We start from the raw sequence: 256,934 nt of genomic DNA, 5'->3' as shown, positions 1-256,934 counted from the left end.
AGGGGGCAGGGGGTTAATTCGAGTACCTCGGAGATTTAACCCTCGGCGAGGGTGAGTCCACGGCCGAGGGTGCGCGTGGCGAGATGTGTATGCTAATGGAGGCCCCACGGAGATATTTTCGACATCAGACGTACCGGAGAGTTGGACGTTCTGCAGAATTTTGAAGCCCCGACCCTCCGACGAGGCACATCACATAATTTCACCCAAACGATTGGATCTTCTCGGGCCAAAATATTCACTAAATCGCTCGCATTTGTATTGAATATTTTTTCGTACTCGATCCAAGTGGCTCGCTTCGAAAGCACTATTTTCTGGTCCCCAACTTCCCTTTTTGGCAACCCTTATTAAGGCCTTATATGCACTTATGATGAGAGGAAAGATAGAATTTTTTTTTTTTTATTAGAGCACAACGTCTGAAGAATATTCTCACAAAATTTCAAAAAGATCGGAGCGTTAGATTACTAAAAAATTATTAAACCGGTCCATACGAAATTTAAACCGCATATTTGTTGTAATAATTGTTATAATAATAGCCAGGGCCTGGACGAAGGATTTCGTAATTTGTTTGAAAAAACAAAATTGTAACGAAAACCCGAAAATTCAGCACCTGAAAAAATGATTTTTTTGTTAAAACTCTCGCCAAGTTTTTAAATCAACACGTTTACAAATTCTTCGTCCAGACCCAAACTATTACTGATGTAAGTGATATAAATTTGGTTTTAGTCATCATGTCCACCTCAACTGATGCTCAAAAAAAAGGTGCTTCTAAAATACGTCTGAAGTTGCACCGTTTTGAGAAATTTTTAGATGAAAAAAATTGTACAAGTACACGAACATTTGTACTAATGAATGTCGTTCACAATTTTTCATTAAACATTTATTTTCTGTTCGAAAAAAAAAAAACCAAGAAAATCACTTTTTTCGCCCACTGCAAGGGTACGTAAGGCCTTAACTCAGAATCTCGGAACAGCAAGTACAGAACGAAAATCTGGAATATTTTCCAATGCCGAGGTACATGCGTCATTTTTTTTGTTGCTACAGAAATTTCGTGACTTATTTACTAGATCGAGGATTTCTGGGTGAGCGAGTTTTCGTTCTTGAAATCTGAAAAATTGCGAGGATTTTCCAACTCCCAAGGACGGAGGATTTGTATCAAATAATTTTTATCACAATGCTCGTGATGTTTAGCTCTTTCCGAAACTCCTAAAAATGCCTTTCCGGCTCGTTGAACTTTCCTGAGATTCTCCTGTCTCGAAACTTTCGGAGACCGCACAAACTCGTCAGATTTCCGGTCCACGTGAGACTTCGCAGTTTCTTGGTAAAAGTGAATAAGTATGCGTTTCTCGAATGCAAATTCATTAAGGGAAAACGTCGCCGTAACGAGCTCAAAAATGAACTTTTTTTTGGCTATTTATCAAACTATCACTGCAAATATGCTTGTATGAAAGACTCTTAAGAACAATACTCCGGGAATAGACAAAGCTGAGCAAGTCATTTTTATTCAGCGATGATAAACCACGTGCGAGAAATGAGGAAACGTTCGATCCACAGCAGCATGTGAAGCCTTCGATATGACAAAGTGCTGAGTTGATTGTAAAAAGAAAAAATGAGAAAAACCCAAATTTTTTTGTCGGTAACAGTGGCGCCCTTTCTGTATCTCAAAACTGAACCGATACAATTGAATTTACAAGTTAACTCCGATTTTTATAAACAAATAATTTGTTCGATGTCGTTTCAGTTTAACGTTCAACAACACGCATTTTCAATATTTTCGGAAACGCAAAAGTAGGTCGAGCGTCTTCCCGGAGCTTCACGTTGAGTTTCGAACAATGAAAAGGGCCAAATTCAATGTTTACTTGCGAAAAGCTCGGCCACGAGACTTCGTTGGGATCCTACAATAAATAGAACGGGTTTCCGATGTTTTTTCATCCGTAACTAGGTCACGTGAATACATTGAAGTTCAACAACGATAAAGGCGTATTGCGAACGCCATCCCAGTCTGCAATCGGGTCCCATGCTCCTTACGACTTGAAGTTTTCATTATTGCAAATTTCTCAACTGTTTGACAAACGATTTCATGGCGATGTGGCTGACCGAAGTGGCAGCGGACGCTACGAACGAGTATGATATGACACGCCATGAAGTACGTACGTGTAACCTTAAGAAAGCGAAAAAATTGGTAAATTCTATATTTTTAGCGAGTTTGAAAAAAAAAAACGCTTCTAAAGAAAAATAATATCACTTCAACTTGCTGTAAATGTAGAATTTCGCAATTGTTTCGGGTTTTTATAGGTTCGTATGGAAGGAAAATATATGAAAATGGAAAAAAAAAATTGGAATTTTTGTTGCACACAATAATTACAATCTCCACATTGTCCACAGCTGAGAAACTTCGACATCAGACTCACGTTAAAAAGATGTTTTTGTATTCTTGAAATATCCTCATAACCGTACCGAAAATTTCGCTATGTTCAGTTATTTCCGTCTATCCTAAAAGCATTCCCGAAAACAATAGATTTTTTTGACTTTCTAAAGCACGACCCCCCTTAAGATACAGCAGTCATCAAGCTAAAAATCTATTGAAAAAAGAACCAAGAGAATAGCTCGAAAACAATGCGAGAAAGAGAGAAAAATAAAAGCTAGGAAAGGGAGGGGGAAGAATCGGAGAACTAGTTCGGGGACGCCACCGTCAGAGGCAGCACCATCGTCGTTACGATGTTTTTGGCGGGACAGACTCACCGGAGAGCGAGAAGCGGCTGCGAGGCGTGCAACGAGGTGGGAAAAGCGCATTGAAGCACTCGAACGCTTGTACGTACACGAACCTTCCGGAAATGAACTCGAGGGGGAGTGCAGCAGCTTCCTATATGCTTTTATTCCTCTCAATGGAATAAATGCGGGGGGAAAAAGTTCTTTTCATACGTCCATACATTCTCGGAGTGACACTCTCGAAACTGCATCCTCTCTCGAATATTTTTGACTGTTAATATTAATATATATACATAAATTTCATTATATCCAGACGCTTATATATGTCAGGAGACTTCGGGAATAAAAATTCGAAATAACAGATAAAAATTCGTGACGCGTACGCTTTTCGGCTGCACCATGGCTCTGAGCTCGATCTCATTACGTTTTTGAATGAATCACTCCGAAAGTAAACAGAGACCAATTGAATAAACGATTTAATTTGAACAGTCACAAAATCCAATTGGGATGTGGATATTCATCGGATTTGAATAATATTTCAAGACAAACTGGCCAAGATTTTGTTTCGATGAAATTGCGTTTAATTCGATGGGGCCCGTTTGTGGGAAAGGTTAAAATAAGCGAATGGGATTCGGTCTGGCAACCCAAAACTCAAGCATTTAAAAACTTTCCCCAAAGGGATGTATTCGTGTGAATAAATTTGTGGATTCCGAAGGGGCCGAAGATCAGGATTCGTCGATTTTTAAAATGACCCCAAAAGTACATTGTTCTGTATTGGAGTAGCGAAAAGGAGCAGAAAAAAGGAGAGTTGGAGAGAAGAATGTGGAAAAGGTAAAGAGCGGAAAAAGGCAGCTGAGAAACGAGGTTGAACGAATTGGATGAAAGACTTATTACCATAAAAGACGAAGGAGAGCAAGGAACGAAGAGGCAGACCAAGCAGGCTTTCTCAGAGACCATAAATTTGCCACTGGACTTTATTAAAGTAATTTTTTTCTCATATTTTACATATAAAAAAAAACAAAACGAGGCAGTGCACCGTTGAAGAATAATTGTTAAAAAATTACAAAATTGAAGAAAGAAAAGCTTACGAAAATCATTGATTAAAAACATTCAAATAAGTGTTCGTTTTCGAGCGTGAATTTATACTCTCTTACCCCCAATTGAAAGCACTTCGCAGTGATAATAATAATTCTTGTCAAATTTGGCGAATGAAAAAAAAAAAGAAAGGAATCTGCTTTCCTCCGCCAGAGCGTGGCCGATTTGCGGTTCGTTAATTTTTCAGGTAGAACAGAGAGCTCGTTAACAAATTGTCGAGAGATCAAAGAGTTTTCATCTGCGGTTGATGACATTGCGAAAAGAATATCAAATTTTTATCACTCGACCCCTCGGCCTTTATTTTTTCACGAAAAAAAATGTCTTTTTTTGAGGCAATACAGAGCTAGAGAATACTTTGAACTGAAAATTTGGTTTCTGTGAAAAGCTCCGGAACAGGGAGTTTTTCGGTTCGTGCATAATATCGACCGTAATCTGTCATAATTTCTGTGGTGGAAAAGAGAATTTTTCTTTGAGCAAAGTACATTTTGACATTTTTTATATCGCAAAGTGTCGAAATTTTAGAAAAAATAATAAAAAAAAATAGAAACGAAAATAATTTGGATTATTTATATTTTTTTTCCTCTCGACAGATGTTTGAGAAATGCATTTTTTTCTTGTAACAAACATTCGAAAAGCTTGGAAAGAGAAACGAGTAAAAGAACAAAGGATTCTTTTCGGTTCAAAATTCGTCGTTCCGTAAAAACACAAGCCACTATATTTTTCCAAAAGGTTCGAGACACTTTCGGAGATTCGAGGCTTCAGTCGGGCGTGTGAAAATGATTTTTTTGCCGTCGTCCAATAAGCGTGAAATGAACGCTAACAGCATTTCGTGCATTGGAATCGATGCGATTTTTGTCCCCCCAGGACTAGCAATTATTTATCGGATTCGCTCGAATGTTGTTGAGCTCTGTGAAAATTGGGATTTCACGTTACGCTCTCATCAGCCATCATCACACTCTGCTTCGTAGATATTCGTCACGCAACTCCGTTTTCCTGTTTTTTTTTTTAACAGGATTCTCGTCGTGCGAAAAAAGTTCACACAGCGTAGGCCATTTTTCCGAATTTTTACCGGAGCGAGAGAATCGTATTTTGGAACGAGAATGAATGAAAGCGATATGCAAGCATTCAGGCATGCAGATAACGCGTTGTGGTCAATATTTATTGGGGTTAATTCTCTTCGCAACGTCCTTTGATACAATTAAAGAGCTTTAATTCAGAATTCTCGACGGGTGAGCTCGGCGAGGGGCAGGATGAAAGCTGAACGTGAAAAAAACTGCTCGTTTATGGAGATGGAGTACTGGCCATTGGGGCTTCGAGCAAGCAGAGCCTGAAATGCGTGAGCCCTGATAACGAAGGAACCCTGAAGGATTTATTTTCGTGTCAGGCATATTATTTAAAACATTTGTCTCTCTCAGCCTCATCGTAGCGATGCTCGAATGACAAAAATCCCAAAATTTTCAACCCCGTTAAAAAAAAAAAAAAAAAAAAAAAAAAAAAAAAATCAATATAAAACGTATAGGGGAATGGGAATGAAAGAATCCTGGATTAGTGAAGTTCCTTCTTTTTAACCGGACGCGTCTTTTCGCATGAAATAGAACAAGTACGTGCGTCGCTTTTCGTGAATATTCATGTTGACCCTTCTCTAAATTTTTTTCATTTTATTTTCCCCCCTGCACACACACACACACACGCGTGCAGATGTGCCTATTTAAAAAGAATTGGCCAGCACGCAGTTATGTGAAAGAAGCGGAACCTGTACGCGCGTTACAAAAGTCGAGAGATGGGCGAGTGAGAGAAAACGAGAAAAATAAAATATGAGCTGGAGTACGTAGCGGTGCTCGTAAATCACATCCCTTAAGAGAACTTTTCTACTTACGCTCGTGGCTCTCTTTCTCTTCTGCGATGTACAACCATCGCGGGAATTGTCGGTTATTACGAGGAACAACAATTCCAACGTGTTTCCCACAAGAGTTAACGTACCTCAAAGCTTTCCTTGCCGCCCCCTCCCCAGCCTCTTTCCTATCGGAGGCTGACCCCTTCTTCTCTCCAACTTTCCTTTCCCCTCTTGCAATTTTCTCTTTCGACCGAGCGAACATGAGCGCTTTTCCGGCTCTATTTAATCCGAGGAGAATCCACGAGCAGGACGACCGGAAAGTGCAGCAGCATCCCCTAAAATTCTGCGCCTGTATCAAAGGGGCTTGCTATCTACTCAAGTGCGCGAATATCCCGCGAACTCCAAATGTACGGAAACAAATATCAGAGCAATTATACGACATCCGAAATGCTTTGGAGAATAATTCTCTTCACAGCATCCTTTGACACGACTCTTTTCAATTACGAATACTTCGATAACGACGAGCCCACACTATCTCGATTGTCGGAGAGTTTTATTTCACCTGGTTTGGCAAAACAAACAGAATTAGTGATTAAATTTATAATGACGCTGAAGTTTCCAACGTTGGAGTCCGACGAAATGGTCTAAAAAAACTCTCAAATAATTCCAGTAAATCTCCAATCTCGTTCCCTGCCGAATTTCCAATTCGTCATATTTCAAGCGACATCAATAATTCGTGAAATAAAAAAATAATGAATTATAAATATTTTTTTCGTTCATTTCGTTGCAACTCCAACGTTGCAAACTTCAGCGTCGTAATTTATATCATGAACGAATAAAAAATCAAGACAAGATTCGTTCAATGTGTTTTGACTCGCGAATCGTTTACACAAGCGAATAAAATCTCTTAACAGGCTTGCTCAAAGCAGTATGGATACTATTTTTTTGTATCGCCATTTTAACACTATTTTCAGATACTTCAAGTAGCAGGCTCATAAGTGAAAGAAGTCTCAGTATACACTGTTAAAAAAAAATTCTTTTTCCAAGTAATTCAAATTATTTGAGGGAAATTCATTGGCTACTAAAATATTTTCATTTGGGTTGGATAAAAAAATATTTTACGTCCAATAAATCATTTTTTTGGCAGTTATTGATTAGTCGTTATAATAAAGGTTCTTGAAACTAAATACCGTTATTTAAATTAAATACAGAATTGCTGCCAATAGCAAATAATATATTTTCGTGGTAAATAAATAATATTTTTGGTGACAATATTTTATTTTGATGACATACATGGAAATTACTCTTCGGTATAAAAATAAAAAACTTTAATCGAAAAAATTTGTATTCCAGGAAGAAGAAAGAAATTACTTTCTAAATTAAGATTGTACATTTTTTTCATTTCGAACAAAACATACTTTGGCTGCAAAAATTCGAAAGCTCTGTCGAAATTTTTATTTAGTCAGCCGAATTAAATTGACGCATTGTTTGTAGTGAACGTGCAATCTCGTCTATTAACGGTCCATTATTTTTAAGAAATTTATATTTGTTTTCATAAAAATATTAAATTTATGTCAAAAACATATTTACATGGAAACAATAATGAATTACTAGATAATATACAAGTAATTCATTTATTTGCATTAAAAAAAAGTTACTTGTTTGAAAAAAATTTTTTTAACAGTGTAGACTTATGAGGGTAATTTAACCAAAGTACTTGAGGATTGACAGAATTAGTCCAATTGCGAGACAACCTCACATTGCTTTGGATGGACGAAATTAAATCGAGTCGGAAAGTGCAGAAAAGTATGACGAGGGAAAGAAGTTCGGAATAAATAGACTCGTCGTATACTCACGATGACGCAGAAAGAATCAATCATATCGATCAATGGATGCAAGATATTTTAGTATACTCAGAAAGTTACGTCGATTAGTCGTGCGGAATTAGATATTTGTCATATTCTTGACGATATTTCACTGAGATTTACAACATTTGTAATAAATTATAAATCCAAGAAATCAGGAAGAAAAATCTTGTTTCATTTCATTTCATCATGCAAGATTTGCATTTTCATTTCCATTTTCTTTAGTTTTATCGATCCAAATGAAAAATTTTCTCACCATACTCGCGCTTTATTCAAGCACGAGTTGAATCAACACTTTGATCCGCATCAACCAATCACAAAAATGGTACAAAAACACGAAATCTGCATCGCCAGCCAGCAATAATTTGGGACTGTTCAAAGGTCAAAATGAGCCCTTTTATTTTGAATTCTCCAACGGGATCATTCAAGTCCAATCAATTCCAACAAAATCATCGAATTTATCGTGTAAATATATTCATAATTAACGACGCATCATGATCTCTAATCATGGGAACACGAGCCAACTACCCGTGCGTTTCGACCACTCGCATTTTGTGATTTATGTCGCAGGATTTAATTGAGCATTGAAATCAAAGCACAACCATGTTTCAAAGGCTCCTCAAGTTTTTTCAGTTCTCTGAGCCCTGCTTCCAAGCTGCGTCGATTTCCGTCCCGCATTTCCTCTCAATTCCGTGCCCACGCGTTTACGAATTAAGTTACCGAAAGGGAATAGAAAAAGGGCTGGAACGCGCGGGAGAAATTGGAAGAGCGAGCAGGAGAGCTGCAGTCTAAAATAGCCTCGACAAGGTTAGCAATGCGCTTGTGGGTAACGGCAGGCTCCGGGAGCATTAAGTCCCGACCGATATCGCGGCACGAACCCCCAATACCAATAGCTATGATGAGGCAAGAAAGAAAGAGACGAGAGAGGAAGGGAGGCGGATGAAACCCACTTCTCCCTATTGCTCAGAAGGCTGTAGGAGAATCGGAGTGCTACGTCAGCAAAGCGTGACGGTGGTAAGAAGCACATTGCAACTAGGAATCTCCACTCCGGCGAGTCTTTACAGTGGCAAAAGAAGATTGAGGGAGAGAGAGAGAAAAGTTTGTCGAGGGGAGTGAGATGTATCGATTGACACTTTTCTATATTCGTCGCGTCTTTGGCGAAGCTTCCTGCAGCCTTTTTTTCTCATTTTTTTTACCCATTTCTCTGGTTTCCATTTAGTCTCTTTATTAGCTCTCTTCCACTCACTCGAGTCTATCAGCTTCTCGCTGCTCTTACGTCTTCTCTTATTTTCACCGTTTCTTGTCTCGCTTAGACTGGAATAGTCGCGAGCCACCTCCCAACTCTGTTCCCATTCCACGGTCTTCCACTCGCCTCGTTTATTCATCCGCGCTTCTTCTCCATTTAACCTCGGTCCCAACTCAATTTTTCGACTTTTCTGGCCGATCCGTTCTGAGCTTTTTCACCTTTCGTTCACTCCTCCTTGTCATTCTCATCCGAAGATTCTCTCCCAACGCTTTTCAGCTCGTGGGCCACGTCGTCTCGTTTTTTCTCAACACTTGCCATTTTTATTTGATTTTATTCTCTTCTATTTCTGATCCTCTCCCTGTCTCCACTCCCGACAGTTAATATAAAAATTCTACTCCCTGCCTGCACTCCCATTTTCCTCGGCGTCCTTTTCAAAACCACTCCAATCGCTCGATCTTTTTCTCTTCATTTCCATTCTTTCCGTCTCCAACCTCCCCCTTTTAACCCCCTAAGAAAACTCGCGTTTCTCATCCTCCTCGGGGAGATGCAGTTCGGAAAATGGACGAGTTTACAGGCTCGGACTCCCGACTTTCAAACTGCCCGAAGCCTTTTCTTCTCGCGTCATTCTCCACCGTCTAATACACGCGCATTCACCGAGGCCGCCGGCCCCCATCTCCGCGCATTTTTGCCTCGTTATCCTTTGAGGCTACCAGAGACCCGAAGAGGCCAGGGGAGCGACGCAGGCCCGGGTATATGTGACGCATCGGGGTAGGAAAATTGAACGACGTCATCACCAGAGGCTTCGAGAGAACCTTAGCAAAGGAATAATGAGAAGAAGAAAAAGAAGATTGTCCGAAGCCTGAGAGCAGGGGCCAAGAGAGAGGGCCAAAAAAAGTGTAGTTACAAGATGAAAAAGAGGAATTGACGAAGAGAAAAAAATATGAAAGAGATTACTCGAGTCTGACGATAAGAGGTTCGTGTCCGAGGAAGTGAAAAATTTCCGGGTTTTCCCCTCGTGAATTAAGGCCTGGACGTACGTCCAGAATTTTCAAAAAGTCGATTTTTTACAGATTATTATTCTCTATAGTTTTGGGCGTACTTCTGTGAAAGTCGATTGCAAAAATTCTTTATAGATCGAAAGTTATAGCAAACGTGATGGCCCAGCGAGAGGGCCTGATGCGCACTTGGATACGTTTTTCTCAAAACTACTTTTTCTGGTACGATCTGCACGATAACTCATAAAGTTTTTAACATTTTTTTATGCTTTTTTAATATTCGAAATTGTTTTCTCTGTAGTCTGTCGAGTCGGTTTTTTTATATTGCGATTAGAAAATTTTATAAACATAATAAAAGTGCGACATTTATCACACAAAATTTACGCTTTTTTGAAACTGATGCAATTGCTAAATTTATCGAATTTCAAAAATCCGGCTCGACGGACTGTTACTACAAGTTTTATTTGACAAAAATTTTTTTACCTTTTGCAGATCCATCAACATTTCAAGAAGAAAAGATGCAGACCGTGGAGCAATTTTTTTTTCATGGTGCTTCGGGAAACGTGATTTTGTATGTTGTAATTTTTGAAAAACAAAAATGATATAAATTTTCTTACAAAGTTTAAATACTGATGAACAATGTGTAAAAATTGATTTTTATTAACTTCTACCGTTGTCTCGTCCAAAAACCGTTTTTCTTTTAGCGCGTTTTAGGCACTGCTGGACGTCCTTAATAGTCACACGGGATATATCGGACCCCAGCCGTTTTTCGAGCGACGATACCAAATAGAAATTTCGAGAAAATGGGACTTGCGGTGTCCTCGGTCGATAGTTCGAACTTTTTGGAAGAGAGCCTCATCGTTATTATTTGAAAGTTAGTGAGAACGTTAGTTTAGTTTTGGTAATCGATCAAGTCAGACCGTGCGAAGATCCGGGGTCCGATCCACCCCAGCGTGAAAAATTTAACTAATACTACCTGAAAGCGTGATTTCTCAGGTTTGTAGAACGAGTTGATTTTTTTTTTAACTGAAAATTACGATTTCTACATAAATTTTTGTGAAATAAGTCATTTTTCCTGCATTCTTTTCTTTGACATTTTTTTAATGTTAAAAATAACACGAATAGAATAAAATCGTTGTGGTCGTTGGTTAAAGGTCCAAAATACATTGCAGTATTTTTATTTTATTTTTCTTTTTTTTACAGTTTTTCGATTATTTATCGTCCCCCAAAGTGAGTGGGGTACTTTGGACCCCGTGTGACTATTACGCGAGAAACTTTAAGGGGTTAAGCCGTCAAGATGAAAAAACTTGCTGTTATTCGAATCAACGATTTTTGAAAATAAAATGTCGTACTAATTTCATGCTTCTTTCCCCTCTCTACTCATTTCGAACTGAATTCAAATACATTCGACACAAAAACAATTCTAGATCTCAACATTCAAGATGTCTCGTTCCTCGAAAACAAACTTAAAGTATATTTTAGTAAATTTTTTCTTTTCCTCGTTTTTTCCCCTACACTTGATAGTTTCCCCATGAATTATTTATCCTCAATTGGGTATCGCGGAGTGTATTTTGTTGAGGTAAAAATTCAACGAACTCGGTATAAACTCGTGGCAGCTAGGGCGCAGTAGAAGGAGCCCGTTCCTGTCAGACGCGCTGTCATCCATTTTATCTCGAAGTTACGGCGCATCGGAATCGCACGTCTCTCCGCATTCGTTGTTTCGCCATTCCGTCAAAGCGTTTGCTCCTTTTATCAGTGAATTTCACAATATCCGCGAGTCTACCGTGGAATGCCCCCACGTAGGAAGGGGAAAAGAAAGTAGCGAAAAAATGGGCGAGGGGGGAGGCAGTGAGACACGGAACAAGGAAAAATGTAACTTATTAGGTTGACAAGCCGTTTTATAAGAATGGATGCATCGCGTAAACCGTAGAGAGAACTCGAGAGATGGAACATCTTTGAACATTCTCAACATCAGTGCTGGAAACGAGATAAGGAAGAAAAGTATCGTACGAAAACCGTACACGGAGCGAGGCAGATGAGAGAATGCGGATTTTAGTTATTGGATAACGTGAGCTTCTTGTGCGCCGCGTTTCCCCAGCATCACAGAGAGAAATGCAGGAGGAAAATAAAGAGAAATAAACACAAGGAGGAGAGAGAGAGAGAGAGAGAGCAGAAGAATGCGAAAAAAGGGGAAAAAATAGTCGAAACGAGAAGAAAGAACGTCACGAGACGACAAAAGAAATAAAAATCCTTCCTAATGCTATTCTTTGGTGTGGTATTCCCTCATTCTCTTTCCCCAAGTCCTCTATATCGGCTCGCATCTTCCTCTTTCTCTTCCCTTATCCCGCAGCAGCTCTTAGCGAAAAGTATACGCTTGATAAAGTTGTTCCCTCCAAGTGTCCCATCAATCTTAGTCTCTTTGCAGTTTTCTCGCGTGCGCGACGCACAAGAGGACGAGGAAAACTGTGATCTAGTGAACCATGCTTTGCCATCCGAACTGTACGTGTGTAACAAACGACGCGTAAAAAGTGAGAGAGAGAGAGAGAGAGGACGCGATGAACAAAGGGAAAGCAAAAGAAATGAGAGGGAAATGCGAGAGGGTAAGAGATTACATGGAATAAAAGAGCTGAGAAACATTTTCTCAACGACCCTCCTCCCACTTTTCTTTCTCTCTTTCACCGTCGTTGCCCCTTTCGACGATCACAAGCAATTCGCCATCCGCGTGCTGCGCATTTATGCGAATGTAAACTTCGCTTTTGTGCAACATTGTTTATCACGAAACAACTTATTTTCACGAATATTTCATCGAGCGCAGTCACTGGAAAGTGAAGAATTGCAAGTTTTCGATGTTTCGTCTCAACTTCGAGCTGAATTTTTCAAATCGAATCGTTGATCACACGGTCCGAGAAAAATATTGCTCGACAATTTTTCCACAATTTACAGAGTTTCCAAATTTTTTTTTTTTTTTCTATCTTTGGAAAATCCTCAAAGCAACTCATGCACGAAACGATTTTCTTAAGAAAGTCTTGAAATTTACACAGAGTTTGAAACCCTAGTCGACGTCAAATCTTAAGGGCTTCGTCTTATTGCTGGTTATTTAGATAAACGTGTTTAAATATGAAGAAAAATACACGGCTCCTGTCACAGCCTTCTGTCTCTTTATTGACACTTTTTTCCTTTATCCATTTTCCTTTGCGCTCTCTAAAGCGATTTTTAACATAAAAACTATAGTACTTTAGCCAGGTACGAATGAAACGTTGGGTTCAGTCAATGATAATTTCATTCGCCAGAAAATAAGTGGAAAAAGTTATTTAACCATTTCGAATTGACAACTCTGACATTAAATCGAAGTGATTGTATCTTTAAGGAAGTTGAGGCTGTACAGTCATTTTTTTTACCCGAAAGTGATGACCTGTACCTTTCAAAAGTTAGGCCAGTTTACAGTTTGGCAATGTTGCATACACTTTAAAGAAAAGTTGGGGAAAAAAAGACCAAAAACTGGTGAAAGCTCAGTCGAAAACACAAACGGTGACGATCCTAGCCTCAAAAAACTGCACGGAAAACAGATTATTATTAATATAATATCAGCAAATCTCCTAATAAATCTGAAAAAAATTGACATTATTCGGCAAGCCTTGCTCACGTTGCCCAAAAAGTTTCATATTTTTAGCATCATTTTTAACGGAGATATCACCGAATGTGTCTTGACTTCCATAAGATTACATGTCATTTGGCCCAAATTGTTATTGATTTTTCTCAGCAACGACGCTCCTAAACTGTCTGAAAATTTAACTGATTTTTTTTACACTTCACTTTATAAGATGCAATCGGTTTAAAAGCGGTGACATCATTTTCATTCTAATGCCTCAACTTCCTTAAGGAGTTTCGGTACAGGTGATCCAATGTTGCCATGCTAAACCATGCTAAAAACATAAAAAATTTCAAAAAGTTGAGAATTTTATAAAATTTGGTCAACATATTCTTTAGTGCCGAATTTGACAATACAATTTTTTTAAGATTTTTCTTCTACACAGTTATCGAGTAATCGATCACTAAAGTTCACGCGTATAAGCATAGCGTTTCCAGGTATACATTCCGGGCATAAGAAATCTGCTTTAATGCGTAATTACTCGATAACTAGGTGGAAGAAAATTTTGAAAAAATTTGTCTTTTCGCACTTGATGTTGAAGAACATTATCACCAAATTTCATCAATTTATTAATATTCAGACTTCTGTACCGAAACTCCTTAATTAAAAAGTAAAAATCGAGCCAATTTAGACACTCGTTAAATACAATCCTCCAGACATGACCTACCTTAAGACGTAACCGTCTTTTGACGTGTCAGACGACTCATGGAATGAGATGTGAACTGTCGTTTTATTCCACTCGCATATAACAACGACTCTCGAGCTCATAACGCGATGATTGTTTGGTTACTGCAGCTACTTAGAGCATCGTCACGTTTAAGGGATGCACATCCAAAAAATTATTATTCTCGTACACTTACTCCGCTCCGGAATCGCACTTTGGTAACTGGCAAACTCGAAACTATGCTCAAGTCGACGCTGTTGTGTGAGCAATGTCATGCGATGCAGTTGCCTTACAGTTGCAATAAATTTTCAGTCATTTACCAGCAAGCTCGTTCCCTCGTGCACACGTTTCGTCCCTTTTCTCTTCTTCTCCACGTAGTATTTTATTTCAGTGCAATGGGTTTCCGGGCGACAACATCACCCGCCCGTCCCTTTTCTATGACGCAGTTTTATTACCGCATCGGCGTGACTTCGTGCTCCTTCTTATTCCGGGCCAGGGTCCTTCCTCCTCCCGGAATCGAATATGCGAGCCGACTTCGTTCGCCAAAACCCTGGCTCGTACCTCGTTGACCTTCACGTTTATTCACGAGGGGAGAAACTCGAGATGAAAGCAAAAGAACTTCCTACGCTCTCTCTTCGTGTTTCTTGTCTTTGGTCATTGGATCGAGTCCGGTCAGAAAACTACACGGAAAAATAATGTGCTTAGCGACCACCCAAACAAGTTTTCCGGTTTCTAGTCGTTTGGAAAAATTCGTTTATCGACTGTCCATTCAGCTGCGAGTGGCGAACCGCTTCTCTATTCAAATTTTCTGATTTTGTTTGTTAAAAAAGGTAAATTTCAATGGAGCTGCAAGCAATGAAATATTCCAGGAAAAAATGCCTGCGAAATTCGACGACATCAGGGCGAGGATGATTGAAAAGTTAGCAGCAAATCAATAACCGGAATCTCATGAGGAATCGTCTCGAATATCTCATAACTAAATTTTGCATCGTATAGTAACAGAGACGATCGAGCAAAAAATTGTTTCTCGAAGTATCGAACAAGGAACGTGCCAAATTTCAGAAGGATCGAGAGACTCAATGATGAAAAAAAAAATTAAAAAAAAAAAAAAACATTCAAAGCCTGAATAAACGATTTAAATTGCCCTCGACGAAGATCCTTAATCTTTACGTACGCATGAACCAATGTGTGAGCGTTAATTGTGCATCACAAAAGTTCGACAAAAAATAAAACCATCGAAGTGATACAGAACCATTTGGTGCTCCTGTTTCCAGAAGGACTTTTGAAGACAAAATTCTTTAAAAAAAAAAAAAAAAATTAAAAAAAATGAAATTAATAAAAAAATTTAAAAAAAAAATTATTTTTTACTGAAAAAGTCTCTATTCCAATGCATTTCTGTTCCCAATTACGTCAAATATTCTGATAAGTGTGTCATTGACCCTTTTTTATGAAACCTAATACTGGAATGTGCATACTCGAAAATATTTCGATTCCGGAATATCTCAACTTCGAAATACGTCACATTGGAATAGTTTCTGTTCCGAAACATCTCCCTCCTCGATAAGTACATGAAATTCTCTACGGTACAATAGCCTTAATTAATCTTTCGTATCTCCGTTCTTAAGGATCTCAATTAGTGTAGGAAATATCGGTGGCTGAGAGCTCTTGGTTCAAGGAAAGCAGTAGCTTCTTAGTATTTTATTTTAAAAAAATGACATTTTGACGTTCGCAAACGCTGATAATGGTGCAAAGAAGGATGACAACGGATTTTTAGTCGAGTTTATATTACTTGAAAAAAAAAAAAAAAAAAAAAAAAAAAAAAAATCTCAAGCTCACAAGCACGTTGGCTTCCAGTTATTTTTCAGGTGGACGAGAACGTTGGTAAACCGGTTCGCACATAATTCATTAGAATTATCGTGAGTGCTTAAAAATATGAAATTTTGATAGACTCGATGAAAAACCCGATAAATAATGACTCGTTTGTGGAAAAGAATGGCTCCTCTTTCAAGGAGCTTCTAAACGCCGCTGATGCATAATTCCACAGGGGTAATTCCCACTTTCTTTTTTCCTCTCTCAATTCCTTATCAGATTGGAAAATTAACGGTGGAAAAAAGTAACGGTTACCGGGCGAGGCCCTCTCCGCGATGTTCTTGGGAAAGAGGGAGACCGAAAAATCCCTTTTCCACATCGTCCTCCCTCCTTTGCTCCTTCTTTATTTTCCTTTCCGAAGAAAAGCACCGGTCAGGCTCTTTCAGACCTCGGCGCCTCTCGCTCCTCTATTTTCCAAGCTCGCCTCTCCCTCTCTCTCTTCCCTTCTCGTACGTGCACGCCGATATAAGCTCCAGCAAGGTTATACCATCGGAAAAAACGATAAGATAAAAAGATACGAAAGTAGGAAGAGGAGGGAGCGTCAGCCACTTGAGCTACTATCTCACGTATCCTTACCAGCGAACGATCGTCTTCGGACACTCGAGCTGAACGCGACAATTGTTCGAACGAACAATACATCGAGGCTCTTTCAAACGTGCCTTCCCCCCCGCTCACTCCACTTTCTGTTCTCGAACAATAGAAAAGTAGTGGACGAGCGTTGACGCGGCGATGTTTTTTGCAATAACCAAAAATGGCGGGGGCGGGGGGGGGGGGGGGGAAGAAGTGATCCAGATTGAATGAAATAACGAGATCAAAGATGGGAATCAGTTCCGAGAATATATTTTCAAATCAAATGCAACATGGAGAAGAGTGAAAAAATATGCTTGTTCGATAATAATTGATGGCGGTACAAAAGCTTATCGACGACGCTGAAGTTTCCAACGTTGAAGTCCAACGAAATGAATGAAAAAAAACGTTTGTAATTCACCAATTTTTTATTTCACGAATCGTTGATGCAGCTTGAAAAACTACGAATCGCAAATTTGGCGCGGGAACAAAATAGGGAAATTACTGGAATTATTGGAGAGTTTCTTTCGATCATTTCGTTGGACTCCAACGTTGGAAACTTCAGCGTCATGCTTATCGGACGTTCTCAAAGAACATGCTTTCGGTCATCAGCAATTATTTTAGTGAGGAAGACGATCAATTTATTTAAAAACTACGAAAATCTTATTTTTCGTTTGCTTCGTAGAAATAAAATTGAGGGAATGTTTTTCTTGGATGGTATTTGCCTCTAATTTTTCCTCTAAAATTTAATTTTAGTTAATTGTTACTAATTAATTGAATTGTTTTTTTATTATAAATATATATTAATTTTTTTTAATTAATAATTTATCATGAATCGATTATAATTTTAACGACTAATATTAAAATTGATGAATTAATTTTTAATTCATATATAGTTTATTAAACCGTAGACACTACACTCCCCTTGAGGTCACACACTCACCACACTGATGCAGATTTGCCCTTTGATTTTTCAAAATTTCTCATCTCATCCATGAATGTATAGAATTAATTGTACAATGAGACTTTTTAGGGGTAACAATTCCTTAGTAATTGATAGCGCAATGATTAAAAAAATTGAAAAATCAAGTTTTATTATAGAAAAATGGCCAAATTGAAGAAAAGTATTTTGAAATGCTGTTTATCTTTGTCATTTTCGTAGGTGCAAATTTGCACCATTGTGATGCCTGCAGGTTAAATAAATCATAAAATTATTTATAAAAAAATATAAATAGTGAAAAAATAAAAATTTGCCCCTAAAAAAATAAAGAAGGACGGATTCGTGGAAGGTGCAAACGGGACTGGAATTTCTCCACGATTTCAAGTGACATCAAGTTGGGAGCCCAAGAGAGAGAGAGATGGAAGCGAGCACAGATATTTTGCTTCGTCGAGTTTTCGGTGCGTTTCGACGAGCGACGTCGAGTCACAGTCGAGAGAAAAACTCCATGAATGCAAAAAATATGGGGGAACATTGGCGAGCGGACGAATTGGAGTAACGAAGAAAGAGGAGCGTCCACGCGTTTTATTTTCCTTTTCGTATCTCTCGTTTCCTCCTAGTTTTTCACGACATTACGTATTTTCGCGTAAAACAGCGAGTCGGCGCTACATCGTCAGGGAAACTCCACCGTGTAATCTCGTTGGCTAAATAAATGATGAATCGTCACGGAATAAAAAATTCTTCCTCAATTATTTCTTTCGCCAATTTACTTCCTTCCGTTTCATTTCCAATTCACGATTTACAAACTTTCGCGAATATTTTTATTCTCTGTCCCTTCAAAAACAAAGAAAAAACGACTCCGTTTCCCGAGAAAATCACAACCGATGCACGAGAAGGGAGCAACACACGAGAAAAAATCAGCGACTATCGTGATGAAAAATTTATAAATTGCTCAAAATTACGAAATTACTTTGAAAGTAACAATCTAATGAGAAAAAAAACTCGTGATAATAACGTTCGATGTAACCCAATAATGATAATGACGGAAAATAATAATAATAATAATAATAATAATAATAATAATAATAATAATAATAATAATAATAAAAGAGAAAAGAATGGCAAGGAAGAAGTAGAAAAATTTCGACAAAGATCGTCGAGCTTTCTGGTAAAAATGAAAGAGTCTGCTCATCTTTGTCCTCGAGGGGAAGTCTGTGCCTTCGAGATATCGCAACAAGAAAGAAGCACAACCGAGTTTATTCATTTCTCGTTCTCATTCTTCCCCAATGTTGGAATGTAAAAGAAGAAATGAGAAAAGAGAAGAAAAAAAAAGCAACAATGATGCTGATAATAAATCGTTGGAGCTTCGTACAGAAAAAAATCTCGTCAGTCTGTACATGCTTTTCATTTTATCTTTGAGAAAGAATAGGAGCAGCTCCATTCTCGAGTACGTATTGAAGGAAAAAGCGTCGTTGATGCATGTTGAATTTGACGTACATCGAAATAACTTATTTCTCAATATTCCTTACTTTTCCAACATTCCTTCGAGCATCCTCGTTCAGATGAATCAACGAGTAGATCAATAATCAAAAGCATTTCGTTTCAATCGAGGTTCATTAATTTTACTTTCATCTCAATCTTAAAAAAAAACGTTCATTTCCATCTCAATGAAATTTAAATAATTAGGAATACAAAACTCCCGAAAATCTACGAAGTCATTTTGTAAATAGATCGGTTAATGTCGCTTAAAAAGCGCTTAAAACATAGAATCTCAGACCCCAAGTCTGGATTCGATTGGAATTTGAATAATTGGTGATTCAAAAAATCTGAATAAACACAGACATAGTGGAAAATGTGTGTGATCCTCAATAACCTGTAAAATTCCATAAGCTTATTCGGGGAAGTGTACGTAAACAAAAACCAACATTTAGTATCATCGCAATGAAATTATTTTTCGTCTTTTAAAGTGCCTGAAAAATACAGCTGGAAGGAACAAAATGTTTTTTCAATATTAAAACAACCACCCATGAATTATAATTTTCATGCTACGTATTCATGATAAAATTCTTTCTAATGCTTCCCCCATACAATCGTAATCTTGCATTCCATTTCAGAGCTTATTTTATGTACAAGCAGTCGGATGCAATCAATGACTTAATTCATTGAAATTGTTTTGTTAGAAACTTCATTAAGGAGGGTGGCTACCGACGATACAATGTTGCCATGCTAAACCATGTTAAATACATAAAAAATTTCAAAATGATAAGAATTTAATAAAATTTGGTGAACATATTCTTTAGGGCCAAATTTGACAGTCCAAATTTTTTAAGATTTTTCTTCTGTACAGTTATCGAGTAATTGATCACTAAAGTTCAAGTGTATAAGCATAGCGTTTCCATATATATAGGTATACATTCCGGGCATAAGAAATCTGCTTTAATCCGTAATTACTCGATAACTAAGCAGAAGAAAATTTTGAAAAAAATTGTGTCTTCGCACTTGATGTTGAAGAACATTATCACCAAATTTGATGAATTTCTTATCAATTTGACGAACGTAGCCACCCTCCTTAAAGGATAATGAAAATACATTGCAAAGCAGCATTTAATGATTGAAATAACACGAGCTCTCTTACCAAAACCACCTGGTGAAAATTCGGTTAAATTTTAATTCTCAAAACAATTCGATGAAAAACGTGATACATTTGTCTAGAAAACCCTCGGCTAGAACCCTGAACTAGTTTTTTTTTGTTTTTTTTTTTCCCCCCCAATTTATCGTAAAATCCGAAAATATCTTGCACTCGAGGGTCCGTTAACGAAGGAAAAATCCTTTGAGTTCACTGATAATAAATGGCTCGATTCACTCAAGATGAGTAATTAGTTATTTCGTTTCTTCTAACGTTGTAAAATAATTTCAATTTCCTGGCAACTTCGTGTCGTCGTTATGAATGCGTAAAGAAAAGGGGGTGTGGATATTAATCACGAGTTAAACGAGCAAGGGTCTCGCGGTTGATGTCGGACGGGGCTCGGGGAAGGAGATAAGAGGGCTGGCAAAAGGGTGGAGCACGCGCGACAGAGTACAACAAAGCTGAAAATTACTGTACGAGAAAATGGGCAACAAAGGGGAAGAGGGCGGTGTAACACGCTTGGTATACGTGTATAGGGGGAGGAGAACACGCGAGACTCGCGAAACGTGAAGAGACCGCGAGGGGGGTGTGTGAGCGAGGGGCTCAAAGTGCGGATAGCTTTGCTGGAAAGTTACCAAGTGCAGGGCTCTCTGGAGCTGCACGTAAAATTGAGACGGAAAGAGAAAAAACGAGGGAATAGAAGAGAGGGAAAGGGAAAGACTGAAAGAGAGAAACCCGGAGAAAAGCAGCCCCCAACAACCCTGACAATATCCTCGCCGTGTCATACCTTAAAACTTGGCAACTACAGCTTTTAAGGATTTTCAGGAGAAGCTATGCAGCACGAATGCATCTATCCGTCTAAATTTTCCCACTCGCTTCGGCTTCGCATACAGACAGGTACAAGTTTGATGCGTCAAGTCCGTATAAGAGGATGTAAGAATGGAGGGAGCAGGGGGTGGCACAGGCGACGATTCCGATGCCAAAATCTGCCCCCAGCCCGCCTTTGTCGGGTTTGAACGTCTCCGCACTCGGTTCTTCGGAAGGCCGTTACGGAGAGAGGAATCTCGTTTATCGGACAATCGACTGAATTACACGACTCTCTCTCTCTCTCTCTCTGGAGAAAGGAAATTCTAAAGTTCCTTTCTTCACCATTCGCTGATGGAATCTCGAGATTAATTGGGCGAAATGAATCCGTTCGTTCGAGCTTTTTGGGCGGGTTACAACAATTTTTTTTTTTTTTTTTTTTTTTTTTGTATTCTGTCGTTGATTTATATTTTTTAAATATATGAATAATAATCGATGCTTTAAGTAGAATAGGAGAAAAAGTATATTTCGTTTTCAGATTTTTACAGTTGATATAATGTAATATAAAACGGATACTCATCTTTTATGTGTATTCGATGATTGAATAGACGGTAGAATGAGGAATCGCTTTATTGAATAATTGTGGGAGTTCGGAAAATCGAAGACGAGGCGATTCTTCGTACCTGAGATTACGTTTATTGACGATGATGAGTATACGTTCTCTTTGGGTGAGAGGTTATCAACGACTGTCGCTAAATTTTCGGAGATCATTTCTCCTTCCCGTTTCATGTTTCTCCCTCCATATCGTACTGAGAGAATCCGTCATAACAATAATATTCAAAATCACACCGTTACAGGGTCAATAAAATCCTGGGAATTCGGGCGAGGCTCGAGGGTTCAGTTAATTAATTTTATAACAATCTCCGAATTGGGTTATGCTGTATTTTCGACGTGCTTCAAAGTGAAAAACTTCCTGTTCCTTTTTATTCAATTGTCGATAAGAAAATTATTGAAAATGTCGGAAAAAAGTGTTGGAATAAATGTTTCATCGTCAGCAAATGAAATGCTGGGATCGATTCCGACGAAGGTTACGGAAAAGCTTCTTCGTGGCTCGTGTTTTCTCCAAATTTCTCCAAATTGGAGCTTCGGCTCCAGGAGGATGGGGTGAATACGGGAGCAGACAAAATCCATCGGCTTGAAAACTCGGGAGTAACTCCCACGTAATTATACGAAGTAAAAATAATATTAACGAGGATAATTAGAGCCGTGTTTACACCGGGCTGAGGGAAAAGTGAGGAGGAAAGAGGAAAAGCGAGCTCCTCGGAGCCGCTTCGTGAGAAAAGGTCCTCTCGTGAGGGAAGATCGAGGGGATGCTGTAAAACAAGCTGGCAGACGAACGAGAGAATAAAAACACACTTGTTTGTAAGAGAAGAAGTATCGGCAAGTGTGGAGCAAAGGGAGACGCAGGAGGGAGGAAAAAGAGAGTGAAAAGGGAGACACGTTAGTGAAGAAAAATTACCGTCCCTCATGAGAAAGCCGGGGAAAAGCGGAGCGAGGTGAAGGCGCAGAGAGTCGAGAGGTGAGCGAGAGACGAACGAAGAGTGTTGAGCTTCTGATATGTTTCCCTCAGGCTCTGACGAAAATATGGGCAAAGAGGAAGAGAACCAAAAGTGGAGAGAAAAACTGTGAGGGAAATAAAAAGACAGAGGAAGCGTGTGTGTATCCGAGGTACATGAGAAAGGGAAGAAAACACTCGAGCTGAGCAGAACGTAAGAGAGTTGGAAGATTCTTGAATCTCTCTCCCTCCAACAGCCTCCAACAGGTAGCAGAATGAAAACGGGCGCGATTGCAGTTTAAAAGCAATTTTCTTGTCACACCCCGTCACATTCTCTCCTCTCTCTCTCCCCCTCTCTCTGGGGACGTACGTGAAAAGCAGCCGGACGTATAGCTAGGAGAGTAAATAGACTCAAATGTCACTGAAAATTGGACATAAAAATCATTTACCGTATTAAGTGGTTGATCTCAATAAGACTTGAAAAACTTTGCTAATTAATGGGCGATAAAAATTGAAAAAAAGGAAGAGGGAGGGAGAAAAAAGTGGGTCTTTACTTCTAAACTGAGGCAAACCTTTCGTTGGAAATTGGAAAAGAAATGTGATAAATTCACTGCAAAAAAGATAGAAAAATTTGGACTGCAGGCTGCTTGTGGAAAGAATCAAGCGAGAAACTTTTTCCCTTATTTACTGTTTCGAGAATGAACTTCCTCGAAGCTCTTTCGATATCTTTAGCGATGATCATCAAACTTTTATGGGAATTCGCAGTGTTTTATTTTTCTAATGAGACGAAAACCTGCTGGTGCTTCGAGTCAACAAAAAAATTGTTCAGGACACAGCCAAGGATTAAAAGCGAAATCGTTTCGCCTGGATTTTCGTCTCACGCGGAGAAGTGACTGAAAACACGGGCAGGAAGCCAACGAAAATCGTAAAATGGGGACGGAACACGCATCGTGAAAATGCTGCTAGTAGAAACGGAGAATTTTAGGTCAGACAACTCTGGAAGCTCCGAGACTCGAGCTGCGACCCGAAACACTCGAAGCGAAAGTTAAAGAGCTCTAATTGTACGCAATTGTTCCAGCACACCTGATTATTTATGACGTTTAATGAAGAAATACCGAGGACCCGAGTACCGAAGCCTTCGTAATGTTGTGAGAAATAAGAAACCTTGTTAAAACAGTGTAATCAAAAACTCTATTTTCAAAAAGTCACCTTCCTAACATCACTCCGAGTTTGACTCAACGATTGAAAATTAGATATAGCTTTGGACTGAATTGTACGATGGTCCGAAAGAGCATTAAATTCCGGAATTGTTTTCGATATTTAACCGGTTCCCATTCATCCATTTAGTTGTTCGATTGTTTTCAGCTTCAATATTTCCTCGGTTATTTTATTTTTTGATTATTTTTTTTCAGTTTATTTTATTCATCTTCCATTTAGTTCTTGTTCGATTGTTTTCATTTTTTATATTTTTTCTTTTTTGTTTTTAATTTTTTTATTAAATTGTTTTTTTAGTTTATTTTATTCCTTTTCCATTTAGCTGTTGTTCGATCGACTTCACTTTTAATATTTTTTCTTTTATTGTATTTTTTTGTTGGAAGGTTTTTTTTTCTCTTTACTTTATGATTTTATTACTTTTGACTTATCTTCGACGCATTCGTCATTGGGTCATACACTCATAAGGATTCTTACAAGAAATTTTTCAATTTGAGCAATTTCGAATCTTCCATAAAGTGTCACGATATTATATATTCGATAAAAAATTAATTAATTTCGATAAATAATTTATGTACCTGTTTTTATTATTATTATGTTTTTGCTTATTCCATGATTCCTGATCAACAGCTCACGAATAATAACAATTATCAGAATGAATTTTTGTCAGCATCCAAATTTTTTTGCCAGAAATTACTTTTTTCGTTGTTCGCAACAGTATCATTTGGCATTATGTTGTCTACATAAATTTCTGTCAGAGCTTGAAAAAGTTGACGATAATCTCTTTGCTCGGTTGATTACTGAGGCAAGCCACACTCCGATATAGCGAGTCCACTAATTGGCCTTAACGTCGATAATCCAATTAGTCTTTGAGACCCCTAGACAACTATTCGACAGTACTTGACGAGCTCCGCCCTTAAATTACTGGGAATTCACTGCACGTTTTTTCCTATCATAATCTCAGCTTTGCTATTCCTTCGGTATTCGTTTTTTGTATTGGATTCGGTTGTCTACTCATCAATAATATTGGAGGATCAGCGATTTATAGTGCTTTGTACTCGATTTATTAGAATTTTTATTCAAAAAGGTCTAAAAAAGTTGATAATTTGAAAAAAAAAAAAAAAAAAATGTAACCGATTGCATTTGAGCAAAGACAGTGCCATGGAAACACAAAGAACAGTTTCAAGGTCACGAGACAAGCAATCTCGAAGACTCCACCAAGAATTTCAAGATGAAAAGCAATCGAATATTCTGTGCTTGCTGGTAGGAGCATGGAAAAGAGGAAGCACCTCGCGATCGGAAGTCGCGATCTACCAGGCGATAAACGAAGGAGGAAATTGTTGGCTGTGCTTCCCACGTAAAGATATTTTTCAAGGACTTCCCCTTGCGTAAAAAGACACTTTTGGATTTTCGACTGGTGCCTTGATCCTGAAATGACTTCGGGAACAGCCTGGAAATATGAATGTACGTAACGTGCCTTGGCGCTTCGAATTTCCGTAGCGGTCAAAAACTTCGCCCACCCTCGTCACCGAAAGAGCCCTGTGAAATCGATTGTCAGAGAAACTGGTCCGGCTTGACCTCGCGAGAAATACGGACCAAAGCGGACCGCCCTGTCTATAGTAATACCTTAAACTAATAGAACATACGTAAAGGAGAGAGAAGGAGAGATACAATCTTTTATTCAGGACCTTCGACGCTTTACTCCGAAGATATTCCAGAAACGAATGTCCCTCAGGACCTCCCTAACACGTTCCCAAAACGATAAAATAAAGGGAAAAAATCCAAAATCTTGTACAGACTCAGCAGATAATGTCGAATGCCGGAAAAATAAGTGGAGCCGTGCGAGCAGAAAAAATTCGAACGTGTAAAACCGATCTGAAAAATATTTGCTGGTCCTCCATCAAAAAGCTCTTCCAGGCTGACCGAAAGGTCGATTCCGAGCCTAGTCGATAGGCCAATCAATCTGCTGATGAATGGGATCATTCTACAGACATTTTTTCATGCCCTCAATCCCAAGGAATTTTCTCACTTGCATAATTTTATTGAGCACCTCTAACCTCGGATAATTGTCGCAATCGTGTAATTGAGAAGTCGAAATACTACGATAGACCGAGTTCCCATACGCAACGAAATCGGCAATAAATTCGGTTTAATTCGGAGGCAAATATCGTCGACCATTTTTTCGTACTATTAAAACCGACAGTTTTATTTTAATCGCTCTTCAAAGCCGCGAACAAAAGTGGACGTGCTTATATTTAAGATGTTGGGGATTCTCCGCGATCAAATGAAACGCCGAATGAGAATAAATGTCCAACCGAAAAGACTCATTTCCGTTGGCATACACTGATAATCAATATCCAACAGGAAAGTTCTCATGTAACGAAGGGATATACGCGCGGAGAGCAGTAGTAGGAGACCTGAGGGAACGAAGAATTCTCATTTCCCTCTTCTACATATCCGTTATATGATAGTCACGTGGTTTCTCTCGGTCGGGGTATGATCATATCCATAAATCCTCGAGAGTTGAATGTTTTCCGGCAGGCTTATTGAAGCATAGTTGGAAGGGGTTAGCTACTTCGTTGTTTCGTGAAATTGCATGTATGCCCGGTTGCCCAGTGAGTTTCGGTTGGGCTGCGGGAGCCCAGGGCCCTCGGTGGAGCCAGTCGAGCCTGGTACGCCCGCCAAAGGCTTCCCTCGCCGTTTGGAAAAAAGGACAAAAATAGCGGGGAACAAAAAGATCTGGAGCGTGTTGTTTTGTGCTGGGAATCGTTCATGGCAGAATGGAAAGCAGGAGCAATATGCGGGAGAAACGAAGAAACATGTCGGAGCTGTAGGTAACAACGGTTTTCTCCCGATTTACATGATCCAGTCATTTTTCAGACGACCTCGTGGCCTCGCACTCGACCCCGAACCATTATTCTCTTCGCATACTCATAGGCTGGCCTTTCTCGTCGGCTCGGAATCCCGATTTAGGGCTGATCGCAATTCGCACCAGGTCCCAAATCAAAGTGGCTAAAATCGGATACCACTGAACCGAGCTTGGGATGGCGGCTGGTCAAGTCCTGACCAACCCGCAGATATTGGACTGGTGTGCTGGAGGTCACTTTCAAGGTCATGTGTCACCGACACCTCCGCGTAGCTGCTCTTTATGACCTTCATCAATTTCAATCAGCTAGTCAGCCAATAGAAGAGTGAGATTTCTGTTGTCAAGTTATCCTTCCAGCAAGCCTGACGCGGATTGTGGCCTGATTAGTTGGATCGGAGGCTCGAATAGTCTGCTAAGGTTGTTTTCAAACCCACTTTAAATAGTTCTGGAACCTTCGAAGCTGATCCCTAGCGTCTGTTCCGTTAGGAAACTCGTAGGAGAAGCCGCACCAGGAGAACCGCTTGACGTAATCTTGGGTATCCACATGGGACATTTGATGACGAGGCGAAACGAGCCAGTGGCAAGTATCATAAACGAAAGCGGTCGCAGTACGAGGAGTGGGTCCTTTGCTTGTGTCCACGTACCGAAAATAGGATCGGGCGTTAGGAGGCGCGCGAGCCACAGCAGCCCGGATGTTATCCTAATGCTGATGAGGACAAGGCTAGAGAAGATCGTCAGTAACGTAAATGCATGTCAACAACAACATGTCCTAGGGAATTAAGGGGGTTGAGAAAACGCTGGAGGTTACGGTGGAGGTTTGATATGTGAGCACCGGTCCAGGGGCTGTGACAAACAAGCATTTCTTGGGAGGTGTACGACCTCGTTAATCTCTTGGATGTAACAAAGAGCCGAAGCTGGGGTAGGGAGGGCTCCGGCATCTTGCCTATATTCCGAGTATACGCACGCTTATAGAAACCGTCATCTTGTTATCTCCCGTTCTCTCCGTTCCTTCTCATCCTGTGCCAACGAAATTTCGTGACAGTTTCTTGATAAAGGTGTGTGTGTTGACAACTTACCAAGACAAACTATCGAGTAATCTCTCGAGGCTTCTTACCGGCGTTGTTCTCTTGTTATCAAGATTAGGAAATTTGAGTTGGGTGCTCGTTCGGATTAGAATGACCACGATACACAACGTTTGTCCTCCGTTTCGCTGATGAGGCTTTAACCTCAGTCCAGGCAGGTCTGGATGATGAATTGGACGAAAAAACCGCGAGGCTAGAGGCCTGCCAGGATTCCAGCATTGAAGATCAACGATCCTAGTACTTGTGCGTTCCTGTATTCTGATCCTCGATTAATACGAAAACGCTGACCCGAGTCAACTTCGGTCCCTGCGTCAGCAAAATTCTGGCTGGCTCATGCAGGGGGCTTGATCCAGCGGAGGTTGAGATACCGACAGACTGTTGTTCATATTTCCAGCGTCATTCTGCCTCGTTCCAGGCTGACACGAACGAAAGCCCAGTCTGTTGAAAAGCTACTTTTCGTACTCCCTAAAACTGGATGCTGTGGAGCAACGAAATCGTCTAGCTTGGAGGGATCGCGAGGAGGAAACCCTCGTCATCCTTATTTATGAGCGGGTTTGTGTCTGTCGGCTGTCCATCCATTGGCCGACTCATTCTCCCTCTCGCTTCCCTCAACCGATCGGCATCCAGCGCTCTCGCTCTCTCACGACTGTCGTTAATCATCGGCTACAGGTTCTGGTATATCGAGTAAGCGAAAGTGGGCAAGGGCGCTAGTTTGAAGTAGCTACAACTCGAAGGGTTCGCTGCGTATGCATGCTGGCGCATGGTCCGAGGTTGTGTGGAGAGAGAGAGAGCAGCAGCAGCGAATCCACGAGCAACAACGGGCCACTCTTCCTCCTCAATTTCTCTCACTCTCTGGCGCGCTCTCTCCACGCGGCTCATTGCATGTGGAGCCTTGTCGAGAGCTCAACACCTCGTTTGCATGCGTGGCTGAACGATCATCGAATAATGAGCCGCAGAGCGGCGTACAATTGGTAACGAGATGCGCGTGACGGGCTTTATGACGGGTTGCCATGTATTATAACCAAGTGGCGACACTTGGTGAATTACGTGGACACCAACGGTCCTGACATCAACGCAGTTCAAAACTCCTCTTCACGTACCATTTATTATCCACTTCAAACGCGCTTGTTTTACTTCCGTTTGGGTGTCGGTCTGCCTGCCTCTTTCTCGTCCACTCTCTCCTTCAGACTTCTGTCGACTTAACGAGCTGCCAAATGATCTCGCGATGAGCTGCTCGGCGTAACAGCCTCGCGGATAAAAAAAGCGAATCACGGTCGCATCGTCCACTTGAAAGTGGTGTTGCCGGCTCTGTGCGTTAGTCGGAGCGTGGAGAAAGTGACTGATTGCCAGGAAAGGATTGGCCGCTTCCAGCTTCCGATCAGTACACATAATGGGCGAACGTTGAACGGAACTCGAGGCATGATTCGTCGCTAATCACCAGCCTCCTCGTCTCACTTTTTGCACGCAGTCATCTCAGAATTTACGTGACGCTGGGATGCTTCACTGCATCAACAATGATGCGGTCAGCTCGTTTTCTATCCAATCAACGACTCCCCATCTTCCGGGGAGTTAGATAAGAATGAGGCCGGTTTTATAAGAGGGCTGACATGGATGAAGCAAAGAGATATTTCGATAAGAAAATTCTCCCTGTAAACCGCTCGTTGGGTGCTAAATGTGCGAGGGAGAGCGACGGAGAGTGAAACCTCGCTCGGCTTCACAACGAGCCTTTATCTACGGCGGTGTGCTCCTTCCAAATCCACCCACCAACCGATTGCTTCAAAGCACCCCCAAAGGGAGAAAGAAAGCTCAGATTTTGTGACGTTGCTAAAAGGATGAAGTGCGAGGGGCAAGAGACGAAGAATAAGGAGTAAGAAGCCGTTGAGCAATGGCAAAAGGAGAACAGAACTTATCTAGCATCGGAGATTCGGTAGTTCGGACTTTCGGGTCGCTGGCAGGATGCCAAAATGGTAATGCAAGATCTCTTGCCGACGGGGTGGCCGAACTCCGCCATCCTACGAATCACATTTACTCGTATTCACTTTTCGCTTTTGCTTTCTTACCCCCCCCCCCCTCCCCCCTCCTCTCACTCTTTCTCTCTCTCTCTCTCGTTCGTTTCGGTTGCTCTCATTCAACTTGTGTATCGATATACGACGAAGTGTATGTGCATGCGAATTGCACCGGGCGAAATGAAATCGGCATATATCGGTAATATTAAGCCGAAAAGCCGAAAGAGGCAGTCAGATGAAAAAGCTTTACGGGGAAAGATCGGAAATAAATTCATACGTCGGCGAGCAGGGTAATCGAGGAAGAATAAAAATGATGCAAGACCCCTAAGATTGGAACGGCCACAACGTTAGCAGAAATCGTCAGCTGGATGTTGTTGGAATGTGTGGTCAGCATTGGGATGGTGAAGAGGAGAGGAGAGAAAGAGAAATGGTAAAGGGATCGGGAGATAAAACGTGTGATTCGCGGTGGGCCGAGGATAAGAAACGAGAAGAATTTCATTTCGACGGTGTGCTCAGCAAGTGGGTTCGCAAGAGTCCTTTTCCTGAAATCCACTGCTTCGCGGTAAGAAAGCCCGAAGTCACTATTTCTCTTGCGAAAACTCCGGTGAGTTATGCGGCGTTTTTTTTTAGGAACGAAGCTCTGGTAAGTACGCTGAGAAATAAGAAAGTGAATAAGAGGACACGTAAGAGTGTTGAGAGAACAAAGACGGGGGATGAAAACGGGAGGTAAAAAGAACGGAGAATCGAAGCGATGAGCAGCCGAGTGACAAAAAGATTTTGATATGTTGGAGCGAAAGGCTTCCCTGAGCTATTTCGCTCGATTCGATTTCGCGTTCCCGCTTACAACTGACACCGAGATAGCCCACATATGGAACACGCTTTTTTCCCATTTCTTTTCTGTCCCTCTCGGGCCAAAGTTTTTTGCCGCACGCGAATACGAAAGATCCCATAACGATTCGCCGCCGGAATTGCTCGGGACGAGGAGAAATTGGCGGGACAGGCATTTGTATCTTTTGGAAGAGCCCTCTACAATGGAGAAAACAGAGTGGTTGCAAAATCGACTGCGAAATTGGTGTTGACCCATTTACAGCGTATACCCACCTCCGAAATCGATATTTATGGCTATTTGCGAGAAAATAACGGCCAAGAGTACGTTCGCTAAACTCGGAAGTTCGAGCCTTGTTCATATTTACTACTATTATACCCTAGACGTTGCCGCTCTTCATGACAAAACTTTTCTAAATACTCTTAAAAGTATTCCCCGGTATTCTGACATTATTACTTTTTTTCGCATCAAATCAAGATTTACAACTATTATTATTCATCCGACGCCGATCATTATTCCTATTAACTTACGCATTCTTCGATAAAAAAATATCCCTAAGAATTGTCGTGGGGAAGTGCTACAAGCAATGCTGGAAATTCCTAAAATCATGCCGATATTTAATGCATAGTTATGGCATAGTTATTAATAATAAGTCACAGGAGTATCAATTCTTATGAAAAAATTCAAGCTGCTATGGTCAGTATTTCAGCTTACATCAACGGAAATCATAGTAGGAGAACAACGTTATATAATAATAGAGAAACTATTGTAAAAATCTAATCCAACTGTTTGCTCACAACAACTCAATTTTAAGTTGTATTGGGGCCGGGGTAGTGAGTATCGAAAAAGTGGGGTTAGATAGTAAGAGCGAGTACTACGATGATGACTATTTGTACTATTATTAACTATTATTTGTCACGATCTCGTATCATAATGAAAAAGTAACTAAAGTAAAATCTTCGATTGTGGAGTGAAAATAGTTGTGTAAATAATAATGATTCAACAGGTATAATGAATATTGGTTAGTAGTAGAAGGAATATAGTAGAGAGTCGAAGCAATAACGAAGTGGTAAACGGAGTCATCGTTTAAGGATAGTAAGCATAGTAATAAAAACTATGAATCTATTCATAGTTTTTAAATAGTCAGTAGAATAACAATATTCATAAGTACTGCTTACTATAACTGAGTTCATATCCGACGTAAAGCCTTGTGATAGTGAAATAGAAATAGTTATGCGAGGAATGATGAATTAAGAAGTATGACGAATAATAGTTGACAGTTATCAAATAATAGTTGTCAATCGAAACAACGACGATTACCATAGTAAGTGTGGTCATGGCAGGTATAGTCATATAGTCCCAGCCAACATAATGGCGAAAAATAGTTGAGTGTTATGTATAGTGAATAATAGTTGAGAGCTAGAAAACAATAGTTGCCAGTTCAAATTCTATCGTAGTAAGTATGATCGTAACAAGCATAGGGATACAGTCCCAGTTAACACAACTAGGAGAATTTTTGTAACTTCGATGTAATAGTTGCGAGCTTATGTGAACTTGGCACTTAAGATAGTTGCAACTATAATTAAACTATGTTAGCGCGAACAGTGCGTAGCTACTTTCGCGCATTCGTTCATTCGGTTACTTTATTTCTCTTTCTAGTACTAAATAGTTGGTCATAGTAGGCATAGTAATGATGGAAATAGTAACTATGATGAGTCCCGATCTCACTTATGTCTGATAATTCGTTTCTTTGTTACGACAAGCCTATACTTGCTATTACTCCGAATGTACTCTAGCTTCCACTACTATTAAATGCCACTTGACGATAATTTACAATATTAAGCACTTGAGATGATTTATATACCTAGAATAAATAAATTTGTAAAATATTTTAACAATGTCTACATAGTGAAACTATAATTCTCCCTGCAGTCAATTATCGTGGCGAAATTGACTATTGTTTTTTGCACGCTAGGGCAGTTCTTACACAAATAGCGGGAGAGGCTCGAGCGTACACGTCCGTGTGCTACACTGTATGATTTAGTTCTGGCCCTCTCATGAGTGCTGGCAGATGTATCTTGGCAAGTTACCAAAGCTCTAATGTCATCTGGCCGGGGTGCTGCACCAAAACGAGAGAGCGAAAGAGAGAGACGCAAAGGGAAGATAGAGTCTGCAGTTCTCCGCTTTTGTACGAATCTCACTCGGGATTCGTGATGCTGTTATCTCTCGGCACTCGAATGTAAAAAAAAAAGGAATGAAGGGGGAGAGAGAAAAAAGGTGTAACATTAAAAAAGCTTCCACAAATTTCACGCGTATGAGCGGGGAAAAAGGTTCCTTCTCATTCTAACGAATGAATTCATCCTTTAAATAAGCTCCCCAGCCGAATTTACGCGTTTCATATATGTGCCTCATCTATATTTACCCCCCACCCCAAAGCCTCCCCCTCCCCACCATTCCTCTCACTCTGATTCCTCTTGTTGGTAAAGCACACTGGGTCAAGTGTGTTTTCAGAAATGTTTCAAAGTCCCCCCTTTCGGGGCTGGATGAAATGAGCTTTTTCACTTTTTCTCTTCCCCCCCCCCCCCTCCCCCTCCCCGCCCCGCCCCGCCGCTCCACACACACGAGGCTTTTCAGCAGGAGCTACTCGAACTCGAAATGCTTTCGAGGACCAAAATTCATACCGAATAAATGAATACCGGGACGGGGGCTGTGTAGCTGGGAAAAATAATTCTCTATGCCCGGATATAATCTCCGAGCGGAGGGTCGCGTCGACGCTCCTGCAATGCGCGTCACGTCATCTCAATTCTTTCGAAACTTTTAAATCGGTAAATATTTTTATATTTTTTGGATATTCATCATGCTCGTGGTGTTCTCGAACCTGCGAGCTCCCTGATAAGCTTCACCATCATCCTGAGTTCTCGAAGTCTTATTGACAATGCTGGGCAACGAGATATTTGTGGCTCCGCAAGAGCTTCGCAACCCCAACGATGAACCTCCAGGGAGCTTTTTCCTTCTTTCTTCCACCGCTTCCCCTCCCCTTCGTTCCCACCCTCCTTTTTTTAATTTTTTTTTTTTTTTTTTATTTCTTAACAAGACCAACTTGCCAGACAGACTGAAACATCTCTCGAGAACTTCTCGTTGATTTTTCTAGTGTCTCGATTATGTGAGAACAAAACGAGCCACGAAACGATGGCAAAATTATAAGAAAACTTATCACTCAAGGGGCCTCTCCAAGGCTCACGGCCTAAGACAAGCTCCGGCTAATGAATCTTCGCGCTTCTCAAGATTTCAACTACGAAAAGAGCATCGGACGATGGAAAATAAAAGAACCACCAGACCTAAAAGTGTAAGAAGGGCGAAAGGGGGGGGGGGGGAGAGGGAGGGGCGGAAGAGAACGTTACGAAACTGAAAGTTTACGCTCACTAAGCACTCGCAACTTTTCCATACGCCTTAATCCTTTATTCTTCTCTCCGGCCCTTCCTTGCGAGCCGTCAACCTCTCCAAAGTTTTCTGCCTCTTTCCGCATTCTGCCATTTCAACGCGGCTCATTCCATTTGGGCTTGGAACTAGTTTTTTTTTTGTTCTTGGGGTTTTTACCAATTTATTCTTGTTATTAAGTGTTATCAAGCCGACAAACTATTGCTCAGTTTCTATCTCATTTGAAAATTTATTTTATCCTTAATTTGTTGTTAACATGGAGAATACATGTAACAACGTTTATTTCTTCACTGATCGATGGTAAGTTATTCGTATTTTCGTTTCGTATTTTTTTTTTGTTTTTAAGATTAGAAGAAAAATATCGAATGTTTTCGAAAATATCGATTCCAATGGGGCTCAAAAAGCAGGATTCACGACCGCGATTCCTGTAAAAAAAAGTCAAATTTATTTCCAACCCTCGATTGTTTATTCGTTTTTTCCTTCGTCATGAAATTAATCGTAACCTCGTCATTTTCCGCTGATAACATTACTTGGGAAAAAGATTGGGGCGTTTTTAGGGAAAGATGGGGAGTTTGGAAATGTTGAACGAAAATCTTAATGAGCTAGTCTTGAAAATGGATGATCGCGAAGAATGATTGAGTCAACTTTAGCTCGAGCAGAGCCAACTTTTTGAATGAAAAAGTGAAGCAATTTAATTTTGAAAGTTTTCTCAACAAAAGAGCGCTGAAAAAGAATGTTTTTCTTTTTTTTTTCTCTTGTAAAACGTTCGTTCGTTCCTACTTAATTCTCCTGGTTCAACGTCGATCATTGTCATTAGCAGGAATAATTTACACGAGTTAATTATTTATCCAGCCGGTCTCTCGGCCACTCTTCATTTTTTCCTCTCTACAAGCGACTTGAGTAAAAAATTTAAGGTGGTAACCTTTCGGTCTCGAAGTAAAACGTACCTCGCCAGGGGTGAACGAGGGAGAGGGTGAAAGAGGAAAGGGTTGGGATTGAGTATGGGATGCAAGGCAGGGACTATGGATTTTGTCGAAAACTTTGGATACACTTTGTTTGCTTCGGAAAAGAGCCGGAACGCGAAGAAATAAGAGGGAGTTTCGAACTGGAACACCGTTCGCAAAACTTTTTCCTCGCTCGCTGTAACTGCTCCTCGGTATCTCAATATATTTGTACATAGATATATACCGAGCGTTGGGGAGCTAACGATTCGACGTGAGCTTACGAACAGTAATACGATTTTTAAAGAAACAAAAAACAAACGAAGAAGAACAAATGTCTTCGAAGAGAGAGAGAGAAATCGCTTTTCTTTTTCACGAATTATTAATAATCGTCGCCTCTGAAATTTCCAACTTCTGCTCATCACTCAAGCACCTTTTCGCCAACTCCAAAAAACAACTCCTTACTCCGCTCGCGGCAGAAATTCCATTTATTTTCAGAACATTTCTTCCTTCGAATCTCTCCACAATTTGTTTTTTTAAGGAGGGCTCCTGCTTTAGAAAGTCGAAAAAATCGATTGTTTTCGGGAATGTTTTTCGATAGACGGAAATAACTGACCATAGCGAAATTTTCGGTATAGTTTTAAGGATATTTCATATTTTTAAGGAGTACAAAAACATTTTTTTTCATGTGAGAAACACTAATTTGCACATGGTTTATGCGCGCCGAGTCGATTGATCGTCGAAGTTTCTCAGCTGTGCACAATGCGGAAATCGTAATTATTGTCTGCAACAAAAAATCCAATTTTTTTTTCTATTTTCATATATTTTTCTTCCATATGAACGTATAAAAACCCGAAAAAATTGCGAAGTTCTATATTTTTAAGGAGTTTGAAAAAAAAACGCTTCTAAAGAAGAATATCAATTCAACGTGCTGCAAATATAAAATTTAGCAATTTTTCATAAGTTATACCTCAATGAAATTTGTTTTTTTATCTACTGATACAAATCAACATTTTTCGGATATTAATTATTCAATTGTTTGCTAAGTATTCATTGTTTCAAGAAAATTATTATTTCTTTTATCAATCAAAGAATTTGTTTCACGAGAAAATTCATCAGCATCACTGAGTTTGGTGATTTTTGCAGGAGTGAATTCCTACTTAAGTTTGGTTATGAAAAAAAAAAAATACTAAAATGTACCATGAGTTCTAAAGAATTTGAAAAATCACATAATTTCGAATCGGTAAAGCAATTTTAGGGTCTTCCGAGTGCTGAAGATTCAACGAAATTTGTAACAACTTCAGGCACGCAGTAAATTAAAGTGAAGTTTCATGAACTTGAGTTTGTTGAGACCGGCGAGACTGTAATTTAAAAACTAACACGGTGCGGAGGACGGTCACCGAGTAGCGAACAAGGTGACAAATAACGAACAAAATAACCGGGATAAAGTTCGTTATAAATTCCATTAATGGCACCTGCATTTGCTAAAACTCGAAACTGTAATTATCGCGATGCTGTCCCTCTCTCTCTCTCTCTCGCTCGCGCTTCCCCCTCCCTTTTCTCTCCCTTTTTTTTCTCTTTGCCACTTTTCTTTCACGAGAATTGAGACTGCCTATAAAACGAAAAGAAACCTCGTTCGACGCGAAAGCATTTTCAGATTAACGAGACTTTCGCGACACAAATAAATTTGAAAAATCTTGAGAGATTTAAACTTTAAGCCATGAGGATAAAATTGAATGAAAAAACGAGGGGGGGAAGAAGAACCAAGGAGCACAAGACTCCAATTCAATCCCAATTTTCGAAGAGCGACAAAAATAATCGAGAGAATTCAAACCCAAAAAATTCCATCGACGAAACATTTTTTTCATTTTCATCACAGGGAGAAGCGATAAAATCGCGATTTCGAACATACTGCGATTTCAACTGACTTTTTCACGACGAAAGTACGATCCGAAATCCAAACATGAGTAGATGATTTCGGGGTAAAATTTTCCGCCCAATCACATACTAACGACGAAATTATCAATCGACGTAAAATAATCGAGAGCAATTAATTCAAAAGTTGAACAAGCTTTTTCGTTTGCTTATTTACGAGATTAAGTCCACGAAGGAAGTTCATTTCTGTCGTCCCCAATTCCTTCGGCGATATTTAGGGCCGCCGGCTCTCATGAGTCTTCATTATCGGAGTCCTTCAGCAGATATTTATCCCCAGAGAATATTGATTGTTTCCACCAATAACACTCGCTCTCCCGGATTCTCCTTATCAATCGTTATTTCCGCGACAAGCTCCGGCACAACAGGCATATTCCGACGAAATTACGGCTTATCAAGCCCCTGCACGTTTTTTTCGGGGTGGGGGGAAAGGACAGCATAGTTTATTCAGAAGAGAGTAACGCGCCGAGAGAGGAGAAGTGGAAGAGTCGCGGGAGGGGCAACGAGGGAGCGGGGGGCGAGAGCAGTTTTGCTTGGGAATTGCCTGTTTTTCTGGCCCGAGACTGCTGCTGCGGGGGTGTCTACTGTTCCATTTATCACACTGTCCCTGAGAATTCTCCGGACGTAGAAGCCGAAAAAGAGGAAAAAAGGAGAAACAGAGCGAAAAAACAAAGCGGGAAAAGCTGAAGACCGAGCCAGTGTGCAGCAGCAGCCGGCAAACTAACCGAAGAGGAGGAGAGAGGAAGGAACGAGGGGAAAAACTGGAGCGAAATGTAGACGAGGAAAATTAGAGAGAGCTAGAGAAAACAAGAATAATGAGGGACTGCGAACGAGAGGAGGAGGAGGGGAGAGAAAAAACAGGATGTCCAGGCTAGTACGTTTAGGATGAGGACGAAATGACTGTTATTTCTTTTGCCTCATCTCCGGTGCGAGTTTCATCGCTTTTTTCACCTCGTTTTATTGGCTCAATTACTACTAGTGCTTCCAAAAGTCCGTGTCTCTACAGCCCTGACAAAGCGATCATACGAGCCCTGACTGGCTAGTTCTTTCATTTTGAAAAAAAAATCACACACGCACACACATACAGACGATACAGGAGCTTGTCTCAGTAGCCGAATTGCACGAATTTTTGCCCCAAACAGGATTTTTATGGAGACGAATAAAAAACGATGCGGTGAGAGTCTGATCCGTCGGTTTCTACAACGTCGATTCGAAGAAACGAAAATAGCACGCACGAAGAAAACAAATTTTATTTGTACTTTTTCTTCAGGTGCTGGATTTTAAACACCTCGATGTGGAGGGGGAAAAAGTGGTGCACGTGAAAACGATTTGTCGTTACACTTTCGAGCGTTATCTTTCGTGTTCGACTAGAAATTGACAACAGTTGGAAATCTATTGAAAATCGTTAATTTACAACGTCAACGTTGTAAATTTTGTGATACTGCACAACACGAAATAATATCGATCCAAATGTTTTTTACTATGCTTACAGTCAAAGAGTGCTGCGAACCAAAAAATCCTTGATGAATTATTCAATGAAATTATTATAAAATTGATTGAATCAATCGTCAAATTATTTTGGAATTATAAATACATTGGAAAATTAGAAAATGTATTAAATTAATTATTAAATCGTAGCTTGATTATGGAGATGTTAATTATTATCGAAATATTAAATTAGAAAAATATTGCTGTACGAATCAACAATTTAATCGAGAATACTGAATACCATCCTTAAAATTCGGTATTTCCAGCACATTTCTCCAGAATTTACGTTTCTTCCATGAATCGTTTCAACCGAAGACCAAGAAAATTGAAGAAAAAAAGCTCATGACATTCTCATGTGGATCCTTCAAATTTTGATCGCAGCCGAAAATCCATTTCGGTATTAATCTTCGGCTGGAACGAGTCACGGGTTATTACTCCAATGGATTTTAATTAGGGCATTAGCCGGCTGCACTCTTCGAGTGAAACATTAATGGCACCAATAATAAGTAGCTTTGCTCGCCGATCCCTTATATTCCATTCATATTACGTTCGCTATTCATAGCGTTCATGCGAATTTCCAGTTTTACGAAATTGATACGTTGATGATTTCATTGCTGCTTCTGGTCCCATTGTGTCCTCGACATACATCGGTTTTTACACGCGAAGAAGAAGAAATTCTCGATCGAAACTGATCCGAATGGCTGTGGATCGGGGAAGGAGGCGTTAATTTTTTAAGGGGTCTAACCTATAATTAGAATTTTCAAAAAATCCATTCTTTTTTATTGCATTTTCGAGAGCATACATATTCAAAAGTATCACACTAAAATTTTATAAAGATCTGAGCAGTCCAAGTGTACTTTTAAGCAAGCGGTGATGGCTCGTTGATCAAATCTCCGAAACTATTCAACGGATCCTTACCAAAATTTTTCCACGTGTTCTTTGCGACCATAGCCATAGCTCACATCATACTAATTTTGAAATTTTGAGCGGAATTATTGTTTTCTTTTGCAAAAAACGATGAAAAAAATGTGCTTAGTTTTTGGAAAAATGGCCGGCATTTTGTCATTTTTTTAAACGATCAAAAATCGTATGTTGTCCATCTTTTTTTTGGACCTGCCTTCTCCCCGGTTTTTCTGTCCGAAAACCGAGTAAAATAAATATTTTTAAAAAAATTTGCGTTTTTAAGAGTGCATTTTTTAGGCCTAACACTTTTTGTGTACACATTTATCTATTATACCGGTGAAAAAAAATAGTGGAAATAGTTTAATTAACTGCTGTATTTTTTAAGTGTTTTTACACGATTTGAAATATCCACGAAAAGTGACTAGCTTGGTACACTCTAGATTATGCAACTGTCAACGAAGAGCTAGCGAGCTTTCGGATTATCCTGAGAAATTCAATTTTCTTGATAAAATGAAGCAATCACTGTGGAATTTTGGAAAGGATCCAAGTGCAAGGCTCCAAAAAAGCTTTGAACGTTAAACGAACTATCGAATTAAGGGATATTTGAGGAAAATTTTATTTTCAAATTACCGTTGTTTTGTTGAAGGGCAGGATTCAAAGAAAATTCCTCGAAGCAGAGTACGAGATTGGAGTGGTCACAATTAACTTGAATATTAATTGTAGCAACGTCTCCTCGCTCGCTCTTTCGTTGGAAAAACCCTGAAGATAATTTGGAAAAACTAAATGTTCCGCAGGGTCGATAGAGAGCGATGAAAAATAAATGGACGAGGAAAGCACCTGAGCCACTGTTGGATCAGCGTTTAACAATTAAACCGGCGAGGACGTTATTGTATCGGGGAGCGGTGATCGCCGCACTTGTCCTTAAGTATGGACAACGTCGTTGTGAACGAGAAGGGAAGGACGCAGGGTAGAAGGAGGAAGAAGAAGAGGATGCTGGTGGGTCTTCGTTGCAGAGAATCCTCGAGAGGCATTCCTTGCTGATCGTGCTGCTGGTCTGTCCTCCCTTAATTGCAAACTCGAGTGTACCACTTTGTAAGCCGAGGCAAAGCCGTTATACCGCCACCGAGTAATGATTAATTCAGTGATGAATATATTCCGGATTAATATTATCGTTATATCAAATCGTCCAAACCCCCTTAAAGGAGGAGCAGCAAAAGAGGGAAAAGGAAATAAAAGATACGGCGAGAGAGATAGAAAGGAAGGAACGAAGCACCAACAATGCAGTAGCGCATCACTTGACATTTCAATTTGTCACGCTCGATAGAGATCTCGGATTACCGGACCGTCTGTTCCTCCGCCGAGGAGCTCGGCGAATTGCCCCCCGACGCGTTTTCCAGCTTGTTATGGCTGCTACTCTCCTAGTTAGAACGTCGCATCTCATCGAGATCTCGCTAGCTCCATCTCTCGTCCACTTTCCTCATTTCTCATTGGCACTTTTATTTTTATAAATTTGTTTATTTTTTTCGTCCTTATATTATTTCTCTAGGAGATGAAAAAAGGAAAATATCGTCCTGGCGATATACCAAGTCGATAGAAGTCACGACCATTGCTCAGTGGCCTTTGTAACCGCTTTCGAAGCGAATGTCGACGAGAGAACGCTCACCAAAGTTTCACGATTTCTTCCTTTTTTCTGCTACAAAATAAATCCCTCGTCCAACTTTTCACATCTTTTATTATCCTTTTCGACATCGGGCTTGTTTCTTGATACAAAATATCGCTTTTTGTACGAAATGGGTTCAAACACCTCCTCGCCTATGAGTTTCTTCGTCCAAGCACAATGGAGCGAGAGCTGGTTTCGTCGTATCCACAGATTTCCTCATTTCTGTTCAACATCATTGAGCATCAAGATATATAAAAACTCTTGGGAAATACTCAAATTAACTCACGACACTGAAGAACCAAAATGTTTTAGCAAAAAACTTTTCATCACAAAAAAGATTTCACGTTTGAATTTTTCAATCTATCGTACTTTAAAATTCAATTTTAAACTCGATTTATTGAATATTTAAGGTAGTTCATGCACGATACGATTTTCTCAAGAAAGTCTTGAAATTTACACAGAGTTTTAATGAGTAGTCGATTTACACGCATATCTAATTTTAAAGTCTTCGTCTTATTGGTTATTTAGATAAACGTTTTTATCGTTTATCTTAATTCAAGACCGCATTGTCTTACTAGTAATAAAGATATTTTACCTTAAAGATTGACACATTTGCTTATTTCAGCATTTTGTTTCCTCTTGGCTTGGCCCATTCTTGTCATAACCTTCTGTCTTTTTATTAACACGTTTCTCTTGATCCATTTCCTTTTGTGTTTTCCCTTTGCACTCTCTAAACCGATTTTTGACATAAAAAACTAAAGTATTTTAGCCAGGGACGAATGAAATTTTGGGTTCAGTCAGTGATGGATCCCCGTTCAATTAATGGCTGGTAATTTCATTCGCCAAAAAATAAGTTGAAAAAATTTATTTACGATTTTGAGTGAATTTGACATTAATTTAGAGTGATGAAATCTTTAATTAGGAAGTTAAAATCAACCCAATTTAGACACCAATAAAATACGATCTTACGGGCAGGATCTACCTTAATTTTTTTCAAGGTTATACAAAAAATTGATACTTTTGCATTCATTTATCAAAATATGTAATAAAACACAGTGAATTATATCGGTGGACTTGGGCACGATAAATTTCAGATCACAGAGACCCAGGTGTATAAAGAATCGAGTGGTACGAGCAGTTTTGGGTTCGGGAGGAGGTTCAAAGGGCATTGGAGCAAGTCGACGAAAATAAAGGAAAATGGAAGCAAATATATTTCATGGAAAATGGAAGGTTGAAATTGGAATTTTTTCGACACACTTTTATTCTCGTCTCATCCATCGCCGATTTGATCGACTGCACGAAATTCTGTCCTCTTTTTTTCCATTATGAGGGAATCAAATTTTATGCACCACAAGCGTTATATCGCCGCGCGCCTTTTTCCTCCTCGCCGCACTTCCCTCCTTTCATTCTCTGGTGCAGTTCATCTTTCATATTTTCCCCTCAAACACCGAAGCTTAATATCCAATATCGCAAACACCGGTTTCCTCTCTCCAAGCCAGGCAGCGCTTCGCACTCGAAAAGATTGTGTCTCGCGATCGCATTGTTGCGGAAACGCTCGACTTGCTACCAAGATACTCGAACGACGGTTGTGCTCCGTCTTGCGAACGCTGCTATCACACTTTGTCGACTTTTTGTTTGCGCATTTCATCACCGCGCCATCTTGGATCACGAAAAGTCGAAATTTCAACTCCATTTTCGAGATCAGCGCACCCAAAAACCCTTGGATACCGAGTTTCATTGCTCTCCGACGATTTTCACTTTTGGCCGCCATTTCGTGGCGTCCGCCGCCATTTTGTGCTGCTTTTGACATTTCCTATGATTCCTTCGATCCTGATTTACCGCTCAACGAATCAACCGATTTGGAGCAGACTTTGGAGGCTCTTTTTTTGGCGCTCTTCCCAACGATCCATATCGGAAAATACATTATTGGAGTAATTCAAAATGACGGACAAAATGGCGGACAATCATGGAAAAACAAGGTTTGCAATGGGAACTGCGAGACTTCAAGCATATTTTCATGTGGCACTGAGAATTTAATTAACAAACAAATCAAACGGTACATAATTATTTAGAAAAAAAACGTGGAAATCATATAACAACAACTCGGTCCGCAAACATAATATAAATATGAGCACGATTCGTTTTAACAACACTTTGAATCAATGGTGGCCGTGATGTCCGTGATATCCACCGTAAGTTCCTCCGGAATGATCATTTCCACCGGAATTATGGACGTGGGCGAAGAATCCTCCATGAGGATCCGCGTGGTATTTGACAGTTCTGACGTTGCCACCCGGCTCCTTTATCGTGTATTCCCCGGCAACGTTTTTTCCTGAAATTCATTTTCGTTTTCATTTATTTCGGTAATCCTTCGTGCAGAGTAATATTCATTTGGAGGAAGCTTTGCCAGATACGAAGCAAAAATTCGTCTCTTCAGCGTCTTAAGGGGGTTCATTATCGATTTCCGGGATCTTAGTTTCGATAATCCTTCGGGGCAGGAAAAATATTCGTTTGGTGAAGAACATAGAAGTTTCACGGGGCACAAAGTAAAAAATTGATTCCTAAGCGTCTTAAGGGGGTTCATTATCAGCTTATCAGATCTCAGTTGCAATAAAATTGCACGAGGAGAAAAGTCTAGTTTCTTTGAGCAACCAAACGTGATTTACCGTCCCGATGCTCCTTTTGGCCGTGATAATCGCCCGTGTGATGATCCTCAACCCCATAGGCGAACTCGTACTTGGGATGAGCCACGTAATCGACAGCGTGATGTCCATGCTTGTCGTGAACTGTTACCTCGTGGCCTGGGCCTTCGACAGGTCCGTGAAAATGGGCAAAGCTGTGCGCGTGACCCGCCAACGTAATCTCAAATCCCACCAGCGCAAGCAACCCCAAAACTACCGCAAACTGTTGTTTTTCGAGTAACACAAATCCCGAACGAAAAAATTATTAAAATGTAATTTTTTATTTTTTTTATTTTCAATTTCCATATTATTTTTGGGAAATTCGATTATCAGTTTTTATTCAATGAAAATATGCTTTTAATTTGATCCCATTAATTTTAATTTTTGTGAATTCAACAGAAAATTATTCCATACACAAAAGTTGAAGTTTATTTTGATTAGATGATTTTTTTTTTTTTTTTTTTTTTTTTCATGGATATCAAAAAATATTAAGATCTTTATGGAATCAGATAATCGTCATTCGGTTACTCACTTTCAAGAAGGACTGTCGGAGCGTCGATAAAAGACAAGATGAAAATGAAAGAGAACGGGAAGAGAATAAGATTGAAAACAGGAAAAAGTTGAGCGCTGCTGGGAGACGAAAGAATCGGATAAAATTTCATTTCGAGATTCATGCGAATTGGCTAATTTTTATTATTTTCCGAAGCTTTTCTCTCCGGGGTAGTAACCGTTGGAAACGGGCGGGGTTAAGGAGTTAAGGGATTCTGTCTCCTCGCATTCCTCAAGAAGCCAGCCACGGCAGATACTAGAAATTCAAAGTTTTATTGTTGTTTGTGAACTTTTACATTATCCGAAACTTGGCAGTTATTCCGAATCGAAATCAAACGGAAGAGGAGGTTGAGAGCAGGCAACAGAGAAAGAACAAAAGAGGGAGGGAGAGAGAGAGAGAGGAGAATTCGGAAGGCGTAGAATCGAGATGAAGTAAAGCTTTCGAGATTGTAAGAAATTTTACAGCTTAATGTCAAATTTTACGATGAAAGAAAAGTCGTTTTTATATGATTTCCCAGTCCAGCCCTCGAGGTCCCTGTTCTTCGTATTCTTTTACTTTTTATATGTTGTACGAACCTTAGAGGCCATTATTCGTTGAAACAGCGATGTCACTGACAGTAACCCGAATAAGAATGATACACCTGTCGATATCGATCGTACTTTTATACCGTATACAGCTCGGATCTGGCTGGACCAAAAAATATCTCCCTCTGGATTCTCCCCTCCCGGTCCTCGATCCCATCTCGCCCCTCGTTTGTTTTTATGTCTATTTTCATTAAACAACATTTACGCCATACAAACTTGTCTCGCTTCGATCACGGTCGATGATATACAAAATTTTTGCACAATAAATTTCCCTCTCGGATTCGTACGTTTCTCTCTCTCTCTCTCTCTCGATCGAGAAAGAAATCAAGGAATAAAAAGCCTCTAAGCGCTCAAATGTCGATGAAGGAACGCGTAACGGTATCTCTCTCCGGAGAACACGTTTCGCCCAAAAAACGTCTCGCGACGAATGAACGTCGAGGAAGGGAGAGCAACACAAAAACCAACTGCAATGTACGCAAAAAAGCTTGGTCCTCGTCACGCAATATATTGTTTGTCGAAACTCCGCTCTTCGTCATCGCTGCATTATGTACAGAGAAAAGTGAATGTGTAAGAGAAAACGTAATCGGGAGTCGACTCGGTCTCGATCGATCTGTCGGGCTATCGCTGAATTCATTTTTTTTCATTTCCTATCCTGGTGAATTCATAACTGATCGTGACACAGGTTCAAATTTTCATTATCATCATTTCAATTCGCGTTTCCGAGGTGAAAATTAAATCCAACATGCAGACATGAGAGGAGAAAACGAATTCGTTTTGTAAAGTAAGGAAAAATATTATTTTTCAAGATCAATTTTCAAAGTATTTAAACGCCGATTACAAACAGCAAAGTATTCTTTCAATTTTGCTATTTTTCGTCCCTTCTATTCTAAACAGCTTTATATATGGATAGCGAAAAGTGATGCACGTGAGAACTATATTTCTTTTGTTTTCGAGTGTTATCCATCGTGTCAGACTAGCACTTACTGATAAGCGGAAATGTATTGTTAATCACACAAATTTTCACTGTCAGCATGCTGGTAAATTCTATGATAAATACACGAATATACACCGATGAATACGTGAGACATTTTACCATACTTTACAATATAAACATTTGAAGTGACTGAAAACATTTTTTATCATGCATTTAAAAATATAAATTTCAAATATTTGTTTATTATTCTAATCCCTTGAAACTGCACCTCATATTTGACTCGAGCTGTGAAATCTGCTGAAAACCTGCCACTATAATTAAACGCGAAACTGCGAAGAATGCGAACTCGGTGAAAAAAGGAGTGGGATAATAAAAGCATAAAAATCACGATACCGCGGTGTGAAGCAGGAAGACAAACAGATTCGTTTCTCTCTGATTGTATTATAACGCAGTGCCATTTTCGCAATTCCTGAAAGTGCAACCTCTGCAAATAATTGATGAAAAACTCTCTAATAAGCCAATTAATTAGTGGACGCCGAGCGAGGTTCTGCGTTGAGATACGTGCGTGAAATGATGAAGAACGACCACAGGATAGGAAGATTCCGAGTGTATATTGTTGCACGTGGCAAATATGCGAAAAGTAAACGTGGATTCTCGTCGTCTACAATATTTGAATATTCCTCGTTCTGTTGAACCAGTTTTCGAGTGTGGCCTGCACCGTTGACAGATTTCGTTTATTCATGTAAAAATAGGAAAATTTATCGTTCGTTGGTGGATTTCCCATGACGATGATGCGGGTCTCTTAATCAGCAGATTCGGCATGGTACTCCCATCGGAATGTCTATTTAATAATACACGCTAATCGAAACAACGGACACAGGAACAGAGGGTGTTTCAATATAAATGTACGTCCTTGTTTGCTTTTGTACATGCTTTGCTTTATAATTGGAACGGATTTTATAGCGAGGAGGGAATGATGGGTGGACGAGGGACGTGAGGGAAGATGAGGGCTGGCAGATGCGGAAGAGAGAGGGAGAGAGAGGCAAGTTCACGTGTGTATGAGAATGAAGAAGGGGGAGGGGAGGGAAAGAGCATTTCGTATAAGCTCTTGAACCGGAACAACATCCAAGTGGAGTTACGAAATCGGGACGTGATATAAAGCTCGTACACGGAGCGTCGAGAGCACCCATCCAGAGGGGGCTCTGTGCTCCGTATGTGTGAGAAAGTCTGCGTTAACCGGGTAAAGGATTATTCAGAAGTTGCAACTCCATCATGGCATAACGCTACCCATACTTATGCGTATGCTTCATACATATTTGGCCCCTTCCATCACTCTCTTTTCTCTCTTACCCCCTTAAATCCTTTGCAACTTTTACTTGTTTGCTTCTCCATCATTTCTATTCATATACAAATGTTGAATTTCAAAGACAAACAAGAGCCAAGACCACCCCATCTTCCTCTCGGCTTTCGGCGTTCGTGCAAACGATGCGATAATCCTGTTATCTTTGTACAACTCATTAATGAAAAAACATCCAGCGAAAAACCTTCCTTTGCATTTCAGAACATTTCAGACTTTGGTGAATATTGAGAAGAACAAATTTTTATTAGGACTTTTGGGAAAAACTGCCCTTACTAATATTTAGCCGAAATTCTTGTTCAAATTCTTGTTGCTTCAAATTTTTCAGGTCGATAGATGTCTATACAAATGTTTCTATTTTTTTACGAATACTTCCCGAATGTACTGTTTCAAAGAAAACTGAGGTTACCGAACTCATTTTGGCGAAATAAAATATCCAAGTTGTGTAAACATGTCATTTCATTGCATCGGTTCAATAGGACGAATTACACATTTTTCCTTATATCACTCTTATCGATGAAGAAATTCATTTGAAAAACGACAGTTCGGATCAGGACGATATATAGAATGATTTTACTGAAAAAAAAAAAAAAAAAAACAGATAGTTTACCGACTTAAATGACAAGGAATGACCGAAAATATGTGAACTGCATCGCGATCATATCCGACCCAACAGGTGAGTACGAAGAAATTTCGCAACGTTGGCAAACTTTGTCTTTATTTCAACGCAATTTTCAATTACCGAGAATAAATTTTCTATCAACCTCAGGTCATTAAAATAAATGTATTTCTGAATAATAATTAATATTATCATTCGCACACTTGAAAATTTTCGCATTGTTCATCCGAATGAATAGTCACTCGATGTATTGGCATATTAGCTTCGTCTCCCCACCCTCTAAAAAGATTTAGCAACGACCTCAAACAAGCAATCACATCAAATCTGTCCAAGAATTATTTCGAAATTTAAAAATATTTTCAATTCTCGTTTCACCGATGGGTTTGACATTTGAGAAAAAAAAACACACACACACACACACACAGAGAAACCGCAAACAAAGCAAATGGATAAAGAATGAAAGTGCGTTTGAAAGCCAGACGACCAGAAATCCATCCAATTCCCGGATCCGCGAGTGAATTTCCAAAGGAAAAACAAGAAGGAAGTTACCTACTGCGGATTCATGAAGGAAACAAATGATTAAATTGCAAGAAAAACAAATTAGATTCCATCCAATTTCCGAACTCGGTATCCCCGCAGAAAAAAGAGGCGGGGAGGAGGCCGGGGGGACATAAAAAAACGTCATAATTATCGAAATCGAATTTCTCGAGAGGGGATCATGATTCGCAGCGGTTGCAAGTTTTACGAGTTAAACTTGGACCACCCAGCGAGGAAAATACCAGTCCATAAGAGTGTGGGCAAGGGATGGAGGGTCAAAACTAGGGATAAAGTATATGGAGTCGTGGACGCTTGATCTGGGAAGTTTTCTGCAAGCGTGCATTACCGAACTCTGTGGCAAGTGAGAGAGAAAAAGGAACTCCAGAAGGAAAGAAAGAGGGGAAAAGAGAAGGAGAAAACCAAGTGAGTTTCTATATAACATAAGGCCACGATTTGGCAGCCGTTTCCCTCCGGAGGTTTGCTTGCCTCGACGCCCAGTCGAGTAAGACTTACAAGACACACGTATATGTAGAGAAATATGTGCTCATATATGTGCATGAACATAAGTATATTCACTGGGTATTCAGAAGCTCTGGAAGCAAACTGAGAACTCTGCTGAGAGTGAAATAATCGTACATAAGGGAGAGAAAATATATTTCAAGCTCTCGACGTGAATTTCTACTGGGGATGCATCCTCTTGAAGCTATCGTATCAAAAACGTTTGAAAAATATCGCGATACGTGGCGAAAAGTGGCTAAAAATTCGCTAACGTCCCCGATTATTTTGAAGTTACAGTCCAGCAGCTTTGTAATCGGATTCGTTTATTCGTGTGGACGTTTTTTTAAAAAGTGTATCGATATTTTGAGTCTGGAAAAAAAAGTAGAGAAAAACTCACACGATATCTCAATACTTCCCTCGCGAGACTGGATTTAATGGAAGAGAAAAGGAATCGCGAGACGCGTATTTCACAAATGTGCTGGAACAATGCTCCGGGGTAATTGAAAAAACGGGATGGAAACGTGCGGAAGTACGTATTGCAGTGACAGTAAGAAGAGTCAGCTGCGGAACGAGGCAATTGGTGAAACTCGATTCGAAATATTTAACGTTCAAGCACTCTTCAATGGACCGTGACATCTTTCTATCCACAGACATCGAAGAATCATGCTGAGAGAGATAAATAGAGAGGGAGAAGTGGAGAGAGAGTGAAGGAGAAAGAACCAGCCAGATATAGACAGCCCGGTAATACGATGGGCTCTTCCAGTTAGCACAGCCATTCAGTTTGCTAACGATCTCGTAGCATGATTGGTTTGTGGGCAAAGATGTCGAGAGGTCCAACAGCAAATAATCCCAAGCTTACCGTCCGGAAGAGAGAGAGAGAGAGATCTGGCTTTTCAGCTCCATTTTCCATCCTCTCGCTCTTCCATCATTCCTCTTTTGCTTTTACCCGCAAGCGGAGAGAGGACTCTGCGTGCCCACGATTCGATTAAATAAGGTCGATCGAGAGTTTCCTGCACATATAGAGTCCCGTATATAGCTCATATGCAGGATACACCAGAGCGCGCGCCAGCACCGAGTGGCGAAGAGGAATGAGGGCGAGAGAGGCGTCGTGCATCACGCTCCAATTCGCCAGACCGTCCGATTGAAGAAAACCGCTTGCGAGGCGAAAAAAAACGAACTTATATAGAGTACTAATTCACTTGGCGAGTCGTTCTGGTGCCCTCGTCATTATATGGATTTTAATTTGAGCTACAAGCTTTGAATAACAATTTGATCGTCATCAGAATCACGGTTTCGACGTGGCTCAGCTTGCCTTGCAATTTTTTAACGCCAGACCGAGAATTATAATGGGAAATTATTTCGATTCCGAAGCTGCAGGTTCGCTTAAGAAATCAGAATGCTTTTGGTGCAAATTAAGTTGGCCAAGAGTTCGAGAACCGAAGCTTCATGGATGGACTCCAATTCTGGATGATCAAGGTCATTAGGAACCGAGTGGGATCAATCTCGAACCTATCTCGCGTGGGCTGTTCAAAAGTGAGGATTCACTCTCTTGACCCATCTCTATCGTCATCAATTTTACAATCGTAACCTCCCCCCCCCCCCCCCCCCCCCCACAGAATCCAGCACCAAAAGGGACGAGATCGAATTCGAAGCTTGAATTACTAACCCGGATTGAGCACCGTGGAAAGCAGGTGACTGTGATACCATTTTATGTACTCTGCTCGCTACTACATTTTCAATTATGCTCAGAATATACAATATCAAAGGCCGAGTGGAATGGAATTAGATATCGAAGTGAAAAGAGCGCTGTAACTAGCCGGTTAGTAACATTGCCAACGGTTGCTGCCCTCCCATTCGTTTGGATGTCCATTAAGTTGATGAATCGATCCGCACCGCTCGATGCAAAGTTCATTCCGGAAGAATACACACTTTTTGCATAAAAATCGTTGGATTCTTCGATTGAAAAAATTCGATTGATCCTCCCTCTCATTTATTTATTGGAACTTTCAACAATAACAACTTCACAAATAACAAAAGTAACAGGAACCATTTAATGGTTCTTAACAAAACTGCGCTCCATCCAATCTGGGCTGGTGGAAAAGGAAGTCACGATGGTCAGTGCTTCCCATAGGTGCCACCAGAATGATCGTTGCCGCCATGATTTTCAACGTGAGCAAAAAATCCGCCATGAGGGTCCGAATAGTACTTGACTGTTCTGACGTTGCCACCAGGTTCGTGGAGATGATACTCGCCGGATAGTTCCTTGCCTGTTGGGGGAAAAAAATCATGAAGAAGCTCAGCTGAAAATCCATGGACAGGGGAAACAGGGAAGCGAGAATCAAGAGCTCAGGCCACAGGTGAGTTGCCAAGTTTCCATTGGGTTTGGGGAGCATGGAGAGCTGCTGGAAAATTAGAGCAAGGATGACGTCTTCAGGGAAGCAAACCAGCAGCTCTAGCTGACTCTGGAAGGAAGAAAAGTCGCTAAGCAAGAGGTCACGATTCCTCGCACATTTCCTGCCTGGACAGCCAAGTCCAAAGACCTGGAAGCACGACGAAGAAACTTCTGGCTTGTGTGGGGACTAGGAGAGGATCGAGCGAACCGTCAGGACGGAAACAGTTAACGGGGGACGTGACGATCGCGATTTTGGTCTAGAGAACGAGGAAAGGAGACCTAGCAACGTTGCTTACATCGACGGTTTCTAATTAAGGGAAGGGAAATCCTGAATCCAATTAGTTCTGCATCCTAATTGAGATGGCAGGTCCGGATATCTTCCTAGAAACTGAAGACTTCGGAAAGTCTAAATTTCTGATGATTTATGACTGAACCAATAGATTCTCTTGTATTAGCTCCATCGCGGGATACTTTTTGGCACAGTTTCACTGAGTCGTAAATATCGATTGAATGCTGCCTAGAAGTTCATGCCAGGAATTTACGATGTTGATGATCACGTTCGAACTCTTCCATGTGGGAGCTCAACATCAAAGTTGTGGCTTAACTTGTTGGTGGCTCTAGATGGTCGAGGAAAGGATTTAAAGGTCACCTCGGATATGCTAGTTTGAGGGCAATGATGGTTCAAAATTCTATTTGAATAATCGATCAGATATTCATGGCAATGCCACTGGAAAGGGATGCTGGGAAATGAGTGGGTCAGACACTTCAAATTTGGCAGAATTGAAATACCAAACCGAGGGTCAACAGCGACGACTTTAGTGTCATTGGGGACCAACAAAAATAAATTAGCAAAGAATGCTCCTTCGAGAATGAAAAGCTTTGGAAGAACCTTTGCGAGTCTAGGAACCCATCACAAGATAGATCTTTTCAGCATCAGATCTATGGAACTGGTGGAAGATAATGAAACGATCAACTGACCATCGCGATGTTCTTTCTGTCCATGAAAGTCTTTAGTATGATGATCCTCGACGCCATAATGAAATTTGTAGTCCGGATGAGCCTTGTAATCGTGATGATGGTGGCCATGTTTATCTTTCCAAGTGACCTCCTGGTGATGGCCACTCACCGGTCCATGAAAGTGTTGAAACGAGTGTGCATGGTGTTTGTGATGATGGTCGCCGGACCTTTCGTGACTACCTTCATCACTGACATCCACTTCTTCGTTTTTATGGTGAGCTGTCATAACGAGAGTCCCATAAAACAAAGTGGCAGCAAACGATCGATGTTTGGGTCTTACCGGACAAACTGGATCGCTCTTTCGATTCGAATAAACTCCCAACAAAAAGTCATCGATTAAATTATTTTTCCGGAAAACACCGATTAGAACCAGATCGAAAATCAAAAATAGTAGTTTTTTTAAAAACTCTTTTTTTATTTGGTGCAGTAAATTTTGGATTCTCGATCAAAGGTATTCATGGATCCAATTTTATTTCATGGGTTTTGATGAAGTTTCAAGTGAATATTTGATCCGGTGTGAGTCGGCGTTTTGGTAGAGATTTGATTGGTTACTTTTGCTGGGGCTTTTGAATCGAAAGGGCCAAGTTTATCTGGAGCATTAATTTGAGGGGAAGCGAATGTATTTGTCTGAACGTTTTCACAGGATCCATGCCGCGTTTTTTCGAGCGAAAGACAATCTCGGTCGGACGAGTGTACACACGCGGGGAGAAGCCAAAGGATCGAGAGCAAAAGTCAACCGCAGCTCTTTCAACGTTGACTCGTTGATCCTACGATAATTTACCTTCTCGATGTCCCATGTGAATCCCAAGGGCACCTGCGCTCAGTAGAACCGACAGGAGAAAAGCCTACGAAAATTTATTTGTTCTCTTCAAAGACTACACTCGTTGCTCCCCTACATCGTTACGGTAAAGCCCCAAAAAAATGCCGGGTCTTCCAGCACCGGAGTCCCCCACAGAGACTCGTTGAAGACTCGACATTTCGGGGTCAACGATGGGGTCAGGAAAAATATAAACGAATGCTCGAAATCGACGTCTACAGTACCTTAAAAAACGCCATGACTTCCTACTCGAAGAAACGCGACAAACTGTCACCGATCTCGAAATCTCTTCGTTTATATATTCATCAGACTGAGCGCTCATTCTTGGCTCAATAAACGTAACGATCTTAAGCCAGCTTCCGGGGTTCGCCATCGACCACCGAATCTTTGCCTTCCCTCGGCGTTTCAGCCTCCTCCATTCATCTCTTTTCTTTCCCCTTCGCCGTATCTCGAGAAGCTGTGTTTGCAACTCTGTCCAGGCCAGCACGTAGCAATTATTAACGTAAAGAGGCGGATATTTTTCAAGCGGCTTGTGTTTCTCAACAACAAAGCCGATTTATGAGCTTCGGACTCGGCGCGATACACAGCAACGACTTGGCAGAGTTGAGAAATCGAGTCCGAAGGGGGAGGCTGAAACACCGGGACTCTGCTATCGAATTTTATGTCGTGCAACCCACACACACTCGCGCGCAAGGAAAATGGGCTTATTGTAAAACCCATGAAGGGGGTGAGCGTCGATGGTCGATTTGCTCTCGAAAATTCTCGACGCAACCACCAAGCCCATGAACACGAGGAAGGTGAGCGACTCCAACTTTCCAAATTGTTTTCAAACGAGATTAAGCACAGTGAGGAGAAAGCCGAACTAATAACGTGTAATCGAGACTTGTTTAAAAGCTTTCGCTCCGCGATGAAACACGATTCTCCGCCACCGTTTTGGACGACACGCCAGTGGCTCTTTAATCGTCCTTGGATGCGAGGCTCTTGGATAATCAGGGCTCTTGAGGGAGAGAAATTAATGTCAGTGAAATCTCAAACCCCCGTGGATCAGCCTGAATCCCAAACCCTGAAGTCCCAAAAAAAAGTAAACAATTAGAAAAAAAACTCCAAGTTAAGCTCAATTAGAAAAAAGTCTTCTGAAAAGAATCCTTTTTGAATGAAGTTGATTGGACAAAATTTGACAGAGTTATGCTGTCAATCAGGTCAAGAAACAATGGTTTCGAAAAAAAACGCGTTTCAAGTTTTGAGAGGATAAAATTGAATGATGTAACTTAAATATTGATATAAAACAAGTTCTTATCGATTAGTCTGCTACTCCTGGACGATACAGAAGCTCTTTTGGGCCCAAACTCATTTTTTAACACTCATATTCCTCCTTAAGTCAGCCTGAAGTCAAGTCAAGAAAGTTACACATTGGATTGTAGTGTTTTAAGGTGTTAACTGAGTGTGTTTCGTTATAATCCAAAGAGTAAGTTTTTTTTTAGTATTTTCAGATGCTGAAAAAACTTTTTGGGCAAGTTTGAAGGTAAATTTGATAGACTCGTGCATTGGCGAGGGAATGAAGTTGAAAAATAACCTCATTGAAGGAGGAATTTCATCACGTAAAACCAACAGCTTGATCGAGCCTAGGTTTTTGTCGTCGATTTCAATGGCCCAATATTGTATCTTAATTTCTCGGTTCGTTAAACGTAGAGGTGATTGGTCGCGATACATAAAGAGCGCATTCGTTACGTTCGAGGAGTTCCGGTAAGTTTGACGATTGGATTTTCTTACAGGCCTGACTTTCTTCGGCCTCGTCATAGCTCGAGAGGTTTTCGTAACGCAGGAAAAAAAGAGGGCCGTTGCCTTGAGGCTTTTGGCGTGAAATTTTGTCACGTTTCAGTCTCGTAGAAAGAAAAGGATTTAAGGAAAAAACGAAATCATTGATTGTCCAGTCAATTAAGGCGGGAAAGATGATTAAAACGAACATCGTACCTTAAAAAATCCGATACTATGCGATAATGGTCTGGAAATTCCTCGGTGCAGAACGTGCTCTGACTTTTTAAAGACTCTAGGGAAAGCAAAAAATAAGCTCGAGTGCTGGTGCGCGGTGCATGGAAGCAAGTAAGAGAAGGAAAATATCGTGGGATGGGTAGCTTAAGCTCGGTAAAACTCCACAAGGAAATTGTAAGTAGGGGGCGTTCGCGGTATAGCTAACGTTGCATCAATTTATTAGATATTCATGGAATTTCATAACGTCCTATGTCTCCCTCATTCCTTTCCTCGCCACCTCTCACCCTCTCTCTCTCTCTCTCTTTCTCTCTTGCTCTCGTGACTTTCATACCTCGTTATTACGTTACGTCCGATATAATGTTGATTTTGTACTAAACTCCTCGCAGTTTTACATATAAAACGCACTGGCGATGAAAACGGTAGCACATAAGATCGAACAACAGCATGTGACATCGAATGAATTATGGAACAAACGATCAGTAATGCTGGTGCCAACATATTGTTTCTAAAATTATAGAAATACAGAAAAAAGGATAATTAAGGAGAGGACCAGAATTTTTTGGGAATGTTATTTTGGGATCGACTTTTTTAAAAGTTAATGCCCCCGGAGACATGTAAAAGCATCATGGGGTCTTCAATGATATATTTTTTTTTTTCCCCCAATAATTCTGTTATTTGATCCCTTTGAAATTGGGCTCGTATACTAATTTATTAAGGAAGGTCCTGCTTTAGAAAGTCGAAAAAATCGATTGTTTTTGGGAATGTATCAAGAGACGCGGTAGCGGCTCGACGCCAAGTATTAAAAGGAAAAACTGCAGCGCAAAAGAAAAGCCAGCGCGAGCCCTGCCGCTACTCTTATATACGCGAATATGCCGGTTTTATGACGTCACAGAATTTTCAAATGGCTCTCACAAATAAACCATTTCATAAAAGAACTTGAAAATTTTTTAGGATAGACGGGAATAACTGTGCATAGCGAAATTTTCGGTATTATTTTAAGGATATTTCAAGAGTAAAAAAACATTTTTTTAATGTGAGAAATACTAATGTACGTGGTTTATGAGCCGAGTCTGATTGTCGAAGTTTCTCAGCTGTGTACACAATGTGGAGATCGTAATTATTGTGTCCAACAAAAATTCCAATTTTTTTTCCATTTCCATATATTTTCCTTTCGTACGGACCTATAAAAACTCGAAAAAATTGCAAAATTTTATATTTTTAGCGACTTTGAAAAAAAAAACGCTTCTAAAAAAGAAAAATATCACTTCAACGTGCTGCATTTTATGTAATTAAAAAATTTTATATATTATTCTTTGATGGTTATTTTCATGCTTGAAGAGATGAGGCTAATACTGGAGCTTGCGCATCACAAAAATCAAATGAATGTTGAGAGAAAATTTAGAACGAAGAATTTCATTGAAAGCAATTAGTTTGTGCGTAAATCGTCTCGGTAATCTAATGACGGAAATAAACGGCGTGTGGGCACTTTTAAATTGACTCATTTCATCGACAGAGTGACTGATCATTAGTTTCATTCGGTCCAATAAAATCCCACGATTGAAATCAATCGAAGAAAAAAATACTAACAAGTTGAATTCAATTGAAAAATCGTAATTATAAAGTGGCCGCGAAAATATCCCCGCCAATTGAAAAGAGTTTCGAAGCGAAGCTACAAAAAACGGTTTTTAAAAGCAAATTACCGTGACACCGTGATTACGAACTCGCATTCGTAATTCCTGCAAAAAAACGCCGATTTTCCTGTATCACTCTCGCTTGATAATCGTTAAGCTAGCGACAGTGAACAACGACGTGGTTTGTATATGCGTGTAACGTGTGATAGGGCACGTATCATCGTACCAAATGGACACTCGCTCTTTCGAGAATACACGTGAAATAATCGAGACTGGAATTGAGTCTGGTGAACGGAATAATGATGGCCCTCTCATCGGCTCATAATTGGCTCTTCCAGCGTGAATGTTAATGAATATTTGTTCACTATAAAACGCGCACGTGTATGAAGAAAGATACTGTGGAATAATTATCACACGGACGCATTGTCGATATCGACATTTTCAAATTTCAGTCGAAAAGTACCGATGTCAAATAACCAAATTACAGAGTTGTCGATATTTCGAAATTTTTCAAGTTGTCATACCAGATTGGAGGAAAATGAGTAATTCGAAATTCTTATTTCCGATCGACTATTTGAATTCGTATTTATACTCGAAATTCGATACATTTCGATAGTTTTGTTTCATAAACAGACCAGAATACGAAGTAGTGTTAGGTTATTTTCCGATTGGGGCGGGAGGATAATAATAATTCGTACGCTCGTGTACATGTATACAGAGTATTTATTCCTTATTTACGTATTACGTACGTAGCTCTTGCACGGCTCGGATTCAACTGCCAGCTCTCGTTATATTTTTCGGCATCGAGTCTCCCCGCTTACCCCGATCACGTGTCTCATAATAATAATAATACAGAGAATAATACAGAGATCTAGAATATTCGTAACAGTAGCAAAAAATCTAAAGTGAATTTTTCGAGCCTATAAAACTTGGGCATGCAGACTAGCGATGGCTCGGAAAGGCGAAAGTCAAAATGGCCATTTTCGAAATTGGAGGTCACCGGTCTGAGTAAGCGAGTGAGGAGACGCGTGTATTTCGAGCTTCGCTGCCATTCCTTTACTTCGATCGGTCGACTTTCTGACGTTTAGCCATTTTGACCGTTCGACTCTTCGGTCTTTCAGTATTTCAACCTCAGTAACATTTGGTCTTTCGTTATCATATTTTCGAAATTGTGAATATTCACAGTATAGCTGACTGCAGTAATTTATGAATCGAAATTTTGGATAAACGATATCTTAGTCGTCGTTCCATGGGCGATTGTTACATTCTATTTTCGATATAAACGTGCTTCGAACCTTTAAGTTTCGACTTCGTTATTTTCGACATTCAAAGCTCTAGTCGAATTCAGCGGTTTCCGTATTATCACTAAAAGTTTATTAAACTCGAGATTTTAGCTCTTCGAAATTTTAGTCATTCCAACATTTTTATTCCCATCCCGAGAGTCGCGAAGGTTCGCCCTGTAAATCCAGCCTCTTTCTCTCCCGATCGATATTCAACGCGTCAGTTACTATTACTATTCACAAACTTGCGTAGCTTCCCCGTTCCCCAAGTTTGTGGTTATACTCTCGTGGTATATCGAGGCAGAGAGCTAATCCTCAATAAAAATTCCGCGTTCTAACTCTCTCGTCGACGACAACGATACGGGGGCCTGGGCGCGAGAGAGCTAAAGACAAAAAGGGGGTGGAATAGCAGCACGATCTCCTCGCTTGATCCAGTCCGCGGAGCCCGAGGAAGACTTACGTCTGCTCGGATACGGGAGCCGCATCCAACGACAAGGCGAATTAAGGAGATGAAGGGCTTTAGTTAGTTTCTCAAAGCCTCCCGAATGTACGGGGCACGACCTTTTATGTCAAAAACGATGGAAAATACAGGCTTTTCCTATAACACTTTTTATGGATTATACAGATGGAAGGGCGAGACTCGTTTGCGGTTGAAAAATACGATTTCGGCGTTGGCGTTGCATGGCGAATGCGATTGAATTTTTTTATCTACCGATTTAGTAAAACGGCAGTAATTTGAGTTGGATTTGCAAGAGACATTTTTCGGATAGCTGGTTCGAATGGTTTTGAAATTTCCTTTGAAACGGCGAGGGATTCAACAATTTATTTTGAATTTGTGATTTTTGGCGAATTTACAATATCGATTATCGATTTTCGCTGATATCTAAGGGCTCGTTTCGAGAGCAGACGGAGCTGAGATAATGCAATAAATCGAACGCCGTTCTCTGAGTTTACCAAAATACGATTCCAAACACAAGCTTTGAATGTTTCTATCTCACTCTGATACTCAATTACGACTGTTCCAAATTTGAACTTACATTTTTTCATAACCTCCTTGCGACCTTGTTTCGACATTATTTTTCTCAATATTTCTTTGTGAATTTTTCTGCCTCAATGAAGATTTGAACTCGACTGGTGGAAAAAATCTGCAATGGACAATCAGCCTGAGCCGGGTCGTTAATCCATTAAAACAGACTTTACGAGGATGTAACTAGTAGTCGCGTTATTATTAATAAAAATAACATTTACGTGCCATTTTTACAGGGATGTACGAGCTGGTAATAGCCCCGAGAATGAACAAATGTGTGGAACATTTGCAAAAGCGAACTTTTGAAAAAAATATACGTGACGACGTAAAAATTCGAGGCTGGAATGAGATTGACCCGGAAATCCAATTTTAACAATTCCCTGGTAAATTTCGTCGGACAGGTGAAACGTCCGCGTTGAAACGGGCTTCCTCTCCCCTTCCTTTTTTTCTCGCTCTTTTTCTCTCATTTTTTTCACAACCTCTGAAATGCCCAGGGAGTCGTAATATTTGCTCACACATATGGGCGCACGAGCAAGTACAAACGAACTTTCCGCGAATGCAGTGCGTACATTTATATTTTTATTTATTTTTTTATTTTTTCCATTTATTTTTTCCTCTTCCCTCTCAGTCAGCAGTCAAATAAAATTGTAAAAAAATCATTGAGCCGAAGTTTTAAAGTTTGAAGAAGCACTCGATGTCAAAAGGTCCTGCTTCGAAAATGAAAATTCTCTCATCGATATTATAAAGCTTTCAACGAAAATAAACACTCCCTCCCGGCACACCGTTTTTCTAGATTCATTGAATTCCTACAATTTTATTCACTTTTCACCCTCAAAGAGATTCCACAACGAAGCGGGATACGGTCCATGAAGCATGTGATACGATCCCAATTAAAACTTGACGATCCACACTTGTAATTCGAAACATTTACACGCTTCGGATAAGTATATACGAAAAATCCGATTCCCCGATCGTTTCACCGATTCTAGCTATTAATACGGACTCCGAACATCCGTCGACCCTACTTTTTATCATTGATTTCGGATCCTTGGAGTTTCATTGATCAATCGAGTTTCCGCTACACAGAAGTAAAGAGTCATCGCAAGCATACCCAACGCCGGGTACCAAAAAAACGAAATGAAAATCAGAAATTCCGGAATTAAATTTGGAAAAAATTCCTTTTATTTAAACGCTTCGGGGGCTGGTGTTTTTTTCCAATTTTCACTTTCGTTCCGACTCCCATATTAACCCTCTCGGACCGTATGTTGCTTCTACGCAATACGCGCTTCCAGGCCGCCCAATAAAAAACTGCATCGGTCAGTAAGGTCGGGGTTCTAACTGACTATTTCCATCAAGCAAGGTTAGATTGCACCATAGAAACTCCTAAACCAAGAGATAAACTGCTTTAACCCATCGAAATGTCAATATGAAGTCGGCGTTTCATGTTGAGTTGGCGTTGTGTGAAAAGGTGCTTTAGTTATCGCAAAAGAAAAGTGAGTACAAATTTTTTTTTCGTACTCCAAACGCTATTTCCTTTCAAAATGAAGCTAATATGATGTATTTAAGGTATTTGGTGCTAGATTCATTCATAAATTTTCCTCATTTTGCTCCCCAAGGACCTGGTGCTGCCCGTAGCGAACATTCAAAAATTCATATTTCCCAAAAAAAAAAACTGAACTGTCACAATGGATTCGGAAACTAGAAAGTATTTTGAGATAAAATTATGAAGGGAATCATTTTCCATCAACGCGAAATAGGTCTCGGTCTGAGAGGGTTAAGGAGGGTGCTGGCTACATTCGTCAAAATTATAAGAAATTTATCAAATTTGGTGATAATGTTCTTCAACATCAAGTGCGAAGACACCATTTTTTCAAAATTTTCTTCTCCTTAGTTATCGAGTAATTAAGCATTGAAGCAGATTTCTTATGCCCGAAATATATATGGAAACGCTATCCTTATACGCGTGAACTTTAGTGATCAATTACTCGATAACTGTACAGAAGAAAAATCTTAAAAAATTCGTATTGTCAAATTTGGCACTAAAGAATATGTTCCCCAAATTTTATGAAATTCTTATAATTTTGAAATTTTTAATGTATTTAACATGGTTTAGCATGGCACATTGTATCGTCGCTAGCAACCCTCCTTAAATGATAAAAAATACGAAGCTGTTTGTTCGCACGCCACGACAATTTCAACAAGTTTTGGAAGACAACGGAGATGAGGGAAGTCGATGGAAGCCGTTGGGATGGGAGTAAGGGTAGTTTCAATAAAATATTTATTCAAAAAAACAAGTTCGATTCTCCATTAGTTTTTGGACCATGTGCTCTTGTTCTGGCAAAGCAGATTGAATTTCCAATCGTCGTTTCGCCTCCTGGAGGCTAATTGCAGTTTGCTCAAAGCGAAAAACGATGGAATGCCTGAAACAAAGGTAAGTCGACATGTCACGGAGTTTTCGATGCGTTTTATAATAACACTTTGCGAATTTGTTCCTCTCGTTACACGAGTTTCTAATTTACATCAGCAACTGAAAAAACCTTCCACCTCCTCGATTCGTTTCATCTTGGTAGATGCTTTTGCAACCATGAACTCAGGCTCCGCTATCTGTGAATGAGAATTAAGGGCAACAATAAAATTCAGATGAAATAAAAACGAGAAATGATTGCAGACTCGAGCTTATAAAAAAAATGGTAAGGAGGAATCAATTGCTTTTGCGCAGCTTGATTAAATTTATTATCGATTAGGTTTACTTCGTACCCCCCCCCCCCCCTTCGCTCCCACCATCCTACGGCTTAAAACTCGAGGGATTAGAGCAGCTTTTTGAATCCTTCAGGGATTACGAACATTCTGCCTTCCTTCAAAGATTATTGGCGTATAAACTATCGTTTCGTTCAAAAGTTTGTAACGAGCCGCCGTTTAGCAGAAGGTACATTTAAAAATATAAAAATTTCGCGCGTTAGGAAATCCCTCTCTAAATTTTTGAGGATAATCGCTTGCGCATGATCAATTGATCCTCATCAGCGGTCCTCGCAAATTATTATCGCTCGAACTCGTTCTCTTTCGTTCCGGAGTCGTTGACGGACCAACACCTCCGATATCGCTCGTCTACGTACTTCGATAAACTTAACCAGGGCGTTCTGCACAACTCGCAACCTTGCTGTGGACACCCGAGTCAATTACGTTGCCAAATTGAGAGCTGTTAGGGAAGCCCGGAACACACGAAACGAGCCAACGAGGGAAATCCCACCAATTATTGAGATAAGCAACATATTCTCTTTGTTATTTTTGTATTTTCATCTATGCATTTTCAAAACGCGGCTATAAAAACGGTTTTGAGTAATAATGCTGAAGTTTGCAACGTTGGAGTTCAACGAAACGAGGGAAAAAATATTTTTAATTAACCAATTTTTTATTTCAAAAAGTATCAGTGCAGGTTGAAAAACTACGAATTGGAAATTGGACAGAAAACGAAATTGGAGAATTACTGAAATTTTTGGAGAATTTTTTTAGATCATTTCGTTGGACTCCAACGTTGCAAACTTCAGCGTCATTTTGAGTATATGAGTGAGTGCATGAGTGCGAGATTGGTGTGAAAATGAAGAAAATAAGTTTGAGCGAATATAATGCCTTGTAAAGAATCTTGATATGACGAATTTGCGTGTGAAATGAAATGCCAAATTCACGGAAGCGAACGAAATAAATTAATAATATGTTACAAGTTTCACGAACTAATCCCATTTTTCTTCTTTACCTTACAATGAAACAAAGTTTAACAGAGCTGATGAATGCTTGAATAAAAACAAATAATAATCATTTTTAAAAATAAGATCTCATTTCAGCGAATGCATCCGATCATATCGAAGCATTCAATCATTTTTTATTGTTCCAAAAATCTTATGAAACAAAAAAGCATCGATTAACGAGGAAACTCCTTGCGTTAGACTCATTTTTCATTGCATTTAATCTCATTTGAATTTTAAAAATTTCGTTATTGAAACTCGAAATAGAAAATACAAGTAAATAAATTTTAAATTTACGAGCTGCTCGAAGGTATCGATTTTTGTGAAACAAGGGACCATAGAATGAGCAATCGAGCTGAGAGTTCTTCCAAGATGTCAAAACGTTAGAAAAATGTTGAAGAACTGTCGAAAGCTCGGTCGAAAGTTGATATTTTGGAAAAAAATATCATCGCGAGCAGTTTTAAAATTCTCGAAAGTCAACATTCCATGAATATTAAATTCTCTTTAATGCGATTTCGAAAAAAAAAATATCCGGACGTGTTATTTTGAAGAAAATTAACATTCAAGATCTGGCAAGGTAACATTTTGAGCACAACGAAAGGTATTCAAACGTGGCCTTTCGTAGCCATAAATTTGAGGAAGTTCTGGTGCTACTTGCAGGACGACGTGCAGCACGCCGAAGAAGGAGACTAACCGCAATGCTGCTAATCTCATTTCTCCACCTTTTTTTCACTATTTTTTCATTTCTTCTCTCTCTCTCTCTCTCATTTACTCTGCGGAGTTGCAGCAACAAAAGCTCGCAAAATTAACTAAAACATTGAAATTTTACTCTGAAAAGGAGAGTCGTCATTTTGTAAAAAAAAAATGTAAATTCTTCAGCTGTAAAATTTGACAAACAAAACCTAAAAAGAAGGCGCCCTTCCAAACAAAATATGAAAAATTTGAAGGTGTTCAACGAGCCGATTTCGCGAACAGTAATTATCAAAAAAATAAAACAAAAACATGAAAAGGCGAAATTTTGAGGAAAAACATCAACGAACAAAGTGCTCGAGTATACAATTAAACAAAGAACAAAGTTTCCATCTATTCGTACCTGCAGTTTTTAAAGGACCGAATATCCTCGTCCGCATAAGCTGCCGTTTGTTGAAGAATAAATAAAAACGATTTTTCTAATCAGAGGGGGTGTTTTGAAACTTTTGAATAATACTATACGTATATGTATACACATAATCTTTATTGTGAAAGGAAGAGATAAAGGAGCCCCCAAGGCACTTGGCGAAGTTACTTTTAGGAGGTTTATATTTTACTATGTACATAATTTATTCTCACTACACACAGGGAGTATCGAGCGAAGAGACCAACACTTGTGGTTGCTCAAGCTATTTTGCTGCTGCTGCTGCTGCTGCTGGTGTGCTCCGGTACAACGAGCCGGTTCGATATCTCGTGCAAGACTGTTAAGAGAGGGATGGGAAAAGGAGGCTAAGGGAAGAAGCTGCTATAATGATAGAGTCAGTGGTGTCAGTTCTCGAGGGATTGAGACATTACGTGCACGAGAGGTAGAAACCTCTCCACTCTCCACCAAGCCTTCCAAAACTGTTAGGGTTGGTTTAGCTGCAACAGATGTACCGAGACGTGTCTCTAGCGATTCTCAAGTCCGGCGTAAGAGAGTCCTGCGAGTGGCACTTCGTATTAAGCAATGCCTGCAAAATATATATGGGAAATTCTGCAACAAACCTTTTCTTCTTTTGCTCGACCGAATTATTGAAAAGTTGAGGGACCGAGACCCCTCCAAATACATCTTCGTTATTCGCTATCAATTCTTTATAGAAACTTTTATTCGCTTCGTATATCTGCCTGTTAGGCGAACCGTTTTCAAGATCAACCGCTCCTTCAAGTTTCACTCAATCGAGAATATTTTTATCGCCGTTCCTCGGGTATTTATTCAGGCCTCGAATCGGCGTTTGGCCGCCCTTCAAAGCAGTAGAAAATGCTCGTCGGACTCGTCGAAGTCGACATTTCTTTTGAAACCATCATTTATTTTTTCTGGGATAATAAACTTTTAGAAATGATCTACGAATATAAACTTAATTGGAGGACAACGTTAAAGTCGAACGTTCGAATCAGGCTTGAGGATCCGTTGAGAAAATGCGACATTTTTACGACGCTAAATTGAATAATAGTAATGAAACGGTTCAAAATACGATAAAATTCACAGCGAAAAAAATGTAATTATGAAAATCGTAGTTTCTGGGGATTGGGAATGGGGGGAGCTTTTCATGAAAATCAGTCGGTGATTCGCAACAGTCAATTTCGCTTTGAACGGCTGATATAGATTCACGATTTAGCACGATATCGCTGACACGGACGTTTCGCCTTGAGGGAGAAGAGCGATTCCCTTCCCTCGCCTCTAATCTGCTTCTGTCATGAGCCAGGAATTCACGATCGAATGAATACGACACTAGGCGAAATGAGCAAATTCTCTACGTGCTGCTTATCCAGACGACTGACTCCTTTAGTGAATTCGAGTGACTAAATGAAAGAATAAAATTGCTAAAATCTATTCTCATTAAATTATTTGATCGAATTCTAAGTTTGTTGCGCTTGAGGCGACAATTTTGATGGGATCCTCGAGCCGTGTGCACTCTTCGACCTTTCGCTCAATGCTTCGTTTTCATTTCTTTATCGTTTTTAAGTGCTTTTGACCTATTTTATTACATTGCTCGATGGATTCAGATTCGTCGACTCAATTATATATTAGCAAAGTCTCATTTCGATGTCTGACCCTCGATTTTAGTATTTTATACCGTTTTATGGAATCGTTTGAAACGTAATTCAACACTCAATTCGATTCCACTCGGTCTCAATATAATTTCATAATATATTAAGCTGTTTATCGATCTTCGCTAAATCTGTACCAGCAAAGTTCAATAAATTAAAAAATAATATTCGAAATCTTCATTTTCTAATGCATTTTTCTCGCCAGTTTATTACCGAGGCTCACTCGTCTCTGCATTTTTTTATATTAAAAACTCTTCAAAACCAAAATAAATCATTTCTTGAACCTGAATGAAGTATTTTTTCGTTCTTTTGAACCAAGTAGATGCCAGCTGGTCCAACGAGATGTTGTTTCCGGGTGTAACAGGGGCTTCAAGTTCGAAGGGAGGGTCTATTTGTTTGCTGGAATGTGGAGAGGCATAAATCTCAAACTGCGAGTTTCGAAAACGATGAAATCGTACGATATATCCGATAAAAATGGGCACCTTTGGGCTCCTTATTTCCCAGGATCCGATATCTCGTTATGGGAGATATCTTGGGAGGTTGAAGATAGCGAGACTTTTTTACGATACATATCAGGAGGGGGGGCTGGAGTTTCGCAGGACGATGGCCGTGCGGTAAACGACATTTTTAAGGGTGACTCGACGAGAGGAAGGAAGGAAAAGTTGACCCCTTCGGTGCACGCGAGGAAAACAATTTGGCTATTATCTCGGCCATAATCCAGTTGGGCAAATCGTTTCTGGCCATCGAGACCAAGATTTTTCGCCATTTCCCCCCCCCCCCCCCCCCCGCCCGTCTGCCTCCTTTCGCTTCAATGTTTCTATCAATTTTTTTTCCCAAAACGTGATCGGTCCACGTTGCCGAATGAAAATTCGAGGCGGAGGTTTGTTCGTGCACGGATTGATAAATACGAACTCTTTCCTTCATTTCATTCTTTTTCTCTCTCTCTCTTTTTTACTCTTTTTCTCTTTCTCCCTTTTAGAGGGAGTGTATTTCCCATTTTTCATTAAAACGACGCCAGCTCGCCGCCCATATTCGCTCCTCGCTCTCTCCCTCTCTGCATCACCAACTTCCAACTCGAGAAAACCAAACAAGCGTGTAAATCCAACTGTCTTGGTCACTCATGCTCTCGATCCATATCTCAAAATATACGGGCGAGCCAATGCAGCCGGAATTTCAGCTTAAATCGAGACTTTTATCCTCGCCAGAAATAGTGATTGATTTATATCCAATTTGAGACAAATTTTCAAAATAAACGGAATAACGAATTTTCAATGCTTTTCCATCAATCATATTTTTCGACATTTCATCAACGCTTTTCGCATTGCTTTACATCTTTCCCGTTCTTATAGCTCCGTGGCCACCAGGGCGGGTCAAAATGACCCCAACTTTAATCTAGAATTTCGAAATTATTGGCGCTCGAGTTGTGATTTATTTTAGTAGAAAATGGTTTTTTCTTTAACACGGCCTCGCTGATGATTTTTTTTCGCCATTTTGAAAATTAAATAAACATTTTATCCCATGATATTCTTATTCGGAAAGGTTCAAACTAATATCCTGAATTTTTATTTGTCGCTCGGAACGATACTGACAACGCGGCAAGTGCTTGAACATGGCTGGGGTCATTCCGACCCCGTGTGACCAGTGCGTTTTTCCTCGAATGTGTGACCACGGAGGGTTGATTATGTAATGGGGATTCGGTAAAATATCGGCGTTGGTACCAAATTAAATTTTATTTCGATTTTTTTTTTTTTTCATGAAATTTCCATTGTTTGAGATTTTCGATTCAACTCGAATAAATAGTCAAAATGGAAACGAAGGTTTTTCGTTATTGGATATTACAAACGTCACAAATATTTAATCCACGGATTTGGTGACTGGAAATTAAAAATTGAAGAAAACTCGAGCACGCGCACGAGCTTGGTAATACAGAAAAAGAATAATCGTCGGAGGAAAATATAAAAGTCTTTCGGCGAGGGAGTAAAAGACATTGAGAAATGTTCTCCTCTTGTACCTCGTAAATTTGCGCACGAGGGAGGAAGAGAAACGAAGAAAAGAATAAAAAAAATCGTCTCAGGTGTAATAACGTGTGACATAAAGTTTCATGTTCACTATAAATAAGTTATAAAAAGTGGCAATAAAGGGTGCAACGGGAATGATCACCGGAGCTGAAAATCGGTGAGGATGCTTTTTTCTAAACTGAAAAATTCATCAATAATTAATACGAAATTGTAAATTTTCAGGCCAAAACTCTCGAATTTTCTTTCCATCAGCATTCCCTCAGCTTGAGGAGATTGTTAAATCGAACTATTTTCTAAATAAATTATGCTTTTACGAGCAATAAATTTTCTGACGATACACACAAAAATAAGAGTCCCTCGACGATTCAGAATCGCTTCTTGAACTCCTTAATTGTCCGGCATGCTTCCAGTGACGAGTCTTCGAACGCCGTCGAAATAGAATTGCAAATTTTTCAAGCAGAGCACTGAATAAGTATGGATCATCGTAAAAACGGAGAAAAAAACTTACGAGGGTGAGAAATCTCGAGTGAAGCCAACATGCTTGTACGATACCGAGCGATCTTGGCAATTCCTCCAATTCCAATGTTGACCCTTTTCCCAGCCTGCGCACATGCACACACCGCTGCTGTATTTTCCGGAGCCGTGTCTCACGGGCTTCTGATGCACGACGACGATTCGTCGGAAAGCCACGAGGAGAGTTCGTCACGCACTGCTTGCGTGACGAACTCACAAGGTGTCCAGAAACCTTTGGCAATTTTGAAAATTACTCAAAACGTCGAGGCGCCCTGATGCGGATTGAATTTTCAGTAAGTCTTTTCCTCAGATGAATCCGGAAGCTAATTTCGTGTCAAAACTGAAGCCACGGCAAAAGAAGTCGAGCCAGCATCCTAAAAAGATCTTAAAAATAGCCTAACAAACCACAAATTATGGGGGCGAAAATTTGGGGGGGGGGGGGGGGGGGGGGGGGGGAAACCGACTCAAAATTCATTTGGTACTCAAAATAACGTTGCACGGGAAAATACGACGAAAATAATGTTTAAATATTATAGGAACGACCAAAATTGTCGATCGTTGAATATTTTATCAAGGCTTTGGAACCAAAATCAATGAAAAGGCCACACAGCACGATTTCGATCGAGTGCATGGTCAGACGACGTAATAAGTAACTTATGAACGATTTCGCGCCAAAAAATCGCCAAAAAGAAACTTCAATTTTTTTCATTCTTATTTTTGCCAACTCGCACCGCATAAAAAAAAATTCTGTCGACCAAAATCTCATTTCTGCCTAATTTTTGTTGGCTTTAAAATTTCTTTACTCAACCAAAAGACACTTCGTTGAACGAGAAAAAATGTTTTTTTCAAGTGTATTTAAAAATATCGAACACCCGTTTTTGGGACACCTTGTACATGAATTTGCTTACCAACATGCACGTCTCATATGCATATATGTGTGTATAAAGAGGAGAAAATCCAAGATGCATGACAAACGTATGGGTGCATCACGTTTGCTCTCGGTGACGAGCCAAGAAACGTGCGTCGATTTTCCGAATGTTTCAAGCAAGCAATTTCGTACTGGGATTTTCGATCGTAGGGCTCTCCTCTGATTCGATCAAAATTCCATATATTCATGATGAAATCAAAGTGCAGAATTTCATCCTATTGAAGGTGTGACGTAGTCCTTGTTTAATTTTTAGTATGGAAGAAAAAACTTCCAACGACTCTAATAAAAAAGAAAGTTTTTAAATCTGTACGTTTTTTTGAGCATATTGTTGCACGGGAAACCTCGAAATTAAGTTCGACACTGGAAAATAAATTTTCTTGAAGCGAACAGGGCTCCTAGGCACAGCTACGAGACAAGAAAACTTTGGTAACAGGAAAATTCGTCCCCCGAAAATCTTGTTTCTTCCAAAATTTGCAATTCATAGTTTTTCAACCCACACAAATGATTCGTGAAATAAAAAATTAAAGAATTACATTTTTTTTTTTTATATATCGTTCAGCTTCAACGCTACAAACTAGTCATAAAAGATCGAAAGTAATAGAAAAATTGGTTTATGTTTCAAGCTGAAACTTTTCAAACATTGATAAACTAAAAATATAAATTGTTTAAGAAAAAAATACACCAGAATCAGGTAAACTTCTTCGTTAATGAAATACGTTAGGTTTCGTCTTTTTTGGTAGCCATAATTAATTCGTGATGAGTTGCTTTAACTGAAATATAAATGAAAAGCTTCAGTTATCGTAAATCGTCGAAAGCGTATGAAAAATAGAGAGACAGCGGTATGAATATCATCGAAGAAGATTCCGATTTCCGGAGAAGAGCAAGCCGTACATTCGAGCACGGAATTCGGGGGCGCGAGAAAATTCGTGAATTTTATAGGAAAAGGCATCTCGAACGATTTTCTGGTGTCTCAGCAAAGTCCAGAAAACTCTCGTGGGAATCACTGAAGTCTAACATACTCGAAAAGCTCTTGGGCTGGCAACGGTGCCATCTAAATTTCAGGCTCAAGACCCCAAGATGGAGGGAGAAAGAAGGGAGAGACAGGAAGAGAGAGGAAAAGAGAGATAAAGATAAAGATGGAGAAAATTTCAGCGTCATCGGAAAATCGTAATTCTCGCACGGTAATACGTTCGTTTCTCGTTGAAAAATATAGTGTCGCGTGAGACCCTCTCTCGCCTCGCAATGCGGTTTCAGGTAATAAAGTATTAAAGAGAGTTCAATGCGGCGAGAGACGAAAAAAAGGGGGTTGCTCTCGCGATATCGGATGCTGCTCGAGAGATTATTCCTATCTCTTTTATTTTTAACTCTTTCCCTCAAATATACTGCATCGATAATGAATCTATTGATCTACTTGTTCAGCTCGACGAGAGTGCAACCTTCGCGACTCGGTTTTTCAACGATTTTTATTCCTCCGCACTATTTTCACAGTTTTGTTTTACTATAAATGTATATATATATATATATATCGATTTATCTTTAAACTTAATAAAATTCTCACTGAATATTCATGACTAATGAAATTTCATCGAGATAACAGAATTAATGAGCTTTTCCCGGAGCACACCTTATAATGCTATTCTGATTATTCATTACGGAAACTTTAACGAATTCGTTTTGATGCCCGAATTTTCGTGGCTACAGACTCAGATTTTTATAGTCTCCGATCCTTTGAATAACCTTGAATAAAATTTCATTATTAGTTTTAGTAATAATCGAAAAATTTATTATTTTTTCGACTTATCAAGTTTCTGTTACATTAACGTTGTTACTAAATATTTTTAGAGACTGGCGGGGTAAGAGACGAAGCTCCTATGCTAATTCATTGAATGACGTCAGCAATTCCACCTTATAAATACTCAATGATTACTATTCGTTCGGATGAACAATGCGAAAATTTTCAAGTGTGCGAATGATAATATTAATTATTATTCAGAAATACGTTTATTTTAATCACTTAAGGTTGGTAGAAAATTTATTCTAGGTAATTAAAAATTGAGTTGAAACAAAGACAAAGTTTGACAACGTTTCGTAATTTCTTCGTACTCAGCTGTTAGGTTGGATATGATCGTGATGCAGTCACATATTTTCGGTGATTTCTTGTCATTAAAGTCGGTTAACTATCCGTTGTTTTCATTAAAATCATTCTATATATAGTTCTGGTCCAAACTGTCGTTTTTCAAATGAATTTCTTCGTCAATAAGAGTGATATAAGTAAAAAAGTGTGAAGGTATTCGTCCTATTCTTGCGCTGCAATGAAATGACATTTTTACACAATTTCAACATTCAATTTCTCCAAAAAAAATTTCAGGAGATATTCATCAACAAATAGAAACATTTTTATAGACATTTATTCACCTCAAAAATTTGAAGCGACAACCTTAAATTAATTTCGTCAGAACAATTTGAAATCGTTGCGACGTCATAAAACCGAGATATTCACGTAGAAATTTATCAAATTTGGTGATAACTAATTTGGTTCAACATCAAGTGCGAAAACACAATTTTTTTCAAAATTTTTATCTGCTTAGTTATCGAGTAATTACGCATTGAAGCAGATTTCTTATGCCCGGAATGTATACCTATATATATTTATGGAAATGCTAATCAGGAAAAATTTTTTAAACTTTGTATTGTCAAAATTGGCATTAAAGAATGTGTTCACCAAATTTTATAAAATTCTGATCATTTTGAAATTTTTTATGTTTTTAGCATGCTTCATCAAGGCAATATTGTAAGCCTGTACCAAATATATCCTTAATCAATCAGTAAAAAAGTTTTTGATTGTATGCCCCTAAAAATTGATCCTCTAAGATCTCCAAATGAAAAAAAATCCCATGAACATCGAAAAAAAAAAATATTAAATTAAATAATTGATAAAATAATTCCCAAAGAAAATGACAAAAAAATGAATATTTGGACTTGAAAGTGTCTTTTCCACAATATTGTAATCGTGCAATATTTTTCCAACAAATTTTGACGGACCTACAGTCTGTCTCATGATTAAATATCTTTTTCGATCTATTCCATTACATAAGAGTGAGAAATTTATCTGGAGCTGACTTTAAATCAGGTCAGTCATTGGGTCAATGATTTTTTCAATGGACGTTTTGTTTTGCTGTCGACTTACTTTCGTTCAACATTTTTTTTATTCAATACCATTCCGTCAATAATCTACTTAATCATTATTTTCAAAAGAATAAACACGCGTTCATTAGTTTTTTTTTTTATTTTCTTTTTTTTTTAATCCACCTTGGCATGTGACAGTTTTTTCTATACGTTTTTTGAATAATTTTATCACACATTTTTTTATCGGCTTACTCTCTACTCACATGTTGTATAAACACCTTGGATATTGTGCTTATTTATACGATGCATAGTTATGGCGACGTAACACATGGTGGAAAAGGAAGGGGCAGGAGAAAAAGAGAGGCAAATTTGTAGGTTTATCGAGGGAGCAGCGCGTGAATTTTTTTCGCTCCATCAAACCAGCAGGCACATTGTAAATGCGGAGAAGTTATCGAGCAAAAGGACACGACTGAAATAACTCGGCGTCTCTGGAATTCCGCTCACGTGCCCTTTTTACTCTCAGTAAAGTACATTTTATTTATACGAGCGGGGCTATAAACGTGCGTCAAACTCTGTCACACACTCGTTACTTATATTCGCAGACGACTGAGAAACACAAATATTGAGCTTCGCCGCGAGCTGGCCACGAGAGCTTAAATTCTTTCGGAAATAACTTATCCATCAATTTTTTTCAAATTTTTAAAATGTTTACGAAACTTTTCACATTTTCCAAGCTAACGATAACGAATAAACAGTTTTTCGACTATTCTTTTTTTTGGTTTCATTTCGTTGGAAATTCTGGACCAGGATTATATTAGACTTAAAAGCTGGACGATCAATAGACTCGGAACTTGGACGAGCATATTTTATAAACCTTTTTTTCTCACTATGCAAATTTGATGAAAATCTTTAAATAGATTTTGGCACGTTGCACAATTATTCAACGACTCCGGATCCTGAAAAGTGAACTAAAATTTTCATGAAATCAAATTGCGTTTCGTGCTCGAACAGGCTAATAAAAAACTGCACTCCAACGTTATTGGGAGCCTTCGGGATGGATTTTAAAAAATGATTGACACAAAAACGATTTTTTTCAATCACGTTTTTTCGTCAAATTTTTTCATCAAGTTTTCTTGAAATTTCTCTAATTTTCTGTAATTACACAACGGCCTTGAACGAATAAATTAAACAACTAACGATACGAGTAACGCTCTGAAGCAGACCAGGAGCCTCCAGCCTCGTAATTTGGCGAAAACTGTACTACGAGGAACGAGCCAACGCCACAGCGAACTAATGCAAATCGCCAAAAAGCGGTGACCGGAAAGAAATTTCATGGGTTCCTTCGTGAATTCCATGGGATGAGATAAAACGACGAATAATTTATAATATTTTGTAATATTTCGACGGTGAATGTTGAGTCGAGCCTTCATTATTGTTTCGGTTCACAGTACCATAAATTATTTGGCGAATTCGTAATTCGTTCTTCAGTTGTTTATAATAATTTACGTTACGATCGAACGCGTGTGCTGGAGCTATCGATAAACATTATTTTCAAATTTGCCTTTTTATTGAATTGATGAAAAAACGCTTATAAAAAGTTTCAACATCAAAGAGCCGGCTCTCAATCTCTCGCTCTCTCTCGCCCCTCTTTATATTTCGATACAATACGGAAACGCGAAGCCTCGCTCGCTCGCAGTACACCAGAATGCAATATCACGAATACGTGCAACGCAAGCATGCTTTTGAAATTCTTCGTACATCGAGCTCTAGAGCAGCTCGCGATACGAGGATTTGATTTTTCACGAGATGTGGCTTTCCATTTATTCCTCTCCTTTATTCATGCTTTTTTTACTAACAAATAAAAACAAGAATTTTTATGGCCTCGAGTAGGTCCAATGACAGCAAAATCTAATGCCAATTAACAATTATTTCAATGCGACATCGAAATTGTTTTGAGGCTTGCCAATAAATTTGAAGAGTCGCGGTAGCGATTCGGAGACGAGGAAATTTAATGAAGCTCCCAGAGCCTCTTTAAGGAGCCATCGCGTTGCCAAATGTTTTCGAAAACTTTCAAAATTTATTTCATTATAAAATAATTACAGTAGTTCATGGGATGTTGCAAGCTCGCGTAATTTTTCATTTCTTATTCGTTTTTTCAATCGATCGCGACTCCTTGGCACTAACTTAAAGCATTGAAAATACATTAATTATTTAATTTTTCATTCCATTAAAAAATTGTGCATTTTTCCGCGCATTTTTTTCTCACACGAACTTCACTGGGAACGAAAATTCGAGTGAAAATGCATCAGAACTCATTTGAATGAAATTTCAAAATTGAAATTTTCATTCAGCTCATTCATTCGACTTTCCAAACCCTCGGACTAATTTGCACTGATTGCACTGACTCCTCCCGACGATAAAATACCTGCAAATTATGTATGAACAGCCCCGTTTTTCCAGCTGGGGAAAAAAATTATATGTAAAATCTGTAAAAGAGCATTCGATAAAATTCCTCATCATTTTTGCACAAATTTATGAGAAAAAAGCGTCCCAATTGGGATCAAATGTCGAGGAAAAAGTACTGCCAAGTGTCGAGTTATTTTGTTTTTTTTTTTTCTTTTTCTTTATTTGTAGCGGCCAGATTGATTCAGTGAAAGGTATATTAAAATTATTGAATTCGGGGCAATCCCATAAAATATTTGATTATGCTTGAATGGAATAAATTTATGAATATGATCCAAATAAATTTTGAAATGCATTATATTTGCAAATTTTTAAGCCCTGCCTCATTCGAAGTCAAATAAGTCCACGCAAATAGCAATATCTTTACTCGTTATTTACCACCATTTAAAATCTACAAATTCGTTAATAAAATAACGAAAATTGAATTACCTGGAAAATTCTCCGAGTCGCTCGTAATAATCAATCCAATGTGAAGCAATAAAACCCGAAAAAGAACTAGCATTTCGTAAAAAATCATTCATATAGCGATGTGTATTAAAGAGAACGATAAAAATTTTTTTTTAAATCACGGTTTTAAACAAACCTCAAGCCCTTTAATTAACAGCGTTTTACAAAAATAAATTAAATTTCAAGACTATTGAAAAATAAGGATTGCTTGATATCGTGAATTGTTCGTCCATTCTTCAAAAAATATACGAGAAAAAGAAAAATTATTGTTCAAAAAACCTGTGTATAAATTCACAAAGAACATTTTTTGAGAAGGCAAGTAAAAAATTCAAAAAATTTCCCATCGCAAAAAAGTCCCTCCAAAGTCAAAGGAAGTCTCCAAAAAATTTAGCCCCCGGATGCCTCTCATGTTTATTATACTTGAAAGCTTCAACGTAATCAATTCTCCTCCTGACGTTTCCACATCGAGCTACAATGAAGAATTACCGAAAAGACAAGACAAAAGCTTTGTTTGATATAATCTGACATGTAAGTGCTCCTTATTAAGCAGATTTTTCTAAATTCACGATCTCGGTGATGGCTCAATCAAATCATAGGAAGGTTGAGTAAGAGAGGACCAAATCTGCAAAACTGAAATGGGCTAACAGAACATTTTTTTTCGTAAATTTTTTAGGACAAAATTTACAAAAATCACCTGTACTTGGCTTCATTGAAATGACATGATTTTATTTTTGTAATGAAACAAAATTATTAGAAGTTATGTTTGTATGTCATCTTTGTTTAGAGTGATATTAACCATTTCAAGTAGTAATATTAGACATGGTTGCGACTTTTTAATACTTGGCGCTCTTTTTTCCACTTTTTGAAAGGTTTTACAGTGGATTCTTATCTTTTTATTATGCATATTATGCACGAATATATTCTGTATCTCCAAAATAAATTTATTATCCCTGGTAATAATTTAATCAATGCATACATAGCGAGCAAACCATTTGGTCGACCGATTCGGACTGTTTTATTCAAAATTTAGTCCACATTTGCATTTATCTGGAATTCGACAAACGTCACAATCTGTTGGATATTCTCGCTTTGTGAAAAACAAATGGTGAAACATTTTTTTCCTCATCTTCCCCTGATAATATTTAACAACAACAAAAATTGGACAATTGAATTTGAGTGACGTCACGTTATATTAATTTATGTCGCCAGTATAATTTAATGAGTAAATGGTAATAAAAATTATTCTTGTCATTATAAATTTGAGTTACCATGAAAAGCATAGCTAGCTGCGATGCAAAAAAATCCATATTTTTCTTCGATTGGGTTTAATAACTGTTAACACTTGCCCAAAACGTGACTCGGAAAATGTGAGCTTTCGAGTGAATTTTGAGAAGTCGCTTTAAAAAGTTGATCATTTTTTTTAATTTTGACTAGTGATCATGGCCTAGAAATTTCTAGTTTTCTGTTTCGTAACGAAAAAATTGATATCTGAAGAAGCAGTGACTTGTCCGTTTAGCTGTTTTTCATTCTTATCTGAAAATTGTCTCCGATAAATTTGATTAATTTTGGCCTCGATCGACGTAGAATGTTTTATAGAACACGTGCCGAATTTTTTATTATAAGTTCAAAATCTATCCATTAGAAAATGTAGCCTCGTATGCAAAAATATGGGCGACTTTTCCATTTTATTAACGCTCCACTGTAAACAAGCTCCGAATCGATTTTAATTATAAATTTTCCTGAGCAACGCTTGAATATTCAACTACCTTCTGTGGGGAATTTCAAATTTTCATCATAAAACATTTAGCCATTAAATGAAGTATTCCTTACCAGCAACTTCAATTATTATCATAGAAAATGCTGAACAAGTTCGGAGATTCTTTAAACCTCAACCCTAACGAACCAACGAATCCTAAAAAGTAGAAAAAAGGACTCGGTAATCAAGTGAGCGACTGAAACCCAAATCAAGTCGTAAATAAAATTTTTTTGCGACCCACCATTATTGACGAGAACTCGCTGGTCGATCAAGATCGATCCTGCCCCGACAAATCCGGTAATTATCTCAACGGAAAATGATGAATTTTACGTTTTTTCGGGCTCTTATTTATCGATCTTGTCCTCTGTTCGATATTTTCATTTTTCCGGGTGTTTTTCTTCCTAATTGTATTTTCCAAATAGTTTATTTCACTTCTTTTTTTTTTGTATTTGTTACTCCACTTTTCCATGATCCACCCGTTTTTTTTTTTTTCCAACGCTTTGTTATTTTCTTGACACTTGCTCAAGTGTTTCGTTTGTTCTTTGTGACTGTATAAAATTGTGAAACCAACAGCCGAATCGATTGAAAAAAATATGACCTATTGATAAGGCGAAATGCGCAATTTGTCGTTGAACGAGCAGCATATAAAAGTGACAATCGTTGGCACGATTCAAATTCATTCGACAAACGAATCACGATGAAGCTAAACTTACTTATTTCTGTATTATTTATCGTTGGGCTGCAGATCTGCACCGGTGAAATGACACAAGCTGAAAAGGTTTGTTGAAAGCGGATTTTTCAACATCGAGAAGACGAATGTAAGTTATAACGTTTTTTTTTCTCTTCCAGCAACATACGTGTCCGAATTCCAACCCCCCAATAATTTGTCCTCATAGTGATACTCGCTTGTGTACGGTATGTTACAATAAATTCATCGTTAATGTAATCCTTGTTTAAATAATGTCATTACTATTTATTGGTAAATTTTACTTACTTTATTTATCGTATTTGTTATGCGTTATTAGAAAATTTATAGGTCAATCTTTACCACCGATCTTTTCGTTAGTTTTCATAAACCGAATAAGTGCAAATTTACTTTCGGTTTATTGCTGAGAAAAGTTTTTCTGCTTTCGGTTCCTGTTGCGAATTTGCGTGGACGTAGTTGCCCCGACACGTGTCGAAACCAAAATTTCATTCTGAGATGAAAATTGGTAGGAGTATTAAAACGTAACTTTATCGTTCCCCGAGAGATGACAGAGCACGTTTTTCGTACACTTTTTAAAATATTATATAGTAAAATCTGCAAAATGCTACTATCGAGTTGTGCTCTGCTAACAAAATTCTTTTTTTTTTAGATTTATTGTTTCAACAAAAATCCACAGGTCTGTAAATCGTTAATTATGTTTTCTATTAATTTTATAGTACCCGCAAACTGCATTGTGATTCTAAAATTAAATTTTCATTGCAGCCGCTCGAAAAAGTCGGTAGTCTATGTCCGAACGTCACCCCACCGCGGATATGTCCGTCTTCTTCCTCTACTTATTGCCAGGTTGGATATACTACCTTAATTTATTCACTCCTTCGTGCAACAATCTAATTGATAATGTCTCTATCGTATTATGTGTTTCAGACCTTCTGCGCGAATGCTGCAAAAGCTTAGGTTTGTGTTAATTCGATAGTTTTCAAAGATCTTTAATTATTCTGTTAGGCGGAGGCAATTTACATTGTTTTTCAATATTTTTCTCACCTGTTGTGTTTAAGGAGGGTGGCTACCGACGATACAATGTTGCCATGCTAAACCATGTTAAATACATCAAAAATTTCAAAATGATAAGAATTTAATAAAAAATTTGGTGAACATATTCTTTAGGGCCAAATTTGACAATACAAATTTTTTAAGATTTTTCTTCTGTACAGTTATCGAGTAATTGATCACTAAAGTTCAAGTGTATAAGCATAGCGTTTCCATATATATAGCTATACATTCCGGGCATAAGAAATCTGCTTTAATCCGTAATTACTCGATAACTAAGCAGAAGAAAATTTTGAAAAAAATTGTGTCTTCGTACTTGATGTTGAAGAACATTATCACCAAATTTGATCAATTTCTTATCAATTTGACGAACGTAGCCACCCTCTTTAAGGAGGGTGGCTACCGACGATACAATGTTGCCATGCTAAACCATGTTAAATACATCAAAAATTTCAAAATGATAAGAATTTAATAAAAAATTTGGTGAACATATTCTTTAGGGCCAAATTTGACAATACAAATTTTTTAAGATTTTTCTTCTGTACAGTTATCGAGTAATTGATCACTAAAGTTCAAATGTATAAGCATAGCGTTTCCATATATATAGCTATACATTCCGGGCATAAGAAATCTGCTTTAATGCGTAATTACTCGATAACTAAGCAGAAGAAAATTTTGAAAAAAATGGTGTCTTCGCACTTGATGTCGAAGAACATTATCACCAAATTTCATCAATTTCTTATCATTTCGACGAGTTTAGCCACCCTCCTTAAGTACCCTCGGTACGTAGTGAGTCAGAGAGTTTTAGTCTTCAATATGGGTAACGTAGTATATATTTCGGCAACACCGTAGCCCCTGGGTTAGCGTACGTGCTCATACGTACAAGCATTGAATCTACGTATAGTCGCGTATAGGAAACCCAGCATCTGCGTGTTTCGTTTTTCATCAGTGGGTAAAGAAATCCGAAGTGTGTACGGTAAAAGAAACATCCCTAACCTCAAAGAAAACTTCGAAAATGATTAAATTTACGGTGTCTTCTTTTCATATTTTCTATTTCTTATTGTTTCCGAAAATAATTGATGCATGAAACAGACAAAATGTTCGTTACAAATGTATAATATTTCTTTTGCAATACTGTGTTTCTATCGTTCACTCAATTTGCGCATGTTCAGACGGTTTCGAAAGTGTCGCTGTAACTTATATTCGAATGAAGCGCCATAACCTACAATTCTGCGGTGTTGCCACATTTGCGTGTTGCTCAAAAATCTTGTCTTATTTCCAGTCATTTCTTAGAACAAAAGCAAGCTTTGCATGTTTTCCAAAAAGAAAAATGTTCATTGGACATTCGTTTATATCTTCTCCAAATTTTATCAAAATCTGTTTGTTAACTTCAACGTTATAAATTAAAAAGTGCGTCTGAATCACAGATTCGCATAAGACTTCCTGTTAACTGCTTCAATAAATTAAATCATTGATATCTCTTTTCAAAGTCAACCAAACGTCACAAAATTTTAACTGACTCATTTTTCGAAAGATTTTGACATCTTTACAAATTTTTATAATTTTCTGTTTGTTAATTGATTTACCGAGGGTACTTCCTTAAATCATTTCCACCACGGTTCATGATCTTTTTTATGGGTTTTGCCTTTTCATATGACGCTGAAATTAGCAACGTTGGAGTCCAACGAACCGATGTAAAAAAGCCTCCAATAATTCCAGTAATTCTTCAATTTCGTTTCCTGAGACTGCAGTTTGAAGTTTTTCAAGCTGCGCCGATGCTTCGTGAAATAAAAAATTGGTGAATTACAAATGTTTTTTTCGGTCATTTCGTTAGGCACTCGAACGTTGCAAGCTTCAGCGTCGTCTTTTCATTATTTTTTTATCGCTTAATGTGTTTTCCTCATTTATAAATATTTTTCTCAATTGTTGTGTTGAAATCATTTTCAGTAGTGTCGTTCCTGATTTTTTAAACGAAATTATTTTTACCTTTTCTCCATTTCTCTTCTGTTGTCATTAACCTTCGATTGTAAACAGGCTGCCGGCTACACCAAGTAACCACACTCCGCCAATCGATGCGTGGTGATTCCAATAACGTCAAAGCTCAGAGAATTAGTTCGATAGAGTTATTGATATTTCGTAAGAAGGCCCTGTGGACACCCTCGCGATATTAAAATTCGACGATGCTGGTAAAGCTCAATTTCCTGATTCTTGTCGCACTCCACGAATATTGCAAATATTTTTTAAATATTCAATAAAAAACATCACTGAAAATCAACGATTCTTGCTATTCCCCCCTCACTTTTCTTCACTGCAAATTTATTTTTAAAATCTATATGATGGATAAACTTTGAGGGAAGGAAGACTCGTCGAGCGATGATATACGCAGCGCCAAGTGCCCAAAAATCAAACTCCAGATTGAGTTGATTTAACTAGATTTTGAGCAGAGCATATGAGCTCGATGACTCGTGAGGTTTTTCAATAGCAAAACCCGATGACTTACGGACATTTTGAAAAAAATATATGTCGCACAGAAAAAACGAATTGATTTAAACAAAAAAAAAAAAAAAAGTAGTTCTAGCGTATAATTTTTCAGATATTGCAAGTTACAGTTCTATGGTTTCATCATCCCAACACATGGTAATCGTCGAACAAAAAATGTGTATCGAAATAACTCGAGAACGGTTCTTACGATTTTGATTTTAAAAAACACAGTGTTAGAGTATCTATTGAAGAAGAAAAAATTTTTAAACCATCGCGTACGGTCTAGTTTTTGAAAAAGAAAATGTAACAATAAAAATCGTATAAGAAATTGGCTGGGAGAAAGAAAAAATATGAAAACTGTAAAATTACGAGGAATCATGAAATTTTAGTAAAATATCGTAACCATATATTTTTTTACTGATCATTGACGATAATTTGAATGATTTTTGGAACGTATTTCACAACGAATAATGTTCACACAGGAAGGGAGCTGCGCCCTATTTTTTATACGGCACTTAGCTATCGGACTACCTTAATAAAGTCCTAATTGGGACTTGGGACTCGAGGGGACCGAGATAAATTTCCAAATAGGACTTCTACCTTCACTCACGTTCGATGGTTGACGAATGAATTGGAATAACGAAAAAAGTCCCACTTGGAATTGCATCTTTGTTGTCTTGCAAAAGTCAAATAGCGAAATACACTCAAACAATACACGGAAGTCAAAAGTCTAAATAATTATAAATTGATCAAATTTGGTGATAATGCTCTTCAACATCAAGTGCGAAAACACAATTTTTTTCAAAATTTTCTTCTGCTTAGTTATCGAGTAATTACGCATTAAAGCAGATTTCTTATGCCCGGAATGTATACCTAGAAACGCTAGCTTATACACGTGAACTTTAGTGATCAATTACTCGATAACTGTAGAGAAGAAAAATCTTTAAAAATTTGTATTGTCAAATTTGACACTAAAGAATATGTTCACCAAATTTTATAAAATTCTGATCATTTTGAAATTTTTTATGTTTTTAGCATGGTTTAGCATGGCAACATTGTATTCTTGTGAACAAAGAAATGAAAAAAAAAAAAAATAAAAAAAAATAAAGCCCTCCGTGATCGGCTGCTTTCACGATAATAGACGAAAATATTAAAGTGTTTGAAGGAGTTGAAAAAGCAAATGGAAAACTCGACAAAGGTACGCGTGCCCGAAATTTCCTGTTTTTCAAACCCCTCGGTCAGAGAAAGGGACGAAAAAATTTAGGGACGCAGCAGTCCGGTGTAAGAGCCTTAAACTCGACACACCTGAGCCAAATAATTTTAATAATAAATTGCACTCCATCGCAAACTCCCCGTACCGACTTTAACATATATAAGCACGAATAAATGGGATGAAAACTTTGATTTTACGGAGGTTATAAACTCCATCGTGATTTTCGAATAATGGTCTCCAAAATCCTCGAACTATGAATTAAAAATTAGCGTAAGAAGATTTGGGAACGGAACTTTATTGAATAATGGACAAAAATCCATGGAGGAAATTTAATCTCCGATTTTCTAACAAAGATATAAGGAAAAAATCAGATTTCCCGAATGTCCTACCGATTTTACTATAAAATTTTCTTCAAAAACTCACCGATCCCACGATCCAAACTCACTGTCCACTTTCGCATGCGGTGATGCTAAGAGACTTTCCAATTTTCACTTTGAAAATATTTTTCCACTTTGCCCGCGAATAGGTTAATCGAATGAAAGATATTCAGTTTTTCATCATTTCATTCAATTTATTCGAGTTTTGCTGTCACTTTTTCTCAGCTAACGCTCATTGTGTTCTTTTTATTTTAAATCATCTCGAAATGGATACTTTGATATTTTTTTTATTGACATTGCAACCTCAAACACAATTCGGATGTTACAAAATATTACACACTGCACGCTCAGATTTCATCGCATATTCGATCAGTTCCTGATAATTTATCCTTTTCAATTTATATCTTGAACTATGTGTTAATTTTATTATTACACAAATGACACACAAAAAACTTGGAACCGTGTAATAATAAAGTAATAAAGATTATTCGTGAGCGCTCAGAACTCAGAACTGTCCTCAATTCTCTGCAAACAACATACAACGGTTCATTAAATGATCACGACGAATAGGAAGACTGCTCCGTTGTTGGTTAATCGAGCAGAAGAAAAAACTACCAATCAAAAGAAACGTTTCTGATGGAGCAGCTCAATTACAAAGTATCGTTCTGTTCTGATTGGTTGGAAAAGCCGCGCCAATAAACTAAAAGCGCCATCAGGAAATTGGCAACACTGTCGAATAAAATGGCACCACTGAGTTATCGCCAAAATTCTCTTGCTCGCGTCCTCACTTCTTCTCGCTCATTTCGTTCTTGGCTTCGTTAGTGAATGGTCAAAGTATTGTTCGTAGTTACAAGTTGAAATCATTCCATTATTCAACAACCGCGTAAAAGAAGAAAAAAAACTTCGGATAAGACAAAAAAATGTGCAGATAAATATTGAAGAAGAAATTGATAAATCGGGAACAAAAACCATGGAAAATGCGCAAGAGCTCGAGATTGAATATCCTGGCCACGTGGCGAAGCGTTTGACCAGCCAGGAAATCGATAAAATGCGTGCACAGGATTCTCGCCTCGTTACGGAATTTCGTGCCTGTCAAATTGAAAAAGAGTCCCGAAAAAATTGGGACTTATTTTACAAACGAAACGACACACGCTTTTTCAAAGATCGGCATTGGACAACTCGGGAATTTCGCGAATTGCTCGAACTCGGAACGTCGAATGAAGAAAAAGTCATGATGGAAGTCGGATGCGGCGTTGGCAATCTCATTTATCCCTTGCTCGAGGACGGCTTGAAATACAAAAAAATTTATGCCTGCGATCTCTCGCCAAGAGCCATCGACTTCGTTAAGGTAGATAACATTTTCAACTCTTCAATTTTGCTATTGAGGTCTGAAAAAATAATCGATGCTGTCGGATTTTCTAACCCCTCAAATGAGCTCTGGGTCTGGCAGACTCAAACTGAATTAGGAAACTTCATTTTTCAACCATTTTGGGCCTCTGAAGCATCCTTCGGGTCAAAGATTCTGCCAGAAAATTAAAAAAAACTCGTGGTTTTTGATTCTCAAATTTTTTTATCAAGCTTTCCATTTTTCATACTCTTTCTAGTCAAACCCTCTATACGATGCAGATTTAATCAAAGCATTTCACAATGACGTCACGAACGAGAATTGCTTTGACGAAGTTGAGGATCCAGTGGATTTAGTAACTCTCGTTTTCGTGCTTTCGGCTATTCATCCAGATAAATTCAAAAGGTAACAAATAGGTTTCAAACTCAATGAATTTAACTTTTCTGCCTTACAATTCCTGAAACATTGATGAATACACAGAGAATGAATGTTCTCCGGAGACTAAAATTAATATTGATTTTGCAGCGTTGCTCTGAACATTTTTAAAATTATGAACAAAGACGGCACGCTCTTGTTCAGAGATTATGGCCTCTATGATATGGCGCAGTTGAGATTCAAGCCGGGTCACAAAATTGCTGAGAATTTCTATATGAGACAAGATGGTACAAGGTAAAGTTTTTGAATATACAAAATTATGACGAGAAATAGTTGAAACAAGATTAGACAAGAAACAACAAATAAAATGAGAAATTTGATGGATTTAATGGCAAAATGATGATTTCATAGTTCAACTGATTGATGCTGATGTTTTTACTAAGCAATGTCTTTCGCTCCTATCTGATAACCTTCTTTTTTATTCAAAACATGAGATAGTTGGAATTCAAATCCACTGACGATTGAATTCTGTTTTTCAGAAGTTATTACTTTTCCGTTGACAAAGTTAAAGAGATTTTCGAATCTGTGGGCTTTGAGACGTTGAGTTGTTCATATGTGGAACGAAGGACCGTCAATGTGAAGGAAAATGTTGACGTTCAACGCATCTTTGTACAGGCTCGGTTCAAAAAGTCTTGAGATGTTATGCCGGCAGAAGAATCTTGAAGTAAGTTGTCAAAAACTATTGAAAGAATCATAAAAGGATAAAAAATTCTTCTGAATTATAATAATTACTTGGTAAAAATTTCATTTGGTGAAAATTCGAAATTATTCACGTCACCGTACTTGACATTTTCTCATGATGATTCCATAGTTCAACTGATCGACTTTGATGCACAACTTTTGCAATGTCTTTCGCTCCTATCTGACAAAGAAAACATAGAATCTGATTTCATGAGCTTATATTCCAGCAATAACTGAAATTTGTCTTTTTTTCTTTCAACAGAAATCACAAATTCGAGTTTTGGTTGGGAATTAAAACAAAGAGTGCAGCTCGTCGAACATGGTAAAATTCTTTGTAATAATTTTCGTAATGAAATCCAATTTCATCACTTTTCGACACAATGATGATTCCATAGTTCAACTGACCGTCTTTGATGTACATACTCAGCAATGTCTTTCGCTCCTATCTGACATTTAAAAAAAAAATCTAATTCCATCAATCAATATCTCTGCATTACCTAAAATTTGTGTTCTCTTTTTTCCTACAGGAATCGTTAAGTTGAGTTCTGATTGGAAATCGAACTAAGAATGGAGCTCATTGAATATGGTAAGATATCAAAATATTAAAATCTCACATTTTTTTTTCAATCTTTCACATAATGATGATTCCATAGTTCAACTGACCGACGTTGATGTACATACTTAGCAATGTCTTTCGCTCCTATCTGATTTTATTCAATAATTATTGATTGATTTTGAGTTTCGAATGTCAAAACTTCTAATGGAATTATTTTGGTTTTATTTTCAGCGTATCACACAGCTAAAGAGACGCAAAAGGTTATCACTAAAAAGCGAGGTGAGTTTCACTCCATTTGATCAAATACTACTATAAAATTTCAATTTTCTTTGACAATGATGCAAATGAATGGTATTGAAATAAAATTAATGATGCAAATATTTGTTTCGTCACTACCACTGAGTCCAAATTTTGCAATGAATTTCTAAATCTTTTTCAATCTACTGGAAAATCTTAAACTTTGATTTTCTGTTACAGCAAAAAACTGAAAATTTACAAGAAAGGAATGATCCAGAACCGAAAGGAGTGAAAAGACTAAGTGAGTTTAATGAACAAAGTTTAAAAAAAAAACTCCTCGATTCCAATTTTTTGGGTTCCGTCGTGATGAAACAATTGACTGAATCTTTCGTGAATGATTATCACCATTTATTAGCTCTATCTGAACGAATGCCTCATTCAAAAAGAAGAGAATCTGACGATTAAAATTTGCTAATTCGTTTTGTATTTTCCATTAACAGGCGGATCTCGAGCGTTGCTTTCGTCACGGATTTTACGTTCATTGAAATGACGTTTCTATTTGAAAACTTGGGGAGGTTTTAAAAAAAAATGTTCGAGTAGATGTTTTCTCGTTCGATGATGAAAATCCTGTTATTAAGATGAGAATTCATGACGATACTGTTATTGTTCATGACGAAAGATGAAGGATTTAAAAATGGACTTATTTCCAATAAAATAAACGAAAAAAAATCGATTTATCAGTTTTTTTTACCTCAAATTACGAAACGTTCCCGGCATTTGCTTGTGAATTCAAACGTGTTTTGTAAATTGCACGTCGAATTGGGCATCGATTCGAAAAAAAACAGAGCACAAGGATGAAGACAATGATGAGCGTACCGCCGATGGCAGCTCCTCCCACCCTTTTCATCTGGGTCCTGATGAATTGAGGATTTTCTTTGCTTTCGATTGAAGAATTCTAATTTATGTAAAACTTGAAATATTTACAGTTCATGAGAATTAGAAGAAATGAGCTTTTATGAAATTCAAATGAATTAAATTATTTTTCCAATTATCATTTGGAGGTACTTTTAATAAAACTGGAAGTTCATTCATTTAAATTAAATGCCAACCGTTTTTTTTTATTTAGAATTCTGGATTCATGGTTATGTTGATAATTATGTAAAAGCATAGAAAGCTCCTTACATTGATATAAGCTTGGATAAAATATTCGTTTCGTTTATTCAAATGGACTTTCGTGTACTCACATACTACTGAATTCGGTTGGGGAGCAACAATAGTAGTAATTGAGCTCAGCATTGAAACAACAAGCTGAAAAAGTTCTCATCTTTATAGTGGCATTGCACATGTGCCATTGATGTCCATCTTCTCCTCGTCTCGATAAAATGCACTTCGTTTCTTCTGCTAATACACCTGTCGGATACGTGGTGGAATTTCCACATGGAAAAAATCAAAAGCCTTCAACATGGTGGGGAGAAAATTGAGGTTAATTTCACAGTGAAATTTCGTTACTCAGCAGTTGATAAAAAATATTCTGCTCGGTTATTGTTGGTTAAAGAATTCGAGGTGAACTTTTAAAAAAAAGCTAATAGAATTTCATTGAAGAATTTCACTAGGATGAATTTGGAAAGGAATAAAAATAATTGATGAAATTGGAATGAGGAACTCTACGAGGATTTCGCAGTTCCTAACCTATTGATTCATTTTTTTATATTGGTTTATTTAGGTGATCAAATTTTTCAAACTTTATTTGACTATTATTGTTTCTTTTTAGCATTTATCACATTATCAGTTTTCACAATAATTTTATATTCATATGTAACTATAGCTTAAATTACTCACATGACAGCGTCATATTAAACAAAATTATAAAGTACTGAATCCGGCGTACAATCACGAAATTCGACGACATTTAATCAACTTTTTAATATCTTTGTTATTATTATGAGATGATTTTCTAACTCTATTGTCAACGGAAAGTTAAAAAAACATGAACTTTCAAAAATTCGACATTTTGACACAAGTCAATGGCTCAATGGGATATTAAGAACAAACAAGAAAGCATCTGCAGGGACAAAGCATAAATGAAAACTGCAGGCGATAACGAAACTTTTTTTTTTTATCCGAACAATGTGCCTCCAAAAACCATTCGGTTCTACATTTTGTTATCCACAAAAATAAAATTGAACAATAAAAATTCATTTTTTGTTCGATTTTTCAGACGGAAGATTTGTTTTTCTCACTATTGTATTTTATTTTGAATTCTTCAATTGTGCGAGTCGCTTCAACATCCTCTTGAAAGAGATTCATTGCTTCTTCTCTGATACCTTGCAGAAAAAATCGCCTACAAACAAGAGAGTGTATTCGACAGGGTTTTTATTGCCAATTCGGAAATTCATCGAATTCGAAAATTACGAGATTGAATAATATATCGTAAAAAGATAATTAAAATGAGACATTCTAATGTTCAATACTGCCCAATATTTCAGTACGTTTCTCTTTTGTTGTATTGTTCGAACCGATTTACTCATCAATTATTTCGAGGTTATGTTTAATTGGTTTAGTATAATCAAATCTGATTTTAACAATTTGTCTCAATAGATTTGATGGCGAGGTTTGTTAGGCGGCTGATTTTGAAGAATTCTTTACCTGTTGTAAAATGCTATGCAGCCTGCCAAAACAGCTGATCCGAAAATTATAGGGAAACTTAGTTTTCCTGGTTTTCCAGGACGAATTTTCGAGTGGTTCAGTGCCATTTAATTAGATTTTTTTCGTACTTTCGTGTGAAATAATCACTTAATTATATTTGATGAGTAAGTCACTACAAGATCGACGTAAATATGAAATCAGTCGGTTCTCGGCTCGACAATCTGTTATTGTTACACAAAAAACACGCAAAAAACTTTATACTTTATACGTTCACATAGGGGGCACAGCCACCGGGCGCGTATTTTGTTGTGGCCGGTCACGAGAACGAAATCAATGTATAAATTATCTTTCTTTAACTTATAGACCCTGAATCAAGGGTTCGACGTCATGACCATTTTTATTAGTTTTAGGAGGCAAGCTTCACGTGAGTTTATAAATTCAATAATTGAAGTTGATTTTAATTCAATTACGTTCGGAGGTTATGTCAGCATGACTTTGTTCTTTTTTTTCGTATTCTCTACTGTAATACAATACTTCAAATTTGCAAAATCAATATTCACAGTGTCTTCATTATTAATTTTCTCATTCTTTGAATATTCTTCAAAAGCTGGAAACCAAATTTTCTGAAAAACTTCAAATACTGTTCTGAAAAAAAAATTGAATGTAAAGAAATTTTGTTTTTCATGCGCAAATTCATTTTTAATTTTTGATAAGTACTCCTGACAGCAATAATAATCAACTATAAAATGAATTTGCAATTTTTATAGACGATGCATTATTTTTTCAGGTACATTCCGACTGTTTAGATCCTCACCAACTATTTTCAAAGAATTTGGCATGTCGATACAAAAAGAGTCCAGTTTTGTACCAAAAAAAGTTTTGGTATTGGCCAAAGTATCACGTTTTGATTTTGAGAGATTACGAGAGCCAAAACTCAACGACAAACAGATAGAAACTAAGCTCCTAGAGAGAGGCTCAGATTGCAAAGCGATGCTTGAAAGTCATCGCAAAAATAAAGATGTTGTCAACCAAGCTGTCAAAACATTGGAAACTTTGAATATTGAATACAAGTTGACGGACAGGTTATTAAAATATGAAAATATACAATAAAAAGATTCATTTCCTTCTTTTCGATATGAAATTTCTCAAAATCAGTAAAAAATTCAATTCTTTTTCCTAGTGTATTTTCAAACTTGATTGACCGACGCTCAAATGTCAAAAAATTAAATTATTTGAAGTAAATTCATATTCTCAAGTCCATTTCTTTAATCGTTCAGTGTGATTTTGAATAATTTTACGATATTTCATTAGGCTGAGCATAGATCAGGCCAGTTTTGATTGGGCGGATATGATATTGGCGATAGGAGGTGATGGAACATTTTTACTTGGAGCGAATCTTGTCTACGACAACAGCAAACCAATACTCGGGATAAATTCAGATCCATCAACTTCTGAGGGTTATTTAATGCTTTCCCCAAATTACACTTATCAAATACCAAAGATCTTTGAGATGTTAAAATCAGGAAATTTTAATTATCTCATGCGGAGTAGAATTCGAGTCACACTGCGAGGAACTGGAATTCTGAATCCTCCTTTCCACATGCATGAAAAGGGAAGAATACTTGGAAAGGAGAGTTACAAGCCATATTATACTGACAAAGATTTGGACATTGATAATTGCTACATTCAAAGGTATCTGGAACGATTTTCATGAAAACTGCAATTTATTGCAACTCGAAAGTTTTTCATTCCTTTGATGAAATCAAAGGAGGAACGAATTCATTGTTTTTTTCTATTAGAAGGTTCCAAGCTGATAATCAAGAGGATGCAACTCTCGGGCACGACGCCCCTAAAGAAAGAAAGTTACCGTGGCTGGCTCTGAATGAAGTGAGTCAAGAAAGCATTTACTAAAATCTCAATCCTCCACAGTAAAACCAAAGAAAAATAAGGTTGATATTTCTATTGCAACGAAGGTTTTCATCGGTGAGTCTTTGTCAGCACGAACCAGTTCTCTCAACATCAAAGTAGACGATGGACCAGATTTTCACAAAGTGAAAAGTTCTGGTTTGTGCATAAGCACAGGAACGGGATCGAGCTCTTGGTACAGAGCAATAAACAGCTTGACGACTCAGATGGTCAAAGACATTTTGCGTGTTGCCGATCCTCATAAAAGTCACACCGAAGAGGAACTCGAAAAAATTTGTACAGATTTTAACAACAGTCTTCAATTCCCTGCTGGTAATTTGTCAGAAAAACTTTTTCATTAGTCACCCTTTTGGAACTAATTTTATTGGAAATTTCATGCTCTACAAGTTTGGTCCTTTACGTTTTTACAGTACCCCCAATCATTTTGGAACTAGGCATGCTTAAGGTGCGCTCAGCTCAATTCAATAATTAATAGCAGATAACAAGCGCTGAAGCTTAAACAGTGGGAGTTACAAAAAAAGTTCAAAAACCTTTTTTTTCCGAAATTCGATTCTCTACAAATTTGGTCCTATACATTTGTGCCGTATCTCCAACTCTTCTGAAAATACACGTCATTGAATTGCGCTTCACCAACTCGATTTATCAAAATCCTATCAGAACCTCTAATACCGAAACTAACAAATCTACAAAAAAAAACGTTGAATCTTTTTCGTAGAAAATTTAACGCTCAACAAGATTGGTCTATTTTGCTCTACGATTATCCGTTAGCTCGAAAAATCAATAAAAAATATATCAAAATGCTAAAAAATTTTGGGAGCTAACACGAAAAATTTGTTTCAGATGACCAACGAATGAGCTACGCAATAAGGGACATAATTATCAACGATATATGGCCACTGCCAAAGACGATTGCGCCCCGCGACTTTTGTACAACGATGACGGTTCAATCGCAGTGTTACGACGCTGATTTGGTGTTGGACGGTGGAATAGGAGTTCCCTTCAATGTAGGAACGACAGCATATTTGACGATCGATCCTGAGGACGCCCTGAGAACGATCGTGCTCGAAGATTGAGGCCGGAAGGAGAAAGCGAGGAAAAAGGGAATGCTGAAAGCGATTTGAATGTACATAAAAAATGCATTTTGTAATTCCACCTACGATTGTAGAAAATGTGTTTAAAAAAATATCAGTGTAAAGTCAAATGTACCAGTCATTGCAGTTTTAGAGATTCATATATGATAGAAAAATCTCAATTTTATATATATTTTTAAACAATGGCCCGTTGGATATTTTCTATAGAAAATAAAAACAATCTTTTTGTTTAAAAGTCTGTGTGAAAATAGCCTTATGAACTTGACAAGAAATTATTTGCTACGATGAAATTAATGGAAGAGGCAAATTAATTAAGAAATTAAAAATTATTTGACGGATAATCAGGCAATTTTTTCGTTGAAAATTTGTGCAATTTTTATAAAAAATTTTCAATATTTTTGGAAATTCAGCATTGTCGTATATTTACATGGGCTTTTCTGCGACAATTTCTTGGGAAAAAAAAAACAGTTCAAATTTGATAACAGTTTGAAAAAGCGCGCCGAGCGGTGCCGGCTCCCGAGCGGAAGAATGAGAAACTAAGATCCAGGCAGTTTCGCAATCTCCAAACGCTTCTGCAGCTCCCGAATCTCCGAGTGTGAGTGAGTGTCGCAAAGGTGCACGTGTGTGTTTTTTGACACGAAAGAGACTCGGAAATATTGACAGGAAATAAAAAATAAAGGAGTGCTTGAATTGTTGAAAACTGATCAATTGCTCGTCGGAAATTGATTCTCCCTCATTATTGTGTCTGAATGTAGTGTGTGTGCAAGTATTAAGTGGTGCGCAGTGAAGTGGAAGCATCGTGACAAACTGTAAGAATGCCACCGAATAATTGTCCTCGACGCTGATGCGTCCATCGAGTCAACAATCGTCTCCTGTTCAGGGTGAGCAATTATTTAAAAAATATTTCTTCATTTCTTCGGAGAAACTGAACACGACTTTAGGCGCTCAGGATTCGACGAGGCAATAAAAAAATGTTGGATCAAAAAACTACGAAAGATTTGACAGAAACTTTTATTCATTTTCCTTGCACTCGAAGCTTTGTAAACCCGAAAACATCAACAATTGTTATAGTGACAGCTGATCATTCATTTTTGATCAATAAAAATGATCGAAAATGCCCATTATCAATAATGGTACCTGAAACTAATGAAGGGATCGATTGGTATTTGTAAATTATCGTATTAATTTTTTTAGTCGTTGAAAACGAAGAAAAATCGCCTTCCAGTATTCATGTCGAATGATCTGGAAGCCGCCTCGTTAAAGAAACCAACGATAAAAATATGGGATTTTGAGGTTATGTTGTTCCAAAACTCGCGTCGTCGTCCGTAATCTTTTTTGATGTTTGTATCAGTGATTCTTCGAACGAAAGATTACAAAGAAATTTAATCGGGATAAAATAAACGTGTATAATCTTGTTTGGGAGTCGGTTCGCGACTTTGACTTTAGTTTCGTGTTTGAGGCTCGCTCGTTTCTTTCTAATAGTCTTTCTCAATGTCTCCGCGTTTTATGTTCTTAGGAGACTCGCACGTGTGTGTCCGTGGTCCGTGTGTGGGGCTCTGCGTCATTATGAGACTCATTGTCACATTCTCGACACATTAAATTCAAAATAAGAAAAAAACGATCTCTAAACGTTTAGCTTCGAACGATTACAATCGATTCACGTGTGTGCTTTACTTCTTTGTACGTCACAATGACATTGGCTTCTCTTGTCACCAGGTTTGTCCATGGCAACGGAAATGCGATTAACGTTCGCACAGTCAAATATATGTACATTGTTGAAATTCTTGAAAATCTTTTTTTATCATTTTTTTCCGTGTACGACGACACTTCCGATTACATTTAAGCTCCAAGTCTCGATAATCGATTTTTTGGTGCCCCGTACTGAAAAATTGTAAATAATATAGCTCAGGAAACGATGAGAAAATCGAGTATTCGTGACACACTCGACTCGGTTGGAATACTTTCATCTTTTTCAGCGTTGCAAGCGAGATTTAGATATCGAATAAAACGTTTTTTTCGTCCAAAATTCCAAACTGTCATCATTTAACCCCATTAAATTTATTTTCATTCTCATAAGCAATGATTCTAATAGTTGACGCTGACGAACTGTCAGATTATTTGAAAACTCGATTTTGTTCTTATGTCGCGCTGCGACCAATAATTTTTACAGTTATCAGACATCATTGTCGTTTATCCCAAGTAACGTTAACGTCGTTATAATAATTTCTAATTTTATCATTATCATTTATCATGCTCATCACCGTAATTATTAACCGACTCGTGTTGTCCTCATTAACATTAGTTTTTCATTGTTGCGTTTTTTGTGATAATAATGCGAATTTACTAATTCGCATTTTTTCTTGTGAAGCTTTCACCTTCGAAAAAGTCGCCCTCGAAAAAATTCTCTCACTCGCGTCGGTCAATAGAAGAATCATCGGAGGTCACAAAACTGGTCTGAATTCTTTAGAAACTGAATAAATTTTTTGAAAAAATAAAATCAAGTTCCTCGATATAAAAAAAAAAAAAACAAAAACAAAACAAAACAAACAAACGAAACACAAAAAAATGAAAATTTTTAAAAATTCTTTCCGGATTATCGATAAGACGAAAAATGATTAATTTTTAATGACATTTCGCAGAGATAAGAAACGGCCTGAATGATGGCGGAGGATCATCGTCAACTGAGGGTCGGCCTGGCCGGCGAAACCCTTCTCAGTGCTTCGCTGCAGTCCCACAGAAGTTCTTATGCCCAACGGAGCATAAGCAGCATCAATAGAATGTCGGATGAGATGCCCAGCGAAGATCTTATCGCTGGAGCGCGACAGGGCAACAAAATCTCGAATGTCAGACGATTTTTTTGCCTTTTCGTCACATTCGACCTTTTTTTCACAGCTCTCGTTTGGCTTATTTGTACAATGGTAGGTCGTACCTTCCAATCATCACTTTTTGACTGTTTTTTTTTTCTCACGATGGAAATATCGCGTTTAGGGATGAAAAATTATTTCAATTATTTTTTAAAAATTTTCTCGAATTTTCATTTTTTTCTCAATATTCCGAAATTTCTCAACTCCTTCGTCTTTTTCATTTTTTCCGACAACCATTTTCTCTTTGATCCGACTTTTATCATTTCGCAACTAATTTTTTTCTGTGTCTTTCTTTCGAATAATCTTGAATTTTCTGGCTTTCTTTAGTCGTCAATATTTCGAAATTTTTTAATCCAAACATTTTTTTATCCCGCTACGATATTTTTCGCCCAATTTCATTTAATCGAGTCAAGGATTTCGAGCCTGCACGAATCCTCATCACCCTTCTAATAAGTCAAGTCTGTTTACGTATTTTTTCTTTTTTTTCTTCAATTTAAGATTGCTGGGGAGAGTATCAAGAGTGCATTCGAGAACCAGGTCGTGCATTACAAACTCGAGACGTCGCTCTTCGACATCGTTGTAAGCCTCAATCGTCATCGAGATTTTATTCGCTTTACGAATATCTTGAAAATTCATCATTCTCAGTCGATTTGTTTTTTTTTATTTTTATTTTTATTTTTTTTATTATATGATTTATCCAATTTTCGGATTTTCCAGATGGCAGCTGCGTGCAGATTCACGGTACTCATACTATTTTACGCCATGCTCCACCTCAATCATCGACTCATCATAGCTGTGAGTCCTCAGCTATAATCAACTTACATTTTTTTTCATCACTGATTTTTTTTTTCTTCGGGAAATAGAAGAGATTTTCGTAATTAAGTGGGGATAATTTGCATCAAAATTTTCTTTATTTTTCTTCTTTCGTTTTTTTTTTTTTTTTAATAAAAAAAAAATAATAAATTTCCATGATTTTATTAGAAAATAATGAATATTTAACATTTGGTGAAGGAGGTTTTTTGATAATTTTTTGAATAAAGCTTTTGAACTTTTTTTTGAAGCTTACGACTGCCTCGACATGTGCCTTCATCATAGCCAAAGTTTCGTTCTTCGACGTAAGTATAAGAGAGAAAATGGGAAAAAAATTCTGCGTGCTTGATTGAAAATAGTGAAAAAAAACGGATTATACGAATGGTTGTGAGTTTTGTAGAAAATGATAGTTTTTTATATAAAAAGAATTGAATGAAAAAAATGGTTTGCAGTGGTCGCAAAACAGCCAGCCTGCTTTCCAAGGATTCTTAATAATAACGTCATTCACTCTGGCCTGGGGCGAAGCCTGGTTCTTCGATTTTCGGGTGATACCGCAGGAAACGGCTGCCAGAGATTGGATATCGGGTATGTCAAAGTTTTTTTTTTAATATTGTCGAAAAATGGGTAAGCGAAGAGAAAAAAAGTTTTGAAAGTGAAAGAAATAGAAATCATTTTTTCCGTCGAAGTTAAGAAAAAGCGTGAGAATCTTGAGAAGATTCGAGAATGAGAAAAAAATAGGAATGTCGAGAAGAGGGAAAAAATTTGAGGATATTTCGAAAATTCAACAAATCGAAATTTATAAAAAAAATGGAAATAAAATCTTTTTTTTACAGCCAATTCGATGGATCCCGAAACTGCTCCGTTGATCCGACATCTCCTCGACGATCCCATGGGACGAGTAGAAAATGCAGGCAATTTTTTCACTCCCATGGACTCACCGAACCATTCGGATGCCGATGACGAACCGAACGAAATCGGCATCAGCGCTGGAAGCATCGAAGAATCGAGCAGCGATTTACCCACAATGCCTAGGCTCACACCCAGAATGGTCCGTGAAGTTTTTTTATTTGGAAAAGAACAAAGAGCTTCTCCAATACTTGGAGGCCTTGCGAATTCACTTAATTCCCCTTTTGCATAATTGTTCATTTTCTTGCCCACTTGAAATTTCGCGATATCGATTTATGACACAAATTTATGTCCTTGGGGTTGCTATTTTTTCAATTCTCTTGTCGAAAATCAATGTGAAGTTATAACTTTTGGTCGTTTTTCAGAGACAAGAGTACAAATGTAAAGCGGAAGGTCTCATAGATCGTTGCTATGTATTACTCACTTCGAACGAGTGGACGGAAACAAAAACGACGAGTCGGGGCGACAGGATCTCTTTCATGACCTGGAACCATGGAAAAATTATGAAAATTGAGGTGCATATCGAAAAAAGAAATAAAAAAGTGAAAAAAAAAAACTTCGCAATAGTCGAAGAATATTCGATTTGAATATATTTTGTTTACTTTTTTGACTTATTATATTTGTAAATCGAACGTTTTCATATTTTCAAAAGCATCTGAATTTTTAAAGAATATTCGTCATTTTTAATCGATGGCGATGGAAAATATTCCTCGAAACCATTTGACGTTGATTGCTCGCTCTTCGATAATTGAGCTAATTTACTCACTTCTCAGGGCGTGATCGATGCACCGGCTTCGGGCTTACTCGATTGCTTATACGAGAACGTCGAGGCGACACACACGTGGAACAAACAAGTTATGGAAAGCGCTAGGACAGTGGTGAGTATCCGAAATCCTCAAAGTATGGAAGAAACTTAATACAGAATTTCAAATTTCCCCGAGAATTTTAAAACTCCAATATTTTTTCTCGTTTTTCAAAAGTTTCCAACAACAAACACCTGATTAACCATTGAAATTTTGAGAAAATACTTAAAACCGTGAAAATATAAAAATGACAAAACTTTTTTACTTTTTCTCCGAATTTCCAAGACGTTTTCTTAGAAATAAGCATTACGGATGGGAAATATTTCAAAACCATCAGCTTTCGATGGTCTTTTTAGAACCGATAACGCTAAAATAGATTCAAGAAGAAATAAATTGAGAAGAATCTCGAAAATTTTGGTTAACACGAGCCCCAACATGAAAATATTGAGTTCCTAATTATTTGTGTATAAATAATAAAAATTCGTTTCTCCTGTAGATCGATGAAGACACCGACATAGTTTATCAATCAACCAAGTCCCACGGTGGTGGAATAATCGGTCCACGTGATTTCATAACCCTCAGACATCGCGGTAGACATGAAAATTATCATATAATTAGCGGTATTGGGATTCATTGCAATGAGATACCAGCGCGAAAAAATTTCACCAGGTCAGTGACAAGCCCCTTCACATTGTATTTCGTACTTTCAATATTATTAATCGAGTATCAGACAGAAAATAATTCGAATGCTTTTTTTCGTAACAGAAGGGAAAAAAAGAAGGCAAAAGATTTGAAAAAAATTGCAAAAGAAAAGATAAATGGTGAAATTTTGAAAAGAATGAAACGAAACCATCATCAAATGATATAAATAAAAAAACGTAATTAATAAAATAATTGAAATTTAATATTTTTTAATACAGGGGTGAAAATGGGCTGGTTTGTTGGGCGACGGAGAGCATCGAAGGCGATGATAGTTGCCCTGGAAGATGTCGTTTCACGTGGATACTAAATACAAATTTGAAGGGATGGATACCACGAAAGGTAATCGACACATCGCTCACCGCAGTCCTCGTTGAGTTCATGGGTTATTTGAGACTTTACGTTCAGGAGCTGAACGGAGTCACGGCTTGAGTGACTAAGTTACAACGAAAAGAAACAAACGAAACGTGTAAATAAATATAAGGTTTGTATATTTATATATATATGAGAAGGATTCCGCCGGAAATTTTACCCTGAGATCAGTTTCTCTCGCTCCCTCTCCATCCGAGTACCAATTTCTCGGCCTCTGGATTTCTATTTTTTTGTAAAATATAAATAATCCGAAGCTTATCGTCTCGACAGCCAATTGAGGGTTTCCAAAATCGTAAGAAAAAAATGTTGGATTACTGACAACAGTTGCTCGCAATATTACGCTTTCCAGATATTCTGAGTAAGGAAATTGATCAATTGCAAATTCTTGATTTTTTTTCAACTTTTTTTTTCGAGAAAAGCTAAAAATTATGTTTCTTTTGGAAAGCCTAAATGATAGTGGTGATTTAAAAATATAATTCTGGGGATTTTGGTACGTGGAAATTTCGACGTGGAGTCCTTCGTGTATATACATTTATATCGATAAGAAAATAATTAAAAATGACAATGCAGGCGACGAGGTATTATCGCTTGCGGATAATTGCGACGCCATATTGGGCCGTGAAAACTCGTGACGGTTATCTTGCAAGACAAAAACCGAAGAACTCTCGAAGCCCAATGATTTTTACTAATATTATTTATAATCAATTTTTATACGAACGATATTTATCGAGAAAAAAACATGATTTTTTCGTGGCTACGAATAATCCGCGATAAAATAATACGGTGCTTTAGAAACAAAAGCATTTTTTAATGACAAACTAACAAAATACAGCGACGAGAAGTTATGAAAAACCATTTTCAACGCAGTCCTCAACGTTCCGGGGCCGAAATAAATCTTTCAATTGTACAGTTCAAATTACATATTAATATTAATAGCTCTTGTGATTACGAACGAAGGATATTTTTTTTTCTGGTTAAAGAGATTCATCTGGTATCGAGCAATTCAAAACTAAAACTGTTGTGTCTAGCACAGTTGACTCAGATTTTCAGAGTGCTTGGCCTCCAAAGTTCAACCTCCTTCGAGACCAATCCATTTATTTCGAACCTCGTTTCAAGACGCATGTGGGACCGTGTTGAATTCGAAAGTCTTTTTTTGTTCGTTTCTCTCGAACAGGATATACTGAGGGCTTGAAATATGGACAGAAGCTTTCGTGGATGTCGATATCTGTATTCGTATTTTTTGTTCGATTATCAGATGAACTGCTTTAACAATTTTTTTTTTATTATATATATATTTTTTATTTTGACAGAAGAAAGTGCATGATCGAAATGCGAATGGATGACGTCGAGATGTAAATATGGAAGAATTGTGCTTTAGTTTTTTAATTGCAATTCAGTTTCGATGTTTCGTTAGAATTTGTTCGAAATCATCGTTTTGTTTTGTTCAATTGTTCTCTGTGTATATTACGATATTTGCGTTTTTAATGAACGGAGAGAAGAAAAAGTTCTCTAAATTTCCATTTCTCTGTGACAATTTTATTTCATTTATTCAACAAATCAGAGAAATTGGACACAATTGTGCTTAGCATTTCTATCACCTTGTATCTAATAAAACGAATATTTGTACAAATTTTGTGATTCATACTCGTCGATTTTTCACAATTCAAACGTCATCCCCTCATCCCAAATTACAAATGATAGTGTCGATTCGAAAATTCCATTTTTTTGTTGTCTTTTTCTTTGAACATGTTTTTAGTTTTTCAAATATTCCACGGATATTTGAAAAAATCGACGAAAATCTACTTTTGTTTCGTAACATTGGCAGTGATTGATGTAAAATCTTTTCGAAAAGTATTTTTTCTCAAGTCAATTTGATTTTTGTTGCAACGAGCTCAATCGATTGACAAATCTCGACATTTGTGTTTTCCCATGAATACGAAGCTGCAGTTTTTGTCGTGCTTTTTATTTTCCTCATTTTTTTCACCCCCGAATAATCGATTTGCGAATTTGGATCACGTGCCAGCAGAAAATGACTCGTGCGAAACCGATTTTTCATTCATGCATAATCGTTCGGAATTACACAATCGAAGATTCTTCACGGATTCGCTTGCGTTCCTGGACTGTAAACGTCGCTTTTTTCTCTTGATTTTTTTCTTTCTCTCTTTTTTTATTTCCTTTGAGGAACTTTCACTACGATCCGTGAGAGTGACGCGAGGTTTTTGTCCATTTCGAACGTGATGCGAATGATCTTTACGTTCGTTGGCCCGTGAGGCAATTTGGGAACGTTTCGTAGTCCGGAAGTGTTACGATTTTCCTTTGATTTTCCGAAAAATTTTTATCTTTTTTCAATTTTTACCCGACTACTTAAAATTATTATTTCAAATCATGTTTCTCATTGCGGGGAAGCTGAGTCGTGAAGAAAACTAAGGCAATAAGCATCGAAATGAAAAAACTCTTCGAAATAAAATCATTAAAAAAAGGCTTTTCATTCTTTCCGGGACTTTCTACGCCCCGGTCTACATCGCCTCCGTTTGAGGAGTGCTTTGTAGCTCGTCAAGCACGTGTTACAAATTAAAAGGGAAAACACAGTTTAATCGGGTCAACAAAATATTCGTAGTGGATAAAAATCACTTGAATTTTCTTCTCATTTTTCGATTTTTCAAGTAAACCAGGCAAACATCGCATCTCCAAATAAAATTTTGTGAACAGAGTTTAATAATTTGGGAAATCACGAAGATTGATGAACGAAGAAAAATTTGTGGTTTTTTCAAACCATCTCCGATCCCATAACTTTGTCCCTTCCACTGTGAAGTCTCCTGACGAAATACTGAGAAAAATGATAAAAATGAGGAAAGTACAGTATAAAAATTTCATCATCTCGGAGAATTTTTGTTTTCGCAATGAAAAAAAGTATCGAAAAAATAGAAATTTCGAGTCCCCAAGCGCCTCGTACACCCATTGAATCCGTTAGCTCGGATTTTCGTACATTGTGTTAAAAACAATTGCTTCCTGATTCGGGGATTTTGGGAATTCAAAGCCAGGACACGCCTCAGACGAATGGAAAAAAAAGAAAGGAGGAGAAAAATAGAAGGAATCGTCGTCGTTATGCGTATACGTAAAGCGATATCATCGTGCCGAATAACGATCGGATCGCGATATGTGTAACATCACGGATTCGTAACAGTATTGCTTAAGTAAGCGATCGATGCGAAAGCCGACAAGAAAGTCAATTGTAATTCGTGAATTGTCGCGCCCCAACTGTACTTATAGATGTGCGGCTATGGCGTTGCTTTTAGTCGACACGGGCCAGTCCTTCTTACAACAAATTAGCAGTTGCTCGCCGTCCAAAATACCAGGATTTTACCCTCGACCACCGGAGTCTTCGATAAAGTGCTCCCAGTGCTGTGATTTTCGAGAGATAAGGAGAAAATTATCTGGTCGGACGAGATACTCATTTTTGGAGGAAAATGAAACTTTTTCTGGTGAGATTCGATCATGATTTTTCCTCCATTAGCCAAGGGGAGCAAAAATCGTTTCATCTGTTTGGGATTGGACCAATGGAATTTGGGAAGCCTGAAAGTAATTTGGGAATTTTGAAAAATTGAGGCTTTCGATGGATATTTTGAATGAAACTTTTTTTTTTGTGAGATTTTCGTTGTCGAAGGGGGGGAACGAAAATTTGGGATGGGACCAATGGAATTTGGGAGGGCTGAAAATAATTTTTGGGAATTCTTAAAAATTGAGGTTTTCAATGGATATTTTAGTTTTTCGTAATTGAATTTAAAAATTTTGCCACGTGGAACCGTCTGCACTGAATTCCATGTCAATAATTCGATTGGGATCGAATCGACGTCGATCCAATAGCCAAAGAATCGATTATCGTAAATTATTGCGATTGCCACCGACGAATTTCAACAAATAACTTAACCACGCAGTTTGGTTAATCAGCAAAGTTTTATTCGGGCGCCGAATCTCGCCACGGAGTTCGATCAAAAGTGATCGAGAACCTCGGTTTCATTTTTGGAGACTTTCCCTGTCGATGATCACTGAAAACCTCGATTTTTTCAGCAAAATTGACTTCTATCTGAAAATCTGTAGACTCAAAACCCGATCACAATGATCCGAGATTTCAATATCTGAAAAAAGTCACAAAAATGAAAAAATGCATTTAAGGAGGTTGGATCGCGACGATACCAACGTTGCCATGCTAAAACATGTTAAAAACATTAAAAATTTCACAATCATAAGAATTTAATAACGTTTCGTAAATGTATTCTTTAAAAATATATATGACGATATACATTTTTTTTTATTTTTCAACTACATAGCTCTCGAGTAATTGAACATTAAAGTTCACCTCTACAAGCATAGAATTTACATCTCGTGCATAAGAGCTTCGATTTAAGGAGGGTGGATGACGAATTCAAAATAATGAGCATTTAATTAAATTTGGTGATAACACTCTTTGACATCAAGTATACAAATACATTTTTTTCAAATTTTTTTTACCACATGGTTATCGAATAATTGAGCGTTAAGGATATTATTTGGTACAGGCGATACAACGTTGCCATGCTAAACCATGCTAAAACATAAAAAGTTTCAAAATGATCAGAATTTTATGAAATTTGGTGAACGTATTCTTTAGTGCCAAATTTGACAATACAAATTTTTAAAGATTTTTCTTCTCTACAGTTATCGAGTAATTGATCACTAAAGTTCACGTGTATAAGCATAGCGTTTCTAGGTATACAGGGTGTCTAACGACCTGAAAAGTCATGAAAATTCTTAAATGTCATGAAATTACACTCGGACCTGAAAAAATCATTAAATGTCATGAAAAATGACCAAACAACCTGATTTTTTAAGATCTCTGCAACGCTCATTGTCATTGTCGATTTTTTGGTTTTCTTCAACATGATTTCAAAATTCGCGGGGTGGCGACAATGTCTGGTTCGTCAATATTCATCATCGATATAAAAACGAATATCGAATGAATAGTTTGTAAGAAAAAAAGATTCTTTATTTCAAAATAAAATATCATTTCTTTGTTATTTTTATTGATTTTTTTTATAATTAAAAGATGAATAAAAAGTATCAGAACCATAAGAAAAGTCATGAAAAATTCCTGTTCCTTGACTTAAAAAGCCTTAAAAGTCATGAAATTTCTGTTCTGGTCAAAATTAGACACCCTGGTATACATTCCGGGCATAAGAAATCTGTTTTAGTGCGTAATTACTCGATAACTAAGCAGAAGAAAATTTTGAAAAAAATGGTGTCTTCGCACTTGATGTTGAAGAACATTATCACCAAATTTGATCAATTTCTTATCATTTTGACGAATGTAGCCACCCTCCTTAATGCGTAATTACTTGATAACTAAGCAGAACAAAATTTTGAAAAAAATTGTGTCTTCGCACTCGATGTTGAAGAACGTTCTCACCAAATTTGATGAATTTATAATTATTTAGACTTTTGTAGCATACATCGTTAAGGTATAACTGGATGGATAGCTCGACCAAAAATTATATCTGATTGGAATTTCCATACTTCGTGATGCAATAAAAATCTGTAAAAAATTCAACAACATTAGGAGAGCTATGAACAACAATTATCAATAATAATATTGCCCAAAAGTTAATAAAAAATTGTTTAAATAATTAATTATTCAATAATTTTGCGGTGACCTATTGTTTTTATTTTTATCGAATCAAATGTGTGTATTTTTCCGAATGCTCATGAATTTTTTCAGAATTTTCGTGGATTTATGAGATTTCTTGAAAAAATTTTGAAAAAAATTTTTAAAAATTTGAATTTTGCATATGTTTTACAAGACATATTTAGCATCAGTTTTGAAAAGTCTCAAGGTTACTGGATCAAAAGTGTACAAATAGAGCCACTTAAAAAATTAAAAAAAGTGAATTTCAAAAATCCACGAAAGTTCGGAAAAAAATCATGAGCATTCAGAAAAATGCGCACATTCGATTCGTAAAAAAATATAAAGGGTTTACTATAAGATTTAAAAAAAATGATTTATTTAAACAATTTATTAATAACTATTGGCCAATATTATTATTGATAATTGTAGTTCATAACTTTCCAAATGTTGCTGAATTTGATCAGATTTTTATTGCATCACGAAGTACGGAAATTCCGATCAGGTACAATTTATCGGCTGGGCTATCCATCCAGTAACACCTCAAATCGAAGTTCTCGTACACGACATGCTCTATATATATATAAACTCTGTGCTTATACACGTGAACTTTAGTGTTCAATTGCTCGAGAGCTGTGCGGTAGAAAAATCTAAAAAAATGTCTATTGTATTATACATTTTGAAAGGATACATTTACCAAATTTGAATTCTTATAATTTTGAAATTCTTCATATTTTTTTAACATGGTTTAGCACGGCAAGATTGTATCGTCGCGACCCACGCTGCTTAGCGCTCAATTATTCGATAACCACGTGGTAAAAAATTTTGAAAAAAATGTTATTTGTATAGTTGATGTCAAAGAACGTTACGACCAAGTTTGACGACATTCTGATTCCTTTGACCTCGTCTTCCAGCCTCCTTAAATAATTTTAAGGCGAAAGGCCCAGCAAACTTGGCGGGTAATAAAAATTTATATGATTCCTTGCCAACAGATATCGCTGGCGATTCTCGCCTCGCTGTTTTCCGTATCCGGGGAATCGGGAAAGAAGACCGCACCGTTGTCCCCGCGTTCGGAGCTTGGGCTCGAGCCTCGAGCCCCGGAACCGGGAAAACTGGCGGAAGCGCAGAGGAAAAGGGACTCCGGTAACGCGTACGTTCGTCCAAGCAAGTTTGCGAGGTCGCAGCGCGTGGAGCCGGTGGTGATTCGAGGTCGGATAGTCAGCCGAATTCCCGGGGGTCACGCGGTGCGGCCGTTCGGCCAATACGGGCCGCCGCGTCTTCGCGAGGCCGGGGGCGGGACCGGGAATAGAGGAGAGCTGGAAATTTCGTCGGGGGATTTTCCCCGGAGTAAAAATAATCTCGGGCCGATGCGTCAGGGCGTGCCGAGTCCCATAAGAGACGCGGAGTTCGTCGAGCCGAGTCCGATAGCGGGGCAAAACAGCGTGCCGTTTAATTCAAACTCTGCGAACTACTTGCCGCCGAGGAATCAAAAGTTGCCGAGTGACTCGAGCCCGTTCGGCTTCTCGTCGCAGTCCGACCGAGGCCTTAATCGGCATCCGGGCCTGCAGTCGCAGAGCCTCCTCCTGCCGGCAACGCCGCAGATATCGGACGCAGCGTTCTTCTTGAGCCAGAATTCCCAGGCGATATCGCAGCTGTACGAGGCGCCGGCGAGCAGCGAGAACCAGGAGCCGATCTCGGGGGATCGGGGCTTCGATAAAAACTTTGAGAATTCGAGGCCCGGGGGGCTCGCGGGGGCTGGCTTCCTCCGGGGCAGCGTGCCGTCGTACGCTTCCGGCGTCCTGGAACGGGAGGCGCTGGAGGACATAAAGTCGTTGGAAAAGGATCGCTTGATAGGCGAATTGCAGCGCGCGCTCGTCGACAACCGCGGCAGATGGAGCTCGACCGGGACGACAAGGTACGCCCAGAATCATGAAAATCCTGGCTTTGCGCAGTCTCAAAGTTTCTTCGGGTTCCAAGGTCAGACGAGTCCCTCGGCAGGTCCGCAGCTGGACAGGCCGAGCAATAGCTTCGAGCGAGGACCGTACGGACCATCCGGAGGCTTCGTCCCGCTCGGCGTTTCCAGCACTCCCGGCTACAATTATGGAGCCCCGTCGACGACGCCGCCGAAGGAATCGCCCTCGACGACCCTCGCTCCGACGACGCCCGCGCCGACGCAGAGCATCAACGGGGCGGCCACTTCCCAGGCAGGAAACTCCATCTCGGCTCCCAGCGGGCCGCCGACTTTGCAGCTCCCTCAATTCGGGGGGCTCGTACCGAGCCTCGTAAACACCAACTACTTGACGAACTACCCAACTTACCCGGGGAGTTTCGTCCCTTCAGGGAGCTCGAGCATCAACCAAGTCCAGTCCTTCGCACCGACCCACTTCGGCATCCCAATCCCGAGCTTCCCACTCGCCCCGGCTGCTGCGACGACGAGCACCTTGACCTCCGGCCACCCGACGACCTTCAAGCCCGAACCTCTTCCGCCGAACCCTCCCCACCAACCCCTTAACCCGACCTTCCCTCTCGTGCCTGCTCTCAACCCCATCCAACCGGTCCAAGCTGGTGTCACTCCTCCTGGGCATCCCACTTATGGCATCCAACCTGCGAATTCACTCCTCCTCAAACCCATAAAGCCTCTCTTTCCAGTTTACTATTACCCGAATCTTTACCAAATTCAAAAACCTGCTGTTGCCACTCTCCCCTGGAATTACGCCCCTGCTTACCCCCAGATCAGGCCAGAGGCTTGGAAATAATCGCTCGTCCCTTCGACCCCGCACTTCTTATCCTCTCACCTTTACCACGTAGCCACTATTGTTGACTCGTTTTCCTAATTACTTTAAGGAGGGTGGCTAATTCGTTCGTCAAATTGATAAGAAGTTGATCAAATTTGGTGATAATGTTCTTCAACATCAAGTGCGAAGAGACAATTTTTTTCAAAATTTTCTTCTCCTTAGTTATCGAGTAATTACGCATTAAAGCAGATTTCTTATGCCCGGAATGTATACCTAGAAACGTTATGCTTATACACGTGAACTTTAGTGATCAATTACTCGATAACTGTAGAGAAGAAAAATCTTAAAAAAATTGTACTGTCAAATTTGGCCCTAAAGAATATGTTCACCAAATTTTATTAAATTCTTATCATTTTGAAATTTTTAATGTATTTAACATGGTTTAGCATGGCAACATTGTATCGTCGGTAGCCACCCTCCTTAACTGAAACTCCAGATTCTTTAGGATTAAGGATTATTTATTTTTTATACCTCCAAATAAACGGTTTTTTATATTTCAATTGGCAGTTTCTGTGTCCCCTTCTTCGTGTGCATTCTCTCGATCGTCGTTGCAATATTTTTCCCAAAGATCGACAAGTTTATCGCCTCTTTTCATGTTCTTTTTTATTTTTCTGCATTTCTCGAGGCTTGCTGAATCGTTAACAAGTTACATTTTCCGGAGGTTCGAGTTTAGAAAAGTGTTGACGATTTAACGATATATTTGCTGGGAGATTTGTTGGCAGCGATATTTTCATCTGATTATAAGTCTCAGATTTTCACGTCCATTTAAAATGACGTCGAGATTGGTGTTGTTTTTTATATCATTCGCAATTATTTGTGAAGAACGTCGCCTGTCATTGACGTGGCACGAGGATTCATTCCATTTTCGTGTTGGAAAGTTGGCTCAGCGAGAACATTTTCTACGTGCTCGCTTCACCCGACTCTTCGTCGTACGTAGACAAAACTCTCACCTCGAGCACACCTGGCTATAAATATATGTACGTGCAGGGGACGAGGAATAGTTCAGTAACATCGAACCGCCAGATCAGGAGGCAAACGTGATCGTGACCTCGAAAGTCGTTCGATAATTCTAGCCACGCGAGAGCCCAGGCTCGGGTTACTCGAACGATATCTTGAGAATACATAATCGAAAGGTGGCTTTCGAGACTCGCTGTAACTTGATGATGATTTGCAGGGATCAAACAAAGTTTTTCGTTTTCGACGGACTCCGGATGAACAAACAATTTTCGGATTTCAAACGTGATCGAAAAAAGTGGAAAAAATGGGCATTTTTATCTCACAAATTATTTTTACGATCTACTCAACTTCGGGGCTTGAATAACCGCTAATTTTGGCAGGGAAAAATGTGAGACTTCTTGGGAAGTGGCTTGTCAAAATGCTGCTGGTCGAAAAATAAGGGAAAATGAAATGAAATCGAAAATACGGGAGAAAATACTCGAGGGAGGGCTCCCAAGGTCAGGGGCACGAGATTCCGTAACGTTTGTTCGGTAATCGGATGAGCATATATTACAGAATAACCTCGAGATTGTAAAAGTTATGAGAAAAGAATCTCTCTGCTGGCGAATGATCCAAAGTCAAGGCTTTTCCATGCCTCGAAGGAACGAGCTTGGCTCGTGGTCACGCGTCGAGTCCCCACTGCTTGTTTATCCTCAGCGAGGGACAAACAAACAGCGCAGACTCAATTTATCTTCCTTTCTTTCTTTCTTTCTCTCGGGCATTCACTTTCCTCTACTGACCTAAATCCAGTTCTGGTTTTCGTCCTAACCAGTTTGCACAGTCGGCGGCACTTTTACCGTTCACATTGGGACGCTGGCACACTCGTGCTTTCCTCACGCAGGCTCGTACGTTGTCGCAGTTTTCCTTCGGCCAAACATTTTTATTTCAATCGTCTCTGTGTGAAATCTTCTTTGACGAGGACCTCTCGATATGGCCGTCGAGTCGGACGGGACAAGCTGCTTGTCCGAGTAAACACTCGCTCGATATTCCTGTGACGTTGACAATTATAGTAATTTTTACGTTTATATGATGCCGATTATGCTCGTCACTGGAGCCGCCAAAAGGACGAAAGAAGTGAAAATTTCTCTTCCACTTCAATGGCGCACGATTTCCTCTTGTAAGGAAACGAAAAATGCTCTTTTGAGCTTGAAAAATTGATGGGGTCGCCAAGGATTACGATTTTTCTGTTAAATCACGAAAAAAAAAAAAAAACATTCTGCGACCTTCCTGGAAAATCTTCCTGTCCCATTTGCGAGTTTTTCGAAAACGACGATAAGACGTTTTTCACCTTCAGACTGGGCTCACTCACGACCGCGGACGACATTTTTTTCGATGGGATAATCGAGACTAATTTTATCGGATTTTGCAATTGGATTTTAAAGTTTGATCGTTTAAAAAAAATATTTAAAAATCAGTCAGTTTATAATAAAAAAAAAAAAAGAAAAAAAGAAAAAATTTTAGTATTCACGAAAAGCAATTAAATTCATAAATTTCGTGGAAAAACGTGAAGCCACTTATTTTCGTCGACGTTGATGAAAAATTCTACGGTCAAGGCAAGTTAAAAGAAAATTAATGAATGGCTGAAAGTTTTTAAAAAATTTGAAAAAACCAATTTGGATATCTCGTTTTGTATTGTACATTTCCGTTGCAAGCAATTTATCATGCAGACATTTTGCAAACATCAATTTAGTTTTGTGAGCCGAAATCGTAACGTAGATTTGGCAAATTTTAAGTTCAATATTTTTTGTACATTTTTTTTTTCAAATAATTAATAAAATATAGTTGATTTTTTAAGAATTTATTACGAAAAGACTATTTATCATTTTTGTAAATTTAACCTAAATTAAGGCGAGCTATTTCTTCAGGAGGGTAAAAAATAGGTATTTTTCAGGATTTTTTTTAGAGGGGATAGAATAATCTGATCGTTCTCAAATTTGGACATGAGTTTATTGTAACGATGAAGTTTAGAAAAAAAATTATTTGGGACGCTGCCAACAAAATGGCGGCGTTATTAAGGGCCTTCGGACGGCTGTTTTCCGCGGCTTCGAAAATTGCTCCAATTGTCACTCTTTTTCTATTCATCTGAAAATGATTTGATAAGTGTCATTTGTTTACCGACATGTCAAGGGGAAGGAGGCTCCTAAAAAATGATGCCAAAGTGAAAAATTCAACGTTTAGGAGCCTTCTTACTTGAAAGTTCGAATTTTCGACCATTTTTTCGACACACTTGACCCCAAAAAAGTGATTTATTTACCTACTACCTTCTACCTTTTGAAATTTGGGAAATCCTTCCAATAATATTACTAAGAGTAACCTCCCAAAATTTCATCCAGATCGGTCCCTAACTCAGAGCTACGACACGAGCAGTTTTTGAAAAAGCAGTTTTGGATAATCGCGTTTTGAGCTTTCCTTCCGAGTTCATACTTTCGAAATATATTTAAAAAAATGGATTTTTTCAAAATTCTAAATGGATTTCTCGCCTTAAAGCGGCATTGTAATTTCATGGATTGTTGTTTTTAATTCAAATGCATTATTATTTATTAATATTGAATGAAATTTAAATTTTGATAAAAATCTGATAATAATTCAATTCGTACATGGGATTGGTTGTTGTGAAATCGCACAAGATTGAAAAAATTGAGGGACTGGAGAGCTCGAGGATCGAGCATCCTTTCGAAAAAAGATTCCCGCGAAAGGACTTTCGCACCGTTTAACAATTCGTATCCGGAAGTTTGCTATTGCGAGCATTCGCGGGGCTGGATCCTCGTGAGAAGTGTCCAGGTAGGCGTGAGACGAAATCGAAAGTAGTGACCGTCTTAAGGGGCTTTTTCCGTTACATCCTTCCTGGACCGTCCATCTTTAACAGGATAAAGGAGATTTTAAACGACGGTGAAAGTTGAACGAAATCAATAGCTTAACCGGGCCGTCACGAGATCGCGCGCGCTCGCGCCGCCCCGCAAAAGAATCGCCCAGTATCACGAATAAAACCACTTATGAGCATCGATATCTTGTCAGGTCTTTCTTTTTTGGAGAAATTAACAGGAAATTACCTCCCGGATCGTCCGAAACCGTTTCCTCCCATTTTCCTTCATATTTCATCAGTTCGAATGCTTTTTTTTTACGTAACTTTCATTAAAAAATCAACTATGGATTTCCACTTAGCTTTTCATAATAAAATGACGCGGTAACGACTTGACGTTGAGTTTAAAAAAACGAATTTTGAGGAGAAAGTGGCGGGTGAAATGGAATTTGCTAGTCTAAACTAAAAACAAAAAGTTGTTGAATCAACAAAAGATTTATTGAGACAGCATTTGCTCACTACGATTTTTAATTTGACAACAAATTTTGGTGGATCGATAAATATATTTTATCAGTGTAAAGACTCAAACGAAAAATGACTATGCTTAAAAAGAAAATTCAATGTTGTTTTACTGGAATAAAAGTTATTCAGAAATGAAATTCGGATTAGGAAATAACTTTTTTATCCAACAGAATATTGAAGTTGAGCACTCCAGCGCCTGATTCCAGGGCGCGATCTCTCGTGTGGAAAAAACCCGCTAGAGGGCCACGGCCGAAGTGCCCTCGCGTAAGCGACGCAGCCGACCTGAGCCTATAAAGCTCGGACGATCTTCCCTCGCTTTTTCATAATTTCTACTTTTTTTGTTTCTACTGAAAATAAAAAATTCTTTGACGTTTTTTCACAGATTTTAGGAGTTGTGCTGGTACAACGAAAATCCGATTACAAGTTTATTTTACTCAGACTTTCATTCATTCAATTATTACGAGATTACTTAATTATTATTAAATAAATTTCAATATTAATTACATTGAATAAAAAACACTAAATCACAAAAAAAAGTTGATTACAATAGTGATAATATTTTATTCTGTGAAAAAATGTCTTTTTTTTTCTTCTCAGCCTGAAAGGCTTCCCAAATTCGAGTCGAACTTCCGTTTCTCACGAAAAATGTGATTTTTCTCATGTATTTCCACCACACAACGAACAACTTTACAGATCAATTATTATTTCGACTAAAAATGGAGTTTTTTTTCCCCAGCACGATGGGGGCATTGACAACAGTGAAATTTGCTCCGGTAGCGAAGACAACACATTTCATGTGCAAATAAAGCCTCAAAGTAAACAGAGTAGACCTGGAATTTCTCGATTATGATGGAACGTGGGGAAAATAATAATTAGCTGTTGCGTGCCGAGTCATTGGACGCCTCTTTCTGCTATTATATTTATTATATCGACCGAGTTTTGTTTGTGAGAATAAACACCGAGATTGAAAGCGTTATTACGCCAGGCGGAGTCTCCCGAAGCGTTGTAATTACACTCGTATTTGTATAGAGTGCGATGCGCTCTCACTTTCCACGAACATATCCTGTGCGACAAATGTTCATTTTGTTATTTTGGTATTTTGGAAACTTGCACGTTGGCTCGACCGTGAGAGGTGCAAATTTGCATCCAGGTGGCATCCTGCCTGCGTCCGGGTTATTACTGAACAAAGGAAAAAATAAAAACAAAAGGAGAGAATTAACAACTGCACTTGTTGATTCGAAACCAAGTTCAACCACAAAAAACACTCATTTTAAATACTTTTTACTTTCCTTGTCCCATGAATTTTCCCTTCCCAAGTTTAATGGCTTCAAAAATTACTCAGTGAGCTGCTGAGAGATTGATATTTAACGACAGGAAAACAAAACCTTTGGGTGGATTTTAAAAATTCGCTATTCAAAAGTTCCTCTGGTTTCGTGTCAATTTCTCACCCAGTCTGCAGCTGCAGTTACAAATATTGCTACGAAATGATCGATAAAATTACAACGAAAATGAATTTGGCCAGTTTGCAGTTTCAATTACAAGCAGTTTTAAAATTTTTTATCAAATTTCGGCTATTTTGATGAAATAATACTTAAAGTTACGAGAATTTTTATTACAATTATAATGAAAATTAAATGGGTCGTTGAACTGTTGAAAAATGGAATGACAAACTGATAAATCCAAATGCTTTCGAGTTCATTAATCTCAAAAAGTTTTGTGAGACTGAAAAATGAGCGAATAATGTTCTAATAATTGTTCAATAAATCAGAACGACAGAACCGTAATGGGGAGTGTCAATTTCCGGTGTCTCGTCGTTGAAGAACGACGAACTTCGAGTAAGAGGAGAAATGGATACGAAAAACAAAACGTATCGAGATTTATCTCGGCGAGCCAGATAAGAAAAGAACGTTCAGCGTTTTTTACAGCTCTTCTCGTGTTACAGCCGGAAGGAAAGAGCACGTCGAATAGTTTGTGCTTCCCAATGCTTGAAGAATGAGAGTGAAAGGACTTTTTAAATTGCATAAATTTCGTACTAAACCGAGTCCAGCTTCTCGAAAGTGATCTTTCTTCCCACTACTATTTTTTTTTTATTTTTTTTTAATTTTTTTATTTTCAATCGTTATTAAGAAGTCCGTAATTACTCATTGTTATTTCTGGAAGATTAACTCGTCACGGGCGAGTATTTTAATCGTAATTTGCTTCAGAAATTATCAGAAAATTGGAAAGGAAAAAACTGCCTTAAAGTGTCCAAACAATTCGCAAACAACATCGAGGAAATACCCAAATTCCAAAAATCCTGACAAACGAAATGACTGAAAAATAAATTAAAAAATTGCACTGATAAAGAAACCGAAAGAAACGTTTCAAAAAGTTCATCAATTACGATCGAATTTGAAAAAAAAAACGACTGGAACTGACGCCTTCGTCGCCCTCCACCTCAGTCAATGACAGCCGACACTTTCGTGAGAATTTTAATGATGCCTATCAAAGCGAATAAGAACAATTAATCTCGACATTTTTCGACCAGCCTTACCTGATTCTCAAACACTCGTTTACTGTTTGCACATGGAATATCTCACGCATCGTTTATTCACCGATTCGAGCTAGCTGGAATAGGGAAAAGTACGCTTTTTTACAACATGTTTGGAATACAATAGTTAAAAGAGCACAATAGCGATTGGAACTGCTGGGCGTATAACGAACGCGACAAACGTTTCGCACGATTTTTATGGCCATCGGAGATCCTAGATATGCAAATTCGGATTACTATGAAGAAAAAAAAATACAAATGTAGGACTCGGGTTCATTGTCTCAGAAAACTGCACCGTTTTCACCGTCTCCAATCGATCCTTACCCTCACTTTTCATCAAACCTCAATCATTTTCATTTTCAGTGTTCATAGAAGGCCTCAAGGAAGAGAAAATTTTCTTTGGTAAACAACTGCCAATAAGTGGCGTCCACAAAAGTTTTTATTTCAAATTTTACAAAAAAACACTTCCCAACGGTGCTTCTGGAAGAAAAATAAAAAATAAATAAATAAATAAATAAAAATTTGTGTAATAATAAAATAATGTAGAAACGAATGAAATATAAAAATAGTATGAAGAAAAAAGATGAATTAATACAGAAATGAATGAACAAATGGTGATGGAGGAGCGAGATCGAGACTCGAAAATTCCTAAATGAGAAAATAAAAAAAAAAAAATGCAAATTTCATGTTTCGAATATAATAGAGCAGCAAAATTGTAATCTCGGAATCAGGGACCTGAGAAAATTTGTGTCTATTTTTTAGTGTCATAACTGTTTGGAGTCGATTATGTGGCATGGAGCACTTCGTGTGAGTATTATGAGAAGCATAACAGTAGTGACCCTGGATCAACGTAGTGAAAAAAGTTCTAATTTACCCTGAAAAGTGTGGGTTGGTTTAGAAGTGGCTGATGAAGAGTAACCTCCAAAGTGGGATGAAAGAAGGTCTAAATGAGGTTTTAAGTGGTGAATGAAGTGCCGAGCCAGGTTGAAAGGCGTTCACAAAAGATGAAGAGAGAAAGGATCGCGATTCTCAGTGAGGAGGAAGCCATTAGTCAATGTTTCGGGTGTTCCATGGTGTCCTAGCTAATTGAGAGGCTGGAAAGTGTGGCTGGAATCAAAGTTAGTTAATTAATGAGAAAGGGATTGAAAAAATTGGTGCGCGATCCCCGTGAGTGCGGCGGTGGACGAAAATTTCATTGATGTGGGGGCTGCTGGTGAGCGCGTTTTCCAAAAGGTGGTATGAGTGAATCTGGAAGTGTGTGAACTCGTTCACGAGCTGCCTTTACCTTCACCTAGACCTCTCTCCGGGTGGCGTACGAGAGGGGATCCGGATGTATAAAAGGTGTGGACAACGATGGCAATGCCATCAGATACCGACCCAAAGCTTAACTGAACCACGGCAGTCGGTAGTCTTGAAATAAGTCGCAATTTTCCTTATCCAAAATTTCGTTTTGTTTGAAATACATAGCAGAAAATCTGCTTGGGAATACAAAGGAATAGAAGTTTGACAGCAGTAAAAACGAGCCGAAGAGAATCAGGATGCGAAGCCTCGTGAGTCCTTAAATTCAGTGACCGAGTTTTTCGAGTTCGATACCGGCGATTCTAACTAATAAAACATTGATTTTCCCCAAGGTGGTGTTAGGCCTGACAGCTCTGATATTCTCATCCGCATCCTGCCGGGATGTGCGAGGTAGTGAGAAGAGGATCCGCAGATATGGTCCAAGCAAGGATAAGAGAGGAGTCGGTGAGTACTCGAGTCACGGGGGTGGATCCTTCTTCACGCCAGTCAATGCACCCGCTGTCCCCGGTGGTTATTCCCTGGGCGGAGGAGCTGGAGGATTGACCCTGGCTCATTCAGGGATCCAAGGACTCCAGTCATTGAGCCTGGGCCATGGATCAGGTGGATATTCTTTGTCGCCACCGAGTCTTAGTTTTGGTTACGGTCTTGGAGGACACGGAGGATCGTCCGGTCATGGATATTCACTTGGATCACCAGCCGCAGGTCACTCGGTCGGCCTCGGTTCATCGGGTGGTCATGCCCTGGCTCTGGGATCACCAGGAGGCCATGGCTTGACGTTGGGATCATCGGGTGGCCATGGATTGTTGACGCTGGGATCGTTGACGGGGCACGGCTTGTCATTAGGATCCTCCGGAGGACACGGACTGAGCCTGGGCTCGTATTCTCTGGGAGGGCACGGCGGAGGACAGGCTTCTTATTCCCTACCGAGCATCTCCTACGGATCATCAGGATTGATCCAAGCGACGTCATCCAAGACGGGGCCTGTAACTTTCGGCGCACATGGCGGCTCTGCCAGTGGAGCTGGAGCAGCCAGTTACTCGACGCCAGGTTATTCCGCACCGGTCCAAGGACTCTCTGCTTATGCATCCGGGGCTCATGGCTCCGGGTCTTCGAGCAGTTACAGCATTCCACTTATAATGGCATCGTCCCACGGATCGGGTCAGGGGATCTCTTTGAGCGCTCTGACTTCCGGAGGCTCCCACGGATACGCGCTTCCAGGGGTATCGGGGTCTGCGCATTCTCTGGGAAGCAATGTCATCCTGTCCGGTGGATCTCATGGCATTTCTGGGAGCTACGGTGCCCCGGCTGCTTCCCCAGCTTCGTCGCAGGGGAGCTCTTCCTCAGGGTATTCCTCAAGCTCCGGGGCTTCGTCGGGCGGCTACTCGGTCCAGATTCCCTCGGCTTCGTACGGCGTGCCATCGACCCATGGCGGAATCTCCAGCGGATCATCGGACAGCTCAGCCTACTCGCTCCCCGTCTCGGCCTCGTCTTATGCCAGCGGTGACTCGGGCTCACATTCGGCTTACCAACCAGCCTCGTCCGAAGGAAGCTCCTACGCATCGGCCCCCAGTTCAGCCTACTCCGGGCCAAGCTCCAGCTATGGGTCCCCGAGCTCGAGCCACGCGAGCCCAACGGTCATTTATTCGCCTCCTAATTCTCACTCCATCTCGAGTTCCAGCTACTCCAGCCCCAGCTCCAGCCACTCGAGTCCAGGCTCCGGCTACTCCAGCCCAAGTTCCAGCTACTCGAGCCTCAGTTCCAGCTATCCAAGTTCGAGTTCCAGCTACTCGAGTCCAACTTCGAGCCACTCCAGTCCCAGCTCCAGCTACTCCAGTCCCAGCTCCAGCTACTCCGGTTCAAGTTCCAGCTACTCAAGCCCCTCGGTATCTTACTCTGGACCGAGTCCAAGTTACAGTTCATCAGGATCATCCGGATACTCGTCATCGGGTCACTCAGGCCCATCGAGTTCTTACGGTAGCCCGCCCGAGCAGCAGACTTCTTACTCCCATCTCAGCCCACGATTCCTAAGCTTCCCAGTGTCCAAATCTTTCGAGAACATCGAATCTGTCGGTCAACCTAAATACGACACGATCTCGTACTCCAGTCCCGACGGCAAATTCTAGACTCCCCAAATCCCATTGCTCAGTGAGCTTATCACACTCTCTCGTCATCATCTCCCACTTGTCCAAGGGGAAACAAACTGAGGGAAGATCCTGATGACCATCGGGAACATCACCGAGCGATCAGCGAACGGTCACTCGTATATTTATGTCTCGTCTGTAGCCCTTAACTCTAAGTCTAGCCATTGCTTATTTATGTCTTTTTATACTATATTTTCTGTTTGCGAATGGTCCATATGCGACGCTAATAATGTGATTCCTCGTTCTGTATAGTTCACCATTATTTGTAATAAAATGAAAATTCCTCACGAGTTACGACATCAGGCTCGAGTGTTGATTGAATTCCTCAACGTTCCTTGGACCAATTCAGAATAAATTTGTAGATCCTAATCGCGAATCCCTTAATGGGAAAGTTGCGATGGAAAGTAATCGTTGATGAAAAATAAGAAAATCTTTTTAAAAAGAAAGGAAAGAGAGATTGTTGGAAAAAAGTGAGAATTGCAATGCGAGCAAAAGAAGAGTTCACTTTTACTTCAAGGCCGGCAATGAGAGCTCAGCGATGTACAGAATTCCGTATGTGCTTTCGTATATATATATAAATATAACGAAGGCAACTGGTGCTGCTGTTGGGATGGGCGGTCAGCGAAAGAGTCCCCTTTCTAAATGTTTATTTTATTTGGGAAAGTAAAGGCTCGCGCGACCAGAGTATATCGAGCTCGTATGTGGCTGCGTCGTTAAGTGAATGTCGACCCCGACTGACCAGTTTACTCTCTTGAAGGATTGGCCATCCTATCAGCGCTGGTCAAACACGCGGCACGTATGCTCGCATTTCTAAAAGTCTAGTAAAGAGCCACGCCGAGAAAAAACGACGAAACAATTTTTTCCTTCAAAATTATCTTCCATTCGGTCACATTCGATCCACTTATCTCTTCCAATGTTTCTTCATCTTCCGCCTCGCTTCATTTGTGATCGCACGCTTGTCTAGAACGCTCTTCTATCCAGCTGACCTAGCTTTCAGCCGGATTCGAGCGACGCTCGAACCTGCGTGCGGCTTCAATCTACTCTCGAGTGTTATTCGACACGCACCAGACTAAACCCACTGCACACGTCATCAAATCTGCTACCATTTTTCTCTCACTGCATCGCTCTCGAATCACACGTTTTTCACTCTTTTTCCTCCATTCTTTATAATATCCGAGACGATTTTTATCGAGAATATTCAACATTTCTTCTCATCAGTTTCGGACGTTTGGGCTAACACGCATTGAATTTTTTTTGTTTTTATTATCGCTGCATATGCAGAAAACAATGAAAGCACTTCGACAAACGATAACCTTGAGAATATTTTCGCTCGGTTAAGCCTTAATTAATAAAATGAATAATTAATAATAATAAATTTTAAATGAATAATTAATAATAATAATATTAATATTAATAATTAATGAAAATTGAGAGTAATTCGTGAGGAATAACTCAGCATAAAATATCAAATTCAATTGTTTTAGTGTCAACTGCAAATAATAACCACGGTTAGAACTCCCCGATCGAGTCGAAGTTTCTACAAAGCAGTAACTAAGGTAAATTACATTTAATTATCGAGCCTCGATTAAGATCGAGCGTGACATTAATGTTGACCAATAATATCGAAAGTTCACAGCCCACTCGAACGAAAGTTAATCCTTTCGTTGATTTTCTAATTACATACGACGAATGAATAAAATGAATGAAAGAAAGAAAAATTATTGACTGCAGGCGACGTCAAGGTTGACCCACTTCCCGAGGGTTGCAATGATCCCGTCTGATTGTCATAACAATCGCACACTCGTCGTAATGCACTGATTCACAAGCAACCGAGTAAAAGAGTGCCTTAATTCAACGTTGCGGATTAATCGAGATCAATTTACTCTCATATTCATCAACGATCAAATATCATTCGAAATATACGACGAGAGTGAAAGCAGCGAGTCTTGGGAATAAAGGGACGGCAGGCGTGGCTATTAAAATACTCAATTCAAAAATGTGGTCTGCAACGTGGAGCAAAACACGGTTAGCTTGGCACTCGTTCTGTCTGAGTGAGTTTTGCTACAGAAATTGTTTCAACGACCCAAAAATTCGTTTTGGAAAAGTGATTTTGGAATGGAGTCATTTTCTCAAAAATTCTTTCGTTTTTATACACTTCGAGTCAAAACTTCGCGAAAGGTTGAAGTTTCTAATCACGTTGGAAAATTAAGTATAAGATCTGATAAAACACTGATAGAAAGTGACAACAAAAAATGTGTACTTTGTATTTAGAAAAAATGACGATTTACTGATATTCAGCTTTCCAATATTCCGAAATTTTGAAAAAATTACGATGTCATTGCTTCCATTTGGAATAGCTTAAAAGCTCGTTGGACTCGTGTTCGAACTTTATTTGGATTTCCGGGTACGGATTTCCGGGTTCTCGTAATTTTCCGATGAGAAGCAACTTTTTTTAAATCCTCCCGATTTCGGGAAGCTCCCCACAAATTTTCTTCAGTTCTTGGTCAATTTTCAACGTTCTTCGTCGTTCAGTCAATTCGTTTTTTTTTTTCCATTACTCAAGGAGCCCCGGACAGTATGAAAATGAAAAATGCAAAAGTAATAAAATTTTCCGTTTTCACGATTTCGTTTTTAAAAAATCCTTTTTTTCACAAGACCAAAAAAATCTGAGCCAATAACAACACTTAATTTATTACCGATATTTGAAACTCCATGGAGCGCTGGTCCGAGAAAAAAGTGAAGAAAAAAATGGCCCCAGCGAGCTCTCAAAACAGAGCGATGGGTCTGCTCATATCTCAACAGGCTCCTCGTTCCACCTGAGCGTCGAAAAAGAAGGCGCCGATTGGAAAAAAAATGCAACGCTCTGATATACATTAACATGTATAAAAAGCCAGAGGGAAGAGGGGAAGAGGCGTGGTCGAAGAGATTCCGCAAGATCGCGTCACGGAGAAAGTGAAGCGATCGACCTTCTCTCGGGGAGGGAGATAGTCCGGGGAAAGAGGCGCGAATACCCGTTGCTCGTGAGTGAGAAATCCCATGTACGAATGGCAGGTGAAATATCGCGAAGAATAAAGAAGAAAATGGTCAGATGGGTGGCTTGAAAAAAGTCGCACACGTACGATCGCAGGCAAAAAGTGGTGAACAATGGGAAAAGAGGAAAAAGGAATGAAGCAGATAGTGCGAAATTTATACTCGTGCACCTCGAATCTAATCCACCTTCACATCAGCTCTGCATCATCGCCATTTCCTCCGATTCTCTACGGTGGGAGAAGAAATAAAAGAGGAAAAAAACGAGCATGCTAGTTGTCGGCACTGCAAGTGACGAGTTGGGAAAGTGATCGTTCTCTCAACAATCGCAATAACTTCCACGAGGAAGTAATAGTGGAATGAAAAGTCGATTCCAAGAGCAGTCTAGTAATCTCGAACCACTTGAAATAATAGAAGCTCCATTTTTTACTGAATTTTCAAATAAACATGAATTAACAACGATCCCAGTTAGGATAGTGATCACACCAATCGTAATAAGAGGAATAGTACGATAGTAAAATGATAATTGTGTGTCACTTAGCTCGTAGCATGCAAGATTTATGAACAATCACTTTTCCCTCCGAACGATATTAGCTGATACAACGAGCCCCATTTTCCACTCCCCTCGACTTTTATTTATCACTTTCGTTGGTTGGGAGCAGTGAGAAGTGACGAATATGTTTTGTCCGTTAAAATAGAACGTTGAGATTAAATCCGTAGAGATTCCTCGGCTACTTTCTTTCATTGTCGATCTCGAATAGCCAGAGACTTTTACATGGAAGCCTGGAGGGTGTAACGAGTTTGCGAGATGTCTCGAGGCAGGGCCGTTCTCAGATTGGACTGGAAGAGGCCGAGGAGGTTCAGGAATAAATGGCTGAGCAGGGGCGAGCCGGCGGGGCGGATACCGGTCGTCGTTTTACTTACGGTCGTTTCTTGCGAGATCGGAAGACCGGTGTTATAGTCGGGATCGTAAAGAACCGGGAGCAACGTTAACGGAGAGAAAAGTTAAACTAGTTTAAGCGATTTTTCAAGCGATCGTTGGGTATAAATGTGATATTGGATGCTGGACTATTCGTCATTAACAGTCGGGCGGTTGGATCGCTCGGTCGTAGAAACAGTGTTGTTCGGAGAGCCGATGGTTTTCGTTCATTTTGGATATTACCGACGTCACCAGATTCACCGATAATTAAGAAAGGAGGTCAGGAGGCCAAGGCTCATTGTTACAGGATCGTAGGCGGGGAGAAATCAACGATGGAGTTGCTGGTTAGTGGACAAAGAGATTATTACCAAGCGTCAGTAGTCAGCATTCTGTTATAATAGATTTAAAGACCAGGTGGTTCGAATGATTTTCAGATTCTCTTGCTGCTGACCCCATCGCTGATCCCAGCGCACAGGTACAGGTCCAATTCCCAAGGAGTCTCGAGCACAAACGACGAGCCCTTCCTGCCCATCTACCCGGTCTATCCCTACAGTCCGAAGTTGATAAAAAGAGGGACGGAACGTGATTTGGTTGCGCCGTTGACAGCGGAGCTGTACGCTCCTAAGCTCGACGCCCGAGACTCGTACACTGCCAGTTTCAGTGGCAACTACCAGAGGGACCCTTACTACCCGAGTTACAATCCGTACCCGAAGGCTTCTGGAAGCAGCAACTATCCGGTGAGCAGCTCACTTGCCAGTGCAGGCTTCACCCCGACGAGCACGTACCCCGCGTCGACGTCATTCGCTTCCCCGGGGGTTTTCACGGCTCCGAATGCCGGCTACGCGAGTCCGAATGCCGCAGCGTACAGCGGCAGTTCCTACACGCCGTACACCGCTGGATACTCGTCCCCTTATCCGTATTCCCCAGGTCCTTACGGAATGTACAGTTCCTACTCGCCGGCTTACAGCTCGCCACCGAGTCCGTACACAACGGGTCCGTACGGCGCAGGCTCCTATCCCAACTACAACTACCAGGGGCCGTACTTTTATCCGAATTACTACAACCAACCTTATCCTGCTCTGCCACCGCCTCCGCCCCCGCATCCGGGTCACGAGTATTCGGAATCAGGAGGTTCCGAGGACTCCGGCGAGGTTGAAAGCACGGGGAAATCGAACGCCGGATCAAAGAAGTCCGAAGGGAAGAAGAGCCGTTCGAAGGAGGATTCGGAGAGCAGCGATCCTAGGGAGGGTCAGTTCGTCGATGGCGCCAACTTCCTCTCGTCAGGAAGCAAAGACCTGGACGGCCAGCCGACCACTTACAAGTCGCCGAGTCCGTACAACCAGCTGGCCCAGTTGTCGGATGTCCATCTCCGGAGCGTTCCCATCCCCAGGACGACCTACCGGGTCATCAGCGTCGGTGGCCAGCCGGTCGGCCCGGATTATCCGTTGCCCCAGAGCTACGCCAAAGTCCAGCAGCTGGAGCAGATAATGAGCCAAACCCTGGCGAAGCTTTTGGCCCAAAACAATGGGAACCAACCTGGACAGAGTCAATTCCAGTATCAGACCCACGAACAATCGGACAATTCCGGCTCGATCACCGGCCAAAATTTGGCCAACAAATCCCCGCAGTCCGTAATAGCCAAAACTGGCTTAGCTTACGTCATCGATCCAACCAGCCTGCAGAAAAACAACGGCCAAGGGCAGTTCGTCAGCAACTACGACGCCCGGAATCCCGTCATCATCAAAGTCCAAGATCCAAACATCCAGCCAAGCTCTACGGTCCTGTCCAAGGCAGCTGCCAAATACGCCGACGGACGTTTCCCTCAGAAATCAATAGCGACCGTGTCCCTCCAACAAACACCGGGCGTCTACATTCCTCCAGAGGCCAAAGACATCAAGGACGAGAACCCCCAAGCCACGGAGTACAACGACTACGATTCAAACGCCGGCCAAACCTACGACGCTTCCAATTCCCCTTACAAAAAGACCGAACAAAACTACTCGGTCGACCAGCCCGGTCAGCCAGCTCCTTATCACAATTCCAACTTAGTCACAGTCCAAACTCCTCAACCACAAAACTACCAGTACTCGAGTTATCTTTCGACCCAATCCAGTCAGCAGCAACAGCCGAGGGACTACAAAACCAGTCTCGACGACGTCAACTTCAGTACCAAGAGAAATACGAAGGTCTAGAGCTTGCCACCATTTCCTCGAGGATGTCCGTTGACAAAAAAACATCTTTGAGGCCAAGTGATCGTTTCACATCGAGATTAAGCAGGATTCGATCTGGTGCTCCGCAATGTACAGTCGTTGTTTAGCTTTTTAGTTATGTAAACCACATGAGAGGCTGATATATTTAACTCGCTTTTTTACTATTATTATTTTTCGTTTCTCTACCTTCTTCTACTTCTTAGTCCTTAATTATCCTTGTTGACATCTTGTTAGGCATTTTATGTGTACGATGTGTTCGCGAAGCTCGTTTCCGTCACGAGCGCGACAAAATAAAGGGGCCAGATAAACTTTTTACCCGGAGATCTCTGATCTTTCTTACTTTTTTATCCTGAGAACTCTTGTCACGTTTCCTTTTCACTCCCTCGACGTTTTGTCCATAGATTTCACAGTGCGGCCTGACACGCGAGTCTCGCTTGCTCCGGGCTCTCCTTTCGGAGACCGGAGTTCCGTAGGAATCGCGTGACATGCCATCAGCCGAGTCCAAACATGCGAGAATCCACGAATCTCGTTATTTTTTTTCCTTCTGCCCACGAGCAGCTAACCAGCAATTCAAATTTATTGTTTTTCATGCTGATTATACAATTTTCTATGGTTTTACATATTTTTTATCTCGTGCTCCAATAATCCATTCAATTGTGATATTAATCGTGGCAAAACGTGGATAAGCTTTCGATTGAACGAGAATAAATAGCTTTTACCTCTTTTAATTGACTTTTTTTTATCAATTTTTCGTCATTTCTTTTTATGAATACCGAAGTAATCTGCAGTCGCGAGCACTCGAACATTAAATATTCAGTAATTGCAAAGTTGCATCCCGTAGATCGACTCGCGAAGATCTCCTGGCGGATGCTTTTCTTTTTATATATTCACCAGAGAACGTATAGTGCCGCTGCAAAATTCTTCTCGCCGGAGAATGTTGTGCCGTATAATGCCAGGCGCCGCATTGAGAGAAATAAGAATGTCCGTAAAGCGAGAAGCACCGGTAGAAATTAATTTTATTTTTAATTCACATTCTTCGTAACTAAAATTTTGGAGATGTTTATGGAAATTTCAAAATCGAGCTCCAACTAGATCAATTTTTTCACTATTTTCGTTATTGATTTACAAATCGTTATTTTGATTGTTTTTTTTCATTCAAAATTCAAATTATTCGAAAAATTACATTTTGATTACAAATATTAAAAAAAAAAAAAAAAAAAAAAAAAAAATCGGACCAATTTTTCACCAAATTCAGAGCAAAAAAAATGGGAACCGTTCAACGGAACAGTGGAAAATATTCCAAACACGCTAGTGCCATTTCACAGTGGTTACTTTATCGACTTACGTTTTCAGGGTCGCGTTTATCTTCGAAGTGAAAATTGGAAAAAAATGTAAAGCATCCAGGATCTCTTTCATCTTTTCTCTTTTTCTCTCCCTCACGGTTTATCCAGTGCATAATTATATCGCATACAAATTTCTTCACGTTTTCTTTAACGACTGGCCACGGGACGTATGAAAATAAATATAAAATAGATACGTCAAGACAGATATATAAGTCTGTGGGTAACGTCGGTTTGAAGGAAGAGTGCCTTGTGTGTTATACTTTCACGAGCGGCGAGCAGAGGATCGGCTAACGGGCCATTCCCAAAGTGAGGCAGCGAGAGAGTCACGCGTACATATGGTCCGTTAAATTACGAGATGTGTGGCCAAAGAATATTGCCCGAGCCTGAAACGAGATCGGTTTTATGGTCTGAAAATGCCTCACTTTTCCTTCACAATTTAATTTGAAAAATTGGATTTTTTTTTTTTTTTTTTTTTTTTTTCAATAAAACCCATTCAGAGTAGAAAAATAAAAGAAAGCTCAACCAAGATAGAGGTCGCTCGAGATGTTATTCACTGAAGCGTGGTCACGAAATTCGAATGATAATAAATCTCGATTAATGACGACTGAGGAATGTGGACGTGTTTTTTTTTTTTTTTTTTTTTAATTTTTTATTATTTCAGCGTAGCGCCTTTTACAAGCGAACAAATTATATTTTCTTCGCTCGATACTTTGTTGAGTATAAAAAAACAACACGCACAAAAAAAAGGATGGATAATGGGGATCGGGAAAGTTGCTACGCTTAATTGGAGTCAATGCGTTACGAGGATCGCGGCAACACTCCTAGAAAAGGTGAAAAGATACGGAATGGTCATTGCTCAAGTTTAAATGCAAGCGCTGCGCTAAGCCACTGCCGCGGCATCGTCGCGCAGATTCATGCCCGTCCGGTCATCTCCCATCAGGCGCGATCGCGCTCATACTTTCGTTCTATTCTATCAAGGCAAACTCAACCCTCGCCAGATTTTTTAGTACATCGATAGAAAGTCAGCCGGATTCTTTTCATCAATTATAATTATCTTTTGGTAGGCATTATTTTTAATTTTTATTGACCTTAATTATCCTTTGATCGGAGTGTTTCACTCCATTTTTATCAAAGTCGATGTAATCCTGGATGCTTGTACTGGGAATCGAGGAAAGCAGATTATTTAACGACGTTCTTGAGTTTGTTGTTGTTTTCTTATTAATTGGAAGTGAAATATAAACAAAAAAAAATTATTTTATCGGCTCTTCAGCTTCAACGATAACGAATTCGTGATTAGATTTGAAAATTGTTTATGAAAAACCAGGAACTTTTAATTGAATTTTCAAATGTTTGAAAATGTAATTTGAAAAAAATTTTAGAAAGACAAATTTTTGAATAAATTTTAAAAAAATGTTTAATCGACGCTAAAATTCAAACTGGTTTGTTTCTTGACTGAGAAATTATGGAAAACCGATAAAATTTCGTCTTCACGTGCAGAAAAATTTGACCTGCATTAAAATGATTTATGCAAACTTTATTATCGAGGTGAATTGAGCAAGGAATATTTTATGCTTCTCGAAAGCCTTCTCCGGAGAATTATTACTGTAATGAGTGGTGGTTGCTGGACTTTTTACTACTCTTCTGCCATGAAAAAGCACTAAAAAGCATCGGAAAAATGTAAATAATAGTAATATTGAAAAAGCCAGTAAAATTATCGAAATTAAAGCGATTTTCAAATATTTACAATGTTGAAAGAACGTCCAATTCATGATACACGAACAACGTTCCTTCCGGTTTGGTCTCTGTTCTTGAGACGAGCAATGAGTAATGAGAAATAACGACGATTAATCGACGATCGAGCACTGATCAGCGATCGATCTTTTATTAAACGATCTGTTTCTTCCATCCCCACTGCCCCCCGCACATGAAACCTCATTTTTTGCTAATAAAGAAAGTTACAGTGATTTTAGAAAATCTCTAATTACAGACGATTCATCGAACCGCGATTACCAGTCGATTACATAATGTTTGAGTTGTTCCAGTCTCATTGATCGTCTACACAATCTTGAAAAAGTACTTTCATAACGTTCCGGAAGAAGCCACTTGGTACTGAAAAATTTACCGGCTTTAAATAGTCATGAAATTTCTGTCTTAAAATCACTTTTTTTAAATCAATTTTTCGTGGTAGTTTACAATCAACGGTAAATTTCACTACCACCGGGTGATTGGGCAGAAAATTTTACTCCAAAATCATCTACTTATGTCTGCACTTTGGATTGTATTTTCACTTGCTAAACGTGAGTTGAAACTATGGAATTTTCATTCGCACCTGCTTGAGGATTTATTTGGAAAAATCGTATTTTTCCTAGATTTTTTGAAAAAGAAAAAATACAAAATTTAATTTTTTTTTAACGATATCACGTCAAATTAATTTTTAATTTTGTATATCACACAAGGAACGGAAACTCATTGGATTCAGCCAAACGTTTCCAAAAAAGCAGCCCGAATTTTTTGGCCATTTTCGGTTGATCAATATTTTTTTTTTTTTTCCAATTTTTCTGAGGTTTTCCCATCGGAATATAAAATTCAACAACCATTGAGAAGATTCGTCGTTTAAAAAACAGTGACAACCATTTTTAAGTCCCATAATCACATGCTCGTACAAGCGAACTTTTTCTACTTAAAGTTCTGTGTGCATGCGTCGAGGAGTATAATTATATCGAGAAATACACAGCTCGAGGCTAGATCCGGGACGGTCAATATTTTCATCGAAGCCTGCTTCTCTCTCCAATTTGACGAGCATCAAGGGGACGAGCAAATTATTGATTTTAACGTTGGCCGAACATGTTTTTTCTAGACGCACGTTAATCTAGTTTCCATAATGTCCAAAGTGCCTTTTTACCTTTGATGGACTTGGGACGCTGCAGATATCGAGGGGAGACAGGATCGGCGTGAGACTCTCTTGTAATCTCGAAAGTAAACGGACGAAGAGTGTTAATTACGGTGTGAATATGGCTCGATGTTCGGCTAAAGCGGCAAAGTTCGCGAAAGTGAAATGAGAATTCATGGGCGAGAGAGAAATAATGATTTGGACCGTAGACACTTTCAAACGGAGCGGTATGTACAGCGTGATCAGAAATTCGAGCTTGGAAATGTTCAGGCGGTTAGATCGTGTCATTTCGGCGCGATAAGTCCTTGGCCATTTTTTTCTACGTCGTTTTCCTCGCCCGTTGTCGCTTCATTATCGTGAGCCAATGCAGTGCGCGTCTGCGAAGGAATGGGCGTGGCGAGTGCTGGGCGCATGCGCTCCCGGCCGGCTGCTGTTGCGCGGGGGGTCCCCCCACTCCTCGTCCAACTTCTCGGCCTCTCTGATTCGCTGTCGCTAACTCATGGCAAACTCTTCAACCGTTCGTCCAAGAAGAAAACGCCAAAGGACTTTTCGCCTTGGAATGTCACTGCCTATCCACCGACGAGTTTTCAAGCTTCCCTTTTGCGACACCCTGTACATTCATGCATATGTAATTTACGTTTAGAAAGATGTGTGTACCTAGGGAGGAGAATGCAGGTGAGTTAATTTTCCCACGTATCGAAGCTACCTGTCAGAGTGGACCGTTCATTAAATACACGATTCCTTTTTCTTCGCGTTCTGATTATTTCTCTGTATCAGCCGATATTATGGAATCCAGGAAGCGACTTTTATATTGACTTTTCTGACACGAGAATTTTTCTTAGCTTTTAAGGTTATTTGGAAGATGATTTTCTGTGACAATAAATGTTTTCTTCCTGTGATATTTACGTGGAGGTTTGCTAATCAGTTTTTTCCAATGATCATTATGACGAGATAGTAATAATTATAGCAACTATAAAAATAATGATAATAATTTCGTTATTAAATAACATAACCCAGTGCTGCTAATTATATTGAACTAAAATCATTGAAAAGAAGTGAAAAGAGTGTTGTGTAATAAATCAAAAGTCATCTATTCCCTTTTTCGAAATAAAAAATCTCGAATTTGTTCCAATTTCCATGGTTCAGTCCATTTTATTCGCAGATCGTTAAACGAAGCTCTAGCAGTTGAGTAAACTTGATCCTTTCACTCGGTAATACGAAATTTCGTTTTAATCACTTTCTCAAATTCAGCTTTGCGAAAAAGGTGCTACACAATGAAACAAGTACTGTAGCACGAATCTTGGACGTTCCATTCGAGCATTAACGCTCGTGAATCGGGCATTTCGTCCGTTGTTCTTATTCCATCAATTTTTCGTGAGAAAAATTCCAAGTGTAATGTCGAAATCGGGGGAAATAAAGGAAGGCAAATTGGACGTCGAGGAAATTACTTGATTTTTTCTCAGGTGGAAACGTTTTATCACTTTTTTCATCGATCGTATCTCGAAAATGAGACAAATCTTCTAATGCTCCAGTTACTGGAGTGTAATTGAGGCAATTCATCCGAAGCCCTCATTACTTTTTTCTCGTTGGTATTTTAGGTTACGAATTGCGTGTTGCTTCTTTTTTCGTGACCTCGTAAAAATTTAGTTCATGTAATAACTCTTATTTCTTCAGTCTTATTTTATTACTTTTTTTTTTATATTATCATTAATTATTAATTTAATTTAATTTAATTTAATTTAATTTGACAATGAGTGAATTAATATAATAATAATAATTAATTAAACATTAAACTTTATTTTCAAATTTTTAACCAAATTCGAAAAGCTTAAAAAATCGTCTAATCCATTTTGCACGAGGAAAGTCGAATTTCCCCAATAACCCATCAAACTATTGTCGTTAAGCCTTGAAGAGCTTGAAGTTTCAAGAAAATCACAAATTGAAAATCAACATTTCCATAATCTCGGAACTTTCAAAATTTGAATAAAGAGTTTTTCTTCAGCACGCACCGAACAGTATCTCACCAAGTCCAATCCCCTGATAACTTTTTCCCCTTTTCGTTGACAAAAAAAAAAACGTAGCCGAATCGTCAAAACGACGAGAAACTTGGCATTGCAAAACCCCGAAGTGCCGTTACCAAAGGGGCTTTTGGCAAGGAATGAAGAACGGTTAAGGGGCGTGGAGACGAAGGTACGTTCAACCTTACCGGACGAAAGTGGCCTTGCACTATATGGCAGAGTACGTGGCTGGGTGAATCGTGGTGCGAGGCAGTGGCTCATTGGCCCATCGCTTGACTTCTGGGTTCCTCCGCGCAAAAGTGAATGTGACCGTGTTCCTTAAGGCGCCTTTCGTACCTTCGGACGGGAGATAATTCAGCGTCTTCCGTTCTTCGGAGCGGACGAACAATCTTCAGGAGGCAAAGCGAGGCGAGCGCAGAGAGGGGCGGGGAGGGGTAAGAAGGGATTGGATTATTACACCCAATATAATCCCGGAGCGTGAGTCGTGCCAGACACAATTTTCGTTTTGTTCTCTTTCCTCGAGCGCACGATGCTCCAAAGTGGGGGTAAAAGCTATATAATCGAAGTAACGCACGATTTGGTTTTATAGTAGAGCTAGATCCTTTGCGGAGAGTGCACAACCATTTTTTTTTCACCACCCTTCGGTTACGTTACCACACGGTTCATTAGCCCGTTGGACGAAATGGTGCGTACCTAAATTCCGTTTTAAATATTCTTGAAATATCGTTAATTATGAGGAAAGTCAGCTGCGATGAAAATGGTTGATGCAAATTTTTCGTTTCGATTCATTATTTTGGGCTGACTCGAGGGGCTGAAAAATTGGGGTCGAATTTATCGGGGACTGTTGAACAGGCTTTTTTCGACGTTGAAACGGTTGGAACGCCATTGCTTTTCGTGTTTTATCGATAATTCATTGACCGGAAATTTTGTCGGTTGACGTTAGTTTTTTCGTCGGGCCCAAACGTATTTTTGACGTTACACTAGGCTCCAGATGAAATAAGTAATTGGGGGCTTCTCGTTCGAGATGTCGCAAAGTAAATGGAAATTTTGTTATCGTGTCGCATTGGTGGACGGAGTTGAGCTGAGATCGGAAAGTTTTTGCCCTCGAGTTTGAAAATCGAGACGAGTTTTCTGCTCACTTTACTCTTTTGCTTTTGAGACCAACTGCAAAAAACGGCATCGGGTCTGTAACGCTTCCGCAAACATTGAAATTCACTTAGGAGCAAAAAAATCCAACACTTTTACTTCTTACGAGGAATAAGTAAGGCCCCGGGAATCTGTGCATACTCGCTCGCCCCCCGCGCTCCCTCTGGGAGTGGTCAGATCGGAAAGCCACTGTGAGGAGTATATAAGACTGGTCCATACCGGATACATGACCCAGAACATCGCGAACAGTGAAAGTGTACTCGAGGAGGGCCCTACAAGTTCCCCTTCCTGTGCCGCATTTTTTTTTTATCGCGGTTGTTCAAATAAACCGATCGAACAACAATGAATTATTATGTGGTAAAGCATCATTCATTCGTTACTTCGATTGATTGATTGTCGATCCTCTTACCAATTTATCATAATAAAAGACATCGAACGATCCTTTTTGATTTATTATCTTTTGGGCCTTGCACGTTTCTTCAGTTTGGGGCCTCACGAGGGGCCAGCGTTGCTTCGAAGAGTCTCTCGTGTAAAAATAACTTTCGTCATTTTTTGTTTAATTTTTTTACCGTATTGGGCCTCAAGTCCCAAAATTCTGGGCCTCGTATGATTGGATGAGAATCTTTTTGTGGTTGGTTTTACTTTTGTTATTGTTTGTCCACATTTTGAAAATTATTGGGCCTTGGGTCCCATAATTATGGGCATTCATCATTTTGGGCCTTATTTCCTGGCCAAATTGGGCCTCAAGTCCCAAAATTGCGGAACTCGTACGAATGAATGAGAATTTCTTCGTGGTCAGTCGTATTTTCTTCATTTTTAGTCCATTCTTAAAATTTTTTAGGTCACAAGTCCCTTAATTTTGTGCCTCGATCATTTTGCGTTTTATTTTCTCACTATATGGGGCCTTGAGTCCCAGAATTCTGAGCTTCGTGTGATTGGACGAGAATCTCCGCACAATTGGCCTTACTTTCGTAATTTTTGGATCAATTTTTTTTTGGGACTCCAGTCCTATAATCCTGGGCCTTACATAGTTGGACAATTGAGAGCAGCATCATCCGACAATGGCAAAAGGTCACAGGAATGTCCACTGGAAAACTCTGCCCTCGTCATTTTTTATTGTGGGCCTTACCGGCTCACCATTTCAATCCTTGAGTCCCAGTGTTTTGAATTTTAAATGTTCAGATGAATTTTTATTCACATTGAAGGATTTCTTTGAGCGAAGTTTGTCTATTTAAAGTCTCAGGGATTTTGGGCCTTTCAGAAAAAATTGGGCCTCACCAAATTCAGGGCCTCATCGCTCTACAATTCTGGGCCTCATGGTAATCGTATTATTTTTCTTTACTAATGAACCCTGTGGTATTTGACTTTTGCAGAAGTTCGCGGTAATTTTGGGCCTTTTTTTCGCGGTTGCTTTCGCCGAGAAGAAGATCGATCTCGAGGACATCGAGCGCGATAATTTGCGCGCAGAGAGCAAGTCGGACACGGAAAATATAAATTCCCAAGATTCTTCGTACAGTGTTCCCTCTACTAAACCGGACAAAACCGAGTCGAAATATCAACAGGGAACTCGTCAATACCAAAACAACGACGATGTTTCCAGTTATGTAACCCCGCAGCAATTGCAGGACAAATATTCTGTAAGTGATTTTATTACGATCTATCGAGGCAACATAATCGACGTTTTATCACCTCCAGTAACGGAAATGAACAATTTTATTGCCAACAAACGACCTTTGGGCCGAATCATAAAAAAATGGCTCTTCGAACAAATTAGTCTTTTAAATTTTTAATATTTCATCACTTTTCCCGCCCCTTCTTATGACTTTCAATGTCATTTTTTATTTCTACTCGAGGTTTTTCTCACGCATTGGAGATTTTTCCCAAATCTGGTAAATCGGATATTTTCAGATGCCATCGGAAGGTTATCAGCAGGATATCAAATACTCAAGTGATAACGATGACTACCAGCGATCATCGCAACCGATTCGCTATGTCGAATATCCACAACAAGTAGAAACGACCGCTCCGAAAAGTATTTCTCAGACCTCGGCCTACGCAGCGCCGCCCCAGCAACAGTTGTACTATCAACCGGAAGTGAGCGTGGGAAATCATTATCAATCGGTGCAACAGAAAACAGCTAGCCATAAATTCGCCAAAAATTCAAATAAAGGTGAACATCAAATTTTGAAAAACCGTTTCTTTTCGAATTCCGATTTTCACTAAAACAGCAAAAATTATTCAACCTTTTAACAAAAATGGATTTCAAATTTTAACCAAATTTGGTAGAGAAAAATTCTCCATTTTATTAAAACAGAAAAAGTGGGAAACAACTTTTTTTTTTTATTTCCCATAAATTCCTTCGGAAAATGAATTATTTTTATAAAATTAACTTACGAATCGTACATTTCGAGCGCTCACTTTTTTTTTGAAAAATAAAAAATCTGTGTTGACAAAACTCATTGCAAGGGAAAATTTGTCGTGACATTTTTTGACATTTTCTTTGAAATTTATGAAAACATGCACGTTTCTAGAAACGCTGTACGTAAATATACCGATGGCACAACTGCTGTCCTACTATCCCCACATCGCAGGGCCTCAGCCCTTGGTTTCCAAAGGTCACGGCAACCCGGGTCTTCATGGCCTCCTGAATCAACCGGATCAACAGGTCGTGATACCATTTTACATGGCTCCATTGACACGCGATCCAGTTTATTCAAACTCCAAAATCACCTATCAAATTCAGCCTCAGTATACTCCGCACTCGTCCACCAAATTTCCGCTGCTGACTGAGGCCATTTTACCTACAAGGCCGCCGAGCAAATTGATTTATTCTCAGCCGCTTCTTAACCAGCGTCAGTCTCAGCCACAATCGGTAAATAAAAAATAACCGACAAATTTTTATAAATTTTTATTAAACAATTTATTTATTCAAGAATTTTTTTACACTACGATCGATTTTCAGTTGAGTTAATTCGGTGGTTATCGATTTTTATTTCAATTAATTCCATCGATTTTTAGTCAGAGTCATTCCATTATTATCAATTTTTCCTTAAATTCATTCAGTTGCCATCGCGCTTTTCAGTCAAAATCATCCGAATTTTTTCACACGCAAACAATCAATTGGTTAATTAATTAAATACGAATACTGATTTTGCTCAATACCGAAAAATAAAAGTTAATAGTATTTTCGAACATTCCCATTTATTAATTCAATAAACTCATTAAATTCATACGAGTATCAAAAAATTCATTGAAATCCAGATCGTTGATTTTTCTTAATGAATTTTTATTTTTTTAAATTATGCAAATTCGTCGATGACATTTTTTAGTGATTTTGAAGATTAATTCCCAACTAATTTCCGTTCAGCACCATTTGCAAGAAATCGTTTATACCCAGCAGCCAGGTGCGTTGACTTACGTCCCGATAGGATCGAGTCACGACTCGAGTCTGTACGATCGTCCATCAACCGCTCACCTCGACTCGAATACGCTCAATCAGAATTACGAGAGTCAGACCGGACATGCGCAGACTTATGCTCCGTACGAACATCAGTCAGTCACTAAATACGAAATATCCAATGGAAATTACGCTCCTCATGGGAGCAATCAAATTTACCAGCAGCACGGCAATGAAAACGTTCACCAAAATTACGAGAGTGTGAGTTCCTTGAATTTGTGTTGGAAATTTTTCAGAAATTTTGGAGGAAATTTATCCGACGACAAAAAGCTTCAAGGGGAATGGAATTTTCGATTTTTTTTTTTTTTTAAGTTTAAGTCACCGCGCGTTTTTTCATTGCTTATTTTATTTGGCACAAAAATGAACATTTTTATTGACAAAATTAAAATTCTTTCATTGAATTAGAAAAAAATTACAAACAATTACAAATTTACAAAATTGAATATTTGTTTTTCAATTATTTTTTTTGACAACCTTCCGGTTGAATTCTTTTATTTATACGTTGAATCGATTCATTTGTCCAAATGTCTTCGCCCAGAAAGTAAGTAAGAAAAAATTGAATTGGATGGAAAAAAAATGCACTGAATTGATCTCGAAGGCTCCGGATTTCAATAGGATCTTATTCGATCACAGAATACAAAGTTCGAAAAATATTTGTTTCATTATTTGAGTTCCCATTGATTGTGACATCTGCTGAATCCTTTTTAGGTCCCAGAAGCTCCCGACACTGGACTCGACTTACCAAGATTGCCTGCTAAGGATTTCAAATCTTCGGATTCTCACTACACTCAGAATCAACTGGTGCATTCTGAGGAGCCAAGATCACTCCTCGATTCTTACATACCGAGCAACATTCTCGCAGCACAAAATTCCGAAAGGTAATTTTTCCATTTTTTTTTTCACCAATTCCCATGATTTTCCACTTTGATTAATATTCATTTTTTCAATTCGATTTTTCACTCTTTTGAATTGCAGATATCGAGAACGACCGATCAGACTAGAGCGTGGATTTCTACCCTCTAAAGTAACTTATGTTCAGTCCTATAAAAAACGTAAGATCCAATAAATTGGGGATTCAAACGAGATAGAAAAATGCAGCTAATTATTAAGCAATATATTTTTTTATGAAACATTGCAACGACGCTGTGCTCATAGAACTTCAAAGTCGTCGAGCCTTTCTAACCATTTTACGGTTTAAATACAATATTCAAATTCATTTTATTCCAAATTAATCAGTTTTTATTCAAAATTCAAATTAATTTTATTCCAATTCTTTTTCTACAAATTACTATACGAGAATTCGATTGAAAATTCAGACTCTTTCGAATCGAGCAAAATTGCACGATTTTTGGACAAAAAAACAATATTTGCGGTTCGAAAAATTGCTAAGAATTATTCGAAAAATTCGAAATCATTCTTTCAAATATTCGACGAAAGTATAATCAATCAAATGAGTATATAAATAACTGCAAAAATGATCGAAAAATAGGGAATTTACAGAACGATTGGAAAAGCATTTGTTATCATTTTCATTGTTATACTTTTTCTTTTGAACGTACGGGGAAAGCCGAAGGCAAGTTGTATCTAGTCTTTTATCGAAGATCAACAAAGGCAAGATTTATCTCGAGATTATTATGATTTCAAGCTTGTCCGTATATCCACTTTGTGTTACATTTAATGGAATTTGTAATGCACTTGTTTTCTGGATCACCTTTTCCCGAGGTTCTTTATTATTTGTGCCTGCGAAAGTGAATGTGTGTGTAAGCGTGAATAGCGAAAGATAATTATTTCTTGTCGAAGTTTACGAGATCCCTGGTGGCTTTTTCTACAATAAACAATAACCGTGATATTTTCTTGTACGCAAAACTTTTTGTGAAATTTTTCAATGTTCCACGTGGCTGAACGACAATTTTGGGTCGTTTTTTTTAGATTTTTTATACTTTTTATTTGACGACAACAACGCAAAAATTTGAAACGAATTCTCAGGAATTTCTTTCGCACTTTATTTGTTTGTTTTTCTAAAAGCTGATGAAAATTTCGAAATTTTTCGATTTTACTGCCAATCGATTGAATATTGAGGAGGCTTCTAAGTTTATCTAAAAACATTTTGAAAATACGGAGTTTTTAAGAAGCTCAAAAAAAAGCTTTTCGGAAACGTAATTTTTTTTTAAAATGTCACCTTCGACCTCACATTTTCTGATCCCCCGCAAGGGGTCAGAAAAATATCTCAATTCTGGAAAATCTATTTGACGAATCGATTCATTAGAGTAGAGCTTGGAATTTCAGGGTCCATTCGCGAGATCAAGGAAAAAGGCCATTACTTTGAAAGCCTTGCGGAGGCTTCGTAAGACAGAATTATACTACTTGTAATGGAATTTTCGTATTTTTGTATAATTTTTATTGTAATAAAATCTTTGAAAATCATTGTGATTGTTAATTATCAATTTCATTAATAACTGGTTCAATATTTTTTATCTCGAATTTCATCGATATTTCGTCATGAATTTTATTCCTCTTCAGTTCTCAGCCAAGTCGAAAAAACGAAGAGTTTCCAGGCTGGAAAATTGAGATTTCGATCGAAAATAAAAATCAACGAACTCGAGGTTAGAATGGAATCTAAAATGCAGACTTAAGTGAGGAGTTCAAGGTGCAATTTAATTGAAGATTTTTATCAAGAAACGATACTTTTATGGGTCGTTATACTTGCAAACCCATTTTGCCAAAATGGAGCGAAGTACTTTCGATTTCTTTCCAAAGATTTTCTTGTTTGACCATTTTTCTTCAACCAAATTGGAATTACGAATTTTCATTTCGTGTTACAAAAAATGATTTTTTCTTTTGCTCGACACCACAAATGGGGTTACGTCAAAATTTTCTCGAAGCAATGCAGAAGAAAATTTTGAGTTTTTTGAAAACTTACAATAAATCGAACATTTTTTATCCCAACTCAGACGTAGTAGCGAGCAATAACTTTCAGGGCTGAGAATACAAAAATAATTTTTCGATGGAACTGAAAATCGTCCTCCAACCAAAATCACTATTCCCTGCAATGCTTTTCTGACTGTCACGATAAGAGAATTTTCTTCGACACATTTTTTCATCGCATTCCGCAGACGGTATAAAAAAGCAAAACCTCAAAGTCTGTGCAAAATAGTAATTAAAAAAAAAAAAAAAAAAAAAAAAAAAATGTTCTCCTGAAATTTCTCGAGATTTTTAAAATAAATTTCTTCTTTTTTCGTTGCCTAGATTTTCTTTTCATTTTTTTATTTATTTCTTTTTTCCCGATCCTCCGCGTAATAATATGAGTTACGACTTGGCCATTGAGGACGCTTTTACTTTTCTACGCCGTCGCCGCACCGTAACTGATGCCTATAACTCTCTCCCTCTATTTCCAGAGCACCTGAGAGACCGAGCGCGTAACGAAAAAACGCGACACGCTGTAATCAACAATTATTCTTGATGTTTCAGTCATATGACACGATGAATAGGCGCTTAATTTTTCGGAGAGTTATCATTTAGCCAAGCTCTATTAACGCCCCTCCGTGTTCTTCGTCCCATTTCAACACCTCATTTATTTTCATCATTTTCTTTCTTCTATTTGTTTTTGTTTTTGTTTTTTAATTTTTTTTTTTATCTTTTTAATTTCATAGAAAGCGATAAAAATTTTGTCTAACGAATGTCAGTTTGTGCTTGGTGAAAAAAAAAACACACACACACACACTGGAAACGTTTCCCCGTCGACTGGCGTTCGAATATCTTTTTTGTTTTAATTCATTAATTCACGCATCGTGCCACTCTCATTGTGACCACTCATTGTGATCGAAAATACAAAAATAACGAATTTAAAAAAAAGAATTGAAACAAAAGTGAGAATATACAGAAATATAAATTTAAATAAAAAAAGAAATGAATGAATCGAAAATGAAAGGAAATTTGGTCAAACCAGAAAATGAATAATAATGAAATATAAAATTAGGCATTTATACGGATTTAGATCGAATATAGAAAAAATTAAAAAATACCGATTATATGATTTGAAGAGAAAAAAAGCATTGAAAAACATAAAAACTAAAAAAAAAAATTAATTGAGAAGAGCACAATATAAAATTCTCATAAAATTGAAGAAAATTCGAAAAGTAAAATTATTCATCGATTCACTGATGGAATTTTTGTTGAGATAAAATGGTGACTTTTAAATTTTGGTACTCAGCAAATCGAATTGTGAAGGTTCTCGATATTTATTCGCTTATCATACCATTCGGTCGTCCGAAAACCGAGGAAATGTTTCAGCAGATATTTACAAATTCGTTTTTTTTTTTTTTTTTTCAATTCGAAAAATAATTATCAATGAATTTGCATAATTGACAAGTCAAAATTTTTATGTTTTTCGTTTTCCACCCCATTTTCTCTCGTAAATTTCATTTTCCACTCGATGATTCTCGCATATTTTTCAGGATATATTGCCTCTGCGCACATTGCTTTTTAAACGAGAAAACGTGACTGGTCGAACGAGAAAGCCATCGAAGTGTTCGAAGGAAACGAGCCCCTGGCTGTAAGAGTTTATCATTCGCATTTTGCGAGAGCTCAGTGAAAAAACATACGTGCAATTGGCGAATTTACGTGCAGTTAATTTCCGAAAATAATTTATCAATCGTTCGAAAGTTACAGCATTTACGAATCTTTAAAAATTTTGCCTTTTCTCTAGAACGAATTTTCAAGCATTGATCCTCACTCCATCAACATTCCAAAAATCGTTACAAAATACTCTAGATTTTTCGGAAATAAAAACCAACTTTTTTTGCAATTTTACGTTCTCAAAACCATAATTTTTCGTTTCTCTTGGAACTTCAATTGTCCATTATTTTTTCACTGTGTTTTAAGCCAATTTTTAGAACATTTCTCACAAAAGGTTTGGAAGCTAAAAAAAAAAAAAAAATTGTAAATCCCTCGTTTTTTCGCTTTCTCTCCGCACCTTCAATTGTCCATTCCGAATAATTTTTCTCGTCCTTTCATTTGGAGCATCTTTCGTGAGGAATTTGAAAAAAAAAAAAAAAAAAAAAAAACTCCGACAATTCGGCAGACACAGACGAACGAGTTGATCTAAAAATAGCCCAAACTTCTAGGGGCTCTAAAAAGTGGCTCCGCAAAAAAGGGTCGCGACTTTCACCTTCGAGGAATAATAAAAATGTTGAGAAACAGAAAAAAAAAACTAAAAATTGGACTATTTTGTTCGACGCAGGTAAAAAATTCGATCCCGATCGACCGCTGTGTACTCACGCACACAAAAGTGTGAAAAAATTGGTCGTTTGGGAAGCGAAAAATTTGGCGAACCGCACGAGACGTCATTGGGGGGTTTCTCTCGGTCTCGTCTGTAAGGAAAGAGTGGAAATGTTCCGGCATTCGACGCTGTGTTTAATATTCGAAAACTCGTACGAGAGTGCACACACAGGGAAGCGACGCCGAGTTGCCCGAGACCCATATATCCGTATGGTCCATACGAAGTGAAACTGTTGCGCTGTGTCCTTCTCAAACGAGGAGCGAGGGCATATAAGGTGGGATGCTGTGGCCTCGGCTTCATCAGTATCACCAAACGCAGGCGAACCGTCAACCGTGCAAGCCGCCACATTAAGGATCCTCGACGACGACGATGAGACTCGTTGGATTATACGTAAGTTGGCCAATTTTTTTTTCGTTATACTTTTTCCTCGGTAATTACGTGGACTAATGCCTCATTTCTGGTTGTCAAACGGAAGTGGCAAATCGCGTTTTTCTTTCTCGCAATTTGATGAAATTTATTGCCTTTTGGGCTGACGTAAGATTCGACTTTATTCTTTTTCTGTTATCCAATGATATTTTGAAACGATGCCTCATGGTTGGATGGAATCCAACTCTCAGTTATTATGAATTTCGAATTTAGTTATTTTCATTATTGCCGTTCATTCGGAATTATTTTTTTTCTTCTTTCCTTGTTCATTATTTTCTTGCACTGCTCGAATAGCTGATAGAAAAATGAAACGACAAATTTCGTTGCTTTTTATTTGTTTTAATTTATTCGATAATTACAATTATTATTTCAATCGTGATTCCAGGGTGGATCAAATAATTTTATTCTTTTCGCGTCAATCCGTTTGATATTGCACGTTTTTGTCCTGACAACCATTCTAATTATTGGAAAATTTTCATCGTTTTTTTTTTCTTCTTTTATTTCATTTATCCTTCGATAACGAAAATAATTTTAAATTAGATGGAAAAATGTTATTTTTTTATTTTTCATTATTCGATATTTTAGTTTTTTTTTTTTTTTTTTTCATTGAAGGTTACAAGATGAATGGATCATTTTCATTGTTACTATTATTATTTTTTTGTTCTTCGATAATTAGAATTTAATTCGAAGATCGATGAAAAAAAAAATTGATCGTGTGTTCATTCAAATTTTTCTTCTTCGATAATGATACGATCGTTGTTCAAATTCAATTTGTGCTCGGCTCGTTCGATCATCTGCTTTAGAAAGGCTGTTTCGTACTTGACGAACCGTAACATCCGCTCAATGGGAACGAGGTGCTAGATTTTCGTAATCGATCCATTCAGATTTTTTGATAGCTCATCACTCCATTGAAACGCGCGTCGGCCATTTTTCAACACGAACATTTTTCAGATTCGATCGAGAGGTCAACTGCCCGTGAAAACACTTTCGAACGAACGGCGCTTTACTCCATTTCGTCTCGAATTTATTGGAACTTTTGACAATTTTGGGACGAAATAATTCGAAATAAAAATCAAAATAAAAATTCACCAAATGTTAATCGCGCATCACTCAAAAATTGTGGCACAAAAATTGATGAAACCGTTGAATCAACATTTAAAAAATGTTACTTGATAGAAAAGATTATTTAAAAAAATGGAAAATTTTCTAAATGAAACCAACTTTTTGTATTTTTGTTTCATCTCATAATTATTTAATTGAAATGAAATTAAAAATGGAAAGAACTTTTGAAAACTCAGTTTCGAATAGCGGAAAATAATTTTTCGATTTGCGTCTCCAATTTCCTTGGAATTGTAAGCAACGATAGCATCGTCGTTGACAATTATTTTGGCTGGGGATTCTCGAACGAATCACTTCCGGACATTTAAGCTCGTAATTGTAGTGAAAGTTTTTTCAACTCCGTACTTTTATACTCCGAGCCACACATGACCGTGTTCGACGTGTCGGTCGGTGCTCGTTTTTGCGAGCATTTGTAAATATATATCTCTAGACGCACGTATAATTTTTATGTACGCGTATGAAGAAACGAAGATGCTGCTGCTCTCGCTCGCATCAGTGAAAGTCGCGAAGTGAAATATTGCCCGAAGTGTGGTCAGCGGTTCGAACGCTTTGCGTAAATTTTTTCATACGTGCTCGCGACCGTTAAAATCATTTAGGAATCGCGATGATAATAAAAAGTGAAAAATTAAAAAATTTGCAAATCTTCATTGGTCGATGCTCACAAATTTACTTCGTTTATTTCCATCGGTTAAGAAATTAAGAGTTCACGAAATTGTCTCTTGAAATTGAGTTTCGTAAAGTATCGCTCAGTTCGTTAAGTAACAAAAATGCTATTCGACTCGCACTTTTCTCACTCGAATCATCTCGATTGGATACGAAATTTTGTCGAAATCGTTCAATACTTTGTTGCACGTGCTCAACCAACTTTTTTGCTGAACTTGAGCATGGATTTGAAATAGTAAAAAAGTCTTCAAAATATCGTTAATCATTTGATGAAAAAATTTTTTAAATTTGGCCAAATTTTTGTCAATTTTTCGATTCACGAGCAACGTTTTTCGTCCTTTTCTGCAGAGAGCTTCGTCCAGTTTGTCAAAATTTTAGAATCAACAAAAATTTAAAAAAATTAAATATGGATTTGAAATATTTGAAAGATTTTTTTCGAGGCATTTTTATTTGAAGAGATTTTTATCCTTCGATTCTAAGATCGTCGAATTTCATTGTGAAATTTGAGTTCTTAAGAACTGAGAATTCCGTGTAAAACATAAAAATTGTGTATTCAGCAAACATTTACATTTCACAGTTTCTCTGTGGCCTCTAAAGTGACTCGTCAGTCATATTTACTTGGCGCCTCATAACGGTGAGTTGCTGCGCTTTTGAAATATTAATGGGTCTCGTTGGAACGAGTCCATGAAAGACAGTAACGTTGAAGACAAAAAAGGGAGAACGCGTCGTTTAAAGAAAGCGGTGAAAACGCGATGAAAAACACCAGAAGCAATGAGACGATTAGCGAAACTTGTTTGATCACGGGAAAGAACACAAAGATTCAAGAAGTTGCACGGCCAGAATTGCGACATGAATATAAACTCGAGTTTCAAAATATTCCATCCCAAAATCGTTACGTTGCACCGAAACCATGATAAAGTAACTTTTGTTTCATTGGACCATCACAATTTCCATCCAACTCAAAGACAATCGTTGCTTCAATTCACGATTATTGGGTGAAAAAAAATATGAAAATGTATAAAGACGTTGATTCCTGGAGTTAAGGCCTTGTGATGGGATGAAAAATCGAAAATTTTTAAATCAACATTTTTACAAATCCTTCGCCCAAGCCCAAGCTATTATATTATGATAAATAAGTGGCATAATTTTGGTGTGGATCGGATTAATAATTTTTTCGTTATCATCACTGCAATTAATGCTTAAAAAAGGTGCCACTGGAACACAGCTGGAGTTCCTCCATTTTGAGAAATTTTTTGAAGAAAAAAATTTTACAAGTGCACGAGAGTACTTGCTAACGAATGTCGTTCACAATTTTTCATTAAACATTCATTTCCACGTCTCGAGAAATTCAAGAAAATCACGTTTTTTCGCTCATTGCAATCCAGGCCTTGATTGCCCACACAATGATAATAAAAACTAGCATTTTTTCAAACAAAAATGAGCATTCGATGAGGAGAAATTTCTCCGAGTCTCTCGGTTTCTACGACGAGGACAGAGCCTTATGGAAAATATTGTGAAAAATAATGAAGCCTGTAATGACCTTTAGCACCATGGGGTCAGGTGCAACGAACGATTAGAGGTCAGCTCGTTACGGGGGGTGATACGAATGACGATAAATGACAGATCGATCGTGAACGTTGACACGAGGCCAGGCCTCCTGGAATTGAGGTTTCTCTTCATTCTGGTTTTTCTTCTCGGGCCTTCCGCGAAGCATTAATCGTGGACGATCGTTGAACCTGATGCAGCAGACAGGTGGACGGAGTGAAAGATTCAGGCAGAGTTCGAACCGCCGTTATGAGTCTGAGTAAAGGCGTTCGCGAGTCAGGAAGGAATATATCGGGTGAAAGTAAGAATGCCATTATCGGTTGGTGAGCGAGAGAGAGAGAGAGAGAGAGAGAGAGAACGTCGCGAGCGATGATGCTTCGACTGGAAGATGGAGCTCACACAAACGCTGACCATCCGATGGGAAATCGCACTCATGCAAAATACCTTTTCTCCATGAGATCATAACTCGTTTTTCAACGCTCAGTTTGCCACGCAGAAACACGAGCATCTCGAGGAGTAGCCAGTCGACTCGAGATTTCGTCAATAACCCTCGAGTCAGACGCTTTTTTGGTTGACTTCAGCAATTAATTTGGTCGAAAACGAAATTTCCAAGGTTCTTTCCGACTCGAGCTGTCGAGGCTCTTGGCAGACTCAGAAAATCTGGGTTCTTTTGTGTCCGATGGTTCTGGATGGACGGCGCGATGAAGGGAAATTCGGTTTGACATTTGGCTGCTCCTGGGTAGGAGCGAGGATGAAGCCAAGACTTTTTGTTCGTGGCGAAGAGAATGGTTATTGGGTGGCTAGAAAAAGATGAAGTTTCAGAAAGGCCTGGAGCAGTGAATAGGAAACTGCTGTGAGACCTCTTCAAGGCAAAACCAATAAAAATGTTTGTTTTTTCAGTTAAACTTGGTCCTGGTGGTCCTCGTCTCCTGCGAGGACTCATCAACGAGCAAGGAAGCAGAGTTCGAGGAGGTTTCGAGTTCGGAAAAGCGAGGGGAGGAGATCGAAGACATCGAAAGGGTGTTGGAGAGCGATGAGGGTGGTGAGAGGTTGAAAATAATTGAGGGAAATCCACGAGGTTTGAAAGACGGCCATTTGTCGATATTGCCGCCCATAGTTCTTCTGGATTTCGCGAATGACCTCGAGAACTCGTCGTCATCCGGGGAAGAAAAGTCGAAGCGAACGATCGAGGGTCACCTGGGCCATGGTTTCGCGCGCAACAATCTCTTCACTGGGAAATACAACTACTACTTTCCGGCTGGAAAGACGGGCACGAGTGTGAGCATCGAAGAGTCGATAAGTCCGTTTTTACCCAAGACGATTATCGAGTCGGCTAAGCCAACTGGGGAAAAATCGCACGCTGGTGAGGCCAGCAGCAATTACAACGGCCAGGGGCAAAACAAGGTCCATCAAGCGGTTCCCGGGAATCGGGCGAGCGGGCAAGTCGTCAAGGCGGAACTGAACCGACCCTTGGGCACCCAGCCAGTCTTCGGGCAACGCACGAAGCTGTACAAGCCGTCGCAGATCGATTACAACTATCAGAGCTTTGGAACGAGCCCGAGGACTCCGGTGGAAGCGTACGCCACGCCTGACTACCGACAGAATTCTCAGGATTCGAGCCAGAGTAGCTTCGCCACGGCGAGGCCAAGCTACCAAGCCAACCCCTACGAAAGTGGCTATTACGAGATCCCCGAAACGTCGCAGAGGCCTTACAACGGTTACTCGACCGTAGCGCCGCCCTCTTTCGTCACCCCGACTGCCTCTGCTTACCAAGCGATCTACAGTTCGAATTCTCCGAGTGGGAACGTCACCCCAAGGCCAGGATTGGAGGGCCCGACGAGCCAGAGGCCCCCCCATCCAGCCTACCATCCGGAGTCGCCGTTAGCTCAATTCGCCAACCTTCCAAGATTCACGATCGAGAACGGCGTCCGTTACGAGAACAAGATAGTCTGGAAATACCCGGATGGCAAAGTGTCCCAAACTCCACCATCTTCTTACGTAAACGCTTACAACGAGTTCCTGACGAAGCAGAAGCCCGGCGCGGCACCGTCCCAGAGCAACGAGGTCAGAAGCACTTTCCAGATTCCCGGCGGCGTCACTTCCGGCCAGAGTTTCCAGTACCAGCCCCAGCTCAGGTTCGCCTCCCAGAAGAACCGATTTCCAAGCAAACCTTTAAGCAACATCCATTCCAAGAGCCCAGCCCAGTTCCCCAACGACCAACCGCGGCCCGGGCGACCCAGCCACTTCGTGTCTTCCGCCTCGCTGGGGAGCCAGGCCGGTCTGGCGAGCCAAGGAGTCCAGCCAGCGCCGCAGGCTCAACCCTACGAACCCACTTTCCAAGGTCAATACGGACAAAAGACTTCGACCCGCTACAACCAAGGCGCGATTCCACCTTCCGGCTATTCGGATCTGGTCAACGACGAGCCACGAGTCCTGAAGGACTCGTACGGCGCCACGACGTCTACGGAGCAGCGTCCGGTCTCCAAGTACGCCGTAAACAGCCCCAATCCGGAGTACACTTTCTCTACGGAGCCGAGCATCAAAAGCACCACTCCATCGAGCGACGCCAGCCTCTTCACTCCTAGTGGCGAGCTCTCGCCGAAAGTGCTTTCCAAATATTCGTCCGAGGCTCAAAAGTATCTGAGCAAAGTGTTCGCCAGCGGTGGGACGACGACCGAGAGAACGCGCTCGGCCACCGAAGAGCCCAGGCCTTTGCTCAGCTACGAGAATCTCTTGAATTACAATCCTTCGATCAACCAGTACATCAGGGATCCCTCGTCGATCCTCAAGGCCCAGCCGACCTTCATCCAAGCTGGAAATTCCTTGATCCCCGTTATCATTCTTCGAGTCGACGGGGCCTCGCCAATCCGGCAAAGACCAACGCCGAACATCAACCTTAAGGCCTTGCTGCAACAATATCTGACCCAATATGCCGGCAGCATTGCCCAGAATGCCAACTACGAAAACACCAATTACGAAAAGCCTTTGAGCTTCCAGGCAGCCTCGAACGCACCGCAAAATCCGGTCTACGAGCTGACCCAACTGGCCCAGAGCCTCAGCCAGTACTCCCAGAACCCACTGATCGCGAACCAACTTGCCAAACAGCTCGACACCCTCAACCAGAGTCCTTATGATAACCCAAACGGACCAAGCCTCGGCTACGAGGCCAATGAACAATTTTCCAAAAATCTTCCGTCCGAGAGCTACGTGAGGAAAGCTAGCAAACAAAAAGTCAAAAGTGTTCAGATCATCGAGGATCCAAGATTCACCAGTTACAAGGTAAACAGTTAAGTCCCCCGTCGACTCCTGCAGCGCTCAACGAGCCTCGACGCTCCATCGTGCTCACCTCGAATCTCGCCTCCGCGCTTTGCTCCACTCACCTCCAACTTGTACTGCAAACTTTGATTTATTATAGCGTTCGAAACATCGAGTTTTTAACGATTGAGAAATATGATTTTCTCAGTGCCATGAAAGTTTTAACGAGAAAACCATCTCTCTTTGCAGTCTTTCTTTCTTCGTTTCTAAGATCCTTAACGAGCAATAGTATTTAATTTTGGGAAATGTGCAATAGCGTTAGAATTTTTAGCACCTACTACTTTTTCGGCACTATAACAACCGTCCTCTCTACGACTCTACTCAAATTTGCAAAATCGATAAAATGCAATGTGTCTTTGTCATTAATGATCTATGTTATCTGCCTAGACGTGTTAAGGAGGTTTGATCACGAAATCAAAATAATCAGAATGTGACAAAATTTGGTTATAACATTCTTTGGCATCAGGCACACAAATACAATTTTTTTCAAAATTCTTTACCACATGGTTATCGAATAATTAGCCCTTAAATCGAAGTTCTTATGCACGAGATGTATAATTGTAGTAAACTCTGTGCTTATACACGTGAACTTTAGTGTTCAATTACTCGAAAGCTATGTAGTAGAAAAATCTTAAAAAAATCATATTCTCACATATATTTTTAAAGAATACATTTACCAAATTTCAATTCTTATCATTTTGAAATTTTTAATGTTTTTAACATGGTTTAGCATGGCAACACTGTACCGTCGCGATCCAACCTCCTTAAGGATATTTGGTACAGGCTTACAACGTTGCCATGCTAAACCATGCTAAAAACATAAAAAATTTCAAAATGATCAGAATTTTATAAAATTTGGTGAACATATTCTTTAGTGCCAAATTTGACAATACAAATTTTTTGAGATTTTTTTTCTGTACAGCTATCGAGTAATCGATCACTATAAAGTTCACGTGTATAAGCATAGCGTTTCTAGGTATACATTCCGGGCATAAGGAAATCTGCTTTAATGCGTAATCACTCGATAACTAAGCAGAAGAAAATTTTGAAAAAAATTGTGTTTTCGCACTCGATGTTGAAGAACATTATCACCAAATTTGATCAATTTATAATTATTTAGACTTTTGTACCGTTAAGACATCGTTAAGGTAACTCTATCGCTTCAGTTTAGTCATGCCACTGCTAACAGTTGAGACTCGTAGTCAATATTTTTGACATATGGAAAAGTATTATTTCTAAGTAAAATTTTCCATATGTAATCCTTTAAATGAATGTTCCCATTGAATTATAAAAATGAGAAAAAAAAACGTGTCCAACGACTCGCGCAGTATTCCTAGGTTTACGTTCGCCAACAACGTTTTCTCTTTTCCGTTGATCTGTCAAATTGAGGTTAGGACTACACTCAGCTGCTGCCTTCCTGTCACGTTTCTTTATATCGTAGCGATACCGGAAGTTCAAATGGAGCTTAATATTCCGTAGAAAAATGGCCGATATGTGCAACTTTTATCGGGAGTATTAGGTCACTACAAGTCTTAAGCATACGAATTGCAGTTTTTTCCAGGATTTCATGAATTTCTATGCAAATATAGGCTTTCATAGCAACCGGAAGTTGGGTTTTGTATGCCGTTTTAAAGTTCCTTAACGAAAACCACCCAATTTTTATAATTCATTTCTCTGAAATCAGGTCGATAAACGACCTTGAAATTTTACACAGCCCTTTATTTAAAGTTCAAGTGTTCAGCGTACAACATTTTTTCTTAAATTTTATGAACTGAGCCTGGCGACAGAGTTACCTTAAATAGTGGAGACTTTGTTCATGCATAAAATAAAAAGATATTTAATACAAAATATCTCAACTCGTGATGATTTCAAAACATATCCCATCGTGAGTAGAGATATCGAAGATCGTTGATTTAACATGAGTAGAGACGTAGAATTTTTATGAATTTCGGAGTAAAGATTTTAGAAGGAGAGTTTTTTTCGAGTAGAGGCGTCAAGAGGATGGTTATTATTCTGGCCTTTTTTATTATCGAATAACTACGTTCATCCTTATCTCCAGATTTGTTAAGGTTGTTTTTCAAGCAATGTTGAATCATTGCATTAATTCCAGTTCCATTTTACCAAGTACTGAAGCTGAGCTACCACTTACATGTTCACGATATTCAGCTGTGCTCAATATCGATGATTGGAGGCAATTCCAGTGTTTTCTACGATAATAATTAATCCAATGAAACTGGTAATCGATCCTCATTGTCATTGAAAACCAATTGTTTTAATAACCTCGACGAAATATTAGTTGTAGCACGAAAATAATTATTTGTTTGGCTGAATTCGATATTGAAGATTTGAACGAAAGACTCAACGACATTTTGAGTGCTTTTGCTAATAAAATTGAGCGAATTAATCAAAGAAAAGTTGAATTGAACATAGAAATCATTGAAAATATGTAAACGTGCCTGTGTTCTTTCGAAACTCGAATGCACTTTGTGCACACTTGCTGAAAATTCGTCGACACGAATTTCTCTGAGTGGAAGTAAAAGCAGACGAAAATTTATCGAGTTCTTCATCTGGAACAATGATCCTTAACACAGCCAAATAATTTTTTGCACTTCAGAAAGGTACCTTGTCAGAACTAGGCTATAAGAAGCGTTCAATGATCAAGGAGAGCGTCCAACTATTTTTCAACTGTAATTTTAAGTATTGAATAAATGGTTATATATTTTTTTACAGCATGTATACGAGGACTTTGTACAGAAGCCAATAAACGATCACTCTGAGTAAGAGTCTCGAAGATAAGCAGACTTTCTTACCTCCTTAAAGTTCATTTTCCTCTTTTATCTTGAAAACGATACCAATTTACCTGGAACTTAGAAAACAACAACAATGTTGCGACTGAAAAACGAGAAAACGCAGCGAGGGATCAACGAACTTGTTCGCTTTTATACTCTTCATCGTCGATTAACTCTCACTCGTTTACGACGGAAGTTCGATAATACTATCAAACCGTGGCAGCTTAAATCTTGTAATGAAAACTCTCGCCTACAATCCATCGACGTGTGAATCCATTATTATATCTCGTATGCACACTCGGCCTCCATGGGGCCTTTCTTGTGAGTTAAACTTTTGGCTCCTCCGGCTTTTCGTTCGCGTGACCACTTTGTTCATGCGGATGATCGACATCGTGCAACAACGAAAAACAAAAACACCTCGACGTTGAGTCTGTTCGAGGAACTTGGTCGTTCGACTTTTCAACTTTTTTTTCAACTTACAAATTTTATACATTTTTTTTATTCAACTTGAGAACTCGAAACTCTTGAGAAGTGAAAGAAAAAATTTTAACATCGAATATCGAGCCGAAAATTACTTTGGGACGAAACTGGATCCTCGGAGCATTGAAAAAGATTTGATTATATTATATCATCATAACTCATTTTTACTTGCGATGGAACCATCGCGTGTTGAGAATTGATTGAATGAAAAATAGAAAAAAAATGTATCAGTAACGTTGCTATTTAAAAAGTTGGTAAACCGTGATCAAAAATACAGAACAACTTTGTTCTACAAACGTTTCTGTCGTTAGAGTCAGTTGCATTGCTTCTAATAATACTTTGTTCACTGTAATTAGGGAAAAATATAAACGTAGCTGATTCCGACAAACAATGGCTTTCTACGGAATGCCAAGTGCATTAGAATTACTTAAGAAGAAGAAAAAATCCGATAATTAAGGTCTCTGTGAGCTTCGTTTTTTAGCTCACGTTCGTTCACTAATTTCTCCAAGTAATTTGATTCGTGCTGTGTCCAAATATCAAAATGAGCGGGAATGAAGGACGGAAAAATCGAAGAAAATTCAAAGTTACTGGAGACTGAAAAAAGTTCTGAGCCTTTCGCCCAGAAAGCCCCGTGCATTCGATCACGGATCGATTAATCAGCGATAAGTGTTTTTTAATGATATTCAATTAGGGAATTAACAGTATGTGAAAAAAAAGTGAGCGATCCGTAAACTCCGCAACGATAATAGAGTCGAAGAGATTAAACCGAATGGATTTATTGATCGACAGGAGCGAATCATGTTTTTATATTCAAATAAATAAAACGAGGATTAAAGTGAAAAAATGAAACTTCGAAAATCCTACAAAATAAAAATATGTTTAGAAACACACAAATTTGAGTGAAAAAACCCCGAAAGGAATAATTGAAATTCGATTAAATGAAAGTCCGAAAATCATTATGTTGGTGAAAAATAAAAATGAAAAATGAAAATAAAAATAAGTAGGAATAACAATGATAATGTTTGAGGGATTTATGATTTCGTATTTTCACAAAAGTAAGTCGCGTTAGTTTCGTTTTACACGATTATATCGCAAGACTCGAGTGCTTTCGAGCAATTAACAAGACAAAAGCGTTGAACAGGCGTTGCCCCGGGGGAGTAGAAGTGGAGACGATTCCAACGTCGGTTTTTACAGCACCGACGCTTTGATTAATTTCTACCACGTGTGCTCACCTCTCTTAACTCTTAATCGCGCTCGGTCTTCCTTTCTTTCTCTTTTTATCACGTTTCGTCGAGATTCACGAGTCCTTCTGATAGATAAGGACGGTGGAGAGCACGGGGAACGGTAAGGCGTGTGTTCTAGAGCGCGTAGGAGACTCGGACGCTGCTAAAGTAATGACCAGGATGATCGTTTGTGTGTGTTCTTTGTTTGATCTTCGAAACTCGTGATGGATCATTCCTTTAAAAACGTTTTCATTTAGCTCATTACGAAGCTCGCGATATCTTCGGCACGTTAATCAACCAAATTGAGCTTGAACGATAAACCTTTCGTTTATCTGATGTCCGAATGAATTGCGGAGCTGTGCTGGGAGTGAGTATTTGGAGTATTTTCGTTGCTGAATTAATTCTTCGTTCCGGTGGATTCGGCGGTTCGGCTTGAGGCTCGATTCCCAGCGGGAGTCCCAAAAATCTCCGGGGGAAACAAATGTTTTTCTTTGAATTCGCCTCGAGCGTCCACATTTCGGGGGAGTGGAAACAATTTTTTCGACAAACGTCCATTTTTTGGCTCACTGAAGCTGGGGCGAAAGGATTCGACCTCGAACGAGGCTGGCTTGAAAAGTGGTTGAGTTTTTCAGAGAATTTCCAAAGAAGCAAGAACTTTTGACTTTTTTCGACTCCGATTTCCCAGCCCCTGTGAACACAAGCAACTTTATCGACTCGAGAAAAGTCAACGAAACGAATAAAATGCTTTACTGAGCCTCCATAATTCCCAGCAGTGCAATTACATCGAAAGTAGTCAGCTTGGGAGCTGGCACTGCCACTGAGATCGCCGCCCCCTTAAAAAATCAAGATTTTCAGCCCCGAGATCGAGCCGAATTTCCTACGTGGAAACCTCCCAAAAAATAGTCGAGCCTCACAATCTCGTGTGAGAAAAAATCTTCTTTTATTCCCCCCCACAAACTTTGCCGTTGCCCAGCATAAAAAATTTTAAACAACGAAAAAAAGGGGACCAAAAAGAGGATCCTGGTCGACCCGAGGATGGCCGATTCCGCTCGATCGATTCGGATATCCGTTCTAGTTGTGGTCGCAACAATTGCAACAAGACGAATCGAGTGAAATCTCTTGCCATAAAATATCGTAATAAAAAAAAATAAAGAGAGAGAGAGAGAGAAAAACAGCGAAGCGTACGCGGAGGAGCAAAATGCAGGGAATGCTCTCTCGTTTAGCTGCGATTGTGTGCCCGGCTCCCACACACATACGTTAAGATGATTACACGTTGGAAGTGTTCTGGTGAATGATTTTCATAATAATAGGTATGGAGCCCTGTACATAAGCTCGTGTTATAGGCGAGTACTAACTCCAAAGTGTATCCTAATCCCTCTTTCCCCTCCCGAATATTCGTTGAGACAAGACTTTTACAGTTGCGGTCGCGTGTCACGAATGAAAGTATCCGTTGGTTTAAAGCCCGAGCGTTTGTGCGGCGTCCACTCCAGGATAATATTTAGAACGATATATATTTTTCACTTGGTTACCAGAGTGTATAAAGAAAATCGCGTATCTACTATGTGGCTCAGTTCTCGCGTGGATGTTAGCCTCGAAGGTAGCGAAGATAACGAAATTGTTCAGTGCACGGCGACTCGCTTTTGAGAGCAGTACAGTTCGTCCGAGCGGAGGGTCTTCGAAGTTTTTTGCTTTTTCCTCGCAGTTGTTTTTTGGACGATTGTAAATTGATCGTTCGGGGACCGATGTGTATCACGAGTGTGTGAATATCTTTGGACTTTGGGAGAAGAGCATCGAGATATCTTCGGTGGAGATAAACCATGCTGATTCATCACGTGAGTTATTCTGGATTTTGGGGAAAAAGATCCTGCGGCGGGACGCTGCGTTCGAGCAAGTTTATAAAATATTGGGCTTGATTAACAAAAAGGGAATGAAATTAAAATCGCTTATTAACTGCTTACGCGGTCGATTTACCCAGCTCGATTTTCCCCGCCCCTTCCCTCGGATCCAAAAACACATTCGTCACTCGATCGCATCTTTCCGGATGCTCCCGAAAAGTGCTCGAGGATCCGCCCGAAAAGCTCGGAGAGCTGGCTGCCTCCTGACTTTCTCATGATAAATCAACGCGCCTAACTGGCTAAAGATTTCGCTAAATATCTCCAACGAATTGGAAATGTTTTCTTTATGAAGATAACTTGGCTAATGCAGCTTTTTTATTTCACTCGATCGCCCGTTCCGCGCCGAGAGTACGTACCGATTATGCTCGTCAAGACGTTTACGCGTTTGTGGACGTGTGTGTGTGTGTGTGTGTTAAAAGATTTCCTACGGTGAGAAGAAAGTCCAATGTAGTTTTGGTCCCGTGCACATCCAGATCCTGCATTCGCATTGTAAAGCGTGCGTGCTCTACTATTTAATATTTTTACTTTTTCCATTCTGCTTTTCTTTTCTAGGTCATCCCCTTGAAATTCTCGTCCGTGAGCATAACTTTACTTCAGGATATCTCTGTAACGCGATCTCCATTTGTTCTCGTAATATTTCCAGTGCCAAATGGCCTTTGAAAATATTTTTTAAAAGCTTTCATTTATCGGAGCTCTCTTAGTCGATTATTTAAACGAAGTCGAGCAATGTCTCGAATGGGAACAGCGACGAGAGTCAGCAGAAATAAAGTTTTTTGCGATCGCGGAGTTTCCGCAATTGTTGTCAAATTATTGATTTTATAATAAAATAGTGACGTGCTGACTTTCAGATAATTATTTTGCTGCTGAGCTGGCCATGTGCGAGAGCGATCGAAGACGAGAAGCCACCATCGGAAGAGGTGATCGATCAGCTCGCCACAGCATCCGAGAACCAGCCAGTGGCTCATGACGAACCGAAGGATCCTCCGACGACGGTGGAATCGTCGGAAGGCTCAACGACCTTGAACCCGATCAATGTGGCGGAGATGCATTACGAGAATGCAAACGGTTTCGTACCGATGAGGTCGATCGATTATGGCGGATCGGAATCGCCGGATGCTGAGGAAACAAGTGCAGCGAACGAGGACAACGAGACTGGAGCGAACGAAGAAGTTTCTCAAACGGCAGAGAAGATCGAGGACGATCCAGCTTACTCGACGGAAGCAAGAATGTTCTTGAACCTCGCAGGGCCCAGTGCTGATCGAAGGTCCTTCGATACTCAGGACGCTCAAAGCGAATTCGAGATTCTCAAGGTCAACAAAGAGACCCCAGCAGTCGCGAATTACCACACGTTTTATGAGAAGGTGGAAAACAATTTGGGGCGCAGCAGAGGTGGCTCCCAAGTTGGATACGAGGAAGAAACCGGGGGCGGCAGAACGAGTGCGCAGAACAAAAGGACCAAAGACAGAATCAAACAAATTGAAAAATATTTTACGAACTATCAGATGAACGAGGATAGAAAAAACGCTGAACCTTACGAGCAATTTTACAATAATTATCAATCTGGACAATCGCGATCACCGAACAGGCAGAAAGACATATTTGAACCAGCAAAAGTACAGGATTTTGGGGAGCAATCAGCCGCATCGAATTATGACGTGTACAGCGAATCTCCTCAACACCACAAAACTCCAGGTTCGCTGAAATCGAACAGTTACGATAGCGGCATGACAAGTTCCAGACCAAATTATCCTGCGACCGGCCCGAAAAATCGGTTCGAAAAACCTGTCATCGTGGTCGAACCTAGTGACTTCAGACTCGACATAAAATATGGCACGCAGCAAGTTTCAGCGAAATCCTCGAGCGTCGATAATCACAGAAGTCAGAAGCACAGAAAAACCTCGCCGGAAATGGAGTCGTCGAGTCACTACGATGACGATTCGAGAGTTAATCGCGAAGATCGTTACGGACCGAGTTACGAGAGAAGCGAGGACCTGGGGGACTATTCCGGGGAGGATGAGTACCTGGAAATCACCGAGAAACCGAGACGGATTCATAAAAGTAGGAGACGTCCGCACAGCACAGAGAGCTCCAGAAGGTTGCCCAAGGAGCATCGCAGCCACGTCCACGATGACCTGGAGCCCGAAGATCCTCGGAAGGGCGCATCATCCGGTCGACCAAAGTCGCACAGACCCAGAGCCAAGCCCAGCTACTGGATCGAGGATGAGCAGGGACCAGGTTCTGACGAGAATTCTGAAGAGGTCATTGAAAAGCCGAGCGCGCTTTCAAAAGCTGAAGACAAGAGGCCCAAACAAGGCTCCAAGTCCAAAGGAGTTCCTACCTGGAGTCAAGTCGGTCCAAACATCGAAGTGTCACATTCAAACGGTTTCGAGATCGGTCAGATCGACAAGCCGAAACTCCTCGTTCCAGTTAACCTCAACCTCCTACCATTGGGCAACTTCGACCACTCCGCCGCCATCGGTAACAGTCAAGGCTTCGATTTCACAAACGTACCGAACTTGGTAACGGCGACACCACTCGTCAGCAGCCCAACTCCAATCCTCAGCACGAGTCACACGCTCGCTAACAATGCTCACGGCAACTCGCCCAATCCGACGAAAAACCAGCACAATTCGGTCCACAATAATTACGGATTGTCAACTCCTGCTCCCGACATCATCGTCGGCCAGAATTCTTACCACAGTCCAGTCCAAGCTCTCCTACTGCCACAGATGAACGTCAATACCAAGCTCTCGCCCCACATGCGGACTCACTACTCACCGAGCACCGTGTCACCCGTTTACGCTGTAACCCACTCGATCAACAACAACCTCCAAAACATGGGCCCAACGATGCCGAGTGTACCGATGCAAAACTACCAAAGTACCGTTTCCCCACGTCCAGCTAATCAAGTCCACCAGAACGCGCAACACTTCGCAGTCAATCCTGTAACAGCTCCGCCGCCATTGTTACTGCCCCAACCGACCCTCCAGTCCATTCCTCTCCTGCACACTCCCTACAACGGACACTCGAATTACAACATTCTTGTTAACCCGAATGGACTCCATGGTCAAAACGTGATCCAAAACGCCAACGGGCCGAGTGGGGCGGGCCAGAATTCGGCATCCTCGACGACGACCCCTCAGCCGAATACGATTTCAAGCATAAATTACAAGACGGCGGAGACCCAAGTGAGGAAAAACGTCGCGACTAATTCCAATGGACAGTATGTCACGACTGCGATCTTTTCCGTTGGCAATCAGGGCCCTTCCAGCACCGGAAGTGAGAACAAATATTATTTACCGACAAGCAATAACAACAACAACAATTTTTACAATGGTAATCAGAATAATCAGCAAGTAATCAGGCCCCAAAATCAAGAAAATTATTATCAAATATACCGCGACGATCAGAACGCCAATGGGAAGTTAAAGACTTACGTGCAGACTGCGCAAATGGTACCAGCCATACTTCATCACCCGAACGGCGTCCCAGCAGCCAATTTGAATAATGAGCACCACACCAGCTTCGGTGGGCAATTGCAGGGGCAACCGAGCGTGCTGACCCCCAACGTCGTTCTCCAAGCACCACGAGCTCAGAATCAACAAATTCTCAATGCTGCCAACGACATATTTGAAAATACGTGGAAGCAGCTCCAGCAATTGCGGACCAACGAGGATGCTGCGCGACGTTTTCCTCTCCAGCACGTTTACAGGGTCAACGATAACCTCGGCAGCACGAGCAACCTCAATGGCAACAGCGTCAACGCTCTTCCAGGTGGAAACTCTGGCAACGCGCATTTGCCCATTCTGGCCAATCAAAATGTCGAGATCATCAATCCCAACATCAAACCAAGCCCCGTCGACACTTCCATGGTCAATCCTTACGAGGCTTTCGGTCATTATCCCGCAGCGGTTCTCACGACCCCGATTCCGATATTCAGCACGACAGCTAGTTTCTTGGTTCCAAGACCCATCGTCGCGAGTACGACACCCGCGCCCATCAATCTCCAGAACTACGTTGACCAGCTAACGCACCTGGGTGCTCAGGGCAATCAAGTTAACAAGGTCGAAGCCAGGCCAGGATTCAATAGCCAGGATAATCAACGCGGAGTCTACAACCCGATAAATTTCGTGCCAAACGTCGACTTGATGAAGAGCCAGTCGATGCTCAACAGCAAGAACACCGAGCCTCTGCCGAACCAGTTGAACCTGGTGCCACTTATTCCGGGCGGTAATTTCTACAAGCATTCCCCCGGGGCGCAGAGTGAACTCGTTCAGAAGCCACGCTTGAGCAACGATCTCGAGAAATACGCTGAGGAGATGTTCAAGGAATCTTTGAGAACGATTTACAACACTCACAAGTGGAACAGCGACAGAAGATTTCGTGGTAATTACAGTGCAGCGGAGCTGAACGAGCTCGCTAAATTGAAGAGCGAGTTGCAGCGTTACAAGGCAGCGTCGGATTCGAAGTACGGACCAAAGGACATCCTGGAGGCTCACCATTCCGAAACTAACATAAGAACAGCAGACTCATCGGGCAGACCAACGAAGAAGCCGGAACTCTCGATGGCCGACATCGAGCAGCTGTTCAAGTCCGATTTCAAGCTCAGCTTGCCTCCGTCCGGAGAGTCATCGCACCGTGGTTCTCACCCGAAGAATCGTCCGGGTCATGGCTCGTCGAGGCCGTCCAACGAACATTCCAGCGACTTCGGGAACACCAAATTATCGGATTTCCTCACCCCGCCCAAGGTCAACTCCTTCGTATCGAAAAGCCCCTTCATCGACACGCCGAAACCCGGGAAAAAACGACCAGGATCACACTCCCCCAGGTTCAACTCGAACAGCGCAAACAGCAGACACCTTCCTCGAGCGAGTTCCCTCGTCTCAAGGTCCCCCTCCAATCACGAGGCCTCGGCGAGTCATCGCGTCGAGAAGTATCGAAGTTATCCAACCTTCACAACCCCCTCTGCCCCGGACAGCGACCTCTTCAAGCCTTCCAGCAGCGAACGCTTCTCCAAGACCGATTACTACGACATCAACCATCCCCGAATGCACAACCTTCTTGGCCTCCTGATGAAAAACAAGCAGCTACCCAAGGGAAGTTCCCAAAGCATCTTCCGGGACGAGGACGAACTCGGGCAGTACTTCGACGATGAGAGACGACGGATTCACACAGAATTTTTCAACGATAATAACATGCACATGCAGAAGAAATTAGGTGCTCCAATCAACATGATGGGGCCACCAGCTCCACCTCGTTTCACACAAATCCGAGCCTACCCCACTCAAATAGCTTAGTTTCGCAATCTTTGTTTCTTTCTTCTTCTTCTTTTTTTTTTTTTAATCTTTTTCAATGGTCGAGATACATCCAAAGAAATTCGACGATCATTATTGACCCTCGAGAGGGACGAATGGTCCAGATTAAAACGAATTGGTTTTAAGCCAAAGAACATGTCATTGTCTCTTACAGTAACTCATTCACATTTTAAACGATGTTATGCGTGCTTAAGTAATAATGTAAATAGATAAATATAAGAGTATATAAAATTGTTGTAACTTATGGAAAGCTGATGAAACGTCATTTTTCTTAAATCCTCATCCTCCTCGTTTCAATGATCGGCGACGTTGGAGATCGACGTTTCGGAGGTTTCCTTCGAAAGGTGGGAGATGAAGGAACAGTGAAAGTGCGTTGACCGACGACAATGCCTCGCCGAATCCATTTGGTTCCAACCACTAAGGTGACACCTTGCTGCGGATGTTTTCACTTTTGTATTCACGCTTTGGAGCAATTATAACGCGCCACAAGAAAGTGCTAAATTTCTTTAGGTCGCTCCGCCGTTGGGCGTCGATGGACACGCTCATCGAACTCGATCTTATAAATAACTTTGAGGAGCGATTGTGGGAAATCTAGGGACGTCGTCGTCCGAGGTAATGCGCGACGTAATTGACATTCGTTTCCAGAGAAAATATTACGCGGGTCTCTCATGAAAACGGATCAATGGGATCGGCTTCGCAGAGACGATTTTTCTTTTTCCTAACAATCATTTTGGCGAGCCATTCAAAAGTTGATTAAACGGCGAGCCGTTGACGAGGGAAATGTTCCAATTAGTGCTCGTGACAAGTGATCCCGTAACCAACCGCCTTTTCTCCTATCCCCATTCCGTTCTCGCACCTTTCTCCAACGAGCTTGGAATTCATACTTTTTCACACCTTCCTCGCCATTGGACTGGGATACGTAAAAAACTGCGATGACAAGGAGAAACGAGAGGCTGTCACGCGATGACACTCCAATAGGGAGTTTCTTAAATGAACCTTATTAAGAGGCTTCATAAAACGACAATATTTCCAATTGTTTTCTTTCTGTTGGCTCATCGACTAAGGTCTTCCTGGCGACGATCATTGCCTGGATTCTCAGTAGTCGAGGAACGGCCCCGTAAAAAAAGCAGGACGTCGAGGAAAATGGGTAACGCTCCGCTGCCCCGGGATCTCATAGTGGCGAGTGATTTTTTGTTGCTTTTAGAAAATAACGATCGGTCCCGGATGGACTCGCATCATTGATCGTCGAGAATATAAAAGAGGCTGAGGGGCCGACGCGTCGTCAGTTAAATTCGACTTCGACGAGGAGCACTCCAGCGTAATGCTCGCTATGCTGGTACGGTGAATATCGAAGCGTAAATAGCTGTAGATTCGCGGTCGAGAGTTGCTTCGATGTTTGGACGATCCGAGTGTTTATCGGGAGTTGAGCTTGACGGGGGATGTTGTGACGCAATAAATTTGTTGCAGGTGTTCGAGGCTGCGCTGCTCGTAGCAGTGGCAACTTCCGGAAGTGCAAGTTTCATTGCGAGATCGAGGTCGAGACGCGACTCGGTAAGTCCGGCTGGCTCGATCGTTTGGTCGATCCAACCGAGCGGCTCCGAAGGAAACTTGCTCACAGCTCCACACAGCGGTGCGCTGGCACCGGCTGACGAGCTGCTCCAGGCTGGAACGACAGTCCACACGATTCCGGCTCCGGCTCCAGGCCCCACTTACAGTCCGTATCAGCGGCAGGGAGGAAGCGCTCCTGGGGAATATCGGCATCGAAAGAACTTGGCAGCGCCCTCTCTTCAGGGTGGATTCCAAGCCAGCCAGCACCAAACGCTTCCGAATCGCGTTCAGCACAACAGTTACAGAAATAATGCTTCCCCCTGGCGACAAGCCAACAACCACTTCCAGAACAAAGCTCCGGCCAAGGCCAATGGGAAATCTCAGTACTTCCAAAGCCCGAGTACTTACCGACTGAGTTCTGAGCTCAGCAAGGCTCAACTCAGGTCCGGACTGTTCCCTCTGGTCGATGCTGGCCTCCCGTCCTTCTCCAAATTCAAATCAGCCCCCGCGATCTCGGCAGCTTCCGTGGACCATTCCTCCAGCACTCCAGCCAATTATCGACCGAGTTCAGGTTCGTCGTTCAAGCCGCTTTCTCCTCATCGCTCTCCCAAGCGTCCCAGCTCCCCTGGCTTTCATTCCGGCTCTCAAGGCATTGCCGCCGATCCCGGGTCGCTGCAAACGAGCCCAGAGGTCGCTAGCTTCGTCAGGGAATTTGAGAAGGAGCCGGTGCTCCTTCACGCAGGCCACGACTTCCAAGCCCACCCCTCTTCATCGGGCTTCGACTACGATCATTCGAGCCCTCGAGCAAACCCCTCCGGTGGCAAGCCCTTCCACCCCGACCTTGGAACTTACCAACCTCGTCTTTTGCCGATTCACTCGCCTCGAAGCACCCCTCAAATCCCTCAGTACCAGGCAGCCAGTGTCAATAAATACACCGGCAACGAAGAGCACAAGCCTCTGACCGAATACGAACAACTTGTCAACCAACCACAGCTTCATTTCACCACCGCAGCTCCGTCTGGCTTGTCCGTCGAAAATACTCAACCAATCATCTACCACTCGAGCCCCTTCGAACAGATCCGAACGGACGTTGAACTTGTCAATAAGAAATCAACGACGCCGAGCCCTTTCGAAAGTAACGAGAACGACTTCGGTGGAGGTAACAGAGAAATTATATTTTATTTGAATTTCTAGTGTAACCAAAGAGTTCTTTATTTCAGATTTTTTCGATTAAAGACATTTTGTAATTCGATTTTTCATTTAGCACAGAATAATTAAAATTCGTCATTTTCAAACATTCGTCATTCACTGATTGGGATTTAGGATCTTAACATCTGTCAAATCGTCTTGGATTTCGGAGCTTTCGAATCAAATGGGACTGTGCAAAACTTTGAAAAAAAATCCATTTTTTTTTTTTTTTCGAGGCAACAACGTTTAAACCTGGAGAAAAACTTGTTCATTGAAATTTCGTTTTACTGGTTAAAGGATTTTTTTTAACGCCACGCAGCACAACTCCAACAATTTTTATTCTTTTCATTCGAATATTTGAAAATTTCTTTACAATAGTTTTTTAAAGCGAAAGACGTAACGAATTTTTTTATATGTTTTTATAAAAGATGTTTGTCAAAAAATACAAAAAATGAATCTCTCACGGACTTCACTAGTTTTGAGTATTTGAATCAAGTTTCTTTTTTATTTCGGATCAATAATTGCACCAGTGCATGCCCCATAGAACGCACCGAATTCAACAAGCCCCTCTTAGACAACAAGACTCTGGTATCGCCATTTTATAATATTTTTCAATACCGAGAAAAAAGTGCTAATAAAAAGACAGAACGTTATATGACACGAATGGCCCAAGCCAAGAAGAAACGAAATAAGCAAATGTGCAAGTTATACGAGTCCTCATTACCGATTTCCTTCAATCTTTAGCGCAATATTATTAGTAAAACAATCGCCTCGATTTTTTTTTCCAAACCTTCATTATATATACTTCATCGTTATTGTGTAATTTAAGCTTCGTAAGAAGCGTTCATTTCTATATGGAAAGATAAACGATTTTTTAAGCACAGTCCCTTACCCCTGTGTATTATTCTTCATATTTAAGCACGTTTATCTCAAAAGCCAATAAGACGAACCCCTTAAAATTTGATACGCGTGTCAGTCAACTCCATTGAAAGAGTGTCTAAATTTGACGACTTTTCTGAGCGACACCTTAATTTCGATATTCCAGGATTCAAAGCAAGCGAAGAGGATTTCAGTTACTCGTCGGCTGGCCTCGGCCCCACGAATCGATTCCCCTCGAAAGTTCCGACGGCTGCTACCAGCTTCGAGTTGCCAAGTTCCAACCTCTTCACCTCTTATGACGAGGCATTTGGAAAATATTCGAAGCTAGCGTCCTTGGAACAGGGCAAGACGGCGAGGCGTGCGCCCCCGAAAGTCGAGATTGCGTCGAAGCCTGTGCACCAGAGTGTCGAGGAAGGGGACAGCGGTGACGAATCTTCGGGGGAGTATCGGTCGAATAACAACGAAGGAAAAGACGCCGATGGAAGCTACGAGGACGAGGACGAGGAGGAAAGTCGACGAGACGAGCGACACGGAGCTTTTGACGACAAAGGAGCCCAGGACGATGGCGACGACGATGATGACAGCGACGAGAAAGAAAGCTCCTACTCGACTTACGGCGAGGATTTCGAAAAGGAATTCGAAGAGTCCTACAAACAGGATCTTCCCAGAGAGGGTAAGTGAGAAACTCCACTTCCCTTATAATTAAAACTCCAAGTATTTTTGCCGTCCTCTTCCTTCGTCAGACTACGTGCACGTCAAAGAAGTGCCAGAAATAGAGGAGCCTCGTTCCCGATCGAAGCAACGCCCCAGCACGAGGTCCTCGCGCGCTGGCTCCAAGCGGAGAACTCGCTACACGAGCCGAGGCCTTAACGACAAGCCCGAAGAATTCGAGACCCGCGAGTACGAGAGTCCGGACACGGACAACGAGGCTCGTGGAACGAGGACCTCCTACAAAAGCACCAAAACTGGCAATCCCCGGGTCAATTACGGAAGCAGAATTCCACGAGATCGAGCAAGTTCCAAGTTTCCGAAAGCGCAAGAAAAGCCACCAACGAAGGAGGCCCAACTAACGAAGAGCAGTGCTCAAGCTCGCTCCGAAGAAACTTTGCATTTATTCTCCACCACCCAAACACCTTTGACCTCCACTTTCCTACCGATCGAGGATCTCCAGTCCTACACGTTTCCACCGTTCGATGGCTGGAAAGCAGGTAATAAATTGAAGACTCAACATTCTTTTGGGGCATCGCGTCAGGACGTCCGGGCTATTTTCAACCCTGATAATCCAGCGAACTCGTTTCCCCAAGCACATCAAGGCCCTTTGACGTACTTGTCGAAGGGCCCTCGGGACCTGAGTGGCATTTGATTGGCCGAATCCTCAAGAACGGAACAATATTGTACAAAAAATTGTTACAAAAAAGAGAAAAAACGAGTAAGGAATGCGGGGCAGAACTTGGGGAAAAAGGGACGAGGGGCGAGGTCAGATTTGGCGTTTTTCACTGTATCATACCGCGGTAATTGATAAATTAAAAAAAAACAAAACAAAAAACAAAAGCGATCTTAATGATAGGAGGTACGTCAGGAGACGATAAGATGCGTTTTAATTATTAATCAAAAAGTTGTTATTATTTTTGTGCGACTGAATAAATATGATTGAAAAATATTCGAAAGTACGTTACTGTCAGTGGATCGCAGACTGAAAAAAAACTATTATTTTATTAAGGTCGATCCCCTACGACAGCCCCAACCAAAAGTTATGTACCGTCTGCATATTAAAAGGGTTGATAATTCCTTCGGATCGTAATCAATAACTTTGTAAAGAGCCTATATACGTACTCGGTGCCAGCAGATATAGTAAAAATATCATTTGCTTTTGTAAAATTTATTCTAAAAGTATTTTTGATCTGACATCGCGAGTAAATTTTTTGACGGAACTATCCGGGCTACGCTTCAACATACAGAAAAGGTTGCCTATACAGACGACATTCGCTTGTTCGCTTGCAAAATATATCGTATGCAGCCTAAACCTTCGTACTTCTCGAGACTATATCTGTCAAACTAGATGGTCAATCACCTTGATTTTTTTTTCACAATATCTGTGATATCCTGCTCTAGTTCCTCCTCGTTTTTTATAAACTTCCTAATTTTAGTACTAGCGGTAGAATTAATAATGTGGTGTTTGCCTATGCATGGTCCATATGTTACGTGTTAGTTGAGTCAACTTCAATTACATATATCTCGGGTTCGGGATGGTGAAGCTTGTTAAAATTTTATAGAGGTGTTGTTCATATGTTAAAAAATACGTATGCCAAATTTAAAAAATTTCCTAATTTAACTGTCTCGTGGGGGAACCACCTTAAAGGGAGTGGAGTTTTTCCAGATGACTCGAATCCGAAATATAAGTAAACGGGGATCGTTGAACCTCGAAGAGTGAGAGCCGATTGGCAGATGATTTCCGGCACTCCCAAAGATAAGCCGCTAATCTTGATCCCACGACTCGAAGGATCATAAAATGATACGGGATGGTTGGTATCCTCGATAGCCATCGTCCAATCGTCATTAGATCCCACCGAGCCTATAATTTCGTGCACCTCGAGCACACGAGTTTGCTACTCTCATCGCTCGCTATAATGATTTTAATTGATGTCGTGATTGTACCAACGACACTCAAGCCTTTGCCACTAAAATTCGCCCCTTGCACTTTCGTATATAAGGCCTGGCGGATCAGCCAAGAGAGCATCAGTCCATCAATAAACCTCTGGCAAGATGAAGACTTTTTCTATGGTAAAACAAATCTTTGGGCAACGATTTTTTTACGTTTTATCGCTCTCATGGAACTTATTGATAACAATATTAAATTGCGATGATAAAAATTCTTCAAGTTTGCTGAAAATCTTTTTAAAACCTGATAATAAGTTCAATGAAAATACTCTCAAACGTTGCGATCCTTACCACCCAAAAATTTCGCTTGGAACATTTTTTTAATCGATATTTTCTGGTAATGTGGAATGTTGATTCTTACGGGACGACTCGGAATATTAAATAGAAAATTAACGCTATCCACGGGTGCAGAATACCAATTAAAATTATTCTGGAGAATCGACAACTCGATGAGTGAAAAAAAATTCATAAATCAAGCACTAAATTTTATTGACAGTAAATTTAAAAAATGGAGAATTTTTTTTAAAGCGAGAGCCAACAAAATTTATTGACACTCTCGAAAATGATAATTTCCGGTCGATTATTTTTCTACATTTTTCCTCCAATTTTTTCCGGTGACCAATAATTTTGCTCTGGCCTCCTCAGATCCTCCTTGGGTGCGTTTTCGTCGCAGCGTTGAACGCTCATCCAAGCCCAGAGGCGAAGAAAAAGGAAAAACGTGGCGTTGCCCTGTTCGGCCCGGCGGGCTACGATTTTTTTGGAGTTGTTCCAGCTTTCGGTGCCACAGCGTGGGCTCCTTCCAGTTTTGGTAATCCTTCTTGGGCCCCCTCGCCACAAGGAGACTTGGCCCTTGGCCAGATCGAACTTCAGGCCACCCACAATGTCGCTCTTCAAGTAATAATTTACGAATTTGACCATTTTTCAAATCGATATTTTCACACGAGACACTATAAATTGAGCTCACAGAACTTCCAAGCTTCTCTTCGAAGCTCAGAACTTTTTAACGAAGAAAAAATGGTGCAGATGTGTCTACTGAATTATTCTGAACGTTTTTATAATTCAGGTGAAAAATACAGTTTTTTAAATACATTTTGAAAACGAATTTAAATGCAGGCACTTCAAGACCCTTATCCCGGTACTCCGAGCATCGCCTACCCTCCGGATGTCATTCGTGCCGTTCACCAAGCCAAGGAAGCCAACAACAACGTCGTGGCCGCCCAACATCGCGTCGCCGAAGCCAAACAAGCTGCGATTATTCAGCAAAAAATCGCACTCGCCAGAGAAGTTGCTGCACGCGAAGCTGCTCAACGGTGAAATATCGTTCAGCATAAAAATACGAATTTTATTTCAAAACTATTCTAGGAGCTGTAAATTTCTAAAAAAAAATTCAATTTCTCAAAATTTTTCTGAATATCCAAATTTCTAAATTTATCCAAGAATCTCGAACTTTTGTGGACTAAAATGAATTTCAATTTTTTGAGAACGATTTAAAATAGTTGGGAAATCGGTCGTAGATTTCTCGATGAAATGTACAATTTTGTTTTTATTTTTTAACGAACCTTTCAGATCCGAAGAAATTTCGGCTCAGGCCCAAGCAGAAGCAAGAGCGAGCGCCAAACAACTGGTTGCGCTCCAGCAGAGACTGGCCACTCTCAAGGATTCAGTCGCTGCTGCACAGCGGGTTGCCGCAGCAAGGGAAGCAGCAGCTGCGGCTGCGATCCAGAGAAACGCTTCCGCGACTGCGGCAGAGCTCAGGAAGCAAGATGTCGACAAGCAAATCAGTCAGAGCGAACGGGAAGCGATGGTAAAAACAAACTTTTCAGTTTTTTTTCTACTACGATTTTTACTAAGGGGAAAAAAATATTTTTTTAATTTGAAAAAACTTCCAGCAGATCTGTCTTCGTTTATTTTCTCGTGACGAATTTTCCAATGAATTTTGAGAATCTGATAAGAATTTGGGAAACTTGAATAATCAATAATATGGTCGAAAAAAAAGTTCATTTTGTTGGCACAATTTTAAAAAAATCGAAAATTTTGAAAGCTCACTGCAATATTGTTAAGGACATTATTTTATTGGAAGTACGAGTGAAAATTTTAGTCCTTTCTGTCGTGTGAGATTTGATTCAGTGAGTAAGGAAAAAATAATGTAATTTTGAGAGGTTACAAATTAATAGAACTTATTGGGGAATAAAGTGATTGCTTTGTTTCGCAGCACAAAGACGCAGTGGCAGCAAAAGAAAATGCCATAGCAAACGCCGTTCAGAACTCTGCAGCCCAGAAGCCCCCTCATCATCCCTGGGGATGATTCAAATGAGTTTTTCTCTCAAAAAATCATCGTATCAGAAGATATGAAAAAATGATCGTTCAGTAGCTTCGAACGTAGCCGAAGGTGGTGGCCTTTTTGCAGAGACATTTTTATAATCCTGTACTGTAATTTTTGTATTATTTTTTAACGTTGTTACGAATAAAGTTTTCATCGAGAACAAATCATGAAAACTTCGACTCGTTTTTTGTGGTGGTGGTGGTGACGATGCATCGAATCAGAGAAGTCGAGGATCAAAGGTTGAAGAATTTTCAAGTCCACAGGTGAAAACTTTTGTCAACGAGTACGAAACGCACCCAGAATAATTCGCCACGTCAACGTCAAAAAATTCATTCGAAATGTTGACGATTCCAAGGAACGGAAAAAGGAATAATGAAATGTAAAAATAAAATTGTAAAAATGAAGAAAAATAAATAAATTGAAACGTGTATTTTGCTGCAAGATATTATAATTAAATGCCCCATAAAGTTGAATTCCGTGGCAAAACGGACTTTCCCGAAACTGAAATATGGAAAATTACGCTATACGCGCCCGCTTGAAGCAAATAATGATGCTTGGCAACGAATAAACAAAATCATGGAAACTGGAATGATGAACTTGACGACTGTACTCAATCAACCAGGGAGTACCGTTGTAACATGCGACACGCCGGAAATCCTTTGTTCTTCGACCAGCGTCGTTAATATACTCGTTTATTCTCAAGTGCAAACGTTAACGTGTAACATTTAATGGACGACGATTGTGCAATTCTTACAGCTTGGTGTTTTACAAAAGTGACAATATTCCTGGAACACCGAAGCTTCTTGACGACAACTATCAAAATTATAATGTTGAGCATTCAATAAAAGACGCGACGTGTGTATTATGTGGTTATATTAAATGTTTTTCCTTACTTCAGTCTTCGATGGAGAGACGGACAATTGGCTTGGCACCAAACATGGGAGAATGTAGAAATGAAGCTTTTCGCGCGCTTCGGATTACATTGACTTCGGAGCATTTTAGCTCCTACCTCCCCGGTAGTCGACGCAAGACTGAACGTTCGTCGGGAAGTTTCGAGTTTTCCTCTTTTACCAGGAATAATACTCCGTTCGTAACAATCAATAACAATTAACAGCAGAAGGTAAAATTCCCATTGAATTTTCTGCGTTTTCTAGAAATGTACCGCCTGGGACAACGGCTCTATGGTAATTAACGACGCGGGGGGGTGCATACGCTAACAAATTTTCTATGCGTGGTGCATGCCGTTACTGGGAAAGTACAACAATAGTTGAAGCAGTAGGAAACATTGTGGCAAAGTATGAAAGGGATAACACGACTTGTCGGTACGTTCCATAAGTATAATTGGATAATAACCTTCGTCATCAAATATTTATGAACAAGGGGATCGGAGTGGGGTGAAGAGTGGTGCTACCACCGGAGAGTTCATCAGTCGTTGAAGAGGCATCAACATGCGAAGTAAAGTAGGTCTCGAAGGAGCAATTCGATTCACAAAGTGGGCCGTTTTTCTCGCCTGCACTTGGCCACCATCAAGAAAGGCAACAAAATGCGAATTCGTCAAGAGGGATTTCATCCTATGTCTTTCCATATTGCATATATTGTGTCTTTTTATATTACTGATAAACTCAATCGCTACATACGTCACTGATCCGGTCGTTCTCACTGAAATAGCTACTTTATGTTCGGTTTGTGTAGTTTATATTTGGAAAGCTATTATTTCGCGATTGCATCGAAAACAGTTTCAGGTATGACATGAGCTAATACTAATCGAACGACCTGTGTGACGATCGTTTAAATCTTTTCGTAATTTGATTGTTTTTTTTTGTTTTTTTTTTCATACAAGATTTTGATCACCGATATGGAGGAATTTTCAAGAAGTTGTTGCAAAGAAGAAAGACACATTATCCAGGGCTACATCGATAATTGTTGGATCTTTCACTTGATGATATCGTGTTTATTCTACTATGCAGCTACTGCACTGATTGTCATTTTTTTTGTTAATTCTGAACAAAAAATGATAGTCACAGTGGCTTATCCCTTTTCGACGGAATCCAATGTACCTTACCACTTGGTTTTACTCCATCAAACAATCTTCGTGTATCAAATTTCGGCGACTTGTACAGTCGATTGTCAAGTAGCGATAATTCTGTGGTTCGCTGGAGCCAGGCTCGAAATACTTGCTGAAGAAACCAAATGCTTTTCCAACATTTCGCAAATTGTGTTATTCATAAAAAAACATAACCAGCTTCTATCGTATGCCAATAGCATCGCCAAAATAATGCCCTACGTTACATTCGTTACCACAGGAACGTGTGGGGTTGCAGCGATCGGGGTTTCCATACAGATTGTTGCTGTAAATACAAACATTTGAGATTTAACTAACACTTCAAGTTTATCCAAGTGCGTTAAAAAAATCAGTGAATATTAACAATATCGTAGGACCCATCCTTGTCGGTCATAATGCATTTTGGACCAGCCCTCATTGCTCTTCTATTAAATCTAACGATCTCTATTTGGCCGGCAGAAAATATGATGAGAGTGGTAAGTACAAAGATGCAATAATACATTTTCTCGCTATGAGCACCAAATTGTAATTGAATTGAATTTTCATTGGTTCGACTCTTCTTCTGACTCGACCATGTTGGATACAGTGTGATTTAGTAGGAGAAGCTGCTTACAACGTACGATGGCCTGATATGTCACCAAAAATGATGAAATACGTTCTCATAATTCTGCAGAGATCACAACGCCCGGTTCAAGTCTCATTCGGTGGTTTTCTCCCCCCTTTATCATTTCGCTTTTATTCCTCGGTACGAAAAAATGTTATCCCATTATTACTATAATATTCGCTCAGTAGAAATGAAATTCACCATGGTTTTATTTATTTTTTGTCAAGTTTCTCACAACTATATTTTCGTACTTCACTACTCTTCGGCTCGCCATGTCTGTCGGAATAGAATCATCGCATTGAATCCATCGATAAGAAAGTACATTTTTCCAGACCGACGGACCGACCCAATGATTCAACAATTGTATTATTTTTTCATATTTTGAAAAGTTACCCGGAGAAAAGGGATTAGTTTTGTGGATTGAGAAATATATTATTTCTCAAAAGGGTTCAAAGTATTTAGGCACCGATTACAAACAGCAAGCATTTTTTCGAACTTTACACTTTTTCGACACTTGAATTCTAGACAGTGTTTTATGCGAAGAACAAAAAGTGATGCACGTGAAAACTATATTTCATTTTGTTTTCGAGTGTTATTCATCATGTCAGACTAGAACTTAGTGATGGACGGAAATGTATAGTAAATCAGAAATTTTAATTGTCAGCATAGTAGGGTAATATGAAGCAAAACGGACTTTTTTTCGATTCCAAATCATACCCTGACCATAAGTCATGGTAAATTGTTGAATTCCACGGTGACATCCCTAAAAAATTCAAATTTCAGAGCAAAATAGATCCCAAACTACTTACCATTCGTTTTTTATCCTTACTTATCCATTCGTTTTTTTTTGACTTATTTTTAAAAATCACAATAGTAATCAAAGTACGAATAAGGAAAAAAGGTTTTTTATTCATTTTTTACAAAAATCGCACTAATAGCTGACATCTTCGTTTTCAACACCTGAACACAAGGTGTGTGCCCATTTTTTGCACGTCACACAACAAATCCAATCTTCGGAGGACGACGACTATAACCCTTGGCAAAAAATGCAAGAAACGTCTTCAGGAGACGAGGATTTGGCTGTCTTGGTGACCTTTTTTTACTGTCTGCTAAACTGCTACATTTCGAAAAATGTCGATATGTCGATTTGTATGCCTCTTAGAGGCGGAAAATTTTTTTGAAGAAATTCCGAAAACTAGGACCATGAATCAATGGTGGGACTCCGATATAGTGCGAACACGAAACATACCCCAGCACGATGGACCCAGAGTTGATTTTTTGCATGGCCCAAAAAGATGAACCAAATGCGATTTCAAGATTTGGCTCATTTATCTTTCTTACATGCCAAGGTATGTTGCTTTCTTTATATTGCTGAGTTGACATTCTATTCGGAAGCAGTCGCTTGGAACGGCTGTATTTCGAAAAATGTCGATTTTTCGATTTTTATGCGTCTGAAAATACTTGCTTAAGGTTGTTGTGGGGTCTAGCCGCCGGGGGTGAAGTGAGAGGGGGGTGCTTATACATGGGGCCGACTGATCGTTACCAACTATCACTATGAAACAATCGTCATAATTAATATATGGTTTTGGACAGTTTTTTCACGTCTAATCATAAAAAAATGCATCTTTAACAAATTGACGATCTCAGGAAATATTCTTATTAATTTGAGAATTATTTTCGATCATTTTTTATACCTCAATTTGCGTCATACGAATTGACAACGGCGCAAATCACGTTATGCGATAGCGGTCAGATTGGCGGCAGTGTCGCCAAGCTTTAGAGTACGCGTCCCACACATAACCTCAAAATCACCAAAACTCTCAAAATCAACATCAACACTTGTCATCGCTCATTATCAAAAAATAATAAAACTTACAGAACTGGTCAACGATGAATATCACTGTGATCCGTACATATAATGCATTTGTTCATTAAATGTAATCTGACTGTGATTTGTAAATATTATTGTTGCTTATGAAAAAGTTTAAATATAAATATTTTTTCTCGAATCGAACATTTGCCATGATATTTTTAGGATGATGGCTTCTGTACAGGGTTACCGACTGTGAGTATGCATGGGTAAAGTAGGGAGTGTCCGTGCCGTCTACGCTGTTGCCGTGTTCCCACGGCCTAATATTTTGCGTACTCGATTTTACAGCGAATTCTCGATTAAAAACTTGAATAACTCTAAAACGGTGCTGTAAATTCTAATTTCGGAGATGCTACAAGATCATCTGATATTTCATCAAACCGTACCAATTTTTTCAGCTCTGTGGTAGCATTTTTTTTAGGAAATACATATCTAAAAAACTGAAAAATGTTCGGAATGTTCCCATAAGCGTCATGTAACATTTTGGCGCATTAAACATTTTGACTTTCCGAATTTTTTTCTCAAGAACGGTACTGTGAATCGCCTTTAAATTGCACAGAGCGTTCAGCGAAGGGGTCATAACACACACAGAAAAAAATTCAGCTTAGTGGTAGCATTTTGAGCTGGCCCCATAACAACCTTAAATCCTTAAGTGTCAATTTTGCCCCATGGTACCCTGCATACAGGGAAAAAAATCACTCAAAAAAGTCCCATGCATAAATGCACACAAATACAGGAATTATTGTCAAGAGACGTTTTTTAGCTCAACATTTGAATCGAAATCATCGCATTGATGTTAGATTATATTTTGTAGGATCCCAATAATCCGAGTTCCTTATTAAGTCGTAGTAAATAAGTAAACTAAATGCCAAATTAAATACTGAAAAAAAAAATGAAACATTTTCGGAAAGGGTGATACGTAATTTACAAAATTATTTAGATTTTTGTGATTCGATATAAACAATTGAACGAAGGAAATCTCACAATTTTTTTCATGACAGATTTATTCTCCGAATTAGACGAATTTGAGTTGGTCCAAAGTAAAAAAAGACTCGATCGACTTCTGGATTCTTTCACTCATAAATTTCCACGGATTCAGATTTCACTCATAAATTATGTAACGCAGACAGAGAAAAGGTTTCAATTTTCAAGAAGAATTTATTCAACTGTTTGAACATCGCTAACCTTCTTATTCTCGTTAACCCCTTCGCTGTGAGTGACACGCACAGGGGCAAAAAAAAGTCGTACGATTTTTGTCATGACGCGTGTAAAGGCATTTGAAAAACAAGATATTTCTACTGCATCGATTCGATTGCTATTTGGTACATCGTGGTTTAAATCCATGAAAATTTTTTTGTAAAACGAAAATGGCACGAAAACCTTATTTTCACTTCATTTAATAATACATACATTTGTTCGTCCACATGCGAAAACAGAAAATAATGTAACCGGACTAATAAAATGAATATGGTCGTCCGGAATAATGTTGTATTTCCAGATTCCAGGTTCACAGGAAAGCACATATTCATATAAATTGTCAAGTATAGCGAGAAATATTCGTACATAGAAATTGTTAACTATCATGGGACTTTAAATCAGACATTTATCAACAAATTATTTATTTGTACTAATAATATTGTTGTATTATTGTGTGATATTTTTGTGTGTATTTTTTAACTTTTTGTTTACGTTTTTAATGCCCGCCCCGACCAGCAAAACCTCGGCTTCGCCTCGGCCTTCAATCGCACATGCCAGGAAATCCAACTTTCGGGCCTAGGCTCGTAATATACTATTTCAATGAGACCAGCTCTGACCCGAAATTTCAGGTCAGATTGTCGAACATTTAAGGAGTTTCGGTACAGACGATACAATGTTCCCATGCTAATCCATGCTAAAAAAATTAAAAAATTCTAAAAGTTCAGAATTTTATAAAATTTGGTGAACATATTCTTTAGTGCCAAATTTGACGACACAAATTTTTTAAGATTTTTCTTCTACACAGTTATCGAGTAATTGATCACTAACGTTTACGTGTATAAGCATAGCGTTTCCATATATATAGGTATACATTCCGGGCATGATAAATCTGCTTTAATGCGTAATTACTCGATAACTAAGTAGAAGAAAATTTTGAAAAAATTTGAGTTTTCGCACTTGATGTTGAAGAACATTATCACCAAATTTGATCAATTTCTTAATATTTTGACTTCTGTACCGAAACTCCTTAATAAAGAATTAAAAGTTCAAAAATTGTAAAATTTATACGGGAGCTTGTGGAGATTCCATCGTCACCACATTTCTGTTCAATAATTCAAATACTAAATCATTCTAAATTCCTGATACAAACCGTCTCACAGATAGAAAAAAAATAAAGGGTTACCGAACCCTTAATAGAGATATTAAGCAGAGATATGAAGCGGAAGCTTTCCCTACATAACCGCGACTTCTCAGAGGTTAGGAATCAGTCGAAATTTCGAGTGCCCCAATTAGCGCCACGAAAAAATGCGCTCATGCGAAAGGAATACCTTAAAGTTCGAATATTTTCTGATTGAGTAAATTGAGAATTTGTCCACATAGAATAATCGAAGAATATCTAAAGACTTAAGCGTTTAAACAAAGCTTGAAATATCACGTTTCTTTCTCATTTCTACATCATTTTCGAAACGCCTTAACAATTTCGAATCGAGTGTTAAAGATCTCTAAAACGGTACGTTTGAGAGGAGATCAATCTTGACAATCGCAATGACATTTATTTCAAGGAGCAAGAACTTTACTGTACCGCACTTGTATGCCGATAGGACGGACAGTGAAAGTGGCGATTCGTCGTTTCCACGCGCTCGTATCTTTTCGACGAAAAAGGGAGGGTCAGTGTCCGCGGTACCCCGGTGAAATAAAAATCCTGAAGAACGAGATCAAGATTTGCTCTTGTCCGTCGTTGTCACACATCCTGTATCTCTTAGACTGGTCCTCGACAGCTTCCAGTAACGAGCTATGATCGTCGGAACGTGTGGTGTGGACGTGCACTGAAAAAGCATTGCGGAAGAATCCCGGAGGAATGTCGTCGACGCGAATCGCTCGGGAAATGAATTTTGCTAATAATCGCTCAATAATGTTGTGCAACGAACGATTGTCAGTCGTGAGAACCCTCATGAACGATTCTCGTTGAAATATATTAGAAATAGAACCGTAATTTATTAAATGAATGTTCTAATAAAAGTGTGAACGAATTGAGGACTCGGAGCACTGGAACAACCCGAAAAAATGCCTAATTTCGGCCATTTTTCGGATTAATAAAGGTGGAAAAAAATGTCGATTTTTAAGTGAACAACAAAGAATTTTTTGAAAAACAATCAAAAGTGGCGAGACCAGAGCCATGCGCAAGAGGCTCGTTGAATTCGGACCGCTCGTAGCTGATTAAGTGCGCAGAGGATTTTGAAAATATTCATTTTTCTATTATTGCCATTATTGTCACAATGAAAAGGTCCAATTATTTCGACAGAAAAATCATAATTATTTGTTACTAAAAAATGTTTATAAAAACTGACCAAAAGCTCCGTAAGTATTTCACTTTAAAATGTTATTTTTAAGGTGCTGCCAAAAATTCAATAAAAATAATGAAAATTTTTGGAGTTATGCGGCGTGCTGTTTCAAACATTTGTTTACGAGTAAAACGCGTTTAAAGATCGAAATTTCAACGAAATAACCTTTTTGTAGGTTCAAACCTTTTTGCCTCATATTTTAGAGGAATTATATTCGAAGGCAATTAAATAAATTATTGATCTTTTGAAAATTCCACAACAACTTCTGTTCTCAATTTCTATAATGGATCGAAGCTGGGAGCATTATTATTCTTTTTAATGTCACTTAAATCATTCATTTTTCCATTATTTATCATAATTGAATGAAATCAAATAATATTAATAAAATAAAATCCGGTAATAATTACCATTATTTATAATCATCCTTATTAACAATTATTTACTGAAATTGACATTTTTTTCATAATTAAACATAAAAATATTGAATTATTGTATAATTCTTGAAATATCGATCAAAGACCATTAGAAGTAAAGAGTTTGTGAAAGATCGAAATTTCGAAATGACTTTCGACTTGTCCCAGCTCCTTCCCAGTTTGCAATGCGACTTGTAATTGCTGCTAGCGAGTCTGTAATTGGATAAACAAACCAAAGAAAAGTGTCGAGTATGTCCCGAAACATGGAAATAAATTTTTTTCAGATTTTTGCTAAACTTTAAAAGCGATTGATAACTGCAGTCGGTGGGAGGGTGTGTTGAATGGAATCGTTATCAAATGAATAAACCGAAAAAGGACCGTTTCATATCGAGTGGCTGGCCACGAGTGTAGGAATAGCATCGAACATCGTCGCTGTTATATCGAAACTTGGAGGCTCCACCTTTCACACATGAATACAGAGACGAAACTCACACGCAAGAGCAGTGCTTAACACCGAAGCGAAGGAAGGTTCGAGTGGAGCAGACCGGATGAGAAGGACTTTCATCGTAGGCCGTTGAAGTTTTTTACCCTTATTTTTTTATCTCTCATATTCCTGCTCCCTTTTGCTCTTTTTGCGCTCTCCCTGCTCTTGATCTTTTAAGAATTTTCTAGGATTCGCTTTCATCTTGAAACGAAAGACCTTAAGGAGGAATGCTCTCGCTGCGGAGCCAATCTCCCCGCGCTTGGCGTTATCGCTGCCAATATTTATTCGCATAATGAAATTCAGTTGGTTCGAGTGTCGGCTCGTTTTCTTATTAGCTTCAAATGCTTGCTCTTTCATTTCACTCACAACGTTGCCGAATATCTTTCCAATGAATCTTCGTTCTTCTTGCCCTCCTTCTTGCATGCAACTTAGTTTTTCAACAGCTCGTTAATAAAAACGTTTTATTAGCGATAATTGAAGTGCAGACATTCCTTAAGGCCTACTTACTGGCCTAGTCGAAACTAGGCCATTCGTGAATGCGACTAGTTATTAGTTCGAAAGTAAAGTGTCCAAAAACGAGCGTTGGGGAATCCCGTTCTCCCGTGATAATGGAACGATTTTTCTGAATTTACAGACTTTGACGAAATTTCTGGAACGCTCAAATCGCACTTTGCTCAAATGTACATTTCAAAGATTGAAATTTTCTCAAAATTATCGATTTTTCATTGATTTTGAAGAAAATTGAAAATTTTTTATATTTCAGAAACTACAGAGTCAATATTTTCCAACTAGTTATCGCGGGCTGTATGAAAACGGATTTTTCAAATTTTCGAAAAAAATCTTTTCGTGGGTTATGAAAATGCGGTGATTCGAGACTTGGGAAAGATTTCGAGCTCCCTTAAAGGCACTGAATCTCATTTTCACACGATATCAACATTCAAGATTTTTCCTTGACGTCTCAACACTGTCGAAAATATGTGTTTACGAAACAACTTTCAGATTGACATACTAAATAACAATTTATTTAAAATTCCAAGTAAAATTAAAAAAACAATTTTCTTTACGACTGAGCCTTAAAAATTACTAAAATTTCCTGTCATATTTATTAAAAAACCAAAACGTGACGATCCCAAAAATGGATCATTCTTGTCAGATACTTGACAACTCGAGCCCAAGATCGTTTCTAATCCAATTCCCCGAATTTCGAGATAAAAATTGGACCGAAGTACCGTTGGAACGTTGCAGTTCGACGCACCGACGAGTTCCAATACAAAAATTTATGCACTACGCTTATAAAAAATGGAGAAAACATTTTTTTATATTTCGAAGCCCATGCAACCCCTTAATCGCACTGGCGGCCAACGGTCCTCAGAGCCAATGAGGAAGATCGTTCTCCGAATGGGTCCAGTCTCTCCGAGGGTCATTGGGCAGATCGGATACGTGCCAGTCCGGTTTGAAAGACCGGGGCGAACGATCTCGAGGCTGCTCGTACAGAGACGCTCCTAGTCCCGATTGAGGAGGGAGGGAGAGCTATACCTATAAAAACGAAGGCTCTGGTGGCAGCGGACATAGTGTAACATTGACCGCACGTTCGTTACATCGAGGGCGATGCTTGCCAATCGACGCAAAATGCCTACGATTGTGAGTAAAACAGAATAAAAACGGAATCGAATTTGTTGAGTTTTACGCAACGAGTCTGAGCAGTTGATGGATTACTCGATTGCTGAAAAAATTAAAGTGATTTTTCCACGGATATTCGATCACTGGATCGTCCAGTTATGAAAATCTATGAAATTACAAAATTATCAAATTATTTGAACAAACAGTATTTTTATTAATGAAAAGGTGAATTTTTGGTTATCATGATCAATTTCGATGTCACGAAATTTGATTGATTAACCCTCGAACCGTGCACTGATCCTCGCACCTTCGAATCGCACACAAATGCAAATTCAGATTTAATGATTCGACGCATGTTTTTGAGGTGAAAATAGCATCGAAAGTGGAGACACGAGTAGATGAATTTGGGGTGGAATTTTCTGGCCAATCGCGTAGTGACGATTGAATTATTTGTCGATGAGAAAAATTCATTTGAAAAAAGGATTTTTCGAATATTTTTCTGTCGTTTTTATTCTGCCAGGACGAACTACAGCGGACGATTTGACGGCTGGATTCACCACGTTTCAATAAAAAATTAGAAAATTATTACACAATACTAATGAAGAAATTTGAGTGGAAGAATTTTGGAGGTTTTTAATGAAGATGAAAAAATTGAAAATTTCGAGTAACGAATATTTGAAATTACATGAAAAATGACGAACCGATGAAAACGTTTTTCAGGCCATCGTAACGTGCCTGCTATTCGAGTCAGTTGTTGCCGATTTCATGGATCCAGGTGGATCCCACAGCTGGTCGGGGTGAGTGAGGCTTAAAAGAATTGGCGAGTGAGAGGTTTTCAGTAAATTCATTGCTCCAGGAAATATTAATTAATCTTCAACAGATTAGCAAGCTCGTACGGATCCGGAGGATACCAAAATTTTGGTGGACACGCCGACAATCTAATGCAAGAATCTTTCAGCCATAGCGATCATTACCAATCAGAGCACCAGGAATCAAGCAATTATGGTTTATTCGACTCTCACCATGGGGGCTTCGGTCATGGGGGTTTCGGTCATGGTGGTGGGTGGGAGCAGCATCAGCATGCCCATGCTTACCCGATCAGCCAACATGTCGAAGTCACAAAGCCTGTTGCGATACCGGTCTACAAAAACATCGGTAAATTTTTCTCGATTTCATCCACTGAGAAACCCTTCGAAACACTCTCAAAGCTCAATTTTTCACGTTCACGTCGAAAATTCCACTTTTTAAGTACTTTTCTCAAATTCGTCTCGCTCCCCGTCGCTTTTTTCTTCCCTCTTTTTATTTTTTCCAAATTTCCGTACAATTCGGATTTTCCTTTCGACTTTTCGAATCTTTTTGGTCGTTTTCGAACGCACCCAGTGCCCATCAGGTGGGAAATTTTCTCGTTGAAAAAATTTTTTAAAAAAAGTAAAATTAATCCAACTCCCAGAGGCCCAAGAGTTTCAATGAATTTTTCTGATTTTTTTTTTTTTTTTTTTTTTTTTTTCAAAGGTGTTCCAGTCGCTCAGCCAGTAGCGATAAAAGTGCCGCACCCAGTAGCGGTTGGTGTCGCCCAGCCATATCCGGTCCACGTGCCAGTCGCACATCCGGTTGCCATCCCAGTGGTAAAAACGGTTGCGGTAGCGGTCGTGAAGAAGGTGCCTTATCCGGTTGAGAAAATAATTCCTGTTCCGGTGGAGAAGCCGGTGCCGATAACCATTGAGAAGCACATTCCTGTTCCGGTTGAAAAGCCATACCCTATTCACATACCAATTTACAAGCACGTTTTTCATCGCCCTAAGCCGAGTCATGGTTGGGGTCGATAGGGAGGGCATTGATCGGGGGTTGAGTGAAAATCAATCAAAAATGAGTCAAATATTTTTGTTTATTTTTCTAGAAGACTTGCGATCAATTTGTGGAGTCTTTTATGACGAATTATTCGAAAATATTGGTAGAATAAGTGGATATATTTTAAGCAGTTTTGGGGGGGGGGGGGGGGGGAAGGAGGAGGAAAAACTGGAAAAATGACAAAGAAATTAATTTTTTCGACATTTATTTGTGTGGAAAGTGTCGATTACTGATGAACTCGAATTCCAAAATGAACGAGGCGTCGCAGAGTTGGGAAATGTTTTTAAAATCTTCCACAAAACTCATTCCAAGCTCCTTCTTAAGGGCTTGATATTTTTTAGCAAACGAGCGATTAACGGCACAAGGGAAACGTCGAAATGGGAAATTAATGATAAAACGTAATGCCCTTAGAATCAAAATGGACGTTGCCAAAGGACTTGAAATCAAGCTGACGAAAACGACCGTGGTTTTAGAATAGAATTTGTACATTTTTTAGTTTTTTTATTAGTTGAAATACTTTAAGTCGTTGAATAATGAGTAACAGAAAAATCTTGTTCTGCCAACATGTAAATATGTGTGAAAACAGAAACGTGACATATTTGTAAAAAAATAAACAATGTTAACATTATTTACGTTATTATTTATCACCATTGGCCCTCTGTCAAGGAATTTCAAACAGAATCATTAACTGTGCTGACTTGGAAAAATCAATGAGAGATAAATATCCAATTTCGACTGTTTCGTTTGAGGGAAAACCGATGCTTTAAGCAGGTATGTCAAAGTAGATTAAGAGTCTGAAACTGGGTTTAAGTGTAATTTCTCGTTTTTCATCGGTGAAGGCGAAAAAAAATGTCCACTTTTCAAAAATAAGTAAAAACGAAAATTTTCGTTTTTTGGATTGTTTTTCAAAGTTCTACGACGAAGACAGGCACGCATAAGAAATTTGAATTTCTTATGCGTGCATTTTCTACTAAAAACGATTATTTTCTGAACTTTAAATAAATAAATATCAAAGGCAATTAAATAAAGCCTTGATTAACACCAAAAAAGTCAAATGGTTTGTTTCCTTCGGTTTATGAAGAAAAAATTCATGAAATCCACCTGGTTTTTCGGTCGATTTCACGGTGGTGAGTTAAAAATAATAAAAAGAAAAATTAAAGAATTAAAAAACAAGCGAAGCAATTCGAAGGTGTCAAGATACTAACGCACATTGAGATCTCTAAATAACAAAAGGTGTGTAATTTATGAAAATATAAAAAAAAAAGTTTATCCACAAAAAGGTGTGAACGAATCAATTTTTTTAGTGCTCGATTCCGGTTGGAAGAGAAGTTTTTTCATCGAAATCGTGAACCAGAATTTTCTCCACGTCACAGATGATGGATTATAATGTGAAGTTTAAAAATTTGTTGAGAAACTCACGAAGGCATGCAACGTGAGATTTTTTGTGGTTCTGGCATACTCGTAAAAGCTGCATCAAAGATTTCCACTGAAAACTCGAGGTTTCGTTGATGTGCTTCAATGTAAAGTGTGACTAATTAAATAATTAATTGCGCTACGTGTGAGAAAATTCAGAGGTGATTCATGTGGATAATGCGCTCACGGTGGTGGGGATCGGAACTACTCCGGTACTCTCGTTATGCTCTCTTCACATAGCGAACACACACTAGGAAGCCAGCAGTAACTCAGCCTCGAACCTGTCGAGAGTGCTCGGCTTTAATTACACTTAATTTTTACTGGCAGGTTGTCGCTCAATTGATGCTTCCCAAAAACGAATCGTTGCTTGAAAGAATTCATCAGCCGAAAATTAAATGGTCACGAATCGGGAGTGAATTTTATTAAATCCAAAATGGCAGGCATTGCCAGAGTAACATTGATATAAAAAAATTTTTTTTTTACTTTTTTTCCAAATTGAGGCATCAATTTGGTTTTTTCTTGTCTCTTCTAACTGGACCCTTAATTCTAACTTTTGAGCCCATTTGACAGAATTCGTGAACAACCAAAAATGGAATTTAATGGGCACAGAAGAACGATTTGACTTTCGATTGAACGACGAGCGTGAAAAAACCTTGCTTTTTTAGAAACATTATTTTTTTAAAAAAAATCACTAACCAAAATATTTTAGTCACTTTGATGGTTTTTTTTTTAGGTTCAGAAATACAAATTTTGTTTCAACTGCTCTTCAAGAAAGTCGAAATGCAGAGTTTTGTGATTTCGTTGCAAGTGTCATTGCGAAATTTTTTTCTAAAGTCCCAACACGAAAAAAGTGGCACAAGGCAAGTGTCGGAGCCTGAATTTAGGGAAACGAGACACTTATTGAGACTGCAAAATTAAAAAATTAAAAATATAAAAAATGAATTTTTTTTTTAAATAGTCATAAAATTGAAAAATACAAAAACTCTTATTCCAAAAAAGTAATTTTGGAAAAAAGAATCTCTGGAAGAGAGACCAGGAAAAGGTAAACTCTGATACTGTCATTTTTACGGATCGATGAATACACGAAAGACCGAGACGGGAGTGTTGATAGTCTGCACGTTCACTACCGAAACTTTGTTAAAGCGTAAACACAAACATTGAAAATGCAGAGATGAAGGAGCGTGAGTACCGCGCAACAGGCATAACCAGAATAGTTCACGGTGAAGGTAAGTCTGCCAGGGTGGAGGAAACTGAAACTGTATGTGCATGGACATAGATATACACGAGTCTCGTATGATTAACGGCCACGATTTACCATTGCATGTCCATAATATATGCTTTCCTAGCACAATTTTCAAACAAACGACTCTGTACAAATTCATCATCCATTTTATGGGAACATCTGATATTAAAACAAGATAAAATTATCAAAAATTTAACTAATTCTGTTCATCCAAATCATCCAAATGATGTTAAATGGCAGAATTTTTTTTCGGATTTCACTTTTCGTAGGTTTAATTCCAGCTTCGAAATGTTATCGCGCCGGAAAATAATATTTGATGAAAGAAAAGCACCAATTTTGAATAACCGGTAAATTCTCAGAATAAAATTCAAATTTCGGATGAATGTTCACTAGGCAGGGGTGTCAATATTAATGAATAAGAGCGAGTCGATTGGTGAGATCTTTCGGAAGTAAAAGGAAAGTAGAGTGTGTCTAAACTGTCGCTTGGCAGAGTGCGATCTCCAAAGGTAAAATGGTAAACTAAGTGCGGAGAGGCAAACGAGCATTCTCCCGAAGATATGGACTATCATATTGCTCTTGAAAGAGAATGAAAGTTACGAAAGACAGGTTACCAGCCAGATCGGACATCGTCGGTGAGTTCTGAGCAGGAAATCATCGTCGGAGTGTTCAAAACGAGCGTGCTCTCTTCCAGCTGGTGGGCGATTGTCCAAAGAACTTGGATGGTGTGGATGATGGTTTAGTTGCGATGGGAGTGCTCGAGTATAGGTACGAAAACTAAAAGACTGCGGTGCGAGAGAAGGCGTTGGTTTGCGAGTGCAGTGAAAGGCCTTGCGGTATATTAAGAGGAGAAATAGCAGACGATCCACCAGTCCGAGAAGCAAGGCCTGTTCGCAAGCTTCGACTCATTTTCTTCCCGAGGGAGCATCATGGGTCCATTTCTCATTGGAAATGTGAGAAAAATGAGAAACTAGATAGATCGGATGCGAATTGTTGAAAAAATGTGTCCGAAATTTAAAAACGTAACCGGAGCTTTTGGGGGGTAGTGTTTAAAGCCATAAAACGGGATCCGAATTTTTGCAAAGATTTTCGGATCTTGACGTTGCGTTCAGGCTCGTAAGAAAACGGTCCAAGGAGAATTTTCGTTTCGATGGGGTGTCTCCGACATGAAAATGCGATCCGAATTCCCCGGGGCGTCGTTCGGCTCGCCCAACTGACGCGTAAGTCTCTAAAGTGTCGTCCGAATTTTTCGTTTACAGATTTTCGTCGCGTTCCTGGTGTCCGCTACGGTTGGGGCGCCGACGAATATCAATCTGCTATACGATCGTCAGACGGGACAATATTACATGCCCTTGTACGGTAAAATGTACCGGATCCAGCGTTCGGACCAGGAGGTTTTGAGTGCATCCGAAGAGAGTGCGAGTTACAGCGATTTCCACGGAAGTGCTGAGGCTGCGGTCGGTTCCAACGAGTACGAAGGTCACCACCAGTTCCAAGGTCATCAGCAGCTGGAGGCTCAGCACGGAGAGTCTTCCGGTTTCCAACCGTCTTTCGGGGGACACCATTTGGGGGCGTCGGAACAAGCTCATGAGTTTTCGAGCTTCGGAGGTCACGGCGGCGATGGCGGAAGTCACGAAGAGCACGGAGGCGGCTTCGGCGGAGGTCACGAAGTGCACGGGGGCGGCTTCGGCGGAGGTCACGAATTGCACGCTTCCGGACACGACACCGAGCACAATCACGTCCACAGTATTCCTGTCTCCGAACACGTAGAGGTCACCAAGCCCGTGGCTGTTCCTGTTTACAAACACATCGGTAAGATTCGCATTTGATTGTCGAAAAAGTGAGTTAGCGACAAAAGTAGGCTCGCTGTGACCTTGGACATTTGGCGCTGCAAAGGCCTCGATGCTCCTGGCATTTCCACTCCTCCAAAATTACGAACCTCTCAATGACGTCGGCTACAGTTGGCGACCTTGACGAGCAAGTTCCTCGACATTCAACAATCTTGAATAAACCTCGCGTCTTTGTCGCGACATTGGTGATCTTGGATGACCTTGATTATAAAACTCCCGGCTGATGAATAAACAGCAGGGTTTTTAGGCTGAAAGACGAAGCAATTCGGTTACAAAGGTCTCTGATTTGACTTTGACCTTGAACCTCGTAATTCTTATTTTCTCATCAACGTCTTCAGGCTCACAAAAACGCCTACTTTTCCCTCACTTTTTCAATTTTCTTAATTTATGTTTGTTCTTTATTGTTGTTGATTTATTGTTGTTAAATTTTTCTTTTATTTTTATTATTTATTAAATTATTGTTCTCATTCAAATTTGTCAATTTACTGATTTCTTTCTTGTTTTCGATTCTTTTTACAGGCATTCCGGTTCCCCAACCCGTGAAAATTCACGTGCCCCATCCGGTGGCCGTTGGGGTACCTCAGCCCTACCCGGTCGCGGTTCCGGTATCGAAGCCTTATCCCGTACAAGTTATCAAGACCGTAGCGATCCCTGTTGAGAAGAAGGTGCCTTATCCCGTGGAAAAACACATCCCAATACCCGTGGAAAAACCAGTGCCGATTACGATCGAGAGGCACGTGCCAGTTCCGGTAGAAAAACCCTATCCAATTAAAATTCCGGTATACAAAACGATTCATCACCACTCCAAGGGTCATGTACGAGTCCACTCGAGCCACGGTCACGGTCATGGCCGTTAAACAGCCTGCTATTAATAGTAGTTGAAGAAAAATAATAATAATATTTAACTCTCAAAGATGACGCAGTCGCTAGAAAAAGCCTACGAAACTTTTTATTTTTTATTTTTTTATAAAAACGACCAAAAATTCAATCTTAACTGAAAACGCATTTTTTGTTTTGCGACAAAGAAAAAATATTGGCTACAAAGTATTTTTCATCGATCAACACTGAAATTAATGGGTTCAGGTTTCACCGGAACTCTCTCCCGTATCTCGTCATCGTATATTTATGTAAATATTGTTAATATTATTATTGTTGTTAGCTGATGTTGTTATTTTTGTTAACTCTATTAATATTTTTACGTGCTGTGTATTTTTTGTGTTTTTTTGTACCCACTTTTTTTGTTTGTTCGCTGAGATGGAGGAAAAGAAATTAAAAATAAAAACAATGATGAAAAATAATCGCGTTTTTTTGCAAGTACGTTGATCCCTCGAGCTCCTACTCGGTGAAAGTGAAACGAACAAGATCGGGGGCGGCCGTGGGATTGTTCTCTTCGAAGAAGAGTTCCACCTCACACGTTTTATTGTTTATCGTGACACTGGACTAACTCAGGCACCTCTTTCGCCACGTCCAATCGGTCATGAAAAATTCTACAATCCTCTAATGAATAGCTCGTTCCCTCGCAACTTGTTTTTCCGGTAAAACAATATTTTGAATTTCGAAGACACTCTCTTATCCATTTTCATTGTATTTTTAGCACTCCCTTGATAAATTCAGTGGAATTTTAAACAATAGATTTTTACTAAGTATCGTACGAAATTTTCATAATTTCAATCATCAAATATTGGTTTTCATTAAATTGAAAAAGTTTAAATATTTTTTTGCTCCCGTACGGACCGATTCTTGGAGTCTCGGTAACGACTTCAGTGGAACACTCACGATTCGGATCAAGTACTTTGTTTTAACGTTGAACAAAGTTTCTCTTGTCAACGTTTCGAATTCTGGGTGAAATGTTGCAAGTGGAAAAAACATTGTTTTCTTAAATAAACGAAATTTGTTGGGTTTTTAGATTATTTACGTAACGCCACTCAATCCCAGTACGAATTCCGTTGGTTCGGTGTCGTTCTCCATTTTTTCTGTCAGATTCATTGTTTTTCGATACTCGCATGAAATATTCGTAGAGTTTGGAAAGAAATTGAAGTAGCTCGTACTTTCTCGTTAATTGTTCACATTTCTTTGGATTTCCTCCTTTTTTCACGGGAATGAGAACTCGATGCGGCATTACCCAGTTCCATGATAATTGCTGCATTTTCTTTTGCTGCATAATCGATCCGCTCGATCTCATAGACAGAGGCAGTATTTTAACATATTCACGGTAACTACAAAGTGCTCCTGCAACGTGAACTTTCATCATTTTCACATCGCATCGCACTAATGAAGGCGGGGCCTCCTCTGCTGCAGACTTCCGAGGAGGAAATTACGAGAGAGCGAGATGTTTTATAAACTGATGTGTTGCTCATGAGCGGCTGTTGATCTCGACATTCTCCACGTGAAAGGAGATTCGGCCAATTCGAACCAAAGTTTTTCCCTTCGCGAGAACAAAGAGTCCTCGAAAATTGGTACAACTTTTGTGCGCATGGTGAAAAATCAGTGGAAAGTCGAAACTCGGGTGATGGGGAAAATCAGAACTTGGCGTTTGGTCAAAAACAGTTGACGAGTTCATTTTTTCCTTTTTGTCGAGGAATTTTTATTTTTAAATTTCCAGTTATCTCTAAGTTTGTGAACTTTGACAATATTTTGGTTTCTTGTTTGCGAGTGTTGTTTCCGTTGAATCTTAACTCATTAGTCTGCTTCTGTTTTTACGTTTACCAATTCCCTAACGTTTTTATCATGTCTCGGTCTTCTATATTTGAGTCCAGTTTTTTTGTTCAACGGGACAAAAGTTGGGAAAACTTTATTGGAAAATAAGTCGATTGACCCATGACTCAGTCCGAAAGTCTCTTTAGTTTAATCTTTATTATGCCATTTAACATATTTTATTTTCGTAATTTTAACTTCGAATATTCCAGGTGGATCAAATTAAATCTTATTAATTGAGAAAAATTTTTGTTTTTAATCTATTATACAAGGTCGAATGATCCACGTTACGTTTTTAAAGTTTCTTCATTTCAACTTTGGCTACCAATATGTTTTAGGAGATAAATTTTGTTGCGTGTGGACTAACGCCTGCCCAATCTCAAGGCTTATTTTGGTCTATTTTTGTGTAGGTTTCTTCATTTATGCTTTATTTCAGTCTTTTATCACTTTTATGCCCGTTTTCTCCAACGTTAATCTGAGTTTAAACTCGGTTCATGCTATCTCGAAACTACATGAAAAAAATTGAACTGAGTTTGAGACCGCGTTGGAGAAAACGGCCATTAAGGTCGATCCCCTACAACCCCAACCAAAAGTTATGTACCATCTGCATATTAAATGGGTTGATAATTCGTTCGGATCGTAATCAATAACTTTGTAATGACCCTGTATACGTACTCGGTGCCAGCCGATATAGTACAAATATCATTTGCTTTCGTAAAATTTATTCTAAAAGTATTTTTGATCTGACATTGCGAGTAAATTTTTTGACGGAACTATCCGGGCTACGCTTCAACACACAGAAATGGTTGCCCATACAGACGACATTCGCTTGTTCGCTTGCAAAATATATCGTATGCAGCCTAAATCTTCGTACTTCTCGAGACTATATCTGTCAAACTAGATGGTCAATCACCTTAATTTTTTTTCACAATATCTGCGATATCCTGCTCTAGCTCCTCCTCGTTTTTTATAAATTTCCTAATTTTAGTACTAGCGGAAGAATTAATAATGTGCTGTTTGCCTATGCATGGGGTTCATATATGTTACGTGTTAATTGAGTCAACTTCAAATTACATATATCTCGGGTTCGGGATGGCGAAACTTGTTAAAATTTTATAGAGGTGTTGTTCATATGTTAAGGATATATTGCACAGGCGATACAATGTTGCCATGCTAAACCATGCTAAAAACATAAAAAAATTCAAAATGATCAGAATTTTATAAAATTTGGTGAACATATTCTTTAGTGCCAAATTTGACAATACAAATTTTTTAAGATTTTTCTTCTGTACAGTTATCGAGTAATTGATCACTAAAGTTCACGTGTATAAGCAATTACTTGATAACTAAGCAGAAGAAAATTTTGAAAAAATTTGTGTTTTCGCACTTGACGTTGAAAAGAACATCATCACCAAATTTGATCAATTTCTAATTATTTCGACTTTTGTATCATTCACCCTTAAACAATAATTATGCCAAATTTAAAAAATTTCCTAATTTAACTGTCTCGTGGAGGAAGCACTTTAATCTGTATTTGTTTGAGCCAAAATTTGAAGAAACCTCATTACAGTATGGAATGTCCCACTTTGGGGTATTCGCAATTTATGCACGTCCAGAGCGCTGTTCGTAAACGAGAAACGTCCCGGACGCTCTGCGCCACGTAGCGGTCGGAGTGATAAGCTTTTACATATGGGAGCTCGACAAGTGCGTTGGAGCAGCAAGTCGAGGGAAATAGAAACTTTGTTGCGAACAACTAAGCCCAGTAGATCGAGAGTCTTTTGTTTCTGAGTGCGTACTTTCGGGGTCGAAAAAGTTTGTTCGAGTTCTTGATTTTTGAACGAAAAAAGTTGCTCACAAATTCGGATCCCAAAATCATTTACATCCGAGCAGAATGCTCGTTCGTCATTAACAGTGATTACAAACGTCCGACAAACTTTTATCGGCTCGGAAATATGTGAACGTATAATCCGATTTTTAGTGAGCGATCCTCGAGTACATTCACCGTCTAGTAATTCACGAGTAAGCGGAGAGAGTCATACGAGTCCAGAAGCGAACGATGAAACGAGAAAAAAAAAACGAAAAACAAAACCTCCATTTGCGCAGTTGAAAAACGAATAATTCGAGGCTTTTTTGCCCACTTCCGGTCCAGATAGCGGACCACGAAAGGTTCGAATCGACGCAAGTAATTTTCAGAAATGACCGGGCTCCAGAAGAGACTGAGACTAAGGAAAGGCGGAAATCGACGTGGGCATCGACCAGTTAGAACCCATTTACGTAATCCCATCGAGATTCAAAGCTCTGTCAATAACACCCAACGAAAGATTTACACAGCAAAGGTGAATCAGACTCATTCGTGCAGCCCACAATCGTTGGCGCTCGAGCAGGAGTGGGGGCGGTCTGCCAGTGCGAGTTATCGAAGGATATATAAGTCATTCAAGTATTAAACTCGTGAGTTGACGTTTTATCGTTCAACTGTTGAGAAGTCAACGACACTCGAGCATGAAAACTAAAATAATTCTAGTACGTGAAATTTCCGTTCATTTTTCTCACTCGTTACTAACGACCGTTTATCACGATCATTTATCATGGCTTAAGAAAATGTGATTATTCATACTTTGCAGAATTGAGACGAGACAGTGGAAGCAAAATTTGTTTTTTTTTGGCTGCTCGACTCAATTCATGATTTTCGATCGTCAATTATTTTTTCCTCGATATTTGGCCATCGATCCTCGTTCAGGATTTCAGTAATTATCGTAACGTTGCTCCTTCAGCTAATGGATGACGAAAAATTGCTCTTTTCGGAGCAGATTCGAGAAAAAATTCTACTTTTTTTTTTTAATTTAATTTAATTTTTTTTAATTCGTTGAATTCGTGGAGCCTTCGGTCCAGTTGAACTTCAGAATTATTTTTTAAAGATAATCGTCATGGCTGTGACTCGCTCGTGTCGAGCTTCCCACGGCTGGGATTTGGGCGGGGGCCACGGCGGGGGCGGAATAAGCCTCGGCGAAATATCCCTGGATCATCATGGCTTCAAACTGCCGACTATAACCCTCGAGGATTCTGGTCTGATTGCGTTTTTTTCTCTCCACGAATTGCTCCATTTAAAAAAAGCCTCGCAATGATAAATAAGTTGAAATTTTGATGAAAATTTTCGTAACGCTCCTCAGCTCACGAGAACAAGTGGTCGGGGTGGCCTGGCAGCGCCATCGGCGGGGGCGGCTGGACCGGATCCATCTCCAGCCACGGTGGGGGATGGAACTCTGACGTTTCGTTTGGGCACGGATGGGAAGGAAAAATAAAACCGATCGTCAAAGAAATTGGTGAGGAATTCCGAAAAATCTTTCAATTTGCGAGTTAAGCGATTCCATGAGAGTGGAGAATCGATGGCAGAAAAAAATATGAAAATTTGATAAAAGGTGGCGAAAAAATGGAAGCGAAAAAATGAGGGAAAACTTCGATTCTTCGGATCTTTGCTTTTTCTATTATCTTCCTGAGGTTCCCGAAGGAAACTCGAGCAGTTTTTCACTCCCGAAGCAAGAGTTGGTTGGAAAAAGTCAGAAAAGAGTCGAAGCCCATTGGCGAGTTGGAAAATTCGTGTTTGCTTAAGGAAGTTGAGGCTGTACAGTCATTTTTTTTACCCAAAAGTTATGACCTGTACCTTTCAAAAGTTAGGCCAGTTTACAGTTTGGCAATGTTGCATACACTTTAAAGAAAAGTTGGGGAAAAAAAGACGAAAAACTGGTGAAAGCTCAGTCGAAAACACGAACGGTGACGATCCTAGCCTCAAAAAACTGCACGGGAAACAGATTATTATTAATATAATCTCAGTAAATCTCCTAATAAATCTGAAAAAAATTGACATTGTTCGGCAAGCCTTGCTCATGTTGCCCAAAAAATTTCATATTTTTAGCATCATTTTTAACGGAGATATCACTGAATGTGTCTTGACTTCCATAAGATTACATGTTATTTGGCCCAAATTGTTATTGATTTTTCTCAGCAACAACGCTCCTAAACTGTCTGAAATTTTACCTGATTTTTTTTTTACACTTCACTTTATAAGATGCAATCGGTTTAAAAGCGATGACATCATTTTCATTCCAATGCCTCAACTTCCTTAATTAAAATGAATAACGAGAACAATATTTTCAGGCATTCCAGTGCCTCAAGCAGTCGAAATAAAAATCCCGCACCTCGAGCCTCACAGCGTGCCGCAGCCATATCCGGTCTTGGTTCCGGTATCGAAGCCAGAGCCTTTTGAAGTGAGATATTCGAACGCTGACGACGAGAAGACTGGAAACGAAGTTTGAGCTGCCGCCAACAAAATTCGGAGTATCGAAATTTTAGCTTTGCAAACAAAATATTATTTCGTCACCGAGATAGATTCGAAGGCTTCAACCAAATTTCCTTTCCAGCGAAGTATCGGCCATTTTTACGTAATCCCTTTCGTCGGGAAGTTCCTTGCTGATTCTCTCTCTATTTCCAGGTCGTTAAAACAGTGATAAAAACAGTCGAGAAAAAAGTACCAACCCCGGTGGAAAAAGTGATTCCGGTTAAAGTTGAGAAGCCGGTTCCGTTCACCGTTTACAAAAGTGTACCTTATCCGGTCGTTAAGCACGTGCCTATCAAGATTCCTGTCCACAAGACCATTCATCATTACAGTCATCATCATCACCGTTAATCGTATTTTCACTAGCCCCGTTTCGCCGTTATTATTTTCTCGAATTATCGTGCACTTATGACTTGTGTTTTTTACGTTATTCCATCGTTGTCTAGTGAATAGAAAATCGACGAAAAATTGTTCAATTTTCTGCTGTGAATAGCCCGAAAATAAATCGTTCATTTTTTCTAATTTTCTCGACGCATCGCATTTCTTTCCTGGCATCAATCCTCGCCTGACCTTCCACTGTTCATTATTTTCGTAACGAAAAGTCTTGAGATCTAATCCCGAATAAAATTCGGTCGAGTTTAATGAACGGTTTTTCTCTTTCCTCTCAATCCGACCTCCTTTTTCTCCCCTTTTACGTTACAGTTAATCGCCAGTCGGTCCAGAGCAAAGGACACGAAAAGTACCAATTCGTATCTCAAATTTGAGAAAAAGTTTTATTCGAATGAACGAAAATAATTTTCAATCCAAAAAAGCCACTTTTTCTTATTTTCTATCCAAATTCTCAGGATTTTCTTGCCTCTTCTAGCACTGGATTGTCCTCACGATATAATTATCAAAATTAGCATTATTATTGCTCTAACGAAAGAAATAAATATTGCAAAATAATCAGATTCGAGTCTGTTGTAAATGTTCTGCAGGAAACGTTGCAAAAATAGCACGGTCAAATGTCTCATTGTACATGTCAAAATAAAAGGGAGAAAAACACTAGAAACTCTTGTTTTAGTAACAAGAAAAAAAATACAAGAGTTTTTGTTAATACTCCTTTTGAATGTAATCAACTCTGCACACATTCGTTCAACTATTATTTCAAATGAAACAACAATTGCGACCCTCGAAGGAGTCGATACTAATTTTCTTCTAATCTAGATCGAATATCTCACGCATTATTATTCACAGGAATAATTTTCGATTTGTTAGTAATTGGGTTTCTTATGCCTTTTAAAGGCTTTTTCCGAAACATTGACTTTATTATTTCATTTAATGTAATTTACAAATATTAACTTTACAAAAAAAACAATAAATATCGTTAAACAAAATCAATTTGTTATAATTTATTGCAATTAAAAATATTTGAAATATTGAGAGAGGACAAAAATTTTAATTGTCACTGCATTTGCGTAGCTGACAAAATTGGTCTAACGTTTGAAATTTCCAATGATAAATTCAAGGAAAAATGAGTGATGCAATTCGAAGCCTTGAGATAAAGTAGTAATTAGGATTAATATTCGTTCTGAAAAATGTAATAAGATTTTGCGAGAGAATTCGTGGGAATGAATAAAAATGAACGACAATAAAGTGTACGAGTGAATAAACAGAGATGTGAAAAAATTTGACTTTCCCATAAAATGTGATTTTCCATCAACTCCGATTTTACAACTATTAAATCTCGCAACGTTCATTGCCGTTTTTTAAATCGTTGTTTCCTCTTTCGTTGGGAAGCTAAAAATTAATTGTTTCATTCACGCTGGTGCTCGAGAAAATGCATTACTGCGAGAGAACTGTCATCATCCAGTGCACTTCCACTGATATAGGCATAAAGCTAATTACACAGCATTGCTATCCTGTGCGCAGGCATTTTCGCTCCGGAAGCTTCTATTCCATGCACAATTACCACGTTCTTCGGCTAACACCTCTTACATACAATGTTGTTGCTGCTCGTGCATTAGACATTAACGTCCAAAAGTTAGCGAACTCATGAGTCTGGTAAATCATTTTTTCATTATTTATTTATCACGATTATTCGTGGTTTATCGTTGTGAAGAATCTAAGATTTGTGTGATCGGAAATGAAAATAAGTTGAATGAAAAAAAAAACGTTGAAAATCGAGCAATTTTTCGTTGTTAACTTGCATATTTTATTTGATTTTTTCATTCGATAATTATTGAGAACCAACGTTCGAGGATTTGAGTGATGAATTTGTTGGGAGATCGAAACAAAAAATGCGCAAAAATATTTAATTTTTGGAAGGAAAAATGCATTGAATTTAGTGTTGGACAAATAATACTGCAGTTTTTCATAGACGCGGTTCTGCGCAAATTTTATCTTCGGTTTATTTCGAAATCTATTTATTTCTCAGGTGAATGAATATTTTAGAGTTTTCTACTAATTTGACTGTCACTGCGTAAATAACTTTGGTTTACGGTCGGGAAGAGCATTAGATTGCTCTCCGGCTTTTTGACGGCAATGTACATTTCCTTTCCCCCTCGTACGAAACGTTTCCTTTCAACCGGTTGAGAAAAAGGCAGAAACACATCTCGACACGGAAATTGGAAACTTAACGTAATACGCGATCGAGACACTTCGATTATTCCCCCTGGACGATTCCGAGAACTATTAAAAACCTCGTAGATCTTTACTCCGAATAAAATTACTGAGATACACTCGCTTAATGGGCAATAACAGAATCAATGGAAACATCAAAGTACCAGCCATCGGTCAATTAAATTACAAGTTGGGAAATCAGGATTTATGTTCGTTGAAATTCCAATCGAAAAACGAATTGAATTCTCATTCGATTTTGTGCGAATTTTTATGGACGAAAATTTTTAAATTATTCATTTTTTTATTTTCTGTCCCAATCGAAGGTTTTTTCAAAACACTGCAACTCGCTTTGCCTCCTTTTGGAAAAATTCCACTCGGAATTGTTTTTCGCGTCAATTTACTTCGTTCATTTTGGTGTTGCGAAAATTTCGGAATTTCGGAAACTCCCTTTGCTGTGATGAAAAATTTCATGGACGCATTCGTGACGGCACTTTCCGAATTTGAGTGTTCTCGTCATTAGTGCAAGCCCGCCTGTCGAGAAAAGTGAGAAAAGGGAGATTCGAGTGTTGATAAGGCGAAACTATTGTTCAGTATTTATTTTAATGGCGCTTCGTTCCTCTCCGTTATTCAGATTTAATCTGAACCGCGATGCAGCTGTAAATTCATTAATAATGGCTGTTACATTTGGAACGTGACGTTATAGCAAGAAGTTATGTTTGCAGTACATTTGGAGGCATTGAACCGAAGCACGATCGAGAGGAAGAGGAACAAAAACGAGAAAAAATGGTGCTCCCCTCCGGGGCGAAAGTGAGAGAGCTCAAACGTTTTGCTCAACGCTCACTTTTCACCATTTTCTCCATTTGTTCGAGACAAAGAAAATAACCAAATAAATCCGAGAATAGAGATCATTCGAACACGCGAGTGTGGGTGCGAGTATTGACTTGTGTCGAGCACGCGTCTTGTTGATCGTTTGCTTGTAGCCTGAAGAATTGTAAGAAAATTGAAGAGTCGAAATGATTCAAATAACGCTAATAAATTGTTTGATGATACAAATTTATTTTTCACGAAAATCAATTTACTTCGATTCTATTTTTTTCCATGAAAAAAAATGTATTTTATTACCTGCAATCGATACAAATTCAATTGCTACGAGCTCAGGTAAAACGTCAAATGAGTGTCAAATTTAGTGGAATTTTGAATATCGTTACAATTAATTGGAATAAATTGATTAGGACGAATTCCTCGACTCTGAGTCGATAAAGTGCAACGGCTGACCGAAAATCACTTTAACTACTGCCAGCCTCGACCCTCGCCATTCCCATGCAGGCACGTCGAGTTAAATTGGATAAAAGAACGAATATTCGAGAATCTCAATTCCTTGGCTCAACTTTTTTTTTCCAATATTCACTACAAATTTAGATGAAATTCGTATAAATTTACTTGAAAGAAAACGACGATGAATTTTTCGAATGAAGTTTCTCCAAAAAATTTGTATTTCAACGTCAATTTTTTTTCGACTCCCTGCGAGGCTTCTGGCTCATCGCCTTTCGTGAGGAAAAAACGTTTTTTCCCTCGAAAACTTTTCGATAAACCGTTCTCGCCGAAGATGCCCGAGGAAATGTTGAAAATTGGCAGCTTCGAAGCTCGTTTCAGAGAATTTAGCTCAATTTGAAATTTTGAAGAATCTCTGCGCAGAGCGTCCATTCTGGGAATGGAGGAGCGGCAGTTGCCGCATATTTCCGGTATGCTCTCAACGAGACCACAAGCACGTCGACCGGAAGTTTTGAGAAAAAGAGGGAAAAGCGATGAAAAGTGGTCGAGGGGCGAGGCGGGGGATAAAAATTAAGGAGGAGTCCGAGGCCCTTGGTCGCCATAGTTTCAATAGCCCACTCGAATATCCTCCGTGATTTTCAAACTCGAGGATCTCGCGCATTGATCATAATGGGAACGTGGAAGGGGGGAAAGTTCAGACGAGTTCGGTTGGCGATGGTGAAAGGTGGCGGAATGGATGATCTTCGCATATAAGAGACCTGACACGTTCCCACCTTGGACACTCGAGATTCGACGAACGAGCGGATAAAAGCGTCCTGGGGGTGTCATTTTAATCCGAAAAATGAAAATCGTGAGAAAATATTAAAGCTTATTTGCTTCCCTCGTTACTTTCGCTGCTTCTGTTGTCTCATCGAGATTTTTCGATTGTTATTATTGGCCGAAACGCCGACGCGATGGTCACGAATACCAATCGAATTTGCCTTCCCATTGAGTCGGCTTTTAGCCAGACCGATTAATGAGAAATTCACGAGCTGTATATAAAGAGGAGAAAAAAGGTCGACTCTCGAAAGTCGAGCGAGGAGAGATCGCATCGTGGTCCGTTAGAAACTCTCGCGAGGGGACAGAACCGGCGATTTATTTCATTGAAAAGAGAAGCATTAATTTTCCAATTCCGTCATCCCGCAAAATGATTTAATGCCACCGGTTCGAAGCTCCGTTTGGCCATTCTCACCAAGACCGTTCTTTTTTTCGTAGATTATCCTCGAGACACTCCTGGCACTTGTCTCAGTGGCAATTGCTAGCGAGTATGGACACCACTACGACGAGCATCACGCACACTCGACTTACGAGGAAAAAACAAAACCTGTGGAAGTGCCAATATACAAAAAATACGGTGAGTGAGAAGTGAGAAGATGGAGAATAATTATCAGCTTTTTTATTTTATTTCTGAGATCTATTAAGGCATTGTTTTCGAGTGTCGATTTTGTTCATTTGATTTTGAGATTATCGTTGAATGTGAAGAAGCGTCGGTTCTTCGGTTCGATTTTCACAAATTCTTGAGCCTCTTCAGCCATCGTTTCATCTCCAGCGATTCCGGTGACGTTATTTTCCAATTTATTCGTTGCAGCAATACCAATACCGCATCCAGTGCCAGTTAAAGTACCGCAGGAAATAAAAATACCGATCCCTCAGCCCTACCAAGTGCAGGTTCAAATCCCCCACCCTTATCCGGTCGAAGTGGTCAAAGAGATTGAAGTACCCGTTGAAAAACCGGAACCGTACGTCGTCGAGAAGAAGGTGGGTATCGAGAAAAATCGAAGAGGAAAAAGCAGTCATAAACATTCGTAAAAATAGAAGCTCATTCGTGAGTATTTTTCGTGGGTGTAAATAAGTCGAATTTTCATAAAAACCTCAACTTCGAAAGGGCCGAAAATTCATGAAAACAGATTTGGGTTAGTTTGCATAAGAAAAAAATAGATTCGTTGCCTCCATAATCAAAAAAAAAAAACAATTGTTCGATCGGATGGATCGTTGAAAACAGCTTCGTTGGGCGAAAATTTCATGAAAAGTTAAACCTGGAAATCAAGAAATTCAATACAAATGTACTTTGTTTGGTTTTTATAAAGAAATATTGAAAAAACAAAGAAAGCACAATTAAATTTGCTGTTTCGTTAAAAAATTTTAGCTAAATATACAAAAATGAATATTTCGTAACGAGCCATTTTTTAAAATGAAAAAAAAAAAAATTTTTAATCGACGAAAATTGAAAAAAAAAATGAAAATAGAGATCCGAAAAACAAAAGAAAACACCTCAATCCGAAATTTGAAAAGCAACTGCGACATGTGAAGTTCGTGGAAGCGTCGGATATCTGACTAAAAAAAAGTATTTTCAATCGTTGAATATGATTGGGCGATAAGGAAAAACAACGATCTCGATTAACGAATGCAGGAATTTATAAATTAATGATCGGTTAATTATTGTAAATAATGGTTTCCAGGTTCCCTTCATCGTGGAAAAGCCTTATCCGGTTTACGTAGACAAAAAATTTCCAGTTCCGGTGGCGAAACCGTACGCGGTGCACGTGCCAGTTTACAAGCACGTATATCACCACGTCTCGAAAGGCTGGCACTAAAGGAAAGCGTTTGAAACGTGAAAAAATAGGGGAATATGGGATCTTCGGCTGGCGAAAATGGCGATTATTGATGTTCTCTCAGCCAACAAAACGACGTGAAAAAAATGTGATGAATCGAAAAATGTTGAATAGGAAGAGATGGAAAATCCATTGAAATGAAAGAGGCAAGAAAAGTGCCAAAACCATGGACTGTTGTCGTCGATCGTGTGGCCAACGGGGAAGACAAAAGGGTGCGAAATGATTTTTCGCAAATATCCAAAAAACGAGAACTTTTTCGAAAATTTTCTCCAGCGCCCGATCAACTTGCTCAATCCATTCCAGCGAGTCCGCTTTATCTCTTCAATGTTTTCTTTGTTTTCTAGCAATTAACGAATGTTGTGTTTGCTTTTGTACGACGTTTATTTAATAAATGATTTATTATCGAAAACCCATAGAAAATCGACTTTCGTTTAAAATCTGTTTTGCCTGATGGTCCCCCGAGAAACTGCCAACCGGTAAAACAGATTCGTCTCGTTCCACGAGACTCTGGCTCCGACCAGTTCCCCCTCCCCGTGACCCAGGCCGATCCCGATTTGCCGTAACAAGTGCACAGTCTCCGTTCGTAAATTGTGTGCGACGACGAGCGAACGAGCGCTCCCCCCTGGCGATAAACCACTTTTACCACCAGAAGCACTTTCACTGTTCCGCTAGGAGATCAACAAACAAGTAAGCCGAGATTTGTCCGGCAGCTGTGCCTTCGACTCTTTCCACAACAGCCACGCCCTCTTCCGTGACCTCTCGGATGACCTCAAGGACGCTTTCAGCACGCTTCAAGTTCGTTTGCCAAGAAAATATTGAGAACTTCGTCACTCATCGAATTGACTATTCAATTTATTTTCAAACTCATCGAACCTCGTGATAAACACTGTTTCAAACGTTTTCCAACATTTTTTATTCGGAATCGAGACTCCAAGATGTTGCGTGCCTCGTTTGCGGTTCGCTCCCGGTTGCAAGTTGCTGCGTTTTTCATTTCGGGTAATACGAGAACGATTTCTCATTGAGCGTCGGTTTTACTGTTGAAACATCGACTCGTGATGACTCCGAATCATCAACCGATCAAAGTCACTTCTTCATCTTCGATTTTAAAAAACTCAACGACCTCCGGCAACGAGGTTTCAATCGTTTTTTTTTTCACTTTAATATTGAAAATGGAAGACGTTTTAGTTTATCAATTGAAAATCAAAAGTCTGAACAAACGGGACTCCAAATTCCGATCGTTCTTTCAGTTTATTGAAATTGAAAGAGACTTTTGTGACTCCATTAACCCGGAGACGACACCCTGGTGCGAATTTGCACCCACGAAAACTTCAGGAGTCCACAACTTCAAAATCCCTTTCTTCCCCATTTTTCTATAATAAAACTTGATTTATCCATTTTTTTGAATCGATCGCTAAAGAATTGTGTATGAAATAAAAACGTTTTTAACAGTCCAAGTGCAAATTTGCACGAGTGTGGTGTCTACGGATAAAAAAATGATGAATCCTCGAGTAAAAGGGACTTTTAAAAAGGACTTTTTCCATGTCCTCGGGGGCATCGAAGGTCATTCGGGGCATCAGATTGGGAAATCGAGGAAATAATAGCTGCAGAATTTCTAGCATCGTTCCTCGCAAATATTCGCTTTGAAAACCATCGAAACTCGAGGAGCGAGTATCCGCGAAGAAAACTTTCGTTGTTTGCACCCATATACAATGGGATTTAAGTTTACGAGCAATAAAGAGCAACGAAACGTGGACAATCTCGCAGCGAAAATATTTTCGAGGCACGACAGAGTCCGCTGGCGCTGGGGCTTACTCGTAGAAACTGCGATCCAAGCGATCCTATGAAAAACAATTTATAAATAAAATTAAAAGAAAAAAGGAACACGAAGGAAACCGGGGAGGTGCCTTGGGTGAAGGTACGTGCGATGGTGCACAGATCCGAGATCTCGGCCCGTACTAGCCGGCACGATTCTAACGTATAAATATAAATAGTAAAAGTGCCATTGTACGAAATAAAAATAAACAAAAAACGAGAAATTTTACACTGTTATTGATAGGAATACCATTTTCGTAATTTTTATGCTACAAATCTTGTCTCAAAGCAAAATGTTAAGAAAATTGGAATTGTTTATTCGTATTTTGGAATTTTTTTATTTCAATTTGTCTTTCATGAAAGCACTTTTGAAACGAAGCACAACGAAACGAAGAGCGAAGTTTGCTCGTTACGATTTGATTTGAAATCATTTTGAAAACGTTAATGGAGAGAATTGGGTGAAAAACGTTCGAAGAAACGTCGACAATGGGCTCAAATCTTGATGAAAGTTACGTCGATTCAGGATTTTCAGATTTCTTATGAAATCGTTATTTTCAATGTAATTGAACGAGTCGATGTTTCATTATTCATGATGAAAAATACATTTTTTCGAATTTCGAAATTTCTCATTTTTAAAAATCTTTCGTAAGACTCGCTGGATGATATTTCAGGATAAATTCTTCGAAAACACAAGATCGTCGATCGGTCGATCATTCGGCAAGATTTTTCACGAGTGCAGAGAAGGAGTGGAAGGTTGGGGACCAGAGAACGGTGAGTTCTGCTCCAGCAAAGGACGTTGAAGGCGCAGTTCGTAGAGAAGGGAGAAAGTGAAGCGTAGCTATATAAAGACTTGACCGTGACTTTGAGAGCGTACACTGAAAAGAGAGACAGAGCTGATTGGCCAAAGGCGCGTCACTGGATCGAGAAGAAATCTGAAATCTCTATTGGAACGCTGTTGAAAATCGTTTGAAAATTAAAAAAAAAAAAAAAGTTTTCGACACTTTTGTACCGGAGGCCCCGCAGAGGACACCATGAAAATAATCGTGAGTCATCGCAATAGAGCTTGAATAGGCTCCCTCCTTACCGATCCGTCGGTGGCTAATTCTGACCGTTTATTTGTGGGGGGTTCGGAACAGATATTCGGGACTTTGGTCGCTGGTGTTTTGGCCGGTTACGAGGAGGAACATTCGACTTATCATGAAACATCGAAACCGGTTCATGTACCGATCTACAAGAAATACGCCATACCGATCCCTCATCCGGTCCCGGTCCCTGTGCCTCAACACATCAAAGTGCCCATTCCTCAACCTTACCAAGTCCAAGTTGCCATTCCGCATCCTGTGCCGGTCGAAGTCGTCAAGCACGTCGAAATCCCAGTGGAAAAACCTGAGCCCTATGTCGTTGAGAAAAAGGTTCGTTCTCATTTTGTTTTTCATCAATTATTCTCGAGATTTCTTGCCTCGAACCTCTTGGGATCGAATAAAAGAATGCTGCAAATTAAAATTTGCAAATTGCTTCCTCAAGATGGTCAAGATGCACGATGCTCAAAGCTTACTCTATGAGGTGTTTTGATTTTTCATTTTGGCTTCCTCATAAAGGAAGCTTTCAGCATCGTGCATCTTGACCATCTTGAGGAAGCAATTTGCAAATTTTTATTTGCAGCATTTTTTTTTGTATACAAGGAAATAACGTATTTTCTCTACCTTCTTTTACGAACTTTAATTTATCTCTTTGTTTAAATCCAGAAAAAAAAACTGAATGACGAGCCATCAGAAAAAACAGTTTGCAACTTTCAATTTTCATCGTTTTTCTATTTACATTGAAATTAAATAATTCCGACAGCTTTGCTGGAAAGTATAGAGGAAGTACAGACTTATACGCAATATCTTACAAAATTTCCAAAAATTCAAGCGGTTAGACGATTTTTTGAAAAACTCATATTTTCGTAAAATTCAAAATGTCATAAAATTTAAACCGCTCAACCGATATTCCCCAAATTCAATACCAACCTTCCTATTATGATAGTCTATTTATAAAAAAAAAATTATTAATAAATCTCTAAATTTTCGAAAGTTAGAGGGTCGACACCATTTTTATGAAAATTTCAAAACGTCGTCAGATTCGTAATTTTTTACAAATTCTGATAAAATCTGTATCTTAAACCGTTTCCGAGTTATAAACTTTTGAATTTTGCAGTGCCATAACACACACACACACACACACACACATCCGGACATTTTTTCTAGATATGATTTTTCGGTGTATTAGAACATTTTGAGCACATTGACATTGAAAACTGGAAAAAAAAATTTTTCATCGTCACAAAACTTCCTCTATGAGGAAGCAAAACCAACTCAGGGGTCGAAGATTTTAAGTGGTTGACTCACAGGACCCAGAAAGTTCCTCTTCACAATAGAAATCGTAGATTTTTCAAAGACTGTTCAACGAAATTGTGTCATTACTGGAACCAAAGATTTTAAAATCGAAAAAATGATCATTCTGTTTCAAATGAGCACTGACACAGTCGTTTCGATCTCGATGATCGTCAAGTCATCATTGTTATTTTTCACCGCACAATTTCAGGGATTTCTTAGTTTTAAATGAATTTTTTCATTGCGAATAAACGTGGATGATTTGCAGGAAAAAATGCACGTGCACGAAACGTTCTTCTGCAGGTTTTTTCAGCACGTTTTTGTGCAGATAGATCGCAACGTTATTGACAATAGAATGTTGATTGTTGCAGGTTCCGTACGTCGTTGAGAAGCCTTACGCCGTCACAGTGGAGAAACACTTCCCCGTGCCCATACCCAAACCGTACCCAGTCCACGTGCCCGTCTACAAACACGTGTACCATCACTCAAGCAAAGGTCACGGTTGGAAGCGTTGAGAAACTCTGGACGAAGATCCTTCGGGGTTGGGAGACGATGAAAATTTTGACGTTGTTTGTACATAGTTTCCTGCTTTTTTCTCATTTTCAATAAATATTTTCTTTCGTAAATCTTGCAATTATTTTTTCTTCGAATCCTACCAAGAGTCGATTCAGTCCCAGCGATACAGGGACGTTGGCAGTGCTCAAAGTTTATTCCGCATTTCTTCCTCTGTAAGTGTGAATCAGTAAAATTTGCAGTAGTCAAGTTGGGCTGATCAAGGTCTCGTCTCTTCAGGGCAAAATGTGTGTAAACGTTTGGGTTAGAAAATCTTCGTGCGGATGACGTGAGGATCGTCGGGCGATTGCCTACGCAGCGCCAAGTGTCGAAAAATCAAACTTAAATCCGTTTTTACAGGATTTCGTTGCGAGTATACGCGAATATTAAGGAGGATCGGTCGCGAATGCCTGCGCAGCAGAAAAACAATAATTTTTTAATATCTCATAGTTAGATTATCAATAATGACATGTGCGAAATTTCAGATGGGGTCATCGACCATTTAAGAACAAAAAAAATAGTGAAAGTTAGGATTTTTAATACGGGTATCTTATGGAAAAGTCACTCTCAAAACGCGTGTCCAGAAATAAACAAAAAATAGAGTATTGTTCTCCAAATCGTAAGGATTCAGAATATATCAAAAAAGTTTGGAGTCATCGACCTATCTAAAAATATATTGACTGTTAAAATGTCTACAAACTCGATGTTCTGGGACGTTTCGTGACGGTGAGACGATTCCGCAACGTCGCTGAAATCAGATGTTCAGCACAGCGCTGAAGCGCATGCGCGACATTCGAAGCGTCGACTGCCTAACCTGGAATTTGTGAAAAACACATGCACGTTCTAAAAAAACGAATTAATTGTATAAAAACGACAAGTTTTAACGATTAACACAATTCAGACGAAAATCCCGACATCTATTTTATTTCAGACGTTTTAAGGTAGATTATGCCCATAGGATTATATTTTATGGGTGTCTAAATTCGGTCGATTTTTACTTCCTAAATAAAAATATTATCACTCTAAATTAATGTCAGAGTTATTAATTCAAAATTGTAAATAAATTATTTCAACTTATCTTGTGGCGAATGAAATTTCAAAGCCATCAATTAATCAGGGATCCATGACTGACTAGTTTTTTATGTAAATAATCGCTTTGGAGAGCGCAAAGGGAAATGGATGAAAAAAAAGTTTTAATAAAAAGACAGAAGGCTCTTTCGTTCAATACTTAAAGTAATATGTCTTAATTATTAGTAAGATAATCGTCTCAAATTTTTTCCCAGACTTTCATTATATACTAGGTGAGTCCAGACGCGCGCTCAACTCGCGTCATCTTCTTACATAGCGTAACTTTTTATTTATTTTTACCAGGATTTATTTACATTTAATTCAACTCGATTTATTCAACTCATTAATAATTATTGAATAACTATTGAAAGAACTTCCAATTCGAAGAATTTTCGAGAAATCGAGTCGAGCGAAACGGTAGCGACAAAATGTCAAAGATGGTTTGAATTCCAAGCTGTCATTTTGACGGGACGAGTGAACGTTGTTTTTTCCGAATAAATTTAGCCCCACATTGGTCGTGTTTCAAGAACCAATCGGAATCGCGGAAAAGCGATGACAATGAACGGCTGATTCACGCGTCACAACCTTACTTTATAAAAAGGGACTTCATTGTTATTGTGGTACTTTTTCATAAACTTCGTAAGAAGCGTTCATTCCTTATATGGAAAGATAAAAAATTTTTTACACATAGTCCCAAAACCCCTGTGTATTTCTCTTCATATTTAAGCACGTTTATCTCAATAACCAATAAGACGAAGCTTTTAAACTACCTCAAAGTTTATTACTATTTTGTTTTATTAAGAGTATGGATCAGTCGACTAACCTCGCTTGGAATTTTTGAAATTGAAATTCTCTGGCACGGTTTGACCGATTAAGAAAAGGCTCTGTCAGCCTACGCAGAAAGATGGCAAAAATCGACTGACAGAGCCTTTTTTTAATCGGTCAAACTGTGTCAAAGAATTTCGATTTCGAAATTTGCAGCTATCTCTCTCGCACTAACGGTTGCGATATACCAACTGATCCATCCTCTTAAGGAAGAGCAACGAGACGAAAGTCTTCTCCATTTTGATTACTCCTAAGAACTTGAGTTCTATGATAATTTGCAAATGAATCCCCAACGTCAGTTGTGACTCAAGCAGACCAATTTACAACGAAACTGAATAAACTTTGATATTTTTAAAATCGCGAGTACTCCGAAGGGCAATTAAAGGCGCGTTGAAATATCGAAGTGATTAGAAATCCAAAATAGGCGAATGGCTTTTTGGACAGTAACGAGCACCTGCGCAAATTAATAAATCCGTTAAACGAGCCTTCTCTCCAGGGTGTTTCTCATCGAGTCTCCAAAGCACGTAGTTTCGTCGAGTACTTTAAAGAGACTCGGATCAATTGCGCTACTGTGCGCCTCCGTACGTTCAACTATTAAAACAAGAATACAGAAAATGCCACGCTCGCGACTCGGACGACGACAGCGGAGGATCGAAAACTGTTCGTAATCCATTTTAGCCCCGGGGTGGTGCGGTTACGGGTGCGGAGAATTTATTCAGGAAATACCGGGGCAAAAGGGGCCGGTGAGCGCGCCGGCGAGTACGACTCGCCCATTGCATCAGCGAATGTAATCCTGAAACAACTTTTTACGCCTGTTAAGGGAATCCGGCGTTTATTCGAGTGCGTTTCATATCGCAATCGGCCGAACCGATTCAACGAGAGACCAACTCAATCCTCGACGTCTCTTTCCATCCTCGCATCCCGCGCGCTCTTAAGGGGGGAAAAAAGTTTATAAAACCACACGATTCGCACGGTACGCGCCTAGTTTCGTACCGCTCACCTTCGCATTTACTTTTTCCAAGAATATCAACGACACCGAAGCATCGCCGATCGGCAGGGGCTCGAAGACATGGTCGGACGACTGGTAAGCGAGACTAATCGACCGCTTTTCTCATCGCATTATCTCCTTCTGATGTTTCATTCGAAATTGTGACGCGCGCCTCAGCCACCTTTAGGAGCCCCCAAAAACATTGATTTTTCACTTAAAAACAAGCAAACTTCTCGACTCGTTGTTCGAGGCTCAAAATTGTGGAAAAATAACCAGAAAATTTCGAATCTCCTCGAGCGAGAACGCCTCGAGCAACTTTTTTTACAATTGAAAACATGAAAAAATTTTAATTAGCGTCGAGCACAATGAAATTTGGAAAAATCGCAATTTCAAAAACATGCTAAATTCGAGTTCAGCTTGATTGACTCCAAGTCGGTTCTTACTGGCGATCCACTGTTTCAAAACTGCCCTGACTACTTTTGTAATAATTATAACCAGTCACTTCGCTATTCATGTATCAAGAAATTTCTTCCAAAATAATAAAGAATCTCAAGCTTGGAGGATGTAGAGAGGAGGAGAAAGAAAAATTAGTTTGGCAGCTGAGCCGCTGGTTTGGGTGCAAGCCCTGGGGCTCTGCGCGAGCCTCAAAGCTTAAGCAGAACTCCCCCGAGAGAGCACTTCCGCTCAATTTCCATGAGAACTCAAAAGAAAACATAAAAACAAACAAATTTGAGAAATTCATTCCGTTACAAAGCATAGAGAGCAAGAAATTAAAAAAATTCAATTTCGAAACTTCAAAATAATGAATTTCAAAAGTTTTCAAAAAATTGAAAAAAAAAACTGATTTAAAAAATCAACCGAAACGAATGAATGTGAAAGAATGATTCGTGGAGCACAAAAATTGAAAATTAATTAAAACTAATATGAAATGAATCATCGAAAATTGAATGAGCAGAAAAAATAGAAGCAATCGTAACTCGATTAATTAAAAACCTTGGCAGATAGTGGGCCTGATATGGCTCACGTTCGTGCGCTCGGATCCGATGGAAAGTGTCGCAATGGGCGAGGGAGCGGAGGAAATGTCGACGGGGCTGTCGGACGTGGAAGCGAAAGCATTGCCAGAAATGTTGGGGATTAAATCGAAGAGATATTTGTCGCATCAGCATGGTTCGCCATGTCCCCCTTTTTACCCACATTTTGGAATGCACACGAGAATGCACGACACGAGACCGTACGGGCCACCGGCGTACCCGAAGAACGAAATCCATCCAGTGATGCATCACGCCCCGAAGGAGCTTCAATACGTTCACCAACCGAGCTACACCTCATACGTGCCAAAGCAGACGATTCAATACGTCAAGCCAGAGTACAAGGCGCCAGTTTATCAAAGTCCAATTTACCATGCTCCAGTAATAGCCCCGATCGATGTTAAGCCAGCTCATCCCGTGATTAAGCAGGAGCAACCAAGTTATTATCATCATTATCAGCAGCCAATATTCCAAGCGAAAACTTACCCGAAGCCAGTCTTCTCATACGCGCCAGCTTACCACAAGCCAATGCCGATGATCTGGCCTGCGACTCCGGTGAAAAAATACGAGTACCCAGCCCCCCAGATCCCTTATCATGAGCCAAGCATTGTGTACAAACCTGAGCCACCGAAATGTGCGCCCTGCCCACCGGCTCACGTCCCCCCGCCCCAGCATCATCCGCCATCTTTGTCCTACTTGAAAGTCATTCAGCCTGCTGTCGTCCACCACGTGGAACCAGCCAAAACTTATCTGCCGGCTCCGGTTCATCCGAGCGTCGTTAAGCCCTGCGACAAGTAGCGGACTGGCATGCACTTGGAAATTTCGCTTTTTTTATCAATCTTTTGTATTTTCTCATAATCGACCATGTCAACAATAAAAAAACCTTTTTCCTCCGATCACTATGCTGTTTTTGGGAACAAACACTTTCGCTATGAATTCTCCAACGGATTGGAGACTCGTGAGACCGCGGAAACTCGTAAACCAAGTTGCAGGTCATTACTTTGTGGACGTTAGGATTTTGACGTTGCTGCTCGAACCGGTCAATATTTTTTCTTTTTTATGCTTATGAGCTCTCATAAATGAATTTTTTTCTTATTTTTTATCTTTAATTAGAGTAACATTATTATTTTAAGGTCGTACACTAGAAATTTAGGAAAATTTCTGTAGCAGGGAAAACCCAATACTTCGAATCCTTCACGAAAAAATATGATTCGCGAACACTCGAATGTGGGTGCAGAAAAAAGTTAAGGTAGTTCGACAGCCGAGTGCCGTATATATTAAAATAGGGTGCAGCCCCCTTCCTGTGTGAAGATTATTCGTTTTGTGAAATGTGTTCCAAAAATCATTCAAATTATCGTTAATGATCAGTAAAAAAATATGCGCTCACGATATTTTACTAAAGTTTCATAATTTCTCGTGATTTTCAAACGCGTTAATCGTAGGATTTTTATTACAATAATTTTTTTCTCAAAAACTAGACGGTAGATCATGTTTTTTTTTAATTTTTTAATTTTTTTTTTTAAATTTTTTCTTCAAAAGATACTGTGACAGTATGTTTTTTAAAATCAAAATCGTAAGAACCGTTCTCGAGTTATTTCGATACACATTTTTTTGTTTGACGATTACCACGTGTCGGAATGATGAAACCGTAGAACTGTAACTTGCAATATCTGAAAAACTATACGCTAGAATTACTTTTTTTTTAATCGATTCGTTTTTTCTGCGCGACATATATTTTTTTCAAAATTTCTGTAAGTCATTTCCGTAATCGCTTGTCGCAAACAGCTTAAGGATGTATGTAAAAAATATCGACGTGTCAAATTTTTCATGAATTTGATATATTTAATAGAGTTGATCACGCTGCATCGATTGAAAAAAAAAGAAAGAGGTACTTAGCCGATGGTTAAAAAGAAATATTTAAGAATTAAAGCCGCATTTAAATCCGTGTCATTTGTACCGGAAGCTGACAAAATCGAACTAAAATGATAAAAAAGTGTATGAATCGTTGTCAACGCACGGCCAAAAAAAATGTTTAGAAACTCAAAGTTTTGTCGATTTTTTCACGCAAAAAAAAACCCACTGTTTCCGATGTCGTTGTGGAGATATTTGGGAATAACTTTTGACGTTTCAGAGGCGTTCTGTAGTTAGTACGTCCGCCATATTGAACATGTAATTTGATTGGCTCGCTTGTGCTTGACCACAGTTATCAAATTGGATATTAATTTTATTAAAAATCGTAAATTATGACTCAAAATGACATAGGTTTTTTTATTAAAAATTATAAAATGCAAACAGAAATGATTCCCCATTGACATATTAACATAAGACATAACCTTAAAAAATAAATAGATGTACCGCGGAATTGATCTTACATACACCCTTAATACACGCTGTAAAAGTTATTTTACTTACCCATCTGAGCCCCTTTTTCGGGTTTTCGGGGGAGAGATGAATTCTGTACTTGCTATTAGTTTCGCAGTCGACTAGAAAGAGTTCTTCCTCGGGAGGAGCCGCCATCTTGCGCCACAGCGCCGTAAGCAGTTATGCTGTGTGCAAAACGCGCGGGAGCGTAGTTCTTAAATTTCACAGCTCGCGGTAGGTACGACAGGAATCCCCGAATTCTAAAGCTTCCGAGAATTACCGACGCGCGCCTTCGACGGCTGAAGAGCAACGCAATAAAATGGGTCGAGATGAAGATAAAATAAAGTGACGAAAAAAGGTTCGTTTTTATGTCACTCTGTGACCAGTTGCGATGCTGCTACAGTTTTTTCTGGTTTTTTACCGCGGTCGGTACGAAAGGCAGCGAACTCATCGACTTCGGCATCTTTTGAATTCCCCTGCAACTTGCCACTGTGAAAAATGATGAGAACAAATAAGAAACTAAAATTACTGGCGTCTTTGTGTCAATAAAACTTTTACATTTTTGCTTTCATTCAGTAAAAAGTCGATAAAAAGTCGTTTTTCCTTTCAAATCCGTGGGATGGCGCCACCGAGAAATTCTGGCACAGAACTTTTGTATTTTACCGGCAAATTATCACAGATGGCGCGATCAAGCTCGCGGAAGTGGCCTCAAAATCGCTGCGCTTTTGTTCCAAAATATTTTCCTGCCTTCGCGGCGCTCTTTACAAATGAACGAGCAGGACGAAATGTGTCATGAAGTTTGATCGTTGTGGATCTTTTTTCCGAGGTCGATGTAGTCATGGTGAGAAAGCGGAGAGCTCGTAGGAGAAAAAAACCATATCGATGGCCGAACTTGAATCAGCGGGCGACACAGTACGTGACTGTGACATCGACTTCCAAGGATCCGAATAAATCGCTGGAAAATCCAACCAACAGGTTACAAATAGATGCCTCAATTAATTAAGTTTTCGAATAATTTCGTGGTGTGATTAGATTCGAAAAAATTCATTTATAAATCGATAAATCGTTGAGAAAATTAAGAAATTCCGAATTTTCGTATGTCACTGTCGAAATGTCGATTATTTTTAACCCCCCCTCCCCCAACAACAATTGATCGTAAAAAGTAAAAGATTTTACGAGCATCCCTACGAGACGAGGTCGAAAACTCTGCGGGCTGCTCAATCGCTGATGAACGTCGACGAGGACGATTTTTCGAGCTTGAAGCGCCGTCAGTCCGACAGCAGCATCATATTTTTGGGCAAGTATCGAAAAATACCGGAACTCGTTGTGATCGACGAGATCGAGGGCCGATACACGGAATTCGTCGAAGTACCGAAAAATCTCGTTTGTCTTAAAGAGGAGAGGGTAAGAAAGAGAGAGAAATCGTCGTTTTATCCTCGATTATTTTTAAATATTTTTTTCCAATTTTTATTTTTCGGAAATTTTGGAAGAATTCCATTTTCCAATATTTTCTCGAAATACATGGAAAATCTTTCTAGAAAATTGCGAACTGTCCAGTCGTTCGGCTACCGTTATTTATTATGAGCAAAAACTCGATGTTTGATTTTATAAAAATACTTTTTTTACAAAAAACGCTTTAAACCCATGATTATTTTTAAAAAATGTCAATTTCAGAGTAATTGTTGCTACTTGAACTAAAGATGTCACGATTGGAAGAGAAAAAAAGTCGAGAAAAAAAAATCGTATTTAAAGGCACTACTCCAGGTACAATTCTCTATGAATTTTGTTTCGTATATAAAAAGAAATGAGTTCATGATCTTTGGCGGCTTCGAGTATCGCCTCGATTCCGGCTTTTCCGTGCTTCAATATCATTAGCTCTTTGTAAACTTTTTTGTCGATGTAAGGCCGCTTTTTGATTTCGATCAGCTTTTTTAACTCAATTGCAGTGAGGGACTTTTTTTCTAAATTGTAAAGTTGCAAGTCCGACGGAAGGAGGCCCAGCCAACGGGCCGATCGACACGGAAAATTTCCCTGTCCGTAAGAATGCTTTATGGATCCGTACCTGGAATTGATAGAAATAATAGCTGTAAAAAAACAAAAATGAAAAATTGCAATAAATTTTATCGAAGTATTTGAACTTCTTTTCCATTACCATTTTTTCGATTTCTATGCCTTTGTTACTGCTTGCAAAACGATTCATGCGTTATCATGGATTCGGTAAATAAAAAATTTGTCTATTTTATACTTGGCGTCGAGACGCTGCTTTTTCAACCTTTAAAAATCCCTTTCATAAAATTCCTATGGAATTTGGTGCCTTCGAATCTGTGATTTTACTAGGACGTGAAGGTGGTTTTGAATCGATAGAAAAGAACCAAAAGTTCACAACGAACAGGTGAATAAATTGATGAAATAAAAAACGACGACTTGAAGTCTTTCAGGAGGGTGTGTCACGAAATCAAAATAATGAGAATTTTATAAAATTTGGTGATAACATTCTTTGGCATCGAGTATGGAAATACAATTTTTTTCAAATTTTTTTACCACATGGTTATCGCACAATTGAGCCTTAAATCGAACACTTCTTATGCACGAGATGTATAACTCTATATATGTAAACTCTATGCTTATACACGTGAACTTTAGTGTTCAATTACTCGAGAGCTATGTGATAGAAAAATATAAAAAAATGTACATTGTTTTATATATTTAAAAAAAATACATTTACCAAATTTTATGAAATTCTTATCATTTTGAAATTCTTCATATTTTTATCATGGTTTAGCATGGCAACATTGCATCGTCGAAATAAAATTTTCGAAATCTCACTTGTAGATCAAGAATATTTCGATCCCGTAAGGATCAGCGTCGACTAGAATAAAAACTGCGAGTTTGCAGTGTTCGGACAACATGGTCACAAACATCCTCGTCGCCATGTCGGGGTATCCCTTGCCGGTGACGAGAACGCATTCCAACCTTTGCGGACAATTTTCTTGCAGCAGCTGGTGAAAAACGGTATCTTTTTCGACGACCAGCACGAATTTGGCACTCGTCGTTACGGAAATGACAGTTGAAAATTTGTGACAAATCGGAACACCAGCGCCGCCTGCTCCTCCGCAGTCGATGATTTCTTCATTTCTCAAAATCATTTTTAAATCTCCCGTGCATAAACCTTTCGCTGATGGAATCAATGCTGTGAACGACAAAATATTTATTCATGGAAAATTTCACGCCGAATTGGCCCGACGCGCTTCGACTTCGTTAAATTTTTTCTTCTATCTTCACATTATGTGAAAAACTTTATCAAAATTTTTCAATTTTTATTGCCCGTCCATTTTCGCCTAATGCGATGTTATTTTTTTTATTTTTTTAATTTTTCGTTTTTCAATGCACTTTTGACAAAAACACAACAAGCACGAGAACGATCGTCTTGAATGTTTTTTTTTTTTTTTTTTCAATTGAGAACAAAAAATGTGTTTTCAAGCTGATTACTTATTTTAACTTTTTTCAAAAAATGTTCTCCAAAATTTTGATTAATTTAAGAACCTTTGCCGCCGGTCCCATCGTGGCGAAATGTTTCGTATTATATTTTTTGGAATTTTGAATTTTGTTTGTTAAATTTTTACTTCAAAACGTTTTCCACTATTCAATTTCATGATTATTCAAACTTCCCAGTTCCTTTATTCGTAATTTATTCACTTATTCTTCACCAGGTGTTATTAATAAACGATTAATTCCATAAAGTTTTTTAATTCTAAGCTTTGCCGCGTTTTCGATACTTGTCTCAACCTGCCCTCTGGTGATTTCATTATGACATAAATTTTTTTATCGCACACAAGATCATTTCTTTGGATCTCTCAGTGAGATCGTAGCATTTCTTCAATGTTCCCTCTAATTTTCAGATAGTTGAAAGTCTGCTCTTGAAAAATCTATTCTGCTTGAAAATAGAAGAAAAAATGTCATGAAATCGAAGGGGTCGGGTCAAAAAGTGGCCGACTTGGCACTCCTTTTATAGATCTGATAATTGTTCACGGAGAGACTTTTATACGAATAAAAAATGTGCTATGTTTTGTAGCAGCGCTGCTCTATATCGCCATTCTATTACATTTCGCCAAAGTGCATTGTAATTTTGATGCCGAAAGCAGTTCTCTCTAATTTTACTATGTACGGCAGGCAAAATTTGGGTCTGTGAGAATCTTGCATCGAACGATCTATCGATATCCGAATGTCACTCGTGTCTTTGGTGAAACGTTAAAAATTGGTCAATTCGACTGGACAAATTGGTGAAATGTCGAAAATGTTTGTATCGTTGAGTCGCACCTTCCGAAAAGAAGTAAATTTTCTTTTCGACAAAGATTTACTTGACAAAGTCCGCTTGTGAACGAAGCGATTGCTTGAAATTTTACTATGTGTCACTGGTTAATTTTCATGTTTATACTCGCAACGCCTCTATAATTGTTGGGCGCATGAATTTTTCTATGTTATCGAGCTAAATTCAGTCCGGTAAAAAGGAAAATACGAAACTATGCAATTTTTTGTACAGCACAAAGAAACGACTGCTATGTTACCTCCTAAATTTTCATCAAATCATTTCATTATTAACTATGTTTTTTATCAAAATTCGCTCGGTGTTTATTTTTGATATAACACAGCGCGTTATTTACTATGATCTGTGGTAACGGTTCCCCAAACTTTTGCAGCATTTGACACACCCTTCAGCGATTATTATTATAATATCGATATGGTCCGACGTTGCTATAAAAACATAGTAATTTTTGCTGTAAAAGTCTCTCCGTGTTTATCCAACTTTTATGACCGTGGATTTCGAAATGTTGAAAATTCGGATGTAAAAATTCATCAGCATTTGAATGAATCGATGAAGGAACACGGAAAGGATTTCACGAATGCACAAATGGATGATTGAACGAATGATTGCACGAATTTGAATGAATTATGGAGCGAATCTATGATGCAGTCAATAAATAAATGAGTGATCGAGTGAATGAATGATTTATAAAAAAAAAAAAAAAAAAAAAAAAAAAAAAAAATGAATAACTCGATGAACGATGAATAAACAGAGACGTACGTATGGCCCATGCCGGGCAATGGAGTTTATTGGCTATCAAATTTATAACGTCGTCGAGTTCTTTTTGCTTCGTGAACCAACCAGCAGTTCTCGGGTTGGCTTTGAGTTCATAGAACAATGCGCGTCTCAGTTTCGTTTGCTTTTTAATCAGCAATTCACGAAATCTTTGCATCGTTTCTATGATGAGTATAAATTTCTTTTTGCTCGTCGATCTTTTAAAATCGATAGTTCCTTTTGACGCTGATTTTCCCGTTGATTCCGTTTCTTCGTGCCACCAGTTTCCCGAGACACTGTTTTCTCCGTTTTCCCTGATATCGTTCTCCCTCGATTCGCATGCTGGTCTTGTGGACTCTGCGTTTCGGATCATTCGGAATTCGAACGTTTCCAGTTGGTTGACTAAACTCTCAACGTCCGTTTTATCATAAACCAGCCTAGGCTTTTTATCCAAGCGAAATTGACGTAGCGTTGTTTTTACTACAGCGTCTATCCGATCGACCAAAATTTCTCTACAAATCGATTGATTACCAATTAATTTGCGATTGCTTCATAGCTTTTTTCGATTTCGTATTCGCATCACTGATTGATCACTGACAAAAGACATCGAAAATGTTGACTTTTCCAAACGGTTTACATTTGGAAAATAAAAATATTTAAAATTTCAACGAACCGCATCCCATCATGGTCCATTGTCGGTATTGGCACAGTTTTTATACAGATTCGTGACGATTCCTGAGCTTCAAAAAAATAAAATAAAAAATTTACGAAATTTTATTCCAAGAACGAATGATACAGAAAAAGTGCAAAATCCGTTGAACCATCAAATTTTTTTCGTCACAAAAACAACCCCACAAATTCATCGTGTAAAAACGAAGTGCAAAATTCACCCGAAATCCCTCGATTTATATTTCGAGCTACAAAATACTTCGAGGCACATTCTCACAGCAATAAACATATTAAATTTCCACTTGGGACGAAAGGTATATTGGCATTGGTAGGTCGATATCGACGTGAGAGTACAAGAGACATTATTATTACGATCGTCGCCCCCCCCCCTCCCTCCCTCTTCCCCCCTCTTAGTGACACTCGTATCGAGCACTCGATCTCGAGAGCGAGCCCTGGAAGAGAGAAAGAAACAAGGAGGGAGGGGGAAGTTGAGAAAGCGAGAGAGAGAGGAAAGAAAAAAGGTTCAGGGGCCCTCCCGCTGTGCATTTGTGAGTTATCCCATTGAGCTAAGGCTACTGTTACCCAAAGACACTTCAGGCCCAGTTTTCGAGGGCTCGAGGGATCAAAGTTTTTTTCTCTTTTTTTGTTATTTATTCATATTAACCAAAACGACGATCAAACGAGCAAATTGACGTTCATCATTTCGTGCTGAATCTCACAGAATTTGTTATTTAAAAAATTCAGGAACTCGACCAGGGAGTTTATAAATAATTTGGTATTTTTTCATTCAATTACTTTTGTTGTCATTTGGCTTTTTTTATTTGTTTTTAATGTTATTATTTATTTAATTCTTTTGAGTTTTATCGAATTCTTTGGGATTCTGTTTTGTTGATTCGACTGAAATGGAATGTTTTTTTTCGGTCTGATTAAAAATTGGCCTTTTTGATAGTTTTTAATGGACTTGAATAAATGAATTTTGGGGCTGAAATTTTTCGGGTGGAAAAAATGATGAGTTCGATTTTATATTTCATTTGAAACAAAATCGCTCGAGCTCATTGAAAAATACGTTTCTTTCGAGAAGAAAAGACTTTTGAATGTCCAAAATTGACAACTGTTAAAACGGCTTTTGTACAGAGGCGAATAAAAAAATTGATAAAATGAGAAAATATTTGCACGTTCGTCCTGAGAATCGCTAGCGAATTTGTACTTTGTAATTCTTAATTGGCCAATCGGTGAGAAAAATCTTCGCTCGAAATGCTATAAAAAGACGGTAAATTGATGGAGTTTTTAAACGTCCTAATTGAGTCGGGTGTCACGAGCTGATAACGATGAATGAACCGGCTGCTGATTCGCACGTTAGACTGGAACGAATGCTCGAGAAAAAAATCAGGATCGAAATAAAAATGCTGATCGCGAGTGGTCTTCGGTGAAAGTATTGGGCTTGCATCTGCAAGTTGTAAATTTGTGGATGGCCGAGGTCAGCGACAGGAGTCAGGGACGTTTCCACATAACATATAAATACGTGCGGAGAGATAAATGTGCGAACAATCGAACGCTAACGAGACCGAGGAATGGAAAAATGGATTTTTCCCTTTGGCGCGTGCCAAAATATGTTTTCCCCCAGCATCGGCGACGAGGCCTTCGTATATATCGCTTCAATGGAAATTCGAGGGTCGGACTTCTTGCTTCGGCACAATTTTACTGACCATTAACGTGATATTTATAATACCCGTTGTGAATGCATATTTAATGACTATTTATGCACTTTTGTCAGCGTAAATCTACTGCTTTGATTACAAAGATTATTTACGAGGCAATTAAAATCACGTCGAATTGTTTTTTTCTCGATTTTCAGATGCAAATATATTTTCTGACCTTTTCGCGACCTTCGGACTCTAAAACGAACTTTTCAAAATTATTTTTCGTAGAGATTTCAAGCTCGGAACGAGTTTCACCAATTTTCTCACAATCACATTTCTTTGGAAGAGTTTTTTCATTCGCTGCTTCTTTATAAGCTTCGATTTTGTCAGTCGAAATTTTATTTCTGTCAAATCAGTCTCAATAATGCAGAGGAATGAAAATTTTCAAGTCGTTCTATTTTATGTACTTAACCTTTGATGGATTTTTTTCGATTTATTTGTTTCTGATCGTGAAATATTTGACAATCACTTCTTACAACGAATATCGCGGTGTTCCTGACCCAGCGCGACCGAGCACAGCGATTCGACGCGATGTTTTTCCCGACCGCGTACAAAGACCGACTGACCGCTTCGCTGGTCACTGTTGACAGGCAACGGCCATACTGGCGAGCGATACAAAGACCCGAAACGAAACAAGCCTCGGAGCGCAGCACCGCTAACCGTCAACAAGCCAAATGAAAACATCGAAACGTTACTCTTTTTGTTTTGTTTATTTAAAATCGTCGCGATATCTGTTATTGTTGTAATTAGGCATAAAAGTCGTAATAAATTCTTCGTAAAGTAAAAAATCGTAAAAATTCTTAAAGTTTCGATTTTTATGTAAAATAAATTAAGCTAACTACTGCACCGCATGCTAGTCAAACGAGTGCTGCATTTTCAAAACACTTTTAGACCAAGTTTAACGTACCGAATAAATGTATTAGTGGATTTGTATTACAGCATATCTTATTAAGATGTAAAAATATTAAAAACACTAGTTTTGCAAAAGCATCAACTGATAAATGCAAATTTCCACGCTGACACATTTTCACTGGCGTTTTTCAAAGAGTTATCTGCCTTTTATCATCGATTTTATTGCAACAAGTCTCATTTCGTTCGTCAACCGGTCCTCTATGAATCCACCATGTAGTTGTTTTTTTAACTCGATCGTTTCACTGTTGCAGCTAATTGTTCATTAAGTGAAAAAAATTTTTCATTCATAATTTCTGAAGGAATGAATTTAAAGGATAATCTACGTGGTGAATTCGCAGAGGATCAGTTGAGAAACAAAGTGACATTTGGTGCAATAAAATCGGTTAAAAATACAGTTGATTCTTTGATAAATACCTGTGAAAATGTGTCATCATGGAAATTTGCATCTATCAGTTGACAGTTTTGCAAAACTATCATTTTAAATATCTTTTCACGTTAATAAAATATGCTTGAATGCGTTACTAACAATAAGTTTATTAATCGGTACGTTGAACTTGGTCTAAAAGCGTTTTGAAAATTTAGCACTCATTTGACTAGCATGCAGTACCTTAAACTAAAAATTTTCAAACAACTATAATAACGTTTAAACTGAACAAATTCGGTTTGTTACATTTTTCAAAATTCAAATTTTGCGTTCTCAGAGTGGCGTTCAGATCGGCAACAGTGTGTGGCGTTACAATATTTCTATTCGTTTAAATTCCACTGGTTACATATTATCAATTGAAAATTCACAATTAATCATTTGAGATTAATTTGAACGATAAAATAAATAATTTTCGAAAATGCTTTTTCAATTATTGCCTCCTAAACTTAAATTTCTATCGTCACCGTTCACTTTCAATAAATTTCCTCACCAATCGATCTCAATCGATCCATAAAAATGTTTCATGAATGATTTTTTAATTATTTGGGAAAATTAGATCGAACCTCGTTTTTTATTCTCCTGGTTCGTTCGGCATGATAAAGAAACTCGTAAAGAGCTCGTTCCTGACAAAGAGTAGGGGATAGTATTACATTGTGCAACAAGTATACGTACGAGAGAAAAAAAAACACCCTTAAGAAATGCTCGAAGCTTCAAATAGCCCGTATATTTAAAGGCTCATCGAAGGAGAACGTGTCCTCAAAATATCGGTTGAAAACTTATTTAAATACGTTCAAAGGGTGTCCCAAAATTTATCCTTAAAAAAAGTGAAAAAAAAAACGTTCAAAATTCGTACAAAAGTTTTTCAAACTTTCCATTAATATTCTCGATAAACTTTCCATCTATTTGGGACAAAAATCATTCCAATTTCGTTTCCTTTTTTAGTCCATTCAGTATTTTTAAGACTGTTACTTCAAATTGAATAAACGTTTACATTCATTTCCCTCAAAAGTGATTCCAACTTCGTTCCTTTTTTTCATACTTTCCATTTTTTTCTTCAATTTTCATCTCTTCAAGATCAGAGATTCGTTGGTTTTTAGCCCGGCGATACTAACGCCCATTTCCGGCCCACCCTTTGGATGAAAAAATGGAGAAATAACAGTTCGAATAAGGCAGCAGTTACGAGCTCAAAGAATTAACAATATTTAAGGAGCTCTTACGAGAAAGGAATGGAGACGAAGGTGTCGATAATCCCTCATTCTCGAGCCCCTGACAAAGGCCACTTTAGGGTTGCCCCTTGCGCGCGTTGGCCCATGGACATGAATACGATTTTGGTCTACATTAGCCTGTAAATTTGGAGTGTCAAGGCGATGGGAAAGCTTCGAAATTCCGATTTCCTGTTTCCGAATTCGACACCATTTCAACGCCGGATTTGGCTCGATTGCCAAGTTCAAAAAGCATTGCGCGAGAGGATATTCGAATGTTTGTTTGCCGACGGAAAAAGCGAGCGATTATTTCCGAGCGATTGATTTCGGGAGCGAAATTTGATCGCTTTTTTCTTCCTGCTGGAGCTCACTCGTCCGAAAAATCGGTGGAAAATTCATTTTTTTTTCTCTCCTCGTGACTCCAACGAGGTACGCGCCTCTGCACGCTCAATTCCGAAGGAATTGCGCGAAGGTGAAAAGAGACGAAACGCTCGAAGGATCCAGGGGGGAGGGCCGGTTGGACAATCTCGAGGACGAATCTCAATTCTTCTACGGCAACGTCAGAACGCCTGATAAAATCGAATTTGCTCGAGCTCCCAGGAAGCCCCGTGGGGGCTCGGACAAACCGACGGAGCTAATTTACCGAAAATGATTTCGATATTCTAACCAAAGTCAAAAACGCTTTCCGATATTTCTTTTTTTTCTTCCTTTCTTTTCCATCGTTTTTTATCATTAAAACAACGAGATTCGATCGAATTTCTGCATTCTTCGTGCCTGCAACGTCCAAGCTCGATTTTTTTGCCAAAACTCGGGGACTCCCCGCGAGGACTCAAGGGCCGAGGGAAACACTCTCGAAACAGTGGCTGAGCTCTCCCTCTCACTCTGCTCCTTTCAGCTTTTTGATTCTCGATAATAGCGAGACGTTCGTGCACTTTTTATCGAGTGTCACTCGTCTCGTACCACAGCATTTCCTGGCCTCCCGTTGATGGGGTTCTCGTAGCAACCGCATTTACACGTTGTGACGGTTTCGCCATAACATTCGGCGGGGGGAAGCTTTTTGGAGGAATGGAAAGACCGAAATTTTGTCGGGAATTGTAATTAGAGAAATCAGTCAATCTCTCAGTGAACTTTGATCAAAATAATTTCTTAATTTCTTCAAAAATCAGCATAAAAACTAAAATTGCGCTTCAAATTTAGGGGGAGACGAATTAAGGGGGAATGTCAGGCTGAAAAAATAGAACTTGGGCGCAAAACTGGTTTTATATTAATATTTAAGTAACGTCGTTTTTTATTAATATTTAAGTAACAATTTTGTCCTCTCGAAACTCGAAACGCGTTTTCCTCGGAGCATATTTTTTGGTCTGGTTGACAGCATGACTCTGTCAAGTTTCGTCCAATCGACTTCATTCAAAAAGGATTCTCTTCAGAAAACTCAACGCTGTCGTCGCGCGGTAGAGTTTTTTTTTTAATTGTTGACTTTCTTATCAACAATTCACTGCAAAAATTTTCTCCAAGTTCGATTTTTTCTCAATGGGCGTCATTTTTTTCTAATGAAAATTTTCAAATTTCCTGCGATATGCTGCGACGCTGATATAATTTAATAATCTTTTTGAATTCTTAATTTCAGGTTCGAGACGTCATTTTGCGAGCGCTCCTCTGCTTAACAAAGCGTACTAAAAATGAGAAAAAAATGCCTCGTACACTTCATTGCTTCAATAATTAATACGCGAAATTTCAAATAATTTGATCGAGCCGTTTTTTCGAAAAAAAATTTCCAAAAGTGCCACATTTTCCAACCTGTCACGCTGACATTCCCCCTTAAAACAGAAAAATTGAAACCATGGAAAAACCCTGCGCAAGCATGTTGAATTCAAAATGTTTGCTAAATAAATAAAGTAAAAAAAAGATGAACAAACGAGTGAATTAACGAAGAAAAAAGTTCTGAGCATCGTCGCGAGTGATGTCACGAACCAATCTGAATCCGTTTGCAAACTCAGAAGTAAAGATTGCCTGAAATAAGGGGGCCATCTCCAGGGGCAGGGGGGGGGGTCGTGGAAACCAGTTGTTCTGGTCTAACTGACCTACGCTCGGTTCGTCACTCTTCGTGCAAGAAAGAAGGCACAAAAGGAGTTTGTTTCTCGGTCGAAGGTTTGATGCACCCTCGAGAATGTAAAGAAGTGAAAACGAAAGAAAATCTTGGAATTTACTGAAATGCTCTTGAAAGGGGTTTAAAAAATGGTGAAAAATCGGAAATTTGAGGTTCCTCGAAATGGGTGAGCGAAAAATGAAAAATGATTGTGTCTCATCGCCTGAAAATTCATTTTTCAGCTGACCAAATGATCGAAATTATCGATCACGATTATTTTAAATGTCTGGGTGTGCCGGCCCCTCGATGCGGATGCAATCAGTTGGTAATCGATCCACAACGGTGAAGGTGAATTAAAGGTAGTGGAAGTGGACTCTGTTGCGAGGCATCGCACACCCTTTCGCGCTAATAATCACCTGAGAGAATCGATAAAGCTCGATCGATGAAAAATTGAGAGATATAGTTGAAAAGATGAAATTTTGTATGGGGGCGGGGGGGAATCTTGTCGCATTTCGTTGCGTGACTGAGGCAGCTGCTTGTCAGTTCATATTTTTCTAGCCCTTACACAAATCGCCAACGGACATTTCCTCGCAATCCTCACTCGCGGTTTTGCTCCTTTATTTTATCATTTTTCTTACTTTTCATTCGAACTTTACTCGAGTCCGAGTAAATCGCTTGACGACATTTTTTATCGTTTTTTCTCTCTCTCTCTCTTTCTCTCATTTTTCTTCGGACAGATGTTGTCCCGTGCTCCGAGGTGCATGATAATTTCTCAGGAGCGTATATAACGCCTCCGGTCACGTTTTTTGTTTTAATTTGCGTCTCTCGGACTCGAGGCATGAAATGACACGTCTCCGCGTGCCACGCGCCTGCTTCCTCGCACACTTATTTTCACGTGATCCGCTTGTACCCGCAGAAAACAGCAAATTATCCCATTTTCTTTTTCGCCTCATTCGCGTGCGCTTATCCTACGTTACGCACATTTTTAAGGCATTTCAGAGATGCCGAACTACCTGAAAACTCCTCATTAAACATCCTCCTTTTTTACCCACGCGTCTTTATTCGTCTTTCACAATTACTCCAGGATCTTCGACGATCAACGCATCGATTGAATTGACCTCGATTTCTAATTTGAGATTACGTATGTATATGTCGACCGATCGATCGATCATCGATCCTCGTTGGTCGATCAATCCAACTGCGAAAATCAATTTTCAGACACTTCACTTTTCTCATCTTCCTTTTTTCGTTTCATCGTTTCTTCACTTTTTCCCTTTTTTATTTTTACGCTTCTTCAGCTTTTGTTTTTTCATTTCTCAGCTCTTACGTTTCTTCGTTTTAAGGTAGCTCCTGTACTGCATCCTAGTCAAACGAGTGCTGAATTTTCAAAACGCTTTTAGACCAAGTTTAACCTATCGATTAAATGTATTGTTAGTGGCTTTGTATTGCAGCATATCTTATTAACATGTAAAAATATTAAAAACGCTAGTTTTGCAAAAGCATCAACTGATAAATGCAAATTTCCACGCTGACACATTTTCACTGGCGTTTTCCAAAGAATTATCTGCCTTTTTTCATCGATTCTATTGCAACAAGTCTCATTTTCTTCGTCAACCGGTCCTCTATGAATCCACCATGTAGTTGTTTTTTTAACTCGATCGTTTCACTGTTGCAGCTAATTGTTCATTAAGTGAAAAAACTTTTTCATTCATAATTTCTGAAGGAATGAATTTAAAGGAAAATCTACGTGGTGAATTCGCAGAGGATCAGTTGAGGAACAAAATGAGACTTGGTGCAATAAAATCGGTTAAAAAATACAGTTGATTCTTTGAAAAATAGCTGTGAAAATGTGTCATCATGGAAATTTGCATCTATCAGTTGACAGTTTTGCAAAACTATCATTTTAAATATCTTTTCACGTTAATAAAATATGCTTGAATACGTTACTAACAATAAGTTTATTAATCGGTACGTTGAACTTGGTCTAAAAGGGTTTTGAAAATTTAGCACTCATTTGACTATAGCATGCAGTACAGGAGTTACCTTAAGGGGGGAAACCACATTAAAGGCTGTTTAAAACTGATTTTTTGGGATTTTTTTTGGGTGGGAAGGATTAATTAGAATTTAATCAAATTTTGACATCATTTCATTTATATTTCGAACTGTTGTTATGATTTTTTTTTACATAATTTCATCGAAAAATAACACCGTTACACTGTTGTGATGTCCGCTGAAGATTGTGAGTTTCGTTTTCCAATTGCGTGCATTGTAGCCATTCCGATTTTCATCTGATATCAAAAAGGTTTTGATTTTACATTAATAATTTATTTTCTAAGAATATGAACCTCGATGTAAGTGAAAATAATGAAAATCAATATTTTTGCAGGCGTTGGAACAATTTACTTCGATTTTATCACCATTTTTTATTCTCTAATTATGCGAAGAAAAATACCCTTAAAATCATAATATCATTTCACAAGTTGGTTCACATAATTCGTAATTTTATAAAGAATCATACTGTCCATTTGCATAATTATCGTTTGAAAAATAAATTTTCGGAAACTAGAAATTCAAGGAATTTAACAATCATAAAAAATGCTTACCGATTAATCTGCGATTCCAGCACCGTACAGCAATCCTTCTTCTTCTTCTTCATAGACTTCGTTTTGCGCAGGACTACCCGAGGTAGTGCTCCGCCCTATCTGCGCTCGAGTCTGTACCCGATGTGCACTCGGTTTTATGCTCATAAGATCTGAACGAATGCGAATTTCGCTTTGAAATTTTGACAGCGTATTCTTGGACAGTTAAGCTAACGATTTATGCATTAAAAAAAACGACCCTCCTAATGTGGTTTCCCCCCTTAAGCTTCTTTCAGGACTCAATTTTTAATTAGGTTATTTTCGATTTTAAAAATTTTTCTCACTTTCTACGTTTCTTCGTTTTAAGGTACCTTCAGTTATTTATTTTTTTATTTCGTTATTTTCGAATTTCTTTATTTTTACGTTGCCGCAATTCCGTGTTTTTCCAATATCTCAATTTTAACATTTTTTCATTTTCAAGTTTCTTCACTTCTTCGTAATTCGTTTAATTATTTAGTGATTATTAAGTTTCTTCATTTTGAGGTTTCCTTTCAGCTCTTTACGTTTCTTCAGCTCGACTCGTTAACGCCTCGTCCTCACATCTCACCGTTTCTTTCATCAGTTTCGATAGACTTTACTTTCTTATCTCAATTAGGTCGATGGAGGGTCACCGAAAAAAAGGATCGCGCGTATTAACTTGTTAGTCGCTCCGTGATTCGGTTGTTACGAGCTGCTCGTTCACTCGCGAAGGGCAAACAGCTTGGCCGAGCGAGCGGGCGCAAGGGGAGAGAGCCGGAGGGAGATTAACCGTGAGGAATGAAGCTCTATCGCCTTAAGCTTTCCTCCGGGATCATAGGCGTCTCGATAAGACCAAAGCTGCCGGACTTTTCGCGCTTAAAGACGCACCACCGATAATTCACGATAAATGAGATAAAACCACTGATTAACGAACGCTTCGACTCTCTGATAATCGCCGATCGAGCTTTTACCAGACTCTTACAAATAATCCCCGTTTTTCGGAGTACCTAAGAACATTTTTCGAAATCCAATTTGGCAGCAGCCCCAAACCCCCTTTTTTTCAAGTTCATCAAGTTTTTTTATTTCCTTCGAGTCTTTTTTCTTCTTGTTTTTTTAGTATTCTTTTGTAAAAGTACTTGCAAACATCGTTTTGGATAAAATTCTTCAATTATTCTCTTTTTGTTACAGATAATTGGATGAAAGATTTATTTGACAAACTTTTGAAAATTTTCAATTTAAATATCACGCTCGATTCGAAAAACGAGGCTTTCGAGCCTCATTCCCGAATATTTCTGCCTCGAATGTTGTTCCCTCGGTAAATCCGACGTTTCGTAGCCAAAAGACGGGGGTGAGGACCCGAGGCAACCGCACATTGTTCGTAAACATATGTTCGACTCTTCTCGAATGATCCTCGACTCGTACAGTCATGTATACATGTTCAAAGGTGCGTGGTTTTGCGGCGAGAATCACCTGGAGCCTGGGAGGATGCAAGCGCCTCGCTCGTCCGAGAGATTCGTCTCTTTTTTCTCTCTCTCAATGCGACGTCATTTGACGTACTCGAAGGAAAAAATAAAACACCCTCAAAAGTATTTTTCTTTGCATAATTCGATAAAAAATGGTGAAAATCAAAGTAAATTTTTCTAGCGCGTGCAAAATTTCTAATTTCCATTTTTTTCACCTGCGTTGAGCTTCGTATTATTAGAAAATAAGTAGTCAACGTAAAATCAAAAGCTTTTCGATTTCAGATGAAATTATTCAAAAAAATGGACAAAAATTGTTCGAGATGTGGATAAAACGATGCGAAAATTGAATTAAATTCTAATTAATTTTTCCCGGCTAAAAAAAGTCCGAAAAAATCAGTGTCAAAGCGCCCCCTAACGGGGTTTCCCCCCTCAAGACTTTCTTGAGCGTAATAATGTAATTGTTTTTTTCTCAATATCGTAATTGATTTTTGGTCCGATTATAAACGCAATGCACAAAATCAAATTCGTCAAGATGTTTCAGCGTCAGTTTTCCTCCGACTATTTTCTCAAATATTTGTTTCCACGAAAGATTTTGCGTCGTTCGAGCAGGACACCGGGAACGTTGCGTCGCTCCGCGCAGTTGGATTCGTTCATGGGAAAAGCGATTTCGAGATTGTCGTCAATACGATCGTCATGCCGAGGATGATTTTCATTGTGAATTTGGAGGGTGCAACATAATGCAATAACGCTTAAGGTAGGCACGAGCCGAATTTTTTGTGCCTCGTCACCGAACCCTTTACAACGGCTTGGCGCTGGCACGATCGAAATCCCCCGAGGGGAGAAATGCCGTCACAATGAAACTTCTTCATGGGCCGCACTTAATGCGAGATAAATGAACCGGTTACGTCCGCGCTTTTATACCGTCGAGCGGAATTCTCTTCACGCCCACGAAACTTCCGAAAATTCGATTATCGTTGCGCCCGATCCTGAATCGGGGAGGGACACAAAAGCTGTTTTTCCGAAATTTCGGAACCTCGGGGCAGCTCCGGTGGCCGTGAACGAATGAAAATTTCCGAACGACTTTTCTATCGATGGACCCTGCGAATTTTTTGGGAGTTTTTTCGTTGGTGGATTTTGGAAATTTTGCTTTTGAAAACTCCCCGAAAAGGATCGCCAAAATTTACTGCTTTTTTGACTCACAAATCGGGAAAAATCGGCGAATCGAAATGAACCATTAACCCGGTGGCATTTTCGAGGGGATTCGATCACGAATCGAACGTGTGCTTCGGGCCGGGACAAGGAAACGGCGCTGCAGTCGTTTTTATATGAGGAACTAAAAATTTTTATGAACGCTCGATTTTTGTACAATTTTTCCAAATTCGGTTTGGCCAACCTTCGCAGAGAATCGAGGAACTCGAAAAATGTTGAATTTTTCCGAGGAAAAATGGAAAAATTCAAAATTTTCGTTCATTTTTTCATTCCAAAAGATGGGAGAAATCAGTGAAGCGAAGTTGGGAAATTTTATTCGTTTGATAAAGTGGTCGTAAGCTGTGCAATCTGGCGACCCACCTGCTCGAGGAGGTTCGGCTCGGTGAGAAGAATGAGGAGAGAAATCCGAATGGGCGAACAGTAAGAGAAGGTAATACGAGCAATTACCATGAATTATGTTGAATTTAAAATCGTCAAAGAAAAAGAGGGAAGGGAAAAAAGGTTGAAGAAGAAATCAGTAGAAATGGGGAGGTCGCGATGGAAGTTGAGGAAGGTCGTGAGCTCCGATGAAGTTGGGCAGGAAAGGTCGAGAGGTTGGAACAGAGAGAAATAAACGTTTCGAAATTGGCAGTGAGCGAGAAGCAGAGCGAGACGGAAAATCGAAAAATCGGTCGATGAACTCGTCCAGGGGGGTTTTGCTTTAGAGAAAAGCAAAAATTCCAAATTTCTCTCCATTTTCATATATTTTTCCATACGAAGCCATAAAAACTCGAAAAAATTACGAAATTCTAAATTTGCAGCACGTTGAAGCGATATTCTTTTTCTTTCGAAACGTTTTTTTTTTTTTTTTTTTTTTCAAACTCCCTAAAAATATAGAATTTCGTAATTTTTTCGAATTTTTATAGATTCGTATGGAAGGAGAATATGTGAAAATGGAATGAAAATTCGGAATTTTTGTCGCGGACAATAATTACGATCCCCACATTGTAGGCAGCTGAGAAATTTCGACAATCAAACTTTAAGCATAAACCATGTACAAATTAGTATTTCTGACATTTAAAAAATATGAGAACTCTTAAAATAATCGTAATCGATTGATTTTTCTGACTTTTTAAAGCAGCCCCCCCCCCCCCCCTTAATCAACGGTCAAGATTCGATAAAGGTGAGATTCGGTTCCCAGGACGTTGGTGATCGATCGGACTCGAAGAAAAGGGATTTCCCATCGTAAAATTTCACAGCCTCATAGCACTTGTCTCAATAAGTGGATTTATCGTTTTCTCCATACTTTAAGAAACGTCAGCAAGGTGTCCGGGTCTGTAGAAGTAAAAAGAATGTTAGTGTAAGTTTGACAAAAGTGGGTCCCATGCACAGGTTGCATTTTCCACTTCTAAGACCCCGGAATAAGGGCCTTTGAATGGGGGGTGCCTTAAAAAAGCTGGAAAAAGGTGGTGCGAAGGGAGTTGTCACAGGGCCTTTGGAGCTCCGTAAATAAAGAGGTTTTGTCGAAGCTTTGGGACTGCGGTCGAGCTGCCCACCTCCGGACTAAGTGGAAGGGCTGTGGGCCCTTGGCCAAGGGCCTCAGCCCCTTCAAAACCGTGATCTATCTCTCCATTTTCTCTCCTCCTTTCCAGCCTTTTTTATACCTCGCCTTTTTTCACTCGATCGAATCATCACGGGGAGGCCCTTTTATAAGGGTGGATCTTCGACTTTTATTATTCCCGAATTCAACCTGGCCAAGAGCATACAAACCAAATGAAAAAATTACTTGGACACGAGTGATCCATCAAATCGGCGACGATTCGAGCGCTTCGCATGCACTCCTTCCTCGAAAGCCTCAGCTATCTTTAATCTGCCAAGAATTTTCAATCGGATTACGCGCTCCTCTTCGGCTATTTTCGAAGGCCTGGATTCTTGTGATTTGGAGCAAATTTAACGGAAATTTTTGAGAAGGTACAGAGGTTTCCAATTTTTATTATTTTTGGGGACGTTCGAATTCGATCATTTTTTCACTGAATTTTTTACGTCATAGTTTTTATGGTTAAGGTTATTTCAAAAATTTTGTAACGAAAAAATGATAAAATTAATAAAAAATCCCAAGTTCACGAGTCGCTTGTCGATTGTTTTTCGAAAAGAATGAAAAATTTGGTTTTTCATGGAAAAATGTGAAATTCTGCGACAGAAATTTGTTGGAGCCAAAAATTCCGGAGATCGGTAGTGGGTCAGAGCGTGAGATTCCCGATGAGATGAAAGCGTAAGAATCGATATGTAAAAAGCATTATAAATCGGAGCGAGAAGATGATGGAACGGCGAGGGCCGCGTCGGAAAGATCTTTGAGACGAGGCGACGAGAATTTCTTTTCGCCGGAAGAATGCGTGAAGATCGAGTGAATCCGTGCAGTAATAAAGAGCGCATAAAAGCATTGCGCAAGGACCGATCGATCATCGCGGAGCGATTCGTTCGCGTCCGCCTGTCACTCGATCGTCGAAAGGTTGTTTAAATTTTCGAGGATTTCTCATTTGCCGTTATCGAGATGAGAAAAAATGCTAAAATCGAAGTAGAAATCGATTTGGATCGATTCTGAACCGATTTCTCACTATCGAGGTGTGAAAATTGCAAAAATCGAGGTCGAAATCGATTTGGATCGATTCTGAACCGATTTGTTACTATCGAGGTGTGAAAATTGCAAAAATCGAGGTCGAAATCGATTTGGATCGATTCTGAACCGATTTCTCACTATCGAGGTGTGAAAATTGCAAAAATCGAGGTCGAAATCGATTTGGATCGATTCTGAACCGATTTGTTACTATCGAGGGGAGAAAATTGCAAAAATCCAGATCGAAATAAATTTGGATCAATTCCTGGCCCGATTGCCATTATCGAGGTGGCAAAAAATGTGCTAAAATCGAGGATCGAAATCGCGACTTGGATCGATTTCTCAACACCAGCGACGATTATTTTAACTTTCGTGGCAATTGCCCAAGATTTGTAATTAAAAGTGAACCGATAAATCGATCAACAAGAAGAGATCGAGCACCTGCAACATTTTTTATTTCTCGTGAATGTTTCGAGTTTTTGCAAACACGTGTGAAGGCCTCAAACGACCGGTGGCGTTGAATTAATATACCAACAAGAAGACGATCTACGGCACAGATTTTTTTCTCCTTTTTCAGTTCTTCAGTTCTTGTGTACATGCATCCACTCGCATTATGCGTATATATTTATCTTATGAACGCCGCGAATTCACCTGGCGCGAGATAATTACGAAGGACAAGCATTTCCGAGTATGAATACATAAAAAAAAAAAAATTAAATTAAATAAAAAAATTAAAAAAAAAAACAAATCATCCTGCTTCGTGGCTCCAGTTGAACTCGTCATTGATTTATTGATAATTTTCTTATTGATTTTTCAATAATTTTCTCCTCGCACTTTTTTTGTTGCTCATCATCATTTTTCAGTGATATTCTCATTTCAATTGAATAATTTACTTTTTTTACTTCCTTTGATTGATTGATCATTTAACGTTTTTCAAACTGATTTTTCGTCCAAATGACGAATTTGCCATTTTTCGTTAATGATTTTTTGCTCACATGACTAATAATTAAGGTAGATCAAGCCCGTAGGATCATATTTTATGGATATCTAAATTGGCTCGATTTTTACTTCCTAATTAAAGATTTAACCACTTTAAATTAATGTCAGAGTTATTAATTCGAAATTGTAAATAAATTATTCCAACTTATCTTTTGGCAAATGAAATTCCGAGCCATTAATTAATCGGGGATTCATCACTGACAGAACCCCCCCCCCCCCCCCCCCCCAAAATTTCATTCGTCCCGGCTAAAATACCATAGTTTTTTATGTCAAAACTCATTTCCAATGTCGTTCAATCTTTAAGATATTATATCTTTATTACTAGTAAGACAATCGTCTCCAATTTTTCCCCAAACGATTTTTTAAGCATATAGTCGCCCTACACCCCTGTGGATTTTTCTTCACATTTAAACGCTCTGTTATCAGTGTTTTTCGTGTAATAACTAAAATTCAACGTGATTAAAAAAAAAAAAAAAAAAAAACGGTTGAATTTTTAAAAAGAGTTTCAATTTTACAAGTTTTTCTTCAATTTTCACGTTATTTTCGTTCGTTTAAACGGTTTTTCGAAAAATTTCAAAATCGTTGAATTTTTAAAATTGTTTTTACGGTGTAATCGACCCCCCCCCCCCCCCCCGTTAAAGGGGGGGTTTCCCGAAATAAAATTATTCGTCAATCCTATCGACTGAGAAATAAAAAGAATAAAAAAATAAAAAAATTTCAATAAAAATGTTTGATCCCATTTGTTCGCGAGGATTTCGGGGACATAAATCTGGTTCGGTAAGGGGCGGACAAATTACAATCGAAATAACGTCACAACAAATCGAGCGTGCCCTTTTTGTAATCGATATTGAGTTGAGAATGGTGCGAGGATCGTTAGAGCTCGCACCATTTACGGAGGGTGGAGGGACGCTTGATTTATCGGGGCTTCGACATTTTGGGTCCTGAGTCGGGGCCCACTCGCCCTCGGGCGCGTGGGGGCGCTTCCTTTCTCGACTCCCGCGTCGTCCAGGAGTTATTTTTCGTGAAGAAAAGAAGAAAAAAATCTTCGGTGGTCAGTGGAGCTACCGGGCGAACGCGTGAGAAAGAGAGAGGCACGAAAATCGGTGCTGAAGAAACGACCTTTTCCCCTCCGTTTGCACTTGTGATCTCGGACTTTGGACGAGCTCCAGGAAAAACTTGTGCTCTTCTCCACATCCCTATCAACAATGAACGAGAAGAAAATTGAAAAATATGTTTTTTAAGGCGGATGAAAAGGAGGGGAATCGGTTTAAGAAAATATGAGAGCGGCTGGCAGTCAACGACTCGAAGATTCACACGATCCTCGCTGCATCATTTACCTCGCTTTGTACACGTGTATCCAAATATTTTAATACATCCAATGAAGAGACTTTATTTTATCTGCTTCTTTTGCCTTTTATCCTCGCGAGAGCTCGGACCTTTTGTCGAGAGTCGAAAATACTCAGTCACTCGTCACTTGGGAGGCGGCCGGGGCGGCCCCCCCGTGCTCGTTGGCCGATCATTTTTTATGACACTTTCTCGAGGACGTTTTAAGAGACAATTTGACACTTTTACGATGTTTTTTCCCCCATTTCTTGGAGGGAGATTCATTAATTGAAGTCGAGGCAATTTTTTTCTGCTCATTTCATTCGCTGCTTTTGGAATTGTGGACAAAAGTATCCATTTTTTTTTTTCCATTGTGGTTGTTATTAAGGGAGAAAAATGCCTGAGAAAAGTGACCAAAATTCACTTTCTTTTTCGAAACAATCGCCGGAGCCGGCGACTTTGCCAGTCTCTGATCAGATCGCCGGGCAGCTGCGCGCGACTTTTTCGAAAAGAAAGGCCTTAAATATTTGGGCGAAAGGGGCGAACGCCTCCGGAGGCCTTCCGCGGGCGATTCGAGTCGTCAGATAAAAGTTTGGACCTCAAGCCCCTTAAAATATTCGTGTCCGTTCGATGGCCCTTCGGAGAATTTTTCAATTCGACTGTTGGCATTAAAAAGTTTGACTTTGCTGGGAAAAACGCTGCGGAAACTGGCTCGAATCGATCGCTGATTAATTGCATGGGTCCCGAGGACCCTCGACACCGATTTGCTTGCTCAATGAATCCAGAATCGTTCAATTAGACGATGCGATGTTTTTCCCTCCGCTAATAATACCGCAATTCATCTCCTTCGCGTCCCCCTCGTTTTTATCTTTCCTTTAAATTCCCTCGGACTCTGATGCGTCTCCCTTCACTTTTTTCTCCTTGAGGAAGGCCAACGAGTAATGTAATTGTGCACGCCTCGAGCGTTCGTGTTTGACGTTCTGAATTTCTGGGTGTCTCTTGCATCCTCTCTGCGATTTCGTGCCTTCGACAGAGCCTTAAGAAATCTCGTCGATCGTTTATTTTTTCAACTGATTTTTATTATATATTTTCCTCCTTGTGAATTTCCATTTCTTTACATTTTCCATTTCTTCGTATTCGATCGTTCCAATTTTTCCTCCCAAGTCAGAAGAACATTATAAAAATCTTGAATTTCCTTGAAATAATTGTACATTTTTTTTTTTCCTCAAAAGAAAACAAAAACCGTGTCGACGAGATAAAAATCAAGGAAAAATTCACCGCGACGATTGGCCGAGCGTGCAATCGCTTCTGCAATTTCGTTACTGCCCTGAAATTAATGACGCGCAATTCGACACGCTCGTGGCAGGGCCCCTCCGTAAGAATTTCGCGCGGGGATCACGAATGATACTCGAGCATTATCATCGCGTGATACATCCGACGAATTAACGTCGAATTAGTTTCGATAGAATCGCGCCATTTGGCCGAATAGTGGCCCCCAGCGAGTCTCCATTTCGGGCCCGGACATGCAGGCTCCGCAGCGGGGGAAGTGTCTCGCCTTCAATTATTCCCGACCATTCGATCGAATCTCTCGCTTTAATTATCAGGATATTCATACCCAAGATTCCAGACGAACAACAACGAAATAAAAAAAAAAAAAAAAAAACAAAAAAAAAACGATAAGAATCTTTGCAAGCCAGAGCGCGGATAATCGAACTGAGAAATTAAATGTTCTTTTTACAATTTCAACTTATTTCATTATTATTGGCAATTAATAATAAATGGAAAATCTTGAAGTTAAAATCGAATTGAAAAAAAAAAATTACAACAAAATTGGCATCGAAATTTGATTGAAAAAATAAATAAAAATGTTAAGGCAGCTAATGCACGAAAGGATTTTCTTTAAAAATCGTTTATTTTTCCACGTAACGAGAATGAACGCTTCTTACGAAGTTTATGAAAAAGTACACACGATTACGATGAAGAAGTACACAACGAAGGTCTGGAATAAAATTCGAGACGATTGTATCGCACTACCTTAAAGATTGAACGAAATCGTCAGAGCACTCGTAATTTTCACATTTCCTTATTTCGGCATTTTGCTTCTCCTTGGCTCGACCCGCCGTTCTCGTCTTCTTATCAACACTTTTTTCCTTATTCATTTCCCTTTTAGTGTTTTCCACTTGCGCTCTCCAAACCGATTTTTTTCGCGGATCCCCGATTGATTAATGGCTTGGAATTTCATTTGCCAAAAGATAAGTTGGAATAATTTATTTACAATTTATAACGAATAACCCTGTAATTAATTTGAAGTGATTAAATCTTCAATTAGGACGTAAAAGTCGAGCCGATTTAGGCACCCATAAAATATGACGCTACGGGCATGATCTACCTTAATGAAAAAACATTAATTCAAATGACTGATTAAACGGTGAATTGTGGAGATTTGAGCTGCGAAAGAATGCTGAAAACAAGGCGGACGCCGAGACTGCTAACGTTCGATCATGATACGCTGACATTTGCAGAATTACAACAACTACTATTTGCACAATAAAAGACGATGGCTCGGGTCGAGAATGTTGAAAAACGTTGAAGACCGTGAGTGGAAGACGACTTCGAGGACACTTGGCGGCGTGATTGTCCGTCGGGTAACGACTTTGCGAGAGCCATGGTCACCGGGAACACGCAGTCGGCAATGTCCCTTTGACGGGTTCTCATTCCTTGGGAAAAAGATGGACAGGCGGGATTGCGAGTTGCTTGAATTATTGTAAATAATCTCGCTAAGAAGTCGGTTCCTTTGGATGAAAATTCGAGTCCGATTATTCCGGATGTCATTTGTGCCCGAGACAAAATTTCGTCGAGATATTCCGTCGGGAACTTGAGCGGCGAGGGAAAACGTGAAAGAGCGCGCGCGGAGCAGGCCTGGCTCCAGGCACGGATTGACGGCGGTGGCACAGCGGGGGATTGTGGGACGGAGAGGGGGCACGCGGCACGCGACTGCCACGAGTGCCACGGTGCCCGGTGCCGCTCACTTTTTCTTTCCCATCGTCCCGGGCAGAACCCGTTGACTGTCCAATCCGTTGGTCAAGGTCGTAAGACGCTCGGCAGACTCCTCGACCAGCGGAAAAAAGCTGTTACTGGGATGCAGCCGCGTGTGCCTGCCGCGGGTCATCCAGCGGTCGAGTCGAATTATGAGTTCGCGGGGTCAACGAGTCAAGGTTAATGTGCTTGGGAGAGCCGCCAGGAGATGAGGAAAGATCAAAGTGCTCGGAGGACGAAGCAAAGTTCGGATCATTTGCGGACACCCAGCTTGGAGGAATCGAGGTGAGCGATTCATCGGAGGTCCGGGCAAAGTTGAAGCGAACAGGATTGCAGATCTAGCTGACTGAAACGTTCGTGGGAGCAGGACCGGAAGTTCCGACCAGGTGTCGAACCAATAGGAACCAGAAACCCCGAGGAATTAGCCGGCGAACCGGGACCAGGAGTCCCGGCCAATTAAGCAACCCAGAGGAACCAGAAGAATCGAACCAGTTGGCCGGTCAATCGGGACCGGAAGTCCCAACCAATTCCCCGACCTTCCAGAACCAGAAATGCCTACAATTAACCAACGAACCAAAACCAGAAATTCCAACCAATTGGCCGACCAATCAGGACCGGAAGTTTAAACCCATTGGCCGACCATTTAGGACCGCAAGTCCCGACCAATTAGCCAACGAACCGGAACCAGATATGCCAACCGATTGGCCGACCAACCAGGACCAGAAACAACCAGCCGGAGCCACAAATCCCAACAATTGACCGACCAAAAAAGTCCGGAAACTCCAACCGATTGAAAGTCAAACTACGAAGTTTTGAGCACCAAACAGACGCGCCGCATCGGCACAAAAACTCGAACATACCGAAGAGGAAACGCTTGCAAAAAAAATCCGTTACCACATCCTGAAAAACGGTTCTCCCCGCGCAGGGATGTGGCTCCGTAAGCGCAGTAGGATCAAAGATAGAAGTTTATGCATATCGGAGTGAGCGTGTGTTACCGAGTGAAATGGTTATCGGTAGTCGTGCGAGTGGCGCGCGCCAGCGATTCTCTCGAGCTAGGCAAGCCATACGCGCCGCAATGATCGGTTTAAACACATGTGTGTTGGCGAGATATACATTGGAATGGTAATGTCTGTTGGTGGGTTGGCTCGTGCCGTTAATGAGCCCGCATGAGCCGCTCGCGCAGTGTGCCCTCAGAGACGTGTTTCAAATGCACAAACACACGCGAGTCTTGAGGCTCCGTCGGTGTAAACAGAGAGTACTGCGTGGAACCGTTCGACAAAACGCTATTGGCAGAAGAGAGGAGGAAAGGCAGAAAAAAAAACTCGAGGATGAAGGAGACAAGGCGACTAGGCTACCGCACTAGGATCAAGCTAGCACCTGTCCCGGTGTCATCGTGTATGAAGTAAAAAACGAAGTAGCAAAGACCGCGAGAGGGTTGGACGACGCGTCGAATAAGAGCTGCTGCGTGCACCGTGAACTGGGGAACAAAGGAAACGAGATGAGATTAGAGATTAAGCGAAAGCGGGAGGTTTACAAATGTTGCGACTGGAAAATAAGAAGGAGAAAGCATGATCTACGACCTTAAAGTGTCCTGCGATCTCAAAACCGATTTTCCGACGGGCTCCGTGTTGGGGAGACACAGCAAGAGGCCTCCAGGAGTTTCTGCTCTGCGGAGAAAGCCTCCGGGGCTCGGGGACTCCGCGTTGACGATCCTAGACCGGATAATAACGGAATTATGACTCGGTGCGGTTTACCGAAGCCTCGAGAAGGGTTGGAGACACTTTGGGACAGCTGCCAGGAATCCGCCGGTGCCTCATAAACTACCAAGCGTTTAGAAACACTCCGGAGTCCTTACTGGCATTCTGGCGAATTGAGAATCACTATTTTTCGAGGCTCAGGCCCAAGGGCCCTTCCCAGGTCGGGGTCACGCGGGCCTTCGACGGGGTCAAGTCGAAAGGCGTCCGACTTCCGATCGACAGTCAAAACCAACAATCCTGAGCCAGACTTGGAACACTTTTTAAGGGATTCACCAATCCCTCTAAATGTTGGGGCCCGAAGAGACACTCGTGGAATCCAATTACAATTGGGACCTTCTCGAAACCGCTCTTATGTCGAAGCAAAGTTTTCTCCTTACTGGCCATTCGTCAATAAATATGTGGATAATTTCATATACAATAGAACTGCTCCTGGCGTTTTGCGGTTTTTTTCATTTTGGCACGCGCACGCACGTCCCCGGTCCGAAAGGGCCCCCCAAACAAGGTGCCCTTTCCTCGTGAGCAGCGCTCTCGATTGAAGGATGGATGCGCGCACCCACCCCCCAGTGGTAAACGGATATCCCACAAAGCGCTTTATTGTGTGAAACTCAATACTCACTAAATACGTCGGACCCGACCGGGACACGCGTATCTACCTATATGACCATCCACCTATGGACGTATGGACGTTATTATTGGATTGGACGAGAGGAACCGCGATGTACGGTTAAGTTTGCGAGTAAAACGGTTCGGTCAGTCAACAAGCTGGTCGTTGGATTCACGAAAATCAGTATAAATCAGTATTTCCAATTAGTATTTCCGGTGTAAAACATGTTTTGGGACTTTCTGGGCCGAAAAATAGTGGGCCCGGCTTCTTTCTTGGGGATGGAATTTTTTGGGCCATTTTCGAGCGGTCCCAAAGCTCCAGAGAACTCGTAACGGTTAAGGGATTCTGAAGTCAGATTTTGAGAACTTTGAGAACAGTCCCAAGGGATTTCAGGCCGAGAAATCTGAATTGGGACTTATTTTGGGGATAAAAAAGTGGTCCCATGATTTTCAACATGAAAATCAGACCCCAATTCTTCGATGAAATCTTTTCGAACGCGCCCTCGAAGCGGTGCCAAATGGGATTTCTCGGAAGGGGCAAGGAGTTCGGGGCCTTTTTTCTATGGAATTTCATCGGCCATGTTTCAAATCGTTTTGAACTCAAGAGCCTGGAGGAGCAATGAAATTTCATGATCAAATTATCAGCAGGCCCAAAAACTGCGTTTCAAGCCCCTTTCGAACATGTTTCAAACTGTCCTAACGCTATAAAATTGAATAATTCAATGAAAATAACGAAACGTCCTTGAATAAGGTCCAAACGGTCTTGAGGCCCCAGAATAAAAACAAGAATTTTAAGAAACTTTAAAAAAAAAACTTTAAATTAGCCTCGAAATGAGTCAATCGAAGCACCATTTTTCATTGCATCGCATCGGCCATGTTTTTACCGTTTTCAAAGGATAGAACGAGGTCGTTGCTAAGCTACGAGTCAAAAATCAATTATTCAAATGATTGAGAATCCTCCACGAGATTACCAACGTAGAATCGTTTCGCTTCCACGAGCGTCACATTTTTTCAATCCTTTTGCTTCCTCATAGAGGAAGCTATGTGATGATCAAAATTTTTTTTTTTTTCCAGTTTTCAATAGCAATGTGCCCAAAATGTCCCAAAACATCGAAAAATCATATCTAGAAAAATGTCCGGATGTGTGTGTGTGTGTGTGTGTGTGTGTGTGTGTGTGTGTGTGTGTTATGGCACTGCAAAATTAAAACGCTTATAACTCGGAAACGGTTTTTTTTTTAGATACAGGGCTACCGTTTTGCACAGTTGTTAATCTATACAAGCTTTTCATTCTCTGATAATTTTGTCAGAATTTATAAAAAATTACGAATCCTATGACGTTTTGAAATTTTCATAAAAAGGCTCTCGATGCTCTAATTTTCGAAAATTTTAAGATTTATTAACAATTTTTTTTTTTTATAAATAGACTATCATAATAGGAAGGTTGGTATTGAATTTGGGGAATATCGGTTGAGCGGTTCAAATTTTATGATTTTTTTAATTTTACAAAAATATGAGTTTTTCAGAAAATCGTCTAACCGATTGAATTTATGGAAATTTTTTAAGATATTGTGTATAAGTCTGTACGTTCTCTATACTTTCCAGCAAAGTTGTCGGAATTATTTAATTTCAATGTAAATAGAAAAACGTTGAAAATTGAAAGTTGTAAACTGTTTTTTCTGATGGCTCGTCATTCAGTTTTTTTTTATGGATTTAAACAAAAAGATAAATTAAAGTTCGTAAAAGAAGGTAAAGAAAATACGTTATTTCCTTGTATACAAAAAAAATGGTGGAAATAAAAATTTGCAAATTGCTTCCTCAAGATGGTCAAGATGCACGATGCTGAAAGCTTCCTCTATGAGGAAGCCAAAATGAAAAATATAGCACCTCATAGAGTAAGCTTTGAGCATCGTGCATCTTGACCATCTTGAGGAAGCAATTTGCAAATTTTAATTTGCAACATTTTTTTTCCAATACATGGACGAATTGAAAGCAAACAATTTTCGCGATATTCTATTACTATTTGAAGATGGAAGATGGAAAAAATAAAATCGACAGGTGCGCTTCGTTCGGAATAAATAAAAATAAAAGTCAACCCTCAGAGACATCTGCAGCTTGCATTTCAAGGGTACTTGATTGCATTATCATTATTGACAATAAAAAAGTTAATATTTATTGACAAAATAAAAACAACGGAAGATGAAAAAAACATTTTGCATTTTCTTCATTTTTTAGCATTTAAAAATAATGCCACGAGACGAATTTATCTCGTCTGGTAAATTGATTCGATCACCTGTCCATTTTTTCCAGTTAACCGTAGAGTATCGTATCCCGTAACTCGCACTCTCCGCGACGTAAATTGACGTATCAATCATCGGATTAAAAATTCATTTAGTCAACTCGACAACAGCATTTTTTTCATTATCTTTATCCCCATTCCCCCGTTATTACAGCAGCCTCGATACACGACGTTTTCTCACATTTTAAGCACAAACTTGAGCTTTATTTTATGACCCATTCGAATCGATCAGCAGCAATTTTTCCTCGATTTCTCAACAAACTCAATTCCCCTCGAATCATCAATAAATTTATTCCTCAATATAATACAATTTTATCGCTCACACTTTTTATTAAACTCGTCCCGTACATAAAGAGCCTTCACCAAAGTGGAGTGATGGACCAAAAACAACGTTCGAACCCACGATTTTTTTTTTATCTCATCATCCTACCAAATAATCTTCAATTCCATTTGGATCGACTTTGCCACGAGTCCATTCATGGTAATAATGAATATCGACGAAACGTGGCGAATTTTTCCGGTGTCATCGAGGGGTGGCTTTCCGTATCGCATATGGACTGGGTAATTTTCGGGCTGGCACGAGCCCTTTTTTATCGTCTGGACCGCAACAGGCACTATTGAAATCCATTGGAACGAGGAGGCGTAGGGAAGCGTGGTTAATTTATTTCGAGACATGTGCACCAGGCAAGTGCGATTAGAGGAGTCCCAATTGTTTATTTATCCATCGACGGTCGACTGATGAACAATTTATTTGTTTATTTTTATAAAAATTAAATAAAAACGAAAATATAATCGTTGCCGTACAGCGGGGAAATATTTCGGACGAGAAATTCGATCTGACCGCGAAAATGATCGTTTCCAAAGTGCTCCGGTGGGTTCGGAAAAAGTTTGAAAAATTCCAGAAAATACAGTTATAACGTAATCAACGATTTTTTTTTCTTATCGCTCAAATGTGGCACGTGTTCTCGGAAGTACGTCACGAAACGTCGATAAATCGTTTTCTCGTTCCCCCCCCCTCCCCCCCCCCCCCCCGCTTTATTTCATATGTCTTTCTCGCGTTTTTCGCGACAAACGAAAGAGATAAAAGCGACAATAATACGCGCTGGAAAGTCCGCGCGAGATAATCAGCCCGTATGTTATAATCGGCGCGCGTATTTGTTCCAACCAGTACACACAGCTCTAACACACTATCGTCTCTCCTTTTTCTCTCCCTCTCTTTCTCTCCTTCTATTTCTGGTATGCTCCACCTGCTCGAATAAACCGACCGAGCACATGTGCAATTCTGTAACGAGAACTCGATTTTTCGTAATAAATCAGCAATCGACGAAATCTATAAATAAACAATCGGGCAGTGTGCACCGTGGAAAAAGAACTTTTTTTTCTCGAACCGAAGAAAAACTCTGGTAATCAAATGAATTATAAATAAAGTTTTCAGCCAGTGTTTATTGATCGATGAAAATTGTTGGATTTGCGATAATCCGAATAAAATATCGAACTTTGATTCGGTGGACTAGAAAATTATTAAAACTTGAAAAAAAATGTTTTTTCAACAATTTTCAAAAGGTTTTGTCATTGGACTTTGAAATAATCGAAGTAACTCGATTGAATGAACGAGCAAATAGAAATTGAAAAAAAAATTTAACGAAAATTTCAGTCAATTTTGTACACAGAACATTTATTATTGATTTTAAATGAATTTTCGAAAAAAAATAAAAAATAAAAAATTTTGAGATTCTTCCTGTTAATGGGGAATCTGCCACCTGCAGGGAGTTTTTTGTTTTCCCTTTTCACATATTCTTGAGGGAAAGAAGTAGTTGGTGCATTTGCCTATGAAAAGGGATCGAGAAGACACCTGAAGTGCCACACACCGCGAGAGACTGAGAAAAGAGCAGTAACCTAAAACTCCTCTCTCACTCTCGTCTCACGAAAAAGAGACCGCAGAAGACGGGACGCCCCACTTCACAAAGAATTTCACAAGCATCTTCGCATCTCCCTCTTTTCTCTTTCACATTCTTCCTTCTTTTTTATCTCCCTCTCTCTCGCTCTCTCTCGCATTCCCTCGGACTTGGCACGACCCTTTGATACCAAGCGGGATCATCTTTCTATTGACGAGGATATCTTCGCGGAATATACTTATATATTTTCGATGCGTCACCTCTTTTTCTTGAAAACCCCCCAGGAATTTCGAGCCGTTCATTCATTACTCGAGCTTGATTATTTTCATCCAGCAACGATTCAAGATTTTCGTACTTTTATTTTCATAGGTTATCATCATTTTTCGATAACTCTTTAAAATTTAATTTTCAACTGAAAAATAATCATTCTTTTCGAGTTTTTAGCAGTGAATTACTCTCCATAAATTGAAAGCAAATATTTTTTTGTCATTTTATGGGGTTGATTTTGCCGAGGAAAAATTGAAATTGGAATTCCAGAACTTAGTCGCGAGCTTCACTATTTTTTCATGGAACAGTTCAAGATTTTCATACTTTTATTTTCATACGCGTTATCATCATTTTTCAACGAATCTTTGAAATTTAATTTTTCACTGAAAAAAGATAATAATTTTTTATTAAGTTTTTATTAATTAATATTTCTCCATAAATTGTTTCATTTTCGTTTTGTGTTTTATTTAAAAATATGGCGAAGCTACAGTAAAAACAATTTGGACAAAAATCCTTTTTACTTACAATTATTTTTATGAAAAAAATGAATTTCGAGGATACGAATTTTATTTGGTTGTTTTTCTCTTTATTTGACGATAAATAAGAGTCTCGTTGACGTCGGACGATCTAAATGGCGAAATAATGATCCTGCTGTCGATGCAGTCACGGTAAGGGTGAATAAATCGGGGGTGTAGAATCGAGGGGAAGATCCACGTCGACAAATGTGAACAGGCGCATCGCGATGCTCAACCATCCGTTAAGTTGGATTACACCGAAGAGGGCGACGAGGGAGGGGAGAAAAAGTTGTTGGATGAATCAGAAAATTAACATACGTAATTGCACCGATTACGAGTTCGCGCAACTGGTGTTACTGACGCTCCTCCACTCTTAAAACTCAGCCCAAACCAATTGTTTTAAACTCGATTCAGAGTTTAGCTGTTTTTTTAACAAAAAATTCACTGATTTTATGCAAAAAAATAAATTATAAAAATGATTAGATTGAATTATAAAATTATTTGTTCTTGAGAGTAAAATATTGGAATTTTCACCATTAAAATCAAAAGTCGCATTTTTATTTCCGAAGCTCAACCGAAAAAGATTTTATCGTCGCGATTTGTCGTTGAGAAAAAAGAAAAAAATGAGTTCTAAAAAATGTGTAAAATTCGTTTCGTAAATTGGGTTTCTGCGTAAGAGAAAATCTCTGATTGAAAAGAGTGAATTTTCTAAAAATAGTCAAAATTTTTTAAAATCCTTGAAATTTTGTAAGTTCTTTAAATAAAAATTATACAAATCAAAATAATCTTTGGGCTTAATCGTAACTTGAAAATTTTTTCATTCCAGTCTCATGAAACATGAAAATTTCTTCAACGGCAAATAGCGTTTCGAGATACCTTTGATTACGACGATTATTTAGGAGAGGAGAGCGAAACGCTCGAATTGGAGGCCAACCAATGAGACTGAGCGAGCCACCTCCAGGAGCCTGCGATAGGAACGAGCTCGTAGGAGGGCTCGTTCCGCGTATCCCCTCGGTGACCCTCATTTCCCCGAGGCATGATGAAAGCCGTGCGCAAGCGTGGCCCTACCCCGAGTGCAACAAACAGGAAATCCGATTGCAGTACAGAAATATCCATAAATTGAGCTCTCGAGAATATTAATTATTCATTTTACTCCATTTTCAAAAACCATTCATTTTTTCTCCACGTTTTTTCAAGAATTCCAAAAATATCGAGAAATCTTTGAAAATTTCTCCTGAACTATGAAAAATTTCTCCAAAAAAGCTCCAACTTTTTTGTAGCTTCTGAGAACAAAAACTAAAAGGAAAAAAAAATTTTTAAATAACTAAATTCATCGAAATTATTAATTTTCGAATCGAACAATTATTTAATAAAGTAAATAAAAATTCAACGTTGAACTTTGAGCTGCGGAGAGAGCATCAGGGATTCGGTGAGGTGGAAAAAATTTGGTAGTTAAACGTTTGTGATTAAGTGTGTAGAAATAGATGACAAATGCGAGGAGAGCGCACACCCACGAAACACGAAATGGAGTGTCGAGCGTTTAGGCCGAGCATAAATTAGCCTGGTATTTATATAGCAGCTGTAAAGGGGTGGATCAGTGTCATACATTTATCTGAAATGTCCACGAGCTGACAATATGGTCGTTGAACGTAAGTGGAGTGCCGAATAGAAAGAAAAGTTTGCACAATTTTAACGATCGAACGGTTAAAAAATAACTAAAAACGACTCTGACTCGAAATATAAAAAATAAAGATTTAAAAATGTTGTCGTTCGAGAGAGATTTTAATAATTTAATTTTTTTACAGTTTCATTTCGTGGCACAATTATTTTTCGTTATTTCGAACTGCCTCAATCCTAAAATTGGAAGAAAATGTTCGATTTCCCTTCATTTTCATTTTAATTTACATATTTTTTCATATTTTTATTGATTTTTTATTTTAATCCTGATTCAGTTACTCTGATCGAATCCAAGTCCGTCTCATTCATTTCTCCGATGCTCGATCGCTCTTTGCTAACTGAATTATTCGTTGTTTTCATGTTCAATTGTATCCTTAAAGGATGAGAAGAAAATCTCGAAAGGAGCAGGATGTGAAAAGTGGCACATGCTTAAAACGGCCCTCGAACAATTATTGCTGGGTGGGTTTCGTATTCGTCCCTCTAATTACACATGAGGCTCGAGGGTCGAAGAAAAAAGGGCTGAAGGAATTGAAAAAACAATGCCCTCACTTTCAAGCTCTTTTATTTATGTGCTGCACTTTTTTCAGTCGTTGAGACGCAATCAGAAAAAACATGGCGACGAAATGGATGAAAAAAAATCGGATAAAACAAGAGCAATTATTCTTACAATAATTTTCGAAAAACAATCATTTTTCATCAACCAAAGAAGCTCAAAATCAACGACAAAAGTAATAGTAAAAAAACAATTGGCAACAAAAATTCATAAAAATCGAAAAAAAGCTCCCAAAACTCACAAACGCCACAAACATTCATCGTGTCGATGAAACAACATAAAAATAATGATGCTATTGGATCGTTACGGCGGTTAAGCAAATTGCGGATGGCGGTGAATAAATTTTTCACGCTCGGCGATCATTTTTCGGTTCCGTTCACCGCCACGATTTTTTCCCCATACGCTTCCACTGTTTTTTTTTTTCACCATGTATAGATGGGAGGACACTTTAACCAGACATATGGGAATCCTCGAAGAAATTCCAGTGGTTGAAAAATTTATTTTCAAATTTATCCGGATCAAGAGACAAAAAATAACAAAATCCATAAAAAAAAATTTTTTTTTTCAAATAAATCCAAGAATAAAATTTTATGAGGAATGAAAATAAAAAAAATCAACAAACTTCAACATCAGATGAAGCTGATAATTGAATAAATTTTAAAAATGAAAAAGTTTTTAACCATCTTCGTATAAACAAATTGAAAATATTAATAGTTAAAACTTAAAAAGTTCGCTGGAATCGAGAAAAAACAATTTTAAGAATAAGTAAAATATTTTAGAGGAAGCTTTGAGCATCGTGCATCTTGACCATCTTGAGGAAGCAATTTGCAAATTTCAATTTGCAGCATTTTTTTTGTATACAAGGAAATAATGTATTTTCTCTACCTTCTTTTACGAACTTTAATTTATCTCTTTGTTTAAATCCATAAAAAAAAAACTGAATGACGAGCCATCAGAAAAAACAGTTTGCAACTTTCAATTTTCATCGTTTTTCTATTTACACTGAAATTAAATAATTCCGACAACTTTGCTGGAAAGTATAGAGGAAGTACAGACTTATACGCAATATCTTAAAAAATTTCCAAAAATTCAATCGGTTAGACGATTTTTTGAAAAACTCATATTTTCGTAAAATTCAAAAAATCATAAAATTTAAACCGCTCAACCGATATTCCCCAAATTCAATACCAACCTTCCTATTACGATAGTCTATTTATAAAAAAAAAACTGTTAATAAATCTTAAAATTTTCGAAAATTAGAGCGTCGAGAGCCTTTTTATGAAAATTTCAAAACGTCATAGGATTCGTAATTTTTTATAAATTCTGACAAAATTATCAGAGAATGAAAAGCTTGTATAGATTAACATCTGTGCAAAACGGTAGCCCTGTATCTAAAAAAAAAACCGTTTCCGAGTTATAAGCGTTTTAATTTTGCAGTGCCATAACATACACACATCCGGACATTTTTCTAGATATGATTTTTCGATGTTTTGAGACATTTTGGGCACATTGACACTGAAAACTGGAAAAAAAAAAAAATTTTCATCATCACATAGTTTCCTCTATGAGGAAGCAAAAATGACGAATTTTTGCACCAGACTCGAGAACGTAATTCCAGTGGTTTCTTGGGTCCAGAGTCAGGCCACAAGAGACTCTGAGAAGATAAACATCTTTGGGGTGTATTATATGACTTTGTGAATGTGAATAAAGGGCAAAGGGAAACGAGAGCGTGTTATAGTCCCTTTGGACTCGTGTACATTCGACACTGAGGATAATCCAGGATTCCTATGGTATTAACCATCCCGGATAGACGAGATCGTACACATACATCGGTATACACATATATAGCACGTCTTTGGACCTTCCCTTTGTACAGGACCGATGCCCTTTGGTACGCTTAGGGTGAAACAATACCGACCGATCTATTATGGATTATATGTGTGTGTTTAAATTCCATGGTTTGATGCAGGGGCGTGTTTATGACACCGGACGAGATAAACAGATTTCGTCCTATCATAAGCGACTGAACCAGGACACTGAATACTGGATTAAATTGTCATCAATTTCATTTTCATTATTGTTATTGAGATTTCTTTATTACTAGTGAATCGAAAAATCTTTGATTCGGTCATTGCTAGTTTTGATAGGGAGCTGATGTGAAAATTTATAATTATTGTTTTTATTGATATTTCTCTATAAATTTTCATTCGAAAAATCGTTAATTCAATAAATTTGGAGTATTGAAAATTTTATCGATAACAATTGATAAAAATACAATTTCGTTGCAATAAAAAATTTCATAAATTCAATAATAATAACAAAATTAAGTAGTTTCTCATTTCACTATATTTGATTAATAATAAAATTTCATTTGGATCGAGCAATGAGTTTTTGATCAAATAAATTTTTTTTTTTTACTTAATCATGATTAAATAATATTAATAACAACAATTCGGAGATGATGATTCATAACTGTTGGAGGGTGATATTAAAACCGTTCATTGTTGACTGAGCTTTTCGTAGATAAATTCGAGTACGATTCCAGAAAATCAGTTCAACAAATTTCGTAATAACCACGTTCCTACGTAGAGTTTCTCGTGTTTGTATGGGATTCAAAGAGTTGTCAGAAGGGAATAAAGCGAGCGAAGCGAAAGAGACCGAACCGACGGCGAATCTTCCCACACCAATCAAAGAGGCATCCTCCCCCCTTTGCGTGGTACCAACCAGTATTAATACGAGATAGAGGGAAGTATTTGTAGTCGTAATAGTACCCAATCTAAATTGTACAAGCTCTTTCGGGGCTGCTATCCTCGCCCTTCCTCGCTGCGTTTCTCTTTTTCTATTTTATTTCTCTTTTCTTTATTTCTGACTAACCTTTTCCTGTCTTCACGTTTCCTGGCTTGGATTTTCTTCCGTTTTTCCCTCTCGTTCGTTGTCTCTTTCGTCGTTTCAAATTTTTCCGGTGTTTTTTTTTTTTTTTAAATTTTAATTTGTTAGTTTTTGATACTTTTTACCGGAGACTTTTTACAACTTTTTTACTCATTGACCTTTTCTGTACTTTATTTATTTATTTATTTCATTTCGTTGAGATTTTATTTGCTAATTCGTGTTAAACATTTTTCCAACACGTTTTTTTCTTGTTTTTCTATTTTTCTTTTATTTTCCTTTCCTCTCTCGCTCTAACCTCGCTCTCCTTTCGATGATCCCCGGGGACTTATCTGCCCGGTAACTGCCCCTCTCGCGACCACGTGTCTCCACGAAATCCAGCCTTAAAAGCCCCTTAATTCCGTTCATTTGTTCTTTCATCGCACATCCCCGATCGTTTTCCTATCGGGCATATTGCTCTTCTTCCGCGGGCCAAAAAGAGAGGGGGGTCGAAAATTAAGCACTAAATAGTAGCTCTGCTTTACGACATGCAAGGAAAATCGAAAGTCCTCGATCCACGTTCATAGTGATTGAAACTATATGAAAAATTTGGAAACGATTAGAGCCGAGAAAATAAAAAAAAATTTTATCGTCGAAGCCATTAATATTAACTAAATTAGAATTTTTTTTTTTTTTTTCAATTATTGAAATTAATTCAACGAGGTTCAATTTAAATTCAAATGAATAATTAAAATTAATGAGCGAATTCTTAAATATACAATTATTGATTAATATTTATAAATTTATGATAATAAAATTTAAAAAATTGTAATCTAAAAAAAAAATATAATTTTTAAAAAAGCTATTATTAATTTCAGAAATAATTGTTTTGGCGTAAATACCGGAAATTAATGAAAATTAATATTGTTCATGAGATGTAGGAATGAAAAAAAAAAATTCATTACAACTGAGACAGATTTGAATAGTAAAAGTATTAAATGGACGTCCAAATTAGATTTCGTGGAAGCTCTCGAATTTTATTTTCATAATTTCAGAACTAATTGTTTTGTAATAAATACCAGAAATTAATAAAAATGAATGCTTTTCATGAGATGTGAGAATAAAAAAAAAAAATTAATTAATATCTTAGACAGAAATGAATTGTAAAAATATTAAATGGACGCCCAAATTGGACTTCGTGGGAGCTCTCGAATTTTATTTTCTTAACGAGACATTAAAGTGCTACTTGAGGGGAAAAAAAGTATGTACATTTGAATATATATGAGTGTATATAAACTGACAAGCATATATTCACAGACGAGATACTCAGGGGCTCAAGTAACGTGCGATGTTTATGGGGTGTCCTGAGCTATCGTTCGATTCAGCATCCCTTTTCTCTCTCTCTCTCTCGCCCCCCCCCCCTATCTTTCCTTTCCATTTATTTTTTCATCTCTTTCTCTCTTTAAAGAGAATTCTTCGACTGGTAGCGTATTGCTGCTCGCCACAGGGGGCCAAAGCGTACTACGAACGTGTCTACCCCCATAACTCTCACTTTTCTTCTCTCTCTATTTCTCTCTTTCACTCGACACAAGTCGTTTATGTATATCCATGGGAAAATGTTTCTTAAATATCGGTTTATTCGCTTGTCGAATTTTGGCCAAAGAGTTTGAGAGACCACGCTCTTGAAAAATCGCCCAATTATTTTTCTCCTCCCTCCATGAAATCTATTTTTATTAAAATGCAAAGAGAACGTCATTTTTTAAAATTCTCCTTCGACTTTTATCCGTTTCCACGATATCTCTCATTCGCACATATTCGCTTTTAATTATTCATCGTTTTTAGTGTCGTCACGATCATTTTTTAAATCCAAATTTTTCTCTTCCAGATCAAATTTTTTTCAATAGTCTTTTTTATTGAAATCTTTTTCCACCCGATTGAAATAATCGATTTTTCATATTCAACCCCAAGTCAATTTGCTCCTACATTTTGCTGCTCGCACCAAAGTGTTTTTTTTTTTTTTTTTTTTTTTTTTTCAATTAGCAAGAGAAAAGGAGACTCACACATTAACTCTCGTAACCCGATAGGTTCGGTTACAATTTTCTACTTTCTCAAGGGGTTGAAAAACGTCGAGGAGAGGAGGAGCGCTATCAACAAATGTGTTCAAACATATAGGGTGTCCCTTCGAAAGGTGGCACGTATTAATGGTGTACGAACGACCCTGTGTCAATAATATTCGGCCTGTAATCCTTTCAGCAGCCCCTTAATCCTCTCGCACCCCTCAATCCTTTTGTATACAGATATATATTCCTACGGAAATGATGAACTGCCAGGTTGGCTCCTGATGGGCTCATAACCCTCGAAAAATCACTTGCAAATGACTTTTTAATTTTTTTTTTTTTTTTTTTTTTTTTTAAAACTCCTTCGATTCAGGCCTCGTGATCGTTATCGTGGTTTCGTTTTTTTACAGAATCAAAGGAACGATGAATTCTGTCAAAAACCATGCGCGAGAAGTATGCAAAAAAATGGAAAAATTATTGAAATTATTGAAAGAATGTTAAAATTAGTAAAATCGTTTTTCTAGATTTTTGACACTCATCGAAAGTGTCAAAAAAATCGTCGACTAATTCGCCGAATTTTGGAATGCTTTTTACGACTTTTTGCAACGACGATTTTGAAAATTATTTACTTTTTTACAGTAATTATCAACGATTGAAAAAATAATCGAAGAATTTGGCTAGTTTCGATCGTTTTATTGAAAAATTTTCAAAAGATTTCTTGAAAATAGTATTTTTTTTTTAAATCTCAAAAAATTGTAAAATTCATAGAAAACGAATTTTGAAATACGTTTTTTTCGAGTTTTTAGTTGCTTCTTTCAGTGGAACACTCAAAAGAGAAAAATACTGGGACCATCGAACTCAAAATCAAACGTTTGAATACCTCGACGAAAAAAGAAGCTGCAGAAAAGCCACTCGACTTGGAGCCACCCCCGTTTGTCGAGGTCCTCCAAACCCATCGACGTTGAGAGGCAAAAGTGATGTTACAATAGAAATCGTAACAAGCACACCAGGCTCGAGAGAGACAAGAAAAGATTTTCGACACATTTTCACATGGCGATGCTTCACGAATGTCAAAGTTGGCACGAGCCACGTGTTTTTGCGTTCCCATATATATACATTCGTACTTATGCATAAAGGAAACGTCGAATGATCCCTCAGGGAAAATCCGATCGACCCAGAACCCAAAATCCCGTAACCGGTGAGGATTCTGCACGAGAAAAATCCACTGTCAGTTTCCCCTTAATTTCAGTTCGATTTTTGTGTCTATTTTTCGAGTAAAATCATCCAGAAATTTTTTATTTTCATTTTTATTCTTACTTTGAATTGTCAAGCTCATTTTTGCGGTTTTTATGATTTGTGGGTTTAAAAAATTTCTCAAATTCCTTGCAAACGTAATTCGGATCTTTGATTTGTAGACAAATCAGAGTCCATAAAATCGTCGGTTCGTTTCAAAGGTCCTGTACGTTTGTGCCAAACTCTGAATCGGTCTCCAGGGATTTTATTTCCTGTGAGCCCCCCAACTTAATGTCCATCTCATTGGAACGTCCTTTGAATGGGGTTCCATATAAATTTTCGAAAGGTTTTTCCTCCCAGAAGAGAAATGGGGCTGACGGAAGGAGAGAAAAATCGTGCACAATTTTATTTATGCAAGAAAGTATGTTTGAATATCAATTAAATGAGAAAATTTCTTCAATTTTCGTAAAAATCAAATTTATAAAATGTGAGCAATTTTTTAATGGGATTCTTTGTTGGTTTGATTACCTTCAAATTGAAATTTATATCAAAATTGACGATACAGAACCAGAAACTTTTCGATTAAACTCAAATTCAAATTTACCCCAGAAATGTAAAATGAAGAATTTTTCTGATGAAATTTAAGCTCGAATTTCAACGGGGAATGTAAAATGATGAATTTTTAAATGAAATTTATAAAATTAAATTGGAAAAGTGTCGATTCAACGTCGATTTAATCGTTCCATTTAAATTTGGTAGATCAAGGCGAGCAAGGGAAAAGAAATCGAAGGGCTTGTCGATGTAAACACGCGTAAGGGACTCTCGTTAAAGGGCAATCATCCCCTATTATGCAAGCCCACCCTTAAGGCTCTCTCACTCCCTCTCACTCCACTTCGTCCTCCCCCTCGATATGGTTTTGTGGCCGTTCGAAACTTCGTGTGAACATTCCTTCCACCAACATCATACGCAGACGATAAAGGTGTTTATGTACGAATGTAAATAACAATGCGTTGGTATTGGAAGAAAATGGTAAGCTGATCGTCAGCGTCATGCGTTATTGGTCGGTCAAACCGCCCACATCTTTCCTTCACAATTAATCCATTCATTCTCCAGTGTGGAAAAATCCTCATTTTTCTCGATTCTCCGCGGCGAAATAAATCCCACGAAAATCGGACGAATAGATCGTCGGAAAAAATGGGGGTTGACGGGTTTTGAAGATTCACTTTTTTTCGTTCCACGATTAGCTCATGATAAATGAAGTGCGGCTCGAGTGATTGAAAAGTTGTTTGATTTTTGGGCACTTTTCGCTTTCTCAAAATCCGCATTATTTGCAGGGGAAAAAGTAGCTCGATTATAAGCTGGACGAAAAAATTTTCTTAAGAAAGTCTTGAAATTTAGACAGAGTTTGAGTGGATCGACCGACACACGTGTCAAATTTTGAAGGCTTCGCCTTGAGAAATCTATTGATAAATCCATTTTCAAGAATGTTCCATTTTCAAGAAGTGCCATTTTCAACAAACCGTTGCACAAAAAATACCATGAGAGAAACTTTGAAAAAAATTTTTTCCAGTACTTCTGAGTATGTAAAAATACGAGCTTTTATTTAAATCCGCCCAACCAATTTTTATTTATAAAATGAATCGTAGCCCTTAACTGGAGATTTATTGACTTTAGAGTGTTGAAAAACCCATGAAATTTAATATCGTTTTTTAAAAATTCGGATAATCGACTGAGAAAAAAACTATGAAAATGAAAAATCGAGACAGTGGGCTCGTTCTTAACCGGGATTTTCTGATTACTATTGAATGAATGAAATGAGAAAAAGGCTTCGATAAAATTAATGCGATTTGCGCGTGCCATTTTCCTGGTCACGCAGGATCTTCCCTGCTGGGGATTCCTCACGAACTTCCGAAGGAGCGATCGCCACGGGAATCACGAGAACGATCCCATTCGTGCGACTGTAATGGGCGACGTAGAGCAAAAAAAAAATATAAAAAACGAAACAATGAAAAAAGTGAGCCCGCTCGTTTAAGCCCTTTTGGGGGCCGATGGTCAGGCAAAAAATGATGAATGGGAGCCCACGTGTGAGGAACAAATGGAAAAAGCAAATGAGCAAAGATTTTCGCCGAAATAATGACAAAAAAAGTTTTTCAATGTAAAACCAAAAATTTTCAAGATTTATTTCGAACAAAAATTTGTGCCTTTTTTCTCATTTTCTTCACGCAGGCTCACTCGATGTAACGATGGAAAAAAAAAGGGAAAAAAGTCCTACTCCACTGAAATAATACTCAAAAATACATTTTTTTGAATCTGCAGCTAAATTGACGACACAATTTTTGAAAACTCGTGCCCACTACATTTTTGGCGACTCTTTATTCTCAATATTTCTCCCCAGATCCTCAAGTTCCCACAGCAACAAAAAACCCAATGAAAAACCCTTTTTTCAAAGCGATTATAAAAAATATTCATTCCAATATGTAAAAATAAACAAATAAAATAAAGTGAATCTGCTAAATCATGGTTATGCGTGAAAAACGTTTGGTTCGAAGGAACAAATTGGCAAATGAATGGAACAGTGACGAGTATATGAGGTGACGAATGAAAAAAAAATTAAACATAACGGAATGTAAAAAAATGAGGATACCAACTGTAAATAATTTCAATACAACGATTCAGAAAAAAATTCACAAATCGTCATTTAAAAATGAAAAAAACTACTGAATCAGGCCTTCCAAGAGTTCGTTCCAAGTGAACTTCCTCTTCCTCTGTTATCTCGGAAACAAAAATAATTTCTCGTTCTAATCTCGATTATAATCATTTGCCCAAAAATGATCAAGGTACGAAAGTAATTCTTTTTCTATTCCTGTTTTCCAGATCGATGTTGAGTACCAAGAAACAGGGTCGGGGCGACCCCCTCGTTGGGGTTGAACTCTCCAACGCTTCAGCGAGCATCAACGAAAATAAATCGAACGAAAAAATTAAGGTAGCGATAATAAAAATAATAGAGGCCATGAAGATTACGATAAATCGTTCGAGATCGAAAGTTCTGATATAGGTGAGAACGACGAAATGTTTCGAACTAGAAGGAAATAAAAATGAGAAGGTGAAATTCGTCTCGATTCGCGGCCTCATACGGGTGCCTTAATGGGCCGGGCCCAAAACACCAAGAATTCTTGGTCAATGTACTTTTCACATTAATTTCGATGTTTCGTGACAAAAAACTGCATTCAAGTATCGAGTGGAGCAGCGTCCTCGGATAGGGGAACATTTAGAAGGGGCCTCAAACACAAATTTGAATCTGGCTATAAATTTATTGAGAAAAAGAGAGGAAAAATGGACGATTTTCCGAGTCGTCGTCGGGCTTTGATTCTCTTCGCGTCTCGCAGCCTCGCCGCGCCTCCTTTCGAGGCTGGATAATCTTGCAGCCAATTTAAATCAATTTGGACGCCAACCCCCGGTCACTAAACGAGACTCAATTGGCGGACAATGGAAAGGACCCGAGAAGGGCTCGGCGCAGTGACTATTTTTATTTTTCCCTCCTTTTTTATCTCCCGCAAGAAACACACGGCGGCGTTCGCGTTTCGGGACTTCCGAGCGCCGCTGATCAACGTCACTGATTATTTCAACTGACATTTTAGGGCACAACTTTTTTTAGAAATAATTTTTTCCATTTTTTCCTCCGCCCCATTCGACCGGACAACTCATCCTTGAAATTGAACCTCATTGAAACAAATCGCTCTTTATTCGGAAAAATTTCAATTGGGACGTAAACAGGAAGAGGAAATTTGTCCTCGGGTCCGTCCTTCGGGCCCGAAAACACCGTGAATGGAAGCTCGAAATAATCGAGCTTCCAGAAACAAATTTTTTTCCATCCATATTCCTGCAGCTGCACGAAAGTCCATTTCAATCTACCAGGATCCACCATCGAGTTTTCAAACATTTTTAAAACAACGATAAAGTCGAAATTTTTTCTAAAATACTGAATATTTGGGACAAAAGTTCAACCAGTTGCCAAAAATTCATTTTTAAAATGCTGCTTCTTGTGGTCGCTCTTTTCAATAGTCTCGTTATAAAATTTTTCTAAAACCCTTTTTTTCATTAAGTTTGCGCAAAATAAAGCAAAAAAGTAGCCACTTTTAGGTCCGTTTTTTTTAAACCCACAATTCGGAAGCTTCGTCGCATCATTTTCCAATCATAAATCGTGTTCTCGAAGTTTCTACTTTCGAAGCATGTTCTTCGTTCGTTCTTCCCTATGTGCTTGCATTCCAAATAAACGATAGAATTGCTAAAATAAAATGTTTATTTATCAGAGTATTCAAATTTTGTGATGAGAACGAGATTTTAGAATTGATATGTAAATTACGGACGAGGCCCAAGATTTTCGGGTCGCTGATCACGAATTTGCTATTAGTTTTGTAAAATAGATTTATTTAAACAAATTTTTCGCTGAAAATGAAAAATTTTTCAAAATCATTTTCAGAAATGCGCGGAAAAGTATGTCGAAATAACACAGTTAGAATTTGTTTAAGCAAATTCTGTAAAAAAATTTGAAAAAAATAAAAAAAAATGAGAAATTAAAAAAATGATTGATTTCGAGAAACGATGCATTGGTAATACAAAAAAATGCTTTTCGAAAGGGCTCATCGCCAATATTCCTCCACACCTGAAATTTTGCTCCCGAAGAACTGGTTTGCGGTTTTAAGGAGTAAACAGAGCTCCAATGACCGTGGGACAAGAAAAAACGATTTTATTCAAACGCGTCACGCAGTCCCAACCCGAAGTTTTATTTTCGTGCTCCGCTGCAGTCGACCTCATCAAACGACCAGGAACACAAGCGGCCAAAGTCATATTGGGCTGACAATTACGATAAGATCCTGTCACGATCCTCTACGGTGGGTTCGGAGACGATTTAATTAATGTGGGAGACCGGAACAAGCGTTAGATAAGCTTCGTTGAGGGCGGGGCGTGTGAAAGTGGAGGAAAAGGATCGCCGTCGGGTTAGGCGGCGCATCGAATCGGTGATTGATCTGGAAATCTTAATCGTCGAATTGGATCGACGGTTCGTCGATTGTCGAAGGGATTTCTTCCTGTTGAGTGGAAGCCCGAACTTTTTCTAGCTTTTCAAAAATCCTCGATTTTCCAACTCCACGAAATTGTAGGATTCGGGTGGGGTTTAACATGTCGAATATATAACTGAATTGTAGAACGGTCGATATTTCGAAATTTTTAAATTTGTGTTTAATATTTTAAATTTGCTCGTTTAATAAAAAATTACTTCTTTGAATTCGCGTTTACCCGAAAATATATATTTCCAATAGTTTTCATTTCTAATGCAATTTAACATTCCATCCGAACATGTCAAAAGTTCATATTTTCGAATTCAAAATGGAGAGTAATTTTTTAACAGACAGATCAGAATAATGTAGAGTAGGAAAAAATCGACAGTGAATTTTTCGAACCTATAAAACTCAGATATGCAGAATAGCGACAGCTCGAAAAGGCGGAAGTCAAAATGAGAGTGAGACGCGTGTATTTGGAGCTCCGCTGCATTTCTTTATTTCGATCGATCGACTTTCTGACGTTTCGCTATTTCGACTGTTCGACTTTTTGGTGTTTCAGTATTTCAACCTCAGTTATATTTGGTCTTTCGTTATTATATTTTCAAAATTGTGAATTTTCACAGTATCGCTGACTGTGGTTAATTTATGAATCGAAAGAGTGGAAGTCGAATTTTCGAAAAATCGATATTTTACTCATCGTCATAATATGGGCGATTTTTACATTTTATTTTCGACGTAAACGTGCTTCGAACCTTGCAGTTTCTGCTTTATTTATTTTCGGCATTCGAAGCTCTATAGTCGAATTTATCTGTCTCCATATTGTCATTCGAAGTTTATAAACTCGAAATTTTAGCTGTTCGAAATATTTAGTCATTCCAATAACATTTGATCCCCGCCCGTAGGATTCCACTGAAAAGTTAATTTGTTATCAATTTTTAAGTTCCTCTCGAAATCTCGTTGCAGCATTTGCTTCTCGGCGGATCTCCCGGTCAACTTTACGCCACAAGTTAAACGCCCCCTCGAGTCGGATCCCCGGGAAACCGGAAGCAGCCGGCACGAGCTTCGGACGGGCTTCTCTCTCGTACATGTATCTATATTTTAAGGGGCCTTTTCCCGAACCTTTTACAGGTAAACCGCAGGGAGCGAGCGAGAAAGTCCGTCGTGCTGGCGCCCCCCGAAACGTGCACCCTTTTCTCGTCATCTGCCGCGTGTCTCACTCTTTTTTCTAAAATTTTGGGGTTGACAGTGAATGGTTCTCTTGGAGGCACTTCGGACGTGAAATTATCTCGAAATTACAAATTTATGCTGAATTTTCTGTGATCCTGAAATTTTTATTCGGCTCGGCATCGTTGGCGTCGAAAAATTTTTCACCGGGAAGGAAAAAATTTGTCGAATGTTAAAAAATGAAAAAAAAAATTTGAATTTTACGAGTTTTTTTCGAAAAAAATCCTTTTTTCGGTATTTTTTTTTTTTTTTATGAAATCATCGCGAGAGTCGGACGACTAAAAAAATCGGATATGGAATGACGCAACAGTTTGAGAACAGCTATAAAAAAATTTCTCAAGCTGTATTTTAGAGATTGAAGATGAGCAAACTTTTATAGTCGTAAGAAAGAAATTACGCTTTTTACGAGCACACTTTATGCAGAGGAGAGAAAAACACGAGGAAACGCGCCGGCTGAGCGCGCGGGGGCGACGAAAAATTTTCTTGGCCGCACGTGCCTGTACGGTCCAATGACAGGTGACGGAATAATCAACGAGGTAACGTCGCCATTTTGTTTTTTTTCACGCCGTACTCGCCTACAGGCGATTCCACACGCAATGAGCATTTTCTAAAATCCAAAAATTCGGGCGTTCAAAAAAGGTCGAAAGAAAACGATCCTAATCGCGAATTTTGAGGAAACAATGCAAAAACATTTCAACGAGTGCAAAAGAGTGTCAAAAAACGAGCAGAAGGTTCGAAGGTTGTAAAATCGATGAAGAGAAAGCCAATTTTACGTGAAACTTCGTGTAGGTGGCCCGAAAAAATACGCGATAATTTACAGTTCATGTAAAAACGTACGTGCCTCTCGTAGGACGAAAGTTGGACGACACGCGACAAGCATTGTATTTAAATGAAGTTTTCTCGGAGGGCAGATGCGCGCGTGCACGAATAAGGAAAGGCGTGTAATGTTCGCTCAACCCCTTCGAGGACGAGGCTAGAATGAGAACTCAGTTTTAATATCCTTCCGAAATGTAAAGTAAAATATTTGAATCTTTTGCGTTGGAGCGAGGAGGATTTTTTCGGGGAGGAAGCGAGAGGGGTGGGGAGATTTTTTATCTCGTACGATTCTCGTCAAATAATTGTCCGGGTTGAAAAAAAAGTGGGGTGAAGGGAAAGGGTGATTTGTGGGATAAAAAGCGAGGGAGGAGGGCGAGAGGGAAATTTGAGTTTTCCGGTTGTCGGGAGATAAATGGAAAAAAAAATGGAGCTGTCACAGGTTTTATTGCGCAAAATAAAGGGGCGGGTGGGGGGGGGGGGGGGAGGGGGGGGGGGACCGGTGTGTCGAGCGGTGACGCGATTCACCGGTGAAAACAGCTCTCCCCGGGTGTACGGAGGACTCCGAGATAGTGTCAGGGCCAGACTGCTCTGTCGCTGTTAAAGCGCGTTTGCATCTCCGCGATATTCCGCTAAACGAGCCATTAAATACGGCGCTGTACGCAGGGTGTCCATAAAGTCGGGCTAGAAGCGGAGCCAGCTCGAAGATCGTGAAATTCTGGAGAGAAAAGTCCTTGGGCAATTTTCTCTACGGATCACCGTTGCCGAGATATCGAGAGATTCGTTGACAACGAATCGATGAGGGAGGGCGGGGCCGCCGAGGGGCACGCCCCTCCTCACTCATTGGCTCATCTTCGTTCGGCTGTATCTCGACAGCGAAGGGTCCCACGAAGAAATGCCCAAGGACTTTTCGCTTTAGAAAATCTCGCTGCGACTCGAAGACACTAAATTTTTTCCCCATTACAATTATTTACATTGTTAAACGACTAAAAAGCTTGTAAACGGTCTTAAAACGCCGGATTTCTTTCTCGTCCCTTCGCAACGTTGATCGAAACACATCAACCGGCTTCTTCATCACCGCTTTCGAGACAAAACGCCCTCTACGTTTGTTCAGATCCGTATCCGAGTAGAGATATGTATATAGGATTACACAATGGGCCAGTTCCGGACAATAGCCGCGGCAACAATCAAATCAGCGCGCTATCAGCCCACCCCATTATCCTTTGATCCGCGACTCGCTTCGCTCGTTCCACACCCCCGCACTCTCTCTCTCTCTCTCTCGCGTGTTTCTCGCGG

At 39.2% G+C, this 256,934-nt stretch overlaps 20 protein-coding genes, 4 long non-coding RNA genes and 4 other non-coding genes across 36 annotated transcripts; 22 read left to right on the top strand and 6 right to left on the bottom strand.

Moving 5' to 3' along the window:
• Positions 1-42,671: 42,671 nt before the first annotated feature.
• On the bottom strand, positions 42,672-45,293 carry LOC122417905 (cuticle protein-like). The gene is made up of 3 exons (XM_043431801.1): positions 44,573-45,293; positions 43,433-43,670; positions 42,672-43,098 (listed from the first exon to the last, which is right to left on the bottom strand). The coding sequence occupies exons 1-3, from the start codon at positions 44,780-44,782 to the stop codon at positions 42,926-42,928; spliced, it is 621 nt and encodes a 206-aa protein (XP_043287736.1). The 5' UTR covers positions 44,783-45,293; the 3' UTR covers positions 42,672-42,925.
• A 5,201-nt stretch (positions 45,294-50,494) lies between these two features.
• LOC122418486 (cuticle protein 19-like) lies at positions 50,495-52,753 on the bottom strand. Its single transcript, XM_043432733.1, has 3 exons — positions 52,717-52,753; positions 51,897-52,154; positions 50,495-50,793 (listed from the first exon to the last, which is right to left on the bottom strand). Exons 1-3 carry the CDS (start codon positions 52,730-52,732, stop codon positions 50,642-50,644), a joined length of 426 nt encoding a protein of 141 aa, XP_043288668.1. The 5' UTR covers positions 52,733-52,753; the 3' UTR covers positions 50,495-50,641.
• An 8,187-nt stretch (positions 52,754-60,940) lies between these two features.
• LOC122418489 (uncharacterized) lies at positions 60,941-64,009 on the bottom strand. The gene is made up of 2 exons (XR_006262517.1): positions 63,513-64,009; positions 60,941-61,283 (listed from the first exon to the last, which is right to left on the bottom strand). It is a non-coding gene; the product is annotated as an uncharacterized lncRNA (long non-coding RNA).
• Positions 64,010-77,913: 13,904 nt separating this feature from the next.
• Positions 77,914-80,419, top strand: LOC122418490 (uncharacterized). The gene is made up of 3 exons (XR_006262518.1): positions 77,914-77,997; positions 78,079-78,108; positions 80,236-80,419. It is a non-coding gene; the product is annotated as an uncharacterized lncRNA (long non-coding RNA).
• Positions 80,420-83,034: 2,615 nt separating this feature from the next.
• Positions 83,035-85,568, top strand: LOC122418484 (tRNA N(3)-methylcytidine methyltransferase METTL6). Its single transcript, XM_043432731.1, has 7 exons — positions 83,035-83,620; positions 83,877-84,022; positions 84,143-84,286; positions 84,532-84,716; positions 84,996-85,055; positions 85,261-85,319; positions 85,521-85,568. The coding sequence occupies exons 1-4, from the start codon at positions 83,243-83,245 to the stop codon at positions 84,686-84,688; spliced, it is 825 nt and encodes a 274-aa protein (XP_043288666.1). The 5' UTR covers positions 83,035-83,242; the 3' UTR covers positions 84,689-84,716; positions 84,996-85,055; positions 85,261-85,319; positions 85,521-85,568.
• On the top strand, positions 84,380-84,466 carry LOC122418568 (small nucleolar RNA snR60/Z15/Z230/Z193/J17). Its single transcript, XR_006262533.1, has one exon. It is a non-coding gene; the product is annotated as a small nucleolar RNA snR60/Z15/Z230/Z193/J17 (small nucleolar RNA).
• LOC122418569 (small nucleolar RNA snR60/Z15/Z230/Z193/J17) lies at positions 84,840-84,929 on the top strand. Its single transcript, XR_006262534.1, has one exon. It is a non-coding gene; the product is annotated as a small nucleolar RNA snR60/Z15/Z230/Z193/J17 (small nucleolar RNA).
• LOC122418487 (uncharacterized) lies at positions 84,900-88,313 on the bottom strand. Of its 3 annotated transcripts, none has more exons than XR_006262513.1 (4): positions 88,173-88,313; positions 86,771-87,867; positions 86,278-86,496; positions 84,900-84,914 (listed from the first exon to the last, which is right to left on the bottom strand). It is a non-coding gene; the product is annotated as an uncharacterized lncRNA (long non-coding RNA). The 3 variants fall into 3 exon arrangements; XR_006262514.1 differs by having other exon boundaries at positions 86,278-86,440; XR_006262515.1 differs by lacking the exon at positions 86,278-86,496.
• LOC122418571 (small nucleolar RNA snR60/Z15/Z230/Z193/J17) lies at positions 85,105-85,191 on the top strand. The gene has a single exon (XR_006262536.1). It is a non-coding gene; the product is annotated as a small nucleolar RNA snR60/Z15/Z230/Z193/J17 (small nucleolar RNA).
• LOC122418570 (small nucleolar RNA snR60/Z15/Z230/Z193/J17) lies at positions 85,363-85,449 on the top strand. Its single transcript, XR_006262535.1, has one exon. It is a non-coding gene; the product is annotated as a small nucleolar RNA snR60/Z15/Z230/Z193/J17 (small nucleolar RNA).
• Positions 86,872-91,299, top strand: Nadk2 (NAD kinase 2, mitochondrial). Of its 4 annotated transcripts, XM_043432729.1 has the most exons (7): positions 88,455-88,596; positions 88,960-89,254; positions 89,484-89,864; positions 89,972-90,059; positions 90,146-90,410; positions 90,509-90,543; positions 90,939-91,087. In XM_043432729.1, exons 1-7 carry the CDS (start codon positions 88,560-88,562, stop codon positions 90,951-90,953), a joined length of 1,116 nt encoding a protein of 371 aa, XP_043288664.1. In that variant the 5' UTR covers positions 88,455-88,559; the 3' UTR covers positions 90,954-91,087. The 4 variants fall into 4 exon arrangements, with proteins under 4 accessions (XP_043288663.1, XP_043288664.1, XP_043288662.1 ...); XM_043432728.1 differs by lacking the exons at positions 88,455-88,596; positions 90,509-90,543 and adding an exon at positions 86,872-87,008 and having other exon boundaries at positions 90,939-91,299; XM_043432727.1 differs by lacking the exon at positions 90,509-90,543 and having other exon boundaries at positions 89,975-90,059; positions 90,939-91,299.
• A 355-nt stretch (positions 91,300-91,654) lies between these two features.
• On the top strand, positions 91,655-99,273 carry Start1 (Steroidogenic acute regulatory protein-like). Its single transcript, XM_043432721.1, has 11 exons — positions 91,655-92,070; positions 93,829-94,107; positions 94,552-94,632; positions 94,771-94,848; positions 95,115-95,168; positions 95,316-95,448; positions 95,697-95,911; positions 96,135-96,284; positions 96,543-96,647; positions 97,069-97,241; positions 97,493-99,273. The coding sequence occupies exons 2-11, from the start codon at positions 93,847-93,849 to the stop codon at positions 97,701-97,703; spliced, it is 1,461 nt and encodes a 486-aa protein (XP_043288656.1). The 5' UTR covers positions 91,655-92,070; positions 93,829-93,846; the 3' UTR covers positions 97,704-99,273.
• LOC122418477 (uncharacterized) lies at positions 97,722-106,258 on the top strand. Its single transcript, XM_043432719.1, has 3 exons — positions 97,722-97,755; positions 100,940-101,125; positions 104,292-106,258. Exons 2-3 carry the CDS (start codon positions 101,111-101,113, stop codon positions 106,053-106,055), a joined length of 1,779 nt encoding a protein of 592 aa, XP_043288654.1. The 5' UTR covers positions 97,722-97,755; positions 100,940-101,110; the 3' UTR covers positions 106,056-106,258.
• Positions 106,259-113,749: 7,491 nt separating this feature from the next.
• LOC122418476 (hornerin-like) lies at positions 113,750-116,684 on the top strand. The gene is made up of 2 exons (XM_043432718.1): positions 113,750-114,492; positions 114,574-116,684. Exons 1-2 carry the CDS (start codon positions 114,481-114,483, stop codon positions 116,362-116,364), a joined length of 1,803 nt encoding a protein of 600 aa, XP_043288653.1. The 5' UTR covers positions 113,750-114,480; the 3' UTR covers positions 116,365-116,684.
• Positions 116,685-120,376: 3,692 nt separating this feature from the next.
• LOC122418478 (DNA-directed RNA polymerase II subunit RPB1-like) lies at positions 120,377-122,859 on the top strand. Its single transcript, XM_043432720.1, has 2 exons — positions 120,377-120,672; positions 120,763-122,859. The coding sequence occupies exons 1-2, from the start codon at positions 120,661-120,663 to the stop codon at positions 122,518-122,520; spliced, it is 1,770 nt and encodes a 589-aa protein (XP_043288655.1). The 5' UTR covers positions 120,377-120,660; the 3' UTR covers positions 122,521-122,859.
• Positions 122,860-129,338: 6,479 nt separating this feature from the next.
• On the top strand, positions 129,339-135,578 carry LOC122418481 (uncharacterized). 3 transcript variants are annotated; one of them, XM_043432723.1, is made up of 7 exons: positions 129,339-129,474; positions 131,309-131,572; positions 131,844-132,105; positions 132,467-132,807; positions 133,303-133,593; positions 134,101-134,270; positions 134,368-135,578. In XM_043432723.1, the coding sequence occupies exons 1-7, from the start codon at positions 129,472-129,474 to the stop codon at positions 134,456-134,458; spliced, it is 1,422 nt and encodes a 473-aa protein (XP_043288658.1). In that variant the 5' UTR covers positions 129,339-129,471; the 3' UTR covers positions 134,459-135,578. The 3 variants fall into 3 exon arrangements, with proteins under 3 accessions (XP_043288658.1, XP_043288659.1, XP_043288657.1); XM_043432724.1 differs by lacking the exon at positions 129,339-129,474 and adding an exon at positions 130,176-130,292 and having other exon boundaries at positions 133,333-133,593; XM_043432722.1 differs by lacking the exon at positions 129,339-129,474 and adding an exon at positions 130,176-130,292.
• Positions 135,579-138,948: 3,370 nt separating this feature from the next.
• Positions 138,949-146,202, top strand: LOC122418475 (uncharacterized). 2 transcript variants are annotated; one of them, XR_006262510.1, is made up of 2 exons: positions 138,949-139,060; positions 140,048-140,212. XR_006262510.1 is itself a non-coding variant. In XM_043432717.1 (2 exons), the coding sequence occupies exons 1-2, from the start codon at positions 139,040-139,042 to the stop codon at positions 145,712-145,714; spliced, it is 2,412 nt and encodes an 803-aa protein (XP_043288652.1). In that variant the 5' UTR covers positions 138,990-139,039; the 3' UTR covers positions 145,715-146,202. The 2 variants fall into 2 exon arrangements, 1 of the variants encoding a protein (XP_043288652.1); XM_043432717.1 differs by lacking the exon at positions 140,048-140,212 and adding an exon at positions 143,324-146,202 and having other exon boundaries at positions 138,990-139,060.
• Positions 146,203-152,851: 6,649 nt separating this feature from the next.
• Positions 152,852-157,695, top strand: LOC122418408 (GATA zinc finger domain-containing protein 14-like). The gene is made up of 2 exons (XM_043432581.1): positions 152,852-152,878; positions 152,974-157,695. Exons 1-2 carry the CDS (start codon positions 152,852-152,854, stop codon positions 157,420-157,422), a joined length of 4,476 nt encoding a protein of 1,491 aa, XP_043288516.1. The 3' UTR covers positions 157,423-157,695.
• Positions 157,696-163,806: 6,111 nt separating this feature from the next.
• On the top strand, positions 163,807-166,439 carry LOC122418485 (uncharacterized). Its single transcript, XM_043432732.1, has 5 exons — positions 163,807-163,836; positions 164,359-164,607; positions 164,827-165,023; positions 165,280-165,517; positions 165,926-166,439. Exons 1-5 carry the CDS (start codon positions 163,819-163,821, stop codon positions 166,016-166,018), a joined length of 795 nt encoding a protein of 264 aa, XP_043288667.1. The 5' UTR covers positions 163,807-163,818; the 3' UTR covers positions 166,019-166,439.
• An 11-nt stretch (positions 166,440-166,450) lies between these two features.
• On the bottom strand, positions 166,451-167,231 carry LOC122418488 (uncharacterized). Its single transcript, XR_006262516.1, has 2 exons — positions 166,930-167,231; positions 166,451-166,849 (listed from the first exon to the last, which is right to left on the bottom strand). It is a non-coding gene; the product is annotated as an uncharacterized lncRNA (long non-coding RNA).
• A 250-nt stretch (positions 167,232-167,481) lies between these two features.
• LOC122418483 (putative odorant receptor 92a) lies at positions 167,482-170,321 on the top strand. The gene is made up of 5 exons (XM_043432730.1): positions 167,482-167,778; positions 167,877-168,386; positions 168,473-168,574; positions 168,685-168,843; positions 168,930-170,321. The coding sequence occupies exons 1-5, from the start codon at positions 167,485-167,487 to the stop codon at positions 169,002-169,004; spliced, it is 1,140 nt and encodes a 379-aa protein (XP_043288665.1). The 5' UTR covers positions 167,482-167,484; the 3' UTR covers positions 169,005-170,321.
• Positions 170,322-176,565: 6,244 nt separating this feature from the next.
• On the top strand, positions 176,566-179,104 carry LOC122417964 (uncharacterized). The gene is made up of 4 exons (XM_043431920.1): positions 176,566-176,649; positions 177,349-177,425; positions 177,509-177,783; positions 178,141-179,104. Exons 1-4 carry the CDS (start codon positions 176,617-176,619, stop codon positions 178,452-178,454), a joined length of 699 nt encoding a protein of 232 aa, XP_043287855.1. The 5' UTR covers positions 176,566-176,616; the 3' UTR covers positions 178,455-179,104.
• Positions 179,105-181,950: 2,846 nt separating this feature from the next.
• On the top strand, positions 181,951-184,233 carry LOC122417989 (uncharacterized). Its single transcript, XM_043431952.1, has 3 exons — positions 181,951-182,082; positions 182,389-182,941; positions 183,499-184,233. The coding sequence occupies exons 1-3, from the start codon at positions 182,059-182,061 to the stop codon at positions 183,834-183,836; spliced, it is 915 nt and encodes a 304-aa protein (XP_043287887.1). The 5' UTR covers positions 181,951-182,058; the 3' UTR covers positions 183,837-184,233.
• Positions 184,234-187,481: 3,248 nt separating this feature from the next.
• LOC122417975 (uncharacterized) lies at positions 187,482-190,497 on the top strand. Its single transcript, XM_043431932.1, has 5 exons — positions 187,482-188,193; positions 188,589-188,736; positions 188,841-188,993; positions 189,826-189,935; positions 190,160-190,497. The coding sequence occupies exons 1-5, from the start codon at positions 188,173-188,175 to the stop codon at positions 190,352-190,354; spliced, it is 627 nt and encodes a 208-aa protein (XP_043287867.1). The 5' UTR covers positions 187,482-188,172; the 3' UTR covers positions 190,355-190,497.
• A 4,160-nt stretch (positions 190,498-194,657) lies between these two features.
• Positions 194,658-196,942, top strand: LOC122417997 (MAGE-like protein 2). Its single transcript, XM_043431965.1, has 4 exons — positions 194,658-194,726; positions 195,131-195,269; positions 195,504-195,673; positions 196,375-196,942. The coding sequence occupies exons 1-4, from the start codon at positions 194,718-194,720 to the stop codon at positions 196,507-196,509; spliced, it is 453 nt and encodes a 150-aa protein (XP_043287900.1). The 5' UTR covers positions 194,658-194,717; the 3' UTR covers positions 196,510-196,942.
• A 2,257-nt stretch (positions 196,943-199,199) lies between these two features.
• LOC122418011 (mantle protein-like) lies at positions 199,200-201,329 on the top strand. Its single transcript, XM_043431983.1, has 3 exons — positions 199,200-199,382; positions 199,476-199,751; positions 201,083-201,329. The coding sequence occupies exons 1-3, from the start codon at positions 199,371-199,373 to the stop codon at positions 201,224-201,226; spliced, it is 432 nt and encodes a 143-aa protein (XP_043287918.1). The 5' UTR covers positions 199,200-199,370; the 3' UTR covers positions 201,227-201,329.
• Positions 201,330-205,202: 3,873 nt separating this feature from the next.
• On the top strand, positions 205,203-205,970 carry LOC122418407 (proline-rich extensin-like protein EPR1). Its single transcript, XM_043432580.1, has one exon. The coding sequence runs from the start codon at positions 205,203-205,205 to the stop codon at positions 205,968-205,970; it is 768 nt and encodes a 255-aa protein (XP_043288515.1).
• Positions 205,971-208,983: 3,013 nt separating this feature from the next.
• Positions 208,984-215,559, bottom strand: LOC122417799 (meiotic recombination protein W68). The gene is made up of 5 exons (XM_043431599.1): positions 215,456-215,559; positions 213,284-213,350; positions 212,617-213,122; positions 210,360-210,723; positions 208,984-209,595 (listed from the first exon to the last, which is right to left on the bottom strand). The coding sequence occupies exons 2-5, from the start codon at positions 213,301-213,303 to the stop codon at positions 209,289-209,291; spliced, it is 1,197 nt and encodes a 398-aa protein (XP_043287534.1). The 5' UTR covers positions 213,304-213,350; positions 215,456-215,559; the 3' UTR covers positions 208,984-209,288.
• Between the last annotated feature and the right edge of the window lie 41,375 nt (positions 215,560-256,934).

The sequence above is a fragment of the Venturia canescens genome, chromosome 11 (assembly GCF_019457755.1).
Source record: "Venturia canescens isolate UGA chromosome 11, ASM1945775v1, whole genome shotgun sequence".
Taxonomy (NCBI): domain Eukaryota; kingdom Metazoa; phylum Arthropoda; class Insecta; order Hymenoptera; family Ichneumonidae; genus Venturia; species Venturia canescens.
The sequence above is the reverse complement of the archived record's forward strand: the minus strand, read 5'-3'. Positions and strand labels throughout refer to the sequence as shown.

Bases quoted from the DNA above. Each gene is read 5' to 3' on its own strand.
- LOC122417905 (XM_043431801.1), bottom strand. From the start codon at position 44,782: ATGTTGTTTAATGAAAATAGACATAAAAACAAACGAGGGGCGAGATGG. The intron at 43,671-44,572 runs GTTCGTACAACA...GAAAAACAACAG, and splicing joins AACGAATAATGGCCTCTAAG to TTTGCGGTAGTTTTGGGGTT. The intron at 43,099-43,432 runs GTAAATCACGTT...AATGAATTTCAG, and splicing joins CCAAAAGGAGCATCGGGACG to GAAAAAACGTTGCCGGGGAA.
- LOC122418486 (XM_043432733.1), bottom strand. The intron at 50,794-51,896 runs GTCAGTTGATCG...TTCCCCCAACAG, and splicing joins ACAGAAAGAACATCGCGATG to GCAAGGAACTATCCGGCGAG.
- LOC122418484 (XM_043432731.1), top strand. From the start codon at position 83,243: ATGGAAAATGCGCAAGAGCTCGAGATTGAATATCCTGGCCACGTGGCG. The intron at 83,621-83,876 runs GTAGATAACATT...TACTCTTTCTAG, and splicing joins GAGCCATCGACTTCGTTAAG to TCAAACCCTCTATACGATGC. The intron at 84,023-84,142 runs GTAACAAATAGG...TTGATTTTGCAG, and splicing joins CATCCAGATAAATTCAAAAG to CGTTGCTCTGAACATTTTTA.
- Nadk2 (XM_043432725.1), top strand. From the start codon at position 88,560: ATGACCATTTTTATTAGTTTTAGGAGGCAAGCTTCAC. The intron at 89,865-89,971 runs GTATCTGGAACG...TTTTTCTATTAG, and splicing joins GATAATTGCTACATTCAAAG to AAGGTTCCAAGCTGATAATC. The intron at 90,411-90,938 runs GTAATTTGTCAG...AATTTGTTTCAG, and splicing joins CAGTCTTCAATTCCCTGCTG to ATGACCAACGAATGAGCTAC.
- Start1 (XM_043432721.1), top strand. From the start codon at position 93,847: ATGATGGCGGAGGATCATCGTCAACTGAGGGTCGGCCTGGCCGGCGAA. The intron at 95,449-95,696 runs GTATGTCAAAGT...TTTTTTTTACAG, and splicing joins TGCCAGAGATTGGATATCGG to CCAATTCGATGGATCCCGAA. The intron at 97,242-97,492 runs GTCAGTGACAAG...TTTTTAATACAG, and splicing joins GCGCGAAAAAATTTCACCAG to GGGTGAAAATGGGCTGGTTT.
- LOC122418481 (XM_043432722.1), top strand. The intron at 132,106-132,466 runs GTGAACATCAAA...GCACGTTTCTAG, and splicing joins CGCCAAAAATTCAAATAAAG to AAACGCTGTACGTAAATATA. The intron at 132,808-133,302 runs GTAAATAAAAAA...ATTTCCGTTCAG, and splicing joins GTCAGTCTCAGCCACAATCG to CACCATTTGCAAGAAATCGT.
- LOC122418475 (XM_043432717.1), top strand. From the start codon at position 139,040: ATGAGACTCGTTGGATTATAC. The intron at 139,061-143,323 runs GTAAGTTGGCCA...TTGTTTTTTCAG, and splicing joins TGAGACTCGTTGGATTATAC to TTAAACTTGGTCCTGGTGGT.
- LOC122418408 (XM_043432581.1), top strand. From the start codon at position 152,852: ATGTCTCGAATGGGAACAGCGACGAGA. The intron at 152,879-152,973 runs GTCAGCAGAAAT...GCTGACTTTCAG, and splicing joins GAATGGGAACAGCGACGAGA to ATAATTATTTTGCTGCTGAG.
- LOC122418485 (XM_043432732.1), top strand. The intron at 164,608-164,826 runs GTAATAATTTAC...ATTTAAATGCAG, and splicing joins CCCACAATGTCGCTCTTCAA to GCACTTCAAGACCCTTATCC. The intron at 165,024-165,279 runs GTGAAATATCGT...CGAACCTTTCAG, and splicing joins GCACGCGAAGCTGCTCAACG to ATCCGAAGAAATTTCGGCTC.
- LOC122418483 (XM_043432730.1), top strand. From the start codon at position 167,485: ATGCGAAGTAAAGTAGGTCTCGAAGGAGCAATTCGATTCACAAAGTGG. The intron at 168,575-168,684 runs GTAAGTACAAAG...TGTTGGATACAG, and splicing joins CAGAAAATATGATGAGAGTG to TGTGATTTAGTAGGAGAAGC. The intron at 168,844-168,929 runs GTACGAAAAAAT...TTTTTTGTCAAG, and splicing joins CATTTCGCTTTTATTCCTCG to TTTCTCACAACTATATTTTC.
- LOC122417964 (XM_043431920.1), top strand. From the start codon at position 176,617: ATGCTTGCCAATCGACGCAAAATGCCTACGATT. The intron at 176,650-177,348 runs GTGAGTAAAACA...AACGTTTTTCAG, and splicing joins GACGCAAAATGCCTACGATT to GCCATCGTAACGTGCCTGCT. The intron at 177,426-177,508 runs GTGAGTGAGGCT...AATCTTCAACAG, and splicing joins GGATCCCACAGCTGGTCGGG to ATTAGCAAGCTCGTACGGAT.
- LOC122417989 (XM_043431952.1), top strand. From the start codon at position 182,059: ATGGGTCCATTTCTCATTGGAAAT. The intron at 182,083-182,388 runs GTGAGAAAAATG...TTTCGTTTACAG, and splicing joins GTCCATTTCTCATTGGAAAT to ATTTTCGTCGCGTTCCTGGT. The intron at 182,942-183,498 runs GTAAGATTCGCA...TTCTTTTTACAG, and splicing joins TCCTGTTTACAAACACATCG to GCATTCCGGTTCCCCAACCC.
- LOC122417975 (XM_043431932.1), top strand. From the start codon at position 188,173: ATGAAAACTAAAATAATTCTA. The intron at 188,194-188,588 runs GTACGTGAAATT...TATTTTTTAAAG, and splicing joins TGAAAACTAAAATAATTCTA to ATAATCGTCATGGCTGTGAC. The intron at 189,936-190,159 runs GTGAGATATTCG...CTCTATTTCCAG, and splicing joins CGAAGCCAGAGCCTTTTGAA to GTCGTTAAAACAGTGATAAA.
- LOC122417997 (XM_043431965.1), top strand. The intron at 195,270-195,503 runs GTGAGTGAGAAG...TATTCGTTGCAG, and splicing joins GCCAATATACAAAAAATACG to CAATACCAATACCGCATCCA. The intron at 195,674-196,374 runs GTGGGTATCGAG...AATGGTTTCCAG, and splicing joins CGTACGTCGTCGAGAAGAAG to GTTCCCTTCATCGTGGAAAA.
- LOC122418011 (XM_043431983.1), top strand. The intron at 199,752-201,082 runs GTTCGTTCTCAT...TGATTGTTGCAG, and splicing joins CCTATGTCGTTGAGAAAAAG to GTTCCGTACGTCGTTGAGAA.
- LOC122418407 (XM_043432580.1), top strand. From the start codon at position 205,203: ATGGGCGAGGGAGCGGAGGAAATGTCGACGGGGCTGTCGGACGTGGAA.
- LOC122417799 (XM_043431599.1), bottom strand. From the start codon at position 213,303: ATGGACCATGATGGGATGCG. The intron at 213,123-213,283 runs GTTCGTTGAAAT...ATCGATTTGTAG, and splicing joins ATGGACCATGATGGGATGCG to AGAAATTTTGGTCGATCGGA. The intron at 209,596-210,359 runs GTGAGATTTCGA...TATCAATTCCAG, and splicing joins GAAATATTCTTGATCTACAA to GTACGGATCCATAAAGCATT.